At 46.9% G+C, this 243,793-nt stretch overlaps 1 long non-coding RNA gene across 1 annotated transcript; it reads left to right on the top strand.

Annotated features, from left to right (window-relative positions):
• Positions 1-739: 739 nt before the first annotated feature.
• LOC138489768 (uncharacterized) lies at positions 740-131,140 on the top strand. Its single transcript, XR_011274891.1, has 4 exons — positions 740-799; positions 882-961; positions 15,590-15,726; positions 130,782-131,140. It is a non-coding gene; the product is annotated as an uncharacterized lncRNA (long non-coding RNA).
• Positions 131,141-243,793: the final 112,653 nt, after the last annotated feature.

The raw sequence follows: 243,793 nt of genomic DNA, 5'->3' as shown, positions 1-243,793 counted from the left end.
GCCGCCGTGCTCTTTCCCGTTCCGCCGCGGTGACGCTACTTCCGGTTCCGCTTATCTACGGTCAACGCTAATTGCGGTGACCGCTAACTACGGTCACCGCTATGTACGGCGGTGGCGGTGGTGCACCTTGCGCCGCATACGATGCCGGTAGGTGCCGTTTTGGGGGCACTACCGCCATGGCGCAGTTTACATTACCGCCATGGCGTAATGCTCGTGCGCGATGGGTCGTAATGTGGCGCCCTTTACGCCATCGTCCCACGGCGTTAACGTTCATTACGCCATGGCGGTAATGACGGCGGATTACCGCCAGGGTCGTAATGAGGCCCAAGATCTAGGGGATAAACGGAAACTGTTGTTTCCCCTGTGCTTCTCCTTCCCACAACTTGCCAGCCTTCCTTTCACCCCCCCAGTGTGTCATGTACCTTTGCTTTGGACCAGTTTCTCCTCTCTTGTTGAGGCCTCTAAGTAAAACACTGACTGGCTCTTGCAGGTCTAGGCTCTCAACAGCCTGGAGTCCAATTGGGTGTCGAAGCGTAATGGAGTTACATCACACTTGTGGGTAGGTTGCGCTAGACAGGGGTTATCTGCACCTTGGCTGTCGGCGCAGTACTGATGTAACATGTCCTTGTTTGCATGTTCCTTGTTTAATGTTTCCTTGTTTCCTTGTTTCTAATGTTCCTTGCTTAATGTGTCTGTGTTTGTAATGTTCCTTGTTTCTTCCCCTGTCTCTCCTGGGTCTAGGAGAGGAACCTGGAGCATGGCGAAGAGCGAGATGCGGAGCCCCAAACTGAACAGTCAGGTCTGCAATGTCAGAGCGGGTGGTTAGGGTCTGGAGGGGCTCTTGGAAAACTAACATTGCCTTTACCTTGCTTGTCTTTCAGATTCGCAGAATGCAGCAAGTCGCAAAGGCAACACCACAATGAAGCAGAGGGTGGAGAGTGAGCAAACGCGGAGTGGTCAGGTAAGCGTTGTCCTGTTCCTTCTTTCTCTGCGTTCTGCAGACTACCTTCTTTCATCTTTCATTCTTCTTGTTTCCTTCTCCCTATTTCTTGGGTTGTTCTGGGCAGGAATTATGGAGCAACCCAGCTGACAAAGACCTTCTAGCAGGCTTTTTGGAATGGTTGTCACAGAGTTCTTAGCATGGGGGTCCCTTAAAGGCCCGTTTGAAATCAAGTGAGATGCCCACAGCACGCAAGATGTGCCCTGAAGTCTTGTGTGTGCTGGTGGAGGGTACATATTTGCCGGTCCTGTTCCTGACCATTTCTGCCTCCATATCGCTGCAAGATGAACCCAGGTATCCACTTTGGGCCCAGCATGTGCTGTACACCTCCCTCTGGGGTTGTTGCTCCCAGTGTCCTCTGATCCCCCCATGGTGGCCATGACATAAAGAATTTCAAGACTTGTTTACAAGAACAAAACCATAATATAAGGTTAACTGTTCAATGGAGCAAAAATCAGGTTATGTTTCTTGATTTAATCATAAAAATGTAAGGTGGCAAGTTAGTTACAGATTTACATACAAAACCCATGGCTAAAAACACTCTATTACATTTTACTAGCTGCCACCGCATTAGGTTGAAAAGGAACCTACCAGTAGGGCAATTCTTTGGAATCAACACCATTTTTCCTCCAAAGAAGACTTTGAAAAACATGCAGGTACTTTAAAAGGAAGATTGAAGACACGTGGATACTCCAAATGGGCCATAAATCAAGCATATAGATAAACACGTTATAGTGACTGTGACACATTGTTGTATCCTCATTAGAGAACCCAGCATGATAATAGGCTAATTTGTGTGACTACGTTCTCCAACATAAGGAATAAATGCAAACAATCCACCAAGAAGCATTGGCACCTAATTAGGATATTGGAAGAACAACTAGAGAGGCCACTGTATGCCTTCAAAAAAGGATATAGCATCCAACAGAATATAGTAAGAACATATCAAACACCTAGAAAAAACGCACAATCGGGTCCCATTTCTTGGGAGATGAAGCCTGTTACAGGACATTACTTATGCGGACAATGTGAAAATTGCAGATATACCAAAGTCATCAAATAGTTCATACACAATAAGTTTACTTGGGAATTAAGGAATTCTTCAATTTTTCAAAGCAAGCCAGCAATATATGCCATAGAATGCCCTTGCTCGCAACTGTGCATTTGCATGACAACCCAAAAAATTACAATTAGGATAAGAGAATACTGGTGTAATTTATGGTGGAAAGATACCACCAAACAAATAGCACAGCATTAATTGGATATAGGCCATAGTCCTGAAACCCTTGAATGGTTTGTCATAGAGACAGTTAAGATCAATATGAGAGGAGGAAATGTAGAAACTATATTACTTGACAAAGAACAAAAATGGATATACCGCTAAAACCCATACAGTGGGGCTGAACGAACAGACACAATGGTTTAGCTTAGCTACCATATGAAATGAATATAACCATAAAGCAGACCCATTGCACATGGGTCGATTCCACATAATCAACACAAATGCCCATACAAGCTTCAGGATATAATAACCTTTTGTAAGATTGTAAGTAAGGATTATCATGTCCTTATCAAACTAAGGTCACATGATATGTTCATATTCTTAAGTTTTCTTATTATTAACACAAAAGCGGGTAAAGTGGATGATAGAGAATAACAGTGTTCAAAGTTTACCATGTTGCAAGTGGGAATGAGATTGAGCAACCTAACAAAAAATACTATTAAACCGAAAAAGATGGATATATGAAATACCAAGAAGAATCGCTAAGATTTCACAATATTCATAAACATGTATAGGGGAACTCCAACATGGCCACAGTCTCGGGCAAAGAGAGGTGTTGGTCTAGTTGCTGAACGCACACCCCATCAAAAAGACATGGGGCACGTTGAGCATGAAAAATAAAGTGTTGGTAGCGATTATATGTTTCCAAAATGACGAATATGGCACTGCGGTTGTTGTGCCACAACGCAGATACATGAAATAGGGAAGACACCCGATGCAGTGCTGCCTAAATTCAAAATAAGAAAGTGATTAGACCTACAAAAGCTCAAAAATAGAATATTCAGCAGAAAAGACATTAAATCAAACATAGTAACATTGTAAATTATGTTTAACAGGTACATGGATTAAACAAGCAATAGTCACACAATCCTCAGCTGAATTAAGAATGAAGAGGGAAAGAAAAAACCCCTTGAAGTGAAGGATGTTAATCGCCCAATATGTTAGGGATTTGGGAATAACAAACAAATCATAATTATAAGGGTAAAACATACACATTTGCTTATTGTACATTTGGTGAAGTCCATATCTACAATGACGGACAATCAAACATAGGAGGAATTGATTGAAGCCTGCCATTAAGTCCCTTAAATTCACCATAAGAACCACTTGCACTTTTTCTACAAAGCGATTGAATGAAGTTTGTATTACACCGAGGATGCCTCAGGAGGTAAATCATACACTTATTAGCATATAATTCAAGTGCAGTGCAAGGGTACTTGGAGCCCCCGCCTCCTTCTCCTCTTCGCTTCTACTTCAACTGGCACCACTCTAGAACCTCCCCCCCAAGCATCTTAACCCTCAACAATTCCACCTGAGAACTCAGGTGCACGTCCTTACCCATGATGTCATGTAAAATAGAACCAAATTGTATAATATAACACTTTTGGATTAAAATCGTATGCAATTCGGCATATGAATCATTTGAAACTTGCACTTTAAATTGTAGTTATAAGAAGCATGCATCTTAAATTAAGCGATATAACAGACGCATTACAGAACTTATGATGTAGTTGTTAAATTATGGCAAAAACTGTTGAAAACAAGCTCAGGTGGGATGCTTCGTCCTGATGAAGATTCTAAGAATAATTAGTGTCTCCACTAAAGCTGCAGCGATGAATTCTTTATTTCTGATTTCAACGTGTCAACTACCAATCAACACGTCAAAAATGGATGGATCAGCAATCTTTCTAGCCAATATACAGCTGCCATTTGGGAAAAGGTACGACTACAAATTTTAACATATCTAAAGCCACAAATTTAATTCAGACTGCCTTTTTTTTAGTTTGAATAGAGCCTACCTTACTACTAAACGTATTTCTAGCTTTGCTTCCAACTTGACAACCTTATGCTGGTCTTGTAAAGAATGCACGGCTGATTTTAAACACTGTATATTTGACTGTAAATTATTTTTTTCATTCTGGGAAAGAATTTGGATAACTCTACAATTTATTTGTCATTTTAAAGCTCAAACTCAATCTTGACAATCTAATTATTGGATTCCATGGTTACTCTGATTTAACTAATATTTCCTCTACCAGGTTATTTCACCTACTTGTCTTCATTGGTTTTCATCTAATATCTTCTAACTGGAAATGTTTTGATCGCTTATCCTATGCTACTTGGTAGAATTATATATATTACATTCACAGAATAGAAAAGGTTTGCGCCACTTCTCTAATCGACATACGTAAATATAAACAAAAGTGGAATCCAATGATTGAATGTCTTAATGCCTCCTCAGCAGTGTCCTTTTAATTTGTTGCCTCAGTTTGTTTTGTCTGTTCTTCCTTCTCCTCTTGTGTCTTTTGTTGTCCTGTCTATTTTGTTCTTCTTTTGTGTTTTTGTAGTCCTTTCGGATATATATTTCTCATATATTGCCTCAATGAATTCTGATGTTGGGAGTTTTGCAAGGAACTTTTAGTGCATCTCTACATTTATTGTAACCTTGATACAATACGTTGTGCCTTTTAATTGTTAACTCAACTTAAATTTGTATCTTGGACTATTGGTTGGCAAGTATTATAATGGTTAATTGTTGATGATTATATCCTGTATTTATCCATTACAAAGCCTAATAAAAATTGCTAAACAAAAGAAAAACAAAAAAAGAAAAGGGTTGTAGCATGTGTGTAGACATTTGAAGAATGCAGTGTTATATTGATAAATAAGCACAAATAACATTTTGATATGTTTACAACAGTTTTCTTATGGTAAAATATTCTATTTCAGTTCCTGGGCACTTAGGATTTAATTGTTTTCTATTGTTGCTCATTGAGAAATGTTATGTGGATTATTAATTAATTAAAAATAATAAACGATCTCAGTGTGAATAGACAGGAATTGTTTGTTTATACAAAAATGTGTTTCTTCTTTTCGAATGCTCCCATTTCATTCCTAAATTATGCCCCAGACTTTTAATTTTCTTGCCCTGTAAAGGACTGTACAGTACCAGTAGAGGAGTATGTGCTTTAATCCCTATATTTATAAAAAAAACTCATACATTGATTAAGAAATCAAAAGCTTCATAAAATGTTTGTCGGACAATATTAGACCTATGCCTGAGAGATATACATCTCCCTCGGAAAAAGCACACATGCAGAGAGATGATAGTGACAATGGCTTGTGCACTGTGATGGATAGGTTTTTGTAATGTGCCAACATACCAGAGAGTTGCCTCACTGAGCTTTGCAAGTTCCTTTTATGTCCAACATATGGTTTCTACTAACAGGAAGCAATCAGTAGTCATTTCAATATGAACAGTAAATTGCACAGACAGTACCAGTACCACTTATGTTTGCACTTATGAACAAAAGGTCTGCTCTCTGTAATATTACTAACTTCTGGCATGTAGTGGTACAAATAGGTGTTCAAAGACGTGAAATCCCCTTAGGACGCCTCTTTTCCTATACGTTTTTGAATTTTTTTTAAATGCGTGCCCCAATTGACGATTCTCAGAGACATTCACAATGGATTACTTTGAAATGTGCCTTCTTTTACCAGGTTTAAAAAAAAAAACAAGCAGGTTCCACATGAATCCATTGGATTTAAACCTATACAAATGTAAATTAGCATTAAACCATCTGGTGTGTGTAAGTGGAGCGGCATGCATAATGGACACAGTTGGTTCAGTGCTAACGCTCCACCTCAAAACAAAAAGAAAATTACCCCCGATCAGAAAAAAAGGTGTAAAAAGAGACTCTAATGTGCAAGACCTCTTTACACATTCCTTATATCCGTGTGATTTGGTAAAAAGACCCCATACGCTTTAGACATGTACCATGGACACCTGGACCCATATTACAGAAACTGTATTGGTGCAATGCAATTTGGCACGGGTTTTGTGCATGTTACTAGTTCAACTATTCATTGCAATAACTCTTATCTGCACTGGAGCAATTTTTACCAGTGCAAATCCCAGTGACACAATGTACTACACTGATGCAAAGTGTTGTAGCACAAAATCTTTAAAGCCTACCATGTTGACTGAACAAACTCACTGCATAGCCACTGCAGAGCTGCACCTTCTCTATCCCAGTACAAGCCGATCTCATTCACTCGGCTGTTGCATTCATTTATGCACAGCCCTGGTAGATTCTCTGCCTTCTGAAAATCCCCACTAGTTTCGCATAAAAACAAAATGTTTACTTCAAAAACCTTGAAGTTCTAGTAGAACCCAACAACACCTGCATCAATACTTCACCTCTACTTCTGAACTAGTTTATCACTACTTCAAAACACTCACTATAACTACAAGATTGATGGAACCTTAATTATGGTGTCACTAAAACAACTATATTATGTATTGTAAACCTATTTTTATATAATGCAGTGAAAACACGTTAGTTAAGTGACAGAAAAATGTAATTAATTCAGCGCAACCAAACCTTTGAAATTCTGTGAAAACAAGTGATGGTAAGGTGCCACTTTAAAGGCCCAAAACCCTGAAATTCAGCAAGAGATTAAGCTATGCCAGTTTAGCAGCTCTGAGCTTCCCCATGGAGCGGCTCACAAGCAGACTGATGACCTTACTCATGACATTTATGTTATCATCAATTACATGCCTGGAAACTAGAGCACACTGATGATGTCAGACCTCCATATAGAATGGCACTTACGTCTGCTGAGATGGCTTTTATTTTTAATTAAAACCTCTGCAGCCATACACGTCAGTTCTTTACTAGGATACTTTTTCATGCATTTTAAAAAATCTATATTTTATGAATAGATGCAAGAATTCAAACAGTGTTTAGCATGTCTGAATTATTGCAGAACATTATTTCTTAGTGTGAAATGTGCACAGTTATATTCATAGCAATTTCTCTTCAAGAGGATGCACAATAGAAGGAGTTTTAAGGGAACCGAATCTGGAACAACTCATACCTGAGTCCCCAGGTCATGGTATTCCTTGGGGATGAACTCAGAATGTTTAAGTGGACTGCTGATGCACTAGGACTGCTTGCTACCTGACCGGGACCTCAACAAATTCCTGAAGGTGTTGCTGGATGCAAATCTTTCTCAAAAAGCACAGTGGCATGTTAAATGTTGGTTATAGACTTTTGTCAAAATAATAAGAGGGTTTGGAGTTGGGGAAATCCTACCTGTCCTTAAGTCTATGAGGGGTTTCCCTGCTTCAACAAAGCTAATGAACGTCTGTGTCAGGATGTTCAACAAATAAAGCATCCTCCATCCTGTGACCAAAACCCTAAACTGACCCTTACATGCTCAACTAAGTACAAGGTGGAAAAGGGGATTTCTCTAAGCTATAAACTTATAGCTTATTCTTGACGTTTCAAACATAAAGTTCTGAAGTGCAGAAACAAAAAGGATTAATGTTCCACCAGGAAAAAGGGGTTCTCCCTTCCCCTATATTTCTTCTAGTGGCTTAAATATCACAGTTCCAGTTAGTTCAAGGGGGAAGACTCTTTCCTTGAATCTCCTCAAAGCACATAGTTCTCTTGAATCACAATTATCTTTAAAAGGATTTGGTTTCTCCGTGTTCATTCATTAATGTTCCACAATTGCACAGAGGGTTTTGCCCCTTGAGCTTTCTTATTCCTTCTTCTCTATCTGGTATACTCTCCGGCCAGGGTATTGTAGCTTATCCTTACAAGGGGTATGGGTCCTCCCTTTGATCAATATGCCATACTTTCAAGGTGGGGTTCTTCTTTCACCTCGGGTTTACTCTTATTCCAGGGTGTCACAACTTTCTGATTTGTGTGCGAGTCCCAAACTCACTGTTTGCCTGGTTCACTATCCTGCTAGGGCTTCTTTGATTTATTTTCACTCTTTCTTGCAAATTTTGCATCAATTGCATCAATTGTACTGTCTTTGCTTCAGTTTTCAACAATGTTCAGTTCTATATTAATTCTACTGTCTTTCGTATGAATCCTATTACTTTCATTTAGGCTTTTCGCAGTGTTTGTATCCGTATCACTTATATTGCCTTCTCTCAGGCTTTTTTCAATGTTCCTCTCAATTCTATTGTTTTCACTTAGGCATTTTGCAATGTTCGTATCTGTATCCATTATTTTGCCTTCTCTTAAAATGTTTGCAGTGTTCGTCTCTGTATTAAATACATGGCCTTCTCTATTTCGCCTCACTCGCGTTGGGGCCGGCATGCAGTATTGCTCCTTAAGCACCGCTGTAACCCATGTGCTCTGCCTGGGCTTATTGGTGTTACTCTGCATCTTCGGCATACGTCACGCTGCTCTGTCTTCTCCGCTTCTCGCCTATTGACTAGCAATGCCACTCATACACTGCTTCATTCCTGCATGTCTTTCCTCTGGCTGCCAGCTCCAGTTTCCCATGACAGAGACACAGCAATTGTCTCTCGGCTTGTCTTCACTGCACATCGTCTCTATCACCTTGTGAACTGCTTTCCGTACTCGGCTTGCCTCCTTTGTCCCAAACCGAAGCAGAACAAGTCTAGTGCAGTGGCAAGGACGTCTCTCTCTTGCTGGTTCCTCAGCTGTGTGCATTTTAAATGTCCCAGTCTTTCTTAGTAGTTTCCAATGACTAGAAAGCGGTATTGGTTTACCGTGTTTAGTCATCCTCATTACTCCATCCGTTCTCGTCTCAGTGGTAGAAAAGAGCGGGAGAGGTGCATAATGTTGTTGGTCAGAAAAACCTGGGATTGCAGCATCCATATTACAATAAGCCATACAGGAGTGTGGTATAAGTCCTTGGGTGTTACTAGAATTTACCAGTGAAGGGTTGTTTAAATCTAATATTATCTTGCCTCCCTGGAATTTGTCTTTCCCTATGTGGTCCTCCTGCAGATAACCACTCTCAGAGTCAGTGTCAGGTAGCTTCTGCCTTTACCTGGCCACGTAGGAGAAGCTTCCCTCCAGAGAATCTGTGACAATGTTGCTGGATTTGTCACAGCACTTTACTTTACCCCACATTTCTTCCTCAATAGCATCTCACATGTGTTTCTCCTACTGATTTCTCCAACATCTTCACCCCTGCCATATTTACACACTAATACCGTTGGTAATATTTAGATGGCTTACAGCAAAGTTAAGTTCTTTTGGCAATCTGTTCTTATTAAACTGCCAACCAACATCTATACTTGGCCCTTGTCCCTCTTCAGGACTTCACTTAATTTGTGTGGATTTTGAGGAATGTATCTTGTCCACCTTCACAGATTTTTTTTTTTAGCTGGTAGCACATTGCCACATGCTTTTCTAGTGACACTGCAGTGTGATGGTCAATATTATGATTTAGTAGGAATGCTATAGTTTAGAAAGGTGTCAAAGGAATATATAATGACAGTTTCTTCTCAAGGTTTGGAGCATGTGGGTAGATATCTCTTACCCAGTCCGCCGCAGAGAAAGCAAATACATTAGTGTGCGCGAAAGATCACTCACGTTGCCATTGTGAAAGATCAATCAGGTTGCCATTAAAGTGCCAGTGTTGTTTATGTTCTACAAGGGGCTCTCTCCTGCCCAACAACGAGGGATTAAGTGAGGGTGAAGTGGCAATCAGCTCCATACCTCCCTTGGGTCTATCATGGACTACTCTGCGGAAGCCCCTAGCTCCCTTGATCACTTCACTAGATACTCCAGAGTAAATCAGGGGATCTTCTTCAAAGGGAAGACCCAATCTAGATGGTTAATAACATTCTTAAAGGCCCAGTGTTTTTTATGTACTACAAGGGGCTCTCTCCTGCCCAGCAACGAGGGATTAAATGAGGGTGAAGAGGCAATCAGCTCCATACCTCCCTCAAGTCTATCATGGACTAGTCTGGGGAAGCCCCTAGCTCCCTTGGCCACCTCGCTAGATACTCCAAAGGTAATCAGGGGTTCCTCTTCACAAAGGGAAGACACAATTGAGAAGGTTAATATCATTTTAATTAATTTTCAATTAGTGGATAACTTGCAATCATGTTTCACTTTAATGTTGCACTACGACAGTGACACCATGCATGATCTGTGATAGTGAATTTAAAGGCAATCAAAGTTTTGGTGTGGGTTTTGTATTAATTATGTTATCCTTAACTGTGTGTAAATGAATCTGTACTACATTTTTAGAAAGGGAAAATGCTTTGACAGCTACCACGTAGTATCCCAAGGGATTACATAATTACAAATGTTCTGCAGTAAGGGCAGTATTTTCCACTGTACAATACATGTGCAGGCTGTGCCAAGTATGACCAGGTTTTGTCACTGTGCACACTTGTGACAGCTGTGCCCAGAAATGCCAGGGTTGCTCTATACAAAACAGCTCCATGGTGCGAGGACCCCATCCTCCCCTGATTAACATTTCCCACTCTGTGTAAAGACCAAAAAAAGGAATGTAAAACGAAAGCCTCTTCTCAAAGGTCCAACAGTTAGTAGGGCTTCTTTTAAGGTTCACAGCGGTTTGGGGTGCATCCCACCTTTCACAGCCTATGGGAAATGAGTCTGGTTCTCCACTGATGCTGGCATGACCACACCTGGTTCTTCATGTAACTCCTGTTGGAATCGCTCTGTCTGCACCCTACGCTGTAGGTATAACCATAGTTTATGGTCAACTTTAAGGGAAAGCCAACTAGGTTTGCTTTTGCTAGTTTCCACATGTGATGTCAACAGGGCTTATCAGCTCCATGCTCCATGTCTTACGAACCTGATTTCTCCACTCTCACCAGCCTCTCCCATCCTGCTCCATTCCTGTTCCTCCTCAATGCTATGCCACATGCGCATTTCTTCCAACTCTGTGGGTGCAACTTCTTCAGATTGCGTTCTTGTCCCAAGCCCCTACCTTGGTCCAGAAGTGCCATCTTAAACCTTCCTACTTTTGCTAGTTAGCTTGCTAGTTTCCTGTACCTTCCCCTGATCTTTCACTCCAATCACCTCATGATGACCAACACCAACCTCCTCCTGCCAATCTACTTCCAACCCTCTCATGTTCTCCAAACACCTGCTGCCATTCTACTCACATAGCCCTCCTGGTGTTCTCCAACCACCACCTCATACTCAATTACCACCTCTAATTGATGTTCCTTATCCTCCACCTTCCGACACTCAACTGCAACCTCCCCCTTGTGTTCCTTAACTTCCTCAAACACCCAACAGACGCCTTCTACTGCTTTTCCTTAACCTTCTCCTAATAACTGTCCTCCCCTTTTGCCTCCAGCCTTCTGCATTCAAAACTCCCTTTACACCATCACTAGCAGCACAACTCACTCCAAACTCTTGCTACAACCTCCAGCTCCAGATACGTACACTACTTTTGTTTGTGATAAAATTGTTATACCCTATGTTTAACTCCAATGTTGGAAATTGTATTTGCATGTTTGCACCAGTGTGTGATAATTGATCTGGAAGTAGGATTAGTTCGCCATGATTAATTTATCTGAACCACAAGTGTCTGATGCAGAATTATGCATCTGGTGAGAAAGGCAGACCATGGCTTCAAAAAGCCCATTTACCAACTTGAATTTGCTCTTCACGTTCATCTGTGCACTCATGACTGCACCCAACATTTGCAGCAAAGCCTTGCCCTCGAAGAGCAACCAGTATATCAACTGTGTTCTCAGGACATTTTGGTATGCCTGGGATTTCTCTTGCCCAGTCTGCCTCACAGAAAGGGAAAACATTGCTGTGGCGAGTGCCTGACCAATTGGGGTGCCCTTAAAGGGTCTGTGTTTATGTGCTGCATGGGAGTGTCCCCTGGCCAGGAACGGGGAGTTAAGTGAGGGTGAACAGGGAATCCTGGAGGGGTGGAGAGGCCTTCACTGTCTTTGACATGTTTTATGTCCAGAGCACTCTTTGAAGACCATGAAGGCCAGGATGTCACAGCAGCCTAACAAATGCCTTTCAGAAGGTATGCATTCTTTTCTACTTCAGAAAATATAACCAATCATATTGTTCACATATGTGATCATAAGGTAACTAGAAGGAATTGTAATCCTTGATATTCTTTAGTTACAGAGCAACAATTAATTATTTGGAAAATCAAGTCCAAATGGGGTCATTCAATAGATTTGGTTCTCAAAAAGGTCTTAAACATAATTTAGAATAGAAGGCAGCAAATCTTGAGCCAAGAAAACCTTTCTACCAAGTAAGATTCTTTTGGCCTCAAACTGTCCGAAGGAACACTTTGAGTGCAAGAGTGCCTAAACCCAAAAAAAGAATCACCACTTTCAGTCAAGGACGTTTCTTATATTAACACTCATGTCTGTGAGAAGATCAAGAACATAAAGTCTAGAATCACTTTGAGAGCTCTGTTAAGATCTTCGAATTATCAGTCGTCTTCTCGTACGGTGACCAGTTTTGAACAGTTTCCATTATTTTCTGATGCAACTGTCTATATTTATTAAAGCAATGACAGAAGTGTTGATGCCTTACCTTTGTCCTGTTTAATTTATATTTGGAACATGCAATATTCCTGGTAATCTGTAAGGTGGGCTAAGTTCCACCACTTCTGAAGAAAGCCATGTTAACTTCAGACCTATTACAGCCTGACTCTTTTTGGGGCAGTGACTAGAACACTATTTAGCTCTTTCATTGAACACCTTTCTTCAATTTCTTTTCCTATGCATTATAAATCAATATTTTCAGCCTGGTTGTGGCACTGAACCACCAACCATCCAGATAGTGCATGGTCTGCAATCTGTGGCTCTCCAGATGTTCTGGACTACAAACCCAATGATCCCTCACATTGACCATGCTGCCTAGTGCTAAGGGGGAGTTTTAGTCCAAAACATCTGGAGAGCCATAGGTTGCAGACCCTTGAGATAGCGGATGACACCTCATGCTTGCTGGGTGGGGCTGATAAACATTTGTGCACCTTAACCTCCCTGCAGCTATTGGCACAGTCCATCATGTGGTGCTTTTAAACACCCTGAGTGCTCACATGCTGGTGTGAGTTTGTTTAGTCGATTGGTTATCCCTTTTCCTGTCTGAATGTTCCCAGTTCATATAAGTGGTACTTGAGAGGACACAGTTTGTGCCTGTTACATGTGGTGCGCTGTTGGGAAAGCTGGTTGAGGACTCGGATGTTCCCATCCAACAGTTAGCCAATGGCAAACAATTATACCTGGCTGGCTGATACAACCTGTTGGAGGAACTGTTTGATGATGATAGAAAATGGGGTGTCTTTACCTTTACTGTGTTTGATTTCTTCTTCACCTGCTCATGTCATCCACATGCTCAGAACTGGCCTTGGATTCTATTATCTTGGAATGTCACTTTGTTTGGTTTGATTAATTTGTTCTTTAGGTTATATATCCTTGATTCTGCTTTAAATTCCCACCACAGCATTGATAACGTATCTAATTCTTCTACTCTTCAACATTACTGAGGCTTATATAACCATTCCTGTCTCTAATTTTCAATCCGTGCGTCAAGCTCTGGGTTTTCTACTGTAGATATCACAATGCTTTGCTTTCCCAGTTTGCCGAACTCAACATTAGCACTAATGAAATCTGTTTTGCATACTGTGGCTCGATTGTTGATTGGTGTCTGGAATCTTTACCATATCAGACCCATTTTGTTTAGTTACAGGTGATTATAACAGATTGGGAAATAACTAATGCAATTTTACCCGAAAAAAATAAATACCAAATTATTTTGTTTAAATTGTGGGGTGGGGATCCCCCCAAACCTCCCATTTACCCATGCTTCTCAACCCACCAAACCGCACCCACACCTTTTAACCCCTTACCCCAACACCTATATATTTAGCATTCCGTTATTTTTTTTTTTACGGTAACATTGCATTCGTTATTTCCTATTCGATATAATCACTGCATACCTTTTGTTTCAGGTGCACTGGCTTCCTTTACATTTCAAAAGTTTCTTAAAGTTATATGTTCTTTAGCATTTATGGCTGTTGACTCCCACCATTGCCATTTTATTTGGCAAGGAAAGTTGTCTCTCTGGAGACTTGAGAATTACCAGAAGCCAGATGTAAAAAAGGCTAGAAATACCTGCATTTAAACACACGAAATCTGTAAGCAATCATTTTCTGTTGCAGTTCCATGGGCTTGGGATTCCTTGCATGGCAACATTAGATTGATTTCATTCCTACTAAGCCTTATGAAAACTCAAAAGAATCATCTTCTCAAAGCTGTTCAGTATGTTGTGTTTTCTGATATCTGAATTCTTTAAAATTTACATTGCATTTTTCTTCAAATTCTTTGCTCTACATTTTTATTTTATGATATCCTTGTATAATGCCCCATGACTTTTTGTTAGGACTGGATAGGAAATAATTGGAGAGAAAACAATAAGACAAATCTATCGGCCAGCACATGGGTATTTATTGCCAAAAGCCCGGGTCCATGCACAATGATGTGCAGGGCATTAGGAATACCCATTATTTTGGTTTCTTTTATAAAAATGGTAAATTCCACATAGGCAATAATCTGTGTTTGCACCTATGTGGAAAAATGTCCTCTTGGTGCCCCTTTAGTCAACAACAAAGCTTGAATTTGAATATATCCATAGATCACATATAGTAAAGCAAAACATTACCACAAAAATCAATTCACACTTAAACAAAATTATAAATAGAATACAATGAGTACATGATTTAAAAGATGATGCAGTTCTACCAAGATGTACAAAGCACAGAGGCCTGACTGGTTTTCAACTTTACACACCAAGCATGCACAAGACAGCTAGCCCCTGCAAAAGTCACTAGGGGAGAAGCCATGCATTGAGCATATATATAGTAGGACCTCTTGAGCCTGCCAAGTAATAGCCTCTATAAGCAGTTGTTTAATCCATCTTGATTTTAATTTGTATAGTCCGGACACAGAAACACGAAATTAATAACCACCACTTTGGCTTTGACACCTTTGTAGGCAGAGCAGAAGGGCACACACCAACCCCTCCATTTGACAGTCTGCAAAAATACTGTCAAAATCCAGAATCTCAGCTTCATATACAGTTCTGTCATCATAGGGGTGGGGGCAACCGCACCCAAGCCAATTTCCAGGTGTCCAGAAATCTTAGTATGAAAATATGCTTGCACCCTAGCATTTCCGTTGGCAACGCTTAGTGGCTCAGCCTCAAACAACTCCACATACGTACTTTCAGTTTTAACATCCTCTTTATTAATACAAAATTATTAAGACTCCCAAGAAGAACTCAACCCATGTCTCAGAAGCCAGGATTTCATGTGGGCCATCCAGGGAAGCAAGTCAGCACCCCTTGGCACTTTAACTTTCAGGGGATGTGTTTTGTCCTTATCTATTGATGATGAGGATCTGGGAACGGGGAACAGCGACTTCAGAGTTTTATTCTCTTTAACTGTAATTTGGTTAGTGTCTGCATAGCCCGGCAAGTCACTACAGAATAACAACTTTCACCCTATAGACCTGTATTGCTGCTGATAGACGGTTGCAGAATCAAACGACCACCCAAGCCACCTCGGCAGGATTTGAGAAGCTTTTCAGCATCTGCAGTTTACAAGATCCGTTAAGGAAAAGCGTATACCCAGATAGTCGCACCAGGTAAGAATCTCAATGTTCAAGAAGTTGTGGTAAGCGGTGCACACCTATTTACTTCAAGCAAAGCTAATTAAATTTAGGTGCTCCAGCAGGTGCTGGTTTCATGAATTTTAAGGTGTGGGGGAGAAAAGCCTTGGCACAAAGCCCTATATAACAAAAGAAAGAAGAAAAGGACCCAAACTTAGGATCCTCCCATCCCCTGCACACTTTCTACATATGCCCTAGGGGCGGTTAATAATTCAAATATTTACTGAAAATATATATTTTTTGCATCACGGTTTGATTCAACAAAAGGGTTCTGTAGTAGCCAATTTCATTAAAAACCATGATTTAATACATCAAACATGATCGATTACAGAAGAGGCATATTGCACATAAAATGAGTTCAATAGATACCTCCAGAATCTCAATGGTATCTCCTTTTAAGTTAGCTTTTCATCTCATAGGCTTTTTGACACAATCACCAACTGCTTAAGTTTTTCTTACCAGTACTCCTGGAAGTTTTAAACAGAGTTTAGTAGACTATTATTCTGTGTGGGATAGTAACACAGCATCTTCCACGTATAGCTGAATTGGCATTCTCTCCCACCCATTTTTGGGGCATTAGACTCCACTTTCCCGAGCCACATAATATCTTTTTTCATAAGACATATTATTGGTTTTAATGACATAACAATAAAGAAATTTGCGTCACAATAAGTCAGCATTGAAATAAGATAGTACACTGCCAAACATTCACACCCTCTCTGTCGTCTGTTGTTTAGAATTTCCGGATCCCATCTCCACCCCTCATGGATTGATCAGCCATCCATTCCCCATCGCTCCCAGATCTTGTCCACCTTTCCAGGGCAGCCCCTCACAGTATATATCCGCTGCTCCATGGATTCACAAATGTTGACATCCACCACTCATTGTCCAAATGAGGGGCACTGAGGGGCTCCCCATTTCTGTGCAATGTTCCCCTTTATCAGCCCTATTGATGTGGACATAAACAACTTTTCATATTGATTACATGAGTTCTACCCCGAAATCCCAAGGAGCAGTATCTTAGGATCCAGTGAGAGTTTTGTGCCCAGCGTCCTGTATAGCTTGCGGCAGCCTCTTACCCAAAAGTGCTGAATCCGTTGGCAGCTCCAGAGAATGCGTATAAAGGATCCTTTTTCCTCCCCACACATCAAGCAATGTGGGCCGTCAATGCGACCCCATCGGAACAGCGATACTCAGGAGTAGTATACCCTGTGCAAAATGTTTCGTTGCACCAGTTGAAGCCTGGACGAAATTGCCACTTCCCTAGGGAACATCAGGGCCTCCACCCAATCTTCAGGTTCAATGGGTCCCACCTCCACTTCGCATCTAGCCTTGAGGTTGGAGAGCTGCGGGGTCGCAAAGGCAGTTATGACTTGGTACATGGTGGAGGTAACCTTAGTGGTGACATGTTCCAATACAATGTTCTTCTCAAGGAGGGAGATTTGCAGTGTTACGGGCTGGTTTGCAAGTTGTGTGCGTTGTGCGTGTGAGATCTGTAGGTATTGGTATTGCTCCATGTCTGGCAGGCCGAACCCCTGCTGCAACTCTACAAAGGAGGAGGCGACACCTTCCTTGAGGATGTCACCAACTGTGTGAATTCCCATTGTCACCCACCCAGACAGTACTGGCGTAGCCACATAATTTAAAAGAAAATTAGAGAGGGTCGGGGCAAGCACTAAGTGCTGTCGTACTCCATGACGAATTCGAAACTCACGAGGGGCTTCCCCACCCAGCCTAATACTTACCCGCCCACCGTGTTCCTAGGTCACATATGACCCTTAAGTATTCTAAATCTAAGCATGGCACCTTTATGGTCACCCACAATTGTGACCATACCACTGAGTCAAAGGAAGTCTTCTAGTCAATTAAAACAAGATCCAGTTTCCCTTTGTACAGTTTGACAATTTCATTTGAAATAGCATCTCACACATATCCTGCTTGATGGTACCCTCGATGAGACGGACCCTTTATCTAAACCCTCCTTGTGCTGGGTCTGTCTTCCTTTCCTTATCTATCTGAGATTGAAATTGAACCACTATCTTGCCAAAGATTTTACATACCACGTCATTGGGGGCGATTGGTCTATAATTAACTGGTAGGGACACAGGGACACATCACCACAATCTTCTCAAACTTCCAAGAGGGAGGGGGGAATACAGCTTCCAGACAGAATTTAATAAAAATATGCTCTGGGGCAGTGGAGCCGGATCTCAGTGTCGAGATAATAGAGATCCACAAGGGTGCCATATCCTCACAACACCTAGTCAGCCTTTTGGAGCCTTAAAGTAGAAATTCCCCAGGTACAAAAGGGAAATTATGTACCGAATGCTCAGTGCACTATTTCCATAACCTTCATCTGTCTCTGACTACCTCGTGGGATCACCCCATCTACACTGATGGTGAGTAGCAAAATGAGTGCACCAGAAGGAACTACTGATGTTACATGCTACTCTTAGAGAGTAACCTTTCTCACGCAAAGTGACCAGGTTACAGACTGCCTCAGTATCTTTCCTTCCTACAATGTTGACTAATGCTTGATGATAGCTTTTATTTTGCTGGATCAATAATATTTAGGCCTGTTTTAACTTCCTCACATTCCCTCTCCCCCTTCACCTATGATATTCAACCAGGCCTCGCAAAGTGTCTTTCAAAGTCTGCCTTTAGAATACTGCTCTCCTTGTCATTTGTCATACAAGCACTGTTAGTGAGTTTGGCAGGCTCGCTGTCTATAAGGTTTTTCCAGCAGGGGTTGCCAATAGTATTCTGATGCGGGCCAAGATTCCATTGAAACACTCCAATGTAAGAAGGGCATTTGCCACAATATCCTAGCTCAATTCCAGATCCCCCATTGCTTCTCCACCTAAACTCACATAAATTTACATTTGCACATTACAGTGAGACACCCACCAAAATCCCTTGCAGAACCTCTCATCAGGCGGGACTCCCATGGGGGACCAAGGATCTCACACAGATGGTTATGATCACTCTCTACCATCACTACGACCCTAGAGTCACTTACATTCCTCCATTGGAGCAAGAGCATAATCAGTATTGAGCCCTATACACTGCAAAATGTGAGCTTTTAAGGGTTTTCCTCAAGTAAGCGCACCTTCAAGGCATGTAGGTTATTAGATAATGCCCAAGTACCCAACTGATGCCTATTTTATTCCATCAATGCTCGAAAAGAAAACGTCTCGTGGTATCAAAATTCATTATTTCACGCTTCATGTGACCTTTAAACATCTCCTTTACAGGAAACAGATTTTGAGGCAAAAACCTCTGCCTCCAAGTCATTCTTTAATGGGGTGAGTTTCATTAAGAATCGATACATGCCCTCACTATAAACGCAAGGGTTATTTTTATTTTTTTGTATTAGTATTTGTATTTACTTGAAGAATAGGGATGCCACTTTCAATAAGAAATGACTTACAATCACACATTTTCAGATGGCGGAAGCATTCCCACGAAGGGTGCCTGTACAATAGCATAGGTACCGTACCCTTTGTGATAAGAGGTCTTTGTGGTAATGCTTTCGCCATCTGCAGATGGGTTATTGTAAGTAATTTCTGAGCAGTGAACCAGTTTATGTGGGTGTCAAAAATGAGGACATATACTAGGGACAAAACAAAAAATGTAAATAAGAATGCAGGTAACATTAACCTACGGGAGCAAGTGCTTCAAATTAAAGAGGAGTACTGATTAAATATACAAAATAACTTTATTAAGTGTCATTGGAGGCATTGGTGGGGTCAGGTAAGGAGGATGAGGAGAGGGCATAGGGAGCTTCTTTAGCAAGTAGGGGAAGTTTAAACTAAGCTTTGAAGTGATTCACAATTGGTCTGAGTTTGATTGTTATGGGCAGTGGGTTTCAGTGGAGCGTGGCAAGTAGGGTGAAATATTGGAAGCGAGAGAAGGCACAGGGAGGCTAGGGGAGGGAGGGGTTGAGTAGAGAGGAGGATCAGAGGTGGTGAGTAAACATAAATACATTGAAACAGGTACTGAGGCACAGGACCATTAATAGCTCTGTAGGAAAGTGTTACTTGAAACAAAAGCAGTTGTTCATGGAGAGCCAACCAGTATTGTGTCGGTAGGAAGAAGTGGGAGAGGATCTCGGTAGACGGAGGAGCAGGATGGCATTGGAAACTGGGAGAAAGATGACTTGCGTTTTTGAGGAGTTCAGCATGAGACAGCAGAGAGTCATCTAGTGATGAATTGCAGTGAGGCTGTTTGTAATCTGGTCCGATATGGCTGGGGTGAAGGAGGAAAAGGAGAACAATATTTGAGTGCTATCAGACAAAACGTGACAGTGAAAGCCAAAGGATGAGATAAGCATGTCCAGGATAGAGGTATAAAGGGTGAGCACAGAGGTCCAAGGACTGATCCTTGGAGGATCCTGACAGGGAGAGGGGTGGGTCAGATGTTTGCGAGTTGCACGAGATTGTAAAGGATCGACACTGGCAAAGGCCACAGAAAGAGTTTGGAGTAGTGAGCATTAGATTTGAAAGGTTGGAGATATGCATGAGTGCAGTCGCGGTGGAGTGTTTACTATGGATACCAGATTGAAGGGGATCACCAAGGACATTATCCCCAAGGTACTTAGTGATCCGGTCAAAGATCTCCCGCTTAAGGACTCTTGAACAATGGGGAAGGAGAGAAACTGGGCGGTAGCTTGCTCCGATGTTTGGGTCAGCAGAGGGTTTCTTAATAGGGGTAAGACAGTTGCCAATTTGAAGGAGGCAGGGAAGGGTCCAACAGAGAGAGCGAGAGAGAGAGAGAGAGAGAGAGAGAGAGATAAAAAGAGGTTAAAGAGCTCAGAGAGATAAGGGCAAGTGATTGAAATTAAGTCTTTGACCATTTGGGGAGGAAAGGGGTTGATAGAAGCGCAAGATGGGTTAGCACTATGATGAAACTCATTCAATATGAGAGATAGGTGAGAAGTAGTCAAGTGTAATAGATGTAGGGGGAAATGTGGTGGACAGTGGTAGGGCAGGGGAGGGAGGAGGGCTGTGAGAGTGCCACAAATTGTAAAGCAGTAGTGAGCAAAGTCATTAGCAGAAAGGGACGAGGCAATGGATATTGGATTGTGAGGTGTGAGCAAAGAATGGGGTAGATGAAAGTTTGCAGGGTTGATTGATAAGGGAGGAGATTACGTCTTTGAAGGAGGAGGATTTGGTAGAACCCAGTCCAGAGGTTAGGGCAGCAAGGGGATGTTTCTAGTCTAGGAGCAGGGAAGGGGTCCGTAATTTACATCAACATCATAGGTCACAGCGCATTTTTGTTTTGAGAGTCTGAATTTCAGAGGTGATCCAAGGCTGAGAACAGGGGCGGGAAGATGTGAACGTTTGAGCAGGATAGTTTTGATCAAATGGAGTCATAAGTGTATAGTGAAAGTCAGAAAAAGCATGGTCAATTGAAAATGCATGAATAGGGGAAACAGACAAGAGGGAGGTTATCACATCATTAAGGTAAGGGGCAAGAGAGCCCTGCCTGAATTTCTTTTCCTCTTATTCATTGAAGAGGGGAGATAAGGAGTAGAAGATACAGGGACCAAGATGTTAAAGTGAACAATGGTGTGATCAGAGAGAGAGGGGTCAATGGAGAGGTCAGAGGAGAGTACATTAGAGAGAAAGACAAGGTCAAGAGAGATCCCACCAGAGACAGTAGGCTGGCCGTTGAGCAAGTATATGGAGTGGTCAGATGGGAGAGATTTCAGTTCCAGCCAGGCGGCTGCAGTGGGCTTGTAAAGTTAAAGTCCCCTCCATGACAATAGGGATGTTGGTAGGAAGTGACTCAAGGAGAAGGTTCATATTGGGGGAGGTGTTAAGAGGATCAGGGGGTTCAGAGAGAGCTAGAACAGTGAGAGGAGGAGGGATGTGTTGAATACAGGCATATTCAGAGTTGATGTCAGAGGGAGGTAGAGGGGCAGTGCTGATTGCCATATTGATATGGAACCCCACACCACTGTCCTTCCCAACATGTCTGGACTTGTGGGAGAAGGTAGCAAAGTCATTGTGAAGAGCTGCTAGTGTTTCATAATCATGAGGGAAGATCTATGTTTCTGTGACAGCAAGAAGTGAAAGTTGAGTGTAACATTCAAAGTGTTCACTGATATAGAAGACTTGTTGCGAGGGATTGTGCATTCCAGAGGCCAAGTGAAAGAGTGATAGGTGATGAGCTAGAGGAGCATGTGTTGTCCGGTAGGTGAGTGGGGATAGATGAGGTTGTAACTCCTGGATGGCCGCAGGTAAAGGTGTGAAGGAGGAAGATGGGGAGGCAGAAGACTGGTGCAGAAGTCACACCAAGTTGAGCCTGAAGGCTATGAGAGAAGGGAAGGAAAAACGTAGGTAGGAGAAATGGAACTAAATCAAGATACATGCTGGAAGGTAGAAGAAATAGGCAAGTGAAGACAATTAAGAAAGGGTACAGCCCAGGAGAGAGGGAGTGTAGGCGGGTGAGCAGAAAGGGAAGGGGTGGATGACTGGTTGAGAAGATGCCGGTGTAATTTCTGAGTTGGGCTACAATGGGGCTATAAGTAACCAAACAACATACCCAAAACTGTAAATGTCCTTGGTCCTGTGGGTCTCTGGGTGAAGGGATAGTCAATGGGTGGAAGGATCCCTATGCGTGGAAGCAGCAGTCAGGTAAAGGGAAAGCTTGGCAAAGTCCTGACTTGAGCAGGGGTTCTGGCCTAGGCCCTTCACAGCCCTAACAGTCCCAAACAGGGAGCATCCGTTTGCTGCTTTTGACCATTGGCTACAGGCGCCTGGCCTGGATGCCCAGGGGAGACTTTATAAGAGAAGCAGTGTATCACATGTCCCTCTGGAAGCCAGACAGTGTTCCAGATGGCTTCCACACGTGCAGGCAGAGTTGTGGGTGTTGTAGTCCCTGGGATCTTCATTTTTTAGGCAGAACCCTCAGATGGTGCACATGGTCCCCTGGAAAAGCAGCAAGAGACCAAGGAACATTTTATATATGTAAAAATCTACTTGTACAGGAAAAGTACAAGGGTGGACAGCACTGCAGGAGCAGCAATTCAGAAAAATGTCCACACTGCAAGAAAAAACAGCCAAGATATCCACAACAAGGTTTCCTTTATTTGTGTGCAGTGGAAAGCAAGTTCAGCAGGCAACAATGCGTTTCGCTGTAAACAAACCACTTGTTCACATTAGAAACTCTTGACACAAATGAGGAACTAATAAAGGTATCCTCATCTCTATGGTTGCACAGCTGACTGTCAACAGCCTTGCCTATACATGGCTGAATAATAGTGTGAACAGGATCAGACATTTTTTAATGGCAAGCAAACAAACAAAGTTAAGCCTTTATGGAGCTGATGGTGTCTCTCTCCTAGAGTAATCCAAGAGAGACGTGTATATGGAGAAACACAACATTTATTAATCGGCTATAATACAAATTATACGACATAAAAAGTATGCATAAATGAGAAGCCAATAGACCTAATAGATGTCAACAAAGGCCATAGGAATGGTATGCCTCTGCAGGTCTTTGTAAACCGAATGATAGCTATTGTGCAATACTAAGATGATCTGAGTATTGACAAGTATGTGCAAATACGCAATGATATATAGTGCTATTGCGTGCAATTGTGCATACTTTGTAGATTACAATTGATATGCAGCTGTGCAAGATGGTACCATAAAATCAGTTCTGCTTGATGTTTTAAAGCAGCAATATGTCAGCTCTGTGCAAATACGCAATAAAGTGCAAAATGTGCAATGCTGGGCAAAATGCTGTATGTACAAAAATACATATGTGCAAAAAGCAGCCATACAGTGCCAAGTGCTAGAAATAAAGTGACTAGTGCGAAGGTTACAATATTAAAAAAGAGATCGAACCATAACGTACAACAACTGGATATCAAAAATACAAACATATGACACAAAAAAATGCTAAGATCTCAGTATAAAACAAAATGCAAGATGCACGAACAAAATTGCACATAGACATAGTGGCTAGTAATAGCATAACGCAAAGGAGGCCAAATAGACCATATTTCACAACAATTCCTGTATGGCAAAAAAATGAATGCTTTGACATTTGACATTTGTAAAATAGGTCAATGAACTGAACCTGAAACTAGACAGTACAATATATTCACTGAAAAATACATTGTTAAAGGGACGTTTTGGTTGCACAAATAAAAACCTGTGAAGTTCAATGAAAACATTTTGTTAAAGGGACTTTGTGGTTACAAGTAAAAGTGAAAACTCCCAGAAATTTCAATTTATGTTTCAAACGCAAAAAGTCTGAGAAATACTGCATGTCATTTCAGGAACTGTTATATGCATTGACATAAGAACAAGCAAGTCCTGTTATACCCAAAGAGGGATTTTGTTTTCTTTTTTTCATGCTTTTTTCATGTTTTTTCCATGATTACTTCGTGGTTTGATATGTTATTCACAAAGTATTCATACGCAGGAAGTTTCTGTTGAATTTCCATAGTCTCTGATTGCTTTTCACAAATAAATACAGCCACACAGGCCAAAAATGTAATTTTTATCCTCCCTTGAGTACACTAAATAACAACCCTGTTGTAGAGCGGGCAAGGAGAGGACAATTACTCTTTTGTTTACCTTGACCTAACAGGTGACCTAGAGAAGTCACCAGATCCCCTGCTACTGCAGCATATCACAACTCCTTTTAATCACTCTCTTTCCACAACAAACACGAGTGTATGCGTACTCCTGTGCAGGTTCCCTACCCATCAGTTTGTTTTTTTCTTCCTCAACCAATACTGTAACCACACAGCCTACTTCTGTCGGGCAAAAAATCCCACCGGCTTCATTGCAAGCGATAAAAGAGGCTGTTGATCCTCTAAAGGCTCACTCCCCGACTTACACATGCAAATTATAAAAATACAACACACAACACAACCCCTAGTGGGGAATGAGACTAGGAGAACGGGTTGCAAGATTTAGTAAGTTTTATATAAAGTTGGCATCCAGAGAACTCTGCTGCCTCGAGATACAATTACATGGAATTATAAAGGAAAAAAGCATCATCAGTGACATCATTACATAAGGGGTTACAATAGCATAGGATTGGACGGGGAACAAGGTAACATATGTAGCTGTAGGTGCTGCTTCCTCCGGATTGGCTGCTCAGTTGGCGGGAGGGTGAGAGTCACAGGGTCTAACTGCCTGTGTCTGGGCGGGGTGAGGGTTAGGTCGCAGTGAGATAGGGCGGACACCAACTAAGCTAGCATGAAAAACTACCACTAGACATACAATAAACAATGATCATTAGTATACCTTTGAATACATCTTTACAAACCTATAAATTGTATACACATAATTATATCATCATTCATTAGGACTTATATGGGGTACTGGGCTTAGGGGTCTTGGTTGGCGTGATAACCTTGGTCATGGGGCGGGTCTGTGCACATCAAAGCAATTATGGGGCACAATGACATTTGTTAGTTCTAGGGTGCAATATACGGTGACAGAGGTCTGGTTTTAGTAGGGGGCACTCTGGGGTGGGCTGCACAGCTGGGTCACACTTCTGGTACATCAAGGGAATACCTTAGGAGGGCACAGGGTTACATTGGCAGTAATTTTCCCACATCAGAAGTAAGAGGGCATGGGCGGGTTTGTGGAGATGGATGAGTTACAGGGCATGGTTCGAGCCGGTTCACACACAGAACAGTGATCGCAGAGGAAGAGTGAGATGATACATTAGTTCATTTGTTTCAAATATCCCCAGTGCATCCGTGAGAAAGGTGTGATGCTGGAAATGCATCGGAGGGACAGGGCCTCTGTATCCTTGTCCTTTACTGCTTTTTATCGTGTGTTCTGTCGTGTTTTCCGCGCAGGAGTTCATGTGGGACTCCTGGCGGTGCAGCTCACTTTCTTTTGGTTTGGTGAACGGACCCGTAGGATACCCTTATGGCACCCATGGGTGGGGGTACAACCCTGTGCCCCAGTGTATGTTTCTGGGCACCTGTGGGTGGCCCACAGAGCAGGGTATGGGCTGGTGGCAGCTCCATGCTGAATTTGAAAGGTGCGTGGAGTATCCTCCATTTTGGGATACCCTGGCCCTGCCATTGGGATCAGTTGATTCGGATGGAAAACAAGATGGCCCCGGTGGCCTCTTGCTTTCTATTACCCATTACCTTGTTTTCCCAAAGTCCTGGGAAGACCTGACTCTGTCCCTTCCCCCTGACTGGCTGTTGGATGGCCCTATGGTGTTGTTCTGAAGGCCCGGCCAGACTAGCTGGAGCCTTCCCGGTGATGTATGTTGTGGGTACCTCCTGTGGGTGGGACCTGGGTGAAAAGAGTGTGTGTCGAATATGCATTCTGTGTTGTGGGTGTCTGGGAGGGCACTCAAGAAGGGCTGTCGATTCCCCGACACCGAACGCCAAGTTCCCCGACACCTCTCGACGATCCGTGGCTCCCGCCTGAAAGGGAGGCACTCAAGAAGGATCGCTCGGTGCATCGTCGGAGAACTCTACGCCACCAGGTACATTGGGGGAAGGGGGGTAAAACCTTAACAGGAAGAAGTAAGACTATTGAACATTTGGACTGGGCTTGTGCTATATATCTTTATTTACAGGTTGCCCAGGTGGGGGGATCTCCACACAGAACTGCGCCTAGAGGTAGGGGCCAGTGTTCTGCCTATTGTTTCAAACATCTTGTGTTCCTTCCTATCTCTATTGCTGGTTTACTAGTTATTGATCTGTGTGACATTTTAACCGTACAGTTGATGCACTTTAATGAGATTTGATAACATTAGTGGTACCACTCTAGACGTGTATATATTTATCATTATTGACTTCCAAGTACAAAGTGCGTTATTGTGATCGTGTACATACTTTTGAATATTAATTATATAAAGACTGTGTTTTCAGTAATACAGTGTGTGGACATTCCTTTGTGGGGGTTCGGGGACTACACTGTACTTAAGAACCAGCCCGCATCACCTCCTGAGAAGCTAGGCCTTGATTGCATGTCCATTGCTACCACAATAGAGAATCTTGGCTGGGGTCCTCTGTGCCTCTCCTCTACCATACAGAGAACGGAAGTACAGACACCCCCCACCGGTCTTTACACTGGTGGCAGCGGTGGGATGCTTATGGTTTTAAGACTCAGTGTATAACCGTGCCACTTACAAAATATCCGCACTTTATTTGATTAAGGTTTGGGTGTGTACAAAATAACTGCATTACAAGCAATGGAGTCTATTGCGAATGGTAAATTGACTCGGATGAGCTTAGAGGCTCTCCAGAGTGCTTGTGAAGCCAGGGAGTTAGACTTTGTGGATAAGTCTAGGGCTGAGCTGATAGCTGCCCTGGTGGACTACCAGACTGATGGTGAAACTCTTGATGAGGGGGGGAATGCAACCAATGAGGACTCTGCCCCTGGGGTTTCTACTGAATCTGTTTCTGGGAATGCCGCCATTCCTGCTGCCTCTGTTCTGAACCCCAGCAATACATTGGAGCTTGAGTTATTAAGGATGAAATTGGCCTTTGAATATCGCAAATTGGAGATAGATGCTGAGCTTAAGAAGGAGGAGCTGGCGCAACAAGTGGAACTCAAGAATAGGGATCTTGAACTCAAAGACAAGGACACTGAATGTCAGAGAAACCAGCTAGAGAAAGCTCGAGTGGAGACTTCAGCGAAACCCAGTGAGAGTGTCAGGTCCCCAGCCACTGAATTTATGAAGGATTTGGTTGGTGTGTTTTCGGAGGGTTCTGATATCCTCCAATGGATTGAAGTGTTTGAAATGGCTTGTGCAATTCCTCATGTTGACAAAAGAGATTGGGCTAAGTGTTTGTTAAGCAGAGTGCCTCAAACTGGATATGACTGTATTCTGAAGCTGAGTGTGGAAGAACGGGGTCAGTATGAGGGTATGAAATCTTCTTTGATTGCCAAGTTTGGCAAGACACCTACCCAATACCTTAAAAGGTTCAGGGATTTTAAGAAAAGAGAGAACGTGTCTTGGGTCGACTGGGTGAGTGCTGAGCACATGAATGTGATGGGGTGGATTGATGGTTACAAGGTGAAAACATTTGTTGAATTGTCCCACCTATTGTTTTTTGAGCATTTTTCTGAAGCCTGTTCACCAGAGCTGCGTCAGTATGTTGCTGACAAGAACATTTTAGATCCCTTTAAGCTGGCTAGGTTGGCTGACAAGTGGGTCTCCCACCGGGTGTCCCCTAAGGACTCCATTGGGAAGGACAAGGACGAAGAAAAGGGGGCCTCTCAGAAAGCTGAGGAGTCCCAAAAGCATTCACAGTCGAATAAACCTAAACCCTCCTCTCCTAAGACCCAAAAATCTAGTGGGGATAAGTCATCTGTGGGTGGGAATAAGAGTAGTGGTCCACCTTCTGCAAAGCAGGCTCCCGGTGGTTCCAGTACCGTACCCCGCCCTCCCGGCACTTGTTGGGACTGTGGGGCTCTGGATCACAAAAGGGGTGACTCCAAGTGTAAAGGTAAGGCACTCGGAGTACAGGCTGTCAGCCTGACCTACCCTTACCCCATGTCTGAGGTGGAGGCCACCGTCCTCCCCTCCTCTACCGGGATCACTTTTGGTGCTCCCGTCGAGATTTCCTTAGTGTCCCTTGGGGCCTGGGACCAGTACGCAGAAGTACTGGCGACTATCCCACAGAACACCCATAGATTTTTGAGAAGTGTCCTCCTGAATGGCCAGCCTTCTACTGGTTTGAGAGACACTGGGGCAAGCATGACAGTGGTGGACAGGACCCTGCTCAAGCCAGAGGACTATGTAGATGCTCCTCTGAGAACCACCAGGTTAGCTGGTGGGCCTCCCAAATTATCGCCTGTAGCCCGAGTCACACTCGTAATTGGAGACAAGACAGCAAAGCTTCCTGTCCTGGTTCAGGACAACGTCCCTGCTAACATTCTGTTAGGTAACAAACTAGTCGAGTTGGGATTGATCGCGGATGGTCTTCCCATGACTGCTGCTGTGGTCACAGGTGACACCGGGTCTGGCTGTGAGTCAGGTACCCGAGCCGAAGGCACGGCCTAAGGCACGACGAAGGAAGAGCAAGAAGGCCACCTCTGTGGAGGGAGCCCCTTCTCTTCCTGCTGTTCCCACAGCACCCATTGGGATCCATGCTCCGGACGGGCTGGGTCCAGTGGTAAACCCCGTCTCAACTCCTGTGGGAGAAGAGCCAGAAGACTCCTGTGGGAGAGGTTCTCAGCCCGGAGGATCATCCCGATCTTCAATGCTTGTTAGCTGAAGGGCGACACTCCCGTGCAGACTTCTGCAAAGGACAGAGAGAGTGTCCCTCTCTCGAGGGTCTGGGGACACAGGCCCTGTCCCAGGCACAAGAAGAAGTACCTACGACGTTCCGGATTTATTGAGAGGGTGAGCTCCTTGTTAGTGAGCCCACTAAGCCTGAACCTGGTGCCCTCAAGAGGTTGGTTGTACCCCAGGTTTACAGGCCCTTCCTACTGCAGTTGGCGCATGAGGTGCCCTTGGCTGGTCATCTTGGTACCAAGAAGACTAAGAAGAGGCTCTCTGCCCATTTCTACTGGCCTTGGATGGGAGTAGAAGTGGAGTCCCACTGCAGGACCTGCCCAACTTGTCAGTTGTCTGGCAAGACTGGAGGCAGTGTTATTGCCCCACTGCAACCATTGCCAGTGGTTGGCACACCATTTTAGAGGGTGGGCCTCGACATTGTCGGTCCCCTTGACCCTCCCACGTCAGGTGGACATCGGTTCATCCTGGTTTTGGTAGATCATGCCACCAGGTACCCTGAGGCTATACCCCTTCGGACTGTTACTGCCAAGGTGGTTGCCCGGGCCCTCATGGGATTTTTCACCCGAGTTGGATTCCCCAAGGAGGTTGTCTCTGACCGAGGATCCAACTTCATGTCTAGTTACATGAAAACCATGTGGAAAGAATGCGGGGTGACCTACAAGTTCTCCACTTCTTACCACCCCCAGACCGATGGTCTGGTTGAGAGGTTTAATAAAACTCTCAAGGGCATGCTAGGTGCTTTGGAAGAGCCCCTAAGGAGGAAATGGGATCTCCTCCTGCCATGCCTGCTGTTTGCTTACCGAGAGGTACCTCAAGAGGGTGTTGGTTTCAGCCCCTTTGAGTTGCTCTTTGGACATCCCGTGAGGGGGCCCCTTGCCTTGATCAGAGAAGGTTTGGAAGCCACCCCTCCCGGTCCTGCCAAGCAAGTGGGGGACTATGTGTTAGGCCTCAGACGGAGGATGACACAGATGATGGGACAAGCAACGGCGAATCACAAGGCTAGCAGGAATTGAACAAATATTGGCATTACCTTAAAGCATCCCAAGTGGCGTGGACTCTGGGACAGGAGGTCCTCGTGATGGAGCCTACCAAGCCTCGGGCATTGGCAGATAAATGGCCTGGACCCTTCCGGATAGTCTCCAAGATGGGCGAGGTCAATTATCTGGTTGACATGGGAATCCCAGGGGTAGCCCCTCAGGTATTCCATGTTAATAGGCTCAAGCCGTTCCACAGGCGAGCAGAAGTCTCATGTCTCTTGCTGGCTTCAGAGCAAGAAGAGGATGAGAGTGAGCCCCTTCCTGATTTGCTGCATAGCAACCCTCAGGATGGCTCAGTGGAGGGAATACAGCTCTCTCCAGATTTGACAACCGAGCAGCAGAGGGCCTGCAGGACTTTGCTCCAGCAATATGCCTCTTTGTTTTCGCTGACGCCAGGCCTTACACCGTAGTGTAAGCACGAGATTGACACTGGTGACAGCATGCCTGTCAAGAGCAGGAGCTACCGAATGTCAGATACGGTTAAGAACCACATCCAGGCTGAGGTCGCCAAGATGTTGGATCTGGGTGTTATTGAACCCTCAACCAGTCCCTGGTCCAGTCCAGTGATCCTTGTCCCCAAGGCAAGTTCCCAGGCCGGTACCAAGGATTGGAGGTTCTGTGTGGACTACCGAGGAGTCAATGCCGTCACCAAAACTGACACGCACCCACTGCCCCGGGCTGATGAGCTCGTGGACACCATAGGTGCTGCCAAATTTGTGAGCACCTTTGACCTCACCTCAGGCTATTGGCAAATAGCTCTGACGGACCATGCCAAGGAAAAGACGGCGTTCTCCACCCCAGAGGGACTCTACCAGTTTAGGGTCATGCCTTTTGGGTTAAAGAATGCCCCTGCCACCTTCCAGAGATTGGTCAATCATGCTCTCAGTGGGCTGGAAGCCTTTTGTGTGGCTTATTTAGACGACATTGCCGTCTACAGTTCCACTTGGGAAGAGCACTTGACACATATGGGTAGAGTGTTGCAGGCCTTAAAGAGGGCTAACCTCACTATCAAGGACACCAAGTGCCAGATAGATCAAGGGAAAGTCACGTATCTTGGTCATGAGGTAGGAGGGGGTCAAATCCAACGTTTCCCGAGTAAGGTACAGGATGTACAGGACTGGGAGACTCCCACTACTCAAACCCAGGTGAGAGCCTTTTTGGGTCTCACTGGGTACTTTCGCAATTTCATGGCGGACTATGGAACCATAGCTGCACCACTGACAGCTCTGATTTCACCCAAGCAGCCTAGGAAGGTCAATTGGACTGAAGACTGTCAGAGGGCCTTTAAAGGCTTGAAAGAAAGTCTGTGTCGGGCACCTGTGTTGTGTGCGCCTGACTACAGCCGACCCTTTATCGTCCAGACGGATGCCTGCGACACCGGAATTGGAGCGGTCTTGTCCCAGTTAGATGACAAAGGGAGAGAACATCCTATCATATTCATCAGTAGACAACTCAAGGGTAGAGAACTTAGGTGGGCTACTGTTTAAAAGGAGTGTTTTAGTATAGTTTGGAGCCTTAGGCGTTTTAGGCCCTACCTTACGGGGTCTACCTTCAAGGTCCAAACAGATCATAAGCCCCTAAAGTGGCTTATGCAGATGAAGGGTGAGAACCCGAAACTGCTCAGGTGGTCCATTATCCTGGAAGGGCTAGACTTCACCATAGAGCACAGACCAGGGAAGAGTCACGATAATGCAGATGGCCTTTCCAGAAGGTATGTTGACCGTCTGGATGAGGGTGTCCATCCCGTGGGAGATTAGGCACCCTCCACCTCAGTCTGGAGGGGGCGACTGTGATGCTGGAAATGCATCGGAGGGACAGGGCCTCCGTATCCTTGTCCTTTACTGCTTTTTATCGTGTGTTCTGTCGTGTTTTCCGCGCAGGAGTTCATGTGGGACTCCTGGCGGTGCAGCTCTCTTTCTTTTGGTTTGGTGAACGGACCCGTGGGATACCCTTATGGCACCCATGGGTGGGGGGTACATCCCTGTGCCCTAGTGTATGTTTTGGGGCACCTGTGGGTGGCCCACAGAGCAGGGTATGGGCTGGTGGCAGCTCCATGCTGAATTTGACAGATGCGCGGAGTATCCTCCATTTTGAGATACCCCGGCCCTGCCATTGGGATCAGTTGATTCCAGATGGAAAACAAGATGGCCCCGTGGCCTCTTGCTTTCTATTACCCATTACCTTGTTTTCCCAAAGTCCTGGGAAGCCCTGACTATGTCCCTTCCCCCTGACTGGCTGTTGGATGAAAATGCCATATGGTGGTGTTGTGAAGGCCCGGCCAGACTAGCTGGAGCCTTCCCGGTGATGTATGTTGTGGGTACCTCCTGTGGGTGGGACCTGGGTGAATAGAGTGTGTGACGAATATGCATTCTGTGTTGTGGGTGTCTAGTATCTGGTGGTTGACACAATGACTGAGACAACCCTGCCCGAAACCGGTATGAATGCTGCTTGGAGTGTTGAATGGCTCGGTACTTGTCCCAATACACATAACTTGTTGTGAGTGTCTGGAGAGAAGTGAATGGCCTGAATACCTTGTGTGCCTGATTGGCTGCCTGCCTACATGAATGACTGTAGTCGTGATTGGATGCTTGAGTGTGACCCAGCGGAATGAATGGGAGATCAACAGTATATCTGGGGACCTCTCACTGCTAGGAATCGTGTTCAGAAGCTGAAGTCCACTACGACGAGTAACTGGATTAACTGACGCTTGAGCTTGAAGCCCTGCTGGATGAGAAGAATTGCTGTTGCTCTCCTTCACAATCTGAAAGCTGCTGTGCCTCCCAGGACTGACCCAGAGAGGACCTGGTAAGGCGCCCTCTTCCCGAGCTACGAGGGACCATCGTGCACAGCTGATCTTTGTCAATGCTCCCTGGTAGACAGACCTACGACAGGCTGCCGACCAGATACGGGGACTGCTGCGGAACTCCAAGGAGAAGCACTCGGACTGTTGTCTGCCACTGTCTACCACTGTCGACGACCACCGCCACCGACCGGAGCCCCGTGCTCCCGTTTGCCTAAGAACTTTCATTGATCATGGGACGCTCTCGTCTGCATCGTCATTTGCTTGTTGCCGCGGGAGCGCTGGCGAAGGCCCGACCGTTGACACGCCGAGGAGCATCCACCGGTGGGTTTCCCGCCACCCACAGACCACAGAGACACCGACGACTCGAAGCCCTTGCAGGGCTACAGTTCTTCATCATCTTTTGCGGTCCAGAACTATTGTCACCGAGGTGCCCCGCACGCCTCTTCCTTGCAGGACGCCAACGTTCTGTCGTCGACGAGCACCGCTAGGAACGAAGCAGCCACTTCCCTGCCATAGTTCACCCTATTCAACGACACCGAACGCCAAGTTCCCCAACACCTCTCGACGATCCGTGGCTCCCGCCTGAAAGGGAGGCACTCAAGAAGGATCGGTTGGTGCATCGTCTGAGAACTCTACGCCACCTGGTACATTGGGGGGTAAAACCTTAACAGGAAGAAGTAAGACTATTGAACATTTGGACTGGGCTTGTGCTATATATCTTTATTTACAGGTTGCCCAGGTAGGGGGATCTCCACACAGAACTGCGCCTAGAGGTAGGGGCCAGTGTTCTGCCTATTGTTTCAACCATCTTGCGTTCCTTCCTATCTCTATTGCTGGTTTACTAGTTATTGATCTGTGCGACATTTTAACCGTACAGTTGATGCACTTTAATGAGATTTGATAACATTAGTGCTACCACTCTAGACGTGTATATATTTATCATTATTGACTTCCAAGTACAAAGTGCGTTATTGTGATCGTGTACATACTTTTGAATATTAATTATATAAAGACTGTGTTTTCAGTAATACAGTGTGTGGACATTCCTTTGTGGGGGTTCGGGGACTACACTGTACTTAAGAACCAGCCCGCGTCACCTCCTGAGAAGCTAGGCCTTGATTGCTCGTCCATTGCTACCACAATAGAGAATCTTGGCTGGGGTGCTCTGTGCCTCTCCTCTACCATATAGAGAGCGGAAGTACAATCACCCCCCACTGGTCTTTACAAAAGGAAGTTGTGAAGCTTTCAGACAGGGGAGGAAAGGTGCGTGATGTGAGCGTGCTGTGCACGGCGCTGCAGAGGGGAGAGAAGCCTTTTCGTATTATCGAAGTGAGGCCTAGTCCAAAGATGGAGTCGACTGGCATACAAAATGGAAGCCAAGTGTATCCTGCAATAGCCCCATTTATGCTAATGTTAGCATATGGGCAATGGAGGCGTCCCTCGCTAATGCGTGAGCAAGTGGTTTATTTCGTGCTGAATGTGTGAGGGTGGCCCAAATGACACCTTACTCCCACACATTCCCCCCCTTCATTACATCTAAAGTAACAAACTAATCCTTATTACAATTTTCACTCCGATAGTACTCTGCTTCCTGTACTGTCTTGTCCCATGTGGGAGTCCCTTTTATTGGGATCCACGCTCTACACCCACCTCGAGGCTTTGACCCCTCCTGGCGTATTCATCTGGTGTGCATGTCATATATATTCCCCCATCCCCATCCAGGTCCACCCACACCTCCCTGTACCATTGTAATTCCCGTGGCTCTTTAGTGGTGGTGTGGTATAAGTTATCTACCCTGTGCCCATGCTGGTGATATACAGCTGTCAGGCAGTACTTTGGTGGGTCGGACTCCCCAGTCTGTATTTGAGCATCTATCATAGTTGTCACTGTTGCTGATTTCCCCATTGTTACCATCATCATTATTGAACTAGGCATATATTTTGCACAACATTGAAGTCCCATCGGACACACACAGAAAAATAGCAAAAGTAAAACAATGACTGAAACAAAAATGTTCATCATCACGCCAAACCATGATGGTATCCAATTAAAAATTTTGTCGAACCAGTTGCTTGCCTCTATTCCTCCTTCCTTCCGCATTCTTTCCCCCAGGCTGTGCACTGCCGAGATGACATGGGAGAGGGTCCCATTATCTATGTCTTCAGAAGGTACGAATGTGCAACAGGCACTCCGTTTTTTCGGCAAACACCGCCGTCCATTGCCGTGAGGTGGTCCAAGACATACCGGTTCTGCATTGTCATTAGACGTATAGCTCGAAGTTCCACCTTTATGACATCAAACCCCTCTTCAGTGTCGTTGGCCAGTTGGATCAGCTCCCAGCACACGATCTGCAGCCATTTGACATTTGTTTGCGCTTGAAGTCCTGGCACCAGGAGGGAAGCAAAGAAGGTTTCAGCAGAATTGAAGAGTTTATACTTGTCTGGAATCTCAGCAAGGAGGTCGGATGATTTGCTGGAGATATAGTTGGATTACCTCCTTTTGCAGGATACCCTGTCTTGTAGTTCGTTTTCAGACAGGATGTCGTATATGGAGGGCTCTGTTGTTGCTGGCTGGGGTGCTGCCGATATGTCAGCCGAATGTTTCCCCCCTTGGATATTGCTTTCTGGAATCACCATTAGTGCTGAATGCAGTTTGGCCAGGGCACAGGTACCCCTCCAAGATGGTGGAAGATGCAGGTATGCTTGTTTGCCACATACCCAGTATGTGTACATAAGTGCTGCTGTACCCTTTTCATGTCTGGAATGATAATTGTTTTGTTGCATTTTCTGTTCGAGCCCATTTGTACCTTTCCCTCGCTATGGAAACAAAGTTCATATTCATTTTCTTTCTGTATTTTGATGGGTTTCTCGAGAGCCGTGACCCATGTGAGCTTTGCGATGTGTGGGGACCAGACCGGAGTGCTTGTTTCTTTGACCAATTGAAAGTTCTCTTCAGTAAATCCTCGCAACGCCTCTGCCTTGCACATGATCACCTCGTCATGCCATTTGTTTTCTGTGAACCGTGTCCCTCTGATAACAAAAAATGGTTCTTCGATGCAAATCACTCCTTGCGGCTTACTCGTGCAGGTTTTTTCATTCTGCAGCGTTTCTTATGTAACTGTGTGTGACTGAAAGGTGCTCCGAATCCTACACAATATGAGATGAACTAAACATTGGGCATTCGACAAGGGCACTTCTTGAGGTATAAGTATTTTAGGTGTACCTGAAGCATGCGGTATGAGAGAGCAGACATAACAGCTCTCATTCGTGGCTTGTTTGGCTGTTGCACTCATGTCTGAGTACCATTTGTTTGATTGACCTGGGTGGCGGGGGTCTTCAATTTCATCTAATCCCAGGCATGGTATACATCATGCCTTTTACCTCCTGCCCCCCTTTTCCGTCTCCTCCTCCCTGCTTCCATGTTATTTATCATTTTCACTCTCCGGTATTTTATGGGAAAGACATCTGCCCATGTTGCATCACTTAATTCACTAGCAGTTTGCCAAGACTGTGGTACTGGAGGGTCTTGGGTAATTGAGGTGTCAGGGTTAAAGTGTATTACAGTGCCTTGTGAGGTAGGTTCTGTGGTTGCAGGTGCATTGGTATATGTCAGATCAGGCTCACCGAACCAGGAATAATCACCATCATACTCATTAGTCTCATTATCATTGCCGAAACCCATAGCAGCAAGTGAAAAAATTGGGGTTTTCGTTTTTTATGCAATGTAGTGAGATTGTCATTTACAGAGCCATTATGTTTCCAAATTGTTGCAACTACAGCCCATATGAGACTTGAGCCTTCCCGTATTAGGTTGCAACTTCTTCACTCTGTTGTTGATCACTTTGAGGAGTTGTGCTATCGTGTGCTCTTCTCACATCTGAGAGATGCACCCAATATTTCAACCCCTTGACTGTCACTGCAGTGGGTGTGTAATAGATAACCTCATAGGGACATTAAAACCGTGGGGAGTTCCATCTCTGCACAAAACTGCGTACAATCACGTTTTCTCCTGGCATGAACTGTTCTGTCGGGCTATCTTGCGCCGGTGGTGTTGTGTCTGTCTCATTATTTTGTGTGAATGGAGGCGCTATTTGTCTTGCTATACTTCACACTGCACATGTCAGCTGGGTGAGATATTCCTTAAATTCATCCCGAAGCACCGTGGCAGCTCTGTGAGCATCTGATGCTCTTCTTACTGGTGAGAGTGGCGTATGAATGCGCCGTCCTGTCACTATTTTGTGCAGGCTCAAATTGTGGTCCTTACTTGGTTGCGTTCTGAGTTGGAACAGTGCTAGGGGCAAGGAATATACCCATTTCTTTTTAAGTGTATTACACAACTTGGACAATTTGCTTTTGAGTATGCTGTTGATTTTTTCCACCAATTCCGTTACCCTGCGGATGATAAATCAAACATAATTTGTGCTTTACACCTAACAAGGTGGCCACCTCCTTGAAAAGATCATTCACAAAATGTGTGCCGTTGTCTGATCTGATCACATCACATATGCCCCACCTCGAGAAAACCTCTCTCACCAAAAACTTTGCTACGCACTTTGCATCTGGGTGTGGACATGGTCCCGCTTCCACCCACTGTGAGAATGGGCAAACTATTACAATGAGGTACCTTGCTCCATTACATCTCTCTCCCATGTCTGCATAGTCAATGTGGAGCTCTCTAAAAGGCCCCACAGGATGAGTCAGTGTTCCTTGTAGTGTTCTAAGAGTCATCCCTGTGCTGTATGTTTGGCATTTAGTGCACTATATTGTACATTTGGACAAATGCTCCTGCAAATTCGGGACACACCACTCTTCCTGAATCTCTGCTGAAATGTGTTGTTTAGTTACATGTGTTGGGAAGTGTATTTGTTGAAATGCTATCTCTAACAATTCTACTGGCATCACTACCTTTCCTGTCAGTTCTTGTCGCCATATCAAATCTGTTTGTGATTGTTTGCATCCTCTTTTTTCCCCCATAATTCTTGTTCCTCTAATGGTGCACGTTTTTGCAATTCAATTATTTGTACAATTGGTGTGTAGCTGTATCCTTCTTCTTGTATGTCTGAACTGGTTGTTTATACAATACACTCTAAAAGTTGTGGGACATTAAAGTATGCTGCTTCTTTCGCGGCAGCGTCCGCTGCCGCGTTCCCCAGCGAGATTGCATCCGTGTTATTGGTATGTGCTTGGCACTTCACCAATGCTACCACTGATGGTTCTGCTAGTGCTTCTATTAGATCAATCAATAGTGCTGCATGTTGTACTAGCAAACCATCTGCCCTTCTAAATCCTCTTCTTCACCATCGTGACAACCCTGAGTGCACCGTTGTTGTCGCATATGCTGAGCCAGAATATATTGTCACTGCACATCCTCTAACTGTATGTAGAGCTTCAATTAGCGCTATTATTTCTGCTGCCTGCGCTGAATAATGTGAGGGGAGGCATTTCTGTATGATAACTTCATACCCTTCTTCTTCAATTCTTACCATTGCCGCCCCAACATGTTTTTCACCTGTCTCACTGTCTATTGATGCTGACCCATCCACAAAATATATTTTCCCCTCCTCGAGTGCATTTTCACTTCATTTTGGAATGTGATCTTCTTCTCCTTCATATGTGGCGCAATCATGTACTTGCATGTCTTCTACCATGCATGGCTCAGTAATGAATGTGGCTGGGTTCACTGTCTTACATCTGACCACATGAACATTTGTGCTTGATATTATGATCTCGTATGCTGTTGCCCTTTGTGTGGTGAGGGTGGATTTTAACCTTTCTAAAATGACAAACAGTGAGTGCTCCGTGTACAGTGTCATCGAACAACCAATCACAATGGTGGCGCTTCTTTCTATAGTGAAGGCCGCTGCTACGAGAGCTTGTTCACACGCGAAGTGCCCCTGCATTACAGAGTCTAGTGTGCTGCTGTAGGTGGCCAGTGGTTTGTGACCTAATGATGTCTTTTGTGTCAGAACTGCGGTCATTAATATGCCATTGCAATGTGGAAACATTTAGAACTCCCGGTCATAATCCGGGTTCGCCAAAACTGGTGCATGTGTGATAAGGTCTTTTAATTTGAAATATTGTGTCATCATTTCTTGTGTCCATTTTAGGGGGACGCTGCCCTTTTGTGCTTCTTTTAAGCCCTCTAATAGTGGGCGCAGGTACGCTGCATAGTCAAGTATGCATGCACGGCAATAATTGCAAATGCCGAGAAATTTCTGCATTTTTTTAACTGTCTTTGGCATTATCTGGTGGCATATTGCTGCTGCCCTGTCTGGTATAATTCTTTTGCCATCTTTCGAAATCACTTGCCCTAAGTCGAGTACCTCGGCTAAGCAATATTGCAGCTTACCTTTGTCCACCTTGTATATTTTTGTGGCTAGTAAATTTAGCAATGATATCGAATCAGCCCTGCATTGTTCTTCACTTTTACTGCAGATGAGCAGGTCATCCACGTACTGGATTATTGTGCTCTCTATGTCCACATTACCAAGATCTTCATGCAATATTCTATTGAAAATGCTGGGGCTCTCACAGCACACTTGTGGTAATCTACAATGCTTATATCTCTTGCCCCCCAATGTGAATGCTGTGAGATACTGACAACTCTGGCCAAATGCCATTGAGAAGAAGGCATTCTTCAAATCCACTACCATGAAACAAGTAACATCTTTAGGTATTCTACATAAAATGGATGCAGGATTTGGCACTAGAGGGAATTCTTTCTGTATGATGTCATTAAGTGGGCGTAGGTCCTGTATCATCCTCCAAGCCCTGCCCCCCCCTTTTTTGATCAGCTAAATTGCTGTATTACAAGGAGAAATTGATGGCACTACTATACCTTGTTCTGATAATGCATTTATTGTTTCTTTTATTCCCTCCTCTGCTTCTCTTGATAATGGGTACTGTTTTACTCTAGGCGGTATTGCACCTGGTTTCAATTTTATTTTTATGGGCGTGAGCTCTTGTAATAGCCCTACTTCATGGGGGCCTGTAGTCCATAATTCTGGCAGCACCTTTTCCATATCTTCCTCAAATATAGTGGGTGGCACCCTAACACTAGCCATGAGAGGGTTGTGCATTTCTCTGTGTTGGATCATTATGTCACAAGGTACACTTATCTCCATTATTTCCCCATCACTATCATTGTCAGTGAACAATTCCTCATCAGTCAAATCACGTAAAGCTATGTTCGGGTCTTTGCACAGCACTGTTCTCCATTTGCACCCATGTGTGTCCAGTCCTATTACCGCAATACGTTTGCTTGAAACCTGTACCCCTTCCAAATCAATAGGCAAGATCGTGCCAGGTACAACATCTGAATTTTCAATTGGGTGGAAGACAAAATCAGTCATAGTGCTTATCATCAATATTGCTCTTACTGGACACACCCCTGGAGTGGAGCACACTATCCCTCATTCTGTGAAGGTGATGGTCATATTCAATTTGCTCAGGAGGTCCCGTCCCAACAAATTTAATGGCCAGTCTTCATGATATAGTAGTGGTGCTCGCACTATCTTTCCCCCCACCGTTATGTCGAGATTTTTTGTGTGAGGAACTTTTAAACTAGCCCCAGAGAACCCCTGCATTTCCAAATGTTTTCCCGAGAGTGGGAACCGGCCTTCCATGAGGCACGATTTTTCAGCTCCCGAGTCCACCATAAAAATGAACTGTTTGTTGCCTCTCTCCGCCCCCACCAGTTGTTCCTCTTCTGCACGTAGGGTAGTTGATAGGACTGGACACGCAAGTGCTTTCTGTGGGCTGTACTAATCTGCATATGTCCCTGTTCCTGGAACAGAGAAAACATTGTTCCCTACTACAGCTACGCTGCGAAAAGGTGCTAGTGCACCATTTGCAGTAGTTGTAATGATGTTAGTGTTTGTGTTTCCCATTGTATTCTGACGTGCTACCTGTTGTTGCATACCTCGCTGCTGCTGTGGCTGCTGTCTTCATTGCATTTGCTGTGCTCTCTGTTGCGGTTCATTATAGCATTGTTTGTTCTGCCCACTGCCACCCATTAGTAACCCATAAGGACTGCCTGGATGTGTGTAATCATACTACTGTTCGTTTCCCATGGGAGGGTGCCCTCAGTAATATCCCATTGGTCGCATTCTGCATTCTCTAGAAAAATGTCCCCACCTCCCGCAATTCCAACATGATATTTGGGACCCTCCCCTCATTCCTTGTCCACCAAATCCTCTATTTCCCATTCCTCCAAATCCTCCTCTCTGTCCCTTGTACCCACCTCATCCTCTTGCAGATCTGCCCTGCCATTGGGGACCCTCGTACTGTTCCTCTCCTTCCTATTGCTCCTGTCCATTTACAGACCAAGCTGCTGCCATCCTCGCTGGTGTATTTCCTGACCCCTCCTCTCCTTCCCCCTGCCTGTCAGTGGAGGTTGCTGAATTCATTGCTGCGACCTTCACTAACTTATTCTGGACCAATTTTGCTTCGTCTGCCAACCTTCACTGTGCTTTCTCTTTTTCCCTTTCTTTGATCCTCCTACAATGGTGCACTATTTTGCTCTGAATCCCTGGCCAGACCTTGGCTTCTATCCCAGCTATTTTATCCAAGGCCTTCTCTACCTCCTTCGGGAGCCTTTTTTTAATTATAAAGTAGAACAGGGCGGTGGGTTGGTCCCACGCTGTGCCCATTTCAGATCTCCACAGGTCATGCACCCGAAGGATGAATTGCGTAGCCTCTTCCTCCTCTCCCATAGTGCATTGCGTCACTAAATATAAATTTGAAGTATCTGGAAAATGTCTTCGCAATGCATCCCACACTTGCGCCATTATGTTGTTGAATGACGACCCATCATGGTGGTCACAGTTCATTGTTACCCCCGGGAAGCTGGCCTTCACCCACATTCCATCTGCTTGGTCACTGACAGCAGGCACTAGTAAACATTTTACATCCCCTATTGCTAATGGTACCCCTGCTGTGTTCTTTTCGAATGCGTGTATCCACTTTCCCGCCCCACTTGAATGTGGAGGGAGGAGTTTCCACAGGTTATTTGTGTCCATCTGTGCCCATGGTATGTAGTGTGGTCTCCCTGCTCCCTTATGTATCAGAGGCATCTGTAGTGTAGCCATACCTCCTTTTTTACTTACCGTTCCCTCCTTTGTTTTGCTTACCAACATGTTTCTTACTCTTTGCCTCAACCTCCCCTGCCACCTTGGGAGCCCTCCCCCATCCTCTGGGTCCATCGCTAGTGGGAGCGGGAATCCTGCCGATGCCACCCCATCCTCGTACTCATCTAGATGGCTTCACACTTCGTCTATCTCCTCTTCTTCCTCTCTTTCTCCTTGTCACTCTCCGCCTTGGTTGTCTGGTGTCTCCGGTTGTATAATTCTTACAAGTTTTCTGTTCAAATCGAAGAGGAACTCTCCTGACTGCCACTCTTGTTCTTGCCCTTTCGGTATTGGTGCCGGTGGTGGCGGGGAGGGTGTAGATCCCCCTGCTACACTTGGCAGTACTACTCCTCCCCCGGGCAGCACCTGGCCCCTATCACACAAGGCTCTTAGTCGTGTTATTTCCATTCGGGCGTGAGCGAGCTGCCTATCTAAATCTCCAGTTAACCGCACTAGATGCACTAGAGGGTTGGTCCGCATAGTTGGTCCGCATAGTCCTCCGGTTTCATATGGTGGCGGGGCTGTGGCAACGGCTGCTGCTGGGGTGCTTGGTGCCGGCAACACCGGGGCTCACTGAATCCCACAGCTGGCCTTGTCAGTAACGGATAAAGTTTAGTGAGGTCATTCCCTCCTGTTTTTACTGTACGTTCATCCCCTAAAGCTCCCTCTCCCCCCTCCGGGGCTATGGGTTTTTCTACTGATGTCTCTTTACTTACCTCACTGCTAGGGTCTGCCTCTTTGAACATTCTCCATAAGTCTAATACTTCTCGCCTATTTTGCAATTGCTTCCCCCTGTATTTGGCTAGCAAATGGGTCGCTACAAGATCTAACACTCTTGACCCTCCCTCTGGCCATATTGTGGACGACCCTTCTCCTTTTATTTCGGTTAGCCATTGCTCGTGATATTTCTGTATTTTTTCACTATACAAAGGGAGGTGTAGGCAAATATGAGCTAACGGTGTATTCCCCCCCACGACACCTTATTTTGTATTCTTGTGGGTATTCGCTCTTTTTCTGGGTGTAATTACACAATGCAATTTATCAAATAAACACCCTCTCTGACACCTTTTCTCAACCTTATTTCACTGTCATCATCATAAATACCAATAACCTTTTTTACTTACACCTTTTTGCAGAAATCACAAATTATTACTAACACTTTTCATGAAAGCTTATTTCAGAGAACACATAGACACACATGTACTTATCGACAGACCAACACAATGTACTTCAACAACATTGAACATGTAACATGTACTATCTTTTGTTTTAGATCACCCCTTTTATTTGTTCTAGTTCTTTACCCCTTATTCTTATATTTTCATTCACTCCCCTCCTCTGAGCCCCATTAGGCTACCTCTTTGAAGACTTCTGCTCACAAGGAAAAAGAATATTCTAAATTACTACTCCGAGCGTACTAAATATATGAGACTCCTACTTTATTCTCTTTATTTCCACTTGTACCATGCACTGGTCAAGACAATGCTACGCGGCGCCGCCTTCTACCCACCTTCGGAGCTAGGATTCCGTATTCCTTTTTACCTCTTTTTCCACAACAACCTAATGACCATATAAAGGATAGATAACAAAAAGCCTCACATATTCACTCACACAGGCCCTAGACCTAACTTCCAGTTTTCACGTTCCCACTACTTTCATCACCCTTATCTTTTTATACCATTATTTCTCCATTTCATTTTTTCCCCTCCTCTGACAATCTCACAACCAGTACTCACGTGTTCAGCAGGGTGGTCTGAGAGCCTCCGTTCACGGTCTATCCACAATTGGGTCTGCACCCCAACCAAGCCATGACCCGCCTCTGCGAGCAGTTAGTTGGGTTTTTGCAAAGATGACGGGGACCCTTAGAACCTTTTGTTTTGTGCGCACACTGGTCAACCCCAGAGGCGATGGTTTTGCTGGGGGCATCCCGGATCTTGCCGCACGGCACGGGGGCCTCGACGCACCTGTCTCGATCACATCGTGGGGGTCACCAAATGTAAAGGCTCACTCCCCGACTTACACACGCAAATTATAAAAATACAACACACCCCTACTGGGGAATGAGACTAGGAGAACGGGTTGCAAGATTTAGTAAGTTTTATATAAAGTTGGCATCCAGAGAACTCTGCTGCCTCAGGAGCGCTCTGGCAAACAATACAATTACATGGAATTATGAAGGGAAAAAAGCATAATCGGTGACATCATTACATAAGGGGTTACAATAGCATAGGATTGGATGGGGAGCAAGGTAACATATGTAGCTGTAGGTGCTGCTTCCTCCAGATTGGCTGCTCAGTTGGCGGGATGGTGAGAGTCACGAGGTCCATCTGCCTGTGTCTGTGCGTGGTGAGGGTTAGGTCGCAGTGAGATAGGGCGGACACCAACTAAGCTAGCATGAAAAACTACCACTAGACATACAATAAACAATGATCATTAGTATACCTTTGAATACAGCTTTACAAACCTATAAATTGCATACACATAATTATATCATCATTCATTAGGACTTATATGGGGTACTGGGCTTAGGGGTCTTGGTTGGCCTGATAACCTTGGTCATGGGGCGGGCCTGTGCGCATCTAAGCAATTATGGGGCACACTGACCTTTGTTAGTTCTATGGTGCAATATACGGTGACAGAGGTCTGGTTTTAGTAGGGGGCACTTTGGGGTGGGCTGCACAGTAGGGTCACACTTCTGGTACATCAAGGAAATACCTTAGGAGGGCACAGGGTTACATTGGCAGTCATTTTCCAACATCAGAAGTAAGAGGGCATGGGCGGGTTTGTGGAGATGGATGAGTTACAGGGCATGGCTTGAGCCGGTTCACACACAGGACAGTGATCACACAGGAAGAGTGAAATCATACATTAGTTCATTTGTTTCAAATATCCCCGGCGCATCCGTGAGAAAGGGAGTTGTGAAGCTTTCAGACAGGGGAGAAAAGGTGGGGGCTGTGAGTGCGCTGTGCGCGGCACTGCAGAGGGGAGAGAAGCCTTTTCGTATTATTGAAGTGAGGCCTAGTCCAAAGATGGAGTCGAGGGCACACAAAATGGAAGCCAAGTGTATCCCGCAATAGCCCCACTTATGCTAATGTTAGCATACGGGCAATGGAGGCGTCCCTCGCTAATGCATGAGCAAGTGGTTTATTTCATGCTGAATGTGTGAGGGGGGCCGAAACAATCCCTTACACCCACACAATCCATATCCTTTGATGACAACAGTACTCTGTATATACTGCAATACACCACTCTGCAGGGGGGAGCAATTTCAAAGTGCTTCTGCAGCTGTAATCAAGGAGCATGAGAAACACTGCCTCTACCTTAGATGTAACACACACGCAACATCTTTCCCTGTCTGCATGCCCCTCCATATTTGTGGTAGGTGTCTAATCCCTCATTTCCCTCCCCACCTTACTTTCTGACCACTCATGCAAAAATAAACACCCAAAAAGGTTCCTTTAGGAACCACCTTTCACAGTTAAAAAATAGGACCTAAAAAATTATCTTATAGACTCCATCAACTTTATATTTCTCAGTAAAGTAGTTAGACTCAAATCAATTCTCCAACATTTCCATTAGCATTTTGTATTATGCTAATGGTAATAATGACAATTGTATACTAGAGAAAATATAAAAGGACAGAAACAATTGTTCCAAACACTTTTCTCTAGCATACAATAAGGACAATGATCGATGCCCCTTTATAACTATCCACAGTCCCCTTTCCAAGCCATGGAACATTATAAGACTCGGATGGTACGTGCACACCATCACACATGACAGCTCACACTCCCTCAATGCCTGCTTTCAAACAGTCATACATCCATCCACCAATCACTTCCAAAAACTGTACATATAACCCTATGACCATATTAAGCTTCCACACACCAACTGCCACTAAACAACCTTTTACAAATCTTGCATCTGCATTTCCCTTACTTATACACATAAACTGTAGCGCTCCTATAAATGTACATATGCATCGTGCAGTGAGAGAAGTGCATAAATAGTAGGGGCAGTACGGATGGGCAAGTGCTCATAAGAACCCAGGAGAGAAATACGAAGGGATGCCAAGGTGGGATGCCACTGGCTAATTGAAGCAGCAGAGGAGTCCCATGCATCTTAAACATTACATCGCTTTAACAAAGTTCTTTCTGTCAGCTTAATAGGTTTTTATAAGTGAAAATGTTTCATGATGTTACATCACTGTGTATAAGTTATTTATAATTACTCTTTTCATTTATTTCAAAGAACTATAAACCTCCTTTAAGAAACATATTGTTTGCAACACATACTTATGCCTGTTGTTATCAGCAGAGTATGCTGCAGATGCAAATCATCGTTTAATTGCCTACAACATAAGGCTCAACCATGATCCCAGCCCCACCAAACCACCCCTATTATTCGATGCACCTACCCCGCATCCTAGCTCAGTGTCGACTATATCCTAATAATGTGACCAATGGCCAGTGCTTATAGCTTGCAGCCATGGCCAGTCTCTAATTCCATGGGGCCTGGGCTTCGGCCATGCCACATTCCCCAATAAGCAAATCGGAGTACACATTTGCATTTGCCGAGGGCTAGACCTACTACCCAGACACCATATTTATATCACTAGTTTTTGTACTTACATTCTTACACTTTGGGGAAAAAAATAGAAGACATATTTCCAAAAATATGCTTTCAGGTCCTTGCTAATGCTCATCGTGCATGTTTGTTGTAATCTAGTCCACCACTTCAGGCTGTGACCGCAAGCAGAATTTATTTTACTTTCAAACTTGCCGCTTCGGCCATGCTACATGCTCCAATAGGAAAATTACAGCACACATTTCTCCTTGCTGATGGCCTGGCCCATTGCCCAGACACCAACGTTATATCACTGTGTTGTGTACTTACATTTTCACACTTGCAAAAATAAAACACAGGACGTATTTTCAAAATCATGCTTTCAAGTTCTTGCTGATCCTCCTCATGCATATTTGCTGCAATTGCATCCCGCACTTCAACCCATTGAGGCCTATCCCGATTTCGAAAAACTTTACCACATAACCGGTCCTTGGTGGCCATGCCCACTTTAACCCCATACCCAGTCCCTCCCGGACATTCTGGCCACTGCCCATGGCCATCGGCTATACCTATGTGACCAAAGAAATATGGACACATTCGCAGAACCATGCTTTTGGATCCTTGGCAATGCTCCTTGCACAGGTTTGCTGCAAATCCCTCCATTAAATAAAAATGGGGAGAAGAGTTCTGGGGCATCAAAACCCACCCTGGAAAAAAAGAAACAATAGGAATCACAGCCCAAGCAAGGCCCCCTACTACCCTCATGGAACACCAGAGGATTTGGCCATTTGTACTCTGGTGAAAGTGAATTTTTGGAAGAGTATGAAATCATATGCATACAGGAATCTCGGGTAAAATCTAGTCCTGTATATGAAGGCTATCAAACATGCATGAATCCAGCCCTAAAAGGTCTATTGGGAATGCCAAGAGTGGGTCTCTTGACATTAATTAAAAAGGACGTAGACCTAGAGATTATTGAACATTTAAATCCAAATCCGTACACTCAAATGGTCAAATTGGTTAAAAACAGAGGAAACAGGGAAATAAGAATGCTCCTAATAAATACATATTGGAGTCCCACAGACTGTGAAATAGATCAGTATTTAACAAAAATCATGGAAATGATTGACACATCAATGTATGAAGACCCAAGTCAACTGATTTTAATATGCAGAGACTTGAATCTAAAACAGGAAGGCTGAGACCAAAATTATATCTAGGAAAATCGCAATCTAGATGGATTCAGGAAAAGAATATACAAGACATGACGATGCTAAAGGGGCAGACTACAGGAAACATTCCAGGTGTAAATATGTGGTTCTGTGGCAAAAAGAGTGCCTGCCTAGATTATTGCTTCCTGGCTGAAAATACAATTAGATGGATAAAATCAATGCATTTAAAGAAGCAAATTACGAGTGACAAAACACTGATAGAAGTAGAACTTTTATGGCCCTTTAAGGAACTGACAAATCCCATGAAGCAACAAATTGAACTGACATGGGGCAGAAACAGAATACGGCTTAAAACCGCTGATATCCCTCAGCTGACGGCCAACTTAGATAACAACATAAGGGAGAATCAAAACGGCAACACAGTGGAGTATAGATGGCTCCTGAAAGATTGTGAGATGAAGAGAGACATAAACAAATCTACAAGCTTAACAAGGAAACATGCATATAATAGTGAGGTGGCAAAAAAGAAAAGGGAACATCGAGCTGAAATACGTAGAATTAACCGAAGTAATCTAACGGACGAAACAGAATTGTTGAGGCTGACAAAGCAGAGATATAAGAACTGGTTAAAATCGACCAAATTTGGAGAGCGCACAGTGTGATGCAGAAAAGATTCTGGCTGCGATTACAACTGCCACTGCCCGCTCCCTTTGGGAAATAATAAACAAAGGAGATGATCTACAACCTGCATTAACCAACAACCAAGTATCTAAAGAAAACTGGGTGAATCACTACATGCACTCTTTAAGGATGAGAGGACACCACCTAACAAGAAGCCGCATTTGAAAACGTGGGCCATTGATATAGACCTAGTGGATATATCACTAAGACATACTCAACTGAGCTCCTCAAGAGCAGCCGGCCCGGACGGCATTTCGAATAAGATGTTAAAAGAAAATAAGGAGGAGTGGGCGGATTTCATTCTGATCCTCTTTCAGAGTAATTCCTGCATCTTGGAAAGAAGCGCTGATAGTTCCAATTTTCAAAAAGGGGACCGTACGAACCACAGGAACTACAGACCAATATCTCTGTTGGACTCTATTGGTAAAATCTTATCATCTATCTTGTTAAGAGATCTAAAGAAGTGGACAGTGAGTACTGGCATTTTGGACAAACGCCAGACGGCCTTCATGAAGGAGGTGCTGAAAGCCCGGCCTTTGGAGACAAAGGGGAATGTATTCCTGGGCTTTATAGACCTCGAGCAAGCGTTCGATGCAGTGAACAGAGAGCGACTGTGGACAAAACTAAAAAAATTGGATTGTCCGGAAGACCTATTAGAAGCAATCCAAGAATTGTATACAAACTTAACAATTCAGATAATTGCCTCGAAAGGGAGAGACATCACAGAAAAGATCTCGACAACAAAGGGCATTAAACAGGGTTGTGCCTTAGCCCCCTTTTTATTTGTCCTATATACGGCGGACATGCAAACCTCACAGGAAAATATAAGAGCTTTTCCACCGAAATTGGAAGGAGCAGAACTTCCATGGGTCCTGTATGCGAACAATGTCGTCTTCATCGATCAGACGGCAATAGGGCTACAGAGGAGAATCAAGGAATTTAAAAAATACCTGGACGAAAACAAAATGAAAATCAACATTGGAAAATCCATGATTCTTATAATGCAAAGAACAATGGGTAGAAGGAAGAAAATCCCTTTTACCTGGACAATTGAAAATCAGGCCCTAAAAACTGTGGATACCACTATTTATCTGGGAGTCAAAGTAATTAAAAAAACAGTAACAAACAAGCTCAACTGAATTTCCTTAAGGAAAGACTTGTCAAATTAACAAATCAAGGGAGATCATTGCATCGGAGATATGGCATATACTCTATGATACCGATCATAACATTCTGGAAACAAAAGGTAACACCTATCCTTACACATGGAGCTGAGACTCTCTTAAATTTACCATGGGAAGCATGGGGAAAATTCGAGAGGTATTTCAGGAGGAAAATTTTAAGACTACCGAATTGTCTGAAAATGGCAACAATCAGGCACGAATTGAGGTTGCAATCCATGGCCTCAATAGTACTCTGGAAAACAATCTCCCTATTCTGGGAATGTATCCTGAAAAAAACAACAATCCCATTTGAAATCCTGGTAACTCACCCGAACATCAACGAGGGCAAATTCTTCGGAGCATGGAAGCAAAAATTGCTTGACCAACTGCAGCATAATAACATCAACCTAGAAATGCTTAAAACAAATCCTGAAAAGGCAAAGAGATGCCTAAAAGAAAGAGACTGGCTAGAAACAGATACATTAAAGGCTGGAATGGATACTGTCTCAACATTGTATGGGAAAAGAAAGCTCTGAATCATCTCCCATCATATATTACAAAATTTCCATCTCCCCACTACAGAGATCTGTTGATACGATGTCGACTGAACTTATTACCATTAAAGGAAGTGACATTTCTAAGGAAACAGATAAGTGAACAAGAGACTCTCTGCCGCTTTTGTAAAAATGGGGAAAGGATGGAATCAACATGGCCTTTGGCGTTATCATGTCCGAAACTTCAAAATTTAAGAAGAAAATATCTGAAGGTGATACCCACACGAATGGAACACAGTACAGAAGAGGTGTGGTGGGAACGATTAATGACGGTCGATAAAATCGGCCAGACTCTAGATGCACTGATGCTAGTGGAACGGATATACATAGAAATAAGGAAAGATGACAAAGATGATGACCTGACATTTAAAGTGGAGGAGGAGGAGGAATTTAAAGGACTCTGAGAAGGACTCTCTCCTGTACTGTTCTCCTCCTTGTAGATGGAAAGGATCATTACATGTAACAGTTGTTAAAGGTTTTCAATTTGTTTAACCAATAAAACAATGAAAAAAAATGCAACATTCAAAATGTACAAAAAACTGTCATATAACATATCTTGACAAAAGCCATTCAGACTTTGCACGAACATTCAAGGTTGGGTCTATAATATTTCTGCTAACTTTTCTGCAGATTCGTCAAACGGCAGCTAAGTAATAACCCCCCTCTAATTTTGTTCCGTCTTGACAAAATCCCACCAAACTTTGCAAAACGATTAAAATCTGGGTCTAAAATCTTTTTGCAAACTTTTGTGCAGATTCACCAAACGGCACCAAATTTATAAGCATGTGAAATATTCCCCCCCTATACTATTGCTCCCTCTTGGCAAAACAGCACCAAACTTTGCAGAACCATTTACCATTTAGGCTCAGGTCCAACATGAGGTTGCAAGAATTCATGTGGTTTCATTGAGTGGCACCAAAACTTATAAGCCATCCAAAAACTGCTTTTGACCAACCCTGTAATGACAGAATATGCATGGACGTCCTCGGACATCTGAAATGTTCAAGGACTACGATGATGAACAACACCCCTTTTTTGGCTTTTTATGGCTATATCGCATCCCATTCTCATCACCCCTCATCAGAGATTGTTTCATTAGTTTGACAAGTGCAATGTTGCGTTTTTTAATATATTTTTACTGCGCTGTCCGTTTGGACCTACTTTTTACACCAAATTTGCGGCAGGAGCGGCGGCTTGGTTCTGAAAACGTGCTTTTGTGTGTTTGGTGGAAATCTGACCAGTACTTTTGTTGCAAAGAACTGAAATGTATGTCTAAAATATTTTATGATATTTGGCTCCGCACCGAAGACCCATTTCCCTGTTTGGTCTGCGGACAGAGACGTCTTTATGGGAGGGCAAAGGGGGCACTTGCCCAGGGCCCCCACCTTGGAGGGGGCCCCCACAAGGCTGCCTGATCTAAAGTAAGATTCCATTGTTTACCAGACTTAAATAGCACAGGCAAGGAGATTTTATGGCATGCTGCTGAGGTGTTAAACCTTTTGCCTGTCTGTTTTGATAAATACATTCTGTCTTGATCAATTAATCATGTAATGCTTTTTGTGTTCACTGTGGAATACATAGTTGGTGTGTTCCGTATGGCACAGCTTCTGTGGCATTCTTTAATTCTTGTGGGAATTATGTTGATCATGTGCAATAGCCAAAGTTGAAATCCATATTAATACATTGAGTGCCACAATGGTTCAGAAGTTAGCACAGTGTGTTAAGCACTCATTGCAGAGATATGCGTTCATATGAAAGATTAGAAGAGCAATCCGACAAGGCTGGCTGAAGCTTTCCGATAGCTGAGGTTTATAAACCTACCTGCATGTACTTGGTTTTGCAGGATAAGAGGTGCTATTATCAGCAATGTTCCTGCACCAGATAGGGGTTGCTATAAAAACAAAATGCCATTCATATGGTGAAGGTTTAGAAATTGGTTTGTTCAGATGGGGCGTTCTAAAAGCTAGGCAATTCCATCAAAAGATAAGCATAAACTATTAGTCCAAGAGATGAATAAAAGACTGTGGAAGCAAAGTGTTCATGCTTTACAGTGATCCTAGTCAAATCATATATCTCTTGCATTATTGTGCTGTCTTCTGTGAGGTTTTCCTTCTTGCATGCTGGTGGCTCATTACTTGATCTTTCTTCTTATGTAGGTCATTTGAGTGGAAGGGGTGGTAGACAGGAGAGGGTGGACCAGATGTTGTAGGCCTTGGGCAAGCATATTTTAAGGTCTGCTCGTTTGACACAAAACACATTTTGCTTTTTTTTATAAAAGTCAAAGGTTTTTTTGCACGTTTATGAATGACCATTTTACAAACCATTGTTTTGGCAGTATTTCAAGCTTAAAAGTACAAAAGACGTAACTAGATTAAATCTGTTAAATCACAACGATTGGTAAATCATCCCATTTTGCGTAACACCCTTCTGTAATATCTTGGTTTTAAAAATTGTCAGGTTTGGAAATGTGATTTGTGTACTTTGCAAGTCAGTGGTAAGAGCTGGAAAAAAAAAAAGTGTTCAAATGCAGAAATTGCGCAGTTGCCACAAATCCCAGCTTCACCCCTTAAGTAATGTGTGATCCTGGGCATCTCAGTTAATATTGCATTGCCTAACCTCTCAGAATTGCCAGTCCCTAAACCTTTTAAAATTGTCAGCCCTTCAGAGTGATTTCCTTCTCATGGTATGATCTTCATAAAAGCCCCACTCATGGTTTCCCTGGCTATAGAGTTGCTTCTACTATAATAGTGAACATTGATATACTGCACACCACAGACACTTGTTCCCTTGATCTCTAATGACAACACTATTTGAAAACCATGTCCCACTACTAATCTCAGTCGGTCGGGATAGAGACACCTTCCTGGTAGCTTCTAATCCCCATTCACTATTCATGCTATGCTATTTGTAGCTTTCTCCTTCCTTACAATTGGTCTACTCTATCCATGCTTGAACACTTTTACATTCTCTGAGTCAGCTAATGTGTGCTCTCTGCCTATTCTGGGTTACATGTACCTTTTACATACAGTCCTGCATTAATACTACAGGCTGCATACCTTCCCGGATTATATTGATAAAAAGTATCCTGTTTCTATACTAGAAGAGAAGTAACCTCTTCGTAGATTGCTAATGTTGGCCTTCAAATGTTACTTGTTTATCATTCTGATTAGAGCAAGAATGAAGAGGATAAGGGGACTTAAATGGAGTAAACATGCTTATTGTTAATGCTGCGAGGTGACCTATCTACCTATGGGTTATGCTCACTGTGGTGGAGACAGGGGGGGGGGTACCACCAGATATTCTTGATCACTTAATTCCTTTGGTTTGGCGGAGGGGGCCCCAAAGATGTCCATGCCCAGGGCCCCAAAAATGCTTAACATGGTCCTGTCCGCGGACAGAACTCTCATTGGCTTGGAGTACTCTGTGATGTCGGCAAACTTTGGATGTGGCCGGGGGTTGGCTGGAGGGAAGCGTGGTGTGCGTCAACCTTTTTGGGAAACACTGCCACGGTGTATCAGAAGACAGTGCAGCGCCGAAAGGGACTGAGAAATATAATGTAAGGCATGTGGTGGTGGGAAGAAGGGATGGGGGAGAGAGAAGTGGTTCATCTGAGATGTGTGATTATTAGGTGGACAAAGATGGTGGTGTGCCTGCAGTATCCGTGTGTACTGCGCCAATGCGCTGGTCCCTGCACAGGCGACTACCATGTGGTGAATGCAGGCAGTCTTCATTATGGCATGATAGCTTGTGCCGTGACCTCTTATCGTGGTGACTGATGACAGCTGATTTGCAGAAGGGGAGTGCATTGGAAAACATATATTATGCCATGTGGTGGTTGGAAGAAGGGATGGAAAGGGTAGGGGTGTGAGCAGTGATTCATCTGAGATATGTTAATAGGTGGACGAAGACTTTGTTGTGCCTGCAGTATCCGTGCATACAGTGGCAATCCGTGGGTTTCTGCACAGGGTTCGGTATGGCAGGACAGCTGGTGCGGAGACCTCTTTCAGTGGTGACTGGTGGGAGCTCAATTGCAGAAGGGGAGTGCATTGCACATGACATGCACATTGTAAGATAGCGTGTACTCCGGTGTGTTGCATGTGGTAAGGCCATAGCTCATTCGATGCACGGATGGAGACTTTGCACCGACAACTATGTGTCGTGGTTGCAATTAGGTTTGACATTGTTGCCTTCTCTGTGTGTGGTTCGTCAGCCTTGCATACATTGTTGATTCCATGGGTGTGGTGATTGATAGCACATCCTACAGTGTTCGCTCCATGGCAGCAGCTAATGGAGTGAAAAGGTCTGCAGTGTGTGAACTGAGTGCAGTGTTGGAATACTGTAAGTATAGAAGAGGGTAGGGTTGAAGTGCATCTTCTATGTGCATGGATACTGCAGTGTGTGAAGTGGGTGCAATATTTAAATAGCGTGTGCATATAAGTGGATAGGGGTGAACTGCATATTTCATAGGATTGCGTAGTGTCCATTGCGTGCAGTGCTGACTTCTGTACTGCACTATGAGTTATTGCTTTTGTGTACTGCATAAAGTATGCTATGTGGAGGTGGGAAGACGAGATGGAAAGGGTGGGGGCGTGAGAAGTGGTTCATCCAAGATACGTCAATAGGTGGACCAAGACGTTGATGTGCCTGCAGTATCCATGCGTTCAGCGCCAATTCGCGGGTCTCTGCACAGGAAACTACCATGTGTGTTGAATGCAGGCAGGCTTTGTTACGGCACGATAGCTGGTGCAGAGACCTCTTTCCATGGTGACTGGTGGGAGCTCAATTGCAGAAGGGGAGTGCATTGCACATGACTTGCACATTGTAAGATAGTGTACTCCGGTGTGTTGCATCTGGTAAGCCTGTAGCCCATTCGATGCACAGATGGAGGCCTTGCACCGACAACTATGTGCCATGATTGCAATTAGGTTTGACATTTTTGCCTTCTGTGTGTGGTTCGTCAGCATTGCATACATTGTTGCAGCCATGGGTGTGGTGCGTGTTGGAACATCCTACAGTGTTTTCTGCATAGCTGCAGCTAATGGAGTGAACAGTTCTGCAGTGTGTACACTGAGTGCAGTGTTGGAATACTGTCAGTATAGAAGTGGGTAGGGTTGAAGTGCACCTTCTATGTGCATGGATACTGCAGTGTGTGAAGTGGGTGCAGTACTCAAATAGTGTGTGCAGAGAAGTGGATAGGGGTGAACTGCATATTTCATAGGATTGTGTAGTGTCCATTGCTCAGAGTGTTGACTACTATACTGCACTATGAGGTATTGCTTTTGTGTACTGAATAGAGTGCTGGGAGCAGGGCCACTGTTGCAGACATTTTCTTGGTTTGGTTGGCAGTAACACTATAGGTTGTGAATGAAAGCGGGTATGGGTGCTGGAGGCTGTGGTATGTTTCTAGAATCTGCTAACTGTTGCATGTTTCCATGCAAAGCTGTATTAAGGTGCGGAGGTTGGGTAGCAGTGGCGGTGGCTGTGGTACATGTGTGGCGTGTGGTACTTGGGCACATGTTGCCATGCATGGCTGCATTACATTGGCCCTTGGCCATGCACCCAATAGTGTAGGCCTTGCCCACACCCACTGCAGCAATGCAGTTTAAACTGCATCTGTTAGAGGGTGCTCACCTGTATGAAATGGTTGTGGAGCACATTATACTCTGCGTAGAGCACAAGAAGTGTGCTGACATGCATATATTGTTGCTTCCATGGGTGCGGTCATTGTTAGAACATCCTACAGTGTTTGGTTTATGGCTGGAGATTGTGCATTGAAAAGTCCTGCAGTGTGCCCACTGGGTGCAGTGTTGGAACACTGTCAGTATAGAAGAGGGTAGGCTTGAAGTGAATGTTCTAAGTGCTTGGATATTCTGGTTTGTGTAGCTTCCTGGGAGTAGGCCCAATATTGTGAAGATTGTGTGGTCTAATTGGCAGTAACAAAAATACTTTGTGAATGGAAGTGTGTAGGGGTGGCGGAGGCAGTGGTATGTTTGTGGACTCTGCTAACTGTTACATGTTTCCATGCATCGCTGTTTTATGGTGCTGGGGTTGGATAGAAGTGCCGCTAGCTATGTTCGATTTATGGATTGAGGTTTCAGACGATATGCTTGCATGCATGGCTCCATTATGTTGTGCTGGGTGTGGGAAAGCAGTAGACTCTTGTGTGCATGGTCAAAGGCGTGCTGGGGGCTGCTCTGGATGATTTTGGATGCTGACATCGTGGATTTCCAGAACTTTGTACTGAAGGTGATTTGGAAGCACACACAACGTGTACTCGAAGTGGCCAACAGTAAATATGGAGTGCTGTACAGAAATGACAGAGTTGGCTGCAGAGTTCCTGGCTGTGATTGCTGCATGCATGCGTGAATATTTCACAGTACTCAATGAGGGAGTGCTGGAAAAATAACAGTGGAGAGGGGAGAAGGACTGTCCCTGTTTTCCTGGGGTGCAGTGTCAGGCTGAGAGGTCCGGTGTCCGCGGAAGCTGCTGAACCTCCGACAATCCCGCTGAGATGTAATTCCCAGAACCAGATATTAATTCAGCTCTGTAAACTACACCCCAAAGGGAAAGGGGGAAGTGGATAACATAACAACACCAGGCTGACTGCGTCAAGGCTAGCCAAGGCTGAACCTGCAGAGGATACAAGAAAAGCAGATACAAATCCTTTTGTTACTTACTTAACCTTTATAGTTGGAAAGACTTTAAATCCTTAACTAATAAGTAAGACTCATACCTGGTTCTTCTCTTTAAATTTCTTAGAGAAGCTTGTAAAGAAGCTGAAATTCTCTCTTACTTGAGTCTCTTGAAATTCACAACAACTTCTTATTTTGGGCAAACCTGGAAAGTATTGCTCTTTGCCTTTTTCCAAAGTTAACTATTTGTCCAGTTAAATTGTCTTTAATATTCTTTTTTTTTCTTTCGAACTTTTCTTTAGTTTCCAAAACCTTTTTACAATTCAATAGAGTTTGAGAATTCTTGAAGAAACACGTGCAAAAGTACACACGCCGATGATCTCAATGCTGAAGATTCGCACGTTGAAAACTTCCCGCGCTGAAGAACATGCGCACTGTAAGAAAAGTCCACGCGCAGAAAACACACGCGCTTGTAAACACACGCGAAGCAAAATTCACGTGCAAACGGATTCTCGCGCAGAAAACACATGCGCTAGTATTCACCCACGCTGTAGAACTCCTGCGCCTATTCACACGTGCCTTTTTAACCTCGCGCCAAGGAGTTCACACGCGGACTGAATTTCGCGTAAGAAAGCACACGCGCTGGAAATCACACGCGCTATTGAGTTCTCGTGCAGAAACACACGCGCTAGTATTCACTCGCGCTGTTGAACTCCCGCGCCTATTAACACGAGCCTTATAAACCTCGCACCAAAGAGTTCACACGCGGACTGAATTTTGCGTAAGAAAGCACACGCGCTGGAAATCACACACGCTATTGAGTTCTCGCGCAGAAACACACACACTTGAAAACGCACGCGCAATAGAATTGTCACGCGGCGAACAGATTCTCGCGCTAGGAAGCACACGCGCTGGAACTCACACGCGCAGTTGAATTCTCTCGCCAGGAAGCAGACGCGCTGAAACTCACACGCGCAAAGGTTCAACAGTTAGTTTCTGATTACACGTAGTACGTGTTTAACAAATAGCGTTCACCCGTTAACCTTGCGCTAAATTTCAAGCGCACTCAAACAGTTCAAAATATAAATTCAAAGAAAACATTTTACGAGTTCTCACTTAAATGTCTTCAAGATAAACAGAGCAGCAGTCTAACAATCTCCAAACAAAGTCACTTATCTCCAGAACGATTTCCTAAACATCTTCAGAGTTTCCTGTCTTCAAATCGCATTCCTGACAGCTGAGAACTTCTCCTGAAACCCCCAAGAAAGTAGCCGCTCAACTGCTAGCACCTGAAGGATAAAATCCACCAGGCCCAAGTCTTAAGCAGGAGCAGCCACTACACACGTCCTCTCAGCTGGGGCTTAGATGATGAAAGGCAAAGAGTGACAGTTCAGAATGTTCATTGTTGTTCTGCAGTGTCTTCTAACCAATCAGAGCTGTCACTGTGAAACTCCATTTTGCCTTGGGTCAGAACCAGGATTCTGAATCAGGAAGTTAAGGCCAAACCAACTACAATAGAAAACTTCCCACCCACACAAGGCTAAACTAAAAAAGGATAATAAAAGAGAAATAAAGAGAAAGAAACTTGAATAAGGGAAAATAGCCTGAATAGGGGAAGGAAGCCTGACAGTACCCCCCTCCTAATGCCCAGTCCCTGGGCCTACCTTATGTGGATTGTTAGCATGAAACTTAGCAACTAAACTGGGAGCATGTACATCTACTGAATCTTCCCAAGATCGTTCTTCAGGTCCATATCCCTCCCAATCAATTAAATACTGCAACCTTCCCCTCACTCTCCTGGAATCCAAAATTTGTTTAACCACAAATTCCTCAGATGAATCCTCCAAAGTCACAGGGGAAGGTGGTGTTCTAAATCTAGTTCCTGAACAAACTGGTTTTAAAAGGCTAACATGGAAAGTAGGATGTACCTTCAAATGTTTGGGTAATTTCAATCGTACTGCCACAGGGTTGATGATTCTCTCTACCTCAAATGGGCCTACAAATCGTGGACTGAATTTATTCTTCCCGTTAATTTTTAGGTACCGGGTAGAAAGCCAAACTAAGTCTCCCACCTTATATTCAGGACCAGCCTTCCTTCTCAAATCACCACACCTTTTATGTCTCAACTTGTTTTCTCCCAGCACCTTTTTTGCTCTATCCAAGTTATTCTTCATTACCAGCAAACGATCTTCCACTCTAGGATTCCCGGAATCCTCCAGTAAGCAAATTTGAGTGGGCACCACAGGGGTATCGAGTCTAGCTGGCGTTGTTAGAGGTCTCTAGTAAGATGAGTCTTCGTTAGTTAAATCCTCTGTGTAGGAGTTGACTGAAAAAGGCCTGGAGACACCCAAACCCAAAAATACAGCAAAAAACAAAGATTAGGTAATAACCCAATCATACAGCCGCTCTCTTGACTCCCATGTTGGGTTCTTTGTTAGTTGTAATTTCGCTACTATTATGAAACATTGGGAGATTTTCAAGAATGACATTCGAGTTCAAGATATTTTTAGTGAAAAACCAATCTTTGCATACCAACGCAGTAGGAACCTAAGGGATGAACTGGTGCAGACGAAACCTACAGCCAGGGAACCTATGACACAGCGAACTGGGACATTTCCTTGTTTACAGTGTGTCAACTGTAATTTTGTTATGAAAGGAAACTCCATTAACCATCCAAGGACGGGACAGAAAATTATGCTTAAGACTTTTGCCACATGTGACAGCAGTAATATCATCTACGGCATTAAATGCCCATGTGGGAAATTTTATGTGGGACAGTCAACCCGAACAGCAAAGTTAAGGTGGGGTGAACATCGATCTTGTATTCGTAATGCAAACATGAATTCAGCCGTGGCACGACATTGGATGGCCAATGGACATAACGTGTCACAAATTAAATTTTTGATTTTGGAAGCTTTAACCAAAAACAGCCCTCATGAAGATTTATGCCAACGTTTGAGTCGCAGAGAGACATATTGGATAGACAAACTTGGCAGTCTGGCACCCAATGGGTTAAATGAGGAGATTAACTTTCACTGTTTTCTTTAATTGTTTTCTCTAATTATTGCATTTAACATCGTTTGGTATAGATTGACACCAGTACACATATGACCTGAATGTTGAGGGTCACTCGAATGTATATGAACAAGAGATGTTTCCTATATTTTTTAGAAAAATGCCCTGCATGCTGCGCATCCTGGGGTTCTCCCAGGACCCGAGGTGCCGTCTCTCTGGACGACACCACTAGCGGCATTAAAGCACATACTATTTACATTGTTTTTTGCTGTATTTTTGGGTTTGGGTGTCTCCAGGCCTTTTTCAGTCAGCTCCTACACAGAGGATTTAACTAACGAAGACTCATCTTACTAGAGACCTCTAACAACGCCAGCTAGACTCGATACCCCTGTGGTGCCCACTCAAATTTGCTTCCTGCTTCTTTTCTTCCCTTCATTGGTGAGACACACAGCAGTGGTGGCACACAATTTCAAGAAAGATTACCCAACACACTGAACATGTCATTTGAAGATATTGAAGGTTTATCCAACATATGTGCAGAAACTTTAGGTTTCTCAACTGAGGAAGCATCTGCCATTCTTGAACTCATTAGCGAAACGTCTATTGGTGCTCATGGTACTACACCAAAGGATCCGGCCAAACGAATCAAACAATTAGAGTATCTTATACGAAAGGAAATAAATAGAAAATTACACGCAATTACCCTTGGGCGATACTTCAAAAACCAACGCATCCCAAGGGGGCTTTGCATACAGCTTCGACCGACCTTGTGCAAAGAGAGCAGAGAGTTTGTTCGAAGGTGGGAATCTATACTGAATAAATGTTCACTTGACCTCATCTTGCTAACTATCCAAGAGTTATCAAAGAATATAACAACCCTGAGTACAGAAATTCAGGAGATAGAGAAAGAACTAGTTGATACACTTGGAAGAGAAGAATATGACACCATACTACTAGAGATTAACACTAAACTTGAGAACTACAAGTCTGAATTGGAACAAAAGAAGATCAAAAAATTCAAGAGGGATACCTATGATTATATCAATGACGAGGTATACACTTGGATGGACAAATATGGCCAAGTAGCACCAAGGAAACCTCTTGAATACACATCCGACAATACCTCCAGTTCCGACTCTGAAGCTCGGAGAGAGTCTGATATTCCAGCAGAACAAACCACAAAGAACCTTGCACAGACAACAAGCCCTTTGGCACGAGCTCCGTCTGCTGTATCTTTTTTAGGCGCCCGCCGAAAAGAACCCGCAGGGGGAGGAGGCAACAAAAGAAACAAACCCCTAACGAGATTACAGCAGAAGAAAAGTTAGTCGTTAATATCTCGGGGAGGCGACTCAACAAGGCAGAGGAAGAGACTCTACAGAAAGGTCTCAGTTTCGTACCGACTTACGGTACCACGTTGTTTGATACGAAGATAGAACTATACAAGTTTGTTCGTAAACTTAAACTCAAAGTTTTCTTTAATGAATTGGAGACGCAAGAGAGTCCGACCGAGATTCCAGACTTTCAAGAATTTAGAGTTAAAAGTGGGTTTGTTCCACCCATTACAGTACCATCCATAGAAATATTCCAGAGATTAGTCACTCGGGACCTTGAACGGATCAGCTATAGGAATCCTCCATACAGGAACTTAAAACCACACGAGATGAGATTGATTAGAGACCTGTTTAGTGACAAGAGTATCACCATTCGTCCTGCAGATAAGGGAGGAGCCTTGGTTATTCAGAATACATGTGACTATGATGCTGAATGTAGAAGACAGCTCCAAGACCAGACTACATATGCCAGTTTGGACCATGATCCCACCCTTTCGATCCAACAGAATTTGAAAAGTCTTCTAGAAAAAGCATTTGAATTGGATTGGATTAACGAGCACACACAAAAATTTCTTTTGAAAGAACATCCTAGAATACCTAATTTTTATACGCTACCAAAGATCCATAAAGATGCCATCAAACCACCAGGTAGACCGATTGTTGCAGGGATAGATAGCATCAACCAACCTTTAGGGATCTACATAGATTTCTTCCTACAGCCATTAATACAAGGGACCAACACCTACACAAGGGATACCACCCACTTCCTACAAGAACTTAGCTCATTGACACCTTTGCCTGAAGATCTGATGTTTACTATAGACGTGAAAAGTTTATATACCTCTATACCCCATACCCTGGGGATAGAGGCTGTTGAATGGCTGTTACTGAAAGCACCTGAGATACGTGCTCAGAAGGAATTCATACTGGCATTGTTACAATTCATTGCTGAGAACTCCTATTTTCAATATGGCAACCGATTCTTGCTACAAACTGCAAGGACTTCAATGGGAGCCACCATGGCACCCTCATACGCCAACAGTTTCATGTATACATTTGAAACAGACCATGTATTGAATAAACAGGAATGGAATAAGGATATCCGGATCTGGACGAGATACATAGACGATATCTTTGGAATTTGGAAAGGAACTAGAGAGTCTTTTGAAACATTTTTTGTGTATCTTAACAGCATCGACCAGAGGATACAGTTTACTAAAGAGATCTCGTATGAAATCATAACATTCCTTGATGTACAGGTCAGAAAGCAACTCACTAGCTACAGCACTTCATTGTTTCGGAAAGTGACGGATCGGAATAATCTCCTGCATCGACTCAGCTTCCATCAGCCGAGCCTACTGAGGAATCTACCATACAGTCAGTTACTTAGGGTCAAGAAAATAGTGAGTGATCCTGAAGACTATAGAATACAACAGATTGAAATGAAAGAAAAATTTCTGGCTCGAGGATATAAACAGGGTGAACTCGATCTGGCATCTGACAGAGTCGATGCCATATCACGAGAGACTCTATTATTGGAACAGAATCCCAAAAGTAAAAGGGAATTGAAGTCACCAGTATTTGTATCCAAGTTCTCTACGCAAAGCAACAAAATCAAGAAAACTATTATGAAACATTGGGAGATTTTCAAGAATGACATTCGAGTTCAAGATATTTTTAGTGAAAAACCAATCTTTGCATACCAACGCAGTAGGAACCTAAGGGATGAACTGGTGCAGACGAAACCTACAGCCAGGGAACCTATGACACAGCGAACTGGGACATTTCCTTGTTTACAGTGTGTCAACTGTAATTTTGTTATGAAAGGAAACTCCATTAACCATCCAAGGACGGGACAGAAAATTATGCTTAAGACTTTTGCCACATGTGACAGCAGTAATATCATCTACGGCATTAAATGCCCATGTGGGAAATTTTATGTGGGACAGTCAACCCGAACAGCAAAGTTAAGGTGGGGTGAACATCGATCTTGTATTCGTAATGCAAACATGAATTCAGCCGTGGCACGACATTGGATGGCCAATGGACATAACGTGTCACAAATTAAATTTGTGATTTTGGAAGCTTTAACCAAAAACAGCCCTCATGAAGATTTATGCCAACGTTTGAGTCGCAGAGAGACATATTGGATAGACAAACTTGGCAGTCTGGCACCCAATGGGTTAAATGAGGAGATTAACTTTCACTGTTTTCTTTAATTGTTTTCTCTAATTATTGCATTTAACATCGTTTGGTATAGATTGACACCAGTACACATATGACCTGAATGTTGAGGGTCACTCGAATGTATATGAACAAGAGATGTTTCCTATGTTTTTTAGAAAAATGCCCTGCATGCTGCGCATCCTGGGGTTCTCCCAGGACCCGAGGTGCCGTCTCTCTGGACGACACCACTAGCGGCATTAAAGCACATACTATTTACATAAGGTACATTGCCAAGGTTGTTCCCTAGGCTTTCTTCATCCTACTTAGGTACGTTCAGAAGAGTATAGCCTCTTTTGAGGTGTTCATATAACAGCCATTACTTTTATCCAAATGGGTTCAGTCAATCCTAGTATTTTTTCTATGTCTATGGCTGACAGACTACTTTTTTCCTTTTTTTGATTTTTAGGCAATAACTTTTATCATTACTGCCCCAGGAGGCTCACTAATTAGATATTTGGATCATATTTAAGTCTATTGACCTGTTCTTGGACACAGGTCGCAGCTCGTGTTCTTGGAGCCGTGATCACGTGTCTCACACAACTGAGTTGCTCGGCTACGCACCGATGCAATGAAGACATTCTGCTTTCAATCACGTGTCTTATAAAACTAGGTTGCTCGGCAACGCGCCGATGCAACGAAGACAGTTTGCTTTGAGCAGACGTAGAGAGAACTTCTCCGCTTCGTTCTCTACATATGGTGAGCTACAATCCACGTTTGTTCATTTCTATTAGTGATTAGCCACACTTTGGATAGGTCCTTCATATATATTCACTTTACCATTCACAGCACCTGCTCGCCATACACGGCCGAGCAGCCTGGTCTCTGAAACATAGATTTCGCCATTACTCACCTACATCAGGTAATTGACCCAATTCCCTCCATTTTGTTATAGGAGATCTTTACTTACCTTTGTACTGATTTGTTTCTTATTTTATATTTTTTTGACCTGCCTTCTGATCCGGCTCATTACATTGTCGGGTATGTGTTTACCTTCATTTTTTTCAACTATCTGGATGATGACTGTTCATATTGATATTTGTAAACTTACGTTGTTCTAAATATGGGAATTATTCTAAATGGATATTTACCTTGGAATGGTTGGAACAATTATATTTGAATGTTATGTGTTTATTGTTTTAGACTTGCCCTGATGAAGGAATTTGTTGTATTCCGAAATGCATTGGCACAATATAAGTCTACGGATAGAGTGATTTATGGCAATCTCTTCCTCACGAAGAACATTATTAGTGGCTACTTGTCACTTTTTTCTATATAATAAACTTCTACTTGATAGATAAACCAACATTGAAAAATCACTAGATATTTGACTTTTGTATTTTTTCCAAAAATTGGATCAAAGGAACTATACATAGCAAAATTACAACTAACAAAGAACCCAACATGGGATTCAAGAGAGCGGCTGTATGATTGGGTTATTACCTAATCTTTGTTTTTTCCCGGAATCCTCCAACACCTCAAAACTCAGAAAGCGAGGATGAAACCCACAACCCAAAAAGAACGGGAACATAGAAGTAGCATCTTTATCACAATTGTTGTAAGAGAATTCTGCCAACCATACCAAATCCACCCATTCCTCTCCGGCTTGTAAGTAACACCTTAAAAATGTCTCCATTTCCTGATTTACTCTCTCCACTTGTCCATTAGTCTCCGGATGATACCCAGAAGTTAAACTAACGTCTACCCCAAGTTTCCTACAGAAGGCCCTCCAAAATTTTGAAATAAATTGAGATCCCCTATCAGAGATAACTTGACTTGGGAGTCCATGTAGTCTAACCACACCTTGCAAGAAACTATGAGCCAGTTTTTCCGCAGTAACCTCTCCCTCCATTGGTAAAAAATGTGCTTCTTTAGTAAGAAGGTCCACCACAACAAGAATGGTAGTACAACCCTTATCTTGAGGGAGATCAACAATGAAATCCATAGAAATAGTGTGCCAAGGATGAGGAGGAACAGGTAACAGCTCCAATAAACCATGCGGCTTCCCAACTTGACTTTTTGCTTGTGCACAGACTAGACATGTTTTAACAAAGTTCAATGTGTCTTGGAGAATTTTTTCCCACCAAAAGTTCCTTCGAACCAATTCCAGAGTTTTTCTGAAACCAGGATATCCTGATAAAATGGATTCATGACAATTTCTCAAAACCCTTTCTCTTAACTCTTCAGTAGGTAAATAAAGCTTGTGATCAAAAAATGGTAAACCGTCTTTCAAACTTCTGGCTGGATCCAGTCTCTCCCACTCCTCCATCTTCTGCAAGGACATATTCTGGCGAACTTCATTCAGAAAATCCATTCCTTTAATGGCTCCGGCTAACAAAAAACATTCTGGAGCAATTAGAGGTTCTAACTCCAGAACCTCTCTCTCCTCACTACCAGGATATTGGCGGGATAAGGCATCAGCTTTTTTGTTCAGACTTCCGGGTTTAAAGGTCACAACGAAATCATAATCGGCAAAGAATAAGGACCAACGAAGTTGTCGTGGAGACAAAGTTCTTGCAGATTTTAAAAACAATAAATTTTGATGATCAGTAAGAACCGTTACCGTATGTCTTGCCCCTTTCAGAAAATGCCTCCATTCTTCAAAAGCAGACTTTATTGCTAACAGTTCACGATCTGCAATTGTATAGTTCACTTCAGCAGCAGAAAACTTCCTAGAAAAGAATGCAACTGGATGTAGCTGACCAGTAGTTTCATGCCTTTGAGAAAGCACCACCCCCAACGCTAAATTTGAAGCGTCCGCCTCCACAAAAAAATGTTTAGAGAGATCAGGATGAATTAGAATCGGACTAGAAGTACATTTTTCTTTTAACTCTTGAAAAGCTTTTTCTGCTTCAAGGTCCCAGTCAAATTTCACTCCTTTTTTCAAAAGTCTCGTTATAGGAGCAACCAGCCGAGAAAAACCTTCGATAAATCTCCTATAAAAATTGGCAAACCCCAAAAAACTTTGTATTTCCTTAACCTTAGTAGGAGTGGGCCATTCAAGAACTGCTTGAACCTTTTTAGGATTCATTTCTAAACCCTTAGGTGAAATTATAAAACCTAAAAACTCTACAGAATCTGTATGGAATTGACTTTTTTCCAATTTGGCAAACAAATGGTTTTCTCGCAACTTTTGTAAGACTAAGCGAACATGTTTCTGATGTTGATCCAGGTCAGAAGAGAAAATCAAAATGTCATCGATATACACGACAACAAAAATATCCAGGAATTCTCTAAAAACCTTGTCAATAAAAAATTGGAAAGCCGCTGGAGCATTGCATAAACCGAATGGCATAACTTGGTATTCATACAGCCCAAACCTGGTCTTAAACGCTGTCTTCCATTCGTCCCCTTCCTGCACACGCACAAGATGGTAAGCTCCTCTCAAATCTAATTTACATAAAATATTTGCTCCTTGTATTTGATTAAGCATTTCCGAGATGAGAGGAAGAGGATACCGGTTCTTAACAGTGACTCTGTTAACTGCTCGATAATCTATGCAAGTTCGAAGTGTTCCATCCGGTTTTGGTACAAAAAATAAGGGAGAGGCCGCCGGAGACTTAGAGTGACGAATAAACCCTTTGGCCAAGTTTTCCGTCAAATATTCTTTTAAATAATCATTCTCTTTCTCTGTAAGAGCATATACTCTACTACTAGGCAAAATTGTTCCTGGCTCCAGCTCAATTTTACAATCAAAGGGCCTATGGGGTGGTAATTCTCCTGCCACTTTCTCATCAAATACGCCCCAAAAATCTTGGTAACACTGGGGAAGTTGCCCACTACAGCTCCCACATCATGACATCCAATTCCAGTCTCAGCCAGAAAGCTAGACACTGAATTACTTTGTTTGACATCTTCCTCAAAGAGACTTCCTGAAAAGCAATTCTCTTTACAGAAATCTGACTGCATGTTAATTGTCCTAGCACTCCAATCAATCAAAGGATTATGGAGAGTAAGCCAAGGCATACCCAAAATAATCTTTAACAAATGAGCATCAATTAAATCGAACGAAATTATCTCTCTGTGACCTCCTGTTAACTCCAAAATTAAAGAACCAGTTCTGTGAGTAATGGGACCAGAAGATAGAGACGTACCATCAACAGCCCTAACTTGCTCTACAACCTCTTTCTGAAGAATTGGAATTCCCAAAGATTTTGCCTGACCCCAATCCATGAAATTCCCGGTGGCACCTGAGTCAATCATAATGGGACCATTTCCCTTACACTCCAACTCAAGGAACAAGGATACATTTACGGTTATAAGGGGAACAACTGTCTGCACAGTATTGGCGATCTGTTGTACCTTGGCCGCTGAAGTAGAAGTCTTCTTGGGAGTGTAAGGACAATTCCCTAAAAAGTGCCCACCTCTTCCACAATATAAACACAGATTGTTATCTCTCCTCCTAGCCCTTTCTTCCATAGTTAAAGGACCTCGGACCCTGGGAGGTGGATTATTCCCTTTGGATCTACTCTCTACTTTAGATCTATCCACTTTAACTAGAGACTTTACGTCACTCTGACTATGTCGCCTCTCTGCCTTCCTTTCACTCAAACGAAAGTCTAATTGAATAACCAAATCAATCAGAGCTTCACAAGTAGAAGGGCGCTCAACCACTCCTGACAATGCATCCTTTAACTCATCTCTAAGGCCCCGATAAAACAACGAGGCCTGTTTATCCTCGGGCCACCTGCTTTCTAACACAAGGGACATAAATTGTGTTATATAAGCGATCAAATCTCTATCACCTTGTTTTAGTTCTAAAAGTTCACCATCCACTTCCAGAGATAACTGTCTTCTATCAAACATCTTTCGGAATATCTCTAAAAAACTGGTGTAATTTCCTAGAACCGTACTCTTTTGACTCACCAACAACCCAGCCCAAGCAGATGCCTCCCCAGAAAGATAGGACAATATAAAAGTTATCTTAGATGCATCCGTGGGAAAGATCTCTGGTCTTCTCATAAAATGTAATTCACATTGTGTCAAAAACACCCTGAATCTCTTCGGGTCCCCATGATAACATTCTGGAGGCGCCAAAGGAACAGGCATAATTAAACTCCTTACCCCTTCAGCCACTGGAGGGACCCGTTGCATTTATGGTAATCGATCTCCACCTTCCCTTTCTAACTCAGGTGGAGAACCAGCACCCCCTGAAACCTCATCCTCTCTCCTTTCTCCCCTCTGTTGAATTTGTATTACTTTAACACTCAAGTCATCCACCTTTTGACTAAGTAAAGCATTTTCATCACGGGATATTTTCAACTCCTCCCGCAACTCCCTGATCAAAGATCCTAACGCCTCCATGGATTCGTCAGGGTTCATGACAGCTCGGGCGGACTAAATTATTGGCCTTTCATTCTGTCAGGCTGAGAGGTCCTGTGTCCGCGGAAGCTGCTGAACCCCCGACAATCCCCCTGAGATGTAATTCCCAGAACCAGATATTAATTCAGCTCTGTAAACTACACCCCAAAGGGAAAGGGGGAAGTGGATAACATAACAACACCAGGCTGACTGCGTCAAGGCTAGCCAAGGCTGAACCTGCAGAGGATACAAGAAAAGCAGATACAAATCCTTTTGTTACTTTGTTAATCCTTTGTTGTTTTGTCTTTCCAACTATAAAGGTTAACCTTTATAGTTGGAAAGACTTTATATCCTTAACTAATAAGTAAGAATCATACCTGGTTCTTCTCTTTAAATTTCTTAGAGAAGCTTGTAAAGAAGCTGAAAATCTCTCTTACTTGAGTCTCTTGAAATTCACAGCAACTTCTTATTTTGGGCAAACCTGGAAAGTTTTGCTCTTTGTCTTTTTCCAAAGTTAACTAATTGTCCAGTTAAATTGTCTTTAATATTTTCTTTTCTTCTTTCAAACTTTTCTTTAGTTTCCAAAACCTTTTTACAATTCAATAGGGTTTGAGAATTCTTGAAGAAACACGTGTAAAAGCACATGCGCAGATGATCTCAATGCTGAAGATTCACACGTTGAAAACTTCCTGCGCTGAAGAACACGCGCACTGTAAGAAAAGTCCACGCGCAGAAAACACACGCGCTTGTAAACACACGCGAAGCAAAATTCACGCGCAAACGGATTCTCGCGCAGAAAACACACGCGCTAGTATTCACCCGCGCTGTAGAACTCCTGCGCCTATTCACACGCGCCTTTTAAACCTCGCGCCAAAGAGTTCACAGGCGGACTGAATTTCGCGTAAGAAAGCACACGTGCTGGAAATCACACGCGCTATTGAGTTCTCGCGCAAAAACACATACACTTGAAAACGCACGCTCAATAGAGTTCTCACACGGCGAACAGATTCTTGCGCTAGGAAGCACACGCGCTGGAACTCACACGCGCATTTGAATTCTCTCGCCAGGAAGCACACGCGCTGAAATTCACGCAAAGGTTCAACGGTTAGTTTCTGATTACACGTAGTACGTGTTTAACAAATAGCGTTTACCCGTTAACCTCGCGCTAAATTTCAAGCGCACTCAAACAGTTCAAAATATTAATTCAAAAGAAAACATTTTACGAGTTCTCACTTAAATGTCTTTAAGATAAACAGAGCGGCAGTCTAACAATCTATAAAAACAAAGTCACTTAATCTCCAGAACGATTTCCTAAAAATCTTCAGAGTTTCCTGTCTTCAAATCGCATTCCTGACAGCTGAGAACTTCTCCTGAAACCCCCAAGAAAGTAGCCGCTCAACTGTTAGCGCCTGAAGGATAAAATAAATCCACCAGGCCCAAGTCTTAAGCAGGAGCAGCCACTACACACGTCCTCTCAGCTGGGGCTTAGATGATGAAAGGCAAAGAGTGACAGTTTAGAATGTTCATTGTTGTTCTGCAGTGTCTTCTAACCAATCAGAGCTGTCACTGTGAAACTCCATTTTGCCTTGGGTCAGAACCAGGATTCTGAATCAGGAAGTTAAGGCCAAACCAACTACAATAGAAAACTTCCCACCCACACAAGGCTAAACTAAAAAAGGATAATAAAAGAGAAATAAAGAGAAAAAAACTTGAATAAGGGAAAATAGCCTGAATAGGGGAAGGAAACCTGACATGCAGCCCTCGCTGTAGCTGGGAAATCTCATGTGCCACATCCAGCCATTCTCAGCATGGTGGGCATGCAACTCGAACTGTGGGGATTGTGGAATCAGGTGTCAAGAGTGTGGTTCACAGGAAGGGGCGGTACTACTTTTTCCCAATACTCTCTGTGTAATGAGTTTGGTAGAGATGGAGAGACGCACAGTGCTGCTCGTGGGTGATACATTTGTACAAAATCTGCACAGGTATAACGTGCAAAGAGGTGTTGCTGCTAATTTTGGGTTGGAAGGAGTGGACGCTTTGTGGGCCAGTCTCTATGCGTGCAGTTTCGGCGGGATGGTTCGTCTTTGCAGATATGTCTCCTCCATTTCTACTGGTTAAGTTGTCGTGGTGCATTATGGAGGTCTACATTTGGGTCATATGTTGTGTGGACATTTGCTCTGTCACCTGAAGAAGTTGATGATGCAGATTTTTCCCACTACCAAGGTCGTTTTCTCACCCATTCCACCAAGAGGAGTATGGGACGATGCCGGTGTAATTTGCCCCCAGCCAGAGCTCAGTAGGTGTCTTATAAACAGAAACATGTCTTCATTTATGCGCACTGATGGAATGTTCTCCACCCAGTATGAGAGCATGAGGTTGCAAAATATACACTGCTTCCATTCAAATGGAATTTCTTTGAACACCATTGGAAATTTTCTTTGAACGCCATTGGTAGTACCATTTTCTTTTACACTGTGCAAGAAGCGTTGACCATAATTTGGTAAAAATTGAAGGAGAAACAAACAGAAACTCATACAAAGAGAAAAAACAAAAAAGGTTGTTTGCAAGCACTTAAAAAAACACGTAAAATACATACAAAAAGACCAAAACTTTTCAGATAGACCACTAAAAACCCAATCCCCTACCCTGTTTCACACTCCTCACCCCCCTTCCTAGCACAAAAACTCAATGGATTCCGCTGTAGTTTCAGGATTACCCGTGCCGCATCCAACAATTTTCAGGAATGGAATTGAGACTGTGGAGGCTACAGCATTGCGCAATAAGATTTGTGGTTGTGGTGTGTACGCAAAAACTGTGGCAGAAGCGCTCTTTGTACAAAGAAGTGCAGAAGGCTATCGTGGAAGTGTGCAAGATAATAGCCAGGCATCCTGTTTGTATGCATGCACTGTATGTACTTGTTTGATGTTGGTAACATCCATTCAATGCTGCTTTTGTGTGATAATTTTTTTAAAGTTTGTTGTTAGTGGGGTACTGCAGAAAAAAAGAAACCTGTGAAATGTACAAGGTAAGTCGCAGGCATTCTGTTGTTATGAATGCAATGTGTGTATGATATCATATGATGTGAAATTGTATGAAATGCAATTTAAAATGCGCCTGTACACAAGTTTTGCAAGGCACAACGAGGCAAGGGAGGGGGAACAAGGGGAGACAGAGACAACAAACCTACTAGGCCAGGTGTCACTCTGATCGCTGAAGTACGTGTATAGGGAGAGGGGAAAGTGCAGTACATATGAAGAAGAACAAATGACAATAAGTAAAAATATGTCCCAATTGTGCCCAGTGCAAGCATAAGTGGAGACATCAGGTGGTGGTGGAACTGTTAGCGATACAGAAAACAGTCCCCAAGTGCGGGGTTTGCCAGAAAGGCAGTGCAGGGGTGCTACTGGCGGGGGGAGGTGGCCTGGGCCCGACAACAGAGAGTGGCAAGATACTCCGTGGAGAATCAGTCGCAGCCAGGAAGTCAGCCGGGAAGTGGAGGAGACAAAGCAGATACAAAGAGAAAGGCTTTGAGGTGCTTCTGGAACCAGCGATGATTCTCCTCAAGTTTCAGGGAGGCTGTTGCAGAGGGAAGCCCCAGCCGAAAGAAAGATATCTACCACCTACTGGTTGCTTGCAGGAGCGCCTGACCCTGAGGGAGTTGGAGGCGGATGAGGGAAGAACTCGAGCAGGGAGATATTTAAGAAGTCAGAGTTGAAGGTATTGAGGTCCCAGGGCCCAGAAGACCTTGTGCATAATGCAGAGGGTTTCACCTCATTCCTCTCAGCCACTTGGAGCTATTGCAGACATTTCAGTCCAGGAGAGATACGATGCCAAGGACAAGTCGCGCAGTGCTCTTCTGGATGAATTGCAGAGGGCGGAGAGTAGAAGCGGGCACATTTTAAAAGAGGCTGTTGCAATAGTCCGGCCTAGAGAGAACCACAGCTGTGCAGACAGTGACCTTTTGGGAACTTGCTTTAGGTTGGTAAGATACATTCAGTGCTGGTTTTGGTGCCTTATTTTTACAATTTATGCAGGAGATGGTTTAGTGGGGAAAACAATTCATAGCATTGTCTGAAGGAAAGAAGATAGTTTCTGTTTGAATATTACAATGTCGATATGGGTAAATGAAAAGCACATACCATTGAAGTGCCAGTTGTTGGTAGGGGATGGGAGAAAAAACAGTATGCTTTTTAAGACCGTAATAGATGCTCACTGGCAGATACCATGCGCAGTGGCACTTATAACAGAGTTGTAAACATACTGCATAAAAAGTAGTCACACCTCTATTTTGTGGTGATGGGTGCTTATGTGGATGAGTGTAGATGCACAAATCTTGCAATCTTTTACTGAACTTTTTACTGGACGTGCTTTCGAATGACAAGACACTTGCAGGCTGAATTTGTAACGGTACATATGAAGTGTTGTGCAGAGCTGACAGTGTTAGATGCTCACGTCTTGGATGGCATTGGTGCATGCGTGTGTGACTATTTACCCATACCCAATGAGGTAGTGGTGGATAAAAAATAGTGGAAAGGGAAGAATGACTGCTCCTGCTTTACTGGGGCACGACCATGCCATGCGCACGTGCCACATTCTGCATTTCTCACCATGCTGGCCAATGGAAATGGGACTGTGGGGATTATCCAATCAGGTACGGAGGGTGTGGTTCACAGGAAGGGGCGGTCATACTGTTTTACATTTCTCTGCATAGTGAGGCTGGCTGACGTGGAGAGACGCATTGTGTTGACTTTGGGTGATGCCTTTGTGATAGATCTTCACAAGTATACCCTGGAAAGACACTTTGATGGCAATTTGGGTTTGGAAGGAGTGGACGCATTGTGGTGCGCTGTATATGACTGCAGTTTCGCCGATATGCATGCACTTTGCAGAGACCTGGTCACTTTTGCTACAGTCAATGTTGTCGTCATGCACTACGGCGCTAGGCAGTTGGGTTACGTGGCTTGTTTAGGTTTGTTCCGTGGACTGAAGAGGTTGCTGAATTTAGTGCAGCAGCTTTTTCCCACTGCCAAGGTGCTTTTCTCATCCTTAACACCAAGAAGAGTATAGGACAATGTTCATGGATGTTGTTCCAAGCCAGAAGTTGGAAGGTGTCTCATCAACAGAAGCATGTAGACTTTTTTGTCCGCTAGTGGGATGTTCTTCTGCAACAATGACTGCATTAGTTGTGGAAATGCAATGTTTTTCCAAGCAAATGGCATTTCTTTGTCACCCATTGGTAATGCTGTTTTGTTTGACGTTCACAGGATGAGTTGAAGAGTTTACTGTAACAATATGAGCACAAGAAAACACAACATCAAATAAAAACCACTTCTCTATTGATTAATAGTGCGACACATGTGCGCCGACCATTTTGGGAGACGCTGGGTGTTTATAGGGTATAGCAGGTGGGATGTGTATCTATATAGCTACCTGTAGGACGTGGGTGGGCGGCGTGCCCTAATTAACGTGTGTTCGCACATGGTGCACAGTGGCGGTGTTACCAGGACACTGAGGAACAGATACACATGCGTGTACTTGCACAACGAACAAATGTCCGCTCGCACACATATTTATAGGTGGTGCACAACATGCGCAACGCCTCTGTCAGCTGTAAAACACATGCACAAGGCCTCTGTCTGCTTGTCGTTACACACGCTCACTTCAAACAGCTGTTAACAACTCATGCTAGCATGAGTTTAGCTTTCTATGCAGTTAACGCTGTCTTTATACAATGCAAAAATTCAATTAGTCATGCTATCCTCACGCTGGACTTCTTGTAGTTAAATTATTCTCCATACAGTTGCAACAGAACAAGATATTAAAGTAACTTTGATCCTGGCACTTATCTTTGGTTTACTGAATGACTGTGGGCTTCAAGTCTTCAAATACTTATGAGCTTTCTGCAGTTACGTCCTCTCAGATGTGTGACTTGAATGAAATGCAGTTGGGAACCTGCTCTAAGGTTCCGAATTAACCACAGGACTCCCAGCCAATCACTGTTCACCTGCCACCTCACCATCTTGGATAGGGACACAATTAGATGTCTGCAATAGTAGTTAAGGTAACCTTGAATAATGAATCCAGTATCTAACCCTAATTACCTGCAAATTGACAAAAGTAAGGGAACCTGGCAATAACAAAGATAGCCTATGCATTTTTCACACTTGTATTCAAGGTTTTACTTGAAGACATGTTCAGTCATGTACTGCAAGATTTTTCTCTAAAACTGCAACGGTTTCCACACATATTTGCACTTATAGTTTTGACACCTCATCTAATGCAAATAGCAAGGGGTAAATAAGATCAAATTTTACTACTAAGAACAAAGGATAAATATCCCTTTCCCCCAATAATTTCAATGCGTTATGCATATACCACAAGAGCTTTCTCCAAAGATACACACAGAGCTTCTCGCTTTCTTTAAGTGGAATATTGCATCATCTCCATTTCCATGGACGGGTTATGATGTGTGTGTTTACGGGCGCATAAGCTTAAGCACAGCATGGTATGCCACTATGTTCTCGGGTGCTTCAGATGATTGAGTCCTTGAAGGTTGCTGTGGGGGAATGAACAGTAGAGGAGCATCCTCTGGACACACTGCCTCTAGGAAGCACTGGAGTGTACTTCACAGGGGTCATTTGACTCTATATACGCAAAATATGCCACTTAATTGCAAGGAGTTTATTGGGCAAGAAAACCCAAAACAGCTATAACATACCATTTACCACAAAAAATAAAATGATGTTCTGGATAGAAAAGTATTTTCCACTGTACTAGACATTGAATAAGATATAAAATGCAAGCTCTATTACAGTGAATTATGTTGTTTCTAAGTATAAACTCTATGGGCCTGATTCACAGAAGCGTTTTATAATGGCGCAATTCCATTGAGAAACGCTCTGTGCATCAGGATGTATATGTACACACACACTAAGTACATACAAGTGACCGTTTCAGAATTGAACAGGGTACCAGTAGTCTAGGAGACCTGGCTGAGACCCATCCAAGGCAGCCAATGTTTGCTGAAAAAAAGCCAGGCTTTCAAAGTTGAATACCCCCTAGACGGCCAAGCACTTTTCCTCAGATGTTGTATGACTCAGCCTCTATGCCCATTAATATAATTATGTGATTATGAGGGCTGCTGTAACTGCTGGCTCGTACACTATAACTTTGCCAATATATATTTCTATCTTGATTCCTGCCACCTGCTCTTCAGTGCACACCAACAACCAACAATCAAGGGTAACCTGTAGTCACAAATATCTTTACTGGGAGATGTTAATCCAAGCTTCAGGCTGTAACCACCCACATACCATTCCGCCTCTGGATGGACAGCTTGCATATTCACTGCTTCACAACAAGGAGGCAATTGATCTCCCATCTCTCGCTTACACCAGACTCCATTTATAAATGCTCTACATGCAAAATGTAATTGAGTACAGCCCAGGCAATAAGCATATATTACATTAGTTTGATACATTCTTAACATGGCTCTGTTGCTTTGGTGATACAATTTCATGTGAAGGTTTTCAGACTCCAATCTCTAGCAGCATATTCATTGATAGGTTAGATGTATCCAATGTGGCTAATTGAACATTGTCCACTTTCTCCCTCACCACTGCTCCATAAGTGTCCACTTCAAAGCTGTGAATTCAGTGACGGAGTACAGCACTACAATGTTAATGAACTTACTGGTCTCCACAGTCTATGAATACTTCTGTTTTTCTGCTAGGCCACAAGTCGCTCTCAAGTTCTTTTAGGGCACACTCCTAGACTACATACATACATATAAGTATAAATGAAAGGCTGCAAAGTGCTCTTTGGTGTATTAAATCATGCTCTGAACAAGAATTAATAATAGGTCCTGGGCTGTGAATTGAGAGTCAGTTTTTGTGACCACTGATGAAGGCATTAATCAATAATTCCAAACTGATGTTGCCAATGTCGAAAAAGGTGATGAAGGATCACTTCCCATCACTTAGATACAAAGGCAGGGAGCAGAGTATGAGCCAGCTGTTTGTGCCAGGGCAGTGCAGATGCTGTGGCATCTCCATTAAACCTGTTGACTTCTCAGTTTGTAAATGCTATTGAAATAAAGTTGTTTTGAGTATATATTTATTAACATCATATCCATTTGCTATGTCATGCTGAGGTGAGTATTTTGAGTCGTAGTCTGAAGCAGGAAAAGGGCCAAGTACGGAACCCTGTTGATGGGAGCAGTTCCCAGACCTGCAGAGGAATTTCACTATTGAAGCCAAGAAACAAAGAATGGATATTTTGAAAAGCACCGCAATGTGTTGTACTCAAACATGGCCGCTGCTTAAACTGTAGTACTTAGAAGCATATTTTTGAATTGTTGAGTTAGGGTTTGTGATGAATAAGCCAGGGTCTACCAAAGAAATGCCAAAGCAGGTCCTTCAAGGAGGCCAGAAAAGTTATGTTGAGAATGGAGATAGGTTTAAATCCTCAAAGGATGGACTAGTCACCAAGCATTGGGTGTGTTTTCGGTCAGAACAGCTAGCAGTACTCCATTAACCAAATACTGGGCCTCTTTCTAACCTTGCCGGACCGGAAACAACGGTGCCAGTAAGGGCCTGTTGTTTCCGGACCGGCAAAGTACAAATATGACGGGCGAGTGCCCTCCCGCCCGTGAGGTCTGACTTGCTGGGCGGACCGGCAACCGCCCACAGGGTTTCACAGAAGCACTGCCATTTATACCGTTATTACCGGTGCCGGTGTTTCCGTAGTCTCCATTCCTATAGAGTTCTATGGGACTCTATGGGAATGGGGAACAACATATTACCCGCGCCTGGCTTTCCGGCCGCCGCAGTTGTAATACCGTGGTGTTACCGGCAAGCCAGGCCCTGGTAACTGTTTATGGGTCCTGCAGCTACCTGCTGGTTTTACCGGCACAGTTACTGCCGGACCCGTAATGATGCCCACTGAGTTTTTGTAGGCAGCCAACATTCTTTTTACAGAGATTTTAAATGCCATCCAATAGGCCCCCGTGTTGTTGAATACTTTGCAGTTGGAAACAACGAGAAGTTTGAGGATTTATCTCTGTGGTCCGGTTTTCCTTGTGCTGGAAATAGCACCAGCATTACAATTACCCTTAGGACTGGCAACGATAGACATGCACACTTTGTAATGTGTCATAAATCTGTTCAATGCTGTTTAGCCAATCGTAGAAGGCTTTCCCCAGACATCGTAATCAATTCAGAAACAGAGCAACCCACTCCAACATCGACTGATCAGTGAGGATGTAATGGATTAGAACTCAACCATGCCAAAGTCGTCATGTCAAAATGCATGGTGACACTGCAGCATGAGCATGCTGGTTTATTAGAAGCCCAAGGGTGAAAAGTTCTTGTTATGAAGACTGATTCGTGGCAAATTATGACATACTAGCACACAATCGCTGTGCCACCCCATTAGACATCGTTGTGATCATTGATGAAGATGCAGGACTTTCAAGTGGTGAACCTGTTGGATGTAACCATGCAAGAATGATCATGAATGTGATGGCAAACCAAATGCCTGTGGTAAAATGATCCAGTGTACAGAGATACTCATGCGTGTTAGTGTTAGTCAGTATTTTCAGTTCTACCGCAAATGCAATGAACATTGTGCTCTAGAATACCTTAGGGATAGGGAAATTACTAATTAGGTAGTCAGACACCATTAAGATAACTAAATGAGAAAACAAGGCACGTGGGAAACCTTCAAAGCTGGAAGCAACTTTTGTTAACAACAGACTAAGAGCTGGCATGAGGAAAGGGGTGCTGTGTTTGAAATGGGGGTGGACCTTCCAGCACAGACTTCCTTCGGAAAAATCTGAGGAAAAGTCATATGTAGGCAATGTGGCTGACCCCTGAGGGTATAGCTGTAGAAAAGTAACTGGTCCTCAGCGTACAGAAAGGAGCAGCTAAATGAAAGCTCATCAGGTCCTAAAGGGGAATAACGACCTCATAGGAGGAGGGCGCTGTTAAAACCGGCTCTTAGTGATGGGGTTCACTCTTTAAGGAGACATTGGATACTCAGGGCAGGTACTCCTAGTGGTTACTTTAATGGATTCTTAGTTACAGGATCAGATGTCATCAGGTAATTGAGATATCAAAAGGAACAAGGGACAAGAGCCCACTGGCTCCCACCACCCATGCTCACATATTCTAACTGCCTGGGTTAGAACTAATTCAACTCCAAACATTCCAACCTCACACGCCACACTCACAGCCTACATTCTGAAGATGACATAAGTCCTAGCACCTCACACATTCAGGAAGAGGGCCACCTCCTTTCCTTACACCAAACAAGCACACCTCAAGCACACCTGGAGAAGGCCAAGGCCAACCCTAACATGTGCCTTGTAGTCTATTAGAGGATTCAGGATTGCAGGAAGGTGCTCCCATTGAAAGGTTCACCGTCATCTTTTTTAAGAATCATTAAGGCACTTGAAGGGAAAAGATTTGTGAAGTATCCAAAGTTTTTTTTATCAGCCTCTGCTTTATATCTGGGAAATGCATACATTGTTAAAATGTTTTCCTTAAATATTGCCAACTTAGCACACTCAATCCACTGCCAGTAGCGAACATACAGAGAGTTATGAAAGGTATGAGGTTTCTAAGGGGAAGCTTCAGTTCTCCCATCACCAGGCAATTTTCACAGCAAATCTTTTGATTGTTACTAAGAGGGAGTCTTTGGTCCTGCTGCTTCAAAAGTGAAACCGCAGTTAAGCCCCACCACCACAACAAGGTAACTCCCGAGGTTGGGAAAAATGACAGTACACATTTGTTTGGAACAGAGTTACTTTATTGAATTTATATTTGACATGCCTAATGCATTTGTATACAGATCTTAAAGATTAGTTACTTACCTTAAATTAAGTTTAGTTTTGATTCCCCACCTTTCAGACACTTATACTTATCGGTGAAGGCAGCATTTTATTGAGATGCACATTTTTTTCATAGCAACTATGCTGTGGCTGATTTGATGTCGTCTTCAGGCTTGGTAGTTACCAGCTTTGCTGCTTGTTTTAATGTTCATGCTTGCCAATACAAAAAGACTAGTTTACAATTTTCCCATGTGGACTGTATATCCTATGATGGCCGAAGTGTTAACAGACTAATCAAAACATCTATTTTCAACTTTCTATATTCTTGGGATGCCAGTGGTGCAGAATGCGCAACATGTATCAATGTTTTCTAATTCAGCACTTTAGGAACAGGGTTGTCAGTGCTTTTGTCTCTCTGGATCAGGGACTTCACCTTGATTGGTAAACAGTCACGCATAGTCTCTGGGACTTCATCATAGGCCTTAGGCCACCTTTCTTGGTCCAGTTCTTTATTTGCTGATGCAGAATGGCCCTTCTGGATTCCCCTACCAGGTAACACCATCTCAATACCCGTGTGTCGTTTGACAGGGGTTCTGGAATTACACATGGCAGAAACAGCTAGACCCCAAGAAATTCAACTCCCCCTTCTGTGAAGATTGTAATGGTTCACAAGATTGTAATGGTTCGCTTGGGGTACACTAGGTTACCTCCTGTACCCTCTTATTCTCAATTTCCTCTGTCCCTTGATCTGCCTGAATTTTCACTGGCTTGGTGACACTTTCTTGCCTAAATCATAAAGAACACTCCTTTTTCCTCCCTCCTTTTTCCTCCTGGTTTCCTCCCTCCAGTTCTCTCTCTTCTGTGCCTTCATTTCTTTCTCTACCCATTCTGTCATCTCATCAATCTCTCTCTTTAGGTGTTCCTCCTCTTCAACCTTCATCTAAGTGTTTTTCCTGTTCCATATCCTCTCTTCCACTCTAGGTGTTTCTCCTCTGCATTCTCTCCTCTCTTGCAAAACTCACACCCTCGCTTTCTCCCTTGCACCAGCAGATGTAAGATTCATGCCAGGGTAGAGGAAACTTTGTGGTTTATTTTTTTGTCACAAGTGCAAATGGATGAACGGAAGGCTAAGTCAGGCATTGATTGGTCTTCTGTGGGGAGAGTGCAAGATATACAAAGCTTTTGTATTTGCCAACTTCAATCAATGGTTCATTCAGGACGGCTATTCTCCACAATTAGGCTTATGAAAAAGGTCTGAAGTTTTGTTGGTCTGACAAAGGGGAGCCTGAAGTAACAATTCTCTTTTGGAACAATATCGTAATCAGCAACCATTTTTTGGCTAAGGAGATGCTTCCACTTTGGGTGTACAGGATGCTCGCTCGAAGATGTACAGCAATGAAGTCAGTTGCATGCTGCTGCTTTTTTCTAAAATGCAAACTGCAGCAGAGGCTAATTACATCATTTTGGACAAGTAGCTCCTGACCAAGGTTGCATTTCAGGAACTTTGCCAAGGTTGCCAAAACATTAACCTTCAAGCATTTGACAAGACCATTTACGGGAAGGCAGAATGGTATAGTGGACTTCTTATCACATCAATTTCAGGGCAATCCGAAAGCTGAGCAGATGGAGTTAGCACCAATGATACCTTCTGGACACTTTGTGGACAAAGAAGGTTTTGGGCGAAAGTCACTCTATTAAGGCTTCAATGAGACATACAAGAATGGGAAGTATAAGAACCCAAGAGACAATTTTGAGGTTGTTAGCCTTAAGGGTTCACATTGAAATGTGTTGCAAGAAATGCACCAGAGAGCTTTCAGGGAGCATCGTGACTCTTTTTGGCCAGCCATCCATGGTACTTTGAGACTTAAGACCACATCCAAAGCAGTGTGCATTGAAAAAATCTGAATTCTGTTATAGTGAGCTATGTGACTCCTGAGAAGTGTGTGTGAGGGCAAAGTCAGATAGGACCAAGCCACTTGTCTTTTTGCTAACTTTACCATTACTATCATCTAAACCATGAAATAATTTTTCAATGGACCCCATAGTAGACCTTCCCGATTATAAGGGATATTCAGCTATATTGGTCACAGTTAATTAAGGATAGTGACTGTTGGCCTGGCCGACAGTCGGAAGGAGGACACAGAGCCAGGTCTTTCTTCAACTTCTTTATTTCGCATAATGTCTTTCGTGTGGGTTGTCCCTTAAAGGGTCCCACATAGTTTCTCAGTTAACCCATAACACCTCCCCCTTGCAATCTTTGCGTCCACTTACATTTCTTCAATTAGTCAGTTGGGCCTTTTGATTTTCCTCTGGGACTTTCCACTGCTCTCTCTCTCTCGTACCTCTGCTGCTCTTGCTCTCCAAGGGTGCCCCCTTCGTGCCCTCTGTTGGTGGGCTCCTGACTAGTATGCTCTTAGCAGCTCTCCTGGTCTTCCAGGCCACCCACCTCCTCGTCATCTCTGATGAGTTGTTGGAAAAACAAGGCATTTCTGGTTACCTCCTCCTATTCATTCTGGGCCATCAACATCGTCCCTTTTAGTTCTGTCACGCATAAAAACATAGCTTCATATCTGGAGTTGGTCTTCCTCTGTATTCTCTGCCTTACCAGAGCTTCATCTCCTTCATTGAGTACTTTTGTTTTTGATCCTCATTTCCAGGCAGCCCATTTCTTGGCGTGGCCTTTCCTTCTAGCATTCCGTTCTCTGATCACCTATTCCTCCTCATCATGTACTTCGCTCCTTGCCCCTGATGTTGAATGGGGTATTCTCATTCTGGCGTGGTATGCAATTATTTGCTCCCCTGGGGTCTTCCCAGTTGTGTCATGGGGTGTGTTTCGGTAGTGTTGCAGTAGCTGCCGTTTGTAGTCCCTCCATTTGTTTTGTAGTCATCTCTATCGCCTTGACAATAGATGGATCTACTCATGAAGCTCGGGCCAGCTCTTCCAGTCTTAGTGCCAGCGGGAGCGTATTCTCCATGACGTAGTACATGTACTCTGCATCACCTCTCGGCATCTGTTGTAGCTCTGAGTGTCTTGAGATATAATCAGACAGGTTATGTCCACTCCCAGCCCGGCTGGTGCACAATGTCATAGTCATATTTCTGGAGGCCGATCTCCCACCTCTTGATGCGCAGCAGCATCTTTGTATGCGGCTTCCAAATAGAGATATCTGGGCCTGGTGGTCAGTCACCAATGTGAAGTTCTTCTCGAGAACAAAGTTATTAAAGTGCTCGCAAGTCCAGACAGCCGCCAGCCTTTACCTTCTCTGCCTGGGAATAAACACTTTCAGTGTGCTTTATATTTAGAGCCCTGGTGGCGTATGCCACCACATGGCTCATAGGGAGTCTCTTTCTTCCTTGTGGGCAAGGATGGCCCGGGGCCCACCGAGGTGGCATCAATGATAATCTCTGCATGCCAGGAGGGGTTGAAGCATGGCAAGTGTTGAGCATTTGTCAAATCCTCCTTGATCTTGGTAAAAGCATGTTGGCATTCCGGAGACCACTGGAATGGCTCCTCCTTCGGCAGGCATCTCAGGGGCTCTGTGGTAATGGTGTAACCCAGGAGGTACCTTGCACAGTACCCGCCTAAAATGCATTTGTATACAGGTGTTAAAGATTAGTTACTTACATTAAATTAAGTTTAGTTTTGATTCCCCGCCTTTCAGACACTTATGCTTGTCGGTGAAGGCAGCATTTTATCGAGATGCACATTTTTTCATTGCAACTATGCTGTGGCTGATTTAATGTCGTGATGGTGTAACCTAGGATGTACCATGCACAGTACCCGCCCAACCTCAGGACTGATCCCACATCAGCCACATGCCTGGGCACGAGTAGATCAGTCCTGGGGTCAGGTTTCATCCCTTCTGATGAGAAAATGTGGCCATAGAATTTGAGTTTCCTCTGTTAATATTGCATTTTTCGAAGTTCAGCATGAGGCCCGCCCTCAGGGTCTCAAACACAGTCACAAGGGCCTGGTCATGCTCATCTTGAGACGTTCCATAGACCAGGATATCATCACACCAGTTGTATGGTGAGTTGATGGGTATCAGCAGTTGTCTAATCGCCTCCTCAGAAATGTCTGCGGCTGATGAAGTGCCGAAGTTTAGGCACTTATACCTGAATAAGCTCTCATGTGTCACAAATGTCATGATGGGGCTGGACATGTGGTTGCAGCTCTAGCTGATAACCTTGATTTAATTCGAGCTTTGGAATATGACGACCCAGTTCAGCTGCACGACCATGTCCTAAATCTTCGGACCCGGGTGATGTTCCCTCTGTATGGCTGTGTTCAAAGCCCTCATATCAATTCACAGCCTGATCTTTCCCTCATACTTGGGCACACCAACAAGGGGGGAAATCCACAGTGTTGGGCCTACAGCTCTCTCGATAATCCCATTGTCCAGCACTTGTTGGAGTTCTCAAACAACACAGGGAACTATTGACGCAAGGTATCCTTCGACATGGAAGCTCTGGATATCTGGTTAAGGACCCCTCTGTCTTCTGGAGCATCTCTGCAACTCACTACCTCATTATTCTGATAGTGGACATCTATCAACTCCAGGTATTTTTCAATCCGGTAGCTCACCAGGCACTTCCCACTGATGGGGCTTCTGAGCACATGAATAGTGGTATCGATTGTTTTCCCTTTGTGTGATGGAGTGTGCAGAGCTGACCTTGACAGGAGCGGTGTGCTGGTGCCCCACTGGAAAATGCACACCATTGACTGTGTAATGATGTTCTGGTACCTAACTGTAAACATTCCTGCTTCCCCATAATGTTAACGCTGGTGCCTGTGTCAATTAAGAAACAGTGGGTAGCTCTATTACGTGCATGAACTTTGGGGCCTCCATCGCCTCCTGTTCTCCATGTATCAAGATAACAACCTCAACTGTGTACTCCGGGCAAAGGATCAAATCCTGTCTCCTCATAGTCCTGATACATCACTGGTGGATAATCATACTGTTGTGGGTGTCCCATGTAATGTGTCATCTGGTATTCATATTGTGGCTTGCAATACTCAGGGCCTTGCTCCATCACTCTCACCACCCTTTGCTGCATTTGTAGGTGCATTGGTGGGGGACTCCATGACATCTGCGTCGGTGGCCTTGTTGGGTACTTCCATGGTGCCTGCATGGTGTTGCTCCTGAAGGGAAACAGTCTCCTCTCCTGGCACACTGTGTGGAAGTGTGCCTCTCTTCCGCACTTGGACCATCTCTGGTTCACAGCTGGGCACATCCCCGAGTGTGGGAATGCTGACCCACAACAAAAACAAATCCTCTGGGGTCTGCCACACTGTCTTGGCTGTTGGTACCCCTCTCTCCCGGGGCCTCTTGTCATAGCTTGGGGTACTGGGTGTCCTTTGGGTGCATCGCCGGCTGAGGTGATAACTGCTATGGTTGCATCCTTTTCCGATTTTTTACTCAGTGTCTCAAACGAGGTGGCTTCTATCTCAACTCTTTCATGCACTCTGGTAAATTCAATTACTTCTTCAATTTCAAGTGGTTTTTTTAGTAGCTGCTTCCGTAATTACAGGAGGTTGTATGGCTTCATCATTCGAGAATCTTGAGAGTTAGCTCAATTCTGCTTCAGTCGAGTGATGAATTCATTGATGGTCTTGTGTGGTAGCTGCAAGCACTGGTTGAACATATATTTCATGATCCCTGCTGGGCTGAATCCCAGTTTCTTGTTTTGGGCTGCAATGAGGTCTTCATGCTTTATTTTTATCTGGGGTGGTTTTTATGCCAAGTTGGTGAAAATGTCAATGAAGGTGGGCGATTTCTCTTCCCCTACAGCCTTAATAAAGTCATACATTTCCTCCACCCATTTAACCCACTGGAGTCCTTTGTCATGCTGTGGCTGCAATGTACATGGGCATGGCTTCCTGAGGAATGTGGCTCTCTTGCTGAAATAGCCTGATCTTCCATGGCTCCTCGTAGCTGTGGCCCAGTCTGCCACAAATGGTAGTGGCAGGTGTCTCTTATGTCAGCAGCGGGCTTGTGGTGGTGCTGCTATTTTAACAGTGTTAACAAGCAGGATCCACTGCGTGTGGCAGCACTGCAGGTAAGCAACCAGGCACCTTCCTGTGTGAAATAGTCATGCAGAATGACAGCAGGGTCGATACCTTCTTGTGGGTGTTAGTGCAGAAAACAGTGGGGTGGACACATTCCCCCAGCTCCCTGAGCTGGCACTTCCTCTGTGCCCTCAACTCCTAGGAGGTATCCGTGATAGTGCTGGTGGCCCAGGTCATGCAAGCAAAACTCTAGTGTGGCCAACTGAGGTAAGTGCATCCACTTGCACACAGGCTACAAGTTCTGCAGGCTGTGATCTCCAAGCCGTCCCCACGGTGCAGGCACCAATTTGCACCTATAACACACACTCTCTTCCACATCCCATTGAGGAAAACCAGATTGCGGGCGACGAGAGATGAGCGTCAGCGACACAGGTGCCTCACGGTATAGGCTCAGGGCAGCACGGACAGCACAGCAGTGGTTCCCTTTGCCACTGGCAAACAGCAAAATGCAGGACGCCACCACATTGTAGAGTGCACCTGGTGTATGGACACCAGGGATTGTGGCAAACGGTACTGCTGGGGGTCTGGACGGCAGAGACGTGGCAAGCTAGGCCTCTGAGGACACTGCGGGAAAGGATGCTGTGGATTGCAGTGGGGAAAGATGAACGGCACAAGCCATCACCTTTGTGGCGAGTCGCTCGACTGGACCACAGTAGGAAGGAGGACACAGAGCCAGGTCTTTATTTAACTTCTTTATTTAACACTCGTAGAGCATGCCTGATGGTATGGACACCACGGATTGTGGCAAACAGTACTGCTGGGGATCTGGACACCATGGATGTGGCAAGCTAGGCCTCTGAGGACACTGCAGGAAAGGATGCTGTAGATGGGAGTGTGGAAGGATGCACAGCACGAGCCATCACCCTTCGTGGCCAGTTGCTGGCCTGGCCTACAGTAGGAAGGAGGACACAGAGCCAGGTCTTTATTTGACTTCTTTATTTCTCTCACTCCTCTTCCTGTCACGTGGGTTGTGCCTTAAAGAGTCCCACATAGTTTCTCAGTTAACCCATGACAGTGACTTCGTTCCAGTCAAGGGGAGGGCTAGTCTGCTAGTTCTGGTGCAACTTTTCTTTCATCATATCGTGCGTATAAATAACTTTCATAGTGTGATAGGGGACCTTACCTTGCCTTGTGCATTTGGCAGGCTTTCAGCAGATTAGGAATTCAGGTAGCATTCTTCTGTGGTTATTATGCTGATACAAATGGTCAGATACAACTGGTGAACTAAGAAGTGGAGAAGTGCATACTTTGCTAATTGAAGGTGCAGTAGATTTACTATGGGTAAAAGAATGAAGCCACAATAAAAGCTTAAAAAGACTTCATAAAGCTGTCCCCCATTTTCTGAGAGAAATCCGGTCTCGCATAAAAGTAAGGTGTTATGCACAATGATGGTTGGTCTGGAAAGGAGGAGTGCACACTATGAAGTGCGACCTCACATGTGGATGTCCATAAATGCTTGAAATTGAAAGGGAAGATTAAGTTCTCTCCTTGTTTCATTGGACCATAGTCCATTAAAAATATTGTGAATCCAATAACATTCGATTGACACTCTCTGAATCATAAGATCCAGGAAGCTTTCCATGTCTGAAGGTATGGGATTCAAAAAGCACAAAATGTAGTTGGAAAGTGACAGAGCACTGTACATGATGAACACACCCATTGGGTTTACAAGTAGAGTGCAGGTTAGAGGCAGAGCTGGGATGGGTGGCAGGGCCAAAGAAGAGGGGAGCTCCGGAGGGGGAAGAAGTAGTAGTGCATGTATGTAATGTTTAGTGAATCTTGTTCATGCAGGAACGCAAGTTACTTATCCCATCGCTACCCATTCCAGTGGGTGATCAAGGAGTTTGAGGTTTAGGTGATGCTAAAGTCTGGGACAGTGCTTGGGAAGTCTTGATATCTGATTGATTGGAAAGGGTATGGGTCGGATAGCATGCATTGGCAGCTCCCTAGTCATCTTCTTGCTCCTGATTTCACTCATAGTTTTCACATATTCTTTTGATATGCGACCAAGGGTCAGGGTCTTGGGGAGGAAGATGTGATATTGAGGGTGGTGGCTAGCACTTTGAGTTTTCCAAGGCATGCGGTTAGTTTTGGGCTTTAGCAAGCTAGGTAGTCCCAGTTGTTAGGATCATAATGGCAAGGGCTGGAAGGGTTTTCCAATAGTCAGGCCCATGTGATAGCACATGTTTTTATCAATTTCACATTCCCCATGTGTTGCAGTATTTACCTTGCAGGCTGACTTCACAGAAGGTAAGGTTTATGTATCTTTTCCATAACTGCATGGGCTGCATTTTGCTCCTAGCTAAGATGGTGGCCCCAGTGACTGCTAGAAGAATGAGGTGGGGCATGAGCCTAGGGTCATAAGAACTCTTCAGGGATCCCCAAACCCTTACGACTGAAGTCCTCACATTGAGCTGATGTCCCTCTCTGTTCATCCACAGTAATTGAATTACAAGATTACAAATCTTTGTGGACCTGGAGATCTGTTCCCCTCTAATAGGAAACACTCCATTCGTAATTTTGAGAAAGTGATTCCTCAGCACCTAACAGAAGAGGTCAGAAGGAGCAGAGATTAGTGGCCCTGTGTGGAGATGTTAGTGGCCCAGTATAGAGATCTGTGAGGCACCTATTGTCTTTCTAAGGTATAGGTAGCTCAATATAGAACAATGTCAGGTCCAGTTGTTGTGATGATGTGCCTTATATTAGGTGATAAGAGCTTTCATGACCTCCAACATGTCTGTTACATTTGCAGTGATGAACATATTTGTTCCACTTGAGTTTATGATCGTAGGCCAGTGTTCATGATTAATCATTTACTTCCCTTTTCAGCTTTGTACTAGGAAGGTGACATGATTATCAGTCAGTCTGGTTCTAGTGCTCTTCCTTTGCTAATTGCAGCCAGTATTATATTAAACAGTGTGCTCCAACTGGCCACAGCATTTTTGTTTTATTTTACTGCATTATCCTTTTACTTACTATATTTTCAAATTATGACCAACACACCAGACACGGATATGAAAGTAAAGCATTAGTGTTATTTGTAATGGAAATGCAAAGTGCAAAGATTGTCATGCAAAATGTAATGTAGTGCTTCGTGATATGTACCCTTAAAGGTATTCTAACTTGTTTTAACTAATTTCTTACCTGTTTTTCTTGGGAAACAAGACACCTGTGAAAATAAACCAGACACCATTTTAATATGTACCTGATTTACAACTTCACCAAATGGCTGACATTGGTTTGTCTTACTAGGGCGAGGCACATGTCCTTAGTTACGGTAACTGAGAAAATTGACTGTCGGTGACAGTACATGGTGGTGTAGCCCCTGGGCTGTATATAGATGAGCTAGACGACCAAAGGTGGGAGAACTAAGGGGAAATTGGCTGTAGAAGTATTGCTGCTTTTAGCAGCTCTGTCAGGGACATTTTAGGCTTTTTATAATCCTGTTACCTGTCCCGTTCCTCAGTGGCTCTTACAATCCAGAAGATTCTCGACCCAGGCTCTGAAGTCCTGGGTCACAAAGTGTGTGTGCAGCCCAGGTGAAGGTGAGAGCACTTCCGCCTGTGCCCCCATTCACAGTGGAAATGAAAAGAGAAAAGAAAATGCCACATGAGGTTGCAGCCTTGTTCATGTCAGCACGGGCCATGGAGTAACTGGCACTCTGCTGGGGTCCTCCAAGCATGTAATGCCCGCTATTTCTTGCTCCTCTAAGTTGCTGAGGTGCAAATACGAAGTTCACCAGAGATGCCAAAGCGCAGCAGAATCTCATGTAGCTTGTCAGCATTATCACCTGTGTAGGGAGGACAAGCCCCAAACTGTGCCACTACTGCCTGGGCCCGATGGCTAATTTGCACCTCTTAGGCTGTATGCCACAGAAGATGCTCCCTCACTGCTTCCAACGCGAACCGACACTCATGTGAAAAACACATTCATTGCTGTATTTTGCTAAGGTCTATATTGTTGCTCATTATTATCCCTCTTGCACTTTCCCCCTTCCCTCTCCCCTGCACTTGCGCATTCTCAATGTCACTGGGCCTAGTGAGATCGTTGTTTTGTACTCCCTTGTTCCCCTCCCTTGCCTCGTCGCGCTCTGAAACACTTCCGTATAAGCGCGATATAAATAAAATATATCATATCATGCCAGAAAACAAATGACCCTGCCTGCTATCAACCTCTGCCACCCACCAGCGTGAGTTCTGTATTTGTGCACTGGCATCTTGTTTTCCCACTATTCGTACTGGCAGAGGCACAAAAGGATAAAGGAACACACCTGCCTGCTAGAAAAAAACACACAAAGATTCCTCACGTGTATCCTTTGCACCCAATGCAGAGCAAGTTATACTATCAATTCATTAAGAATCTGCAACTGCCAGTGCAGTCCAGAGGGAAGAGCCCTTTTTTTTTGCCAGGGAGAAACAAAAGAGAAAAAAGAAAGAGTCCCTCTGGGTTGTTCCAGCAACCTGCTCTGCACTGGAAATCCAACTAATTTAATTTCAAAACTGCTAGTCACAACTCCAGAATCTGATGAATACCTAGCCGCTCCATGGTGATCAGAGGGTCCCCAGAGCAATGCTAGTGGTTCAGATTGATTCAAAACCTACCAACCATTTCCTCTTTTGTTTTGCTTTAGTCAACCCAAGTGGCACCGGTAGGCCTAGACGTGGGTCCCAAGCCTACTGGACCTATAGACCCAGGCTACACCACACTGATGAGGCCCAATGAGGTTGAAACATGTCTCGAGTTGCTTGTGGTCTCGTGCTGAAGGGATGTGACCAAGCAGTTCTGAATAGACTGTCACATCAGCTGGCACTTCGAAGACAAAGGAGTTTATAAGGAATTTGTCCACGCCTCCAAAAGTAAGTTTATTCAAACGAGATGATGGGCAAACTAAGACCAACCTACAAGTGAAAGAAAAAAAGGTTTACATTGATTCCACAAATCAAGAAAAACTTAAATCATCTGTTAAACGAAGAAGAAGAATATCTGACTCTGATTCAAGCTGCTGCTCTAGTGGAGCTATTTCAACAAATGTATGCGATTTATCCACTTATTCGATCCAGGATGATCACGAGGCTGCAAATTCCCCAAATTGTAATCCTATGGGTTCAGCACAGGCAGTCTTTCACAATCAAAACAACGTACCTGAAAAAGTTCTGATGCCAGCGTTGGTACACAAGCAAAGCATAAATACAGATCCATCAAGGTGCCTTCAGGAGCTTGGCTGTGAACCGTAGTTGAACCCGAAATGTACACAAAACCAACGAAAACAACGGGTCCATTTAAATACAAAAACCAAAGAGAAAAATTTAGTTAATGTGTCTCGTGGATGTCGCAAATTACGCTTACAAAACATCCACAGTGATGATGTTGAAGTAGATCTAAATCGAACAAACATCATGAAACTGTTTAAATGTGTGCCAATGTTGCGAACAATCGACTCAGATGATATACGGATTGTGGAATACGCCACAGAAAAGTCCTCCGATCAGGTGCTGCTACACATAAACTCAGCAAGTGTACGTAACACCTTATTAAAAGCTAGTGAGGAGTTGCTATTTTTTGGCTTTGAAATCCTTTCAGAACCTGATAAGGAGGATCAAACCCAAGTTGACTGCCCAAAGGTAGGATCCACAACCAAAAGGAAATCGGTCGACACGGCCGCCTTACGCCAGTCTCTGGGAGCGACCATGAACACGCGATCTGAGCAATCATTTAAAAAAAATGCTAGATCCAAGAAATTTACTCAAAATCATTCTAGGAATCAATATTAGCCATGACTAACCTATAGTGAACAACCATTATTAGTGATTTCTTGTAATACACGCGGTTACAAACATTTATTTAATGATTTTGAAACATCATTGGAAAGCGTGTTCATTATGTGTCTTCAAGAAACTTGGCTCTGTAACTCTCCCATTTGTGATGGTTTCACCCCTTTACTAAATGCTGCAGTTAAAAATGATAAAGGTCGTCCAAGCTCGGGCCTTATCACAATGGTGAGAATTATAGAATCTTGGTCTGCTCCGGTGGTAATAAATCCTAATCCATACGTGCAAGGTACCATCATGCACACAATGGAGGATACCATTGAAGTAAGGAAACATCTATTGATATTAAACATTTATTGGAACCCAGCAAAGGTTACGACCGATGTCATAATAACTGCATCTTTAAATATAATTGACGATGCGATGTTAGCTTACAACAATCTGTCAGTTATCTGTTATGGCGACTTAAATTGCACATAGTTTAAGTATGATCTTTCCACGAGGATATATCAGCGGTTGCCGACTGATGCAATGGATGAAAGAGGGAAAAAATGGCAAAACGCCATGAGCCTGCGTGATCTAGTTATGTTACATGGTTTAACAACAGGAGATGTGCCTGCTAATCCAACATGGCATTGTGATTCATCACAAAGTATTCTTGACTACATATGGATCTCTCATAATCTTGAATCCAAGATAGTAGATCTAAAAATAAAGAAGATGAAATACAGTGATCACTGTCTCCTGCAACTTCGGCTCATGTTGGTAGTGAATACTTTAACGAACCCCACAAAAGTCATCCTGGAAACAAATACAAGCGGTAATCGAATCAGATTAAGTAAGAAGCAGATTCAATGCCTTGGGATGAAGTTAGCAAACAATTTTATAACTCAATGCCCTGACTATATCCCACTGTTAACTGAATTCATTATGCCAGGAAAATCTTCTATGCACCTGGGGCGGTCCCACAGACACACTTATAGTAAGGTGTTACATGATGCCAAAAAGGTTTTGTGGAAAGATCTGAGAGTTCTGAAAAAACGCCTATCAATAATGGAAGCTCAGAAGGCGATAAACGAAAGACGCTTGATATATCGAAATTGGGCAAAGTCGCATGCTATTATTATCGAGCAAGATCGCGCTGAATATATGTTACGCCTTATTTTGACTCAAAACACACGTGAAATTTGGAAGATTTTGAACATGGATCTATCAAAATGTTCTCCATCTTCATTTAATACCAGACCAGGCGATGTATGGGACTCGCATTTCTCCTTGGTCTTTCGTAAACCTGAATCTGAGGTAGCAATAGCAAGTGACATCGAAGCCACGCAGTGGGACGTCCAGATGAAGCATGATGAAATTGTACTTGCCATAAAGGCTCTGAAAAGCTCACTTGCAGCCGGCCCGGACATGATTTCAAATGTAGATCTAAAAAAATATTCAAATGAGTGGGCAGATTTTATTGGAAAATTGTTCATGCAAATTAGCATGACAAAAAAACTGCCAGACTCATGGAAGTCTGCAATTGTAGTCCCAATTCACAAGCGAGGCAGCTGGGACGATCCGAACAACTATCGCCCAATTGCCCTGCTTGACACAATTGGAAACATTTTTGGGTCTAATCTGCATAGCAAACGTGCAAAATGGGCAGAAATATTGAAGATAAATGTCATTCGACAAACAGGATTTACAAAGGGTGTCGGAGTGGATGTAAATCTATTAATCTTGACGATTCTAAAATTAGAAACAATAAAGATGAATGGAAAGATCCACTTCGCTTTTATCGACATGAAACAAGCCTTCGATGGTGTGAACCGTAGTAGATTATGGGCAAAACTGTCAAAATGGGGTTGTCCGACATCCATTCTAGAGCCAATTATCGCTCTTCACGAACACACATCAATTAAGGTTCAACTAAACAACAGAGGTGAATTATCCAATTCTATTAAAACCCTTAGAGGTGTAAAACAAGGATGCCCTCTGGCTGCGGAGCTATTTAAATTATTCTTGGCAGACCTACCTTACGATCTTGCACAAGTTCCTTGTTTTTCACCAAAGATTAATCAAACTCCGCTCAATTGTGTTATCTATGCAGACGATTTGGTTCTCTTAGACATAACGCAAATAGGGCTTCAGCGCCTAATAACAGGTTTACACATATATATATGGAGCGTAATGAATTATCAATAAACATCTCAAAAATGAAAATTATGTCAATTGGTAATGTAAGAAGCGAAAAAGATAAAGCATTTAAGTGGAAAATCGCTGAAGTAAACATTGATTCTGTAAACTCAGTAAGATATCTGGGGATACAATTCAATAATTCCATCTACGAACAGCAATGGGTTTTGGATATAACATCAAAAATGACAAAGTTAGCTTTGCAAGGTGCAAAAATCCATAGAAACTAGGGCAAGTTTTTAATAGAACCTATCCTCAAATTTTACCAACATAAAGTGGTATCAACGATAATCTTTGGGGCCGAGGCTGGTTGGAACATAAAAGCACAAACCTGGCATATATTAGAAGGATGCTTTTGGCGGAAAGTATTGAGGCTATCATCATCAACATCAATAACTTTACTGAGGCATGAATTAGCCCTAAATGCCTTACATATAAGAGTGACTTGGAACTCGATTGCCATTATGCGCAAAATAGCTCTAAACTCATCAGCTCCGGCGTACAACATTTTTGCAGATGTTCAGGCTACTAACAGCCAAGCTTTACTGAACAAATGGTTCCATAAATTAACGGATTTTCTATCTGCAGCAGACATATCTAATTGCGAACTTTTAACTCGTCCACATCATGCCAAAAAGAAATTTGATAACTGGGCCTGGATTGTTAACATCGAAGCTCGACAAAAAATGAAATCTATACATTTGATGGACGCTGATCACAGGAGATTAAATGAACGAGCACGCTACTTATTGAATTGTCCGTCTCGTCATCATCGAGAGCAATTGCTACGGTTTCGAACTAATACCTTAAGAACCAAAGAAATTCTCTGGAAAAGGAAAGACAAGACGTTACATGACAATCTTTGCCGCTTTTGCGGTCAGACGACTGAAACATTAAAACATCTGCTAATTGAATGTCGTCAAACTGTTAAGGAACGTTCTTTACATCTAGGCAAACTGGCACCCATAGATGGAGACATGGAGGGGTGGTGGGTAAAGATCGCTTCTGGATCCAAAGTAAAACTTGTATGTGCTACTGTAAACTACCTTGACATGATTTTGAAAGCAGTCGCCTAATATTTGGGATCAGCTGTGCTGGACATCTGTACTTTTTTCTTTTTCCTAGAAACAAAAGTTTGAATCTTTTTTTTGTATTCAAATTGTGCTTTTCTATAATAAAATAAAAAAAAATAAAAAAAAGAATAGACTGCCTTTTTTGGGATGCTACCAAGCCTGATATGCATATGGCCCAGAGCAACATCAGGTGTTCAGATTAATTCAAAACCTTCTAGCCATCACTTCTTTTGTTTTGCACCCGGCCTCTCTAAGCCAGCCGCACTCATAGCTGCTGACCTTTGAACTCATTTGCTCTGCAGTTCTTTCTACCTGCTCTCCTACGAGTGAGACAAAGCTAGTACGGAAAGATGGTTGCGAAAAGTGAGGAAACTCTCCCAGCATTTCCTGGCATTGCATCCCATAAGGTTCCAGACTGAGCTACACCCATTTAGCAAGAATAAAACAAACAAAGTGCCCAGCCCATCCAGTCTCTGCTATATTACAGCATCAGCCAACCAGTGCAGCAAACAAAGGGAAAACAAGCAAGGAAGCTGACCCGGCCTCGCCAGCCTTTATGATCATCAGCCTTTGCTGGCATCCTACAGGCCTCTTGCTATCTAGGACCAAGGAGAAGGCATTGAGAGGACACTTAGGGGCCGATTCATGGAACAAACGTGCGCCAAAAATCTTTGCGCAAGCAGGCGCAAGCAGGCGCAAGCAGGCGCAAGCGCAAAAAAACAGGCGCACGCGCACGCGTGCGATTCATGGAAGTCCAAGCGCGTGTTTACCTCGGGATGTGCGCCAAACCCGTGCATGGCGCACAAGTCACTGCAACATCCCGAAAGGCGTGCGAGACGCGCACAGTGAAAGCGCACAACCTCGGCGCATACACCAGAAAGTGGGCGGGACACGGGGCGTAACGCGCTGAATGGGGAACAACGCGCGAAAATAAGGGCGTAACTGGGGATGTACTGCAGGGAAGCAGACAGAACGCCCACACGCACTCGAACCACACATATTCATGGAATCGAATAGGGCAAAGCCACGCACAGCCAAAGACACGCACAAGCTGAAACACGTCTGCCACACGAAGGCAGGCGGTAGAGTCCCAGCGCATCACAAAAGTGGCAACATACAGCAATTGGGCCTGTGCGAACGGGGCACGTGTATTGCGGGGGTGCGCGGGAAGTAACACATGCGATCGAGTGGGGTACGTGTACATCGGGGGTGCGCGGGAAGTTACACACGCGATTGAGCTGGGTACGTGTATTTCGGGGGCGCGCGGGAAGTTACACACGCGATTGAGCGGGGTACGTGTATTTCGCGGGTGCGCGGGAAGTTACACACGCGATTGAGCAGGGTACGTGTATTTCGGGGGTGCGCGGGAAGTTACACACGCGATTGAGCGGGGTACGTGTATTTCGGCAGTGCGCGGGAAGTTACACACGCGATTGAGCGGGGTACGTGTATTTCGGGGATGCGCGGGAAGTTACACACGCGATCACATCAGGGTACGTGTATTTCGTGGGTGCGCGGGAAGTTACACACGCAATCTCATCAGGGTACGTGTATTTCGGGGGTTTGCGGGAAGTTACACACGCGATCTCATCAGGGTACGTGTATTTCGGGATGTGGGGGAAGTATCACACGCAACATCAGCAGGGTACGTGTATTCCAGGGGTGCGTGGGAAGTTCCACACGCAATTCCATCAGGGTACGTGTATTACAGGGGTGCGCGGGAAGTTCCACACGCAATCTCATCAGGGTACGTGTATTTCAGGGGTGCGCGGGAAGCACCACACGTGAATTGCACATGTGGGTCCTCCCAGGTGTTCCCTCTACACCCTCCACGGCCCCTGCAGGTGGCTCAAACCATAGGGGCCTACCCTGCACATGTCCTGCAGGCACCCCATCCACCATGGCCATGCCCCCCAGCCAACCCACATGTCAACTTGCACTACTGCCCACCAACGCATGTCCCCCTGCACCCCCAGCCACCAGGGGCACCCTCCACCAGGCCCCCACCCATGTCTCCCACCACCCCCACCCCCCAGCAGTGCAGGGGCACCCTCCACCAGGCCCCCACCCATGTCTCCCACCACCCCCACCCCCCAGCCACCAGGGGCAGCCTCCACCAGGCCCCCACCCATGTCTCCCACCACCCCCACCCCCCAGCACTGTGGGGCACCTGCCAGCAGGCCCACACCCATGTCCAACTCATGTTCCCCACCACCCCCACCCCCCAGCAGTGCAGGGGCACCTACCACCAGGCCCCCACCCATGTCTCCCAGCACCCCCACCCCCCAGCCACCAGGGGCAGCCTCCACCAGGCCCCCACCCATGTCTCCCACCACCCCCACCCCCCAGCAGTGCAGGGGCAGCCTCCACCAGGCCCCACCCATGTCTCCCACCACCCCCACCCCCCAGCCATCAGGGGCAGCTTCCACCAGGCCCCCACCCATGTCTCCCACCACCCCACCCCCCCAGCACTGTGGGGCACCTGCCAGCAGGCCCCCACCCATGTCCAACTCATGTTCCCCACCACCCCCCAGCACTGTGGGGCACCTGCCAGCAGGCCCCCACCCATATCCAACTCATGTTCCCCACCACCCCCACCCCCCAGCACTGTGGGGCACCTGCCAGCAGGCCCCCACCCATGTCCAACTCATGTTCCCCACCACCCCCACCCCCCAGCAGTGCAGGGGCACCCACCACCAGGCCCCCACCCATGTCTCCCAGCACCCCCACCCCCCAGCCACCAGGGGCAGCCTCCACCAGGCCCCCACCCATGTCTCCCACCACCCCCACCCCCCAGCAGTGCAGGGGCACCCTCCACCAGGCCCCCACCCATGTCTCCCGCCACCCCTACCCCCCAGCCACCAGGGGCAGCCTCCACCAGGCCCCCACCCATGTCTCCCACCACCCCCACCCCCCAGCAGTGCAGGGGCAGCCTCCACCAGGCCCCCACCCATGTCTCCCAGCACCCCCACCCCCCAGCCACCAGGGGCAGCCTCCACCAGGCCCCACCCATGTCTACCACCACCCCCACCCCCCAGCCACCAGGGGCAGCCTCCACCAGGCCCCCACCCATGTCTCCCACCACCCCACCCCCCAGCACTGTGGGGCACCTGCCAGCAGGCCCCCACCCATGTCCAACTCATGTTCCCCACCACCCCCACCCCCCAGCACTGTGGGGCACCTGCCAGGAGGCCCCCACCCATGTCCAACTCATGTTCCCCATCACCCCCACCCCCCAGCACTGTGGGGCACCTGCCAGCAGGCCCCCACCCATGTCTCCCACCACCCCCACCCTCCAGCAGTGCAGGGGTACCCTCCACCAGGCCCCCACCCATGTCTCCCGCCACCCCTACCCCCCAGCCACCAGGGGCAGCCTCCACCAGGCCCCCACCCATGTCTCCCACAACCCCCACCCCCCAGCAGTGCAGGGGCAGCCTCCACCAGGCCCCCACCCATGTCTCCCAGCACCCCCACCCCCCAGCCACCAGGGGCAGCCTCCACCAGGCCCCCACCCATGTATCCCACCACCCCCACTCTCCCAGCAGTGCAGGGGCAGCCTCCACCAGGCCCCCACCCATGTCTCCCACCACCCCACCCCCAGCACTGTGGGGCACCTGCCAGCAGGCCCCCACCCATGTCCAACTCATGTTCCCCACCACCCCCACCCCCCAGCACTGTGGGGCACCTGCCAGCAGGCCCCCACCCATGTCCAACTCATGTTCCCCACCACCCCCACCCCCCAGCACTGTGGGGCACCTGCCAGCAGGCCCCCACCCATGTCCAACTCATGTTCCCCACCACCCCCACCCCCCAGCACTGTGGGGCACCTGCCAGCAGGCCCCCACCCATGTCTCCCACCACCCCCACTCCCCAGCCACCAGGGGCAGCCTCCACCAGGCCCCCACCCATGTCTCCCACCACCCCCACACCCAGCAGTGCAGGGGCAGCCTCCACCAGGCCCCACCCATGTCTCCCACCACCCCCACTCCCCCAGCACTGTGGGGCACCTACCAGCAGGCCCCCACCCATGTCCAACCCATGTTCCCCACCACCCGCACCCCCAGCACTGTGGGGCACCTGCCAGCAGGCCCCCACCCATGTCCAACTCATGTTCCCCACCACTCCCACCCCCCAGCACTGTGGGGCACCTGCCAGCAGGCCCCCACCCATGTCCAACTCATGTTCCCCACCACCCCCACCCCCAGCACTGTGGGGCACCTGCCAGCAGGCCCCCATCCATGTCTCCCACCACCCCGACTCCCCAGCAGTGCAGGAGCACCCTCCACCAGGCCCCCACCCATGTCTCCCACCACCCCACCCCCCAGCACTGTGGGGCACCCTCCACCAGGCCCCCACCCATGTCTCCCACCACCCCACCCCCCAGCAGTGCAGGGGCAGCCTCCACCAGGCCCCCACCCATGTCTCCCACCACCCCCACTCCCCCAGCACTGTGGGGCACCTGCCAGCAGGCCCCCACCCATGTCCAACTCATGTTCCCCACCACCCCCACCCCCAGCACTGTGGGGCACCTGCCAGCAGGCCCCCACCCATGTCCAACTCATGTTCCCCACCACCCCCACCCCCCAGCACTGTGGGGCACCTGCCAGCAGGCCCCCACCCATGTCCAACTCATGTTCCCCACCACCCCCACCCCCAGCACTGTGGGGCACCTGCCAGCAGGCCCCCATCCATGTCTCCCACCACCCCCACCCCCCAGCAGTGCAGGGGCAGCCTCCACCAGGCCCCCACCCATGTCTCCCAGCACCCCCACCCCCCAGCCACCAGGGGCAGCCTCCACCAGGCCCCCACCCATGTCTCCCACCACCCCCACCCCCCCAGCACTGTGGGGCACCTGCCAGCAGGCCCCCACCCATGTCCAACTCATGTTCCCCACCACCCCCACCCGCCAGCACTGTGGGGCACCTGCCAGCAGGCCCCCACCCATGTCCAACTCATGGTCCCCACCACCTCCACCCCCCAGCACTGTGGGGCACCTGCCAGCCGGCCCCCACCCATGTCCAACTCATTTTCCCCACCACCCCCACCCCTTAGCACTGTGGGGCACCTGCCAGCAGGCCCCCACCCATGTCTCCCACCACCCCCATCCCCCAGCAGTGCAGGGGCACCCTCCACCAGGCCCCCACCCATGTCTCCCACCACCCCCACCCCCCAGCACTGTGGGGCACCCTCCACCAGGCCCCCACCCATGTCTCCCACCACCCCCACCCCCCAGCAGTGCAGGGGCAGCCTCCAGCAGGCCCCCACCCATGTCTCCCAGCACCCCCACCACCCAGCCACCAGGGGCAGCCTCCACCAGGCCCCCACCCATGTCTCCCATCACCCCCAGCCCCCCAGCAGTGCAGGGGCAGCCTCCACCAGGCCCCCACCCATGTCTCCCACCACCCCCAGCACTGTGGGGCACCTGCCAGCAGGCCCCCACCCATGTCCAACTCATGTTCCCCACCACCCCCAGCACTGTGGGGCACCTGCCAGCAGGCCCCCACCCATGTCCAACTCATGTTCCCCAGCCAACATGTCACCATAATCTAGATCCCTGGTCCCTATGGTCAGCCTCCAAATGCAAAACACCCACCCGAGTATTGCATCCACCCACTCATAATTTGCAATTACATCACAGAACACCAATTGCAAGTTCCGAAACAAACACATTTCCCTCACATATACCCAATGGGTGTCAGTGAATCTCAAAACCCATATCATGAAATGCATGAAACCAATGAGATACCACACATTGAAGTTCACCAAAAAAAATATGTATTAAAGGACACATAAATAGAATCAAAAATGAAGAAACAGAAATGTGAATGTACAAAAATTAAAAGAAGCATGTCCGTGAAAAAAAGCAAAACCAAAAATAAAATTCCAAAGTAATGGTGTCCAAAGTCAATGTCCACAAAACAAAATCCAATCGGAAATAAAAAAGAAAGCCATTGCTCCATGGTTAAAATGTGAAAAAAAATACAATCCAACAGTGAACTATGTACATGGGAACAAGCCAGGGTCCATTATCCCAACAAAAGAAAGGAAACCTATCTAACTACACTAACTAATAAAATAAACTATATACAAAAATGTGGCCAATGTCCGAAAGGTCCAAATAAAATCAAAACAAAAATGAAACCTAACACTACCTACATAACTATGCACAAGGGCAGGAGGCTAGTTTCACGGTTCACTTGTGGATGTCCAGGGCATCATCAAACTCCTGCTCAATGTCCCGGAGGCGGTCCTCCTCCATGGCCCCGAGGGTCCGCAGGGCCGTCGCCGTGTCCACCTCCAAACCCCTGCGGATTGCCTCGAGGCACTCGGCCCGCCTCAAGGCCCTCCGCATGGAGTTCTCCGCCCTGACCATTGTGAGCCGTGCCTCTTCCGCCCGCTGCCGCTCCACATCTATGGCGTGGCCCAACCGCTGCCACACGGAAGACACTCTCTGTCCTGGGTCCTCCTGCCCTCCGGCCGATGCCTGCCCCTCCGATGTTGAAGGCCCCGAGCCTTCATGGCTCCCACCACGTTGCTGCTGCTGCTGTGCCTCTGCCCGTGCACTGCCTCCTGCTGCCTGCACATCCTCCGCCGGCTGGGGTGCAGTCGTAGATGTGGCCACCCCTGCTGGACGTCCGACTCCCGACTGTGGCAGGGATGCCTCCTCCACCAGCCTGGCCGCACCGTCAGAGGCACCTCCACAGGGCACCCAGGTGACTGATGGGTGGGAAGATGGCACAGAGGACGACTGGCGCGTAGGGGGTCCAGTTGAGGAGGGGGTCGTAGCAAGCCCCATCAGACGGAGGAATCCGGCCTGGGTGACCTGTCCCAGCAGGCTGACGTGGTCAACGAGCCATTCGAGATGACGTGCAGTCTCCTCATGAAAAGACTGCAGGTCACCTCGCATGGCCCGTTGACGCAACGCCACACCAGTCAGGACAGGCTCAACCCGGACCCGGATAGCCACGTCCGCAGGCAGAGGAAGGCCAGTTGACGTGAGCTCATCCCCTGCCTGAAAATGGGTCTGGACGTAGGCATCCCTGCTGCTGCAAGATGATGCAGGGACAGGATCAGGGACAGGATTGCACACAGGCACCTCCGCGGCGGCATGTGCTGCCTCCTGTCCCTGGTCCTGCACTGCTCCACTAGCATCAATGGGATCCCCACCTCCAGACCCCGTCTCTGGTGCTTGCACGGCCTCCTCCTCCACCAAACCCCCCACCAACCTGGATGACTCCGTGGCATCTTCCCCTGTTGGGCCCTGTGGGGTCCCAGCTGCCCCTTCTGCTGCAGAGGAGTCCAACTCCAACCTCCGCCTCTTGGACCTCCCCCCGGCAGCTGCGGCCTGGGACGCGGCACCGGACTCCTCACTCCCCGACGAGATGACAACATGGGAGGGGAGCCGGGCCTTGCGTCTCCGGCTGGCGGTGGGATCCCCGCCGCTGTGCTCCACAGCACCATCTCCACCCTCTTCAACGGTTGACGCAGTAGACATGGGAGAAACAAAACACAGGCATCAGGGCACTGTACAATAGACACATACACACATGACAGTTGTACATGAGTGGCATTGGCAAACCTCAGACATGTCATCAGAATCCCCAACACACATGTCATTTCAACTCGCACACATGAGCCATACCACAGCCATATCGCAACTGCCAGCACCATCCATACACATACAACAGCATGAGCAGGCAAAGGTGAGCCAGACATCACATGTAACACAGGACGTGCACCACACATGTACACACACCACCACACTTGCATGCATGTGTACAGCCCTGCCAAGTGTCGCAGTGTTCAGACGGGCATCCATGTTACATCTGCCAATCAGGCTTCCACATACCGCTGTCATATGCATCCATGTTGCATCACTGTTGCACCCTTGTCAAATACACACACATGCACATGTACGCAGTGCTGATACATGCAGCCGAAAACAACATACATGCGTGACATCACGGACATGTCTACTTACATACACATTCATCCAAACATGTGTGCCCACACAACTGCATTTGGCATGCAAGCCTACACACACAAGCACCATCCATGTCTCACACATTCCAGCCCTCGCATGTGTTAGCCCCACGGCTCTGTACACCCCCACCCATACTCGACCCCATACAAACAGATGTGCAACCTGCACACTACTGAAAAATCACCACACGCACTGCTCACAATCAGGATGCATGTACATTTACCGCTCGACTCCAGACGGGTCTGCCTCTCAAGGACCTGGACGTGGAGCGCTGGGGCTATGTGTTCCAGGACCCTCATCTGTTCTTCCGACAAGTGGCCCCGGCCCCCCTTGGTATCCGCTGCCTTCAAGAGGCGCTGGGCCTTGTTCAGGGTCCTGGACCTGAAGTCCTCCCAGCGCTTCTTGACATGTTGTAAGTCGCGGACTGCCACCCCCTCCGCGTTGATGGCAGTCATGATGTCAGTCCAGATCCGAGTCCGTCCTTCCTTGTCGGCGCAGGAACTTCCGAAGAGGGCATCATACTGCCCCAGGACTTGCTCCACCAGGACACCAACTTCGGTGGCACTGAAGCTGGTGCCCCTCTGCCTCTCTGGCCGGGGGTTGTCAGTGGTCTCAGATGGTGTTTGCCCCGACATGACAACCCCAGAGGCAGGAGTGGGTGGGCAACTGGGTCCTGGGGCTGGGCTGTGGAGCGATGGAATCCCAGTCGGGAGTCTTCGGTTCCAGCAGGGGTGGTCACAGCAACAGCACCCCTGGCTGATGTGCAGGCAGCAAATGGCAGGGCACGTGGGCAGCAGGCAGTCAGGCAGCAGCAGATGGCAGGTGGGAGCGTGCTCGGGGCTCTGGGGGGCAGTAGTTGGGCCTTCTGGGCAGGAGCGTGGTCTTCCGCGTGCTTACACGTGGCCAGCTTGATATGGAGTGATTTGGCACATGAAAAATCTGCACGTCAGCGTGTAATTCGAGGAAAGGCCCGTAGCGCGTATGCACGGCAGCACGCATATGCGATTTCATTGGACCAAAGGCTCTTAGCGCGTGAGCGCGTCTGTGATATGACGCGCGCGGGTGTTTCCCTCATTGCACGTGATGACAGAACACACGTGGATTTCCTCCAATCGCATGTGAAAGTTCCCGCGCACCCCGGAACACACGTACCCAGGCTAATCGCGTGTGGAACTTCCCGCGCACCCCGAAACACACGTACCCAGGCCAATCGCGTGTACACTCACTCCCCTCCGATCACACGCGATGACACTCGGACGTACAGTCTTACCACATATCCGAATACGGGAAACCCGCGCACGGCAAAAGACGTGCACAGGCGTCAACGCGTCTGCCCACACGAAGGCAGGCAGAAGCGTCCCCGCGCACATCATAAAAGTGCGCGCAAACAACAAACGCGTATATACAGCTACGATGACTGCCCCATTTGTCGCTGCACTGATCGTGGGACACCGCAGGAGGAGGAGAATAGCCAGGGCACGCATTTTCGCACCACGGACAAGCCTTTTTGGGATGCCTGACGACCAGGTCTACGGCAGGTATAGGTTTCCACCCCATATCATCCTTGACCTGGTCAGGGAGTGGGAAGATGACCTTACATCCCCCACCCTTTGCTCCCAAGCATTGAGCCCCTTGGAGAAGCTGCTCAATGTCCTGCATTTTTTGGCCACTGGGTCATTTCAGCGGACCACTGCCATAGTGGGGGGGGGTCTCACAGGCCACGCAGTCACGCTGCCTACACTAGGTACTGGCAATCATGACAGCGCGCCCCTCAGTCCGCACGCACATATACATGCCCAGAACACCCGCAGAAAGGCAGGCCGTTGTCCGGGATTTTTTCAGGGTGGCACACTTCCCCAAAGTGCTCGGTGCCATAGATTGCACCCATGTGGCCCTACGTCCACCTAGGGCCACTGAGCACATCTACCGAAACCGCAAGCACTGGCATTCCATCAATGTACAGGTGGTATGCGATGTAAAGGGAATCATCACCTCTTTCTATTCAAACTACCCTGGCTCCACCCATGACAGTTTCATATACAGAATGTCCGCCCTGAGCCGGGCCCTGGAAGCTGGGCAGCATGGCGACACATGGCTCCTAGGTCAGTACAAATGCCCTTGCACATGCATGCAAGTCACACACAAACAAATATCCAAACCCTAATAATCTCAACTATTATCACCTCCCCAGGGGACAGTGCCTACCCTCTGAGCAACCACATGATGACGCCAATCCGGAACCCCACCACACCACCCCAGGTAAGATACAACGCCGCCCATATTGCAACCAGGGGCATAGTGGAGCGCACATTCGGAGTGCTCAAGTCACGTTTCCGCTCCCTTGACCGCTCTGGTGGGCAACTACTCTATGCACCACCAGTAGTGTGCAGGATCATTGTGGCAGTATGTGTCCTGCACAATGTTGCAACACAGCAGGGCGTCCCGGTGGACATGGTGGTGCCCCCACATCCCCAACCACAGGCACAGGCGCTGCCCATGGGAGGGGACAGGGCACGTGGCGAGGAAGCCCGGACCCAGCTTGTGGCCACATTTTTCACCTAAACTCCCACCCCTGCGGAGTGCACACAGGCCTGGCACATACCAGGTGACAATCGATGATGACAAAGAGACAGTCAACTGTCACAACCCTACCACCCTGAGATAGTTGCCATGGAAGTGCCACATCGTCTGCATCCCTAGCTACTTAAACACAAGCTATCCTGTGTGACCAAAAGGCACACATGTCATATGACATGATATGGCCCATACACAAGTATTTCAAGGCGCAATGAGGCAGGGAGGGGGGAACAAGGGAAGACAGACAACGGTACTACTAGGCCAGGTGTCATTGAGATCGTGCAAGTGCAGGGGTAGGGGGAAGGGAAAAGTGCAAGGGGAAGGGTGGGGGGAGTCCAGTACAGGGGAAGTAGCCCAAAAGAATAATACATAGGTTGGCTGGTGGCAACTGCAAAGGTAAGTGCAGACAAGTGCTGGGAAGGGAGGGCTGTAGGGATAGAGAGATAGTACTGCAGTGCAGGGGTTGCCAGAGAGGCAGTGCAAGTGGAGAGTGGCTGGGCCAGGGACCGAGGTCGGTGAGAGTGGCCCAGTTGCAGCTCCTGTGCAGTTCCAGTGAAGAATTCTGCAAGGAAGAGGCAGAGAGTAAGCAGAAGCAAAGAGGAAGGTCTTGAGGTGCTTCCAGAACTGGAGATGGTTCCCCTCAGGTTCAAGTCAGGCAGGAAGTCTGTTCCAGGGGGAGGGCCCTGCCGCGGAGAGAAATCTACCCCCAGCTAGTTGCTCTGAGAAGCGGATGACCCTGACATGCAAGGTGTGCATCACACACACCTGCAAAACAGGCCATGGCCATCACTGTCATGTCACTCAAACCCTCCCAAAACACAACATGACATGGCAAGCAATACCCATACACCAACACAGTAACGATAAGGTACACATTGCCATGTCCTAAATGTACAGTGGCATCAGACAATGATGCCTGACCCGGAATCAGATGAAATGACAGACCAACCAAATCTCCCACCCAAAATAAGTCATTTCCAAATGCATTACAACAGTCGTAGACGTAACATAACAATGAATGCCTGTCTACATGCACATTATGCATTGCAAAATCAACACTGCAGCTCATGTGTGCAGTGTCCTACTCCTGCAACACACTGCTCAGCGCACAGCACAGTGAACAGCCATTGTGTGTGATGCACACCCTGAGCATCACATCTAAGTGACAGACCACATCAAACATCAAATTAGGCATGTACTGGATCCATAATCAGCCACAGAACATGTGCTGCAGGGACACAGTGGGCACCAGAAGGCAAACAGTGTACACGTGGATATGCAAGGGTGGGAGTACATGTAGTGCATCAGAGTGCAAGTGTGTGGTTCTGCAAGGACATGCACTCCACATATGCATGTGCACTCAAGTGACCATCAGTGTTCCCTACACATCACATGTGAACATTCACCATGTGTACACCCCAGCATGTCAAACCACAATTATCCCCTCGCACCTGAAAGGAAAACACAACACATGAACAGCCTTGACCAGCAGAACACAACATGTACATAGGATACCACCATTACAATGTCTGGGTTCCCAACACACTGTAGGGCAAGGCAACTATCAACAACAACCCCTCCCCTCCCTCACAAATGACCATGACCCACTGAACAACTGCACCTGGGTCATGGAGCCTCCAACCCTCAATTCCACCTGGCCAAAGGATCACCTTTACCCTTCGTCACCATCTCCCACCTTGTGTGTAAAAAGATGCCTGAACCCTCAGAATCCACACTCATTTCCAAAATCACAAAATCCAAGGCATAAAAACGAACCCGAACACCCTCCAGTAGATGACTTGACGTAGCAGTACCTCACAAAGGCCAAGTACTACCACAATGATGCAATAACCAAGGTAGCACAGTAAAACAATGTCACAAAAGGATGTGAACCATGTGTGGTACATAACATAGGATGATGCATCATGAACGGATGTGTATTGTCACAGGTCCCGTGTACAGGCGCGGGAGTGTCATGAAACAACCACCCCCACCGTGTCCCGGGTGCCTGCAAGGTCAAACTCACACAGGCCCCTGAGACTCTGGTGGGGAAGGAGGTTCAGGGATATGCAGTCGGGACAGGTGTTGGCACACTGGATAACTGGAATGAGTGGCAGGAGAGGGGAGGAGCAATGACACATGAAAGTAGGGAATGCACGAAAATGTACTACCTGCATGAACACATACACAATCCAAACGAACTTGGACATCATTGTTATGGCCTTCTGTAGTCCAGGCTTAGGAGTGGTACGAACCAACCACCCCCTCTAGGGTTTTGGCGCCTGCAAGTTCAGGGCTTACACAGGCATCCGCAACCCCAGCGGGGAAAGAGGGTTAGGGAACGTTGCTTGGATAGGTACGGGAAGCAGGAACACCGGGTAGAGGGTACAGGTTTCAAAATTGCATAGGATTCCGGGTAATTAGGGGGAAAAAACATACCAAATTGAATCACACATACATCCATGCATTAGTGCACCCCCCAGCAAGCCTATGCAGAGCAGTTTGAAAGAAAAACAAAAAGACACTTAGCTCTGGTTTTGAGTGCTGGCCTCCTGCCTGCGCACTCTCAGGTCCGGTTACAGGAGCACTGCAATGCTGCAAAGAGAGCCACAGTCAACAACCAGTACGTGCCAATTACACAAAAACACACCACCAAACATGCCCCATAGCAACAAAGTAGTCTACAAACGGACAATCTGGTGTAGATGCTTCGTACCCATATATATCAGTACCCCTGTGACGGGTCATACACAGTCAATGCAGTAAGTCAGCCGCCGGTGGGTGCGTGGCAAATGGAACACCAATGTGTCACAATTCACACAACATGCAATGTTCCCTGGGTAAGCAGACAGACCCATATAACAAGCCATGACTTCAGTGCAAGTTGCGTACCACCATGACCGAAACAAAGTTGGCAGTGCATTTATCATAAAGTACATGGAAATGAAATGCACTGCACCCGAGTATGTCCCTTGCTGTATGTCCCTGTGAGCTGCCCCTTTCCATGTCTCGGAAGGCTACATGGTTGATACAAGTGCCTCAATGGACCTTGGTGTACCTGAGGGTATGTGCCACTGCCCCTGCATGTGTCCCAGACAACCCTACTATCAACAGCCATCAGTCCACAAACACATCTGAGCTGCATTGTGTGCTTCAACACCAATATTCGTCTAAGCTCACCCTCAGTGCTGTGACTAAGCCTGCATGTGCAACTCGCCTGGTGCAAGCTTAGCTGTGTCGTGGCCCCCCTGTGATGCTCACCTTGCCTGGAGTTCCTTGGAACATGTCAGCAGTTCTAGGATGTGGGTCTGCAATCCCTGTGCCTCTGCTTGTGCACACATGTGCATGTGGGCACCAACAAACGGGTCCAGATTTCCGTCATCCAATGGGCCATGTCTGCTGGCAAAGGTGCTCTGGAGGCTCATCCCCCTGCAGAAAGGGCATGAAACACATGATTAATGCTTCAAAGTCATCTGTGTGTGTCTCATCAGGCATCTCATTACTTGACCATGTCAGAGAGTCACATCACAAATCACACCATCAGTCCGTCTTTCACATCCAAAGTGTGGTACACTATCTACAGCATGAATTGCAACAAGCACGTGTACAGGGAAGATATGAAACATACTAGACAATGCATAGCAATCAATGTACACATTATTCATGACACACCCCATCTAGCAAAAGCCAAACAGTGGACAATGACACCAAAATCATCCCCACTAGGGGTGTCAACACAAGTCACACAGCACCAGGCATGCCACAGATATGACAGTCCAAAGCCCTTGTGTAATATTCTGTAACACCGAACCATCCTTGCGAGCCCATGGATAAGGGAGGCAGGAGTGGCATATGTGAGTCAAGGACCCCAAGCAGCAAACACATACACAAGACAACCATGAAGGGCCCAGCTGGAACAGACAGTGGATGCCTTCAAAAGCTACAAAGCACCGCACCGTCACATGAAAGCACAATAGACTAGCAATTTTAAACTAAATCAACTATTAACTAATTGCTCTAACAATGGAAAACCTACATTACCTATTTAAACTAACTATCAAACAGAAACTTAACTAACTAAACTAAAAGAAAAATCAAAAATGGCCACATACGACCCGGGGGGGAGGGGAGGCACCCAGGAGGGGGGGAGGTACAGGGTGCTGCTCAACATCCACATGCGATGATGCTGAGCCAAAAAAAAAAACCTCCATGGGCTCAACGCCTGCACAGCCCGACCTATGTGGGAGATAGATGGTCGTCCGAGTCTGGCTCATCCTGGAAAGGAGGAAGTGGCACAGTAGCCTGGCCACGCCTAGCCGCAGCTTGCCCCTCGTCGGCAGCAAGTCTGCCGGACGGGTGAGCCTGGTTCTGTGTGGCGATGTGACATAGGTCTGCATGCAGAACCTTACGTGATACACGTGCTTCCTCTTGCAAGGTAGCACGTGTAACACAGAGTTCCTCCTGCAAGGCCTGGCTGGACAACCGCTGCATCTCCCGGCAAGCCTATAGCTCAGCCGAGATGGTACGCTTAAGCTGTGCAAACCTCTCCTCTGCCTGCTGCCTCTGGGACATCATAAGGACACCCAGAGTGGATCTGCGGGAAGCATACTCCTCCCTAAGGGCATCCATGTGCGCCTCTGTGTGAGCAGCAATTGCTTGACGCAGAGACGACATTTCAGCCTGGCGTGCACTGTCTGAAGCCGCCATGCCCAGCCTGAGTGAGCGGGCCGTGGACCGTGCCGCCTGCTGCTGGAGAAGCACCTGCCTAGCAGGGGGGAGCACAGATCGGGCCACACGCTCCATGCTCTCAGCGATGTTCTGCATTGCTGCCCCCTGCTGTTCTGAATTGGCAGTCATGTCTTGCTCCCACTCAGTATACAGCGGTTGCGCGCGGCGACCGCATTGCCGGGCTTGACCCCTGCGGGATCCAAGGAACGGGGGTCCTCGCTGTGTTGGCACCGCCTGCGGCTGCACGACTACATGCCCCCGTCGACGTGATGTCCCAGGAACATCAGAGACTGGTGTGGAGGGTGACCCTGCGTCCCGATCCACCACGGGCGGAGGAACCAAGACTGTCTGATCCCTCAGTGCAGGTGTCGCAGACAGAGGAGTGTCCACATCAGAATCACTCACCCCTGACACATGGACTTGATGCTCATCCAACTCAACATGGACGTCAGAGTCGTCATCAAGGCTGGACTCATAGGCAGCCAGAGACAAGATGGACTGCAGCACTTGGGGGTTTTCGTGGCCTACCACCCCACGACCCCCACTAGTGCCGGGTGGATATGGTGTTACCAACCCTGTGTCTGGCATGACAACACCATCCTCCGCCTCCATTGCGTCATCACCTGAAAAATAGAGAGAAAAAAGGTCACTACACATGTCAGAAGCACCCGACACACACACACACCGACAGCAAAGGCATCCGGCAGACATGTGACACACAACATATGACCTGGCATGCATGCTGGGTCTACTTTGAATAGCTTCTGTGATCAGACCTGTTGAAAGGTGGCAGTTTCCATGGAAGTGGGTCTATGCAGTGCAGAAAATGTGTACGCCACTCACTACCTACATGTACACGCACTCCATGGTGTGTGCCAGGAAATGTGAAGGCAGTGCAATGTCAAATTCACACATCACGTGCATTGTGCATTCAATGTGTACCATGTCTAGAAGCCAAGCACCCCTCCACCCCAGTACCAAAGCAGGGATGCCTAGCATGGTATCAAAAGGCTGACCATACACCTGTGTATTGACAGGCAGTGTTGACTGGCATCAACAGCTTAATGTGATTCAAATTACAACACTGCAAATGATGCTGGGACAGTGGGCAGGACACATGATGAAAACTCCAGAGGCCGCCCACGTGTGAAGAAGACACAACAAGAGTTGGACAGAGTCATTGTCCATTGAACAGGCTGTGGCCTGTGAGCCACACAGATTGTCAGAGCCTAAACATGTGTGCAACGCAGGACTGAGCCACAGTTGACATGGGGAGGCCGATGAGATGGCAAGCAATGTATGTAACCAAGGACTCATATTACAGTGATCATCCAGTCAAGGACACATAGGGGCATGCGTGCAATGCACATGGAGCATGAATGGGCACTCATGTCCCTGCGAGACATCTGACCCATGCACAGTACAAGTGAGATACCCTGCATCGAGTACTAAGGCTGTACCACACGGCATATGTCTGGCAGTTTCTACGCTGGAAGTTAGCATCTACACAGGACACATGAACAAGAAACTACACATTGGCAAGATTGAAGCAGACCAGTGCAAAGGTGGAACTGGGGTGCAGAGTGGTTGAGGAGGGGCAAGGGAGCATGCCCACATGGAGTCCCGCATGCAGGCAGAGGAGACATGCATGACGGAAGCATTGCATTACTTACACATCAGAACCATGTACACGTCACATGTAGCAGCAATCATGCACAACACATCCCACAAGTGAAACACACACGTCCTCAACAAACACGCATCAACACTCACTGGACTGGGCATCAAAGTCCAGCATCTCTCCCACTCCTTCGACCAATTCAGGTGGTATGAACTCCGCAACGAGAGCCTCATGCGGAGTGAGTTCTTCCTCCTCTGGTGCAGGCCCACCGCCAGTCACCAGAGTCAAGTTGTAATTTGAGGCACGCTTGGCCTTAGTGCTGCGCTTGATGTCATTCCAATGCTTTTGGCACTCCTGCGCCTTGCGCACCTCATGGCCGAATGAACTGACATGTTCCGCAACATGCTTCCAGTGGGTGTCACGTTGGGCAGCCGTAGTCTGACTATTGGCACCCACTAGCATGTCATGGCTGTGGCCCCGCACGTAGTCCACGAGGAAGTCCAGTTCCTGCTTACAGAAAGGCTTCTTCCTCGACGTGCAGGAGGTCGTGGCTGTGTGTGGGGTCCCAGCCTGTGCTGCAGGTGCAACCTTCCTCCTCTTGGACTGTGGCGCAGACCCTGGCTGGCTAATGCTGCCCTGACCAGTATGGCCAGTGGGTTCGGTGGATTGAGCCAAGGCAGTGGCAGGTGGAGGGATGACCAAAGGCCTGACTTGTGTCAGTGGCAGCTGGGTGCCCACTAATGAACCCTGCGCAGCAACATCAGCTGTGGCAGGGTCATTGACCGCAACGGTCCTGGTTGGCAGACTCACAACCGGGGTGCTGTTGGGTGCATCTGCCCCTGCACTTGCCAAGACCCGGCTGTTCGGGGCAGCAGATGACATGACTGCCCCAGGGACACGTGTCTTGGTCTGAGCAGCCCGGCCTGCCCTTATGGTTTCCCCCCTGGCCTGTTGGAGATCTACCAAGGGCTCTTCAAGTGCCAACGCAGCCTGCGCTGGCAGACCCTGAGCCTGGGTGGCGGTGTCCACAGCTGCACCTGCAGCTACCACTACCCTTGGGCCCGTGGCAGTCGATGGAACGGACTGCCTGGTCGTACGGGTGCCAGTGCCAGATGCAGGAGCTGCATCCCCCGGAACCACAGGGGGTGGTGGCATGGCTGCACCGACACATGGCACAACATTGTGCTCAAGTGGCGCACCCCTGCCTCTTCCCCCTCTGTGGTTGCCCTGGACACCCTGGAGTCCCCCTACTCCCTGGTCACCACGGCCACGTCCCCGACCACGCCCGCCACGAGGAGGACGCCCAGCTGAGGCGCCCCTCACCTTTGGTGCCCTCCCAACCATGGCACAGATGTAGTAGTGCTGGCACAGATGGAGTGGTGCCAATGGGAGGTGTACACCACAATTGACCTGGGCAATTGGGGTGAAGGGGGTGGGAAGCAAGATGTTAACAGCCCCCCTGCACCTGCAAGGCTGTATGTGACCCCGGTGATGTGGTGACGGGTCACGCAACGCTCAGGCACCCCAAAACTGCAGTAAAACCGTGCACGCAACCCTGCAGCCTACGTGCGTGGATTCAACCTCCCGCAGTACGCGGTGGCACCCAGTAACACGAATAACGCGTACGCGTGGGACACGCAGGCTACTATGACATCGAAAATGGGTGCGATACACAGGGGCACCCGCAGTGGGAAAAAGAGCGTGTGCGACTCACCGTCTGACTAGCGCGATGCAGAAAAACACGGGTAGCCAATACCCCCGCCAAAAGAAGAGATACGTCCTTGATAGCTGTGAAGTTGTGATGGCGCGCGAAACAACAGGAAGCAGCAACACACGTCGGTCTCCACGAAAGGCACGTACAGCGAACTGCTGGGCCCGCTCACCTTTAACCCGTGCTGAGGGAAACGCACGCGCGCATCATGTCACTTACGCGCATGGGCCCTTTCCTCGTATTACACGCGGACGTGCAGTTTTTCACTCGCGCTTACGCGCATGGTCCCTTTCCTCGTTTTGCACGCGGACGTGCAGTTTTTCACACGTGTTACGCGCATGAGCCCTTTCCTCGTATTACACGCAGACGTGCAGTTTTTCACGCGCGCTGAAATGTCCATGCACGTCTGTACGCGTCACGTCACAGGGGCGCTTGCGCTTGAGGGGCCTTCTGTCCAATGAAAATGCGTATGCGTGCAGACGCGCTTACGCGCTAAGTGCCTTTCCTCGAATTACACGCTGACGTGCAGATTTTTCACGTGCCAAATCACTCCGTATCAAGCTGGCCACGAGTAAGCACACGGAAGACCACGCTCCTGCCCAGAAGGCCGAACTACTGCCCCCCAGAGCCCCGAGCACGCTCCCACCTGCCATCTGCTGCTGCCTGACTGCCTGCTGCCCACGTGCCCTGTCATTTGCTGCCTGCACATCAGCCAGGGGTGCTGTTGCTGTGACCACCCCTGCTGGAACCGAAGACTCCCGACTGGGATTCCATCGCTCCACAGCCCAGCCCCAGGACCCAGTTGCCCACCCACTCCTGCCTCTGGGGTTGTCATGTCGGGGCAAACACCATCTGAGACCACTGACAACCCCCGGCCAGAGAGGCAGAGGGGCACCAGCTTCAGTGCCACCGAAGTTGGTGTCCTGGTGGAGCAAGTCCTGGGGCAGTATGATGCCCTCTTCGGAAGTTCCAGCGTCGACAAGGAAAGACGTACTCGGATCTGGACTGACATTGTGACTGCCATCAACGCGGAGGGGGTGGCACTCCGCGACTTACAACATGTCAAGAAGCGCTGGGAGGACTTCAGGTCCAGGACCCTGAACAAGGCCCGGCGCCTCTTGAAGGTAGCGGATGCCAAAGGGCGCCGGGGCCACTTGTCGGAAGAACAGATGAGGGTCCTGGAACGCATATCCCCAGTGCTCCACGTCCAGGTCCTTGAGAGGCAGACCCGTCTGGAGTCGAGCGGTAAGTGTACATGCATCCTGATTGTGAGCAGTGCGTGTGGTGATTTTTCAGTAGTGTGCAGGTTGCACATCTGTTTGTATGGGGTCGAGTATGGGCGGGGGTGTACAGGGCCGTGGGGCTAACACATGCGAGGGCTGGAATGTGGGAGACATGGATGGTGCTTGTGTGTGTAGGCTTGCATGCCAAATGCAGTTGTGTGGGCACACATGTTTGGATGAATGTGTATGTAAGTAGACATGTCCGTGATGTCACGCATGTATGTTGTTTTCGGCTGCATGTATCAGCACTGTGTACATGTGCATGTGTGTGTATTTCACAAGGGTGCAACAGTGATGCAACATGGATGCATGTGACAGCGGTATGTGGAAGCCTGATTGGCAGATGTGACATGGATGCCCGTCTGAACACTGTGACACTTGGCAGGGGTGTACACATGCATGCAAGTGTGGTGTTGTGTGTACATGTGTGGTGCACTTCCTGTGTTGCATGTGATGTCTGGCTCACCTTTGCCTGCTCATGCTGTTGTATGTGTATGGATGGTGCTGGCAGTTGCGATATCGCTGTGGTATGGCTCATGTGTGCGAGTTGAAATGACATGTGTGTTGGGGATTCTGATGACATGTCTGAGGTTTGCCAATGCCACTCATGTACAACTGTCATGTGTGTATGTGTCCATTGTACAGTGCCCTGATGCCTGTGTTTTGTTTCTCCCTGTCTGCAGCGTCAACTGATGAAGAGGGCGGAGAAGGTGCTGTGGAGCACAGCGGCGGGGATCCCACCGCCAGCCGGAGACGCAAGGCCCGGCTCCCCTCCCATGTTGTCATCTCGTCAGGGAGTGAGGAGTCCGGTGCCGCGTCCCAGGCCGCAGCTGCCGGGGGGGAGGTCCAAGAGGCGGAGGTTGGAGTTGGACTCCTCGGCAGCAGAAGGGGCAGCTGGGACCCCACAGGGCCCAACAGGGGAAGATGCCACGGAGTCATCCAGGTTGGTGGGGGGTTTGGTGGAGGAGGAGGCCGTGCAAGCACCAGAGACGGGGTCTGGAGTTGGGGATCCTACTGGTGCTAGTGGTGCAGTGCAGGACCAGGGACAGGAGGCAGCACAGGCCGCCGCGGAGGTGCCTGTGTGCAATTCTGTCCCTGATCCTGTCCCTGCATCATCTTGCACCAGCAGGGATGCCCACGTCCATACCCGTTTTCAGGCAGGGGATGAGCTCACGTCAACTGGCCTTCCTCTGCCTGCGGACGTGGCTATCCGGGTCCGGGTTGAGCCTGTCCTGACTGGTGTGGCGTTGCAACAACGGGCCATGCGAGGTGACCTGCAGTCTTTTCATGAGGAGACTGCACGTCATCTCGAATGGCTCGTTGACCACGTCAGCCTGCTGGGACAGGTCACCCAGGCCGGATTCCTCCGTCTGATGGGGCTTGCTACGACCCCCTCCTCAACTGGACCCCCTACGCGCCTGTCCTCCTCTGTGCCATCTTCCCACCCATCAGTCACCTGGGTGCCCTGTGGAGCTGCCTCTGACAGTGCGGCCAGGCTGGTGGAGGAGGCATCCCTGCCACAGTTGGGAGTCGGACGTCCAGCAGGGGTGGCCACATCTACGACTGCACCCCAGCCGGCGGAGGATGTGCAGGCAGCAGGAGGCAGTGCACGGGCAGAGGCACAGCAGCAGCAGCAACGTGGTGGGAGCCATGAAGGCTAGGGGCCTTCAATATCGGAGTGGCAGGCATCGGCCGGAGGGCAGGAGGACCCAGGATAGAGAGTGTCTTCTATGTGGCAGCGGTTGGGCCACGCCATAGATGCGGAGCGGCAGCGGGCGGAAGAGGCACGGCTCACAATGGTCAGGGCGGAGAACTCCATGCGGAGGGCCCTGAGGCGGGCCGAGTGCCTCGAGGCAATCCGCAGGGGTTTGGAGGTGGACACGGCGACGGCCCTGCGGACCCGCGGGGCCATGGAGGAGGACCGCCTCCGGGACATTGAGCAGGAGTTCGATGATGCCCTGGCCCGGGACATCCACAAGTGAGCCGTGAAACTAGCCCGCTGCCCTTGTACATAGTTATGTAGGTAGTGTTAGGTTTCATTTTTGTTTTGAAATTATTTGGACCTTTCAGACATTGGCCACATTTTTGTATATAGTTTATTTTATTAGTTAGTGTAGTTAGATAGGTTTCCTTTCTTTTGTTGGGATAATGGACCCTGGCTTGTTCCCATGTACATAGTTCACTGTTGGATTGTATTTTTTTTTCACATTTTAACCATGGAGCAATGGCTTTCTTTTTTATTTCCCATTGGATTTTGTTTTGTGGACATTGACTTTGGACAGCATTACTTTGGAATTTTATTTTTGGTTTTGCTTTTTTTCACGGACATGCTTCTTTTCATTTTTGTACATTCACATTTCTGTTTCTTCATTTTTGATTCTATTTATGTTTCCTTTAATAAATATTTTTTTTGGTGAACTTCAATGTGTGGTATCTCATTGGTTTCATGCATTTCATGATATGGGTTTTGAGATTCACTGACACCCATTGGGTGTATGTGAGGGAAATGTGTTTGTTTCGGAACTTGCAATTGGTGTTCTGTGATGTAATTGCAAATTATGAGTGGGTGGATGCAATACTCGGGTGGGTGTTTTGCATTTGGAGGCTGACCATAGGGACCAGGGATCTGGATTGTGATGACATGTTGGCTGGGGAACATGAGTTGCACATGGGTGGGGGCCTGCTGGCAGGTGCCCCACAGTGCTGGGGAGTGGGGGTGGTGGGGAACATGAGTTGGACATGGGTGGGGGCCTGCTGGCAGGTGCCCCACAGTGCTGGGGGGTGGGGGTGGTGGGGAACATGAGTTGGACATGGGTGGGGGCCTGCTGGCAGGTGCCCCACAGTGCTGGGGGGTGGGGGTGGTGGGGAACATGGGTGGGGGCCTGGTGGAGGCTGCCCCTGCACTGCTGGGGGGGGTGGGGGTGGTGGGAGACATGGGTGGGGGCCAGGTGGAGGCTGCCCCTGCACTGCTGGGGGGTGGGGGTGGGTGGAGACATGGGTGGGGGCCTGGTGGAGGCTGCCCCTGGTGGCTGGGGGGTGGGAGGGGTGGGAGACATGGGTGGGGGTCTGGTGGAGGGTGCCCCACAGTGCTGGGGGGTGGTGGGAGAAATGGGTGGGGGCCTGGTGGAGGCTGCCCCTGCACTGCTGGGGGGGTGGGGGTGGTGGGAGACATGGGTGGGGGCCTGGTGGAGGCTGCCCCTGGTGGCTGGGGGGTGGGGGTGGTGGGAGACATGGGTGGGGGCCTGGTGGAGGCTGCCCCTGCACTGCTGGGGGGGTGGGGGGTGGTGGGAGACATGGGTGGGGGCCTGGTGGAGGCTGCCCCTGGTGACTGGGGGGTGGGGGTGGTGGGGGACATGGGTGGGGGCCTGCTGGCAGGTGCCCCACAGTGCTGGGGGGTGGGGGTGGTGGGAGACATGGGTGGGGGCCTGGTGAAGGGTGCCCCACAGTGCTGGGGGGTGGGGGTGGTGGGAGACATGGGTGGGGGCCTGCTGGCAGGTGCCCCACAGTGCTGGGGGGTGGGGGTGGTGGGGAACATGAGTTGGACATGGGTGGGGGCCTGCTGGCAGGTGCCCCACAGTGCTGGGGGGTGGGGGTGGTGGGAGACATGGGTGGGGGCCTGGTGGAGGGTGCCCCTGGTGGCTAGGGGGTGGGGGTGGTGGGAGACATGGGTGGGGGCCTGGTGGAGGCTGCCCCTGCACTGCTGGGGGGGTGGGGGTGTTGGGAGACATGGGTGGGGACCTGGTGGAGGCTGCCCCTCGTGGCTGGGGGATGGGGGTGGTGGGGGACATGGGTGGGGGCCTGGTGGTGGGTGCCCCACAGTGCCGGTGGGGTGGGGGTGGTGGGAGACATGGGTGGGGGCCTGGTGAAGGGTGCACCACAGTGCTGGGGGGTGGGGGTGGTGGGAGACATGGGTGGGGGCCTGGTGGAGGGTGCCCCACAGTGCTGGGGGGTGGGGGTGGTGGGAGACATGAGTTGGACATGGGTGGGGGCCTGCTGGCAGGTGCCCCAGAATGCTGGGGGGTGGGGGTGGTGGAGACATGGGTGGGGGCCTGCTGGCAGGTGCCCCACAGTGCTGGGGGGTGGGGGTGGTGGGAGACATGGGTGGGGGCCTGGTGGAGGGTGCCCCACAGTGCTGGGGGGTGGGGGTGGTGGGAGACATGAGTTGGACATATGTGGGGCCTGCTGGCAGGTGCCCCACAGTGCTGGGGGGTGGGGGTGGTGGGAGACATGGGTGGGGGCCTGGTGGAGGGTGCCCCTGCACTGCTGGGGGGTAGGGGTGGTGGGAGACATGGGTGGGGGCATGGTGGTTGGTGCCCCTGGTGGCTGGGGGGTGGGGGTGCTGGGAGACATGGGTGGGGGCCTGGTGGAGGCTGCGCCTGCACTGCTGGGTGGTGGGGGTGGTGGGAGACATGGGTGGGGGCCTGGTGGAGGCTGCCCCTGGTGACTGGGGGGTGGGGGTGGTGGGTGACATGAATTGGACATAGGTGGGGGCCTGCTGGCAGGTGCCCCACAGTGCTGGGGGGTGGGGGTGGTGGAAGACATGGGTGGGGGCCTGGTGGAGGGTGCCCCTGCACTGCTGGGGGGTGGGGGTGGTGGGCGACATGGGTGGGGGCCTGGTGGAGGGTGCCCCTGGTGGCTGGGGGGTGGGGGTGCTGGGAGACATGGGTGGGGGCCTGGTGGAGGCTGCGCCTGCACTGCTGGGTGGTGGGGGTGGTGGGAGACATGGGTGGGGGCCTGGTGGAGGCTGCCCCTGGTGACTGGGGGGTGGGGGTGGTGGGGGACATGGGTGGGGGCCTGCTGGCAGGTGCCCCACAGTGCTGGGGGGTGGGGGTGGTGGGAGACATGGGTGGGGGCCTGGTGGAGGGTGCCCCACAGTGCTGGGGGTGGGGGTGGTGGGGAACATGAGTTGGACGTGGGTGGGGGCCTGCTGGCAGGTGCCCCACAGTGCTGGGGGGTGGGGGTGGTGGGGAACATGAGTTGGACATGGGTGGGGGCCTGCTGGCAGGTGCCCCACAGTGCTGGGGGGTGGGGGTGGTGGGAGACATGGGTGGGGGCCTGGTGGAGGGTGCCCCTGGTGGCTAGGGGGTGGGGGTGGTGGGAGACATGGGTGGGGGCCTGGTGGAGGCTGCCCCTGCACTGCTGGGGGGGTGGGGGTGGTGGGAGACATGGGTGGGGACCTGGTGGAGGCTGCCCCTCGTGGCTGGCGGATGGGGGTGGTGGGGGACATGGGTGGGGGCCTGGTGGTGGGTGCCCCACAGTGCCGGTGGGGTGAGGGTGGTGGGAGACATGGGTGGGGGCCTGGTGAAGGGTGCCCCCCAGTGCTGGGGGGTGGGGGTGGTGGGAGACATGGGTGGGGGCCTGGTGGAGGGTGCTCCTGCACTGCTGGGGGGTGGGGGTGGTGGGAGACATGGGTGGGGGCCTGCTGGCAGGTGCCCCACAGTGCTGGGGGGTGTGGGTGGTGGGAGACATGGGTGGGGGTCTGGTGGAGGGTGCCCCTGCACTGCTGGGGGGTGGGGGTGGTGGGAGTCATGGGTGGGGGCCTGCTGGCAGGTGCCCCACAGTGCTGGGGGGTGGGGGTGGTGGGAGACATGAGTTGGACATGGGTGGGGGCCTGCTGGCAGGTGCCCAAGAATGCTGGGGGGTGGGGGTGGTGGAGACATGGGTGGGGGCCTGCTGGCAGGTACCCCACAGTGCTGGGGGGTGGGGGTGGTGGGAGACATGGGTGGGGGCCTGGTGGAGGGTGCCCCACAGTGCTGGGGGGTGGGGGTGGTGGGAGACATGAGTTGGACATATGTGGGGCCTGCTGGCAGGTGCCCCACAGTGCTGGGGGGTGGGGGTGGTGGGAGACATGGGTGGGGGCCTGGTGGAGGGTGCCCCTGCACTGCTGGGGGGTAGGGGTGGTGGGAGACATGGGTGGGGGCCTGGTGGTTGGTGCCCCTGGTGGCTGGGGGGTGGGGGTGCTGGGAGACATGGGTGGGGGCCTGGTGGAGGCTGCCCCTGCACTGCTGGGGGGTGGGGGTGGTGGGAGAAATGGGTGGGGGCCTGGTGGAGGCTGCCCCTGGTGACTGGGGGGGGGGGTGGGGGTGGTGGGAGACATGGGTGGGGGCCTGCTGGCAGGTGCCCCACAGTGCTGGGGGGTGGGGGTGGTGGGAGACATGGGTGGGGGCCTGGTGGAGGGTGCCCCACAGTGCTGGGGGGTGGGGGTGGTGGGCAACATGAGTTGGACATGGGTGGGGGCCTGCTGACAGGTGCCCCACAGTGCTGGGGGGTGGGGGTGGTGGGGAACATGAGTTGGACATGGGTGGGGGCCTGCTGGCAGGTGCCCCACAGTGCTGGGGGGTGGGGGTGGTGGGAGACATGGGTGGGGGCCTGGTGGAGGGTGCCCCACAGTGCTGGGGGGTAGGGGTGGTGGGGAACATGAGTTGGACATGGGTGGGGGCCTGCTGGCAGGTGCCCCACAGTGCTGGGGGGTGGGGGTGGTGGGGAACATGAGTTGGACATGGGTGGGGGCCTGCTGGCAGGTGCCCCACAGTGCTGGGGGGTGGGGGTGGTGGGAGACATGGGTGGGGGCCTGGTGGAGGGTGCTCCTGCACTGCTGGGGGGTGGGGTGGTGGGAGACATGGGTGGGGGCCTGCTGGCAGGTGCCCCACAGTGCTGGGGGGTGGGGGTCGTGGGAGACATGGGTGGGGGCCTGGTGGAGGGTGCCCCTGCACTGCTGGGGGGTGGGGGTGGTGGGACTCATGGGTGGGGGCCTGCTGGCAGGTGCCCCACAGTGCTGGGGGGGGGGTGGGAGACATGAGTTGGACATGGGTGGGGGCCTGCTGGCAGGTGCCCCAGAGTGCTGGGGGGTGGGGGTGGTGGGAGACATGGGTGGGGGCCTGCTGGCAGGTGCCCCACAGTGCTGGGCGTGGGGGTGGTGGGAGACATGGGTGGGGGCCTGGTGGAGGGTGCCCCACAGTGCTGGGGGGTGGGGGTGGTGGGAGACATGAGTTGGACATAGGTGGGGGCCTGCTGGCAGATGCCCCACAGTGCTGGGGGGTGGGGGTGGTGGGAGACATGGGTAGGGGCCTGGTGGAGGGTGCCCCTGCACTGCGGGGGGGGTGGGGGTGGTGGGAGACATGGGTGGGGGCCTGGTGGAGGGTGCCCCTGGTGGCTGGGGGGTGGGGGTGCTGGGAGACATGGGTGGGGGCCTGGTGGAGGCTGCCCCTGCACTGCTGGGTGGTGGGGTGGTGGGAGACATGGGTGGGGGCCTGGTGGAGTCTGCCCCTGGTGACTGGGGGGTGGGTGTGCTGGGAGACTTGGGTGGGGGCCTGCTGGCAGGTGCCCCACAGTGCTGGGGGGTGGGGGTGGTGGGGGACATGGGTGGGGGCCTGGTAGAGGGTGCCCCACAGTGCTGGGGGGTGGGGGTGGTGGGGAACATGAGTTGGACATGGATGGGGGCCTGCTGGCAGGTGCCCCACAGTGCTGGGGGTGGGGGTGGTGGGGAACATGAGTTGGACATGGGTGGGGGCCTGCTGGCAGGTGCCCCACAGTGCTGGGGGGTGGGGGTGGTGGGAGACATGGGTGGGGGCTGGTGGAGGGTGCCCCTGGTGGCTGGGGGGTTGGGGTGGTGGGAGACATGGGTGGGGGCCTGGTGGAGGCTGCCCCTGCCTTGCTGGGGGGGGGTGGGGGTGGTGGGAGACATGGGTGGGGGCCTGGTGGAGGCTGCCCCTCGTGACTGGTGGATGGGGTGGTGGGGGACATGGGTGGGGGCCTGGTGGAGGGTGCCCCACAGTGCTGGGGGGTGAGGGTGGTGGGAGACATGCGTGGGGGCCTGGTGAAGGGTGCCCCGCAGTGCTGGGGGGTGGGGGTGGTGGGAGACATGGGTGGGGGCCTGGTGGAGGGTGCTCCTGCACTGCTGGGGGGTGGGGGTGGTGGGAGACATGGGTGGGGGCCTGCTGGCAGGTGCCCCACAGTGCTGGGGGGTGGGGGTGGTGGGAGACATGGGTGGGGGTCTGGTGGAGGGTGCCCCTGCACTGCTGGGGGGTGGGGGTGGTGGGAGTCATGGGTGGGGGCCTGCTGGCAGGCGCCCCACCGTGCTGGGGGGTGGGGGTGGTGGGAGACATGAGTTGTACATGGGTGGGGGCCTGCTGGCAGATGCCCCAGAGTGCTGGGGGGTGGGGTGGTGGGAGACGTGGGGGCCTGCTGGCAGGTGCCCCACAGTGCTGGGGGGTGGGGGTGGTGAGAGACATGGGTGGGGGCCTGGTGGAGGGTGCCCCACAGTGCTGGGGGGTGGGGGTGGTGGGAGACATGAGTTGGACATAGGTGGGGGCCTGCTGGCAGGAGCCCCACAGTGCTGGGGGGTGGGGGTGGTGGGAGACATGGGTGGGGGCCTGGTGGAGGGTGCCCCTGCACTGCTGGGGGGTGGGGGTGGTGGGAGACATGGGTGGGGGCCTGGTGGATGGTGCCCCTGGTGGCTGGGGGGTGGGGGTGCTGGGAGACATGGGTGGGGGCCTGGTGGAGGCTGCCCCTGCACTGCTGGGGGGTGGGGGTGGTGGGAGAAATGGGTGGGGGCCTGGTGGAGGCTGCCCCTGGTGACTGGGGGTGGGGGTCGTGGGAGACATGGGTGGGGGCCTGCTGGCAGGTGCCCCACAGTGCTGGGGGGTGGGGGTGGTGGGAGACATGGGTGGGGGCCTGGTGGAGGGTGCCCCACAGTGCTGGGGGGTGGGGGTGGTGGGGAACATGAGTCGGACATGGGTGGGGGCCTGCTGGCAGGTGCCCCACAGTGCTGGGGGGTGGGGGTGGTGGGAGACATGGTTGGGGGCCTGGTGGAGGCTGCCCCTGCACTGCTGGGGGGTTGGGGTGGTGGGAGACATGGATGGGGGCCTGGTGGAGGCTGCCCCTGGTGGCTGGGGGGTGGGGGTGCTGGGAGACATGGGTGGGGGCCTGGTGGAGGGTGCCCCTGCACTGCTGGGTGGTGGGGGTGGTGGGAGACATGGGTGGGGGCCTGGTGGAGGCTGCCCCTGGTGGCTGGGGGGTGGGGGTGGTGGGAGACATGGGTGGGGACCTGGTGGAGGCTGCCCCTGGTGGCTGGGGGGTGGGGGTGCTGGGACACATGGGTGGGGGCCTGGTGGATGGTGCCCCTGGTGGCTGGGGGGTGGGGGTGCTGGGAGACATGGGTGGGGGCCTGGTGGAGGCTGCCCCTGCACTGCTGGGGGGTGGGGGTGGTGGGAGAAATGGGTGGGGGCCTGGTGGAGGCTGCCCCTGGTGACTGGGGGTGGGGGTCGTGGGAGACATGGGTGGGGGCCTGCTGGCAGGTGCCCCACAGTGCTGGGGGGTGGGGGTGGTGGGAGACATGGGTGGGGGCCTGGTGGAGGGTGCCCCACAGTGCTGGGGGGTGGGGGTGGTGGGGAACATGAGTTGGACATGGGTGGGGGCCTGCTGACAGGTGCCCCAGAGTGCTGGGGGGTGGGGGTGGCGGGGGGGAACATGAGTTGGACATGGGTGGGGGCCTGCTGGCAGGTGCCCCACAGTGCTGGGGGGTGGGGGGGTGAGGAACATGAGTCGGACATGGGTGGGTGCCTGCTGGCAGGTGCCCCACAGTGCTGGGGGGTGGGGGTGGTGGGAGACATGGGTGGGGGCCTGGTGGAGGCTGCCCCTGCACTGCTGGGGGGGTTGGGGTGGTGGGAGACATGGATGGGGGCCTGGTGGAGGCTGCCCCTGGTGGCTGGGGGGTGGGGGTGCTGGGAGACATGGGTGGGGGCCTGGTGGAGGGTGCCCCTGCACTGCTGGGTGGTGGGGGTGGTGGGAGACATGGGTGGGGGCCTGGTCGAGGCTGCCCCTGGTGGCTGGGGGGTGGGGGTGGTGGGAGACATGGGTGGGGACCTGGTGGAGGCTGCCCCTGGTGGCTGGGGGGTGGGGGTGCTGGGACACATGGGTGGGAGCCTGCTGGCAGGTGCCCCACAGTGCTGGGGGGTGGGGGTGGTGGGGAACATTAGTTCGACATGGGCGGGGGCCTGCTGGCAGGTGCCCCACAGTGCTGGGGGGTGGGGGTGGTGGGAGACATGAGTTGGACATGGGTGGGGGCCTTCTGGCAGGTGCCCCACAGTGCTGGGGGGTGAGGGTGGTGGGGAACATGAGTTGGACATGGGTGGGGGCCTGCCGGCAGGTGCCCCACAGTGCTGGGGGGTGTGGGGTGGTGGGAGACATGGGTGGGGGCCTGGTGGAGGCTGCCCCTGGTGGCTGGGGGTTGGGGGTGCTGGGAGACATGGGTGGGGGCCTGGTGGAGGCTGCCCCTGCACTGCTGGGGGGTGGGGGTGGTGGGAGACATGGGTGGGGGCCTGGTGGAGGCTGCCCCTGCACTGCTGGGGGGGTGGGGGTGGTGGGAGACATGGGTGGGGGCCTGGTGGAGGCTGCCCCTGCACTGCTGGAGGGGTGGGGGTGGTGGGAGACATGGGTGGGGGCCTGGTGGACGCTGCCCCTGGTGGCTGGGGGGTGGGGAGTGGGAGACATGGGTGGGGGCCTGGTGGAGGCTGCCCCTGCACTGCTGGGGATGTGGGGGTGGTGGGAGACATGGGTGGGGGCCTGGTGGAGGCTGCCCCTGGTGGCTGGGGGGTGGGGGTGGTGGGAGACATGGGTGGGGGCCTGGTGGAGGGTGCCCCACAGTGCTGGGGGGTGGGGGTGGTGGGAGACATGGGTGGGGGCCTGGTGGAGGGTGCCCCTGCACTGCTGGGGGGTGGGGGTGGTGGGAGACATGGGTGGGAGCCTGCTGGCAGGTGCCCCACAGTGCTGGGGGGTGGCGGTGGTGGGAGCCATGGGTGGGGGCCTGCTGGCAGGTGCCCCACAGTGCTGGGGGGTGGGGGTGGTGGGAGACATGAGTTGGACATGGGTGGGGGCCTGCTGGCAGGTGCCCCACAGTGCTGGGGGGTGGGGGTGGTGGGAGACATGGGTGGGGGCCTGCTGGCAGGTGCCCCACAGTGCTGGGGGGTGGGGATGGTGGGAGACATGGGTGGGGGCCTGGTGGAGGGTGCCCCACAGTGCTGGGGGGTGGGGGTGGTGGGAGACATGAGTTGGACATGGGTGGGGGCCTGCTGGCAGGTGCCCCACAGTGCTGGGGGGTGGTGGGAGACATGGGTGGGGGCCTGGTGGAGGGTCCCCCTGCACTGCTGGGGGGGTGGGGGTGGTGGGAGACATGGGTGGGGGCCTGGTGGAGGCTGCCCCTGCACTGCTGGGGGGTGGAGGTGGAGGGAGACATGGGTGGGGGCCTGGTGGAGGCTGCCCCTGGTGGCTGGGGGTGGGGGTGGTGGGAGACATGGGTCGGGGCCTGGTGGAGGCTGCCCCTGCACTGCTGAGGGGGTGGTGGGAGACATGGGTGGGGGCCTGTTGGAGGCTGCCCCTGGTGGCTGGGGGTGGGGGTGGTGGGAGACATGGGTGGGGGCCTGGTGGAGTGTGCCCCACAGTGCTGGGGGGTGGGGGTGGTGGGAGACATGGGTGGGGGCCTGGTGGAGGGTGCCCCTGCACTGCTGGGGGGTGGGGTGGTGGGAGACATGGGTGGGGGCCTGCTGGCAGGTGCCCCACAGTGCTGGGGGGTGGGGGTGGTGGGAGACATGGGTTGGGGCCTGGTGGAGGGTGCCCCTGCACTGCTGGGGGGTGGGGGTGGTGGGAGTCATGGGTGGGGGCCTGCTGGCAGGTGCCCCACAGTGCTTGGGGGTGGGGTGGTGGGAGACATGAGTTGGACATGGGTGGGGGCCTGCTGGCAGGTGCCCCACAGTGCTGGGGGGTGGGGGTGGTGGGAGACATGGGTGGGGGCCTGCTGGCAGGTGCCCCACAGTTTTGGGGGGTGGGGGTGGTGGGAGACATGGGTGGGGGCCTGGTGGAGGGTGCCCCACAGTGCTGGGGGGTGGGGGTGGTGGGAGACAAGAGTTGGACATGGGTGGGGGCCTGCTGGCAGGTGCCCCAGAGTGCTGGGGGGTGGGGGTGGTGGGAGACATGGGTGGGGGCCTGGTGGAGGGTGCCCCTGCACTGCTGGGGGGTGGGGGTGGTGGGAGACATGGATGGGGGCCTGGTGGAGGGTGCCCCTGGTGGCTGGGGGTGCAGGGGGACATGCATTGGTGGGCAGTAGTGCAAGTTGACATGTGGGTTGGCTGGGGGTCATGGCCATGGTGGATGGTGTGCCTGCAGGACATGTGCAGGGTAGGCCCCTGTGGTGTGAGCCACCTGCAGGGGCCATGGAGGGTGTAGAGGGAACACCTGGGAGGACCCACACGTGCAATTCACGTGTGGTGCTCCCCACGCACCCCTGTAATACACGAACCCTGATGGAATCGCGTGTGGAACTTCCTGCGCACCCCTGAAATGCGCGTACCCTGCTCGCACGAGCCCAATCGCGTGTGGAACTTTCCGCGCACCCCTGAAATACACGTACCCTGATGGAATCGCGTGTGGAACTTCCCGCGCACCCCTGGAATACACGTACCCTGCTGATGTCGCGTGTGAAACTTCCCCCGCACCACGAAATACACGTACCCTGATGAAATCGCGTGTGGAACTTCCCGCGCACCCCTGAAATACACGTGCCCCACTGATGTCGCGTGTGAAACTTCCCCCGCACCCAAAATACACGTACCATGATGAAATCGCATGTTGAAATTCCCGCGCACCCCTGAAATACACGTACCCTCCTGCAATCGCGTGTGGCACTTCCTGCGCACCCCTGAGATACGCGTACCGTGCTCGCACGGGCCCAATCGCGTTTGGAATTTCCCACGCACCCCTGAAATACACGTACCCTGCTGAAATCGCGTGTGGCACTTCCCGTGCACCCCTGAGATACGCGTACCCTGCTCGCACGGGCCCAATCGCGTGTGGAAATTCCCGCGCACCCCTGAAATACACGTACCCTGCTGAAATTGCGTGTGAAACTTGCCCCGCACCCCGAAATACACGTACCCTGCTGAAATCGCGTGTGGCACTTCCCGTGCACCCCTGAGATACGCGTACCCTGCGGAAATCGCGTGTGGACCTTCCCGCGCACCCCTGAAATACGCGTACCCTGCTCGCACGGGGCCAATCGCGTGAGGTACTTCCCGCGCACCCCAGTGATACACGTGGCCCGCTTGCCGTGCTGGTACAGGGTTAGCGCAGCCCTTTGCGCTGGATTGGGTATATTGATAGCTTTTCCCTGCGCGCGAGGCGTTCTTGGGGGCGTAACTGGCGCTGCAGGGTCGCTGCGCCACTGTGCGCCACGGCTGGTTTTGGTGGCTGGAATCCATGAATACGCTGTGCGCCGAAATGGATTTTAGTGCACGCGGCTGGCGCAGGGATTCGCACGCGCACACTGTGCGCCAGCCGGGTGCGCCACTTGTGCGCTGAATTCTATGAATTACCCCCTTAATCTTGATTTTCTTTTTTGCCCTTTTTTCGTGCATCCTAATGTTTTCATTGTTCCTTCCATTTTTATTTTTAGACAGACTGCAGCTGTCTCTTCAGGTAGAAAAGACTTTCAGGAGTATTGTCCTTCTCTGTGTATTCGAGGAGCACTGGGCTATGACATTAAGTTTTAAATTGATTTTTGAAGAGCTGTGGACATTTTATGTATTATTTTTTTAATCTACATGTTTTTTGTTTGTTTCGCAAGTAAAATAAAAAGGGTTTAATCCCCCCCCCATTTCAAACAAAGAATAACAAAAAAAAGACATTCGACATTTTTTTTTTGGTAATATCTTTTCGAAATTTTTGCATTTTAAATAATGAAATTCGAAATATTAACTATAAACCGCCATTCTTCCATGTGTTTGGACTTCAGGGCAGACTTCCCACCTCACTTGCAGGTGTTTCACCACAATGCCCTTAAAATACCATAATGCCTGGTACCCACCTGACGTTAGCATATTAGAGAACCAACCCTTTCATTTGCGTATGAGGGGTCCATCCTGATATGATTCTTTGACCCTAACTCCTTCTCCTGTTGGTTTTGACACCTTTTATTTTTCCTTTCTTCACACCTTTACTATGGCTGTTAAGGAAAGTTGTCAGAATAAGGTCAGGACGTTTGGATTAATTCCTTTTGAATGGTTTTCTGAAAATATCTGATAGGGCTATTCTAGATTTTGATAATATGTTTTTCTAGTAACACATGTGTTACATTCATTTTATGAATATGACATGTTCTGAAGGTGATTATTAAAAATGCATATTGTAAAATTAAGAGGAAGTATACAATGTTAGTACAAAATAAATATTGCCCTTTTATACGTTGCTTTTGGAAAAAAGTCCTCCAACAAGATCAGCTTTTTTCTCTGGTCGCTCAACTGTCAGCAACGGGTGGGGTGGCTCTAGCAAACTCGTACCTGGCTACGTGACTCACCCACATAGAAAGAGGTCCCCATTCATTTTTGCACTTTAAGATAAGACACATTATTTCATGTGCTTTTCTCCATTACCGATAGAATGTTTTTTTCTGACTGCATGTGGGCTCAGGAAAAATCAATCTATCTGTAATAGAGAAAAACACATGAAATAATTTGCCTTATCTTACATTGCAGACATGTATGGGGACCTCTTTTTGTGTGGGTGAGTCACGGAGCCAGGTACACGTTTGCTTCAGCCACCATGAAGCCATTGCAGCGTGAATCTCCATGTCAACAGCATTAACTGATGCACTGTTTTTTGATCATTTTAGCAGATTCTTTCAATTATCTCCCGTTCAACTCTTCCTTGAAAAGTTGTTTGTTGGTAAGGAGCACTCCCTTGGCGTAAAATATCTTGCTATCTTTGATGTATTAGTGGATTCATTTGGGTTCTCTTTCTGTAGAATCAGTATGGCATCTGCCAGACTTATCTGAGAAGAATTTACTAAGCTTATTTAATGTATCCACTTTATTCCAAGAATCTTGCCTTTTCAATTTCCAATGCTACATATATGAATCCCCTATTACCTTGTGTTTCATGAGTTGTAAGTCTAAATATTTAGTTGATGTCAAGAATCTAATGAAGTGGGATATATTTTAATAGCCAAAGGCAAATTAAAGGTCAATGAGACTCATTACGGTTCCGGCGGTAACTCTGACTTCCCGGTGCCACTGGGCTATTCCGAGTCCAATGGCTGGAAAGTCAAGCACCAGTAATTTTGTTAGTCCCCATTCCCATGGAGTTACATAGGACTCCGTGGGAATGGCAAAACGATAGCACTGGCGCTGTTAACAATGGTGCCAGTGCTTTCGTGAGAACTCTGCGTGCTGGTGCCGTCCCGCCCGGCAGGCCTGACCCTGGCGGGTCGGACCCGCCTCCAGAGTTATACTGTGCCAGTCTGGAAACAACAGTGCCGGTAAACTTACCGGCACTGTTGTTTCCGGAACGGCACAGTTGTAATGAGGCTCAGTGTATTTATTTGCATAAATGTACGTCGTTTAGTAGGTGGTGGATAGGTTCATATATCCTCTTTTCTCAGTTAAAGGTTACAGGGCCTCATTACACAGAAGGCGGTAAGGGTTAACGGTCACTGGTAATGCTACCGGTGACCGTTAACCCTTACCGTCTTACTACGAGTTCCCTTTGCGGGACCCGACTTTAACGGCTGGTTTTACCATCCGTGAAAGTAGGGTGCCGCAAAGGGACCTTGGTGCTAATTACGGTACTGCAATTTGCGGTACCGTAATTAGCACCTTCCCTATTCCCATTATGCCCTATGGGGGCAAAAATGGGAATGGGGAAGGGCCTTGATGAATAGGGAATTACCGCCCCCGCTCACCTTGGAGTAGGGTGGTAATTCCGCCATCCACCAAGGCGAACACGGTAAAATACCGGCGGCAACCATGGCACTAATAGCGCCATGGTCACCGCCTACCGTGTAGTGAGGCCCACAGTGTTTTAGCTTCGTAATGTAAAGTGGTCTTGCATAGCTCATTTGTGCTTTTTTAGACTGACTCATATTGCATGGTTCTGTAATAAAGGAAGGGAGAGAAGTAGAGTTTAGTGGGGTCGGAGGAGAAAGAGGCAGGTGTGAAATGTGAGTTATTGGTGGGTGAATGCCAGAAGTACCTGAATAATGTGTGCTGGTGTAATTCTACATGGTTTGTGTATGTAGCAATAGCAAATCATTTTGAATAAATCTGAAGATACCTACCCACTGCAAAATAATGAAACAGAATGTGTTAGCCCAGTGATTCTGCCTTTGCTTTTTTTGTGTACCACGCAGTGCAAAAGATAGACCACCCACTATAATCTATAGATGACACAGTCCACTGGGTTCTGTTATTGAAATATTTTACTCCAGGTTCTGGCAGTAACCCCCTTTTTTACCATCAAACATTTCAATCAAAGGTTTAGAATAATGTAAATCTAATGTTTCGATTATTTACATTTTTTTCAGCCAAAGATAGACCTGCCTTAAAGATGTCGCCTTTGAAGACTGGATTGAAGATTCTATAACACTTCCTTGTTTGGGAATTACTATGCAAAACATGGTATCCCGCTTTGATTGTAGTACAGGCGCTGTGACTGCAGCAACTGGATGCTGTCTATTGTGTGCTAATTATGGAATTAATCAATTTGGCCCCGATATTGGACCTCTCATTTCCATTTGACATATCAGGTTCTTGTTTACAGAAGCTTGCTTTTGACATGCAAAAGGGAGTACAAAAAGCCTATCTGTGTCCCACAATCAGACATTTAGTCTGTATATGGTGCCATTCGGGACACATGACAATAAAGTTTCTTTTTTGTTTTGCATTTTATATAGTACTGAATTCTTCCTAGACACTTTACAGCACTGCTGCGTGCTGTGCATCTCAGGAAAAGGGCAAGGCTCAGACAGCCACAATAATTAGTGAAAGCACAAGTTCATCTCAGGCTCTGTGCCATGTGCTTCTCTTGGCAGCCTTGCTACACTGTCCTTTTCCTTTTGAGGCTCTACTGGTGGTGTGAAGTTCTCAGACCTTCTGATAGTCACCTGCAGATATCACTCGTTCCCAAACCTCTTCCCTGTTGGGCAGTTGCCTTCTTGCATTGAAAGGGGACAGTAGGATGGACCTTGAATGTGTGCTTAAGGGGCTAAATAACAAATAATTGGAAGCATAAGATCAGAAATCTGCTGAAAGAATTTACAATGCCAAGCATCTAAAAAGGTGCCAAATCTTCTGGAAGCTGAAGGGACACAAATACCTCTGCACATAATTCACACTCAGCTCTAATTGTACCTGTAAGATATTTCAGATATTGTACATCTGATGAATGGCCTCAAGTTTATGGTAACCAGGCATTGCTTGAACTATTAACACAACTGAGTTATGTTGCTCCCAGCATGCTGCCTTGTTGTAGAGCACATACAACCGGTTGGCCCCAGGAAGATGTTGTGAAAATTAATTGGCTTCAATTGATTTGGTATCAAAGGCTAGTAATTCATAGTAATGTCTACAGAAAGGCATTAAAAGGAATTTTTGAAATATATATATGTTCCAACAAAACTATCCTAATCCTCTTTCACCATTGTTTGCTAGCTTGCTAGTCTCAGCTTTTGCCCAAATATTTGTGGCTCCATCTCAGCTCTAAATGTACATTTTCTAATGGTAAACTGAAAATTACCCAATAAAAATGAGGCTATTTTGTTGGAACATCTAGCCTGTGATTTATGTCTCCAAGGATTACGATCTAGTTGGCCTTGCTAAAAAAGTCTTGCAATTCTACTTGGTATTCATCTTAATGGGAGACTTGTAATAGAGGATACCGGTTTCATTGTATTTATTTTTCAACATTTCCATCTATTTATCCATGTTTTTTTTAGCAATTCTACATCTACCACATTAATATTTTCTCTTAAAAAAAATTAGTTGCAACTATTGATTTTCTGCATTATTTCAAATGAAAAGTGTAGCGCTTCAATGCCTGTAATGGGATGCTCATAGAGCTGGATCCCAGTACGGTCCGGGAAGTCTTCTGAGCTTGCTTGCTTGCATCTGTATGGTATAGGAAGCGTGAGGAACATGTAGAAGTACACAATTTTGTGAAGGGGAATGGTGCCTAGTGTGGGACTGTATTACAGTGGCTTTTCTGTCAATGTACACTCACAGTGTTCTTACTGTAAGACGTTTCCTGTTTTTTAATGTAAGCATTGATTCTTGTGAGAAATTAAAAATGTAAACAAAGGCCCATTTTAATGGCTCACTTACCTGATTGGCCAATTCATATAGCTTGACTTTTGAGGGGTCCCATCAGGGGGGCGTAATGTTAAGTCCAAATGCGATATCACCCCTCTGGGCATAATGCATATGATGCCTACCAGCGGCAGATAGCAAACTTAATTATGCCTGTCAAATGTGAGGGTAGAGTTGAAAGGATTTCAGTCCATCAATGTTTGCTGTCAGTAAGAGTCCTGTTCAGCTTACAACAAGGTCTGTTCTTGACCATACCCACATGTTGCCCCTCAGCATGCTGAAGGAATTGTAGTTGCTCCTGCATAGTGTCCTTTCCGGGGGAATGAAGAGGACAACATAGATAATGCCCTCAGAGCTGTTTCGTGTTCTTCGAGCCAGCAATCTGGATTAAAATAAAAAACAGGTCACCAGCCGAACTTCAGGGCCACTGTGAATGTCATGATCCTGGTGAAAACCTGGGGAGGTGAGTTGATCCACCGCTTTGCCCCATCTGTTTCTTCTTAGCGCCCCTTCATCTCTTCTACATCAGCGTTCCTTCATGTTTTGGTCCCCCTATCGTCTTGGGCCCTCCACCGGCTTACAATAAGTACATTTGAGATTGAAGCCCAGTCATTTCCCTCTTGACCATCCTGCTTTCTGTTGATTCCAAACCATGCAGCTGTCACACTCATTCTTTCGTGGGTAAAGTAAACAAAGTACCCGCTGCGCCACCTGGCGCCCTCGCGTTTGCATGGTGTCCTTTTTGACGCAAGCCCTCTGCATCATGCTTGTACAAGAAACACTAACTGGCATGCAGTGCTCCTAGGAGAGGGAGGACCCCCTGGTTGTGTCCTCATTACAATAGAAAACACAACATCAGCAGTTGGCTTTATCATGTTTGCATTGTAAATTAATGGATATCAGTGGCACATTCCTGAAAAGATAGTTTCATACCCATAAAACATGAACTAAAGAGCAAGCAAAAGGGTGATAACTCAGTTTCATTCACCTATGCACCCCACATTGTCCGGGGAGACCAAATTCAGCATTTCCCCTGTGAAGAGGTTGCTGTCTGTGTTTGGAGAATCACCAAAATGAACATTTACATGAACACCATCCTTAAACTCATCAGAGTGTTTTACAAATGGGTAATAATAAACTTTCACCCCAAAGAACACAATGTTGGAGCAAAAGGAGTCCCAATACAACACTTTTATTATTATTTAATCAGCAAGACAAAGTATGCACTCCTGCTTGGCACTGGGGTTATGTGGTGTTACCATCTTTGAGTATTGTGCAAGTCCACTGCCCCCAAACTAAAATGGTGACGCCATTAGCTAAAGCTAATGAAACAATTAGGATCTTATCACTACTATAGACATTTTGGATGAGTCTTCTACAAATCAGAAATCATTAAGCCAATTAACACAGGAGTGCATTTTGGATATCATTTGCCCATAGCTCTCTCAACCATGCCCACCAAATACATAATAAAATAAATTGTCCAGCATGGAGATTGGCCTACCATACAGCTTCTGGTCACTCTCCCCAAAAGTCAAATCTTCTCAAATGACTTCTGATTTCCGTGGCTGTTTGGAAAAAACAAGCTGTTAGAAATCTCCAGACATTGTTTTCAAATTGAAGTTGATGGGTAAATAAATGTTTGCGATTCACCCATTTTCATTTCCTGCACAGCATCAATATATCATCCCCTTATGTTCAGTTATTTAAGTGCTAAGCTGGTCTCTGTTCTACTTCATCCCTCACATACAACTGAGATGTGTTTTTATAGGCTTAACTTGTTCTTGATGTCTTCCAAAGGCTTTATAGCCTTCCCCGCCAGCCTCCCCCGCCACTTCACATGATACGTATCATGGTTACATGCTTAAATTGGGAACCCCAAACCAAAGAAACACATTCTGGCTCCATTGTACCAATACTATGGGTGAACACCCTCAATTGACTGAAATCATGAACTCCAAATTAAGCCCTTTTCTCTGGCATCAACATTGTCCAGCAAATACTGCACACTTGACTTCAATCACCATTGTGGCATCATACTCTGGGGTTGGAATGCAGGCGTGCACAACTCACTTTATGCTACACTAATCTCAGGACTGCGCACAACAAACTGCTCAGGATTCCAGGGAAGATGACATTTTCTACAGAGACAAGTCTATTAATTGGCAACTTAATTCTGTCAAAGGTAAAATAAAAAACACCTATACCATTAGCCTCTTTGGACCATTTGCTTCAATTAATGACCTTGTGGATAATGAAGCTAACTACAAATTATAACATTCTGATTTTGTTCCATAGGGAATACCTTTAGTCTCAACAATGACATTGAGGGTTGAGCCACATATGGAAGCACTTTAACTCCTGAAACATTCATTAATACATAAAAACAATTTACAATTACAAGATTTTAGTTTTAGGGTCTCAACCAAACCTTTGATAAATCTAGAGACATATCACAGGCCAAAAAACCCAAATGATGTCTGTTTTAGAGCCTAGTTGTGGATACCCACATATAATTTAGGTATAATTAAAATATAATGTGGCTGCATACTACATCAAATTTAAAAGCTTCTTCTGCACAAGGAAATGCACCCACATCTGAGTCCCAAAACATTGATAAAGTCAAAACCAGATTAGGGAAGTTTGAAAAGAAATGAAGACTTTGGGCTAACTTATCAACTCTTGCCTGTTTCTCTGTACCCAGCTGCCTTATCTACCTGCAGATAATTAATGTTGTCTGGGGACTGCACAGTCCAGCCACTAAATGTACAGAAGGTTGACCCATACATATATTATGAAGCAAGGGAATTTGATAAAGGGCTCACAGTTCATGGCAACATGTGGCACAAAAGCATCAGTAGTTTGGATGCCCCACCCCCAATTATGATATCTATAAGCAAAGTAAGGGTGAAGGCAGCAGCAGCATGTATTACCCAGGGAGGATATGAGCAGATGGGAAGATGTAGGATCATAAGATGTGGAAGAGGGCAAGTAACATGATTCTCCTAAACTCTTTTTTGGGAAAGCGTCCAAGCAAGCGTGGCGTTCAACCTGGAAGAAAAGTCCTCCCTTTGGCTTTTAATTCTTTGGATCCTTTTTAATAACCTCTGCAGGAATACTGATAAAACCAAGAGAATCTGGTTTGGCATTGTGGCCCATTCAGCCCCCCCCCAACCTGAAGACCATTCTTAACTCCAGTCGTTAACATTGAAAACATATGCACGATCCTGGATAACCAGGTCTCCATCCCACAAACCAAACTCACATATAAGACCCACTTCAACTTCATGTCCTCAAGAAAGTTAAGACACATTCTGAAAATGCTCCAGAAAACTAAGTTGATCCAAACCCTTCATGAGTCTCAGATTATTTCAGCACATTGGGCCTCTGTCAATACTTGAAGCTTCCAGGTGCGGGAGTGGTACGAACCAACCACCCCCACTGCAGTCTTGGTGATTGCAAAACTAAGCTTACACAAGCCTCCGAGACCCCAGTAGGGAAAGAGGGTTAGGGACACGATGGTTGGATAGGTACTTGTGCAGAGGGTAACCGGAATGAGGGCTAGGAAAGGGGTACTGGATAGGTAGGGGGAACGCAGGGTAAACATAACAACTGTACAATATAAGCATACACAGACACCTCACTGCAGACACCCCCCAACATGCACACACAATACAAGGTAAGCAGAAAGGCACTTAGCTCTGGTTTTGAGTGCTGGCCTCCTGCCTGCGCACTCTCAGGTCCGGAATCAGGAGCAGTTCAAATGCTGCGAAGAGAGCTTGTATTAGAGATCTCTGTGCTGATACATGTGGCTAACAAGGCATACAGGTGTGCAAGCAGCTAACACTGGTGACACCCCCAAGGCGGGTTTCTACAGGTACAAGCAGCCTAAACCCAATGTCTGAGCGCCCCTTATATTAGTGACTGCTCATGCCATCTCTCATGCGTGATCCACCAGTGACTCTAAACGTGCAGCAGTGGTAGTTCGCTGCATGTGGCTGAAAGTAAAGACTCAGAACATGCAACTAAAGTTCGGCGCACGTGGCTAGAAATGTGCGGTTTTGATAATGGCTGCACATGGCAATGTCTTTTGCTTGCAAGATGTGCTCTTGGGATAAAACTACTGCGAAATCGCTGCAACCTCAGCATGCGCTGAGCACTTCGGGGCAGGTGACGTGATTGATCTGGGCTGTGCCTGCTGTGCCTGCCCCTCGATGCGCTGCGTTCCTCCCTGGCGCTCTGCTCTCCCCTTTCTCTTAGCGCTGCTTCCCTGATGCAGCGCGTGTCTTTCTAGGCTTTGCTTTTTCTCCTTAGCATTAGCATTACTTATCTGGTGCCGGCGAGGGGCCGGAGTGAAGCTTCCTTGGGGCATGGCCCCTTGTGCTACTCCCCTTGGCTCAAGCTCCTGTCAGTACGTCTGCTCAGGTTGAATCCTCGAGCACAAGCCCCATGCTATAGTTGATGCGCATGCGCACGCATGTGCCACACCCAGTGTGGGTGTTCCCCAGGTGTTTCCCGGCCCGGAGGTTGCTGGGAGATGTAGTCTGCAGGTCCTTTCTCCTGCAAAGAGGGCAGAGAAGCCTTCTATAAGTCTGTAACCTTTTCCTTTTGTCCTGTTTTGTTCAGTTTTTTAGTTGTCTTTGCCTGGAGCCTCCAAGAGACCTCTGGAACCCAAATCCCACACCCTGCATGCACACTCCCACACTCTTCGCCCTGACAGCCTCAACAAGGGCCCCACACATCAACAAATTATTTAAAATAAAGCTGCTAGAAAGATCTTCTCCCTCATGCCCAGGACTCTTACTTCCCCTTCTTTTAAAGCCCTCTTCTGTCATTGATTCAAACATAAATCCACATCAAAACACTATGCATCATCCAGAAGATCCTACTGTTCTCTCTGACCACCACCTTTGCTCAACACCTGCCAACCTGCCAGCTCTCCCATATCAATCTGGCGGTGGGACGCATTGAAATACTGTATCACTGGACTTGTTTTCTCCCCAATATCAGAAAACAAATGCTTTTGAATTTTATGCAGACCTCCAAACTTTAAAAATGCTATCCTGGAACTCAGAACTGCATACGTTTGATCTAAAACCCTGTGGACTCTTGTAACGAATGGCACAGGTCTCCAGCCTGCCACTATGCCCCCCACCCAAACAACAAGCTTTGACAATGCTGACAACTTTGGTTACTGCAGAGGCATATAGAACATTGTCAGGACTCAGAGGCATTTCTCACAGGCCAACAAACTCTGGTGGACCATTTTCTGTCTGTTTAAAAACCTTGTGGAAAGTAGGACAGCACAGCAATCTAATTTAAACATCTCCTTCAGCAAAGGGAATGGGCACACATCTGATTCCAAAAACATTTCTTGAAGGAGAGGGGTGACTTGATTAAGGGAATATGAAAGGAAATCTACACCTTGGGGTCACTTACCAGCTTTTTGCTGTTCTCTCTACCCAGCTGTCTGCTCTCTCCTGCTGGCGACTAGGACAGAGATTAGGATGGGGTAAGCTGTAGCAGCTAATATTATAACACCAAAGTAGGGCTAACACCTGTATTAATTTACGATGCAACTGACCACACTCAACCATGCATACATATAGAGAATATTGCGGGTCCCATCTAAAGAACTAGTTCTATAACAACTAGTCTTTGCCACAGATAGTACATCGGGAGTACCCACTGTGATTTATAATGCTGAATGGGATGTTTTAAGGTTGAAATGCAAAATAACTTTAAGGAGATACTGCTGACTTATAAGTAACTAGTAGGTCCCCATTTATTTTTTTTTTAATTTAAAAATACTATCAAGAACATGTTATATCAATAGAAATACGGTTTTGTTGTTCTTCTTTTTCTATCCACTGTTAGATAAGTGGCACACCACTCCTACTAGGGATAGAAGTGGTTGAGGCAGGATAAGCGTAGAACCTGCCGCTGTCAGACCTTAAGCAATCTCATAAGTCATGTTGCGTGGTTACCCACATCAACAGCAGCAGCAGAATTAGGATGTGTTAGGTCAATCACACAGGGACACGCAGCAGTGAACGTGATGTATTTATTAAGTTAAAATATACATAAAGACCTCCAGCAGCGGAGCAACACCATTACATTAACTGCAGAAGGCTTAACTCACTAATCTGGAACACTAACAAAAGTACACACCTCCATCACATAGATGTAGAACACTGATGTCATCTGATGACATAGATGCACTCCAGCATTGTTAGATATCAACATATACACTAAAGCTGTACAAATAAACTTCAATGCTAACAACATAACACATCTCCCTCCTTTATTTTACCACACCATCATCGACCTCTGGTCACAACCGCAACGCGATCCATGTTCCATACTGTCATGATGCGTGCTCCAAAACCCCCGGAACTGATGGGCCCACCCCAGTCACAAGCACCTATAAGGGCTTATCAAGCCCCTAAAAAGTGCCCGAGGACTCCCTGGACTCAGTCCTGGCGCCGTTGGTGCCAGGATCATAATAAGTGTTGAAGTGCATGGAGCTATTTACTCAAACTAGTTAGGCAAAGCCTTTCTGTATATCCAGGGTGTGGCTGCGGGACTACTTTATCAGAAAGGCAGGGTGTGGTTTTGGGACTACTTGCCCTGGAACTACTTACAAGGCTATTTAAGCCACACCCTGCAGGCAGAACACGCTTCGCGTTATTCTTCACTCCTGCAGCGTAACGCTCACCGTGTCTGTCCTGTCCTCGAACTGCTACAGCCACGCCCATCCAGAAAATCCATCCATCGGTACCTGAGAGAAGAAAGAAAAGAGAACAGGAGTCAGTACAGCAGCGAAGGCCTTACCTGCAGCATGCCATCTCTCGGTTGCGCCTTGAGCTGTTCTCCGGACCACCGTACTTGCAGAAGAAAAGGTACCGCTCAGGCATCCAATACTCACCCGGGGGCAGCATTCATCTGGAACATGTCGGAGCGGTTCTTCCATTCATCATTCCGGAGCCGCACCGCATCTGCACAGAAGGAAAAGAAAACAGCAGGTAAGTCACACACGGAAGGGAAAACAGTTATTCAGACATTCAGTGCCACTCTCTTGCGCAACTACTCACCTGAAGGGAATCTGCTCAGCATCTTAGGAAGAGTCGATCCTCCATTCAAAAATCCGCTCGAGACCGCGCCTGAAAGAAAAGACAAATACAAGTCAAAAACTTGGGGAAAATAAAGACTTCAAGCACCTATACTAGCAACCATTGGCATAGAGACTTACTTGTTTGAACCAGCTCTCCAAGACTCGCCAATTGCCCACAAGATCAGTGAAGTAACTAGATCCGGGAAAGACTGTGCTTATTGCGCCCCTGCTAGAGACCGCAGGACGGAGAGCCTACCTCCTTAAACTCTAAGGTGAGATCGAAGAGGAGCAGGGCAGTAGGTAGTTAAGGAGGTGCATTCAATCCAGCCCCACCCAGTAGCTAATATCTTATTTCGATCTTGCAGACAAACGCCTCTTGGGGTGATAACAAGGGAGAAGTCACAGCAAGCATCACCACCAGTGGAGTGCCACGCCAGTGCAGACATCATTTTTGCAGCCACGTGCTACGCCCCCGTGGAGACCAGGTGAGCGTGACAGAACGCAAAGCCTTATACAAATTCTCTACCTGGGTGTCATGGAAACCTCTGAGACAGATCAGCTAGGCCAGCTTTTGGGGGAATTTAGGGCCAAGGTACATTCAGCTCGACAGGAAACTAACGCCTTGAGGAGAGAACTGATCGTGGCCAAAGATCGTACTGATGACCTCGCTAGACAACTGCTTCAGTCACAGGCTGGGCAAACACCGTTACCAGGATTGGGGTCAACGGTTCCAACAACACCAAGCAATCCATTTCAGGTGGTCCTTCCAGGGGCCGTACCTTTGGCATCCCCAGAACACTTTGCAGGAGACCCAAAAAGGTATGCGGTCTTTATAAATCAGTGCCGACTACATTTCCTATGTAGACCAGGAGCTTTTCCAAATGACCAATCTAAGGTGGCTTTTGTGCTTTCGTATCTCAGTGGCAGTGGGGCAGACTGGTCAGTACCACTAGTCAATCGGGGCAATCCTATTTTGTGGGACTTCCAGAGGTTCCAATTGAACATGGAGAAGCTGTTTGCCCGCCACTCCCCAGGCCAGGCTTTGGATAATGAGCTCTTGTCTCTGCGTCAAGGCAATCAAGATCTGTTAACTTACATCGCAACCTTTAATAGGCTGGTAGTGGAAACCGACTGACCAGACGACAAAAGAACAACGCTGTTTTACCGAGGTTTCAGAGGGGAGTTAAAAAATGTTTTAGCTCAAGTGGTCAACCCTCCCAGAGACTGTGCTGAATACATAGACTTGGTGGTTCAGCTTGATCATAGACTACAGAACCGTAAGGCAGACCGAGCTAGAATGAACACTCGGGTATTTGTGCGCCCAAAGGAAAATGCATCTAAGACCACCGACTTGGCTGAACCCATACAGATTGGAGGGGTGCGCGGGCCATTGTCCAAGGCTGAAAGAGATCGGAGAAGACAACAACAGTTGTGTCTGTATTGTGGGTCATCCGGCCATTTCCTCTGAGAGTGCCCAGTAAAACCACCCAAGAAAGCAGTTGCGGTTGCCGGCAAAGTTGAAGCAGAGCCAGAGTCGGAAAACTACCCCGCCCGGCAAGCGTAGGGGTCTGCTTGTCGAGCAAAAAGAAGGACTTCCAGACCTCGCACCTAGCCTTGCCAATGATACTCATAAGTCAACAACAGCCGCCTCGAATGCATGCAGTCAGAGCATATATCGACAGTGGAGCCATTGGAAATTACATGGATCAAGAATTGGCTACAAGGATGAATCTTCCTCTTTGCGAAAAGGCAACAACAGATTTAGTCACCACTGTCAACGGGACTGAGATCGCTTCGGGTCCTGTAACACACTCAACGACAGAGATGACACTTTGGTGCCAAGACGGACATCGGGAAGCCATTGTGTTCTATATAATCAAGGCTCCACAATTCCAAATAATTCTGGGAATGCCATGGCTAGAATCACACAATCCTTGCATCGACTGGTGTGCTAAGAGAATGACATTCTCACTCGAATGTGCTCATCCCTGTTATCAAGTAAAAGAACCTCTGGTTAAGGAAGTGACTACGATCATCAGCCTGAATAACCCGCTACCTCCGGTATATCAAGACAATCAGGATGTTTTTCAGAAGGACCAAGCCAACACTCTCCCTCCCAATAGATCGTACGACTGTCAGATCAACCTCATACCCGGCACACAGATTCCATGTGATCGAATCTATGCACTCACTGAACCTGAAAATCTGCACCTAAAGAAGTATCTAGACCAGTATCTGGCTAACAATTTTATCTGCCCGTCCAAGTCCCCGGCAGCCTCCCCCTTTTTCTTCATGCCTAAGAAGGAAGGAGACCTTAGGACTTGCATTGATTACCACGCATTGAACCAAGTCACTGTTAAAAACCGTTACCCCTTGCCCCTGATTCCTGAACTTTTGGATCAAGTTAAAGACGCCCGAATTTATACCAAGTTAGATCTCCATGGAGCATACCACCTGGTATGAATCAAGAAAGGGGACGAATGGAGGACCGCCTTCCGCACCAAATACGGGCTATTCGAATACCAGGTGATGCCCTTTGGCCTTTGTAACGCCCCAGCCGCGTTCCAGTATTTCATGAATGACGTCCTGCGAGAATTGATTGATGTGTGTGTCGCAGTATACATCGACGACATTCTGGTATATTCCCCGTCTGAACAAGAACAAGAACAAGAACAAGAACAAGTTTGTCCAGAACAGCACATCTGTGCTGTTCTGGACAAACTTCGACAACACAGACTATTTTCAAAACTGGAAAAATGCTTCTTCCATGTTACTGAGGTCGAGTTCCTTGGATTTGTCCTAACCCCTCAAGGTGTACGCCTGGATTCGCGGAAGGTGGATGCCATCCTCAATTGGCCTTCTTCAACCTCAATTAAAGCAGTTCAGAGTATGCTTGGATTTGTGAACTTCTATCGTCGCTTGATTCCAGGCTTCTCGCAGCTAGTGCATCCCATTACCACTTTACTATGAAAGAACAAATGTTTTCAATGGTCAGAGGAAACAGAAAAAGCCTTCCAGGACTTAAAGCAGAAATTCTCCTCAGCTCCAATCCTGAAACATCCTCGTCCAGATCTACCGTAAGTGGTTGAGACCGACGCTTCCAGCTTGGCAATGGGAGTGGTCCTCTCGCAAAAGGATCCTGAATCCGGTCAGCTTCACCCAGTGGCCTTTTGGTCACGGAAATTCACTGCTCCAGAACTGAATTATGCCATTACGGACAAAGAACTCTTGGCCATCAAGGCGGCCTTCAAAGCTTTGCGGCATTATCTCTTAGGAGCAAGGCATACGATCACGGTAATCACTGATCACCGCAATCTACAGTACCTGAAGGTGGCGAAGGCTCAATCATCTCGCCAACTCCGATGGGCATTATTTTTTGCTGAATTCGACTTTGTAATCACCTATCGCCCTGGTTGTCGAAATGGTAAGGTGGATGCCTTACCACATATAGGGGTAGACGAGGAGTCCACTAATCCCGACCCTGTGCCCATCATTCCTGGAGGAAAAATCTTATGAATTACAACGTCTCTAACCTTAGATGACATCCACGAAGAAATCACTCATCTCCTGGATACCAACACTCTGAAGGATTGGCCTACCAAAAGTGCTCACCACTCAGTCTCAAACCAATTACCATATTTTCAGGGACGTCTCTATCTGCTCAGCAAGGAACTTCAAGAAAAGGTTATCTGCAATTATCACAAATCCCTGGTAGAAGGTCACCCTGGGATCGCTAAAACCAAAGCCAAGATCAAGCGACACTTTTGGTGGCCAACATGGTGTAAAGACATCAAACAGTTTGTTCTATCCTGTGGAGTCTGTGCACAAAACAAGGCTCTAAAGAAGAAATCACCAGGTCAACTGCAACCACTGGATATTCCGCCTACACCTTGGCATACGTTGTCACTCGATTTTATAACTGACCTTCCTCCTTGTAATGGGTTCAACACAATTTTGGTGGTGGTGGACTTGTTTTCCAAGATGGCCCATTTCATCCCACTGAAGGGGTTACCCTCAGCTTCGATCCTGGCAAAGGAATTCTTAGAACAAATAGTCTGAATACACGGATTCCTTTCCATCCTGATTTCAGACCGTGGCAGCCAGTTTATCTCACATTTCTGGAAATAATGCTGCGAGCTAGCTCAGATCGATGTAAGACTTTCCACCAGCCACTATCCCCAGACTGATGGTCAGAGTGAGAGGACCAACCAGACAGTTAACTTGACCTCCTTCCTCTCCAATTGACCCTCCCAGGTCCAACTGGGTTCCTTCCTCTCTGACATCTTTTTCTCTACCTGTGGTGTCCCCCAGGGATCTAACCTCTCCCCCTGGCTGTTCAACCAGTACCTGGAACTTCTTGCTCACTGCATCACCGCTCTCTGTCCCAACTTTCAGTGCTATGCGGATGATAGCCAGCTCATTTTCAGGCTACCCTCGGCCTCCTCTTCCCCTTCCCTCATCTCCGACTGTCTTTCTGCTATCCAGGAATGGTGTGCCACCAACGACCTCTGCCTTAATGCCAGTAAGACTGAGATTCTACTTATCGGCACAGCCACTCCCTCCTTCCCTGCATCTCTCTGGCCAGCCTCACTTGGCCCTCTTCCTGCTCCTACCTGCAAGGCAAAAAACCTCGGGGTCATCTTCGACTCCACACTCTCTTTCTCTCCTCACATATCTGACGTCTCTAAGAAGTCACACTACCAGCTACACCTCCTCAGAGGTATCCTTCCTTTCCTCTCCTTCCCCCAGAAGCTCACTGTTTCCAGAGCCCTGGTTCTCTCGAAGCTGGACTACTGTAACAGCCTCTATCTAAATCTTCCTGCCTCTACTCTCCGCCCTTTGCAACTCATCCAGAACAGGACTGCGAGACTTGTCCTTGGCCTCAAGCCCAGGGACTGTATCTCTCCAGGACTGAAATCGCTACACTGGCTCCCAGTGGCCGTGAGGATTAAGTTCAAAACCCTCTGCATTGTCCACAAGGCCTTCTGGGGCCTTGGGCCAAAATACCTTCAACTCCCTCTTCCTAAATATCTTCCTTCTCGAGCTCTTCGCTCATCCACCTCCAACTACCTCAGGGTCAGCCGCTTCTCCAAGCAACAAGCTGGGGGTAGATCTCTCTCCGCAGCAATGGCCTCCCTCTGGAACAGCCTTCCTGCCTCCCTGAAACTTGAGGAGAACCATCTCTGGTTCCGGAAGCACCTCAAAACCTTCCTCTTTGCCTCCGCTTTCTCTCCCTCTCTCCCCTGCTAAAATCACTGAACCTGCACTGAATCTGCAGTTGGCCACTCACCGATGTCGTCCATTGGCCCTGCCACTCTTCCCTGCACTGCCTACCTGCACTACGGGACTGTCTCTGTATCGTACAGCCCCTTCTCCCGGCACTTACCTTGCACTTGCCACCAGCTGGCCCTATTATTTATCTTGTATTCTACTAACCATGTACTGCACTCTCCTTGCACTTGCCACCAGCTGGCCCTATTACTTATCTTGTATTCTACTAACCATGTACTGCACTTTCCCTCTCCCCTTCCCCTTGCACTTTTCCCAGTCCCCCTACCCTTGCACTTGCGCGATCTGAATGACACCTGGCCTAGTAGGATCGTTGTCTGTTCTCCCCTTGTCCCCCCCCTACCTCGTCACGCCTTGACACACTTGTGTACAGGCGCGTTACAAATGCCATATCATATTATATCATAACTTGCGACATCTTTCCTTTAGTTCTATTTGGTGATATGCAGAGGCCATGTTCAGCTTAGAAAATACCTTCTCATGACCTATCCTAGACAACATCTCTGACATATTCGGAAGGGGATGACGATCTACCACCACACATTTGTTAAGTTGGCGTAAGTCCACACACAGGCGAAGTTCTCCGGAATTCTTTTTGACTACTACCAATGGTGACGTCCAGTCCATGCCTCCTGCTCTCTCAATCATCCCCAATTTCAACAATTTGGCAAGTTCCTCCTTAACCCCTTCCCTCACAGCCAATGGCGTGGGCCTTAGTTTTGCTACAACAGGCATGCTTCCTTTTCTTAAAACAATTTGATGTTGTATACCCTTTATCTTGCCAGTACCTTTCTTAAATGCCACAGGATGTCTACTCATGACTGTTTCACCTACTTGCAACACTTGTTCAGGAGCATTGGGATCCAATTTGATTTTTAGCTTCTTCTGCTCCCTCCACCCAACAAAGTGAGCCCTCTTTTGGTTACATATACTTTTCCTTCACACTCTCGATTCTTGAATTCAAAACGATTCATACTGTATCCCAAAAGATCAATTGGCTCTTGATTATAACCACCGGGCCTATTGTTGGGCTTCAAGAGTTTCTGTATGTCACCTTTTACTTCCCTTTTACATACCTCTCTTGACATGAGTGTGATTTTCGATCCCGAATCCGAATCAGCCATCATCCATACTTCCTTCCCATTCACTTTAATACACGCATATGGACGCTCACACTCATCATCCTCATCACCAACAGCATTTATAGTGCTAAAAACAACATTTTCCACAGGAAAGTCATTTTCATCATCCATTGATTTTCTGCCATCTTCCTCTGTGACATAAAGAACTTTCTTCTGGCTGTTCTGATAGTTCTTAAAACAATTGGCGAAATGTCCTTTCCTCTTGTATTTAGCACAAATTGCTCTTCTACCTGGACACACCACTGAAGTAGCCAAGTGTGGATTGCTGGCGCAACGGTAGCATAACCGTTCCTCTTTTTCTCCTCTCTCTCCATTCTGCTTGTAGCTTTTCATTTCATTTCCTCCCTGATGCACTTGTTTGTCCTTTTCCTTAGACTTCTTCTTGTTTTTGGATTCACCAACACTCAATACCTCTACTTTGGTGTCGTTGGTGTCTTTCTTTGCCAACTTCCCTATGCACACTAGTGAGTGTTCCACTCTGCGGGCGATACCGAACCCTTCATCCAAAGTAGGTTCATCCTTGAGCCATAACTCCTTGCTTATACGGTCAGAACTGCAGTGTGTCATAAATCTCGTAAATGTTCATCACACGATCCTTGGAACTTGCAAGATGAGACTAAATGGTGAAGAGCAGTAACATATTCCTCTACCGACTCTCCAGGTTCCTGCATTCTCATGCGAAAATTGTACTTTTCAAGTATAGTGCTGGTTTTCGGATTAAAGTCCAAATCCATTTTTGCAAAAGCACACTCAAGATCAGATATGGCATCCCCTTCGCCATCGTTTGGCAACTGTGGGAGCGTCTCAAAAATTCTCTGTCCTTCATACCCTAAATGCTGCATTAGCAAAGCAACCTTCCTGTCATTGGAAATGTAATTACCACCAACAGCTTTTAAATAGTGTAAAAATCCTTTTTTCCACTGCGCCCATTTAATCTTGACTGGTCCGGGATTAGTCATGAACATAGGTGGCCCACTGACATTTGACATCGAATTAAGATTGACTTTGTTCACTTTCACTATATGCTGGCGGCCACCTGCTCTCTGGCTATTTGCACTGCTCCTTTTAAACACTCATTGCTTCTTGCAGTGCTCCTTCTCACACTCCTCGCTCTGCTTTAAAATATTTGAGAGCCTCTCTTTGCTTCTTGCTCTGTTTTTGATTTTTGTGTGCCCCTCTTTGCTTTTTGCAATGCTCGTTTGACACACTCCTCGCTCTGCTTTAAAATATTTGAGTGCCTTTCTTTGCTTCTTGCTCCTTTTCTCCTCTCTGTGCGCCTCTCTGCTTTTTGCAGTTCTCCTTTTTATATACTCCTTCCCTCTAGATGCAGTCCACTCCTTCCTTATATATATATGATCTTCACCCCTTGCTTTTTCTGGCTTTCTGTCTCCTCTTGGATTCGTATGCACCTTCCCTTTTCTTCACCCCTCACCTCTTATTTCTTGTTCCATTTTTTGACAATTTCCCTTATTCCATGTATCATCTTTCCTTCCTACACGCAGGCTCAAGGAATTGTAGCGCTTGTATACCGTTTAATACGGTAATATGTACGGTGAGGCAACACGAGGGAGGAGCTTTGGCACTATGCGAAGAAACACGGCGAGACGACGGATGGAGGTGAGGGGGCTTCAGATGATAGGCGCACGGTTCAACAAACGGAAGGGGTTTGGAGGCACAGGGCACTTACTTGTTATGTTGGCAGCTGCAATGTTCGGGTGAACGGAGTGGCTGGGGCACGGCACTCAGGACGCAGTATCACAGAAGCTGCAGGAGCCGGAGGTCCCTCTGGATGAAATCCTCGTCGCCAATGTTAGGTCAATCACGCAGGGACACGCAGCAGTGAATGTGATGTATTTATTAAGTTAAAATATACATAAAGACCTCCAGCAGCAGAGCAACACCATTACATTAACTGCAGAAGGCTTAACTGACTAATCTGGAACACTAACAAAAGTAAACACCTACATTACATAGCTGTAGAACGCTGATGTCATCTGATGACATAGATGCACTCCAGCATTGTTAGATATCAACATATACACTAAAGCTGTACAAATAAACTTCAACGCTAACAACATAACAGGATGTCACCTAACTAATTGGGCCTGTACTTTTCTGGGTATGTTATTCTCATATTGAATGGACATGCCTGGGACTGTCACTGTGCAATTGACTACCTTTTTTGCTCTTCTCCTTTCTCCTTTCTCTTTCTTTAAAGCTCAATGATACGGTTAAGCACTCCATCCTCATAAAACGGCTCCACGATACTCTAGGTATCTCAGAGCGGGCATTGGACTGGCAGACCTCCTTCCTAAAAGACCATCTGTCCCAGGTTATTCTGGGCTCTTTCTCCTCCACCTCTATCTCCACCTGCGGAATTCGCCAGGGCTCCAACCTTTCTCCCTGGCATTTTAACAACTACCTTGCTCCGCTTGCACACCTCATTTCCACCTTCTCCCAAAACATCCAGTGTTATGCAGATGACAAACAACTCTTCTTCAAACTTCCCTCTGTCACAGGTTTCCCCCTTCTCACCTGTCTTTGTTGTTTGTTGGAGTTCTTCGATGGAGTCTTCTTTCGTAGAGTTCAGGTCTTGTATAACCCAGTGTGCAGGTCCTCGGGTTCCAGCGTGCGTTCAGCGTTTCGAATCCTGGGAATGTGCAGATGTCCGGGAAGTCCGAGGAAATCCAGGAAACAGCGAAGAGTGCACATGGAAGACGAGTGCACGGAGATCCGAGATGCAAGGAGGACAAAAAGGAGGGGGAATGAAGTAGGAGGAATTAGGGGAACCGGGAACCAGGAATCAAAGGAAAAACACAAGAGAACTACGGCAGCACATGTCTAGCCATAGCGTTGAGATGCGCAGGGCCGCAGGGGCGTGTCCGCTGTGTAGAACATAATGCGTACGGCGCGGAAACTGGTAAACAGTATTCCGCGTTCGGCGGCCATGTTGGGAGTACTGCTGAGTGCAAGCCCCTATGGATCAGGGACCAGGAAGTCCAGAAAGGACGCTTCCGATGGTTCATGACACCCTCTATCCTCTTCTTCCTTCCATCATTCCTGACTGCCTATCTGCCATTCAATCCAGGTGTACTTCCAATGATCTCCGCCTTAACGCAAGCAAGACTGAAATCCTTCCTATGGGGACTCCTGCTCTCTCTTTCTGTCCATCACTCTGGCCTTCTTCTTTGGGCTCTCGCCCTTCTTCATTTGAAGCAAGAAACCTTGGAGTCATCGTCGACTCCTCTCTCTCCTTCATCTCTCACATTCAGGACCTTGTCATGAAGCCCCACTTTCAACTCCACCTCCTCAAAGGAATTATTCCTTTTGTCACTTTCCCACAGAAGCTCAATGGCTCTAGAACGCTGTTTCTCTCTAGGCTAGACTACTGCAATAGCCTTTTTCTTAATAATCCCTCTTCTTCTCTACGACTCCTCCAGCTAATCCAGAATAGGGCTGCAAGAGTTATCCTTGGCCTCAAGCCCAGGGACCACATCTCTCCAGGCCTAAAAACTCACCACTGGCTCCTGGTTGCGGCAAGCATCAAATTCAAATCCCTCTGCATCATCCACAAGACTGTTTGGGGCCGGAGAGCATGCTATCTATAACTTGCTCTCACTAAATACTCTCCCTCCAGATCTTTATTTTCCTCCGGCATCAACTCTGTGTGTCAAGCACTTCGCTAAACAGCAAGCTGGTGGCCGATCTCTTTCCTAGACAGAATTCCTCCTATGGAACAGCCTCTCCCTTCCTCTTCATCTTGAGCCGGATCTCCTCAAATTCCAGATGCTCCTCAAGACTATCCTTTTCACCTCCTCCTTCCCTTCCTCCCTCCTCTACTAAATCCCACACTTGCTGAGATTGGTAACCAGGGCCCTTATGTGTCCTCCTGGGCCCTGGCCTCTCACACCCAATCGCCTACAGCCTACACCTAGCACTTTGCTTTGGCACCCACGGGCCTATGATATGATATGATAGGTTATTTATAACGCACTTAATACCCAGAGGTTTCTAAGCGCGGACCCGGGGATCGAACCTGTCTTGCTCCATGTCTTCTTGCTTCCAAGGTGAGCACGTTGCCCCTGAGCTATCCTCCCGTCAATGCCACCAGAGGCCTGCACTTAGATATTTTTTGGTGACTGACTACTCCATCTAGGCATTTACAGCTACTCACTCCCCACCACTTCCCTCTTGATACACCTTGATACACCTAGCACTTACCCCCTACTCCTCATCCCTTCTTTTTCTCTGCACTTGCACGTTCTGAATGCTCACAAGATCTCATAGGTCAGTCTCTTCATTGTTATATTTGATTTTCTTCCCCATGTTCCATCTCTGTTGCCCTGTGGGCGCTTTGAAACACAATTTACTTGATGTATGAAGCGCTTTACAAATGCACAATAAATAAATAAATAAAGGGTATACTTTAATGTTCACAATATACAAAACTACCAAATAACTTAAACATGTATAATTTCTCAAAGAATAGCTTATGTGGTTTTGTCCAACTAATGCTGGCATTCAGGAAACAATGTATTAGATTCCTAGACTGTCCAAGAACCAAACAGCTCTCTGGGTTTACATGAAGTACCTTTGTATTACTTTCTTTTTCTCCCCAATATCAGAAAACACACTTTATAATCTTTAGCAGAACCTCCAAACTCTGTGGGATATGGCTTTGGACCCTTTAAATGCAATTCCCTGAATATGCCACAATGGAAATCAGAAATGCCAACACGTTTGATCCAATACACTGTGGATTCTTGTCACCAATGGCACAAACTCCAGGCCTTCCACTCTTGCTCCATCTCAGAAACAAGCATTGATAATGCCAACAGCTTTGGGCTGATGCCTAGGCATCGAAGAAAACTTTGTCAGGAATCAGAGGCATTTTCTCACAGGCCAACACACTCCAGTGAACCATTTTGCATGCTTGCAGATAGTGGGGCAGCATAGTCAATCAAACTTAAACATCTAATCTCCTTTAGCAAAGGAAATGGGCACACATCAGAGTCTAAAAACATTTCTAAAAGCATTGAAGGAAAGGGTTGACTTGAACATCGGTATATGAAAGGACATGTACACCTTTGGGTTACTTACCAGATTTTTACTGTTCTCTCTACCCAGCTGTCTGCTCTCGCCTACTGGGGGCTCTGAATGTAACCAACTAAATGTACAGTCTGACCAGGAAGCCAATGTATTTCATCCTAAAGAGCTCACAGCTCATGACATCATGTGCTAACAAACAATGAGGCTGATGCCCCGCCCCCTATTATGACGCCTGCATATACATAGGCTGTGGTGGGGCAGCAACCATTACACAGGATATGAACAGATAGGCAGATACTGAAGCATACAATGTGGAGGGAAAAGTAACATGGTTCTCCCAAACACTCTTCTTGGGGGGGGGGCTCTGACAAGTGGGGCCAGTTAGAGTTGGTCGCTCCACTTATTCTGGATGAAATGTTCTCCATTTGGCTGCTAATTCCTTGGATCCTTTTTCTTTCTGCGTGCAAGTAATTCAAGTAAATACATTGGACAAATGACAACAAACTTTCAGGCCCGGCTCAAGCAGGGAGGCAGGGCCCCCCAAAGGCCTCCCCCTGCTCCCCCCTAGAACGGAGCCCTTGCCAGTAGTGTGGAAACCCCACTGTAAAGAGGGAGTGGGGGAAGGCAAGGGGGATAACCATGCTGCAGCAACTTCAGTACGATTAACATCCTGAAGCTCTGCACTGGCCAGGATTTATTTGCTTGGCCTGGGTAGTGATGTATGCCCCACAGCCATGAAGGCACAAATGACCAGGGAGATGGAGGACCATTTCCAACTCTAAGTGAGGTAGCACACTTGCTCAAGTGGCTACCTACAACTATCTAGCAAGAGCCATGAAGGCAAAATGACCAAGGAGATAGAGGACCATTTACACCTCTAAGTGAGGTAGCAGACTTGCTCAGTTAGGCTACCTTCAACTATCTAGCAAGAGCCTGTGTTGCTTTTGTTTTTAACTGCACTGTTCATCTTACCTACATTTCCCAACATCTCAGTTACAAGGTAACGCCTTTCTCAAACATAAAATCACAAGTTGATTTCTGTAATTTAAAGTATGTTTATTTTTTTATGGGAATAAACCAGTTATTCCCATCATGCTTAATACAAGGTTTAACTGTATCAAACAATCAATGACAGGTGATGTTGCTTGCACACGGTATACAGTGATAGGCCCTTTCCAACACTTTCCCCAAACATTCTACTACTGGAGTTTGTTTATATAATTGCACCCACCCTAAAATATGTTGGGAAGGGCGTTTAGTGCCTTAAAAAAATATAAAGTCACCCTCGATGTTTGTACCAGTGATTATATCACATATAACCCTTGCACACAGGGGAGAGTGTTGTAAAATCAAAAAGTGATAGATGCAAGGCTTTGAATTCAAAATTAGCACTGTCATTGCTCTGGGAAGCCTTCCATGCCATACGGCTTTATTATGTCTTTGCTATTACAAAAGGAGACAAGCCATTAGCAAATTAGCCTTATACTGCCACCAAAAGGTGCAGTTCAACTGCTAGGCCATGTGGCCTCTGAACTGGAACACAAGCCATGGCAGCCATTTTTAGGCCTTGTGGCCTAGCAGTTTGGGCAGGGCTGTTCCCATTAGTGGCAGGGCAAAGGCTGATTTGCAAACAATAGCCTGGAAGGCTGACCAAAGCCATGGCAGTGGTTATGATTGATTCAGAGACTTACATCTATACTTTTTTAGTTTGGGCTGTCAGGTGTAACCTAGAACTCTTGCACAGGAACACAGATAGGATGGAGATGGGATGTGACGTGGGACACACATCCTATGGGTGCATTTGGTCATTTACAAGCTTGTTGAATAACCATTGCCATGTTAATCCCAATGGCATTCAAACCAACTACCTGCCCTCTCCCTGATGAAACATACCTTACTGGGAACTCTTTGACTAAGATCTATTACAAAGTAACATCAATGTGTGTGCTGTATGGCGGATGCCAGTGTTATATCTGTAAAACCCCACATGCCAGTGTGGGAGTTTCATAGTAATGTATGAAGGGTGAGTTTACGGTCCTAATACTAGTCCTTTTTTCTTTTTTATTTCTGCAGGTTTCTATTCTTCCTAGATCCCGGCGTACTTGGTACGGCCTGCCCGCAGGGGGAATTAGTGCGTGAATCAGGGGATTCTAGCCAAAATCCTGTCACCGTCTCCCTGACAGGTGGACAGGACCAAGGATTGTATATAGGGGCAGCCCAGCGTGGGCTGTGAGACGAGAGAGAGAGAGCGGCGTCTTGACTAACACGCAGGGCGTCCTGGCCCTCCCTGCTGACGAGGTCTACTGAGGGCAGCACCAGGCCTGCTTGCGCTCTCCCCTCTACAGGGTCGAGGAAGTGAGCAGCTATGTGCGGTGTGCCGCTAAGTTCGGGCTGGTAGCGCCTGTGTGCCTGAGCAATCGATGGGACAGCCGGTAGGGGGCGTGAGTTTGCCCTTCCCTTCGCAGTGACAGGAGGTAGGAGCGGAAAAGTATACAGAGCCGGCAGTATAGTGCCACCTGCTGGAATTATAAAAACATTTGTTTGTCTAGCCGCTTTCAGCCTTGGTGGATTATGTCAATTTTGTGTCAACTCTTAGATGAAGAGAACGTCAGAGAGTGTCAGGAGATGTGGATTAGCTGGGTATTGTGATACTTCAGTCTGCGACAAGCTCTCGTAGGCAGAGCTAGAGAAAGGGGGTATATTAGAGGAAACCTGTAGGTTAGGAGCACCTGTATAGGCCCCTCTATGTCTTATTGCTGTATGTTGAAATTTAGGCTGGCAGCTCTTGTCAGGTAAGAGCTAGTTCCAGGCCCTCCGCCTTACTTTGCTCTGCGGATCCCACCTCACTGAGCTCCCAAGCCGCAAGTTGCGTTCCTCGCAGGTGTTTTCTGGGGCATCCAGGAAACGGCCCATATTGGGCCGGACCCCGAGGGGCTATAATGAGGGATGTGCTCTCTCAGTACTCAGAGGTCTACTTGATGGTTGCCCGCACCACATGAGGGGGCTGATATGTTCGCCGGCATATGATGGGAAGTCCTAAAACAATGAAAGAATGTTTAATTATCAAATGTGACAAACCTTGCTCGCATATGCCGCTCATGCAGTAAAGAATGTTTAATTATCAAATGTGACAAACCTCGCTGGCATATGCCCCTCAAGACATAAAGAGTGTTTATTTTATCAAATGTGGCCAATCTTGCTCGCATATGACCCTCATGAAGTAAATAATGTTTATTTATCAAATGTGGCCAATCTTGCTCGCATATGACCCTCATGAAGTAAATAATGTTTATTTATCAAATGTGGCCAATTTTGCTCGCATATGCCCCTCATGAAGTGAAAGAGTTGTTTATTTAGCAACTGTGAATGATCCTGCTAGCAAAGGCCCTCTCAGTAAATGGAAGAGTAATTTATTTATCAAAGGTGAATAGCCTTACTCGCAAAGACTCCACCTACCTCAGAAACATTTGGTTACTTACCATATGTGAAGGATGATGCTCTAAGGTACTCCCATCAAAGGGAAAACAGTTATGTAGTTATTCAGTGAGACTGTTCTAAGTCATAAGGGTTCCCCTTTTAATATCTGTTTATTGGTTTATACCCATTGACTGGTCGTCCCTCACAGCGACCACACTGGGGTTAAAGAGAACTAGAACTATTGGAAGATATGATAGAATGAATCCTAAATGTTTGTGTATCAACTGAACTAGAGGACATTGTACATGCCATATTACTAGGGCATACCGATGAGCAGATATGTTGGTATATTACTGTTATATAAATAAGGAGTTTTACTCTATTCAAATCACCTGAGGCCGTGTGTGTTTATTTAACCTGGTGCAACCAGAGGACGGCTAGCCACTAGGGCTGGTCTGTCCATAGGGACAAGCCTAAACCACCCCCCTGGGTTTACATTCGCACATGTGTGCGGTAAAGTGTAGTGTCCCTGGCTCAGGACTCCTACAGGTTGCTGCTCTTTTCCCCCACCCCTATGGAGAACCACCTTACATATCTATGCATTTTTTAGGGTTTTTAATTACTTAAATGCCACTGTAATTGAGCTCCTGGTATAATAGAAATCTGTAGCCTGTTCATTTATAAGCAATATCTGTGTCCTGCATCTGTTCCTTGCACTGGAGTCCTTTCTAAAACAAGCAATCACAAAGCCAAATGTTTTGGCTTGTATATAGGTATTAGACAGACATTTGCCAGGCGATTACATCATATGCCCAGGTACTTGCACCAGTTTCTAGCTGTTCCCATCTCATTGCCAGATGGTACCCTTGTGGCAGTGCCTGGCAAATGCCTATACCATGCCTCCTCAAAAGCCCATAGCATTTGGCTTTGCCAATGTACGTTGGTTTCAGTAAGGGAAAGCGTATGTGTCCAGTTGTGGGTGCCTTCCTTGCTCCACCTGGGCAATCAGTCATTGCTGTGCTAATCCAAAAAGGTCATGCGTGAACATATCAAGGCTAGGATGACAAGTATGGCCCAATTTCCGAACTTATTCTCATGCATACTTTCAAGTGGGGTTCTAACCATGATAGAATGTATTTTTGTGTGGAAGCCTTGCCTGCCCTGATAGAACTTTTCATGATTCAAACTGATGAGTACTGTCTTGATAACCTCATACTGTTTGAGTAACTATTAACAGAGTTTGCATGCAAACAGAATACATCATGTTTGTTGTCAGTCGTGTTTAGAAGGTATTATTTGCTGGGAGCCGGGTGTTTTGGCAGTGTTGTAAATGACCATTATTTACTGTGGGATTCACCAGTAATAGGAGGGGCAGAGAGCGAGATGGGAGGATTGTTCCCACCCCCCAATAAACAATTGCCTTTCAGAAGATTAACCATTAAAATATCTGGAAAATAACACAACAGAGGAGCGTTTCCTATAATGTTGTTGGTAAAGTGTAACATGGGCATATCTTGTAAACCTAAAAAAGCGGCATTTAAATATCACCTGCAGAGTGCAATCAGAGATGGATTTAACAGTCGGACATGAAGCTAATGGCCATAGTGGCCTAGCCGCTGTGCCTCTCTCCCCTCAAACAGAAATAGCCAGAGCTGCACAGGACCTCCCAGTGAGGTATTCTCGTTTAAATGTGTCTTAGCACAAGATGATTTCCAACAGGAAGTGATTAGAGTTGGGAAAAGGTAACATACTATAGTTGTGGCACATTTTTCTTAAAATTATGCAAGATTTGATTAAGCTCTTTAAGTGTCATTGTTGGATTATTAGAAATTGTGAGGTAGAGGACAAGCTGTGTGACACAATGGCTGTGACATGCATTTCAGTTCACTTTGTGTCTGAATGAGATTTCTTTGTACATTTTCATTAACTTGCATGCTGGAACGTGTAGGATTCCATTCAGAATGGGGAAAATAACTCTCAGTCATAAGGGGCCATTTTCAAGCTGAGTGGAAAAAGTGACACTAAAAGATTTACGGACACTTGTAATGTGGTGCAAGATTGTGTATGATTTGGCAGGCGAATTCGGAGAGGAGTTCTAACTTAACACATTTGCATGCTCTTACAGGTCCTCCTGCCAAATCTGATCGGTTTTCCGCCAGCATGTATTTTTATTCTGGTGGAAAACCAATGGATTTCCATGAAAACCACCTCACCTATACACCTGGTAAAAGCAGGCAGTTGCCAAAGAAATCCATTGTAGATGGCTTCAACAATCGTTAATTTTGGGAGGGATTTACACTTTTCCAGACATGTAATGGAAAAATGGAGCACAAAGGTGATTTTGTCAGTGTTTTCTTACTTACTTTTCCAGTATTTGGCATAAAAAAATCCAATTCAGGATTAAAAACAAAATGACCCCCTTAATCTTTTTCATCAACATTTTTCCACAGTGATGTATACATTGTCAGGTTAATTTATCACGTCACTTGTGCATTTTTAGTATTATGTATACAATTGAGTATTATTTTATGTATTCAAAACCAAACTTCAACACATATTTGATATGATATGATGTTTTATTTATATCAAGCCCATACACAAGTGTTTCGTTTGTACCAATTTGAGCTGGGAAGATGCGTGGTCAAGCACCTAAATGAGAGGCTATGCTCCAATTCTGCCTTTACCACTTAACCAAAGTCGATGATCATGGACAAATCATTCAATGTCACTCTGCCTTACCTGCCAACATTTGGTGCCCCTAGAGTGAATCAGTTTGCAGTAAAACCTTCCAAAAAAGCCACGCTCATGGTTTAATAGATGGGAAGTGCAGGTGTCAGGGGCCGACAAGAAGAGGCACACATACATCTTTCTTTGGAAAATATAAGGCTGTCTTAAAATTGCGACATTCAACAGAAAAACAAAGCAAACAAGAAGTCATCATGAACAATTACATTTTCTAACAGTATGTACCAGACAATGACACATAGGCCCCCCCTTCCCTGGTACGTCACACCTGAGGCTATAGCAGGGGGCCAGAAACCCATCAACCGGCACATCTGCCTCCTGAAACCACACACCCTGACCTGCTCTGGCTCTCTCTCTTGACGCTAGCTTTTCCCCACACCCTCAGCTAAAATGTGTTGGAAAAATTGAACAAAAATAAAGTTTTGTGCTGCAAAATATCATTTTGTAAGAAATTAAATGTCCTATTCCTTGTGTCAGTATTCTGGAGGGTGTTCTGTGTTTCACAAAAAGATGGCAACACAAGAACTTCCTCAGTGGTCTGCTGGGAGTATCCACAGTGTTCAGTGAGGCATTGGTGAGCGAACTCCATCTGAGATTGAATAAGCACTGGGGGCTTCGTTGCTTGGCTGTCACAGAGGAGGAGGAGGCATCATCCTCGATTCTGTGAGCCAAGCCAAGAAGGCATGGTGGGGGAAGACAGGAGTAGCCGTAGTTGGAAATGATGGTCAGGGGGAGCTCATGGAAGGTGACTGAGATTGAAAAGTGGAGGAGGAGTACATATAACAGAAAGGGAAGAGCAGATGGGAAAGGAAGGGAAGATAGGTAAATTGATGTTGCCACACTATTTTGCTTGCCTCTACTGTTTTTACAGCATTCATTTTAAAAAAGATGAATACTTTTTGTTTTTATGGCATGATTAATTGTGATTCACCTCTCAGGCTCTTGTTCTGGGGTCTGCAGTATAAAGTTGTTAATTTTTCATGGTTTTCATGCTTTTGATTCTTTGACAATAGCTTTCCTTATGGAGAAGGGGGAATAGAGGGAAGCTGACGTGAGTAGCAAATGGAAAGTCAAAGTAGTGTCAGACTTTATGGAGGGGAACAAAGGAGTGGATGAAAAAGGAGAGAAGAACACTTTGGAAAAGGTACTGGAGAGCATTTGATTTTGGAAGGGATGCACGGATGGAGGAGGAGAGCAGAACTCCCTCTTGAACAAATAGAGTGATCTAGTTAAAAGCATGGAACATTTGTCACACTATTGACAGCCATTAACTACTCCCGCCCTAAGCTCTACCCCCACACCCAGCCTACCCAGGGTCCTCCGTCAGTCTTGCCCGTGAATCCCTTTGCCTTAATGCCGCCACTGAGTGCAATTCTAGCAAGCATCCTGATTAGACATTGAAGTAGTCCTAGGGGTAAGTGTCTCGCCCCTGGTCCTAACAACCTGGGTTTGAATCCAGGCTGCTTAAAGCAGTCCAATAGACTAAACCAATTGAAGGGTGCAAATGGATTGCTCCGGATCCAGGAAGGACATTTTTTGTTTTGCAGGATCATGTATCTGGGAAATCTGGCACACTGTGTTTAGGGTGCTCATACACCAACTGGCAATTGGCCCCCCATATCAAAATTCCTGGAGCCAGGCCTGCAACCTCTACAGCAATGTTGACGAAACCAAGATCATCTGTTTTGGCATCCCGACTATGCCCCAGTCTGGTGGCCTCTCACCCTTTCCACCCTCTCCAATCCCTTTCCTCAAAGGTAAAAAAACATCTTTATTATCCCAGATGACCAGGTCCCCTTAATCCCACACACTAAACGCACATCCCAACAAACCCATCTCCAACTTTTTTCTAATCACTGGTGCAACACTTCTTTAAAACTAATATTCTCTAAAATGTATCTGTCTGGATCAAACCTTATGCTTGCTGTTGTTACAAAGTGGAGAGCAATCAGAATAGCAAAATGTTCCGTGGGTATGCCAAGGGTAATCAGTTCTTCCCATACGATTTCCCTTCTCACATTATCAAATGCTGAGGTCATGTCCGTACATGCAAGATTTACTAGAATCCCATCTCCTCAAACTTATTTTGCACACAGAAGATATAGGATAAGAACCTGTTTTACCGTGCCCAGATCTTTACGAAAGTCAGATTATATGTCTGATAGAATGTTTTAATCTCTAGCCATTATCCCAGCCTTGAAACACTGTACAGGCGCATTATAAATGCCATATCATATAATATCATTTCATCAGGCGCCAATATATTTTTTGTTTTGTGTTTTCATTAATTCATTAAATGGAGCAATATGATGTTGATTTTCTACACCTCCCATTGTATATATAAAGATACTATAGTAGTGGTGCTCCATTCTGTTGGAATCTTGTAACACTCTATAATTCTCTGTAATTGCATTAAACACACATATCAACAGGGTATCCCATAGAGATGGCATACATTTCAGTAGGTCTAGAGGCACATCTTATAGGCTGTGACTCTTGCTTCTTGCTTGAAAGCTTAAGGCCATAATTCCTTTACAGTGATGTTTGAACATTCATAATTTCTCATAAACAATCACTCCCCTCTTGTGATACCCTGTAATATCTCATCCTCACCTTATCTAGGATGCACTAATGCCCCGCTATGTGAGGCATATACTCTCAAGTAGTGTTCCACTTATGTGTCCATGGTCACATGTTCTGGGAATTCTACGGTTTGCATGTTTAATTGGGTGTTCTCCGCCACCAAATTCCAGAAGCTGAATGAATCATGTATCCTAGTTGCCGCTTCAGTCTTGTTCCATTTCTTCTCTTGGCAGATGAGTTTACTTTTCATAAGGGCACATTTATAGCTCTTTTTACAAACGGTGTCCTTTTCTTTGTCTACTGAGCAAGCCTTTAACATTTCAAGTCGAAATAATGTTTTCATTCTTACAATCCTTATAACCAGGATTACTTTCCTTGGCACTCATGCATTATTTTCCCCTTAGTCAATAAAGAGCCAGCAAAACTACTCCAAATGCACAATATGCCCTTACATGTTCTGTCCCTCTCTTGTCCACTTCCAGACAGTCTAGTATCAAGGTCAGATTGTCCTTCACTATTCTAGTGTGTAGCTGGTCTCAATTCTCCATCATACATTTAATATTGATATATGTATAATTATGTGTTAAGCTGAGACCGAATAGTCTGCCATTTTCAGCTTCCATCCTGGGACGTCTTTGTTATATTCCAATGTCAATAGTAATGGATTATGGTAATTCTCACTTCTGTTTTCAGCCACAAAGATTGTAATCTCTTTCCATTGTGAAAGGAAGACCAAAAGTTAATCTCAACAACATACTTTATCTCGACTCATAGGTTATAAAGCAAGCATAACAATCAATGCAACATACACAGGAAATACAATTCATATAACAATTGCCTAGACATCATTAAAATCATTAGGCTTTTTGAGACAATTTAACATTCTTCTTTCTCCAGGCCTTCACTAGCTAATTCGACGTGGTAAACACCATATCCTGGTGCGAGGTACTCTTGCACAGCGCTTCTGTGGCCTCCCCTCCCCACATTTTCAGCACAGAACGAAGTGGTTCACTCGAGCAAAGTACACACTCTGGCTTCATCGGCACGAAGATACAGTTCTTTTACCAGCATCAGGGCATTCTGTGCCCAAGTCTCTTTACTTAACAAGTCTCTTGATTCACACGGTCTGATGTACCAAAACAAAACAACAAGTTACTTTCCTCTTATAAGTACTCAATTCAGGTGATTCACCCTGGATCACCTGAATTGAGTACCGCTTAGCCGGGCTCAGATCCCTTTTATATCATGATAGTTACTGTGGATCCCCCTCTTCCGGGCTCAGATTCTCCTTTTTACAATGTTCAGAGAATATTCTTTCTCGGATGACTCACGGTTCACCCCGGATGCCCCTCAGCTGGGCTCAGATCCTTACTGTGACACAATTAGTCTCCCTCAGCCGGGCTCGGACCAATTTTAGTTTGCATTAAACTATCAAAAACTTTCAAAATGAACCACTTCATTTTCAAAATTCCCTTTTCACAGTGGCCAACCAGTTGGATACCTAACAGTGACCTTCGAATGAGCACGCACGTGGCACTGGACCACTCTTATCTACAGTATCTTTCTTGGCCTACAAAGTACAGTTACTCCTCTGGTTTTCAATTATATTTGCATTGCGATTTTTTCATACATTGTTGCCACTTGCAACCTTGGTTTTAACCTTGGTTTTAACACAGGATGGTCTGGTATCAGTCTCTCCGACTCACCGGCTGTGCTGTCTTTACTGGTGCTGCTTTGTTGTAGGGTTCAAGGACAGTACCACAGCGGCAAACGCTCCTCTGCGCCCTGGTTATCGATGCAGGAGAGCCCTGGGTACCTCCAACACACAATGCAGGTTTCTTCAGCTTTTGTCCCAGGACTCAGGTTTCTTATTTTCCAAGGTTCACGAAAGTAACGATCTGAAAAGGTCAAGGGCACTTCCCTCGTTGTAACCCTTTCTGCTCTCACTGTCTTTTCTCCTCGTATGAAACTGCCACCTGGGAACTGTTGCTTCCTTGTGTGCTTTGCCTTGCTCAGAGTGTCCTTTTGTGTTCTTTCGTGCTTCGCCTTTTATCCAAGTGGGGAAATGTGATTGAAGTTAGGCATGTGTAATGATCAGTAATTGCCTGATCTTGCCTGACTATTGTATTGGGACATGTCAGGTATACGGCTCTGGTGTTTTTGCTCACGGTGAGCTTTCCGTAAGAAAGTGTTTGTGTCTGGAAAGCGGGGGTGAGGAGTTTGAGTTCCTAAGTATCCTACCTGGTAGGATGGGGAAAAGGTGTTACAGGGAAGGGAATACCGCGTTTCACCATCCAGTGTCACAATCCCACTCCCCGAAGACCCCTCACCAGGTGATTGTCCTGCACTGGTCCACCCCCAAGAACTGGATCCAAAAGTGATGGTCGTGTCTTGGCTACCTGGATAACAGATCCCCGGGGACTAGCAGGTGAGACACCTTCTGGTTTCTCACAATTGTTTCAAATTGAGCTGCCAAATCACAGAGTAGCCAGGACAGACGAGCAAAGAATTCTGTCGATTCCAGTATGCCTTCACAAAAGGACAATTGGACCCTGTTTTAAACCACAGATTTGTTTTTGGTGCCAGTGGAAGAATATTTAGCCTCATTTTCGTATATAGTGAACATTCAAATGGCGACTTGGTAATCATTAAGTAGTTCTCACGTTCATAAGAGGATTTTTCTCTCAGATCATTTCAGCCTGTGACCAGTGTCAAACAGCTGATCACCCTTCTGGCTAATGCCCAGTCCCTATACACATCCTTGATGACCACCTTTCTAGTGGGCTGCTGTGCTCTCACAGAACTGGTCTAACTGTAGCTGATAAAGAAGTGCCCTTATATCTGTGAGCCATGGAAGTTTACACTCCCCTTTGCAAACAATTTGATCCAATAAAGCCTCTTTATAGCTTAACAGCTCAATGCCTGCCCACAGTGTAACCTAATATAGCAACGACTTAAGGTCTATGCTGTCGCTTATCAGTGTTAGGCCTAATTAGTGTGTTGATTGGGGGCACTTTTTGCCAGCATAAGCACTTTTTTGAGGAATATGTTTTCAGTGGTAGAGTTCTATGACCCCATAGTTCCGCTTCATATATCTTTGCACCCACAGCTTGGGTTCTATACACCTCTGACGCGGGTGCAATTGCATTATTACTGAATTTCTTAGCAAAGTTGCGTACGGCCATACTCCATTTGGCAAGTGTAATGTTGGCATTCTCAATATGCATAGACCACTTTCTGTTGTTACTAAACCTAAAATTCAGATAGTCAAAGAAGGTAACCTCATCTATGGGGGAATTTCTTAACCGGATTTTCTGGTTAGTGTGCTTTTTCATTTTCTTCCCATATCTCATATACTTCGATTTCGCTGGATTGATGGTCAAGCCTTTCCTGTCACAGAATGCAGTAAATTGCTGAACAATTCTATTAAGACCACTGGATGAGTGGGAAATAAGAACGGCATCATCTTCAAATGAAAAGATATTGATTTTCCACTTGCTCAGTATAAAATCAGTATAATCCACAGACAGTCTCCTCACCACATCAATAAGGTAGCTGGAGAAAAGTGTAGGCACAAGTGCACATCCCTGTCTGACCCCTTTTTCTTCAGGGAATTGTTTGAAGGTTTCACTTCCAGACCCATCGCTCACTACAGCAGTTTTGTGTGTGCACAACAGGAGGATGCCCTTCACAAGAGGATTGGGGATGTTTCCCTCAACTCAGAGCACGGGATGCCATCAAAGGCCGTTTTGAAGTCATTGAATAGAAAAAAAATAGCATACCCGAGGCTCAATTTACGTATTTGTCAATCAAAGTGCCTAACAATAAGGCTTGCTCTGTTGTGTTGATTCCCGGTTTAAAGCCTGCTTGAAGGTCACTAATGCAAATTGCCTCTTTTGCCCATTGCTCGAGCCTATAATGGATGAACTTACCAAAAATGTTCACCGAAGGGTCGAGCAGGGAAATATGGTGATAGTTGCTCGGCAGGATGTCCCCCCCCCCACACTTTTTAAAACCTTGTAATGTATAGATACGATCCCAGCCTGGGTCCAGGTATCCTGAACTTTGCCTAACTTACAGATGATATTCATTATGGTTTGGAGGTAATTAGATCATACTTTAAGCTCTAGTTTTTACAGATCAACTGGTATCATATCCTATACGGGGGCTATGCATGCACGCTGTTATTCTCAAGCATATTCTACCTCATTAAGAGTACATTCCAGACAACTGTACTCCATTTGGTCAGGTGTGACTGGTGGCACTCTTCTCAATTCCTCTCTGTCCTCTTTGTATAGCCCAGAGAAGTGAGCAAACCACAGACCCTCTGTGATTGCCACTTCAAAAGGATCTTGATCCTCCCATTCGCTCACATAAACAATCTGCCAGAAGGAGTCTGATTGCCTCGTTAAGATCCTCCCATCTCTCAAGGACAACTACTTATTTTTTTTCTCATTTCTTTATATGCACATCTGATGCTTGGAATGAGCGTCTGTCCGTATTGTGTTTTAGATTTTATTGCTGCCAATAGTTCACTATTTTGGTTCTGCATTCTTGCTCAAGCCAAACATTATTTATTTTCTTTGCCCCTCTAAATGCTGTAGTTGAACAGGTTTTGGTAATGCCTACGAAGAATCCCTGTTATAGTGACATTGGCATCCCATAATTCCTGGTAGTTTGTTCCATCTTGAGAAAAAAGTACTTCAAGGGATGGGAGAATTTCAGAGAAGATCAGCGGAATAAAAATATTTCCCATGTCATCCTCCTTCTATTATCCGAAGTTGTTATCATGTTATGTTATGTTATTTTGCACTTGTATAGCGCCTTATATACCATTGGTATGGTCTGAAGGCGCTGGTAGGTTGAACGCCCTTGGGAACCGAAGTTCAGATCAGTAGAGAGAGTAGAGAGAGTCAAAGGTGCATGTGAGCACCAGGTATGTGTGCAACTCGTGCGGTATTCATGTAATAGCTGCTTCTTAGTGGTGGAATGTGTTCGTTCTGGCGGGTTTTATCCAGAACTGCTGTGGCTGCGTTAGGCCTGAGGAGAACGCCTGGCTGGGGGGGGGGGTTTGAAACCAGCAGTGTTTACTTAGAATGATGTGCAGTGAGCGGCGGATGTTGGCATGAGAACAGTTATACCGAATGGTGTCAAAGTATCTCTGTGTTCTAGTTGAGTGGTGATATAAAGGAGAGAGTAAGCGTGGTGGTGTGATATGATGGGTTATATGCTCTTTAAACGCTCTCTGCATTCTAAGCCATACTATATACGTCATGCAATTCTATGCGCTCCAATCGGTCCAATACTCCTGTCTGCCCCACGCGCTCTAGTCTTTCCCGCACATGCACTCTTGCTCCGCCCCACGCATGCCCTCTTGTCCGCCCCACGCATGCCCTCTTGTCCGCCCCACGCGTGCCCTCTTGTCTGCCCCATGCGTGCCCTCTTGTCCGCCCACGCGTGCCCTCTTGTCTGTTCCATGCATGCCCTCTTGTCTGCCCCACGCTTTTACTCTTGTTCACACCCATCAGCTCCATACACTCATCTGCTCCATACACTCATCCACTCCATACACTCATCTGCTTCATCAACACATCTGCTCCATCCGCTCCATACACTCATCCGCTTCCTACACTCATCTGCTCGCTGCCCTCATCCACTACCTACTCTCATCAGTTCCCTACTCTCATCCGCTCCCTACTCTCATCCGATCCCTACACTCATCCACTCCATACACTCATCCACTTCATACGCTCATCCACTCCATACGCTCATCCACTCCATACGCTCATCCACTCCATATGCTCATCCACTCCATACGCTCAACCACTCCATACGCTCATCTACTCCATACGCTCATGTGCTTTATGCACTCATGTGCTCTATACATTCACCAGGTCTGTGCATTCATCTGCTCCGGAGATCTACACACTCTCTGCACCTCCGTATTCATCCACTATCCACACTCGTGGGCTCTACATACTTGTCCGCTCCACATATTCATCTGCTCATCCAGTTTCCGCTCATCCGTTCTGCATATTCGTCTGGTTTGCGCATTCTTGCATTCTACTCGCTTCTCTGAGGTTTACGCACTCATCCGCGCTATGCACTCCCCCTTTCCACCCCTTCTCTACACACACACCCTCTCTACACACTCACCCTCTCTACGCACTCACCCTCTCTACGCACTCACCTTCTCTACGCACTCACCTCCTCTACGCACCCACCCCTCTAGGCATTCACCCCTTCTGTGCACTCATCCCCTCTGTGCACTCATTCCCTCTGCGCACTCATCCCCTCTGCGCACTCATCCCCCTATGCGCACTCATCCCCTCTGCGCAATCATCCCCCTCTGTGCACTCATCCCCTCGGCGCACTCATCCCCTCTGCACACTCATCCCCTCTGCACACTCTTTCCCTCTGCACACTCTTTCCCTCTGCACACTCATTCCCTCTGCACACTCATTCCCTCTGCACACTCATCTCTTCTGCGCGCTCATCTGCTTCACGCACTCGTCCGCTCCATGCACTCATTCCCTCTCTGCACTCATCCGCTTTAAGTACTCGTGTTTTTCACACATCCAGCAGCAATATCCTGTTCTATATATTCATCTCATACACTCATCTGTTCTATACCTTCATCTGCTCTGCACGGTCATCTTCTCTATATACTCATCTGGTCCATACATCCAGTCGCTCCATACACCCATGCACTGCATATACCCATGCACTCCATACACCCATCCGCTAAATACACCCATCCGCTCCATACACCCATCCGCTCCATACACCCATCTGCTCCGTACACCATCCGCTCCGTACACCATTTGCTCCATACTCAATCCGCTCCATACTCCATCCGCTCCATACACCCATCCGCTCCATACACCATCCGCTCCATACACCCATCCGCTCCATACACCCATCTGCTCCATACACACATCCGCTCCTTACACACATCCGCCCCATACACTCATCCTTCCTATACACACATCCATCATATACACTCTTCCGCCTTAATCACTCATTCTGCTCTATACACTTATTTCGCTCTATATCCTCATTTCGCTCTATACACTCATGAGCTCTATAGACCCAACCGTTCTATACATTCATCTGCTCTGGCTATCTACACACTCTCCACTCTTCCGTATTCATCCGCTATCCACATTTGTGCGTTCTACATACTCATCCGCTCCACATACTCATTTGTTCTACACACTCATCCGGTTTACGATCATCCGTTCTGCACATTCATCAGGTTTACGTATTTCTGCGTTCTATTGGCTTCACTGTGTTTACGCACTCATCCGTGCTACAAGCTCGTCCGCTCAACACACTCATCCGCAAAATATGTTTATCCATTCTATACACTCATCCGGTCTACATTTTCATTTGATTTCCACATACCTTCGAACTATATAGTTATCTGTTCTTCCATTCATGCATTCATCCACTCAGCGCAACTGCTTCACCTGCTTCATTTATTCGAATTATTTCATGCACGCCATTCACTTTGTTCACTCGTCATGCATTCTGTCTATTTCAGGAGTTTAAATCTTGTTACTGATTCCATAAGGTTTTGTTGGGTGTCCTGACCCACGTTTGGACTATTATGCTGCAACATTTGGTGCTTTGGGTTTAGGAAATCCAAGAGGGCGGAAAAGCCCACATTTTGCGCCAAAATCCTAGAGAACCGTGCAGTTTTGAGCACAACAAAGTGGTCCCCTGACCTGCCACCCACCAGTGCAAGCATGATGGGGCAGGGGTGCCATGAGTGGAATGTGTGCCAAAGGAAAAACAGCAGCGCCTGTTAGCTAAGAAGCGCTTTAAAATCACCTTTGTTTCCCTGAATGCAAGCTAAAAATGCCTATTTTAACATCACAAGATATTCAAAAATCTCAATGAACACCAGCAGACATTTGGCAGAATGTATTCTTGTGTGCATACAAAATCTGGAAAGATGAAGAGCCCAAAACAATGTTTATAACAAAACTGGCTGAGCTGTGGATGTCAGCAGCTTAAGTTAAATGGACAGAAAGTCACTAAAATCGAAATGTTTAAAATAAATGAGTGACCTACCTTTGAGTGTCACATAGTTTGCAACTGTTAAATGTCATAGTTTTGAACTTAGAATCAGCATTCTAGCTGCATGTGAAAAAAGTGTAAGTTTGATTGGAATGTAGAAAACTGGGAACAAACAAACATTTAGCTGAAGCTTGGCTTAAAGAGATTGAATTCTACCTGACAACTACCCCCGACAGGACTTGAACTGGCTCAACAACTCTTCCCAGGCCTGGCTGCATTCTGCTGCCCCTGCCAAAAGGAGATGACACCTCTCTGATTGGATTAGGGGAGGGGCACCTGGGGACTACAGGAAACTAAACAAAGCACTGTCCCTGGCTCAGGCAAATGTTATTTTGGGGGGGTCGTAAAATGGCTTCCTCTTGGGAGAAGCTGGGAGGGGCAGTGCCAGTGAGAGCAAGCTGAGCTTGGGGGAAGGGGATAAACCAGAAATTCCACCATGTGCTTTGGAAAACAACACCCCTTTGGGGCCAGAGCATGATTTTAAAAAGATGGATCATTCATAGTGCAGACTTGTGAAAATTATATAAATAACATCATCATGCTTGTGATTTTTCTGTGCACATTTTAAGAGGTGTTAGGACCCTGTGGTATTTTCTTGGGGATAGTCGCAGAAAAAAAGGTTGTTACTCCAAATGTATGCATGTTAAAAATCTGACACTTTATCATCTGAAACCCATATCCCTGGTGCACATTTGTGTAAAATCTGGAAAGGTTTAGAGGTCGTGATCTGGATGAAAAGGGCAGAATTCTGTCATAAGTGGACACGACATCGTACAAAGACAGAGATCGGATGGTTTGGTGCTACAGAAAATATGTTAACTGGACCTATAATATTAGAAATATGGTACATAGATAAATATGTATTTGGATCAGAAATAGTTTTGTGTGCAATTTGACAAGGGGAGGATCCACTGACCATAAACCTACCTCATCACTCTGACTCACAATCCAGTTCCACCAATCAAGGAAGAGAGGAGGAACTGGCCAATGATAAGTTGAGAGGGTTGGGCATGCAGAATCAGCTGACCCACCCACTTTCTAAACACATAAAAAGAGCCACTGGAACCCAGGTAGGGACATTCACTTTCCACTTTCTTGCGGGACGCTTTGCCAGGAGACTCCAGACTTCAAATCCATCAATCTCCAGAGACCAGAGATCCAGAGAGACCAGAGATCCAAAGAGACCAGAGATCCAGAGAGACCAGAACTGTACAGTCCTGAGAGCAGAACTAGAGACCAGAACGCTGTGAAGAACCGCCAGGAGTCCAGTCCAACCGGTTGACCCAATCCGTGACGAAGTCGCATTCCTGTCCAAAATCTAGTGTGAGTACCCAGCTAGCACTGTGCCAAAACCAATCTCTTAGTTTAAAATAATCTAATCCAAACTATTTTATCTTATTAGAACTGCCTCCTAGAATTGTGCCATTCTGTTATCTTTAAAACTGAAAACTGTCATCTGTCATTCTGAGCTTTAAAATTTCAAATCCGAAAAACTACCTTTACTAAATCGGCCGTATCTACAGAACCATTTGTGCTAGGAGCGAGTTTTAACTGTCATCTTAAAGCTAAGACTCTAGGCTTTCCAACGAACCTAGAACCGACTTCCTACATAGTGCGTCCGTAATTGCGCTCGACGCACGCGACTAAATTGCCACGATTTGACATTTTGCTTAATTTCAGCCACGTGTAAAAATATTTGTTTTTGCTTCCATAAGTATCTATCAACTACCCTGAACCCCCTATAGGGAATTGAAAGTCTTTTTAGCATATTTTTCACTTAATTGCAACCACATCAAAGTATATTGCCTGTGTTTAAAACTCCTACCTGTTTCCTCTAAGCTTGCTAGGGGGGAACTGAATTATATTTGATTGCATTCCTGAGAACTGTGTGCTTTCCTTCCATCTCTTTACATTGCATAAAGGGGGGGGGTGAATTGTCAAAGAAAAGTGATTACATTGTCTTTTGTTGAAGTCATATCAAGTTTATTTCCTGTACCGCATTTTCTTTCATCATTGCATTGTCCCTGAAGCCACAAAAGCATTCTCAGCTACTTTATCCTCTCTGTATCACTTCTAAGCCATCAAAAAGAGTGTACCACTGTAACATTATCCATTGTTGATCACTATCATCTTCACAAGTGTGCTATCAAATATTAATTTACTATAAAAGTGTGATAGATATATATTGTTTAATTTTCAAATAAACCTTTCAATTTGCAAACCAAACCTACTTCTTGGCTCAGTGGGGTCAGGGGGATTCTAAGAGAGCGGTGTTATATAAGGGTTGTCATCCAGAGTAAACGAACTGGACATAAAAATATATCAATCAGGGTTTCCCTCAGCATCCCAAGCGAGGCATTGACTTAGCTGTAGTGTTGAATTGAATCCTTTTACAAAGTGGGGGCTCGTAGCTGGGGATTCTGGATTAGAATTACCACTTGTGCAGCTTAATACAGTGTGCCAACTGACCGGATACACATATCCGGTTAGATCACCACACTGTTTTACACTGGAAAGCACTCCTCAAAGGAACGCTCTAAGGAAACGGTCTGTTTTGCAAAATAAAATACAAACTTCTGTAAGTCAGGAAGGAACTCAAATTCTAGAATGACGACACTGGTAGACACCAAAATAGCCAGAGAGCACTTCTTACATAAGCTATTTGTGAGAGGTGAATGGGCTGAGCAGGGCCAATATGTGTGGTTGCAGGCAATCACACAACAGGTCACTGCAACTGGGTTAGATATCTGGAGAGATCAGGGTCCCTTACATGAGGTCCTGAGCGAACTATACATGGCTCCTAAAGCTAAAGATAGACACGACAAGATGGTTAGGATAGTGGCATATTTGTATCTATATATGGGAGCCATGCAGGACAAATGTGCTGAAGGCCAAGATCTGGCAAGTAGGCAACTGTTGGCATTAGAGAAGGCCCAATCTGACCTGGTCTCTTCTGAGCAGAGGCTGCAGAGGAGCCAGGAGTCAGAAAATGATAGTAGGCAGTATATCATTAAAATAAAAGAGGACATGGATATACTGCAACAGGAAAAGACAGACCAGGATACCAGAATTCTGGCTTTGCAGAAGGAGCACCAAGACAGTTTGGACTCCTTACTGCAGAGCCAGAAAAAGCTGGACCAACAGATCAATTTCAACAGGGCATGCACAGAGCAGGTAGCCACCCTGCAAATCCAACTAGACAGAGAGAAAGAGGAAAGCAATAAATTGATTTTGAAAGACCTGGATACTCAGGCAGAGGTTGATGAAGAACGCCAGAAAGCTGGTGCCTTTCAAAGGCAGAGGGACGACCTGGCATCACAGATGCAGGCTCTTGGTCAGGAAAGGGATACCTTAGGCCAGGAAGTCTGCCATTTAAAAAGAAAAATTGAAGAAAATCACTTGGCCCTCCAGGGGCTGGGTGACCTCCAAAAAGAGCATCAGGGCTTGCTAGAGCACACCAGGAGGGTGGAAGAGGCTCTGGCAAGAAAGGAGCAGGCCAGTAGGGATGGGGCTCAGGAGGTAACCCTCCTGCAGCAAAGACTGGCCCAGTACTCCAGGACCGATCAGGAGGCACAGAGAGAAAATGAGGCTCTCTGTCAGCACAATGATAGGCTCCAGCAGCAGGTAGCCATGCAGGAGAGACTGATAGAGTCTAGTAAGGCCTTAACTGAGGAACTCAAAGCGCAGGCTCTTGCATTGCAACAGGGAGCAGGGGCTGACAGAGATGAAGTTCGCTGGGAAAGGGAAACACCTGAGCATAACCTCAGAAGCCCTAGTACCAGAGGCCTTCATCTCTCTCAGTCCCTGGACTCTGCCACCCCCATGTCCCCGGCACGCATGAGCACAGGGCCACAGGAATGGCAGATTACTATCCAGCCAAAAGTATGGGGCTCATAGGCCAGTACCACCCAGGAATGGATGGGCGGGCATCCGGGTATGGGCACCTAAGTACAGTGCAATTTAGTGGGGAACCCCAGGAGAGTAGGCCCACTAAGGGCATCCTAAAAACCTCTGCCCAGTTAGGTCACTGGTGGGGTACCCATCAAATCCTGGTAGCAAGGAGGGATCTGAAGACTCCTCAGAGCATCACAGGACACAGGAGACCAGGTCCCCACATTCTGCCAGTTATTCCCAGGCTCGCAGAATCCGGGAAAACCTGGAAGATCAGACGGCCACCTCTGGGAGCAGTGCTTCTGAATCAGAGGATGAATGGACCAGGGTTACCCGAACCAAAAAGGCCAATAAGGTGAAAAGGGCTTTGCTTAAGGACCCCTTAAAACAGATTAAGGCAATCAGGAGTGTCATCACGCCTTATCATAAGAACGCCAAGTATTCTGTTTGGGAACACTTGGAGCTCTATGAGCAAATGATGGAGACTTTCCATTTGAAGGACAGCAGTAGCTGCATCCAGTACGTCAAATGGACATTCTCCCCTGAATACTCCAGTTTCTTTGCGGGGCTGGAGGACCAAAACCATTCAAGATGGTCCACATAGAGGGCGGCCATCTTGAAACATTTTTCTGTACATAGGAATCCCCAAGAGGCTCGCAAGGCAGCCTACAATTTGCAATGTGGGGAGGATCAGGCCCCACAAGAATTCATGCAAGAATTGAAGCGTGCCTTTGCGCAGACCACCAGAAGGGTGCGCACGGACAGCAGAGAATTCATCAACACATTTTTCCATGCTCTTCCCAAGTACATAATGACCCAGCTTGTGAGAGATTTTCACGAGAAAAGATCTTTAGACTGGGTCATTGAGCAAGCCACCCAGATCTATGAGGTGCAGAAGCCCATAGAAAATAAAAGTAATGCGCGGAAAAACCCCAAAACCAACAGCACCCCTGCTGTTGCCAAGGTGGTGGAGGTAAAGGTTGCCCCCGTTTTAGATTTGGAGATGGGGGGGCCTAAAAACCTGCCTGCACAGAATAACTCTAACACCAGAAGGCCCTCGGGCCAGTCACAGACAGGGAGTCAAGGTGGTAGTCCCACAAATGGGGTCCCTCGCTCCCCTGATTATGTAAGTCCCCGCTACAAGGGAATCCGACCCATCCTGGGTTATGTGTGGACTCCTCCAGCCCCAGGGGGGGGGGGATCCAGTCAAGCACCTAACCCAGAGAACTTCCCTCCAAACTTCCCACAGGAGGGCAGAAATTCACCAAACCCTGGGCCAAACTTTTTCCCCAGGTATCCACAAGGTTTCCAGCCCCAAACTCATCCATCCTTCTTTCCCCAATTCCCTGAGCCCAGACCACCTAAACCGGGAGAGGGGAGGCCAAGGGTCGAGGGGTACCCAAATCTTCCCAACCCAGGGTATTACCAGAGAAGGGATAGCTACCCTTCCGGGGATCAGCCCAGGGGAGAAAATAGAGCCCCATATCAGCCTGAGCGGGTTTCCCAGTTAGAGCGCCAGGTTCAGAACATGGCACAGGATTTGGGCCGCATGCTGAGGGCACAACAGAACCCTCAGGTGGGCATGCCGGCACAGAATTCCCCAAACTCTGGACCTAGTGCTCCAGAACAATGACGGGGGCAGCAGCCCGATAACCCACCGGTTCCCAGGGAGGAGGCACAAGGGGAAGGGGGGTGTAAAGCCTTGGAGGAAGCTTCCTTCCCAACTTGTAAACAGCCCCTGGAAAACCAGGAACCGGAAACAAAATCTCCTACCCCTGAAGGTCTGCCACCCAAGGAGCAGAGAGGAGGTAGGAGAAACAAAGGACCCAAACAGACCCACTTTGTGGAGGAGGTACAGGTCTTCCAATTTGAGGGAGAGGGATCCTCAGAGGATCCTGGGAAAAGGATCTTCTCCTTCAGAGATGGGGGAACTCCTCCCAAGGAAAAATGGGTCCCAAGAGAGTCCAATCCAGACTGGGTAGATGTGGGGATTGAGCTGTTGCCGCCCATCATCCTATCCCAGAACCAACAAAACCAAAAACCCCTGGTTCAAACCCATCCTGGTGACTGCCTCCCAAAAGGCAGGGGCGGCCCAGAACCGGAACCAGGGGAACCTAAAACCGAATCAATAGACTGGGTAGATGTGGGGATTGAGCTGTCGCCGCCCATCATTCTATCCCAGAATCAACAATACCAAAATCCCAGGGGTCAAACCCATCATGATGACTGCCTCCAAAAAGGGGGGGTGGCCCAGAACCCGAAACCATTTCCAGTTGCCAACCTTTTTCTTTCAGATTCCCCAGGCTCTTCACAGAATTCTGCCCAAATCTCTTCTCTTGCCATGTCCAAAACCAGAAAATTAGCCCACCAGTTGTCCAAAAATGTGCATTATATGTGCCGCCTTGAGGAGAAGGAGGGAAGATACTATGCCCCGGTACAAGTACAGGGGCAGGGTACAATTTGGGCACTGGTGGACACTGGATCCCAAGCTACCCTTCTGTCCAAAAGGGCCTTTGATGAACTAAATGCAGGAAGGGGGGAGAATTACCGCATTCCTCTCACCTCTCTTCCTGGACAAATGCAGAACTTTGACGGGAAGGAAATTCCCATCGAGGGGATTGCAGATTTGGACATCAAAATTGGGCGACACAAGGTGAAACACCCGGTCATAGTAGTGACTACAGAGGGCACCCCTTGTTTACTAGGGAATGACCTCTTGAGAAGGTTGTCACCCCTAATAGATTGCGTAAACAAGGTCCTCTGGACCCAGACTAGCCGACCAATAAAATTAAAACAGAGTGTCAACCATGTTAGTTTAAATGGCACCTGCCACATGGTTGTACAAAAATCTGACCAAGTAGAATTTCACTTCCAGAACAACCAAATTCCAGACGTGACAGTAATAGCAGTAGGACAACAGACTGGTGATGGGGGGTCCTCTCTATTTCTGAAAATCAACCTTCCTTCCAGTTTAAGGTGGTATTCCACACTGGAAGGAAATACTCTGAAATTCTTTACCAATCCACAATCAGACACTCCCACTCCTATAGTCCAGAAAGATGTGAAATCAGCTCAGAGCCTGGCTGATATTCAGCAAATTGGAGAGCAGTTGTTCATCCCTGTTCAGTTAAATGATGGGAAGGACTCTGTTCTTGCTCGAGTGTGTGTGAACAACGGTAAGAGCTTCATCAGCGAAGCCATGTTCCGCCAACTACCAAAAGATCCAGCCATTCCCACATTCAAACGGATAGACAAATGGGAAATGGATCTGGAAACACCCAATTCCAAACATCTCCTGCCAAGCAGGTGTATGCTCAAAATCTCCATTGGCAACAAGAGCATAGTCCATAATTGTTGGGTCGTGCGAGACGTCACTGTCGCCTTTACTTAGGCAGTGACATTCTCAATCGCTTTGCCATTAGTTTGGACCTAATAAACTTCAAAGCTTGGTCCCAATTAGCAGATAATCCCATGGGCTTTGATGATCCAGAAAAAGCATTTAGGTCAGCTCAATTGCTACCTTATGCAGTTGAAATTCAGATTGGAGAGGAAGTCACCATCCCAGAAAGGACCCGACAATTCTCCCTGGAAGTGAAAGTTAAAAGAGGACAGAAATTGAAAAACCCTGATGCCTATATTCATCTAAATGCTTCTCTCCAACAGCAAGGGTTGGGGGTAAACCCAACACCATTAGTCAACATAGAACATGACACCATTCCAATAGAGGTGGATAACAGCGACTTAAAGAGTATTACTCTAGCCGCAGGCACCATTATTGGAATGGCGGTTGAAGACCGACATTTCTCCATTGATTTAGGAAATGAACTGTTAGGACCAATCCCCAAGGACTGTTTTGACAGTGACAGTGAGGACAATACAACACCAGACAGGATTTTCACCCGGCATGGGGGGAACTTCCTGGTGTACACTTCTTGCCCTTATGGTAAGGAAGATGTGACTTGTGACTTCAGGAGGGATGAGGTGATTTTCCAGGTCCATGAGGGCTGCCTTTCCCACCTGAAGCCTCCAGTCCAAATCAGCACTCTGACCAGGGACTTCTCCAGCCAGCTGGAGGAGGCCGCTGAGATAGCAAAACCAGAAGTCTTTCCAGGCTTCAGGCAGATGGTGGAAGAGAGAGTCAACCTGGCTGATGCCTGTGTGACTCTGGAACAGAAGCAAAATTTGAAACAAGTTTTCTTGGATTTCCAAGATCTCTTTGCGGTAGACTCATATGACTGTGGTCGCACCGACATCCACACAACAACAATTCCCACGGACCCTGGCATGACTCCAGTGTTTGTGAAGCAATATCGCTTGCCTCTCGCATCCATGGAGTCCCTTGCTGAAATAATTAAGAACCTTGAGTCCCGGGGAATAATCCGTCCAGTACACAGCACCTTCAATAATCCGGTGCTGGGAATATTGAAGCCAAACGGCCAGTGGAGACTCTGCACCGACCTTAGGGAGCTCAACAAACGGGTCCATACTTCCCGATGGCCTCTGCCCTATATTGACCAAGGGCTGGCCCAGATCCAGGGGTCACAGGTATTCACTGCAATAGACCTGACCAATGGATACTGGACCGTGCCTGTCAGTATGGAGGACCAATACAAACTGGCTTTTACCTTTGGGGGCCAGCAGTACACATGGACCCGGACTCCCTTCGGATACCTCAACTCTGGCAATTAATTCAACATTTTCCTACATAAGGCCATGCCCGACCTGGGTGCGAGGGGTAACCTGGCTTATGTAGATGATGTCCTCATCAAAAGTTCATCTGTGGAGGAACACATAGCAGAGATCCGTTATGTTCTGACGCAGTTGAGGGCCGCCGGAGCAAAACTTTCCTTTCAGAAAGCACAGTGGTGTAGAACCCGGGTTAATTTCTTGGGGCATGAGATTACTCCTCAGGGTCTCTGTCCCCAGGAAAAGAAAGTGGAAGCACTTCAGAAACTGAAGGATCCCACAACTCTGCGGGAACTAATAAGCCTCCTTGGACTGACTAATTACAGTAAAAAGTTCATTGAGGGCTACGCAGAGATCACCAGACCCCTGATTCATCTCTTGAAGGGGGGGTCAAGTGGGAATGGGGTCCAGAACAATCCGAGGCATTAAGACAACTCAAGAGAAGCCTCTCACAAGCGCCTTGCCTAGCTTACCCTGTCAGAAACAAAGAGTTATTCCTGGAGACAGGGTTTTCTAATACGTGCTTGACGGCAGTATTATACCAAAAGCATGACAAGGTCAATAAAGTAATCTCCTATGCGAGCAAAACTTTATCCTCTGTGGAGGAAAAATTCAACGATTGTGAGAAGGCACTCTTGGCAACGGTGTGGGCATTGAAGAATTACCGCCCGTTAATCCAGGGGGAACACATCATAGTGGAGACTCCACACCAGCCTCTGCAATATCTCCAAAGTGACAGAATCCGGGCCGGAAATGTGAGTAATTCCCGAATTACTTCCTGGATTCTGTCAATGCAAGGTTTTCCTGTGGAGGTCAGATATGGCCAAAACAAGAAGAGTCCCCTCGTGCAAGGTCTGGCTGACTTGCATGATTGTGCCAGAGAAAACTGTCTCGAGGAAGAAAGTCTAAAAATCAAGGACAACATGGAGGCATACCCTGATTCCCCAAAGTCTTTGAAGAAGACAAGTGTGAGGGAATGCCCACTGTCCATGTGGATGGATGCTCTTACCATGTTGACAACAACGGGGAGAAAGAACTGGTGGCCAGCGTAGGGAATGCATGGGTGAAGGAGTTTCCAGAACCCTCCGCTGGATACAAAATTGGTCCCCGAAGTAGTCAGGTGCCAGAGTTGATGGCTGTGCATCAGGCCATCCTCACTGCTGTCCAACATCAACTCCACAAACTTGTCATAATCACAGATTCGGATTATGTACGGAACGGGTTCGTGGAGCAACTGGTTAATTGGAAAACCAGAGGCATGTTATGTGCTAATAACAAACCCCTGAAACATGGGAAGTTAATCCAAAATATTGATGATCTGGTCACATTGAATGGGATGACCATCTACTGGAAAAAGATCAAGGGTCATTCCAAAGTAGAGGGACCAGACAAAACTGGAAATGACTTAGCTGATCAGCTGGCCAAAACCGGGGCCATCCAAGGGGATCTAATAGAAATAGAGTCCCTGTTGGGGGAAATCCAGGTCACTGCTATCACTAGGTCCCAGACAAATGCTCAATGGAGTAAGGAGACCCCTGATGCTGATTTGATTACAGCTCAGAAGGGGGACCCAATAATTGGTAAGTTTTACCAACACATTGAGGACCCTGAGAACTTTCCCCTGACGGATACCGATTACATTGGGAAAGAGGACCTAAGAGTGTTGATGAAATGTCCAAAAAGGTTCTGAATCCAAGACGGTTTGTTGGTAAGGAAATCCCAAGCTGGCCATGATCAGTGGGTGGTTCCTACCTCATTCCGAAGCCTGATGTTAAGTTACGCCCATGATGCGGCCACCGCCGGTCATAGGGGGTTTCATACAACACTTGAAATCTTAAGAGAGATTGCATACTGGCCACATATGGGCCAGGACCTCAACCAATACTTGAAGGGGTGTCTGGTGTGTGCACAATTTCAGCCATCATCCCTCACACACCGTGCACCTCTCCAAAAGAGGGGGATGACACTGCCATGGTCAGATTTGCAAATCAACTTCGTAGGCCCTGTAATTCGCTCGTCTAGAGGAAACAAGTACATGTTGACCATCACATGCTTGTTTACCAAGTGGGTGGAATGTCTCCCGGCCCCAAACTGCAAGGCAGAAACAGCAGCTGCCCTGATGATTAACCACATCGTTTCCCGTTTTGGTCTACCTCAAAGGATTGAGTCAGACAGAGGTAGCCATTTCACCAGCGAGGTAATGACAAAGATGTGGGAGATAATGGGGGTCAAAAGGAAGCTACATATTGCTTACTGGCCAGCTTCTTCTGGAGCAGTAGAGAGATACAACTGAACCATTGTGAGCATATTAAAAAAGTTTGTGGCAGATTCTGGGCCAAGTTTGGATATCCGATTACCTCTGGTCCTAATGGCCATCAGATCTACCCCTTCATCTGCAACTAAAATGTCACCATTTGAGTTGATGACCGGATGCAAGATGGTGCTTCCCCAGCATTTGCTCTACAGGACCCAAGAGCAGACACTGATAAAAGCCTCCACAACTCATGAGTATGTGGAGAATTTAAGGAAACACCTTCAGCATGCTTTTGCCTATGCTCAGCGGAATCTAGAAAGATCAGCTGATAGCATGAAAACCCACTACCACCTGAAGACCACCAGGAAGGACTATACTGTGGGCGACCGGGTCTATCTATACAATCTCCAGGCCAAACAGCGAACATTTTTGCCTACATGGAAGGGACCGTTTGAAATTATAGACAAGGTCTCCCCAGTAGCGTATAAGATCTGCATCCCCAAAGGTAGTCTGGCGGAAGGGGAAGACAAGTGGGTACATATAAATCAGCTAAAGTGTTGCCATCCCAGGCACACTCTGCAGCAACTTGAGGAGTTCTCTGCAATACCAGAGGGGGCCGCTCCAGAGTAATTCAGTTCCAACCCTAAAATATCCCACAGATAGTCTCTAAAATATCATGATTCAGGTAGGAAAATGTTTCCCGTTATATCTTGTTTTTAAAACAAGACTGAAAAATGTAACCGGATGTATAAAATGTATGTGTTTGCCACACCATTAATAGTGATGGAGAAATGTCTACGAATAGGTATTGCCGCTTTTGCTTTATCATCCTACGAGAGATGAAACCACGGAGACTGACCAAGGAGAACGACCCGGAGACTGGGAGCAAAGATCTGAGGGGCCCGGGGTACCGCCCAATATTCCCATCAGGACAGGCGAGGAGAACCGATCGATCCAACTGGATGGAGGAAAAGATGCTGAACTGTGCCATCTGCAGAATTGGAAGAAGATGATGCGGACACCACAGCGCGTGGATCAAAACATCCTTTGCACCCGACTCCATCTCGACTCAAAATCAAAGTGCAGTCGGGCGGGGGGTTTGTTGGGTGTCCTGACCCACGTTTGGACTATTATGCTGCAACATTTGGTGATGTGGGTTTAGGAAATCCAAGAGGGCGGAAAAGCCCACATTTTGCGCCAGAATCCTAGAGAACCGTGCAGTTTTGCGCACAACAAAGTGGTCCCCTGACCTGCCACCCACCAGTGCAAGCATGATGGGCCAGGGGTGCCATGAGTGGAATGTGTGCCAAAGGAAAAACAGCAGCGCCTGTTAGCTTAAAAGCGCTTTAAAATCACCTTTGTTTCCCTGAATGCAAGCTAAAAATGACTATTTTAAACATCACAAGATATTCAAACATCTCAATGAACACCAGCAGACATTTGGCAGAATGTATTCTTGTGTGCATACAAAATCTGGAAAGATGAAGAGCCCAAAACAATGTTTATAACAAAACTGGCTGAGCTGTGGATGTCAGCAGCTTGAGTTAAATGGACAGAAAGCCACTAAAATCGAAATGTTTAAAATAAATGAGTGACCTACTTTTGAGTGTCACATAGTTTGCAACTGTTAAATGTCATAGTTTTGAACTTAGAATCAGCATTCAAGCTGCATGTGTAAAAATTGTAAGTTTGATTGGAATGTAGAAAACTGGGAACAAACATGACATTTAGCTGAAGCTTGGCTTAAAGAGATTGAATTCTACCTGACAACTACCCCCGACAGGAGTTGAACTGGCTCAACAACTCTTCCCAGGCCTGGCTGCATTCTGCTGCCCCTGCCAAAAGGAGGTGACACCTCTCTGATTGGATTAAGGGAGGGGCCCCTGGGGACTACAGGAAACTAAACAAAGCACTGTCCCTGGCTCAGGCAAATGTTATATTGGGGGGGTCATAAAATGGCTTCCTCTTGGGAGAAGCTGGGAGGGGCAGTGCCTGTGAGAGCAAGCTGAGCTTGGGGGAAGTGGATAAACCAGAAATTCCACCATGTGCTTTGGAAAACCACACCCCTTTGGGGCCAGAGCATGATTTTAAAAAGATGGATAATTCATAGTGCGGACTTGTGAAAATTATATAAATAACATCATCATGCTTGTGATTTTTCTGTGCACATTTTAAGAGGTGTTAGGACCCTGTGGTATGTTCTTGGGGATAGTAGCAGAAAAAAAGGTTGTTACTCCAAATGTATGCATGTTAAAAATCTGACACTTTATCATCTGAAACCCATATCCCTGGTGTACATTTGTGTAAAATCTGGAAAGGTTTAGAGGTTGTGACTGGATGAAAAGGGCAGAATTCTGTCATAAGTGGACACAACATCGTACAAAGACAGGGATCGGATGGTTTGGTGCTACAGAAAATATGTTAACTGGACCTATAATATTAGAAAAATGGTACATAGATAAATATGTATTTGGATCAGAAATAGATTTGTGTGCAATTTGACAAGGGGAGGATCCTCTGACCATAAACCTACCTCATCACTCTGACTCACAACCCAGTTCCCCCAATCAAGGAAGAGAGGAGGAACTGGCCAATGATAAGTTGAGAGGGTTGGGCATGCAGAATGAGCCGACCCACCCACTTTCTAAACACATAAAAAGAGCCACTGGAACCCAGGTAGGGACATTCACTTTCCACTTTCTTGCGGGACGCTTTGCCGGGAGACTCCAGACTTCAAATCCATCAATCTCCAGAGACCAGAGATCCAGAGAGACCAGAGATCCAGAGAGACCAGAGATCCAGAGAGACCAGAACTGTGCAGTGCTGAGAGCAGACCTAGAGACCAGACCGCTGTGAAGAACTGCGAGGAGTCCAATCCAACCGGTTGACCCGATCCGTGACAAAGTCGCATTCCTGTCCAAAATCTAGTGTGAGTACCCAGCTAGCACTGTGCCAAAACCAATCTCTTAGTTTAAAATAATCTAATCCAAACTATTTTAGCTTATTAGAACTTCCTCCTAGAATCGTGTCATTCTGTCATCTTTAAAACTGAAAACTGTCATCTGTCATTCTGAGCTTTAAAATTTCAAATCCGAAAAACCACCACTTCCTACATAGTGCCTCCGTAATTGCCACGATTTGACATTTTGCTTAATTTCAGCCACGTGTAAAAATATATGTTTTTGCTTCCATCCCTGAAATCTGTTTTTAACCTAATAACCATCGCTGAATCATTGATAGGGCTGGCCTGAACTGATTCAAAGTATCTATCAACTACCCTGAACCCCGTATAGGGAATTGAAAGCCTTTTTAGCATATTTTTCACTTAATTGCAACCTGATCAAAGTATATTGCCTGTGTTTAAAACTCCTACCATTCCTCTAAGCTTGCTAGGGGGGAACTGAATTATATTTGATTGCATTCCTGAGAACTGTGTGCTTTTCTTCCATCTCTTTACATTGCATAAAGGCGGGGGGGTGAATTGTGAAAGAAAAGTGCTTACAATGGGCCTCATTACGAGTTCGAACGGTAGCCGTGCCTGCATTACAGGCACGACTACCGCCGAACTCGCATCCGTCACCGTCACCTGCGAATGGGCCGGTAAGTGCCCATTCGCGGGTGGCGGTAATGCCATGCTCCTCATCCCCATTCTGAATGGACGGGCAGAATGGGGATGGGAGAGGGAGCAAACAACGACCCATTACGAGATGGCCCGTTGTTTGCTCCCTCTTCCCCTCGCGGGACCCGGTAAGCACGCCTGGTTTTCCCAGGCGTGCTTACCGTGTCCCGCGAGGGGACCTCATAATGTGGCGGAACGGGTTGAACGGCGCCATCACCTTTTGTGGCGCCGTTTAACCCGTTCCGCCAGGGTCGTAATGAGGCCCATTGTCTTTTGTTGAAGTCATATCAAGTTTATTTCCTGTACTGCATTTTCATTCATCATTGCATTGTCCTTGAAGCCATAAAAGCATTCTCAGCTACTTTTTCCTCTCTGTATCTCTTCTAAGCCATCAAAAAGAGTGTACCACTGCAACATTATCCATTGTTGATCACTATCATCTTCACAAGCGTGCTATCAAATATTAATTTACTATAAAAGTGTGATAGATATATATTGTTTAATTTTCAAATAAACCTTTTAATTTGAAAAACAAACCTACTTCTTGGCTCAGTGGGGTCAGGGGGATTCCAAGAGAGGGGTGTTATTTAAGGGTTGTCACCCAGAGTAAACAAACTGTACATAAAAATATATCAATAAGGGTTTCCCTCAGCATCCCAGACGAGGCATTGACTTAGCTGTAGTGTTGAATTGAATCCGCTTACAGTTTACTCTTATTAACCATTTCACTGCTTTGATCTACTTTATTTGTTTTAATCTGGTTGTCCTTCTAGATTATATTGGGGATTATTGGCTGTCAATTTCTTGCATCAGGTAGTTTGTTGGATTGGTATCATTGGGTTGCTCTTAGTCTGTTTGGGTTATTTGGTACAGGTTGGTTTTTAGGGGAAGAGCCAGGTTTTCAGCAGTTTGCGGAAAGATGTTAAATCCTCGGTTAGGCGGATGTGGGGTGGGAGTGAGTTCCATAACGAGGGCGCCAAGGCTGAGAATGATGATCCACCTAACCTGACTGAGTTTGTCTTTGGTATGACTAGGAGGCCGGCTGAGCTTGATCTCAGGGTGCGAGGGGGTGATAGGGTTTTAGCTTGTCTTGAAGATATTGAGGCCCGGTTTAATGCAGATCTCGATGGGAGATGCATAAGGTTTTGAAGGTCACCCTTCGGGCTACTGAGAGCCAGTGCAGCGTCTTAAGGGCTTGGGAGATGTGGTCTCTTGGGCCGGGTGCAAGTAGCAATTTGGCAGCCGCATTTTGTGCCCTTTGGAGTTTATTCAGTTGGTACGCGTGGGCTCCAAGGTATAGGGGGTTTGCGTAGTCCAGTCTTGATATAACGATTGATTGGACTGCGGAGAGTCTGTTGGGAAAGGAGAGATATGGAAAGATGCGCCTAAGGGTTTTAAGGTGGTAGTGGCAGGACTTTGAGACGTTGTTCACTTGGCGCAAGAGTGTTAGATCAGAGTCAAGGGTGCATCCAAGATTTTTCACTGAGTTGGAGGGGGTCGGTGAGTTGCCCATGGTGGATGGCCAGGGTAGCGGGTGCGGAAGAAGTTCTGAGTTGCCACATATCATGATTTCCGTTTTGGAGGGGTTTAACAAGAGGTGGCTTTGGGACATCCAGAGTTCTATGTCAAGGAGGCAGGAGGCTAGGTCAGGTCGGGAGTTGGGTTTTGAGTTCTGGAGTTTTAGAATTAGTTGAGTGTCGTCGGCGTAGTTGTAGCACAGGATGTTGTGTGAACGAATTATCGGTGGGAGGGTGATCAAGTAGAGATTAAATAGGAGGGCGGGTAGGCATGCTCCTTGTGGGACTCCTGTGTTGACTGGTCTGGCTTGGGAGGTATCTGTGGAGAGTATCGTTATTTGGTACCTATCTTTGAGAAATGAAGCTATCCATTTAAGAGCAGTTCCACGGATTCCTAGGGAGTGGAGGCGGTCTAGGAGGATTGAGTGGTTGATTGTGTCAAAGGCGGCGGATAGGTCAAGAAGGATTAGTGCGGTGCATCCTGCAGAGTCTGCTGTCATTTTAAGGTCATCCCAGATTGAGGTAAGGGTGGTTTCGGTTCCGTGACAGGCTCTGAAACCTGATTGTGTGGGATCAAGGAGGTTGTTGGCTTCGACAAAGGCATGTAGTTGGGAGTAGGCGGTTCGGTCAATGAGTTTGTCAAGGAACCTGGTGTTTGAGATGGGGCGGTAGTTTTTGGGCTCCAGAGGGTCGAGCAAAGGATTTTTGATTAGAGGTTTGACATGAACCGTTTTGAATGCGTCGGGAAAGATACCAGAGGATAAGGAGGCATTTATGATGGATCTTGCGTGTTTTCCTGCGCAGGTGGAAGCGAACATTTCTTTGAGGGTTGATGCTGGGCAGGGGTCCAGCGGAGAGCTGGATGGTTTGCGGGCAGATAGAAGTTTGAGAAATTGCTCTGGAGATATTGGACTAAAGGATTCAAACGTTGGTCGGGTAGTGGTTGCAGCCGATGGACTGGGCGGTATGGGGGAAGTATTGTCTGGTGGATGTAAGAGGGCTAGCTTGGTGGCTAGGGTATTTGTTCTTTCGAGAGCTGTGGTGTAAGAGTGGAGGGAGAGTGAGTCGCACAGTGATTTGGAGGGGGTCGGGACGGTGGTGGTGCAAGCCGGTTTGGTGAATTCGGAGATGATTTTGTGGAGTTCTTTGCTTGGATTTTTGCAGTTTAGGGTTCGGGAATTGTAGTGGGCTTTTTTGCTTTCCGGAATTCGGCCTTGTACTGATAGAGGTGTCTGGCCAAGGTGGCCTTGTTCTCCTGGGTTTTGTTATTCTGCCATTTGCGTTCAAGGTATTTATATAGTTGTTTAGTCGTCTTCAACTCTGGAGTGAACCATCTGGGGAAAAGGCCAAGGCGTGTTGATGGTTTGCAAGAGGGAGTGAGCCATATCAGAGATGCATTGAGCCACGAGTCAAAGGCGTCAGGGGTTAGTTGTTTATTGAGTTGGCAGGTAGGTGGTGGAGACTGGAGGAGGGCGTCGGCTAGGTCCGGCACGATTATTAGTTTGTTTCCAGCATTTGCGTAGATTTGGAGATTCGGATTCGAGTACACATCGTACACATCGTTCGGTTGCACGGCTTTCCTTCAGTTTTAATCTCAGACAGAGGAAGTCAATTCATCTCCCACTTCTGGCGGAGTTGCTGTCGGTTAGCTCAAATTGATGTGAGGCTTTCCACCAGTCACCACCCACAAACCGATGGTCAGACCGAAAGGACCAATCAGACTTTAGAACAGTACCTACGCTGCATGCTGCAACAGACAGGAGGAACTTGGAAGGACATCCTCTGGATAGCCGAGTACGCTTACAATAACTCAGTCCACTCTGGAACCGGAAAGACCCCGTTTTTTCTTTTGTATGGTAATCATCCTCGAACCTCTAACCTGGATCCACCTCAGGATCTTGGAACACCAGCAGTTGACCACCTACATTCAACCATCACCCAAGCCTTCAAGGAAGCTACTACCCACCTTCAAAGGGCCAAGGAACAATACAAGAAAGGAGCAGATCAACATCGAAAGGAAGCCCCTCAATACCAAATAGGAGATCAAGTCTGGTTATCCACCAAATATTTACCCCTAAAGGGACCACGCACCTTTAACCCAAGATACCTGGGACCCTACTCTGTTACTGCCATAATAAATCCAGTAGCGGTCAAGTTGGATTTACCCCCTCACATGAAAATGCACCCAGTCTTCCATGTTTCACTACTTAAACCTGTTCAACCAGAAACCCGATTGACTAAATCTCCTGAACCTATCCTAGTTGACGGAGAACTTGAGTTTGAAATCAAAAATATCCTGGATTCCAAGATCTCCAAATCAAAACTACACTACCTAATTGACTGGAAAGGCTACGGCCCCCAAGAAAGATCTTGGGAACCTGCAGAACATGTACACGCTCCCCGACTAATCAGGAAATTTCATCGGACATTTCCTAACAAACCAAGACCTCCGGAGAAGTCAACCTTGGGAGGGGCCTTGAGGGGGGGTGCTGTCATGATCCCTGCTTCCAAGGGGTCAGGACTTGCCCCACGACCTTGGAAGCAGGCCCATGACTCTGATCCCAGGAACCAGCCAGTCCCTATAGGGACCCTCTGGACCTTGTCCTGGCACCAGTGGCGCCAGGCTCATGATGGTGACTGGTCCCGGCACAGGAAGCGCCGGGCTCATATTGGATAAGAGTGCTTGGTGGACCTACCTGTAGCAGACCATGCTGCTTACTTACCAGCTAACTGGTCTCCTGATCCTTCTCTGCCTGGAACTACTTTTTCTGTCTGGGTGGAGCAGGGGCCACTCCCTGGAAGCAGAACACAGGAACTCATTTAGAAATCGGGAACTCTTTTCTTACCTGGGTGGGGCCGTGGAAGGAGACGCCTAAGCACTACAGAAGGCTATTTAAACCACACCCGATTGGTTTCACGTGCTTCGCGTTATTCTGCATCTGCAGCAGGACGCTCACCGTGTCAGCTCCAGGAAAACCTCCAGCTCCAGATCCTGTGAACACGAAATAACCTGCTGGAATCCAATCTGCAGTCTTCTTCAGTCTTCTGCAGCTCCTGCAAAACAAAGGCACAGGTTAGGTTAAAGTAAAGGCAGTGAATCTACTTACCTAATCCAACGGCAGCATCCAAGGCGCCTTTTTCTGCCTTTCTCTTCCGGCATCCGACATCTGCAAAGAGAGAGAACATCGGTTAGTAATATTCAACTACAAGTTCTGCTTACCTGTGTTACGCCCGTTCCAACTCAGCTCGCGCTGCATTCCGGCACCTGCAAGGCAAGATACATCGGTTAGTAACGCTTAGTTACAAGACTGCTTACCTGTGTTACGCTCGCTTTCAATCTGTTCGTGCTGCACCTCAGCACCTGCAAAGACAAAAGAGACATTACGGAGCATTCTCCAGCGCTAGTGCAGTCTTTCTACTTACGTGCCATTAGAAGGATAATCTTCATCGTCACAGCATCTGAAAAGGGAAAGACATAGACTTTACAGACTTAAGACTTTTGAAAGAGAAGAAAACAAGGCAAAAGGAACTTTAATACTTACAAGGCACGCTCGTGCATTAACGGCGTCTTCGCTCTCAGCAAATCCTCTGCTATGAAGAGGCAGAGCTCGCATCCAGTGAAGCAACTGGATCCAGCGCCCCTGCATAGACGCAGGATGGAGAGCCCGGCACTTACCTATTTAAGGTAAGCGCAATATCAACCCAGTTCCACGGGGAAAGAAAGGGTGAGAGGGGCTAGGAACTTTCCGAACCTTCCAAACACTAATACCTTGGTTTACCCTTGCAGACATCTCTCTCTTCAGCTTAAACTGTCGGTGGGAAGGGGGCCCAGTCCGGGAGCAAAACGAACCCTGCGCCTAACACTGAAGACAGTATCCTCGCCAGATCAAGACCCGCGCCTCCGGGGGAACCAGGTGAGCGTTACAGAACGCGAAGCCTTACCACAAAATTCCCGCCCAGGCGCAATGGAAACTTCAGACACAGACCAGTTGGCCCAATTACTCGGGGAGTTGAGGGCGGAAGTACACGCTGCACGTCAGGAAACAAATGCTCTAAGGAGGGAGTTAGTGGTCTCCAAAGAGCAAACAGACGATTTGGCTAGACAATTGCTGCAAGCCCAAGCTGGACAAACTCCTCTACCAACCCCAAGTGGGGGCCACGCTCCTCCAGCTTCCTCGAATCCGGTACAAATCAATCTACCAGGAAATATACCTTTGGCTCCGCCCGAACGCTTTTCAGGTGATTCAAAAAGGTTTGCTGTGTTCTTCAATCAATGTCGCTTGCACTTCTTGTGCAGACCCGCCGCTTTTCCAACGGACCAGGCTAAAGTGGCCTTCGTGCTCTCTTATCTCAGTGGCAGTGCCGCAGATTGGTCTGTTCCTTTAGTGTCTCAAGATGACCCCATTCTCCATAACTTCCAGGACTTCCAAGCCAGTATGGAGAAACTGTTCGCAAGGCACTATCAGGGACAGGCCTTGGACAATGAACTTCTTTCACTACGACAGGGCAATCAAGATCTTCTGACTTATATTGCATCATTTAACAGACTAGTGGTGGAAACCGGATGGCCGGAGGATAAGAGGATCACACTGTTTTACAGAGGTCTGCGTGGGGAATTAAAAGACGTTCTGGCTCAAGTGGTAAATCCTCCACAAGACTGTTCCGAATATATCGATCTGGTAGTGCAATTGGATCATCGACTACAGAATCGGAAAGCCGATCGATCCAGATTTGAAACCCGACCTTTTTCAAGGCCGCAAAGTTCTACGAAAGGAACTGATTCCGTGGAACCCATGCAAATAGGGGGTGTAAAAGGACCTTTAACCCAAAAGGAGAGGGAAAGGAGGAGACAACTGCAATTATGCCTCTATTGCGGAAACTCAGGGCACTTTCTTCGAGATTGTCCAGTGAAGCCCAAGAAGAAGATAGTAGGGGCGTCTGATAAAGGTACCGAGAATTCTGAGCCGGGAAACGACCTCGCCCGGCAAGTGTAGAGGTCCGCTTGCCGAGCGTTAAAACCAGTTCTTTGACCTCGCATTTCATCATGCCCATGGTCCTCGTGAGTCCTGAACAACCTAATCGTATGCATGCCATTAAAGCATACATTGATAGTGGCGCAATCGGGAATTACTTGGACTGTGAGCTGGCCGCCAGGATGAATCTATCTCTTTGTCCAAAGACGGTGAAAGACGTCGTTACCACCGTGGATGGGAGGGAAATAGCTTCCGGACCCGTAACTCACACCACCATGGAAGTAACGTTAGTAAGCCAAGATGGGCATCAAGAGAAGATCGTGTTTGATGTGATCAAGGCCCCTCAGTTTCAAGTCATCTTGGGAGTTCCTTGGTTGGAGAAACACAATCCTCAAATTGATTGGCGAGCAAAAACAATCCGGTTTCCAGAATGCGCTTCTACCTGCTACCCTCAGCTCTCCACCAAACTAGCTGCAACTGTTTCTGAGAGTCCGCAACTGCCTCCTGAATACCAGGAATTCCAAGATGTCTTTCGGAAAGACCAGGCTAATTCTTTGCCTCCCCACAGATCATACGACTGTCAGATAGACCTGATTCCCGGATCCACTCCTCCGTGCAGTCGGATTTATGCCCTTACTGAACCTGAAAATCTCCACCTAAGGCAATATTTGGACCAGTACCTGGCTAACGGATTCATCCGTCCTTCGAAGTCCCCGGCCTCCTCAGCTCTGTTCTTCGTGCCAAAAAAGGAGGGAGACTTAAGAACGTGTATAGACTACCGTGCCCTGAACCAGATTACAATTAAGAACAGGTATCCATTGCCATTGATCCCAGAACTACTTGACCAAGTCAAAAACGCCTGCATATATACTAAGTTAGACCTCGGAGGAGCCTACCATTTGGTGCGAATAAAGGAGGGCGATCAATGGAAGACGGCCTTTCGTACCAAGTATGGACTGTTCGAGTATCAAGTGATGCCCTTCGGGTTGTGTAACGCACCGGCCGCATTCCAGTTCTTTATGAATGACGTGCTCCGTGAACTCATTGATGTGTGTGTAGTTGTATACATTGACGACATTCTGGTTTATTCGTCCTCTGAGGCAGAACACCGAAAACATGTAACCGCAGTACTGGAGAGGCTCCGCAAACACAAACTTTTTGCGAAATTAGAGAAGTGCGTCTTTCATGTTACTGAGGTCGAATTTCTGGGATTTATTTTGTCACCTAACGGAGTTCACATGGACTCGAGGAAAGTAGATGCAATAATCAAGTGGCCCTCACCATCATCTGTAAAAGGGGTTCAAAGTATGTTGGGCTTCGCCAACTTCTATCGCAGGTTTATTCCAGACTTTTCTCGGGTAGTCCAACCCATTACAGCTCTCCTCAGAAAAAACAAACGTTTTGAATGGTCTACCGAGGCAGAACAAGCCTTTCAGGAGCTAAAGACTAAATTTACCTCCGCCCCGATTTTAAAACATCCCCGCCCGGAACTACCTTACATCGTAGAGACCGATGCCTCCAGCCTTGCTATGGGAGCAGTGCTTTCACAAAGAGATCCAAAAACCAACCAGTTGCACCCCGTGGCGTTTTGGTCTCGCAAATTATCAGCCCCAGAAATCAATTACACCATTACCGATTAGGAACTGTTGGCTATTAAGTCCGCCTTTAAGGCCTGGCGGCATTATCTCTTAGGAGCCCGACACACAGTCACTGTCATTACTGACCATCGTAATCTACAGTATCTTAAATCAGCCAAAGCTCAATCCTCCAGACAACTTCGCTGGGCATTATTTTTTGCCGAATTTGATTTTATAATCACCTACCGACCAGGCAATAAGAATGGTAAAGCGGATGCCCTCTCTCGAATCGGAGTAGAGGAACACATGGTTAACCCCAAGCTCGTACCTATTATTCCTGAACAAAGAATCCTGGGTTTGATCAGCATGCAATCCATTGAAGAAATTGAAACCCAGGTTAAACAACTTGTAACTCCAACGGACATACAAAAATGGCAACTTTGGGGGGAAGACTTCACAGTAAAGGACGACTTATTATACTTCAAGGAACGACTTTATCTACTCTGTACCAGCTTACAAACTCAAGTCATCTCTTGTTATCACGACTCCTTAATGGAAGGACACCCAGGTATGGCCAAGACCTCGGAAAAGGTCAAGCGTCACTTTTGGTGGCCATCTTGGAGAAAAGACATCAGAAACTTTGTCATGTCCTGTGGAGTGTGCGCCCAGAACAAGAGTCCTAAGGAAAAACCAGCAGGCCTCTTACAACCACTTGAGATTCCACCTCATCCCTGGCATACCCTTTCCATGGACTTTATCACCGACTTACCTCCCTGTTCCGGATACAATACAATCCTGGTGATCGTAGACTTATTTTCAAAAATGGCACATTTCATCCCACTAAAGGGGTTACTGTCAGCAGCAATCCTGGCTCGAGAATTTCTTGAAAACATCGTTCGGTTGCACGGCTTTCCTTCAGTTTTAATCTCAGACAGAGGAAGTCAATTCATCTCCCACTTCTGGCGGAGTTGCTGTCGGTTAGCTCAAATTGATGTGAGGCTTTCCACCAGTCACCACCCACAAACCGATGGTCAGACCGAAAGGACCAATCAGACTTTAGAACAGTACCTACGCTGCATGCTGCAACAGACAGGAGGAACTTGGAAGGACATCCTCTGGATAGCCGAGTACGCTTACAATAACTCAGTCCACTCTGGAACCGGAAAGACCCCGTTTTTTCTTTTGTATGGTAATCATCCTCGAACCTCTAACCTGGATCCACCTCAGGATCTTGGAACACCAGCAGTTGACCACCTACATTCAACCATCACCCAAGCCTTCAAGGAAGCTACTACCCACCTTCAAAGGGAAAAGGAACAATACAAGAAAGGAGCAGATCAACATCGAAAGGAAGCCCCTCAATACCAAATAGGAGATCAAGTCTGGTTATCCACCAAATATTTACCCCTAAAGGGACCACGCACCTTTAACCCAAGATACCTGGGACCCTACTCTGTTACTGCCATAATAAATCCAGTAGCGGTCAAGTTGGATTTACCCCCTCGCATGAAAATGCACCCAGTCTTCCATGTTTCACTACTAAAACCTGTTCAACCAGAAACCCGATTGACTAAATCTCCTGAACCTATCCTAGTTGACGGAGAACTTGAGTTTGAAATCAAAAATATCCTGGATTCCAAGATCTCCAAATCAAAACTACACTACCTAATTGACTGGAAAGGCTACGGCCCCCAAGAAAGATCTTGGGAACCTGCAGAACATGTACACGCTCCCCGACTAATCAGGAAATTTCATCGGACATTTCCTAACAAACCAAGACCTCCGGAGAAGTCAACCTTGGGAGGGGCCTTGAGGGGGGGTGCTGTCATGATCCCTGCTTCCAAGGGGTCAGGACTTGCCCCACGACCTTGGAAGCAGGCCCATGACTCTGATCCCAGGAACCAGCCAGTCCCTATAGGGACCCTCTGGACCTTGTCCTGGCGCCAGTGGCGCCAGGCTCATGATGGTGACTGGTCCCGGCACAGGAAGCGCCGGGCTCATATTGGATAAGAGTGCTTGGTGGACCTACCTGTAGCAGACCATGCTGCTTACTTACCAGCTAACTGGTCTCCTGATCCTTCTCTGCCTGGAACTACTTTTTCTGTCTGGGTGGAGCAGGGGCCACTCCCTGGAAGCAGAACACAGGAACTCATTTAGAAATCTGGAACTCTTTTCTTACCTGGGTGGGGCCGTGGAAGGAGACGCCTAAGCACTACAGAAGGCTATTTAAACCACACTCGATTGGTTTCACGTGCTTCGCGTTATTCTGCATCTGCAGCAGGACGCTCACCGTGTCAGCTCCAGGAAAACCTCCAGCTCCAGATCCTGTGAACACGAAATAACCTGCTGGAATCCAATCTGCAGTCTTCTTCAGTCTTCTGCAGCTCCTGCAAAACAAAGGCACAGGTTAGGTTAAAGTAAAGGCAGTGAATCTACTTACCTAATCCAACGGCAGCATCCAAGGCGCCTTTTTCTGCCTTTCTCTTCCGGCATCCGACATCTGCAAAGAGAGAGAACATCGGTTAGTAATATTCAACTACAAGTTCTGCTTACCTGTGTTACGCCCGTTCCAACTCAGCTCGCGCTGCATTCCGGCACCTGCAAGGCAAGATACATCGGTTAGTAACGCTTAGTTACAAGACTGCTTACCTGTGTTACGCTCGCTTTCAATCTGTTCGCGCTGCACCTCAGCACCTGCAAAGACAAAAGAGACATTACGGAGCATTCTCCAGCGCTAGTGCAGTCTTTCTACTTACGTGCCATTAGAAGGATAATCTTCATCGTCACAGCATCTGAAAAGGGAAAGACATAGACTTTACAGACTTAAGACTTTTGAAAGAGAAGAAAACAAGGCAAAAGGAACTTTAATACTTACAAGGCACGCTCGTGCATTAACGGCGTCTTCGCTCTCAGCAAATCCTCTGCTATCAAGAGGCAGAGCTCGCATCCAGTGAAGCAACTGGATCCAGCGCCCCTGCATAGACGCAGGATGGAGAGCCCGGCACTTACCTATTTAAGGTAAGCGCAATATCAACCCAGTTCCACGGGGAAAGAAAGGGCGAGAGGGGCTAGGAACTTTCCGAACCTTCCAAACACTAATACCTTGGTTTACCCTTGCAGACATCTCTCTCTTCAGCTTAAACTGTCGGTGGGAAGGGGGCCCAGTCCGGGAGCAAAACGAACCCTGCGCCTAACACTGAAGACAGTATCCTCGCCAGATCAAGACCCGCGCCTCCGGGGGAACCAGGTGAGTGTTATAGTCAGGTGAGCGAATGGTGAAAGAGAGAATGAAGTGATCAGACCAGATGATAGGGGTGGGTGGGTTTAAATGAATCCGGGTGTTGGAGCTAAAGATGGCATCAAGAGTGTGTCCTTTATAGTGAGTCGGTCCATTTTAGTGGGGTTGGAGGTTCATCGCGTCTAAACCGTCAACCAGAGAGTGTGTCATAGGGTTGGTGGAGATGCCGAGCCATATGTTAAAGTCTCCAAGAAGGGTGAGATTGGGATGGTTTAGTTGAAGGGTGGCAATAGAGTGACAGAGGTTGTTTGCAAATTGTCTATCGTAGCCAGGGGGTCTGTAGATTATTAGGAAGCTGTGTGAGAGCGACGGGGAGAGGGATAGTTTGACGAGGAGAGATTTGCAGGAAGGAATATTGAGGCGCGGAAGAGAGACTTGAAGACGAATGCTACTCCCCCTCCTCTAGAGGGACGGTTCAGTGGGATGAGTGAGTAGTCAGGGGGGAATGCTTCATTAGCGATTGGGGCGAAGTCATCAGAGAACCAAGTTTCGGTGATGAAGACCAGGTCTGGTTTGTCAGAGGCGAGGAGGTCAAAGATGCAGTGTCTGTTTTTTGCTACGGATCGGGCATTAAAGAGGATGCAGTTCACCTCGGCAGGTGAGGATGGTCTCGGGGCTGGAGCGGATGGGGGTGTTGGCAGAGAGGGTGGAAGCTGAAGAGGGGGCGGGGTAGTGTGGGTGATGATCGTTTGGAATAGTGGGCGTGCTGACGATATGGTGCGCTTCGGGCCGGATTGGGTGATTACCTGTGTTGGAATGATCGGGTTCGGCTCGGGGGATTTGAAGGTGGGTTGTGGGCGGTTAGGCATTTCAGTTGCAGATGATAAGTCGAGGGAGAGGGGTTTCAGGAAGAGTTAAGCCATGGGGGAAGGAGGTGATTGGGGAATAGAGGAGGTGGGTCGAGACAGGGGAGGTGAAGAGTGTTGAGAGATTGAGAGGGACGAGGTACGTTTCCTCTTTAGTTTCTTTGTTGCGATTGGAGTGTGAGAAAGGTTAGGGGGGTTCAGAGGGGGAGAGGGATGCGGCTTCGGTTCTTGCCAGGGCCAGGCGTGCAGTTTTTATGGAGGGGAAAGGGTGTGGTCGGTGGTGGAAGGTGGCGGGGGTTTGTTTGCAAGGCGGGAGGTGGGAGGTTGTAGAGCGGGGATGGTTATCCTTGGCTGGTCAGGGGTGGGGTTCAGCGGAGGAGTGGTCTTAGGGTGGATGTTTGCAGGGCGGGATGTCCCCGGTATGATAGTGAGGGGAGCGGGCATGGTTATCCTTGGTTGGTCGGAGGTGGGGTTTGGGGGAGGAGTGGTCTTAGGGTGGTTGGCTCGCCATCGTGCCCCTCTGGCTTGGTCAGGGGAATGGTAGGGAAAGCAAAGGAGGGTGGATTGATTGGGGATGAGGAGGGCCGGGACGGGAGGGAAGGCAGATCGTGCAGTGGGAGCAGACCATGGTGCTTGTTTCCAACAAACTTTGGTGGAGTGAGTGCACTCATGCTTAGTAGTTGTTAGGTGTGGTTTCAAGTGCGACTTATAGTTTATTGGACTATATAAATTCGGTGATATCACTGGCTGAGAGTGAGTTTGACTTCAGGGTTCCACGAAGCCGGGTGATATTATTCACTTATTCTAGGTTTTGGTGAACTATTTGTACTAGCTTGCAAATATTAGGCCGTTTTGAAGTGTAGCTAGCCGTTAGGAAGTACTAATTAGGCGGTCTATTTAGTAGTCGCTACAGCACAGTTACGCTGTTGGGTAAGCTTTCTAGTATGCTGGAGTACAGGTAAACTATTAAGGAGGAATTGGATGTAGCAACACCCCAGGTATGGTTTTAGTTGGACTTTAGGAGGAGTTTAGGGAGGTTTTTAATTGTAGTTCTAGATTGAGTGGGGGTATGCTATTAGGGACTTCAAGTTCGATGTGCACAATTGACATTCAGACTGTTACGTGTACTTCTAGGTTCAACTGATCACAGAGATGATGTTGGGTTATTAGGTACTAATAGGTACACTTCTAAATTCGACTGTACACATTACTAGGGCTATTCTAACTTAGGTTTTGTGTAGGGAGGCTGTTGGGCACACTTCTATAATCAGCTTTCGCAGAGAGGCTATTGGGCACGCTTCTATAATCAACTTTCACAGAGAGGCTACTGGGCACACTTCTAAAGTCAACTTTCACTGAGAGGTTTGTTGAGCACGCTTCTATAGTCAATTTTCACAGAGAGGCTATTGGGCGCACTTCTAAAATGCAACTTTCACAGAGAGGCTATTGGGTACACTTCTATAGTAACTTTCACGGAGAGGTTGTTGGGCACACTTCTATAGTTGACTTTCACAGAGGGGCTATTGGACACATTTCTAGATTTAACTGTCACAGAGAGGTTGTTGGGCACACTTTTATAGTCACTTTCACAGAGAGGTTGTTGGGCACACCTCTATAGTCAACTTTCACAGAGAGGTTGTTGGGCACACTTCTATAGTCAACTTTCACAGAGAGGTTGTTGGGCACACTTCTATAGTCAACTTTCACAGAGAGGCTATTGGACACACTTCTAGATTCAACTGTCACAGAAGGGCTATTGGGTACACTTATATGGTCACTTTCACAGAGAGGTTGGTGGGTACACTTCTATATTCAACTTTCACAGAGAGGTTGTTGGGCACACTTCTAGATTCAACTGTCACAGAAGGGCTATTGGGTACACTTTTGATTGCAACTTTCCAGAGAGGCTATTAGGGACACTTCTAAATGCAACTTTCACAGGGAGGCTATTGGGCACACTTCTAGATGCAACTTTCACAGGGAGCCTATTGGGCACATTTCTATAGTCGACTTTCACAGGGGATATTGGGCACACTTTCTAGATGCAACTTTCACAGCGGGGCTATTGGGCACACTTCTAAATTCAATTTTCACAGCGGGGCTATTGGGCACACTTCTATAATCAACTTTCCAAAGAGGCTATTGGGCATATTCTAAATGCTGTTTTCACAGATAGTATATTGGGCACACTTCTAACTGCAAGTTTCACAGTGAGGCTATTGGTCACACTTCTAAATTCAATTTTCACAGTGAGGGTATTGGTCACACTTTAAATTTAACTACTAAATTCGGTTTTCACAGAGAGTCTATTGGGCACATTTCTGAATTCAGTTTTCACAGAGCGTCTATTGGGCACACTTCTAGGTGCAACTTTCACATGGGATATTGGGCACACTTCTAAGTGCAAGTTTCGCAGTGAGGCTATTGGTCACATTTCAAATTTTAATTTTCACATAGAGTCTATTGGGCACACTTTTAGTTCAACTACTAAATTCAACTCTCACAGAGGGGCAAATAGGACATTACTAGATTCAACTTTGTATAGAGAGGCTATTGGACACATTTCTAAATGAACCCTTCACAGAGAGGCTAATGGGTACTCTTCTATTCACAGAGGCTATTGGGCAGACTTCTGTTCACAGAAGTTATTGGGCACACTTCTAACTTTAACTTTCACAGAGGGGCTATTGGGTACATTTCTATTCATAGAGGCTATTGGGTAGACTTTTATTCACAGAGGCTAACTGGGTACACTTCTAGAATCAACTTACTCAGAGAGGCTATTCGGCACGCTTTTAGAATCAACTTACTCCGGGAGGCTATTGGGCACATTTCTATTCACAGAGGCTATCGGGCACACTCCTAGATTCAACTTACTCAAAGAGGCTATTGGGCACACTTCTATTCACAGATGTTATTGGGTACACTGCTATTCACAGAGGCTATTGGCACACTTCTAAATGCAACCTTCGCAGAGAGGCTATTGGGCACAACACTAAATTCAACTTTCACGGACAGGCTATTGGGCACACTTATAAGCAACTTTCACACAGAGGCTATTGGGCACAACACTAAATTCAATTTTCACAGAGAGGCTATTGGGCACACTTCTAGATGCAAAACTTTCACAGAGAGGCGATCGGGCACAACACTAAATGCAACTTTCACAGAGAGGCTAAATGCACTTCTAAATGCAACTTTTCACACAGAGGCTATTGGGAACACTTCTAGATGCAAATTTCGCAGAGACGCTATTGGGCACACTTCTATTCACAGATGCTATTGGGTACACTTTCTATTCACAGAGGCTATTGGGCACACTTCTAAATGAAACTTTCGCAGAGAGGCTATTGGGCACACCACTAAATGCAGCTTTCACAGAGAGGCTAAATGCACTTCTAAATGCAACTTTCACACAGAGGCTATTGGGAACACTTCTAGATGCAACTTTCGTAGAGAGGCTATTGGGCATAACACTAAATGCAGCTTTCACAGAGAGGCTAAATGCACTTCTAAATGCGTCTATTGGGCACATTTCTGAATTCAGTTTTCACTGAGCGTCTATTGGGCACACTTCTAGGTGCAACTTTCACATGGGTTATTGGGCACACTTCTAACTGCAAGTTTCACAGTGAGGGTATTGGTCACACTTTAAATTTAACTACTAAATTCGGTTTTCACAGAGAGTCTATTGGGCACATTTCTGAATTCAGTTTTCACTGAGCGTCTATTGGGCACATTTCTAGATGCAACTTTCACATGGGATATTGGGCACACTTCTAAGTGCAAGTTTCGCAGTGAGGCTATTGGTCACACTTCTAGATTCAGTTTTCAGAGTGTGGCTATTGGTCACATTTCAAATTTTAATTTTCACATAGAGTCTATTGGGCACACTTTTAGTTCAACTACTAAATTCAACTCTCACGGAGGGGCAAATGGGACATTACGAGATTCAACTTTGTATAGAGAGGCTATTGGGCACACTTCTAAATGCACCTTTCACAGAGAGGCTAATGGGTACTCTTCTATTCACAGAGGCTATTGGGCAGACTTCTGTTCACAGATGTTATTGGGCACACTTCTAACTTTAACTTTCACAAAGGGGCTATTGAGTACATTTCTATTCACAGAGGCTATTGGGTAGACTTTTATTCACAGAGGCTAACTGGGTACACTTCTAGAATCAACTTACTCAGAGAGGCTATTTTGCACGCTTTTAGAATCAACTTACTCAGGGAGGCTATTGGGCACACTTCTATTCACAGAGGCTATCGGGCACACTCCTAGATTCAACTTACTCAAAGAGGCTATTGGGCACACTTATATTCACAGATGCTATTGGGTACACTTCTATTCACAGAGGCTATTGGCACACTTCTAAATGCAACCTTCACAGAGAGGCTATTGGGCACAGCGCTAAATTCAACTTTCACACAGAGGCTATTGGGCACACTTCTATGCACTTTCACACAGAGGCTATTGGGCACAACACTAAATTCAACTTTCACAGAGAGGCTATTGGGCACACTTATAAGCAACTTTCACACAGAGTCTATTGGGCACAACACTAAATTCAATTTTTCACAGAGAGGCTATTGGGCACACTTCTAGATGCAACTTTTACAGAGAGGCTATTGGGCACACTTCTAGATGCAAAACTTTCACAGAGAGGCGATCGGGCACAACACTAAATGCAACTTTCACAGAGAGGCTAAATTCACTTCTAAATGCAACTTTTCACACAGAGGCTATTGGGAACACTTCTAGATGCAACTTTCGCAGAGAGGCTATTGGGCACACTTCTATTCACAGATGCTATTGGGTACACTTTCTATTCACAGAGGCTATTGGGCACACTTCTAAATGCAACTTTCGCAGAGAGGCTATTGGGCACAACACTAAATGCAACTTTCACAGAGAGGCTATTGGGCACAGCGCTAAATTCAACTTTCACAGAGAGGCTATTGGGCACACTTCTATGCACTTTCACACAGAGGCTATTGGGCACACTTCTATGCACTTTCACACAGAGGCTATTGGGCACAACACTAAATTCGACTTTCACAGAGAGGCTATTGGGCACACTTATAAGCAACTTTAACACAGAGGCTATTGGGCACAACACTAAATTCAATTTTCACAGAGAGACTATTGGGCACACTTCTAGATGCAACTTTCACAGAGAGGCTATTGGGCACACTTCTAGATGCAAAACTTTCACAGAGAGGCGATCGGGCTCAACACTAAATGCAACTTTCACAGAGAGGCTAAATGCACTTCTAAATGCAACTTTCACACAGAGGCTATTGGGAACACTTCTAGATGCAACTTTCGCAGAGAGGCTATTGGGCACACTTCTATTCACAGATGCTATTGGGTACACTTTCTATTCACAGAGGCTATTGGGCACACTTCTAAATGCAACTTTCGCAGAGAGGCTATTGGGCACAACACTAAATGCAGCTTTCACAGAGAGGCTAAATGCACTTCTAAATGCAACTTTCACACAGAGGCTATTGGGAACACTTCTAGATGCAACTTTCGTAGAAAGGCTATTGAGCACAACACTAAATGCAGCTTTCACAGAGAGTCTAAATGCACTTCTATATGCAACTTTCACACAGAGGCTATTGGGAACACTTCTAGATGCAACTTTCGTAGAAAGGCTATTGAGCACAACACTAAATGCAACTTTCACAGAGGGGCTATTGAGTACATTTCTATTCACAGAGGCTATTGGGTAGAATTTAATTCACAGAGGCTAACTGGGTACACTTCTAGAATCAACTTACTCAGAGAGGCTATTCGGCACGCTTTTAGAATCAACTTACTCAGGAAGGCTATTGGGCACACTTCTATTCACAGAGGCTATCGGGCACACTCCTAGATTCAACTTACTCAAAGAGGCTATTGGGCACACTTCTATTCACAGATGCTATTGGGTACACTTCTATTCACAGAGGCTATTGGCACACTTCTAAATGCAACCTTCGCAGAGAGGCTTTTGGGCACAGCGCTAAATTCAATTTTCACAGAGAGGCTATTGGGCACACTTCTATGCACTTTCACACAGAGGCTATTGGGCACACTTCTATGCACTTTCACACAGAGGCTATTGGGTACAACACTAAATTCGACTTTCACGGAGAGGCTATTGGGCACACTTATAAGCAACTTTCACACAGAGGCTATTGGGCACAACACTAAATTCAATTTTCACAGAGAGGCTATTGGCAACACTTCTAGATGCAACTTTCACAGAGAGGCTATTGGGCACACTTCTAGATGCAAAACTTTCACAGAGAGGCGATCGGGTACAACACTAAATGCAACTTTCACAGAGAGGCTAAATGCACTTCTAAATGCAAATTTTCACACAGAGGCTATTGGGAACACTTCTAGATGCAACATTCGCAGAGAGGCTATTGGGCACACTTCTATTCACAGATGCTATTGGCTACACGTTCTATTCACAGAGGCTATTGGGCACACTTCTAAATGCAACTTTCGCAGAGAGGCTATTGGGCACAACACTAAATGCAGCTTTCACAGAGAGGCTAAATGCACTTCTAAATGCAATTTTCACACAGAGGCTATTGGGAACACTTCTATATGCAACTTCCGTAGAAAGGCTATTGAGCACAACACTAAATGCAGCTTTCACAGAGAGGCTAAATGCACTTCTAAATGCAACTTTCACACAGGGGCTATTGGGAACACTTCTAGATGCAACGTTTCACATGTATAGGATGGAGCTTCCAATGCAAATATATTACAGATGTAGTGAATTTACACTGGTGATGATTTGTTAGATGAGTGGTAGGGTAGTATGGCGTGAAGTAATTGCTTCAGTCCCCGCCCTTGCCACACTTACTTATTGTGGCTGATATGGGGTGGTTCGTTTATGTTCTTATCCACCTTGGCTGTTATATCAAAGGCTGGATAATGGTCACCTTCGCTCCTGCAATGAACATTTAACCTATTCAGCAATTTCCATTGGAAAAATGTATCAGAATGTGATTGGTATGGCTCAAAATAGTGCCTTTTTCTACGTATGAGATGGTGATTATCTCTTGCCATGAGACCATTGCATGCCTTAATTCCCATTCTAAAGGTAGCCCGTACTTATATTGGTGCATTAGCTTCATGGGCTTCAATGATGTCCACTAGCTCAAGCTCGGTTCAAACTGTAGGTTAAAATCCCCCCCCAATAAATACTGGATCACAATTGCTGTTCCCAAGTGTCTAATAATGAACCATAGCTGCGAACTGAAGCATGGTATGAATGGCTTTATTTTCTCCATATGGACGACTATGGTCATATATATCTCTCTATATCTCTCTATATATATCTCTATATCTCTCTCTCTCTCTCTCTCTCTCTATATATATATATATATATATATATATATATATATATATATATATATATATATATCTATATATATATATATATCTATATCTCTCTCTATATATATATATATTTAGATATATATTCTGTGAAAAAACTTTGTTAAAAGAACATTATGGTTAAGTTGCGCTACTACAGGCGCTACATGGCCGCCTGTAAAAGGCAAAAAGAAAACCCAGTGACCATATTACCATAAGCACATTTTTCTTCTCTTTCAAATCTATCCTAATTTCGAATAACTTTACCACAAAGCCAGACCCAGGTGGACATGGCCACTTTAATCCTATGTTTTGTCCCTTCTGGTCATGGCCAGTTGCCACATTGTCCGGATCATGACCTTATACCCTGACCCCGACATTCTAGCCACTGCCCATAGCTACAGCCTACCCCTCAGTCACTAAAGCTATACCACTATTTTTTTAACTACATTATGACACTTGTCAAGTAAGAAAACACTGCCACATTTGCAAAACTATGCTTTTCAATCCTTGCCAATGAGCCTTACGCAAATTTGCTGGAAATCCACCCACGTTTGAAATTTTCAAAAATGTCAGATGAATGCACATACAACTGTCATGTAAACTCTGCACAAAATCCCAACAAACTGTGTAAACTCATTCGAAATCACGTCAGAAATATTCCACCTATCATCATCACCCCTCACTTCCCCAAACATTATTTCATAAGTTTCACAAGTGCAATGGTCAGAAAATATTATTGTCCCGAGGGTTCGACCATGTATTTTTATACATACGTTTATCTACTGCAAACATTTCCAATTCACCTTATCTCATTTTTCCTCTTTTAGAAACATACGAAATCTGGCAGTCCATCTTGTGCTATTGTTATCCATTGCTGCATCTGCCTAAGGTAAACTGGCCTGACGTCACTAAATCATATGCCCCGACCCTGACCCTCCTATCACCAACCCTAGTGATATTCAACACCTTTCTCTGTAACGTTCCTCTTCAGCGTAGCCAAACGCACCCATAATCACTTACATGACGTGACGCAGAACCCGAAAGTCAACACACATCGACTAACAACACAGCATGTCACAATTCGAAATATTAAATTGTTCTTTAAAAGAAAACAATTAAACTGTACAATTTGTAAAGTACTTTTATTTCATAATAAACTCTCCGAGAACATCCGCCTATTCCCATATTCAATCAAATTGCAAATTTGTTTCTTCGCTCGTGATCCAAAATGTGAGGCACACATTGTTCTTTTTCCATACACAAAGTGTTCATTTTCTATAAAGTAACCGCTTGGGTCGCACAGTGAATTGCAGGGCTTCTGCATCACCTTGGGCCTGACAAAGATGTTATGTTACTCCTAATCGCTACTGCAGCATACGGGCACATGGGCCCTGGGCGATCGTCCCAAAAAACAGTCACTATCAGCCAGCCGTTGACGATTATGTGCACCTGGTGATTGAAGAAGTTATCAGTTGGCATCTGGAATCTATGGCAATCGCAGTAAGGAAGCATGTAGCTATTTCGAAAACATAACAGAAAATATGTATCAATACCCGACCTTTATTACAATATATCTATTGATTTCTTAATTCGGCATAGAGTTTAAACTTACGATTAGCACACACATCAAACAATTTCAACAAAGACAAAAACAACATGGAAACTGATACACAATTCGATATGGTCATACATGACATTTTAATGAAATATTAGCGTTGAACCTGGGTGAATCTAGTGGTAGTCTACATGCACCTACATTCTGCACTCCCCATAACCACATAAAAAAAGACAATCTCACAGAAAAATAATATGTGAGTTACATTGCCAAAATTAATCCTCGGATAATATTAAGTTAAAGTTTGTTTTGGTATACAGTTGTCAAAATCAAACTTACATTACATTCACCATTTCCATTCTCTTGCCGTAACTCAGACCCTAATGCTCACTGCGCTCGCACCAAAGAATCTTCATGAACTGATTTTACATGTTCCTTACACACTTTTGGAATGCATAACCTTATCAAATGTTCATTATTACAAACCTCCTCTCACTGCATTCCTGACCGAATACTCCCTTTCTCTCAAGATCAAAAAACAATTGACCCTTATACTTTGTGTCCCATGCGTGGGCTTCCTTAGTTCGCAACCAAAAAATCAAAGCTGGTGACCTTCACTCTGAATCTAAATACATTCTCACTTTGCAGCAACATGGCTCAACGCATTCATGAGAACTCATATTCTCATACACGTGCAGGGACGCTGTTTCCATCAAACACTGCAGGTGGCTGCCTCAGATGCCAGACTCTAGGGGGCGCCAGTCTGACTCCAATAATATTGTAAATACCGACCCGGGCGGTAAGGGATTACCGGTACCGGTAAGGGCACCGGAGCTGGTAATCCCTTACCGCCCTATTACGAGTTCCCTTTGCGGGTCGTCCCTTAACGCCTGGTTTTACCAGGCATTAAGGACGGGACCCGCAAAGGGACTTTGGTGCTAATAATGGTGCCGCAATTTGCGGTACCGTTATTAGCGCCTTCCCCATTCCCATTGAGCCCTATAGGGGCTCAAATGGGAATGGGGAAGGGCCCTGGTGAATGGGGAATTACCGCCCCCACCAACCTTGGAATGGGGCAGTAATAGCTCCATTCACCAGGGCGGAGTCGGTAAGGATTTGGAGGCAGCCATGGCGCTAATAGCACCATGGTTACCTCCAAACTCCTAATGAGGCCCATTGTAACACAGACACATTAGTCCTTCGCCTGTACTTTACTCACATTATATTGTGGAACACCTCCAAATGTACCGTATGACTTTCGTGACAAAAAAAACCCACTTTTTTGCTTCTTGCTGCCACATCCCATCCCATCCTCATCAACCCACACCTCCTCAGACAGTATTTGATAGGTTTAACAAGTGCAATGTTGTGTTTTTTAATATGTTTTGCGGCGATGCCCGTGGACACCAAAACATGGATCAAAGATGGCGGGCGCATCGGGGGAACAGGGAAGTGTTTTCTGAGACCTACTTTTTGATCGTTTAAAAAAAACTACTGCATGGATTTTCACCAAATTTACAAAAGCTTTTTGGACCAAAATTTCTGCTCCTGCCGCAAATTTGGTGAAAGCTGTGTAGTTATGGTTAAGTTAGTAAACTCATAGGAAAAGTACTTTTTGGGCAGCTTAGACAGACAGAATTGTCATTGAATCGAGGTACGGCGTGGTGTCGGAGAAGTTTGGACGCGGCCGGTGGTTGCTGGAGGGAAACATGCTGTGCGTCAACATTTTTTGGGAAAGCCGCCATGGTGTATCGAAGGACAGTGCGGCGGCAACGGCAGGGTCTGGAAAATGTACCGCGCGCATTGTGTTGGCGGCCATAAAGGAAGGAATGGCTGGTGGAGTGAGAAGTGGTTTATATGTGACATATGTAGGCTAGTATTTTCTGTGGTGATTGGAGGCAGCTGTCGTAACGGTCCCTTAGCTTCTTCCGCAACCTGTTTGCGGCGAACTCTTTTCGTGGTGAGTGGTGGCAGGTCATTTGCAGATGGGGAGTGAATTGCACATGAGATGGTTGAGTGGGAGCGTGGGTGGCGGTGCGCTGCGGATGGAATGCAATAGTTGGGCATGCATGGGTGAATGAAGGTGTGGTGGGTCTGTGGAAGGATTACACTATTGGGTGCATGGCCGAAGCCCGTAGGCCGTAGGGCTGCAACATACACACCGCAGGAAGTCTTTTTTCAGTCTGCAACCGGTACAGGGTGGTGCTTGCCTAGCGCGGTGTGTGCCGATTGGTTGCAGCAGCGTTAGTGATGCATATTTTCCCTACTGCCAAGGTGGTTTTCTCATGCACAACACCAAGAGCACTGCGGGTCCATGCCGGTGTAATTTGTCCCCAGCCAGCGTTCAGAAGGTGTGTTATAAACAGATTTATGCGTCAGTTTAGGCAGACTGCTTGCATGTTCTCCACCCACTATGAGATCGCAAAATATGTAGTGGTTCCGTAGAAATGGCCTTTATTTGAGCCCCATTGGCAATGTCATTTTCTTTCACACTGTGCAAGAAGCATTGACCAGAATGTTGTAAAAATGTGAGGACAGGCAAACAGAAACGCATATAAAGAGAAAATACAAAAACAAATTGCTTGCACACACGTAACAAAAAAAACAAACAAAACCCACATTATACATATTTGCTGGAAGACTGAATCCTATGCCTAATTTCATATTGTTTACCACTGAGCCCACCCCTACCCCACCCCACCTCCCCACCTACTCAATCACTAAAAGGTAGTGGATTATGCGGTACTTTTAGGATGGCACGTGCCGCATCCTGGGTGGCTATGTGGATGTATGCGGATGGAGAAATCGTGCATACTTTCATTTAACTTTGTAGTGGACGTGCTTTAGAATGGCACGACATTTGTACTGTAAATGTGTAACGTTACATTTCAAGTGTTGCACAGCAGTGACAGTGTTCGATGATGGCGGCTTTAATGCGATTGGTGGATGCATGTGTGCCTATTTACCAGTAACCTAATGAAGTAGAGCTGCAGAGAAGATAGTGCAAATGGAAGAAGGACTGTTCCAGTTTGACAGCGGTGCGGCCCATGCGCTACTTTGGGAGGCGCACGTGGCAAAATCTGCCCTTTACACCACCTTGCCCAATTGCCATGACAGTGTGGGGATTAGCCAATCAGGTAGAGTGGGTGTGGTTAACAGGAAGGGGAGGTGAAATGGTTGCACATTATACTCTGCGTACTGAGGGTGGCTTACATGGCGAAACGTATTGTGTTGCCTGTAGGAGATCCCTTTGTAATAGATGTGCACAACTGTGCTCTACAAAGAAACTTTGACGGCCATTTTGGTTTGGAAGCAGTGGACACATTGTGGAACACTGTGCATAAGTACCATTTTGTCAATATGCATGCACTTTGCAAAGATCTCGCCATGTTTCCAGTAGTAGATGTTATTGTAATTTATTACGGCGGCATGCATATGGGTTACCTGCTTTGCTTACATTTTTCCCGTAGACTGAGGAGGTTGCTGGATGTCGTGAGGGCGCCTTTTCCCACCGCCAAGGTGCTTTTCTCTTCTTTAACACTCCGAAGAGTATGACCTACTTCTCATGGATTTTGTTCGGAGCCAGATGAAGGAAGGTGTCTCATCAATAGAAGCATGTACACTTTTTTGTCTGTTCGTGGAATGTTCTTCAGCCACAATGACCTTATTACTTGTGGACATGCAGACTGCTTCCAAGAAAATGGCATTTTGTTGTCATCCATTGGCAACGCAGTTTTGTTTGCTCGTCTACAGGATGTGGTGAAGAGTTTACTGAATTAATGTTTGTTGGAAAAAACACAAAAGCTACTGAAAAAAGACAAAAAAGGTGTTTTTGTAGAAGGATCTAGACAAAAAAAAAGACTCTTTTAAGAGTCGCCCCTTACTACGAACTCCCCCTGCCCTGGTTGCAAGTTATTCCTCCACGATCGCACGCAGCATGAAAGTCACATGCAGGGATTTTTCGGGTGGCGGCCACGAAAATGGAAATTTGGGGATTGTCCAATGAGTTACTTAGGATGTGCGGCAATAGAAAGAGGGACTCCTGCTGCACTGGGGACCGGCCCTCAATGTACTTGGGGACCCGCATGTGCCACATTTGACCGTCTCCTCACCATGCTGGCCTATCGAACTGGGACTGTAGCGATTGCCCTATCATGTGCTGCTCAGGGTGTGCGTCAGAGGAAGGCATGCCAATAGGAAGAAGGGATCCTCCAACTTTACTGGGGAGTGGCCCTGGCGGTACTTGGAGAAAGGCACGTGCCACATTATGCATTTGTGAGCATGCTGGCCAATAGAAATGGGACTATGCCCTTTGACCAATGAGGTGGTCAGGGTGTACGTTACAGAAAAGAGCACCAATAGGGAGAAGGAGTCCTCCTACTTCACCGGGGCGCCTTCCGCGCAGTGATTGGGGAAAGGCACATGCCACATTTTGCCCTTCTCACCATGTTGGCCAATGGAAATGGGACTATGGCCTTTGGCCAATCAGGTGCTCTGGGTGTGTGTCACAGGAAAGGGAGGCATTCACTTTTCCAGAACCTTGTGTACTGCGGCTTGCAAACATGGCAAGACGCACAGTTTTTGTCATGGGTTATTACTTTGTGGACGGTCTGTGTGTGTATGCCCTCCAAGAAGACTTGTCTAGCAATTTAGGTTTGATGGGAGTGGACGTTTTTGTGGAGTGGTATGGAATCGTGCTATTTCGGCGTACTGTTTCTAAATGTCGATGCGTGGCCTCTTCGGCAACTGTACATGTTGTGATTGTGCACTTTGGAGGCTTCTTTTTGGGTTCCATGCCTTGTTCCTATGTGTTCAGTCAACTGAAGATTTTTATGAAAGCAATGCAGCACATTTTTCCTACAACCAAGGTGCTTTTCTCATGTATACTGCGAGAATCGCGTGGCATTATTCCAATGCTTCCTGTCGCCAGCCAGAGGTCGGAAGGGGTCTCATCAACAGAAGCATGTGTGACTTCTTGAGTGCTGCTGGGATGTTCTCCTGTGAGAATGAGAACATTGGTTCCCGATACATACACCTTTTCAAGGGAAATGGCATGTCTTTGTCGGCCAGTGGCAAACAAATGTTTGTGCACAATCTACAGACTGTACTGAAGACCCTACTGTAAGAATGTGAGCTGAAGTTGAAAAAACACATTCACGTATGGTAAACTGCAAAGAATGTGTTTCTAGGGAAGCACCTTTAAAAAAAATAAGAAAAAAAAACAAAGGTTCTTTTAAGAGCCACCACAACCAACGACCTGCACTCCCTTGGTACAACGTTATTCCCCCACTCCCGCTCACGTGCTGCATGGAAAGTCACCAAATATCACGATAGTTACAGGGTGGCATGTGGTACATACTCCCCTTTTTCAGATGATACCCATAGAAATGGGCCTGCAGAGGCTATGGGATTGGGCAATAAAGTTTGTGGGTGTGGTTTGCACAGACCGATGGAGCTACACTGTGTATTTGTTCACAGAAATGCAGAGGGTGCCGTTATGGGGGTGTGTTTTACGAGGCACGGCGTGCATATTTTAGGGTATGCTGGCATACATTCAGTGAAAGTGAATGCAAAACACTGTGCTCTTGCTACTCATTTACAAATGTATGATGTACATGTGTAGTACTATGGACTAGGTACAATGAAGTGCCTGATTTTGGTTTGTGTGTGTGATACGCAATCATGATGACATTATTGTTATTCATTGTGCAGGGAACATTGCACAGTATGTTACACGAGTTTCAGTGCTGTTTGCGATGAAGGAGGCACTTGCCCAGTTCATGCGTTTCTTTTTGATCTCTTGCATAACTTTCTATCACAGTATGAAGCTACTTGTGTGGCAGCATCATTTTCTATTTGGTCCATCAATGGAGATAGCGCGGTACATTGCAAAGAGGTGTATTTTTGCATTTGTTTGTCATGTACTAATAGCATACTTCGGCCATGGCATTATGACATTTCACAGCACGAATAGATTTCCCTACCTACAACGTTCATCTTACTGTGCCAGCTATCTCGATTTCTGCACACCCCCATGTAAATTGGCTTGGTGCCTTTCTTGAAAGTAGTGATATTTTCTTGTAGTAAGTGTTGCGCTGTGACTGTCTTCAAACGCTATGCAACACATAAAGAAACATCTTTGTACAGTGCACTCCTTTCTAACAGACTGCACTACAGTGTTCTCCACAATGCCATGCCTCCCGCCCTGCATGCGTGCATTGGCAATTCCGTTGTTCATCTGTGAAGGTGCTTTCATTTTTTACCTTTTTTCGTTCCCCAGTGCATCTTTATTTATTATCATGCTCTCACACACGGGACAGAAGGAAAGCCAGGAAAGGTCTGGTACAGAAGGGGCAGCACCTGCCTAGATACTATAGGGGATGTGCCGGGAGACGGAATTATTGGGTGGCCCTCAACTATATAGGCAGCACTCATTGTAATGCTCCTGTAACGACCATTGCAATGCGTCCGTACAGTGGCGCATTGCACTACATGAACAATACAATGCCCTTTGCGGGTAAGGGTTTGTAGCGCAGCATATGCTTTGGAAAGGTTCTTTTACAGCTCTGCTGCCCTACAGGAGTGCCCCTGTTGTTGCCCGCAGCAGATGTAGCAAATGCTGCACATGAAAGTACCAAACGGCATTCTTTGAAAAGCAGTAGCTGGCCCACTGGTCCTTTGTCCTTTAATTTGAGTTGTCATCACATGCAGTACATACACTTTATGTTACACCATTACTCTTAGCAGTACCATTCATGGATATACATACATTGTGGAATACAAGAATGTTTACAACAACGCCAACCGCAGCTTCTTTACGTATGCCACGAAGTCATTTATTCTGTGCAACCCATGCGCATACAGCACTTTTGTAATCACCAGTAAGATTGTTTGTACTCTGCATATTATTCTGTTTCCTTACTTGCCTTTACATGCACTAGTATGTGCATGCGGAAGGTGCAACATCTTTGCAATTTTTCAGCCTTACTACAAACTGTCCCACTTCCAGTTACATGTTTTCTTCAGCTGTCTAACCGGCACACAACCTGTTCATACTTTCCGTCACACTGCTGTGTGTCAGAAACTGTATCAGTTTCACGGGTCATGGAAAGGGAAGCAGCAGATAAATCAAAGTAATGGCACATGTAACACGCCCACGTCCCAGTGCAGGTTGCTGTTCTTTGTTGGGGGTGCGCGGGGAGTATCACACGCGATAGGCCTTGTGCGAGCGGGGTACATGTATCTTGGGGGTGCGCGGGGAGTATCATACACGATAGGCCTTGTGCGAGCGGGGTACGTGTATCTTGGGGGTGCATGTGGAGTATCACATGCGATAGGCCTTTTGCGAGCGGGGTACGTGTATTTTGTGGGTGCGTGGAGAGTATTACACGTGATTTCGCTGGGCGAGCGGGGTACATGTATTCTGAGGGATGCGCGCGCAGTTTCACATGCGATAGGCCTTGTATGAGCAGCGTTCATGTATCTTGGGGGTGTGCGGGAAGTTTCACACGCGATAGGCTTTGGGCAAGCGGGGTACGTGTATTTTGGGGTGCGCATGCAGTTTCACACGCGATTTCGCTGGGCGAGCGGGGTACATGTATTCTGAGGGGTGCGCGTGCAGTTTCACATGCGACAGGCCTTGGGCGAGTGGGTACGTGTATTACTGAGGGTGCGCTGGGAGTATCACACGCGATAGGTCTTGTGCGAGCGGGGTACGTGTATCTTGGGGGTGCACAGGAAGTTTCACACGCAAATTGGCAGTGTGGGTCCTCCCAGGTGTGCCCTCCCCAGGCCCTGCAGGCAGCCCACACCACAGGGGACTCCCTGCATTCCAGACCATGCCCTGCAGGCAGCCCATCCACCTTGAGCATGCCCCGCAGGTAGCCCATCCACCCTGGTCATGCCCCCCAGCCAGCCCACATGTCACCATGCACCAGTGAGCACCGACTCATGTCCCCCTGCTCCCCCACCCACCCAGCAGTGAGGGGCACCTGCCAGCAGGCCCCGACTCATGTCCCCCTGCACCCGCACACGGCAGTGAGGGGCACCTGCCAGCAGGCCCCGACTCATGCTCCCCTGCACCCCCACCCACCCGGCAGTGAGGGGCACCTGCCAGCAGGCCCTGACTCATGTCCCCCTGCACCCCCACCCACCAGGCAGTGAGGGGCACCTGCCAGCAGGCCTTGACTCATGTCCCCCTGCACCCCCACCCACCCGGCAGTGAGGGGCACCTGCCAGCAGGCCACGACGCATGTCCCCCTGCACCCCCACCCACCCGGCAGTGACAGGCACCTGCCAGCAGGCCCGACTCATGTCCCCCTGCACCCCCACCCACCTGGCAGTGAGGGGCACCTGCCAGCAGGCCCCGACTCATGTCCCCCTGCACCCCCACCCACCCGGCAGTGAGGGGCACCTGCCAGCAGGTCCCGACTCATGCCCCCCCCAACACGTCATCATGATCCACAATCATGGCCCTCATGGCCACCCAAATCCCACTGCACGCCCCCCCTGCCCAAAGAACCAACAAAGTATTACATCCACCCCACATTGGAATGCTCATTACATGAAACAACCCAAATGGCATGTATGCACATCAACACATGTCTGTCACACACACACAATGGGTGCCAGTGAATGTGAAAACCCATATCGTGACATGCATGAAACCAATGAGAGAATACCACACACTGAAGTATGAAACAAAAATGTATTCAACACAAATGAAGTGCATCAAATGAAAACACACAATAATGAAAATAAGAAATAAAATGCAGCATGTTCCAAAATGAAAAAAAAATATGAAATCAGAATCAAAATAAATCCAAATGAAAATGTGTCCAAAGTCTCCGTCCAGCAAAGCAAATCCAAAGGGACAGGAATTAGTAAAATCCATTGCTCCATCGTGAAAAAAAAAAAATGACGATAAATCCACTGTTCAATTATATACAAATAACAAATCCAGGGTCCATGAGCCCAACCATTGAAATGAAACCTACAAAAAACACTACCTAATAAAGAACTATCTACAAAAAGACGGGGCATAATCCAAGCGCCCCAAATGAAAGAAAAACATAAATGAAACCTAACACTAACTAACTATATACAATGGCGGCGGACAAGTCCTACGGCTCACTCTGTGATGTCCCGGGCCAGGGCATCATCGAACTCCATGTCGATGTCCCGGAGGCGGGCCTCTCCCCTGGCCCCGAGGTCTCGAAGGGATGTAGTCATGGCCTGTTCCAACTCCCTGCGAGTTGCCTTAAGGCACTCAGCCCGCCTCAATGCCCTGCGCATGGAGAACTCCGCCCTGACCATGGTGAGCCGTGCCTCTTCCGTCCGCCGCCGCTCCCCTAATCGCTGCCACACGGAAGACACTCCCATTCCAGGGTCCTCCTGCTCTCCGGCCGATGCCTGCCCCACTGATGTTGATGGCCCTGAGCCATCATTGCTTCCACCTTGAGCCTGCTGCTGCTGTCCCTGTGCCCTGCCCGATGATGCCGGCACATCCTCCATCTGCTGGTCTCCAGTTGGTGGGGTGTCTACCCCTGCTGGACCTCCGACTCCCGACTGTGGCAGGGATGTGATCTCCACCAAGCTGGCTGCGTTGGTCAGGCCAGGTCCACAGGGGGCCCTGGTGGAATCTGGGCCGGATGACGGCAGGGAGAATGACTAGCGCATAGTCTCCACAGAGGAGGAGAGGGCCGCCAGAACCCTCTGACCATTGCCCCTCCCAACTGTGCCACGTTCACACGCATCTCTTCATGATGGCGTGCATGGTCCCCCCAGGAAGCACGCACATCATCACGAATGTCACGCGTGCGCAACACGACACCAATCAGGACGACCCCATACGGTCATGGGTCTCCTCGTCCGCAGGTAGTGGAGTGCCAGATGACGCGGATGGGCCTGGGACGGGGCATCCCTGCTGGTGCATGGTGGTGCAGTCACAGGGTCAGGGACAGTGACATGCATAGGCCCCTCTGCGGCGACCTCTGCTGTCTCCTGCCCCTGGCCCTGGACTGCACCACTTGCACCAGTGGTACAACCCCCACCAGGCCCCATGTGCGGCTCAGTAGCGGCCTCCTCCTCCTCTGTGTAGACCACCAACCTGGATGGCTCTGAACCGTCTTCCGCCATTGCAAGCCCCTATGGGGGCTCACCCGGCCCTTCCACTGCAGCCGTAGTGGCAGACGCGGCACCCGTCCCCTCGCTCCCGGATGATGGTAATTCCTGGGAGGGTGGCTGGGTCTTGCGTCGCCGGCTGGTGGAGGCATCCCTGCCGCTTTGCTCCACAGTGCCGTCTCCGCCCTCTTCTTCACTCGACGCTGTGTAGAGGGAGACAAAGAACACAAGCATCAGGGTACTGTGCAATAGTCCCCTAGACAGGAAGCAATAGCACATGAGTGGCACTGTTAAATGTCACTTCCATCCTGTCCCTCCACAACACATGGGTCAATGCAGTCAACACACATGCAGAAACAGGCACGGCGCATGCAATCAACATTAGCATCCATGTACAAGGGTCTCTATTGACATAACTGTTGTCTTCAAACTCACATGCATCATGGGTCATACTGATCCCATGCACACACATCACCGGAGGGGCATGCATCTGGCCTCGTGCACCACAGACACAGTGGATACAAGGATGACTAGACTGCATCAGTGAATCAACACATCGTCACGGACATGTGTCATGCATCCATGGTGTTTAAAAGTCACACACACGCTACTCAGACAGACAGACTTGTACACCATACATGTCCATGACAGGTGCACCCATCTCTCACAACTCATCCATGTCCAAGAACAGAGACAGGCATGCATTCATGTCTGCATTCTGCATGCTGCTCCCGATGTTGTATTGGAACACATGCACCATCCATGTGGTTCACACATGACTGGTCTCACATGCAGCACCATGATGTCCCTGCACACACACATCCATACATGGCCTATGTCACACATACAGGCACATATGACTACCAGCACACTGCAGCATGCCCTGTTTCACACAGCAATGCATGGCCACTTATCGCTCGACTCCAGACGGGTCTGCCTCTGAAGGATCTGGACGTGGAGTGCTGGGCTAATGCATTCCAGGACCCTCATCTGGATGTTGGTCAGGCTGACCCGGCACCCCTCTGCATCCTCTGCCTTCAAGAGGCGCCGGGCCTTGCTGAGGGTCCTGGACCAGAAGTCCTCCCAGCGCTTCCGGAAGTGTTTGATGTCGCAGGTTGCCACCTCCTCTGCGTTGATGGCAACCACTACGTCCTCCCAGATCCTCTCCCGTCCTTCCTTGTCAGCGCGCGATGGTGTGAAGAGGGCATCATAATGCCCCACAACTTGCTCCACCAGGATACCAACTTCCTTATCGCTGAAGCTGGTAGCCCTCTGCTTCTCTGGCTGGGGGTCGCCAGTGGTCTTGGATGGTGCTTGCCCCGACATGGCGACCCCCACGGCAGGTGTGGGTGGGCAACTGGGTCCTGGGGCTGGGCTGTGGAGTGATGGTATACCAGTCGGGAGTGTTCTGTTCCAGCAGGGGTGGACACAGCAACTGGACCCTGCAGATGTCTGATGTGCAGGCACCAAACAGCAGGGCACGTGGGCAGCAGGCAGGCAGGCAGCAGCAGATGGCAGGTGGGAGCGTGCTTGGGGCTCTGGGGGCAGGAAAACAGCCTTCTGGGCAGGAGCGTGGTCTTCTGTGTGTTGTCGCGTGGCCAGCTTGATACGGAGCGATTTGGCACATGAAAAAACTGCACGTCAGCGTGTAATTTGAGGAAAGGCCCTTAGCGTGTAAGCGCATCTGTGAAGTGACGTGCAAGGGCGTTTCCCTCAACATGGGTGCATGTTGATTGTACACGTGCAAAAACTGCACGTCCGGGTGTCACTGCGTGCAATTGGAGGAAAGACCCTTAGCGCGTAAGCGCGTCTGTGATGTTGCATGTGTGGGCTGGCTTAAAAGGTACGCGTAGGATGCCATTTTCTTGTACGTTCTTTTTGTGGAGAGCGAGCGGGTGATTCTTGTACTTCTTGTTTCACACGCGATAAGTTCACAACAGTTCCAGTTGGTACTTCCTGTTTACTCAGACAGCGTTCAATTCTACTTTTGGCAGGGGTGTTGCCAACGCGCACACGCATGTCTTTTTCACGTTCTTTTTCCAGGCAGACGGTGAGTCGCACACGTATTTTCCAACTGTGGTTGCCCCCATGTGTCGCGTACCCATTCAGAGGTCATTGTAGGCTGTGTGTATCATGCGTATGCTTATTTTTGTTTTTCTGGGTGCCACAGCATAGTGCGGGTTCATTTTTCCATGCACATGGTCTACCAGGAGTTGTGTGCACGTTAAATACTTTTTCCGGGGTGCCTTTGCGTTGCGTGACCCATCATCTTTCCCAGGGGTCACAGACAGCCTTGCTAGAGCACTAGGGTACGAATTTCATCTAGTACGCTACCCCTTTCACCCCAATTGCCCAGGACAATTGTTTACTGCAACTCCCATATGCACAACAAAATCAGTGCCATGGTTGGGAGGCGACCAAGCAGTAATGGAGGCAAAGGTGGCGGAGCTCAAAGAGGTGGGTGCGTTAGGGGACGTGGCCAGGATGTGCAGGGTGGCCCAAGAGGCCAGTGTGTGGAGGACCAATCAGGGACACCGATGCCCCACCCCCAATGGTTTGGGGAGATGTAGCTGACACCATCCCAGCTCAGCCCTTGTCAAACCGGCCCATATTGTCAACAGAACCGGCACAGAATGACTCCCAGGCTGACTTCCGTGTCACCAAGTCTAAGCCACGTGTGGCGGTGAAAGTTGCTGTCACCAGGCAGCATGGATCTGGGGCAGCAATGTCATCTGCTGCCCCAAGTAGCCAGGGTGAGGAGGCTGCAGCTCAATCCAACCCGGCTCTGAGTCTCCCAGCCGGGACAGTGTCGGTCCAAGTCCATCACAACGAGGTTGGTCCTGCCAACATCACCCAGCAGCCAATGCCTGCAGTGAGACCTTTGGTCATCGTGCCTTTGGCAACTTCCAGTGCCCAGTCCACCTGCGCTTCAGCCCCTACCAACCAGAGCGGCGTAAGCCACTCAGGGTCCGCACCACCTCCCAAGAGGAAGAAGGGTGCTCTTGCAGTACAGGCTGGGACCCCAGACACAGCTACCCACTCCGGTACGTCAAGGAAGCCTAGTTTCAATGATGCAGAACTAGATGCACTTGTGGGGTATGTGTCGGCCCATGGCCGCGAAATGGTGGTGACTGCAGGGTGCAAGACTACGACTGCTCAACGTAGGGCCCACTGGCAGATCATCACGGACCTCATTAGTTCTCTTGGATTTGTGAAGCGCACATCTGATGATTGCTCTAAGCGCTGGAATGACCTGAAACGCAGAGCAAAGAACAAGCTGGCTTCAAATCATGCCTCTACTCTGGTGACTGGCGGTGGGTCTCCACCAGAGGAGGAACAACTCACTGAACATGAGTCTGTCGCTGGAACATTCATCACAGAGGATCAGATACAAGACGTAGGAGATCTACCAGATCTTGAAGCAATGTCCGGTGAGTGACCATGCATGTGTGTGCAATCCATGTGCATGTTGCTTGGTTGATGTGTTCTGATTGAGTGCCAGATGAGGCTGTCTAGTCATGACTGCTATGGGTCACCCATGTGGTCCCTCAAAACCATTCCCCGGCCTTGTGTTTCCGTTTCACAGTATCCCTTCTGACCACAGTTCACTTTTTGCACATGATTCATCCACTTGGCCTTCAGCTGTCCTCTTACCACAACATTGTTCATACTGTTTTCCTCTTCATTCAGCCTGATTGATTAAATGATTAGCATATTTACGAGACATTTTTGTGGCCTACTGTCCAAATGTGACATACTTCTGTCATAGATTACTCCACACAATGGCCCACATTTATTGACTTATTAGGGGAAAGATTTGTACAATCAGGCTGATTGAGTAATGTGCACCTACACATGGCCTGCACACTATCATTTTGAGGCCCTGTTTGAATGTTGAACATAACAATTGTATCCTCTCATGTCGAAGTGACCAACCATTGATGTATCCATGTGCCTGCCATCACTGCATCAGTGAACACTGGCTTTGTTACAGCTTGTGGCACATGCGTGTTTTCTCACTCTTTTTTACATGTTTTATTTCATGATGTCCATCTCACATGGATGGGTGACTGTACTGATTTGCTACCATATGGTTGTCCTTGTCAAATCTGCCATGGCTATGGTACGTGCCGTCTGTGTGCTGGCATGTGTCATGTATGTGGATTGTCCATGCCACTCACAGGCTAATGTTTGATGCCAGTACTATCCAGCATGCAGCACATGTGTTGGTTTTCCATCATGCAGTCATCAGTGTGTGCTTTTTGCCTCCCCTTCCAACTCTTTGACAATGCATGCAGAGTTATTGTCATATGGGACATGTGTCATTTTTGTACTCGATCAGTGCCTCGTCATGCCTATGTGTGTGTGCTATTGTGCTCATGTCTGTTTCCATTTGTTATCTTTCATGTTTTTGCAGATGATGAGGCACTTGATGCTGTTGGGCAGGAGGAGATGGCGCAGACCCAGGTGGACTCACAGCCACAACCAGTCACCAGTGGAGGACGTAGGGTGGTGGTGGGTGAAAACCCATTACTCCTACAGTCCATACTGTCCACCGGTGTCTCTGGGTACACCTCCGGAGACCTCTATGAATCAGGTGCTGAATCGGACATTGAGACATATGTGTTTCTGGCAGGGATGCTGTTCTGTCCAACCCACCTGCAGCAGGGGTAGACCCCTCTATGGGGATTTCAGTGTTGGAAAGTGCCACTGTGGCAGTTACGGATGCAGGGTCACACTCCACAATATTTGCTCCTGTTCCTGGGCCAGCAGATCAAAGGAGGAATGCAGTCCTGCAGCCTCAGAGGCAGTGGCAGCACAGCAAGGTGCACATCACCTTGCCCCAAACAGGTGTGGTGCCCGCCAATGTGGTGGCCGTGCGCCACCAGGCAATGCTGTGTGGGAGAACTCCATGTACAGTATAGCAGCACAACAGGGGGCATTGTGTGAAATGATGGCTCAGGCAATGGATAGGGTGGCCACTTCCATTCTCCCCCCTGAAAGGCAGATGGAGCTCCAGCAGCAGGCAACAGACTCCATTTGCCACTCACACAGGGGGTACATGTTGGCGTCCGACAGGGACCAACGGGCTGGACTGGAGACTCTGCGCACAGCCATATCTGTAGAGTCACAGGCCCACAGGGAAGCCCTCAGGTTAGAACACAGGTCCCTCAGAGATACTTTGGGTGAATTTGAAGTGTCCCGGAGTACAAGGGCAGAACAATAGCTACAGCAGCTGACACGTCCACTCTCAGCTGAGCTCCAGGCAACCCGTCAGGAGATCCGGGCATCACGCGAGGCCATGCAGGCAGAAATGTGTGCTACCCGTGAGGTGCTGCATGAGGATCTCTGTACCATAATCCTGCAGAACCAAACCTTTCACACCCGCATGCTTGCTGCCATGGAGGAGCATGCCAGGGCTTTTCGTGGTCTTCCTCCCATATCACGGCCATCTTCTGATGTACCACCACAGGGTGATGACAGCGATGGCAGTTCTCCCACTGTAGCGTAGCTGTGCAGGCCATGAGCCCATGGAGGTATTTTTGTTTTTTATCAACATCCACGCATGTGGGTGTTGGGGTGCACCCTGTACCTCGTCCCTCCTGGCCCCCCCGGTCCACACATGGCCATTTAAAAAAAAAATGTTTTTGAAACAGTGTGGTGCTTTGTGTGGCTCCCGTATGCATCCACTGTGTATTCCAGCTGGGCACATGCAGGCTTGTCCTGTCTTTGGGTTAGATGCTTGGGTTCCTGACACACACACCCCTCCTGCTTCCCCTTTCCATGGGCTTGCAAAGGGTGTGACCAAGTGACAGTAACTTACACAGTGACATTGGGCTCCCATAAATTGTGTGGACAGTCTTTAGTCAGAACTGTGTATACATCCCTAGTGGGTATTGTTGTAGAAATCTCCACTGCATGGTGGATTTATGTATGGTTCTACATCCCTGACTTTTTCCTTATATACATGTACCTTCTTCATGTCTTAACAAGCCCATCTACTTTGCAGGTGCAGTTCATGTTGTATGCAGTTCACTGATACATTTGCCTTCCAGCAACAATCTGCAGTTTGAAGGGGTTGATGTGCTGCCTTAGTCAGGTTGTGACACATGCACTACTTTTATGTTTTATTGTAATATATTGCCACTGTTTGACCATGTACTGATGTTTTCTCTTGCTGGTAAATATGTGTTCATGTGTGTTCTTTTTGTATTCATTATTGAGAGCAAATTGTCTGTGGCCTGTTTCCATTTAGGACAGTGCACTTTGTGACACTTGTGTCATGTGTTGTGCATTCATTTATTTTTTCTGCTTTCACATTGCATGCCATGGTGTGCTGGGGAGGAGTTGGGTGACATGCCACTAATTTGATGTGGTATTTTGCAAGGGGGTAGTCCTTCATGCTACATGAATTTGTGCCTTTTTGTGACATCGCATTGGGTGTCTTTGAGTAGCTTGGGATGCACACAATGTAGCACTTCCAGGTGAACAATCTCAGGCTGGTATGGTTGTGACAGTTGACTGTCCCTTTTGTCATCATTATTGATTGTGAGCTGGTATGTGCCAGGTCTGTGTGCACTCCGCAGGGGAGGGATTTTAGGTGAAGTAATTTGCCACAAGCTGGGTCCGGACTGCCTCACCACGTGCCCTTTCACCTCCCATGTGCAGCGGGTGTGCATGTGATTGGGAATGTGGGGGCACCTCCATGTCCACTGGCACGCCCCACCGGGTTGCAACGTTGTGCAGGACACATGCTGCCACTATGATCCTGCACACTACTGGGGGCACATATAGCAGCTGCCAACCAGAGCGGTCAAGGGAGCGAAAGCGTGACTTGAGCACTCCGAATGTGCGTCCCACTATGCCCCAGGTGCAATATGGGCTGTGTTGTATCTTACCTCGGGTGATGTGGTGGGGTTCCGAATTGGCGTCATCAAGTAGGTGCTCAGAGGGTAGGCACTGTCCCCTGGGGAGGTGATAATGGTAGTCATTAGTGGGGTTTTCTCATTTCTCAGTTTGTGACATGCATGCACGTGCAGAGTCATTTATACTCACCAATTAGCCATGTGTCGCCATGCCGGCCAGCTTCCAGGTCCCGGTTTAGGGGTGACATTCTGAATATGAAACTATCATGGCTGGACCCTGGATAGTGGGCTTATACTGAGGTGATGATTCCCTTGGGATCACATACAACCTGCACGTTGATGGAATGCCAGTGCTTGCGGTTCCGATAGATATGCTCAGTGGCCCTGGGTGGACGTAGAGCCACATGGGTGCAATCAATGGCACCTAGGACTTTGAGGAAGTGTGCCACCCCGTAAAATTGCTGGACAACAGCCTGCGTTTCTGCAGGTGTTCTGGGCATGTATATGTGCCTGCAGACTAAGGGGCGTGCAGTCCTGATGGCCAACACCTGGTGTAGGCAGCGTGACTGCATTGCCTGTGACACCCCCCCCACTATGGCACTTGTCCGCTGAAATGAACCAGTAGCCAAGAAGTGCAGTACATTGAGCACCTTTTCCAAGGGACTCAGTGCTTGCGAGCACAGGGTGGGTGATGTGAGGTCATCCTCCCACTCCCTCACCAGGTCTAGGATTATGTGTGGTGGAAACCTGTACCTCCCATACACCTGGTCATCAGGCATCCCAAAAAGGCTGGTCCTGGGTAAATAAATGCGTGGCGTGGCTATCCTCCTCCTCCTGCGGTGTCCCACGACCACTGCTGCGAGGAACGATATATTCATCGTAGCATCTGAGCTTGTTTGTTGTTTGCACGCACTTTTATGCTGTGTGGGGCCGCTTATGCCTGCTTCCTGCTGGCGTAGGTGTTTCCGGATTAGCACATCTTTTATTTTGGCGCATGCCTTTCCCCTGTTCGATTCCATGAATACGTGTTGTTAGCGCGCGTGTGGGCGTTGCAAGCATTTACCTTCCAGTACTTCCCCCGTAACGCCCACATTTTCACGTGTTGTTCCCCATTCTGTGTGTTAGGCCCCGTGTTACACCCACTTTTCTTGTGTGCACTACATTATGTGCACTTTCCCTGTGCACCTAGCACACACCGTCTAGTGACGTGTGCGCCCGCGTGCGCCACCCACGGATTTGGCGCACATCCCAGCTTTTACTAGCACAGCGCATTCCATGAATCGATCAACGGCTGCGTGCGCGGCTTTGGCATGCGTGCGCTGCGATTTTCACACTTGCGCTCCCCTTTTCGGCGCACATTTATTCCATGAATTACACTGTTAGTTTTTTTTCGGTTTCAACTGTAACCATAATCTTCCTGTAACAACATTTTTCCATGGAATTTCACAGCTTTTTAGTAGTGCAACTTAACCATAACGTCCCTGTAACAACGTTTTTTGTTAGTGATATAGATATATATATATATATATATATATATATATATATATATATATATATAGTGAAACACAAATGTTCACCTTCCAAATACTGTTTGTGTAATCTTAAACAGTAAACTCACAGATTAACATACCAATACTAGAGCACTCGGTCTATAAGGTGCAAACAGCTTTTATTTTATTATCTCATAAAATCAGCATGAAAACTTCTATTAAAAACCAACATGAACTTACAGAACAGTTAATGCAGTCCTGTCGTATAAAATTATGCCACGGGTTCCATCCCTACCTCAGGGACTTCCTCAGACGAAATTACAAACTGTTGTTATTGGCTGCTGTTTATTTCCACACTCTAGCGAGTCAGCTGATTTAACCTTGTCATGTGACTTGTTTCAATCTGCCCCAGCAAGTGATGTAAAAGCTGGCAGCCATTTTGTAGTATATTGTTGAACTCTAACAAGATGTTAGGTTTGTGCCAATGTTATAATTCACTTTCAAGTGAAGGGGCACTCTTTAATATATATGTGTGACTCTATTATGTGTGTTTTGATTTATATATCTAATATCAGCCTTAAAGCCAAGTAGGTATTTGTTATTAACTTGACCACTGCAGTCTAATTCTGCGTGGCACGCTCAGGAGAGCAAAAAAGGAAGCCCAGAAAAGCCACAGCAACTTACAACAGTTAAATGCATATGCCCTGCTGGGCTTCATGTGTAAATTACATACATTAACTACTGTTGTCAGTGATTACGCCCCAGTGGGCCGAATTGATACATAAAGTGCCATGTGCTAATGCTAAAATGCTCTCATTTCATAGATAGAGCCCCATGGGCTAAAGTGCAACATAATCAAAGTGCTTAGTGCTCAGTGTAGTTATAAACAACTCCTATGTTCTATTTAGGGAAGATGTAATGGTCATGAAAATTCTGAAGCATTACATCTTTTCTAGTATCCATTCAAAACCGAATAAACCCATCTTTTCTATTTAAGGTTTCAAATTTACAATACTATAAACATTGTTCATAAGAATTCACATCTATAATTTAAATACATTTTAAAATTCTCATATCAATCATATTCAGGATGACAGTTTTAATGATATTTTTCAAAGGATATATGATATGTGACTACTCTTCTGATAGATGTATTGACAATTCCTCATCTTAATTATGTCCAAACGGTTTTTAATGTTAAATTCAATAATACGTTTGGACTGTTACTTTCGTGATCTACACTCTCTATTTCCTTTCCTAATCAGTTCAGTAACATGTGGTGATGCAAAAAATCGAATGAGTGCGGCATCATTATTGTGTTTGTCTGCAAAATGCACTGCTAAAGGATAATTCTCGTCCTTATGTAAAATTGTTCGATAATGTTGTAGGATGCGAACTTTAAGTTGACAAATGGTTGATCCTATGTACAATTTAGCACAGGGACCTTTGTTGGCATATATTACATATTTTGTTCAACAATTGATTTTATGAGTAATGTACCATCTTTTTTTAGACTTCTTACCATATTCAACCACTGTTTTTTGTTTGACATATTTACACATTTTACATTCATTACATTTATCAAAACCTTTTTCAGATGACGATCTTTGTAACCAATTCTCTTGTTGATTAATAGGTTTCAACATACTAGGTCTTTCAAAGATTTAGCTTTGGAGAACGTAAATTGAGGAAATGGTCCCAATACTTGGTTAAGATCATTGTCCGCTTTCAGAATTGACCAATGTTTTTGAAATATGTCGGAAGGGTACCTCAGGGGCAACATGCTTGCCTTGGAAGCAATGTGGCACGGGGCACCATAGGTTCAATCCCCTGGTCCGCGCTTAGAAACCTCTAGGTATTAAGCGCGTCATAAAGAACCTATCATATCATATCATAATCTGTTGTGGTTGAAGATTATATTGTGTGATGAATCTTATGCAGTCTTTGTCTTGTTTTTCTTGTTGATCCGCAAAAGATCCACTCTATTTTATTTTATGGTCTTGTTGCAGGCATCAGTAATACTTTGGGCCTCATTACGAGTCCGGTGGTAACCGCAGCGGTAAAACTGCCTGGTTACCACCAGACTCGTATTACCATTCCTCCTCCGTGATTCCCGGAGTTACCGGGGCATTACAACCCCGGTTTCCCGGGAATCACGGAGGCGGAATGGTGTCAATCTCCATTCCCATTGAGTCCTATCGGGTTGTGATCACCCGGCATGGAAACAACGGTGGCGGCGGGATTACCGCCACCGTTGTTTCCATACCGGGCGATTTGTAGTGAGGCCCTCTGTCTTGAATAACTTTTTTTTAAAAAAAGCATGCTTCCTTATTGCTTGATTCTTCTAGAAAAAAACAATTTCTTTTGGCTCTGATCATCTCTCCATAGAGAATTCTTTTAATCAAGGATTTGGGATGAATACCTTTCGCATGTAGAATAGTGTTAGATGCTGTGATTTTCCTGTATAGTTTACTACATATCTTGTTCTCAATTATGAGCAATTCTACATCTAAAAGCACCACTTGATTGCTACTGCTGGTAAAAGTTAACTTTAGATTCAATTCATTAATATTCAGAAGTGAAATGTATTTTGTTAGCGATTCCTGTGTCCCCCTCCAGATGACGAAAAAATCCTAGCTATATTTATACCATGAGACTATCTGTCCCAGATATTCTTCATGTACTTCTGACCAGGCTACCTCTTGTTACCACCATCCCATGTAGAGATTTGCATATGTCGGGGCTATACAAGACCCCATGGCTGTTCCACATTTTTGTCTATATACCTTATTCTCAAACAGGAATATATTATGCTCCTGACAAAATTTGAGGAGTGTGATAATAACCTTATGTTGCTGTTTAAAGCTCATTGATCTAGAGTTCAGAAAATATTTACATGCTTTTAAGCCTTTCTGGTGTAGTCTCGAGGTGTACAGCAACACCACATCAATAGTGACCAGGATGTATTCAGGTTCCCATTCAATTTCCGCAACCTTACTTAACAGATCTGTGGTATCTCTGATATAAGAATTAAGATATTTAACAAAAGGTTGGAGAAACATATCCAAATATTTCGATACATTTTCCAACAGTGAGCCTTGTGAAGCGACTATCGGCCTGCCAGGTGGTGCAAAGGCATTTTTGTGTATTGTTGGAATAAAATACAGAATGAGCATTATGAGGAAATCTGTGATCATATAAATGTTTCATTATCTTCCAACAAATGTCTTCTCCTAAATTCTTGGATGATGACATCTAGTTCAGATTTAGTGTTTGCAATAAAGTCATGTGGCACTTGTTCATAACATTCTTGATCATTCAATTGTTTATCTGCTTCTTCTAAGCATTTCAGTCATGCCCAAACAACCACTCCTCCACCCTTATGTGCCTGTCTTATTACTATAGAAGTGTCATTTTATAAAGCTGATGCTGCTTTCTTTTCTTCAGAATGTAAGTTAGAACTAATCCAATTGTTGTCTTCAGTGAGTCTCCTAAGATCTTTGATTACACATTCCTCAAATACTTCTATATTATTAGATGGTATTTGTCGGTTGAAAGAGGATTTACTTTTTAGATCACTTTCTTCAGTGAGGTCTGTTATCATACCAAATCTGGTCAAGATGTGTTGATCTTCTAAATCAGATTGGACTATGTCTTCTCTCAGTTGTGTGAGAGTATGGAAACAGATTAGACATTCTAAATCTTTGACACTTAATGGAATAGGATCAGGGGGAGAAGCCGTTGATCTAGGACAATCACTACTCACTATAGTAAGAAAACCCTTTTTCAATTTAACTTTACGCAAGAACTTAAAAAGATCAATATGAGTTTGAGCAAAATTAAAATTCTGGGTGGGAGAAAATGATAGACCATCTCCCAAACTTTCTGTTCTGTCTCAGTGATCAGTCTCTCCGGTATGTTAAATACTTTAGATTTTAGTTCTGAATGTATCAACCTTTCCCTTTGCTCCTTTGTCCTTTCTCAGAACGAGTAGTCCGACCTTGAGTGTAGCTGTCTCCCGCATTTCTGTCCTCAGCTGGTCTTCCCCTTGCCACTCCTTTTCCTTCTCCAGATGGTTTTCTATCATTTTTGCTTTCGAGATGGAGCAACTTGAACTCCTCTAGAAAATTAATTCTAGTAAATCTGAGTTTGGGGTCAGAGGACTCTATCTCTGATGAGGTGAATTCTACTGCAACTGGAACTACTGACTTAACAATCTTCTTGCCTGGTTGTTGTTGTTCCTTGCTGGGTTTATCATATTTTTTGCGAAGGTATAGATTCTTCCTTGCTGATAATCTTTCTTGTCTCATTGAAACTTTAATTGTTTTTTTACTCTTATTTCCCCTTCATAACATTCTAAATTGTCCTCCATTTTGGCTACTCTCTTTTGGCGCTCATCTGCCTCATTAGAATTGTATAACTCTTCCTCAAGATATTCTATTTCAATCATCAATTTAGCTCAATCTTTCTTGGCAAATTTGATTAGTATATATACATATGTTAGCGAGAACAATATTTAGGGAGCTTGGGAAAGCAATGGTGAGGCACATCAGAACGAATGAATATGTTATATGCACAATGGCCCTCATTACGAGGATGGCGGTCAGGAAAAAAGTGCCAGTAACAATGGTAACAGGCACCTTTTCTCTGCCGGTAGCGGCAGTGAACTACCAGCAGGCCTGACCTGCCGGAGGTTCAGGCCCCTACCGGCAGAAAAATCACTGATGCACGGGCACCATCAGAAACGATGCTGGTGCTTCAGTGATCCCATTCCCATGGAGTCCTATGGGAATCTACAGGATGGGAACTTACCGTTCCTCTGCCGTCTGTAATATCCCAGGATATCAGGTGGGGAAAACGTAAGCTGAGGTTGCCAGTAGCACCGGCGGCCTACTGGTAACCTTGTAACTAGGGCCAGTACTTGCGTATTAAGAGCAGTTTTGATCCATGCACACAAACCCCCACCCGGTCCCCTGTAGCCCCCTGGGTTTGCAAGCAGGGATTCCAAAGTTCATGTAACCCACCAGACTGAGGGATTCTTATGTAAAAAACTGAAAAATCAAATTTGGAACAATAGATGAATGAAACTATTTGATCGAAAAGTTTATATGAAATTTAATTTACAATTCATGAAAGCAAAAATACATCACTAATGCATACAATAGCAACAATTGAATCATTAAAACCTAGATTCTAACCACATACATCTAACCAAATCACACCACATACACAAACATCACATCCACAACATACTGTGTATATCAACTAACTCAAACAAACAAAAAGGGGATGATGCGGGTTACACAAACACAGAAATCCCAAATCCAACAGTTAACATAATTTAAACAAATATGTAGCAATTGGAGACCAAATGAATCACAATGGTATAGTTGTCTCCTGCATTCTTCCAAACATCACAGACCGGTTTCGACGTTAGTACATTATTTTGAACATCTTCATCAGGGAAACAAAATTGAAAAAACTATTTCAACGCCATGTAATTTAATAAGCCATATGTATCAGCAGGGGACCAACCAAAATTATGGGCTACTAAACTGGACCAATGCCTCGTGGGTTCCGCAGGTGAATCCACCCAATGCGTACACCAACGGGCTTACGCAATCAATTATGCAACACAATGCTGGTATCAGGATACTTGCAACTATGATAACAATAAAATGGTCTAGAGGTGGCCTGCCACTGATCAGATGGCGCAGGTAGGAGATAAAGCACAAACAGGCAAAACAAATGTACCAAATGTGCGTTGCTGGGTAGGGAGCCACAATATGACACCCCGCGTTGTGAAGAATAAATCAACAGAACTGTTAAGGGCCTCTCACTGCCTGATTCCAAACAGCCGCTCCGTAAGGGTATGCACCGGCATCCAGGGAATCATATGCTCATGTCTCTTGAAGAAAATCAATGTCATGGTTGGAAATTAAGCTGACCCAGTTCTCATCTTCTACGTTCTTTGCAAGGTCAGCAATGTTCCAACTAAGAAGACTCAATAAATCATGGGGTGCATGGTCAGATAATACTGACTCAGATATTGGAGTTATCATTGATGAGTGGAGGTGATCCTGTCAATCCCTACTCCCATTGGTCTGTATATTTGCTTGTCATGTCTTTGGTTTTGGTTTCCCTTTAACTTCTATTGGTAGGACCCTAGGTAGTAAGGTTCTATGGTCGATAGCAATAACATTTGCAACAAATTCACTCTCATGCAACCCTATCTGGAATTAGTCATAATTGGGCCAACCAGCTTGCTGATGGCGATCAGCACAACTGATATCACCTCTTATGACTGAACAGCACCCCTTTTTGTTCAAAACCAATGAATCCACTTATTAATAAGTGACTCTTTCCCCTCTAATTGGCCATTGGCTAACTTCATTAGGCTAACTTAGGTACATTGATCAGAAAAAGAGAATCACCTTCCATCCCCCTGCTAGTTGTTAAAGGGCCTTGGCTCATGCTGGTTGCTATATGAATAGATGAGACTAAAGCTCTTCCACAGGATTGTCATGTTTCTTGCTCTTTTGATGTATGCTGGCATCATGGATTGCTTCTGGCAGCACTGCAGTCCCTCCTAACATGAGCAATTATTGAGGGGCCGCAGATGTTTTCTGCCAAAATTCTCTATGACACCTGCAAATTATCAAGGGCTTTGTCCTGTTTGGTCCTTCTCTCCTCTTTGCTATTATGTTGGACCAAGGGTTCAGGGTAAGCCAATCAGTTGGCATGTATCCCCCCCCCCACTTTTCAGATCATTCACTTCCTTACCTAAATTTCCAACCACTTTGATTAAGTTATCAATTAGCTATCATAGATCTTTGATCTCTTGTGCAAGTGATACACAATTTGCACATTTGAGGCCTGATTCACAGAGCATTTTAGAATGGTGCAATCCCATTCGAAAATGCTCTGTGAATCAGGCCCTTTGTGTCTGCCCTTTCACAGGTTCGGTCAGTAGGAGGTAAAATCTAAGATGGTACACGAACACCCCTGTACCCCTCCTCATGTTCATCACTAGTACCAAATGCACTTTCCTCTTAAACCCCACCTTGAACCCTCATGTCAGCAGCACCTAGCTCAGCAAGCAGAGCAAACTGGTTGGTAAACTTAATGCCATTCGTGGCGACAGTATGTTGGGTAATCGCATGCAAATCGCCCTCCCCAGCAACTCTCTTAACTCCCCCGGGTGCGATCACAGTTTTAGACTCGGTGGCCCCACTTTTCTCAGTGGCAGCAGTACCCTTATGTACTTCAACTGGGAAAGACACCCCTTGGCCACTCTCCTGTGAAAGGTTCCTGGGGAGGGTTTTGGGATCATAATCATAACATTTACGGTCACATTTGGCTCGAGGAATCACTGTGCCAAAGGTTAACTTCCACTGAGCCCATGGTTTGGTTGTAGTGGATACATTAGCGGCCTTTGTATTGCCTCCATCATTGGATTTGGGGGCCAATATCATCATGTTTGCAGTCATCCAAAAGTACTTCGATTTCATCCATCAAAATATCAACTTCTTTGGCCGTCTTCTTTTTAGTGTCTAATTCAGGGGAAGCACCACTCACCACTGACAGCTTTTTGCTTTCACATTCTAACAGCACTCCTAGTTGGATGGTTTGCCTTTAATAAAACACCAGGCAGTAAATGAGCGATCGAGTGATGCAACAGATAGCGCAGTTGGACAGCATGAAGCTAGGCAGTGTAGGTTTCTTTGAAACCGGAAGCACTATGGTGCTGAATGCAGAAGTAAAGGATGGTCGCTTGATGCGAGCGTATTTAGCAATCTGCAGTCAGTCCATGCAACAGGAAAACATAGAGATGGGCTGGACATTTAGAGCCGCCTAGCCTAAGGAAAACACAAGAGTAAGAGATTAAGGGAGAAATCAATTAATTTAGCAGTGCAGTCACATTATACTACTGATAAGCGAGAACGAGGCAATAGAATCAGTTGTGGATAAGAAGTAAATGTAAAAATTGAAAAGATAAAACATAAACAGTATACAACTATTCAAAGTGAAAAACGTCAGAGCCCCCTGGATTGCTATGCCAAGTCCGATTCCCGTCTGGGAGTTTGGGACAGCAGGAGGGCATGCCTGATTGACTCTGGGGACAGCCTGAGTCTGTCCCCCCTCCTCAGAGTTATCCAAGAAATCCCAAAAGAACAAATGCACACAGGGGCTCTCTTTGACAGTAATGGCTGTAATACCTATATTTTAGAACAAACTCTTCAGCTTTTTCAAAAATAAACGGGGGAAAGGTTTGAACGTAGAGTTGCTGTTGTATTAAAGGATAACACACATCCTATGGAAAAATCATCCAGGAGTAGAGGGAGGAGGGTGGGACACGACAGATAAGCGTGGTGATCACCGTCTCTCCAGTTTCTCGCAATCCCAAGAGGCCCAATAGGGGGAGAGGTGAGAAACTGTGCCAACAGTTTTACAATTGAAAAATTAAGAAGTACTTGTGATAGTCTTGGAAGCCACAGACCTAGCAGCCCTCACAGGACTTCAGAACAGGCATTTGGCACAGTGGGGGAGAAGGTCCGTGACCCTCCTTCTCACTCCTTGTAGCACGGCATCCTTAATTTTGTCTGCCGTGCCCCCGGAAAAAGCAGAGTGTCCAGCATAGATGATAGCGCTGAAAGGCGAAAGGTGGGGAGGAGGAACAAACAGCACCCAGGATCACCGTTTGTCGCTCACCGCAAGATTGGCTTGGCGGGTCCACAATTTCCACAAGTCAGGGAAGACAAGGCGTACACTGCACTCTTGTCTCTCCATGAATCTTTTCAAGCTTCAGACACCAGCAAGGGCAACAGCAGGACAACAGCCTGCTCTGTCAGCCACTCCCAAAGGATTATCTATTATATTTCTTGCACTATTTTCAAACAACATGACCTGTGCTATCACCAGTGAATCAGCCATTTATTGGACGTAGTACTCACCTGTAATAAGAAGGACTTTATGGCCAAACCTTTGAATTTAGCTATCAGATCGGCAGCTAACTCATGAGCAACATCAAAATCCTCATCTTCAGCTAAATCCCCTATTAGTTCTGAGATATCACTTAATTTTTCATTTGGATGCCGTAATTTAAATATGATGACCCAGAAGGCATGCTCAGACTGTGCCCAGGCTGGGATTGTTGCTTATTTCTACCTTAAAGTGAAGGGTAGAAATACACACCTTTGCGGTAGCCTGTGAGGTGCGTAACACATGAGCCCAGGGTTAGCTCTCCTTAGTCCATTCATATTTTATCTTTACAACCAGAAGGTATCCTACTCATTTGAGAAACACCTAATCCAGACTGCATTATTTAATTGCATTAGGCACAAGCATATGGAGCCTCGGTTGGGCTCACAGTTATTTGCCTTTTTCACATATAATCCCACTCTGACGGGTAATGTCGATTAGGCAGGTTTGTTTCATTTTGTTTTCCTTTTATGACCCTGAACAAAAAGTGTATGGGACCCTGGAGCACCATGGATGGGGACTGTTTTTCTTTTTCCTTTGCTGGATCATGGATATTGCAGGCAGGTGCATATGATCACCCTCACAAGCAGCATCTCTTGTACTGTGGATTATTGGAGTAGGTCCAGGCAGTGTGCAGCTGAATTTTCTCAGTTTTTTCCTGGGTTGCGATGAGCCAAGCAGCGAAGGAATACGTTGGTTTGCCACCCTTCCTTTTCTTTGCTGGATGCAGGAGTAGCCACTGGCAACAGGGAGGATTTCTTTCTCTCCCTCCATAAAGGCACACCAGAGACATGGCAAATCATGTTGTGACTTGAATGATCTGTAGTGCACTGGCTCCCTCTTCATTCTTTGCTAACCCATGCACTACTAGCGGAATACGGGAAAGCTCAGGACCTCAACCCTTGTTCGAAATGCTGGTGCACCTTAATGCCAATTCATCTTAGCACCTATCTTCCCATGGTACTTAGCTAATAGTGCAAGATGGGCCTGGACATGCTTCACAGCCCCTGAGCGGGTCATTAGGCATGGCAGCCTCACCCCAGATGAATTCCAACCCCCTAAATCCTCCCTGCACACACAGTAGTAGATTTTACTTTCATTAGATAGGCAAGATCATTATTCTGTCTCACCAGGGCACTAGTGTTCATTAAGCCAGAGGATATCCAGGGATCGAGTGCCCTGGTAATGGCCAAGGTCCCACTGCCTCAGGCCAGTCCAAAGGAGGCCATCCCAAACACCAGGTATTAGGAAGAGGCAGATAAATGGTGTTCATTTGTTTACGTTTTTCTCCCACAGGACATTTTACAGACACTAATACAGAAAAAAAGAAAAAGGTAAGCTTATCTAAGTAAGTGGAATACACCAAAAAACATGAAAAACAAAAAGATATATGGACTATGACGTCAATGATACGTTGGTGTAGTTAGAAAATGATGAGGATTGAAAGAGACCAGTAGTAAATGTGATAGAGTGCTGCTAATAATACCAACAAGGTTAGACAATGGGTGCAATAACACTACGTCTGGGGCATATCCTCTTCGCCATCCTTATTATTCAATGTATATGCCCATGTGTCTGAGGCAGCCAGTTACCAGAGAAACATTGCTGAAATTGAGACCAGTCTATCAATGCATCTTCTCAGCAGCATTGCAAAGGCATTGAATCAGTATAGACAGACACTTCCTCCACTCTTCCTCAATACCTCTTTGACAAGAAATGATTCCTCTTGTATATAAATAATGATCTCCATCTATTTGTATCTGTCTCTATATATCCATCCACCTCTTTTTCTCCATCTCTATCTATGCATCCTATATCTCACTGTATGCATCTCCCTATGTCTGCCCTTGTCGACCTGTGCTTTCATGTCTCTATATGAAATTGGATATGTATACATCTATAATAATCTTTACATATGTATATGAATCTCTCCTTCTACCTATAGCCATCTCTCTCTCTCTAGCTCCATGTATCCATAACTATTTATTTTATTTATTTATTTGCATTTATAAAGCACACAAACAACCCTTAGGCATCGTGGCCCTGTTACAGAAGACTTATTGGTTACATAAGTGCTTACAGAACATACATAGCAGTTACAGGTTGGAGCCTCACCTAATGTTTCAGGACGGCTACTACACAGATGCAAGAGTCAAATAGTGTGACACATTCATGGAGCCTCACCCCATGTTGCAGGACGGCTCCTACACAGGTGCAAGAGTCAAATAGTGTGACACATTCATGGAGCCTCACCCCATGTTCCAGGACGGCTACTACACAGATGCAAGAGTCAAATAGTGTGGCACATTCATGGGGCCTCCCCATGTTACAGGGCGGCTACTGTACAGATGCAAGAGTCAAATAGTGTGGTACATTCATGGAGCCTCACCCCATGCAGTGACCATGATTGAAGAGATGCTGGCCTTGTGGAAGAAAGGGCAATTTGAGAGTTCACCCAAAGCAGAGGCCTCAGGGATTTTATTCAAACAGCAAGTTCAGGCTGGTGATGGACCTAAAGAGATTGAATGAGTTTGTGCAGCCTCTGCACTTCAAGATGGAGTCTCATCCATATTCTTCCCCTTCACCCCAATCTAACCGTCACATATCCATAGCCACCAGGACAATGCAGCAATGATGGTGAACATGGAAGTAAATAGAAAAGTTTAGGCCAGGTAAAGGTGGCCAGGCGAGACCATGCCAGGAAGTACAGGCTTTGTAGATGGCTCAGTTATTTTACTTGGAAGTAGGTTTCAGAATACTATGTACTAGCTCCTTGTTCCAGTGTGGTAGCTCCTGGTCAGTTTAATGCTGGAACTGCATTCAGGACATATGTGAGTTAGTGACACAGGCTACACCAGACATCGTCACAACTTGCAAAACCAGGAATCAAACTCCTTCAGTGAGGAGGTGTTGCGCATTGGCACACATTCAAGGATGCTTTGTTGTAGTGGACTGGTTCTAAGTTGGTGTTGAAGTAGCACTCTGGTTGTCAGTTTACACTCATGAATCATGTTGCATCATTCCATTTGATATGCCTCACAAATAAGCACTGGGACAAGGAAGAGTGACGTCGAGCTAGACGTACTTCAGTGGCAGAGTCCTAGGACCATATCCCACTTCACCCTCGATCAATCTCTCTATCTACATTCATCTCTATGTCGACATGAATATTTATATAAATCTATCTTTTTGCTTCTAAGTGTATTCATATATCTCTGTGTTTTGTTGCAGGTCTATTTATGTCTATAAGCAGCACGCTCAATACATCTATCATGTCTACCTCTGTATATGTATACATCTATCTATATACATACCCATTTATGCATTTACCTATGTCTATTCATATCTCTCTAGATATGTTACTGTATGCATCTCTTGATGTATATAAATCTACATATACATATCGGTCTATCTATATACCTTTATACATATGCATGTCTCTTTGGCTCTCTATCCATTGCCCCTGGCAAATGTAACTATGTATCTCTTTTCATATATATTAATATATGCATTGATCACTCTCTAACCATCTACATGTATTAATCTCCATGTATGCATCACTCTATATCCCTCTATCCATTTGTCTGTATACATCTATGTCAATGCATACCTCTCTGCCTACATCTTTATCCCTCCATCACTCTCTATGCATTTGTCTATATCTCTATCCATATTTCTGGTGATCTATCCATATTTTTTACAAACCCTGTTACTCAATAGACAAGTCTACCCCTAAACCTGGCGCACCCACCCTATGTCTGTATGTCTGTCTCTCTATATGTCTGAAATATTGTGTCTTTCACTGTGTGTAATGTATAGCCTGCTTCAATATGTCACTTCTACCCACAAATACCACAATAATGCCACTGTATGGTTTGTAAAGCCACATTATGTAGGGTACATCCCCAAAGGTACTAACTCAAATTAGGTTAGTGTTTTGGGATATTTGTCGGAACAACCTCTCCTGTTGGCGACCTAGATTGATTTAATTCAGCTTTTCAGCCGTGTCGCATCCTATGTGGCACTTGTTGGAGGAACCAGTCCCCTACCTCCTTGGTTACTCATATGAATGAATAATCTGCCACTCAAGAATTGCGCCACACTTGTCAGTTCAAAAACTCAAAAGAACATCCTTTATTCCTTATTTGCCCTTTAATTCTTGTTAACACGTGTTTCGGCTACTCAAGAGCCTTTCTCAAAACAAAACAGGGCTTGATAGGGTACACATCATATTCTATTCGCATAATGATTTTACAATGTTCATAAATTTGTACCCAAAATGGTTCAGGAAAAATTGAGGGTTATGTAATATTAATTCACATGTATTTTGAAAAATAAATAATAAATAGTAAACAATTACAATTGCATTACACCGCAATACATTTAGTTAAATCAATGTGTACAGCCAAGTCACAATAGATGCAAAACAACATAAATTAATTATATATTTGGCATCCTTCAAAACTATCACCAAGAATGCAAACCCCAAAAGCTACTGTTTGTGCTTGCCACACTTGCATTGACGGTCTGGCCTCCACAACTAGATTGCTCCTCCGAATCTTCCTTTTCTCCTCTTCTTTTCGCTCCCTCTTCCTGCTAACCTACATTGCTCCTTCTATGTCTGCTGACTGGCTGCTCAGTGTCCTCTGAGTCTTACAGGACACCAGGTCGCCCCTGACCAGCCCCCCTGCACTTGCCGCCCAGCCCAACTTGCACTGCCACCTGGTTTACCTTGCACTACTGGGCTGGGATTGCCCCCTGTAGTCTGAGCCCTCCATGCCCTTACCTCAGGGCCCTGCAGCTCCTGATGTACTTCTCCCTGCACCCTCTCCCCTACACTTATTTCTGCGTACTTGCTAGATCTAAATGCCACTAAGCCTAGTGAGATAATTTGTCTTTTCCTCCCTTTGTTTCCCCCTCCCTTGAATTGTTTTGCCTTAAAACACTTGTGTATAGATGCATAATAAATAACAAACCAATTCATCAATATCCCCACTGGGTGTGTGTCTCACATTTGAATTTCTGTTGTTGTTCCGCACAGCCATAGTTGCATTTTCTTCCCCTAGGGTCCAGGGTGTGGGTCTCACAATTGAATTTTGTTGTTTGCATTGCCATACTTGCATCTTCTTCCCTTAGATTCTATGGCATGGGTCTCACAATTGAATTTTCTGCTCTATGGCTTTTCCACACTTGCACTTGGCCTCCCACAGGTTTTAGGAATTGGGCTTCCAATTTAGCACATTGATGCTGCTCTGCATTATCACTTCACATATCCTCCTCATAAGGTGCTCCAGGTGCGATTTTGCAGTTTATGCTCCGTCTCAGTGGTGCTTTGCCACACCTGCATCTCCCCTGCCATGAGCATGTCAGGTGCAGGTTTTAGGCTGTGACTTTTGCCACTGTTGTGGTTGGGCATGCTTGCATGTTCTCACTGCGCAGTGACCCAAGCCTTGATTATCACCTTTCCTTCAGGAAGGCTCTCCAAACCTGGCTCTTCCTTTCCGCATCCTCACAGACTTAGAGTATCTGCTGGGTGAACTATTTCCCACCCCTGACAGAAATGCAGGGGCAACTGAGGATTCCACAAGTGGGGACATGGCCCCATGGGAGGCTTCTCAGTCAGGCATTATGATAAGCTTTGCAAGACCCCACTTAACTTGGAGTCAGTCTTGCATCGTCAGTCTTGCTTTGTCAAGCAGTCGATCGCAACAGAACATAGCATTATCCCGCCCAGGGCACAGCCCACCCACCTCCATACATGTGCAATAAAAACTGCTCACCTTCACCCACCTAAACACACATCACCACCACCAATGAAATACAGTTGAGTCCCATGAAAACATTTGGTCCAGCTGTTCACATAATCCGTGTCCTGACTCTCCTACTTCCCTGACAATCTCTCACTGCAAAAAAACCTCAAAAAGCCCTAGGTTATCGAGTGCAGGCAACCATTCTCTCAACTGATATCTATGGGCTGCTATTAGAGACTTAGCCACTCCTTACCTACCTTTGTGCAGGCAAAGAATGCACACACACATTTTTTAAATCCTTCCATCACATCGCACATCTCAGGCTATGTCTCTCAGAAGGACATTCATTCGTACAGAGCTTGGAGGCCATACCAATGGCAGTAGGTGCTATACAAATGCAATATAAAATAACCTAACATAACTTGGGGACCCTGCCCTCTCCCTCCAACAGCCAGAGTAGAAACACAGTACCTATTGATGCTGGGGTGTCAGAACGTAAGTGCATTCCCCTCCTGTTGGATGCTGGCATTCTACATAGAGAGGATGCGGTACCGTAATTAGTACCAAGGTCCCTTTGCGGGTCCCAACTTTAACGGCTGGTTTACACCAGCCGTTAAGGTCGGGTCCCGCAAAGGGACCTCGTAGTTAGGTGGTAAGGGTTTACCGGTATACAGAAAAAGTAATTTTTCATTGAAATGTCCTTAATTGTGTTACGTCATAAGGATGTGCGTGTGTCATAGCAACTATCTGCCCATGGATAGGTTCTTCAACCAGACTGGAGCATAGTCATCATGAATGGATCAGTCATACCCATATTCTGGGACGATTGTACAGCCCCACCCTGCCCATTTGTGGTGCCCATCATCTGCACCAACATGCCAGCCTTTATGCAAATTGCAAGGTTTTGGTTGTCGGTGAGTAACAAAAGCTTTTTTCTCATAAACGGAACGCCATGTGCTTTGATAGAAAATATATGATGGAACACAATTGAATTATATTTTACTCCACAGAACTTTGACTTTCACAATTCAAGTACTGACCATCAATGAACGTAATCAGAAAGATTGCATGGAATGTGACAGTCGACCTAAAAATTCAAACTATGGCTTGTAGTAGACATTGATTGTGTGCACCAAAAGCTTGAATGTTTCGTTGGATGTATTCAACTTTCTTCAGTTGAATTAAGAAATATAATGACTTGGGAAATTCCCGACTATGAGTATTTCTTGAAAAGTGTAAGTTGTTTCTTCTTTTTGCAAAAAGAGAGTTAACTTTCACTGTGTTGATCTTCTGGGTTTTGTGTTAGGTAACGTGATGATGTTGTTGATGACAGGGTGTGTTTGGCTACGCTGTGCAGCACCATCATGAGGCGAGGTGTATCATATTGGTTTGACATGTCAATGTCAACATGAGGGGTAGGTTATCTGATTTACTGCCACAAGTGCACTTGAGCAAGGTAGCGGTTTCTGACTCATAAGTTTCGCATGTGTAAATGTCAAAAAAATGAAGGCAAGATACATTTGAAAAATTATCCTGATCGATCGATATATGCTCAAAAATACATGCTCTATCCATTGGGCCAATACAATTCTTGAGAGAACTTCCACTTTGATCTGATCAGCGTTTTCTTTAACAATTTCGAAAAAGTATGTTAAAAAGATTTATGATATACGAGTTCGGTCCGTGAATGAACATTTACAGACACCTTTGGACCAATGAGAGAGGGCTACATTGCTAATTGACAAAGGAGAAAAAGTCCTACTAGTCAACAAGGAAAAGTGGGGAATGTCGCTTTTTTTTAAAAAATGGGTGCCTTGTTTGTTCACAGACAATATGATAAGACTCCTGATGTGGCCCTGGAAGCAAATTGAAAAAGGACAGTTTAGGCCATGTTATGTAGAAAAGAGAAAAGGACTTCAGAACTTCAAAAAGAGGGTAGGGTTGGAAGAAAAGGACGGAATAGGTCTTCAAAAGGTCACAAAAAGGAAGTTGGTTTTTCACAATATCTGCAAACAAATCCTAAGGCCACCGACACCATTGTCAAAAGTGTGCTAGCCTTTTACTATGTATTGTGTGTGTTGTGGTACTGTAGTTATGCTAGTGGGTGCTAACTGGCATATTCACAACTATATTGTGCACTTTGGGAACTGTGCATGAAATTGGTTCTAATTTAGGTTGTTACAAACAGAATGCTTTATTTATAATAGGTATAATGATAGTTTCTAAAGAGGTTAGTGGGTGTTGTTATCATCATTGATGCTATTTAAATAATTTGTGTTGTGCTCCTGACCGTTAGTCCTTGCCTGTTACTCTTTGATTTGCTATTTATTTTAAACTTTCCAAAATCAAATTGATTGTCCTTTCTAGTCATCATTTTATTTTTACCATTATTGTTGCTGTTTTGCACCACCTAAATCTGAAACTCTGTTGACCAGTGCCAAGTTGCTCATTTTAGCTCTACATCTTGCTCTATTCGCACATTGCGGATTGGAACTACATTTCCCAGTTATTTGTAGTTCCAGAATGCATTTTTCCAGTCCCCAGGTGCATTCGCCCCAGCATGTTCGGAAATAGCCAGTTAGTGCTGGTTATTGAAGTGTTTGTGAAGGTTGTGTCAATTCTTGCTACTGACTCCCTTCTAGCCTCCTATCACCACAGCTCGGTAAGCTCTCTATCGAAGGACTTTTCTTACTTTTTCTCAGTTGGTGCACATTCATATCATGTCTGCTACTATTATAACACACTACCAAACGAAGAGGACTGCAATCCTAGAAAAATATCTCACGCTGGGATAGCACCCTGCTTCTACTAATGATACCAGTACCCCAGGCAATCTCACAATTGACGCCAAGAACAACTTGATAAATTTCCTGTCACTCTCAGAAAAAACAGCCTCACAATTAGCTGACAAATGTATTGCACGGGATGACCCTTTATCAGAACAAGAAACTGATCTACTTACAATTGTTCACACAGATTCAGCATCACCGCAAATTGAACATCCTGATCAGGAGGCTTCTGTAGTGAAATATGACCATCATTCTGTCTCTCCTACCACCCTATTAATGCCACCAGATACAAGCTTAATCGCTGACTACCGTCCACCATGATAACTCCTTTACCATCTCACTCTTAAACACTTGCTCAGCCTGCCTACATGATACTGAGATTGCTGACTACATCTTTACGCATAAGCCGGACATGTTTGCAGTCGCTGAAACATGGTTGCATGAAACTGTTCGGATATTTGCCGATGATGCTGCACCTGAAGGGTATAAAACGTATAGGGCTGACCGTACTGGAAAAAGAGGAGGCGGCGTGGCACAAATTGTTAGGGAACATTTTGACTGTCATCCTATCTATACTCCACATATGAAGGGATGTGAAAATGTGATCATTAAAATTAAATGTAACCATAATGGCTCCCTGACTATAATCCTTCTTTACAGACCTCAGCAGATACTACCTCTGTTCGAGGAACAATTCCTTGCCCTTCTAAATAATACCATAAAAGCCAACTCCTCTGCAATTGTGTTGGGTCATTTAAATTTATGGGCAAATGACCCTGCAAAGATTAAGGCTTTATCCCTGCTCTCTGCTGATAAAACTCTTGGTTTCTCCCAACTAGTAAAAACCCAAACTCACCCTTGACTGGATTCTGTCCCGAAACGTATCCAATAATGATGTCCACATCCAGACATGCGTCTGGTTTGATCACTCTCTAGTCCACCTTAAGACTCTGCTACCCACAGCTACCCTCAGACTTGCCAGCAATCCACAAATTGAAGTATAACGCAGGAAACCTAAAAACATCTCACCTACTGAATTCACTGCTCTTCATACGACAAACCTTGACTCTAAAGAAACACTTGTTAACTCCTCCAATTTGGTAAGCCATCTCTCTAAAGCCTTTAAGATTACCACGGATACCTTGGCCCCTGAAAGAACAATGAAAGTTACAACTGAACCACTAAATAAATCCTGTTTTACTGACAACATCATTGACTCAAGAAAAATGAAAATAGCACTGGAACATGAATGGAGGAAAAATCCAGGTCCTCTTACTTTAAGAAAATACAAAAATGCTGCTGTGGCCTACAAGAAAACCATCCTTGAGGCTAAAGCGAAAAACTTTGCCCTTCGTATTGTCAAAGCAAAATTGTCACCTAATGAATTATTCAAAATTCTTAATGAATTTGAGAACCACACTTCCCCATTCCCACCTATTGTCAAATACTCCTCTCGGTGTCAGACAATTCAAGATGAATTTCTAGATAAAACCTCAAGTTACTAACTGAATATTGCTAAGCAATTGAGCCAACTAGCTGGTAATCAAAAACAGACCTCCTCTAAAATCAAAACTCTTGGTGCCCCCATTCCATCAGTCCCCAAATTTGCAATTCAACACTGCACAAGGGTAGAAATCCACGATATAAGTTTGAGCCTTAAATTGACTACATGTACAGGGGACCCATTGCCCTACTAACATCCTGAAGGACTCTCTGGATGTTATCACATTGCCTACTTACAACTAGAAACCTTTGTGGAAGAGAATAACACTTGGGCACTCATCAATCAGGCTTCAGGGCTCATCACGGGACTGAAACAGCATTGCCCGATCTTAAATCCAACATTTCAAGGACCGTAGAAAATGGCCATCCTGCTTTGTTGATGAAATTCAAACTTGGATGGCCTGTAAAAAATCACTTGCGCTGAATACTGAAAAACTGAGCTTCTCACTCTTGACACAAGTCCCTGCTTAGAGAAAATTGACCGTAGGTAATCCCATCGCCCTATAATGGGCAACTGGATCCCTGTTAGCAAATCAGTGGAAACTCCTGGTGTTATGTTGGACTCTGAAATGTCCATGAAACAACATGTTTCAAGCGTGCGCTCTTCCTGCGAATATATTGTTAAGCTGCTTCATCAGATCATGCCATATCTCTGCATCAAAAACAGGTCTCTTCTGGCCACTGCGTTAATCAACTTGCGGCTGGACTACTGTAATAGCCTGCTCGTTGGCACATCGCAATCCAATCTTGCCGCCAGCAAACCACACAGAACGGTGCCGTCAGGGCAATATACGGTCTTGCAAAGAATTATTATGTATCCACTTTCAGGAAAAAACTACATTGGCTTCCAGTGAAAAAAAGGATTAGGCACAAGATACCTGCGCTGACCCATAAATTCCAAAATTCGGCAGCTCCCCTTTATGTGGAAAGAAGGATTTCTCATGCTCAGCCCACCAGAGCCCTGCGCCCTAACAATACTAATTTAATATACCAACCTTGTTTTCACCTTAAAAGGTTTAGAGGTACCTTTTCGAAGTCTGAGCTCCACAAGAGTGGAACACACTTCCCCCGCCTACAAATCATCATCCTCCCTAGTAGTCTTCAAGAAATCCATCAAAACCTTTCTTTTTATTCCATCCTAAAACCTCCTGTCTGACCTATTCCTGCTTATGTTTTCTTTCTTCTTTTCTGTTTGTCCTTAATGTGCGCTCTGAAGCGTATGGGCGTGTAGCGCGTTAATGAATTACAAATAAACAAAATAGATAGATAAATCAGAGTAGTTGGGCAACTTCAACTTGAGACTTCTCTGTTGAGAGTTATACTCAAGAATGAGTTAATGATTGAGGGTTTTTATGGCAGTTTGATATCTGTATGGTGAATAGGACAGGCTTGACACATATCACTTGACGGTTCATATATATGTGTTTCAACATGTAAAAAGAATACATTGACCCTGATGAAGGCAGCCATATACTGTGGCTCTGTTGTCAAAACCAGCTCGTCTTCGGTGACGTCATAGCTGAATTAAGCCTGAATGTTTACATGCATTCATGTGTATTGTATACATATGCAACCTGTATGGTGGTGGTAAACCTATGCACACATTGGTGATGGGAATGTATGTTTTAATGGGGGTTGGGCTTGAGTCGTGATATGCTTCATTTCATTCCATTTCAAATGTTTTTATAATTTTCTGTTAAACAAGCCAGTTGTCTAAATATACCATTTGAGTTTACCCATTACTGTCTGCGTATTTATAGATAAAATATTGTGACTTGTTTTCAGGCAGTTACGTATATATATTATTTGTTTGTACTAACGTTTTTTCCAGAGAGTATCATTTTTTTGTTTGAAGTAATTTAGTTGGCACATTCTGACACTGGATGAGAAAGCTGCCTCTTGACCTCTCAGAGGAGAGCCAGGACAGCTACTCAGATGGTATTCTCCTCCAATCTGTCCCTGAGTGAGGTTGTCAGCCTTGAGACAAAAGAGGACTCTCAGAATGGGTGGGCACAGGAGAGTGCCCACCCCACACTCAGGGAGACCTTTGTCAATCCAGATGGGTTAACTTCAATCTGGGTGGGAACACAGTATCTTTGCCTTTTAGCGGGGAGGCAGGCCAGTGATCCAGTAGTCCAGTTCCTGAAGGAGACCTCTTAGATGAATGTAATAAATAGCAGTGTGGAATGTCTAGGCCTTAGGGCTATGAACCCATCTCATGAGATTACCAGGATTTATATAGAGCCGTCCAGGTTTACTATAGGTAACAGCATAAGACCTAGTGATGACTCACTAAGTAAACAGGGAAGGAATTCCTTGTCCCTGCCTTAGCATAGCCTCTCCCCAGCCCATTGGGGCGAATGAGCCCCTCTGCAGGGATGCTGTACTGTGATCTCTTATAGGAGTGGTTAGCCCGTCTGTGGTGGAGAGACCACCCCCACAAAGTGCTACTGCTCTTTACCCTAGTGGTGGAATAGAGCACATGCAGGGCCATGTGGCCCCATCAGAACTTCCCACAGTTGTTCCCTTAACACAGACCATTGTAGAGCAGGAAGATTGGAACTTAACTGATGAAACTGTTCCCTGGACATGTACCGGGGAGGGATAGCAGGATTGTATTGCTTCACTCCCTATGTATGGATGGATGGAACAACTCACGGTTGGAGTGACCTAGGATATTCATACTTAGGAGAGAAGGGGTTACTCCAGCCCTGCTTATATCTAATGGGAAGGCCCTG

This window comes from Ambystoma mexicanum, chromosome 9, assembly GCF_040938575.1.
Source record: "Ambystoma mexicanum isolate Mex_15411 chromosome 9, UKY_AmexF1_1, whole genome shotgun sequence".
Taxonomy (NCBI): domain Eukaryota; kingdom Metazoa; phylum Chordata; class Amphibia; order Caudata; family Ambystomatidae; genus Ambystoma; species Ambystoma mexicanum.
Note: the sequence above shows the minus strand (reverse complement) of the source record. Positions and strands in the feature narration are given on the sequence as shown.